General features: G+C 36.2%; 7 protein-coding genes, 1 long non-coding RNA gene and 1 pseudogene across 12 annotated transcripts; 3 read left to right on the plus strand and 6 right to left on the minus strand.

The window, feature by feature from the left end:
* Window positions 1–2,133: 2,133 nt before the first annotated feature.
* LOC145781710 (uncharacterized) lies at window positions 2,134–2,673 on the minus strand (annotated as a pseudogene).
* A 6,459-nt stretch (window positions 2,674–9,132) lies between these two features.
* On the minus strand, window positions 9,133–11,903 carry LOC145782519 (uncharacterized). Of its 2 annotated transcripts, XM_082594322.1 has the most exons (5): window positions 11,134–11,903; window positions 10,692–10,890; window positions 10,366–10,427; window positions 10,059–10,221; window positions 9,133–9,617 (listed from the first exon to the last, which is right to left on the minus strand). In XM_082594322.1, the coding sequence occupies exons 4-5, from the start codon at window positions 10,163–10,165 to the stop codon at window positions 9,506–9,508; spliced, it is 219 nt and encodes a 72-aa protein (XP_082450448.1). In that variant the 5' UTR covers window positions 10,166–10,221; window positions 10,366–10,427; window positions 10,692–10,890; window positions 11,134–11,903; the 3' UTR covers window positions 9,133–9,505. The 2 variants fall into 2 exon arrangements, with proteins under 2 accessions (XP_082450448.1, XP_082450447.1); XM_082594321.1 differs by having other exon boundaries at window positions 10,692–11,903.
* A 64,996-nt stretch (window positions 11,904–76,899) lies between these two features.
* Window positions 76,900–89,101, minus strand: LOC145781711 (lymphocyte antigen 75-like). The gene is made up of 9 exons (XM_082593380.1): window positions 88,920–89,101; window positions 86,855–87,070; window positions 85,453–85,626; window positions 84,518–84,733; window positions 83,240–83,323; window positions 82,624–82,744; window positions 81,939–82,003; window positions 77,558–77,647; window positions 76,900–77,154 (listed from the first exon to the last, which is right to left on the minus strand). The coding sequence occupies exons 2-9, from the start codon at window positions 87,051–87,053 to the stop codon at window positions 77,066–77,068; spliced, it is 1,038 nt and encodes a 345-aa protein (XP_082449506.1). The 5' UTR covers window positions 87,054–87,070; window positions 88,920–89,101; the 3' UTR covers window positions 76,900–77,065.
* A 9,875-nt stretch (window positions 89,102–98,976) lies between these two features.
* LOC145781957 (uncharacterized) lies at window positions 98,977–101,469 on the minus strand. Its single transcript, XR_014290804.1, has 3 exons — window positions 101,399–101,469; window positions 99,270–99,353; window positions 98,977–99,029 (listed from the first exon to the last, which is right to left on the minus strand). It is a non-coding gene; the product is annotated as an uncharacterized LOC145781957 (long non-coding RNA).
* A 9,175-nt stretch (window positions 101,470–110,644) lies between these two features.
* Window positions 110,645–119,140, plus strand: LOC145781955 (uncharacterized). 2 transcript variants are annotated; one of them, XM_082593666.1, is made up of 5 exons: window positions 110,645–110,860; window positions 111,159–111,377; window positions 111,849–112,031; window positions 112,730–112,890; window positions 118,885–119,140. In XM_082593666.1, the coding sequence occupies exons 1-5, from the start codon at window positions 110,647–110,649 to the stop codon at window positions 118,909–118,911; spliced, it is 804 nt and encodes a 267-aa protein (XP_082449792.1). In that variant the 5' UTR covers window positions 110,645–110,646; the 3' UTR covers window positions 118,912–119,140. The 2 variants fall into 2 exon arrangements, with proteins under 2 accessions (XP_082449792.1, XP_082449791.1); XM_082593665.1 differs by lacking the exon at window positions 118,885–119,140 and having other exon boundaries at window positions 112,730–112,981.
* LOC145781954 (uncharacterized) lies at window positions 118,023–211,729 on the minus strand. Of its 3 annotated transcripts, XM_082593664.1 has the most exons (9): window positions 211,527–211,729; window positions 136,086–136,525; window positions 135,079–135,297; window positions 134,736–134,855; window positions 131,728–131,860; window positions 131,397–131,458; window positions 129,278–129,340; window positions 125,224–125,310; window positions 118,023–118,530 (listed from the first exon to the last, which is right to left on the minus strand). In XM_082593664.1, exons 3-9 carry the CDS (start codon window positions 135,149–135,151, stop codon window positions 118,457–118,459), a joined length of 612 nt encoding a protein of 203 aa, XP_082449790.1. In that variant the 5' UTR covers window positions 135,152–135,297; window positions 136,086–136,525; window positions 211,527–211,729; the 3' UTR covers window positions 118,023–118,456. The 3 variants fall into 3 exon arrangements, with proteins under 3 accessions (XP_082449790.1, XP_082449789.1, XP_082449788.1); XM_082593663.1 differs by lacking the exon at window positions 211,527–211,729 and having other exon boundaries at window positions 136,086–136,793; XM_082593662.1 differs by lacking the exons at window positions 136,086–136,525; window positions 211,527–211,729 and adding an exon at window positions 135,652–135,903.
* LOC145781956 (uncharacterized) lies at window positions 121,900–124,176 on the plus strand. The gene is made up of 4 exons (XM_082593667.1): window positions 121,900–122,026; window positions 122,358–122,564; window positions 122,899–123,025; window positions 123,626–124,176. Exons 2-4 carry the CDS (start codon window positions 122,421–122,423, stop codon window positions 123,658–123,660), a joined length of 306 nt encoding a protein of 101 aa, XP_082449793.1. The 5' UTR covers window positions 121,900–122,026; window positions 122,358–122,420; the 3' UTR covers window positions 123,661–124,176.
* On the plus strand, window positions 168,125–170,734 carry LOC145781713 (C-type lectin domain family 4 member A-like). Its single transcript, XM_082593381.1, has 3 exons — window positions 168,125–168,197; window positions 169,037–169,204; window positions 170,056–170,734. Exons 1-3 carry the CDS (start codon window positions 168,125–168,127, stop codon window positions 170,268–170,270), a joined length of 456 nt encoding a protein of 151 aa, XP_082449507.1. The 3' UTR covers window positions 170,271–170,734.
* On the minus strand, window positions 195,820–217,576 carry LOC145781714 (uncharacterized). The gene is made up of 23 exons (XM_082593382.1): window positions 217,507–217,576; window positions 215,747–215,869; window positions 214,671–214,805; window positions 213,473–213,604; window positions 212,699–212,878; window positions 210,284–210,502; window positions 208,846–208,969; window positions 208,482–208,546; window positions 207,932–207,991; window positions 207,413–207,505; window positions 206,913–207,005; window positions 206,498–206,590; window positions 206,051–206,143; window positions 204,137–204,229; window positions 203,721–203,813; window positions 203,287–203,389; window positions 202,163–202,245; window positions 201,652–201,711; window positions 200,914–200,964; window positions 199,302–199,358; window positions 198,612–198,668; window positions 198,295–198,366; window positions 195,820–197,505 (listed from the first exon to the last, which is right to left on the minus strand). The coding sequence occupies exons 1-23, from the start codon at window positions 217,574–217,576 to the stop codon at window positions 197,393–197,395; spliced, it is 2,262 nt and encodes a 753-aa protein (XP_082449508.1). The 3' UTR covers window positions 195,820–197,392.
* Window positions 217,577–233,650: the final 16,074 nt, after the last annotated feature.

A 233,650-nucleotide genomic window follows, 5' to 3' on the forward strand; every position in this document is an offset into this window, starting at 1 on the left:
TCACTTAAATCCTCGTCGCCATTGTTGTATTTTCGTTTGATTAACTTAGATATACCACACTTTAATAGATTACACACAGACCACTTTATTGTACTTTCTCTCTGCTGAATCTATCTCATGCTCTAGTCTCGTAACAGTCGCACGTAGTACAAACGATAGGCTAGTGAAACGTAACAATGGTTTCTATGACGAAACACTACATTTTGCTTCTGTCATTGGGCTTTAAGAAGGTCGTTGTGCGCATGCGCGAACTTCTTAGTGGCGTGTTTGGTATTGGTTTGTCAGTTGAAGACTGGAGCTTGGAGGTTCAATCAATCAATCAATCAATGTTTTATTTGTCAGTAACAGGAACATAGGTACATGTTTGAAATATGCAATATACACAGTACAAAAGTTACACAAGGTTAACTCATGAAGTGATGTAGTAGTCTAAGTTTGCTATGCTTCAAAGTTAAGACAAGTGTGCAGAGTAATGGTGAGAAAGACTTGAACAAAAAGCAATGTAGCAACAACGTTATAAAATGGTGATTTAAGCTAGCCTAGGCTTTTTGAGTTTTTTTAGACAGTTCAGTTGCAATTGCTGTGAGGCTATTGACAGAACATGTTTTTAACAATTTTGGCTGATGTATTCTACAAATTACCTGCAAACATATATGCTTTTCAGTGCTTACTGTATATTTGTACATTTTTGTCACAATTATTAGCAATATGGTTACTGTAATACATGTTGTGTACCTGAATGCCAGTCAGGTCACAAATCTAACCGGACAGATGCCAAAATTTCAATGTTTGTCTTTCCAATGAATGGAGTTGAAAAGAAAATGGCTTATAGCCATTCCGCGTAAAGATTGGACATTAACTAACTCGCACAGAGTGTGCATAAAGCATTTTTGGGAAGAATACATAGAGTCGGCGTGAAGCACTTGGGCGCCAAGGGTATCAAAACGTTTGCGACTAAAAATGCTGTTCCATTTTATTTTTCCTCACCTGCCAAGGCATTTGTCAAAAATAGTTTCTATGTCTCGACCAACAACATCTGGTACTGCTTCTTCTCGACGTGACAAAGAAAATGAACGAATAGAAAAGCAAAGACTTGCATTGTTTCAACTTGATGCGCTGTATGATTTTAATTCTTTTTTGCTTTAGCTGCAAGACGCAATCTTGCCTGAAGGATACTTAAAAGAACTTTGTTAAAAATGAAAGTGTTCACTTTCATTACATTCAAAATACTGCATGTGAATTAACTGATAGTGCACCAGAATTAGCAATATCTGTTGTGGTAATCAACAACTTAAAAATCAAAGTGTTTGTGTCTTGTATTTTGCTTCCTCAAACGCAGTACAGGCATTTGATGGCCTTAGCTTCCAATGATCTACAAGCCATGTCTGAATTATCAAATATGCTTGCCTTCTGCAAATCCTTGGTTGAACAGGATTCATCTATGAAAGATCTCTCTATACAGTATATTAACTTCGCAGTGTCTGCCCTGCAGAACTGTTTACAAGCAGAAAGCCAATCTGCAAGTCAACCTTACTTGTCATTGCTCCAATTTATCTGTGAACAATTGCAATTACTTCAATGTCACAAAAATGTCCGCCGATACTCTGTGTCTGTAATTACAACATCATTTCTTTTTGGCAGCTGACTAGTACTTCACTGTACAAAAAGTTGCGTAGCATTTTTGTTTTGCCATCCATCAGCACTTTGTGTAGGCTCTCTTCTTCCAACACCGTTGAAGATGGAAAAATTGACTTGCAGTACTTGGATCGGCGTATCCACAGCTTGACCGAAAAAGAACGTGTAGTAACTCTAATGATCGATGACGTGTATACTGCACAAAGAAAAGAGTATTCGAATGGTTCATTTATTGGATTCACTGTAATCTCATCGCAATAATTTCATCACATGGTAATTACATCGCATACCTTGTCATCGCATTGTAATTACATCGCAAAACACCACATCGTCAGTAATTTAATCGTCTTCGTCAACGTCCACCCATTTTTTTTTAAAGTGAAAAGGCGGATGATAAAGTAAATGAAACCCATTAAAATTCAAAGTTCAAAGTTGTTGTAATAAGCAAATTAAAATGAAGTTATCATATTAAAAATATCTGAGACAGTTGCTTTTTAATCAAAACGACAAGTTATGTGCAATTCCTCTTAAGAAATCCAGAATTTCGCGATTTTCAAAATCGTTGACTATTCTTTGAATTCTCAATGCAGTATCCTTATATTTCTTTTTCCTACGGGGAATTTCTGCACCTGCTGTATATTGTTCCATTATTGCTTCATTTCTTGCTTGTTCGTCCTTCAAGATTTGTAAAAATTTTCAGATGGTAGGATGAGATGCCCCAACTAATTCGTTGAATGAGCGATGCCACCCTTCACAGGCATTGTTTGTCTTAGAACCACATAGTTTGGCTTTGGCTGCATTAAACCAATTCCATAGAACATGATCAAAGCGAGGGGGGCAACGTACTAAGCGACGGTTTGCCCGTCCAATCCACGTATCCTCAACATAATCTAAAATAGGCTGGGCTTCTTCGGGAAAATCATTGTTGTCCATTAGAAATTCAAAAGAGCTAACCACATCTGAAACAGGAACAAATGCAATGGCTGCAATCATACGCATTTTCAATGCGAAATCAGAATCACTTTCATAAACTTGTTGCAGACCATTTGACTGATGGGATCGAAATATACATTGTGAGAAATGAAAAAAACAACTTTGTTGATCTGAGTTCGGAAAAACTGCTCTAAAAACATTAATTGCTGCACGTTCAAAATCAGTCATAATTGTTCTTGGTGCTAAGGTAGGCTCTAAAACCAGGGACCTCAGAATACCGGGACCGCTCATTGGAAAATTTTCGGTGTTTTAGTGGCCACTAGTAGGGTAAAAAAAACACACACGTTTTTGAGAATTATGAATGTGATTCTTTGAGGTCGGTAGTGGTCTGTTTTTTGCAAGCAAGTGATGAATCTTCATGATGTGTAATTTTATTATAACAGATGGTATTCCTAACATATGAGTACAAGCAATAACGTGGTGGTTCTCGGTTTAAGAGACTTAGCTGAAGACTAATTGCTACCTTACTGACTGAGAGATGACTTTTAAGCTTATGATTTTCAAGCTAACTTAAATCTGTTTCTAGCTGTTTCAGTGGCAAGTGCTTTTATTACTTCACTAGCTGATACAAACAGGTTATTTTAAGCATAGATTGTAGTCATGGTCATCTCTTTTACATCAGCAATAAACATGTGTTGGGGTGGGTACCGTAGCCTACTGTTTCTCCAGTTCTGATAAACTTCCTAATAATTTTGTAAACTTTTGATCAGCAATGTTGCCTTTCACCTATCAGGCTACATACCTTAGAAGTTTTACTCCAGTAGACTATACTTTTTTTGCAGGTTCTCATAATGGTAAAGTGATTTTTTTGTACTGTAGTCAACTTATATTTAATTGCAAGGTTTTAGCTGTTTGTTTGGTTGAACTATCATTGTCGCTGTGCAACAATAGCAATATCAAGTGAATTTAAGCATTACAGTTAGGCTATACACTACAAGATAAAAACAGTGCACTTTTTTCTTCTCCTCTCGTCCTTTGCTTTAAAAGAGAAAAAGAATACGTCATAATCAGTCAAATAGTGTTTCAGATTAAAAGACCGGAGCCGGTCAAATAGCCACTGCCTTCAATGTATGTTATATCACTAGCCTATCAGTTACTTTACATGATTTTATTAAGTTAATAATTTTTGCTTAATGTCTAAATAAATATATACAACTAAGGATAGTGCTGTTATGCCAGTGTTTAGATACCATGATTTTTACTTGCTGTATTCCGAAATGTAAAGCTGGATATAAAACAACTAAACCAATCACCACTGAAAAAATCGCTTTGTTCAAATTTCCAGCTGGTAAAATTCTACAACGAAAGTGGATTAGAGCAATTGCTCGTCAAGATTGGAATCCAACAGAAAAACATAGAGTGTGTGCAAAACATTTCAATAATGGTGATTTCATTACCACTTCTCATGATACAACAAAGAGTCGAAAGATTACTCGCAAGTCTGATAAACTGCAACGGATATGTTTTAAACCTACGGCTGTTCCACATGTTTTTCTGTGTCTTCCTAAGTATTTATCTACGCCTGGGATCCCATCTCAACCTGCATCTGCAAGACTTAACTTAGGAAATGCAGCAATAACAAGAATGAGTGAAGATCTGTTACAACAGGAAACATTTAATGATTTTGCATCATTCCAGCAGAAAATAAAGGATGAACCATTGATAAGTGGGTACATTACAATAAAGAAAGACAATTGTATGCAATTTCATTACATGAAATGCTCAGGGAACTTCGTTGATGCTCCACAGTTGCTGGCATTAGTAATTATTACTGACAGTATGGAAATTAAAGCGTGTAGCTGTATGTGCAGATAATCATGTTTGCAACAGGTAAGCTAAAATATGTTCTTATATTGATACATGTGCAGCATGAAATTGTTGTTTAGACAATTGACATTTTTGGTGTGCAAGAAATTAGCTTGCTTTGGCAGCTAATGACAGTTAGTTGTCGCTAATCTCACCATATATACTCTTTGTCTTTAATCTCAATGTAGAGTTTGAAATTTTTTGATGAAAATGATTTAACTTGGTAACATTTTTTCTTTACAAAAACCTATGAGCAACTCACATTTGTTGCCGGCTTTGTGCAAAAGTGATCTTGTTAGTGACACTGCATTTGTATATTATATGTATACATAATGTATATACAGTATGTGAAAAGATTTGAAGTTTTAAATAGCAAATGTGGAGTTGAAAAGTTTAATTGCATCTAGAATTTCTATCCTCTAGAGCAGTGGTTCTTAACCTGGGCGCTACCGCCCCCTAGTGGGCGCTGTTAACTTTTAGAGGGGCGGAAATATTCAGGGGGCGTTATAGGGGGCGCTACATTCAGAAGGTGTAACGATATTTTCCTCACTGCAAATTTGCTTTAGTAGTTCTGCTGGGGGTACGAGAATCCACCGAGGGTGAGGAGCTATATACAGTATAGAGATTGTGTTTAACAAGGGAAGTAGTGATTCTCTCTCAGAGCATTCTATGTTGGCCTATACAGCACAATGCACAACACCATCCGACAAGCGTGGACGTCGGATGGTGTTGTGCATGGCCTTTGTTGTTGATAATGGGCATTGTTTCCCTTTCCTTGTAGTAAGTAAATGGCATTTTGTGGTCAGCTTTTGGCAGGGACAGCGGGCAGGCAGTGCAAGCAAACCATAAGGACTGGTCATAATAATAGTCAGTCAATAATGGTTATTAGTGTAACTCTTACTAACTACTAAAAAATCAGCAGAGATGTGCCTTAAGACTTTTAAGTTAAGAGCCTTAAGGCACATCTGTGCTGATTTTTTAGTATTAAAACTAACATCGGCTTAAACTAGTTTTTTCTTACTAACTAATAACTAATTACTACTGGCTGTAGGCTAGCCTTATAGTCTTGGAAGAAAATGTCATTAGTAGGCTACAGCCCTTATATTATGGTGGGCGCCAGACTATGGAAATCTCTGAAAAGGGGCGCTGGGGAAAAAAAGGTTAAGAACCACTGCTCTAGAGTGTGGTGTTCATGTGGTATGATTCCAGTGTGGTTTGGCATTTTGGTTTTGTCAAAGCAGTGTGTTGCACTGCTTTTAATATTTGGTGCATACATAGTCTCATCCGATGATAACAGCTATAAGCATAATTTTAATGCTCTTTTTCTCTGTGTGGGTTAGTTTGTTGTGTTATGGCAATTTATAAACTGTACTAACTACTGGTATTGGTGTATGTATATTGTATATTATATGATATCATATATCATATTTTTAGGAAGCTTTTTGTAGACCTTTGTGATGGGAAGTTGTCACACAGCATTGATCACCCAACACGGAATGGAGAACGTTTGTTTATTTTATTCGACTTTACACACAACTTCAATAACATGTACAACAACTTTCTTAGGAAAATAATGTATCTTCCCACTGTTGGCCATGAACAAACATTGGGTGAAGCCTGTTGTGTTGAATTCTCAAACACCAAGAAGCTGTAGGCCTATATTCTGGAGGAAAATAAGACTCTGAAAATAGCCCACAGCTTGAAGAAAGTGTCATTAAATCCAAGCAGTAGAGCACGAACTTCTCAACATGCTCTGGGTAAGTAGATATGTTTGTTATACCTTGGTTACCTGTTTATTTCACTAATAATTATGGATATAACAAACTTTATATTGTACATAGACATAATTTAATGTACTGTTAGTTAAAATAGCGGTTACTGTATTATACAGTACCAGTGCTGTATTTCCATAGAAACAGCAAAGTTTTGTAAGATAGCAGCTTGATGTCAAGCCTTCTTGGTAAATGACAACCTCTGGTTATATGAACAGGTTTGTGCTCTTTTTACTGCTTGATTAATTATTGAATGACTATATAATTATTAATTAGTTAATCATTAAATTCCTTATGCATTAGGTTTGTTGTTGTGAACAATTTAAAAGAGCTTCATGAATGAAAGTATATTGTACTATAATGTACTTTCCAGGTGTATTCAGTGAATCCACTGCCAGAGATTTGTAATACTATCCCAGCACCTACCCTCCATTCATGCAGACTGCTCGGTACGTGAAATTTGTGAACAATATAATTATGGAAAATCATGTCAGTAAAAGCACCATATAAAGTTAAGTATTGTTTTTGAATTAAATAGGTACTGTCGCTGAGAACAGTCACACAATAGTTATGGTTTTAAAAGCATTTTTTTAATCTAGCCAGAACTCAAAATCCATGTCTGATATATCCCTATTAGTGTCTACTCATCATCATCGGCCATGCCTGAATAAGGCGTCGGCTACCGTGAGTCTCCACAACGATCGATTGTCCATACTTCTAATTAGGTTTTCAAAATTTTGGTTTGTCCATGTTAAAAGATTTTTGAAGATTTCCAAACGTGGACGTCCCCGGTGCCTCTGACAAGGAAATCGCCCATCATTACCGAGTGTTCAATTCCGCGTTGTCTACTAAAGTATATTATATTATACACAAAATAATTCTGGTTATGTTTTGGTAAATTTAAGAAAAAGAGACCAAATGTATATGGAGATGAAGGTAGAAGATGGTGAAAATCATGCAGCATTGGCATACTTGCAAGAAGCAACACAACTCTTAAAAGAATGGCAAGCATCTCATAGATCTGGACTTACAACCGAAACCTTCACAGGGTGCATACAAACTATGGGGGCACTTCCTGAATTAACTCCGCATTTGCAAGATAAACACAGTTTCCAGTATGTTCTGTCTGGCAAACTAATATCGGATCCTTTGCAATCATCAGTTTAAGCAGAGCCACAATAGTGGGTAGATTGCTTGACCCACATGCTCCGATGAATTCTGTTGTTTGTACGTTGTATGCTTGTGATATTTGATGTATGTTCCTACTTGAAGTCTCTGGCCTGACCCGACTGGGATACGAATCCGGTGAATAGTTACAATAACTGTTTGTACCTTTTCGGAAATGTCAAAGCATTGTTATGTTCAGGTTATCCAGTATCCACACCACCTTACTATTTTTATTAAATAAATGTGGCCTTTTTCTCCAAAAAGGTTGGATGTGTTAAATGTCATTATCAAATTAAAACGGTCTAGTTTTAGTGTAGTACCGGTATTTGAAGAAACTTTCCCTTTCACGCATTTACTGTTACATCATTATCGCTGCAAATTGTATTATATCCTTTGGAAGCCAACTTTGCTACCGCTTATTGGTAATATAATTGTAATAATTTCTACAATGTGATCTGACGAAGTGAGTTAAGTTGCCCTCAAAACATCAAAAAATAAATGTGTTGGATCAGCGTTATGTATTGACCTCTTAGAACATTAATTTAAGAGAACATTAACAAGTTTGCAGGGTTTTGAAAATCTACCCTACTAGTGTCCGGGGCAAAAACAAGTGAGCCATCCCGTACTTCAGAGATCCCTGTCTAAAACTTTTAATTTTGACAAAACTTTATTGTAACTTTCTTAGGTTTTCAATATGTAAGTTTGGTATATGTTTCAAGAAGCTTCAATGTGCAGTCGAATGTGGAAAAGTAGTTTCAATAGTTTTCAAGGTAAGCAGTGTTCTCCATCTGCAGAAACTCTCAGTATGGGTTTCAGTTCCGAGATTTATTTCAATCAGTTTTGTATTCTATTTGTAATCTAGGCTTAATTTCGTCAGACCGGTCTTACTCTTTTTGTTCCAACGTGTCAAGTTGGCTTGCGTTATTGCAATAAACTACTAAGAAGAATACAGACGCTGTTCTCTGTTCATCCCCACCTCTACCGTGCTCTGATGTCGTTGCACTACTGCAACTGTATTCAGGTGGCTCATCTTTAAATAGTGCCGCTACACTGATCTCGACTCACGTGCAAGTTTTTTAGGCTACATGTATTTTGAACAATAACATAATCAAATAACAAACCAAGCACTTATTTCAAATCAAAAACACTACATAAAATCAAATGTATAATGCATCTAATCATTAAGCATTCAAGTACAACTTCATGAAGTACATAATGTCTAAAGCATTGGGTAAAATGCGAGCTGGCACTGCAAATAAACAAAGTCTGAGGTCAAATAGCTCTTAGCTCAAAAAGTGCCCTTAGCTCTTAAGATCTTGGAGCTGGCTGACCATAGAAGGTATTTTTCTGATATGATTAACTGCATGGTCTGACTTGGCGCTTGTATTTATAATAAGTTATTGAGAGACTAGTTTGTGTACTTCAACCACTTTCTTCATCCCAAGGTTTCTGCTACTTTAGGCGAGCACCCGGTCAACTGAAATCAAAACCCAGATCACTGTTAAAAAATTTTACTGTCCTTTGGACAGGCAGCAAAATAACTTCCTAAGTAGTAATTTTATTTACTGTAATGGAAGTATTTTTACTTCCGTTGACAGTCATATTTTTAATGTTTCTGATCAGTAAAAATACTGCTCTGGATAGTCATTTTTTAAATGTTTCTGATCAGTAAAATTACTGCTCTGGATAGTCATTTTTTAAATGTTTCTGATCAGTAAAATTACTGGTCTGGATAGTCATTTTTTAAATGTTTCTGATCAGTAGAATTACTGCTCCGGATAGTCATTTTTTAAATGTTTCTGATCAGTAAAATTACTGCTCTGGACAGGCAGCAAAATAACTTCCCGAATAGTTTTTGTGACAAACGGCATTATGAGAGTAAAATGACTTTCTCTACAAGTAAATATTACACACGTGCATTTGCAGATATAAATTTATTGTGTACAGCAGACCTCACTGGCGACAATGTTTCACAATATATTTCTCAAGATGTTACAAGTATAGCTATTTGTTTGACGTTTCACGAACACGTGAATTCGCTTTTTTAACTGCAGAGTTCAGCCGAGGCTATATTTCGGCGAAGCATGAAGCAGCAGCGACTGAACAGTGAATTTCTTGACTTGCTTCAATCTTCATAACAAACATCCCTGCCGAAGCATGACCTCGTTGCACAGTCGGAGTACTTTAGGGTGCACATCCCACTTTTTCTTGTCATGACGGATGACCCCAATGCGAGCAAAGTATCTGCGGAAACAACACAAGTTATATCAGTGGATCTTTTCAAATTTGACCGTGATATTTAGCAATGTTTGTAACTACATCACAATACCATCGTGTAGTGAAACCTTCAAATTGATCAGAATGCGTTGTCACTTTCACAAACCTTAGAATAATCGTCATCCTCTGGAGTTGTGGCTTGGAACTTGCGTACATAACTAGTATTAACAGTTTAACACCTCTAATAATCAGTCTGGATGGCCGAGTGGTCTAAGACGCAATCCCTCCGGTAATGGGTGCAGTTCTTACTAGCTGCAGTAGAGAGACACTGTCAAGAACTTCGTGGATTTGAATCCCACTCCAGACCAGCTTGTCACTGGTATGAATGACTTTGTGAAGGAGGGAGTTCCATTATTGTTATTCCTTAGCTCATACATAAACAATTAAACACATTACAGGTTTACATACCTCTGTATAAACTCCAGACTTGCAGCTGCACTATCTGGATATGACATTGCAAAGACGTAATATGAGCAGAAGTAAGCCAGCGCTACAAAAAACGACTTGGTTTCCATTGCAAGGTTGCCTTCGATGAACACGAGAAACTTCACTGCACTGGCAAGAGTGGGCCCTGCAGATGCAATGAGGCACAAATGAAACTACGAAAACTGAAATTAGTGCATATTTACATTTACCAACTTCATATTTAGGTGAGCAATTCAAAAGTTCACTTGTACATCAGTCAAAATTGTACAAACGCTCATTCACAACTTACCAAAACACACAATTATTGGATGCTGGTACACGAGTTTCTTCAAACTGGGAGATAGCTGAATCCTACAAATTGAATTCAACATTTTTAAGATATTGAAAATAATACAAACATTGTCAAACACTCATATAGCCGCACTCTTATCGCTAAGAAGGCAATGAAATAGAATTTATTAGCAGTAGTAGGGCTAGTAGCATGGTGTTCATATCACACAAGTTACATATAAGCTATATATTTGCAAAGTATGTGTCGGATGTTCTTCCGGGAATGGGAAGGTTGGGTATTAAAAAATCTGTGTTTGCAAGTAAATAATAATAGATGTACGTTACCTCAAAGCATTGATAAATCGCTGAGCAATCTTCTTTAAAATATATATGTTGTAATCAGTTCCACTAATCCCACTGAGATGGGCAAGTTGTCTCCCAGCCGCCAGTTGTCTCCCGGCACATCATAAATGCACAAGGATAATATCCAAGTATCAAGTTATTCAATGAAATACAACACATGCTCAGGAAAGCATGAAAAAACCTAAATCGGTTTAATGTATTATGAGACATTGTCACGAATAATACCGGTAATAAGTACTGGTCCTCTTCCTGTAGCCTAATGGAGATTTTTCCTTCTTGATCTTTGGCCAGGGCTGAGGGTCTATCATTTACCACCCTGGACCTGCTGCTCAAATTATTTACGCTGGTCACACACGAAAGATCAGCCTACCACAAGTTTTATCACCACAGCTGGATAAACTTCACTCAATTATTTAGTTCTCACTTTTTAACAGTCCTGGGCATTGACTAGGCCTATAAACTGCAACTGACGGCAGAGGTTTCACTCTGAGGTAAAATGGAGTTGCATCTCAAATGTCGTTACTCCCTGGCGAATGCCACCGATGTCGTCCCCTGGACATGTCGTCCCCCCGATGTCGTCCCCTGCCGATGTCGTCCCACGTCGATGTCGTCCCTGTTGCCAGATGTTCAACTTTTTTTGTCCTCCATTTAAATGTAGGTAAAAATTATGGTTGTTCGAAACGAACTTATTCAAATCGAAACGAAATTTTGCTATCTTTTTCTTTTGTTGGTTTTGTTCCTGTACTCTATTGTTAAATTTATCATTACTGTTTTACTCGTTACAATATTGTTCAACTCATCATGACTTACACCATGTAACAAAAAATTAGTTGTGCCAAGTTTTTAGTATTTTTTGAAAGATATTGCTGATCGTCGTCGTCGTCTGAGCTTCTGGGGCCGAGGGTCTATCCTTTTACCACCCCAGATTCACGATGTTCCCGGACTACACTGGAAGGCTGCTAGAGAGCAGCCAGTCTTTAGTTTCATCATCCATGACGCGCAGACCTTCCACTCCGTTAGGTGGTTTGAAGATGGTACAGTCATTGATGATGTGGTCTGCGGTCTGTTCCTCGGCACCACATTCACAGGAGGAGGAAGAAGCCATTCCCCATTGGTGCATGGTTGCTGATATTGCTGATTAAAACATACTTCTAGCAATTTTTTTCCACGATTGTCGTTTAAAAAATATTTATTTAAGGTTTTTAAACTTTTAGTACCCTGTTTCTCAAGCTCTTACTCTAAATTCCTTATAAGGTCGGTAAAGTGTGACGTCATAGTGGCTATCATTTTAGCTTCATAACTGTAGCTTGTATCATAACAATGATCTTTGTTTTGTCATAGTCGTGGAGTAGAGCAAGCACAGAAATTTCAAATTGTTTTTATTTACTATCAATGTAAATTGTAAATAAAATTATTCTCAACAAAATTTTCAGTACATGACTGATCAAACTTAATGTTCTAAAGTCACTGCAGTTCTTTGCTTTGGATTTCTTTGGTAGTCTGACAAAAACAGTTTCATTCATTTCTTTAGGTATAAATCCAGTCATATATATTTCATTACATAATTTGTGTATGCGTTTTAAACTTATGCCATTGAGTGCTTTTAGCATTTCTGGATAAATGTTATCCTTTCCTGCAGCTTTATTACATTTCAGATCTTGAATGGCTTTTGATAGTAATTGAGTTAACATTGTCCAATATTTCTTGAAGATCTTCTTGTGATTCAGCCAACAGAACAGTATCATCAGCATTGGTCTTGGTCTACAGCTCAGCCGAATATGCCTCAGCTGTGTGGAACCGCAGCAGACACACAAAAAAGATGGATGTATGCATTAACGACACCTTGCGCATCATCACTGGCTGTCTCCGCCCCACACCTACTGCTTATCTGCCAACTTTGGCTGGCATTGCTCCTGCTCATGTCCGTAGGGAAGAAGCCTCTTACAAACTGGCTCTACATGCGAGACTCGATCCTCAACACCTTCTCCACAGTCACTCCCAAACAAATGGACCAGTCAGACCTCAACGCCTATCATCAAGGCGCCCATTCCATCGATACGCTATACAACTTGTGGATAAGAACTTCAGCTGCATGGAAACATGGGCCCAAGAATGGAACGAGCTGCCACATATCCCTCCCCAGTTTTCAGTTATGCCAGCACTCTCCATCCCTCCTGGAGCAGACCTCTCAAGAAAGGCATGGGTCACATTGAACAGGATCAGATGTGACGTTGGCTGTACTGGAGCTAATCTGTTTAGGTGGGGGTTGCATAATTCGCCGATATGTGTCTGCGGAGCGGTAGAACAAACAATGCAACACATACTCCACGAATGTTCCATCTTACGACCCCCAAGTGGAATCACTGGTATTCGACAACTGGACCCAACTACCGTATCTTGGCTGCACGAGGAGGCATTGCCAATCTAAGCTGCTACAAGTCAAACGAGAGAAGAAGAAGAAGAATTGGTAAAGAATTTAATATGAAAATTAACACTAAAAAGACCAAATCAATGATAATCTCAAAATCACCAGACACCGCAGTACTCCAAATTATAATTGACAATAAAATTATACAAAAAGTAAAATCTTTTTCATATCTTGGTCATTTAATAACTGAAGATGGGAGGTGTGACCATGAAATTCTTAGACGGATAGAAATTGCAAGAACTACATTTGGAAAAATGAAAAATATTTTAACCAATCAACGTTTAAATTTATCAACTCGTCTCAGGATCTTAAAATGCTATATCTGGTCGACCCTATTATACAGTTCTGAAACTTGGACAATATCACAAAAAATAGAGAAACGGATCGATGCCTTCGAGCTCTGGACATACAGGCAAATGTTAAAAATTTCATGGAAACAAAAAATCACTAACGATGAAGTACTCTCCAAATTCAATTCAAGCAAAATGCTCTTACAAACAGTCAAAAGAAGAAAATTGAAGTATTTCGGACACACAATAAGGCAAAATTCATTACAAAGATCATTAATAGAAGGGAAGATAAACGGTAAAAGAAGTAAAGGCAGACCAAGAATGATTTGGACAACAAACATCACAAAATGGACAAAATTAAGTTATGAATGTGCAGTACGCACAGCTCATGGTCGAGAACAATGGCGCATTGTATCCAACCCTCCAGACGAGGAAGGAACAAAATGATGATGATGATCAATGTAATCAGAAAACATAGAACTTAAAATGTTTCAACCATTCGTTGTTGCTTACTGTGTTCTGTAAAAAGCTCTAGCCTAAATTGCAGATAAGTTGGGAATTGGATCATCACGTGAATGCAAACTTTCTACTGATTGTTTTAAAACTTTTTGCTATGTCTGTGGTCTATCTATATCAGTAACCATATCAGACTAACCAGCGAAATGTATGTTCGACTCCAGCCACCCGCACTTGCTGTTGTTTCTCTGGGCAAGAAACTTTACGATGATTGCCTCTACCCAGTGATCGATTTCTAGTAATGGGTAGTACCAAATTTAAGTCATAAGTAGAGTAGACAACCGGAAACAGACATTGCCGTCGGCTGCAGCGTGGGTCAGGTGTACGTCGGAAGGCGTACACCGATGCATAGCGCTCAAGTCCGCTTTCCCGCAATGCAGGGTAAAGATATAACAAACAAACAAACAAAACTTTTATACTTATGAAATGTTTTTTGGTAAGGAAATTATCGACCAAATTGACCAAGTTAAAAGCTGTGCACCTTATTTGATCTGTAGAGGACATCGGTCCAATTTAGATAGCTGACTAAGGGAAAACGACATTTGATACTACAGTAGGCTACTTGCTATTTCAAGAGTTTGGAGAGAACCCCGAAACCATACAGAAGACCGTTGTTGCTATATCGTTGACAGTTCACGGTTTAGAAAAACAAAAAACCGACATGACATTGCATATTCTTCCATATTATGTTCTATAGAACCTGTTTCGCGTGGCAGTCAGCAGCTGATAGTTGCCGATTCTCAAACCCTGGAGCAAAAAAAACTGTATAAGACACGGTAGTATGTCTCAAGATATAGAAAAAGTCTCTCATGACGAATTCAACATAGCCTACTTAATACAGACATAAATTCAGAATTTGGGTAATAGGCTCAACGAAGCAATAATTATTATCAACTTTTGGAAACACTGTAATGAAAGAATATGAAAAATGGTGTGTTTCATGTCCATAAAAATGCATTTCCTGCACTCCCATCTTGATTGTGTGGATCCTTGTATGGTGATTGGTGGAAGCGGAAAAGATGGTGAAAGGTTTCATCTTATATGGAAAGAAAATATCTAGGGCGGTGGATTTGCAACATGAAAGAGGGGGGGGGGGGTGTATTGTCCGCAGTACGAGAAGATTTCTCGGTGTATAGACGCAAGTCACACAAATGTGATCACTTTTGAAGTGTTTTCATCTTTGCATGATGCATATATGGCTTATATTTGCATATTATTTCTTTGTGTTTGCATGCTTACACGTTTAATAGAAAACTATGCTGGTTAATACAGACAATCTCTGAGTAAAACTAACAATCAGAAAAAGTGACATTTTATCAAAAGTAAGGACACTTCAGATTTTTTTTTGCTATTTTGGTGATTAGTTTGAAGTAACAGAACACAATACATAAAAATTTTTCCGCAACTAAAAATTTTGCCAAATTTTGTTACATGCTGTTATACAAAGAAAAATAAAACTGAATTGAAAACAAAAAAAAACTTTCTTGCCCTGTTCTGACTCCTCATGAATTTCGCATTGCTCTTCCGTCCGAAGAACATGGATTTCATGTTCCTGCAATCAACACAGTGGCGTAGCTAAGGGGGAGGGAGGGGGCAGACCGACCCGGACGGCACGTCTGGGTGTGGAACTTTCAGACTACGATTTTTGATTTCGATTATAATCTGATAAAAAAACTCATTTCATTTTCACATACTTTTTCTTGAAGGGGTGGCAAAATCTGAATCCGCCCCGGGCGACACATTCCCAAGCTACGCCACTGAATCAACACTCAATTTCTTTTCATAAACATTTATTTTGACATCGCTAACGTAGCCCACTGCAAATTGGTTGGTAGGTTTTAAATCTTTATCCTCGGACTGACAAAGCCTTGGTTGGTTATTCCTGGTAGTTACGCGTACTTGCAGTGGCTCTTGACGCAGGGCCGGTCACCGAGATTGGCAGAGTGAAGTGTTCCGATTGTTGAAGTGTTGTTGCCGAGAAATTATTCCATTCACTAGGTGTCGCTGAATGGAGAGCAGTCCTGAAATGCGTTGCTCAAGCGCACACCCCGAGCGTCGAGTTTGCGCCGCGTGATTTTGAGCCGGCGCATAACCACTGAGCTAACCGGGCGGACAATAAATAAACGCAATAATGTGACTTATAGCCTACTTTCTTATAGCTTACTTATAGCCTTATACTTATAGTTACTTATAGCCTACTTTCGCAATTTGTGACTTATAGCCTACTTTCTTCAAAATCTAATTTGCGCCCAACAAAGATCAAAAAGGGTCACTCTTTTACTGTAGCCATTGTTAAACAATTGACGTTGGAAAAGCAACATTGTGCCTCTCCTGGCTCACTTTGCGTTCAGTCAGTAACAATTGGAATCAATCAACCAACGGTTTAATTGTCAGTAACAGGAACATAGTACAGTACATGTTTGAAATATGCAAGTAATATACACAATGCAAAAGTTACACAAGTTCCCATACCGACAGGGAGACAACGAGACGACCTAGTCATTTGCCACCCTACGGAAATAACGATTTTGCCATTTAAAAATTGGAAGTTTAGTAAAGTCGCTAAGCAGCGATTAGTTGAAGCTTAGAAGTAGCTTCAGAACTTACTTATTCATTTTTATAAGAATTTATAAATCTAATCTGTTTGACTTCAATTTGGCCTGACCAGACCACTCAGTCTGTTCTAGGAAGAAATTAGCATTGAAGTATTATTGAGCCTATAAGCATCATTATGTGAAATTTTGAGACCAAGAATTATGCTAGTGTGGTAATATTTTATTTATGCGTAACTTATAAAAATGTGGTAATATTATATTTATTTAGGTTATATTTAACGTATAAGGATAGTTTATATTTAATTATGAGAATAGTTTGTTTATAAGTTGAATTAAGATTAAGGCTGTCTGACTGCCTGATGAAAGTTCTATTTATCTAATTTATCTAGTTTGGCTATCTGACTCCATGAAATAATTTCCACACAATTGTTATTCGAATTATAATTTTAAGTTATCAGAAGGTGTTCGTATAATATTGTAGGTCTATAACACAAATTGAATTTAAACATTACAGAATAGTGAAATTGCAAAACAGTAAAACATTATCGCGAATTATTACATTTTAAGTAAACAATCAATTTAATGTTTTTCTGAGAGCTAAACTGGTCTAACTGAGCTGGTTTGATGTGAGCTAGTCCGATTTGATAGAGCTCGTCCGATTTTATAGAGCTGGTCCGATTTGATAGAGCTCGTCCGATTTTATAGAGCTGGTCCGATTTGATAGAGCTCTTTGTCTAATTGAGCTGGTTTGATGTGATCGAGCTCTCGCCAAATGCGAACAAGTCATTTTATAATCATCAGCTCCCTTTTTCTTATTGACTTCGGGAGCAGATTCAATGGAAAATTACAATTCTTTAGGAAATTACGCATGGTTTGAAATGGTTCATTTAGTTAAAGAAAGGGAATTTATATGATGAAATAACAGATCGCTACACTAGGTATGATTTCTTTTACGTGCTGCGCTGACGCTGCCTAGCACTAAGTGACTAAGCAGTCTGAAGTTTTGAGGTTCATTGACAACTTCACAAGCTGTGCTTTATAAATATACGGTACCGTACTTTTACCTAACTTCCTCAAGTTGTCAAGTGGATAAAATGAACGCAATTTGTAGTACGGTAGCCTACACACCAATGTTGGGATTGATTCGCCATCAGTTTCTTCAATCTCTAGCCTACTATAGTTAGCATAGGCTATAATTAACCTAACGGTTACAAAACCCGCCGACATGCCAACAAATGTCGGCGACAAATTAAATTAATTAATATTAATTTTTGAAAAAATCTGCCGGACTTGGGTCGTTTTATTTTTATCCACAGTTATCAGACAAAAATACCCCTATCTACAGGTCGGTCACCAAAACATTTTGCGTATGCCTAGGCTATATATTGTAATTATCGACCAAGGATTTTTTTAATTTAACTTGCTCTTTTAGACCCTGAAACAAACCAATACAAAGAAAAAGAAAAGTGGGGCTGAAGGGCGAAAGAGACGAAACTTGCAAGCAGCAGAAGCTGAAAAGTCAAGCAGACAAACTTATGTCCGATTTTGTCCAATAGTTCACTTGGTAGTAGGCTACAGTAGGCTATACACACACAGCGTCAGATGAAAAAGTAATAAGCCGCGTTGGCTAGTTTTTATGACAGAAATAACTTGGAAAGGCGCAATAGCGCAGCATTCTATCAAATTGATTAGCTCTGCAGAGAACAAAATTTGCACGACGAAACAATCTCACGTGACTGCCTTTGAACATTATAAAACGGCAATAATACATTGATTTATTTTCTTCACGATTTGTTCATAAAAGACTTGTATGCAATATTTAACTTATATTGTTAAAAAGGGCGCACATTTAAACTTTGCCATGGGCGCCATTTTGCATAGATCCGCCACTCGTAGCAGTGGGCTACCGTGTCCGTAGGTTATATTATTTTAAAGAAATAATAATAAATAAACAAACTGTTCACTCGGTTGTGCAAAACTGTGCACTCGTCAGCAACAAAATAATTAACCCTGTCTAGCGGACATTTGAAAAAAAAAATTAGCCTAGAAATTAATTTTAATTTTTGAAATTAAAATAATTTGTTTGTTCATCTGAACAAAAAAAACAATGTTTGTTCATCAACTAATCCCACAAGTTGCACCAAACTGAAAGAATAACGCAGCCTACCAAACTGAAAGAATAACGTGAGCATTGACGCTCGAGCTGAAATGCAACAGCCCGCCGCATTTTGAAGTCTGTTCGGCAGCGTGATTCATGATCACTCACTGGAGACGACATGGGCATTGACGCTCGAGCTGAAATCCAACAGCGCGCCGCATATGAAGCTTTTTTTTGGCGGCGTAAATTATTGCGCGTCCCGATGTATGAGGGTACGACATCGGGGGTACGACATCGGCAGGGGACGACATCGTCGCCACCCCTCCCTGGCTACTCATGGGCAAGGCGTAGCACCAGATATGGCAGATGTACTCTCTAGCTAGGGTCACAGCTTGTTTTTTTTAAAACTGTGTAGGCTACCTAATATTTTCTCATTTTGAAGACAGTTGCAGCAGCCATGCCTAGTAATCTTTTGGCAGTGGCTATTTGACCGACGCCGGTCTTTGAATCTGAAACACTATTTGACCGGTCATGACATCACTATACAGGCACCTTTTTCTTTTTCTCTTACAAAGCAAAAGACGAAAAGCGCGTATATAAGTTCTAAATGCGACAATTTTATTCAACTTGATCCGTGGCGCGTGCGATACTTCGCCGACTCCTATTCTAGAGGGAATGAGTTCGATACTACCTGGAAGCATTCTTTTTTTTTTAACTAAATTTTGACCCAAAGTGCATTTTGTAGTCAATTTTTAATTTGAGTTGCATTACATTTACATACCATTACCATTTTTTTAAAAGAAGCATTGTATATAACTAACTTGTTGAGAGTAAAAGTGTAATGCTTCGTTCGGCACACACGGTCACATCAATCAATCATTTTATTTTTGTCATTAACGCGTCCAGGACGAAAAAGATACTAACTACAAAAATTGATATAGACCTACCAGCACGTTAATGAACGGGAAAAGGTGGCAAAACCTTGAAAGGTTTAAAACGTGCCTGAATGAAAAATTATGTAGTAGGCTATATATCAGTACCGGTAGTTCAATCAATCAATCAATCAATGTTTTATTTGTCAGTAACAGTAGTTAGCACGGTCACAAATGGAAAATTACCCAGAGAAATTCTCAAATTCCAGCAAATTAAAAAAACTCTAACTTTATTACTCACATTTGAAAAGACATAAGAAATTGGGCTGTAGGCAACTGAAATTAAAAATTGACTACAAAAATGCACATCGGGTCAAAATTTAGTTAAAGAAAAAAGAACGCTTCCGGGTAGTATCAAACTCATTCCCTCTAGAATAGAAGCCGGCGAAATATCGCACGCACCACGTATCGAGTTGAATAAACTTTTCGAATTTAGAACTTATATACGCGCTTCTCGTCTTTTGCTTTGAAAGAGAAAAAGGTGCCTGTATAGTGATGTCATGACCGGTCAAATAGTGTTTCAGATTCAAAGACCGGCGTCGGTCAAATAGCCACTGCCTAATCTTTCTATAGTACGATTCCAACACTGGATCTTCCAATCCAGAGTCCGAATGCTAGAAGCTACTACAACAGAGCTCGACTACTTCAACATTGTGGTATACCGGGAAGATGTGTTAGGTAGTTCTTCACATTGACTCAGGGGTGCAGTGGTTAGAAAATTGTAGGGAGGGGGCAGAGCCTCACTGCATTAAGACTGACAGACCGACCTGCCTGATCTAAGTCATTGTTGTTCAGTGCATATTAAAAAAACTCCGGGATGCGAGTGTGGCGCCACAGACCAGACAGTAGATCATGTCGTCCATGACTGCCCAATCCATCAACCACCACATGGAGCGCCTGGACTGAAGGCCCTGGATGACGAGACTGTCGAGTGGCTGATGACATCATGCCCAAACATATAGTCCAGAAGAACAGCTCATACGACGACGAAGTGCATATTGCTTAACTATGTAATTTCGTAGCAGTTTAATGCAGTTAACTTACTAAAGGCATCGAAATAAATTAATTTCAATGGTACGCTATTCTTCTCATTTGTCCATGATGGTAAACATAAAAAAAATCAGCAAAGATACCATTTGTAAGATTAAACTTGTTACCTGCTCAGTGATACAGGTTTAACGATGCTACTTTTGCTATTGACACGCTTCCTCTGTCTATCTGAAACTTATGACTGCAACAAAACCAGCTGTAACTAAGTTAGGTACTGCACTATTCCTGCAACCATGCTTGATGCTTGCATTTTTGCACATGCTCAGTTGTCAGACTCAGTGTTGCCAGATGCTTAGCACCAAAAAGTAAATAAAATTTCACCAGATTGCATACAACTTCACCAGATATGTAAAACACCCTAAATAAAAAAATTTCGCCTAAAAATACAAATAGTTTTTAAGACATAAGACACTGCCGTCACGCATGCGCAAACCTCTTGCAAAACGTTTTCTATAAGAGCGGGGATTTTTTTCGCTTAAAAGTTTAAAAAAACTTTCTTGAAAAAAATAGATTGGGGGAAAATTTCACTAGATTTCACCAAAAAGTTTTCTGGTCCCAAAGTCAAAAAATTTGGCATCAAAGGCCTCTAAAATTAAATTTCACCAGAATTTTTCTAAATTTGTTATCCTATTTCCCCATCTGGCAACGCTAATCAGACTCTGCAAATTCTGAGCGGGAAGGCGGGAAATTGAGCGCGGACCAGGATAACATTCGCCAGCCCATCGGCTGACGACTGATAAGTGATAATAATTCTCGGGTTTTAGTCAGAGAGTCGAACCGTTTGACTATAAAACTCGGGTTCGGGTTCGGTTCGACTCTCTAGTACTTTCAGTGCATTTTTAAGGAACCAATATTAGCCTACAAACAATTAAAACATTTTTGTTGGAAGCCCGTGAGTTCGGATCTCTAGCAAACTTTCCTTCCAGTCATGATTGTTTCAATTAACCCACGAACTCTATATTGCTGACCAAGGTAGCCTATATCAGATATCAAAACAGAAAGGCATGACATAACGTAGCATCCCACTGTTTCGAGAATGTGCTGGTGTGACCGTAAATATGTTGACCGGAAAAAAGGTTGACGTTTCGTAGAAGTGCTAAATATATTGCTGCACAGGAGTATAGTAGCCTAATCGGACTAAAATAACGGTGTTAATAAAATGTTACTGCCCATGTAGTCTACCGTACCTATAGTACAATTACTGCCAATGCAAGTTAAAAAAAAAAACTATAAAAAGTCAGTGAAATTTTACTATTTTTGTCAGTAAAATTGCAAAACACTTTCACAGACCAGTAAATTTACTTCCAAAAAAGAAGTGAAATCATCTACTACGAAAAGAAGTAAAATTTAAAACTGCTCAATCAGTGATTCTACTATATTTGGAGTAAAAAAACGTCTTTGTCTAGTAAATATACCACAAAATGGCCAGTAATTTCAAGTACTGTAACAAGATAGTAATATTCTACTGCTCTTTTGACAGTAAAATTACGAAATTTTTTAACAGTTTCATCCAGTCGCTCAACTAAGCTGACAGACAAAACATCTTTGCGGCTAATTGGGCTGACTATAAATGGAAGTCAATCACCACCATTCGTTCCATCCCGTCGCCCGTCCCATCGGCCTGACGCTACCGAGACAGGCGTGGTTGCGCCTCAACCGTCTCCACAAAGGCGTTGTACTTTTCCGCTCAACCAAGCACCAATAGGGAATGGCCTCTTCTTGAGAATGTGATGCTGAAGAACAGACCGCAGACCACATCAGCAACAATTGTACCATCTTCAAGCCACCTAATGTTGTGGAAGGTCTGCGTCTCTTGGATGATGAAACCAAAGACTGGTTGCTCTCTAGTAGTCTTCCAGCCTAGTCTGGGAACATCTAGGGTGATGAAAGGATAGGCCCTTGGCCCAAGAGGCTCACACGATGAAGAAAAACCAGATTGTGTGTTGCACAATAATGTGTCAAAATTATGTAACAATACAAATTGACATCAAACAGAACACGCTATTGGGCCGCAGAAAACAATCAAAATGTTGTTTCCAATGCTTCGTGAAATTCAGCATGACAACTGTCACTGCCTCCCTTATTTACAAACTATTAAATTTCAATGTTGGCAAAAGCTGCTTGAACAACATCTACGAAGTTACCAGGGGTCAGTCTTTGCAGTTTAAAGTAAAAACTAAAAGTCATATTTTATGACCTACAGTAAAACAGAAACGATAACTTTTGTGACTTCAAAACTTCTATCTCATAACAATGTAGTTATTTCACTGCTATCAGTTTTACAACTTTCAGCACCAATAAAAAATGACTTTCATGACTTTGGCTGGCTCTACTAAATAGTAAGATATTTTAGGAAGACACGCTATCTCTCACTACTATAATTTCGTTAATTTGGATTATTCTGATTATCCAATTTACATTTTTTTTTCTGCTTTAAATACTTCACCACATTTAGGTTTATTTTATTCAGACATTAGCTCCTGAAGAGAGTCAAACGAAAACCTGCAGCCTGAAACTATGAGCAACATTCTACTCGCAGCAAACTGTTGTAAAGCAAAACGTGTTCATCAACAAGAGTTAACGATCTTTGTTTGGTATATTTCAATGTTTTACATGTACCTTTTCATGTTCGAACGTTCAATAACCCATCACGCCACAATTTGCCAATTTATCCAATCTGTTGTGATATACTCTACGTCTGCGACTCTTGGCTTACCGTTGCAATGAGTCTACCGTTTTATAAGTTTACTCGTTCAAACACAATGAAAAATACTTACCAGACGAGGAAGAAACAATTGAATTGATGAAATTTTGCACGTCGTTGGTTTGGATGAGAACCAAAGTGGCATTTAAACTTGAACAGGCATCTTCTGCTTTGTAGAAGCCATTTGCAAAAGTGATGCTGACGTAATATTCTATAGAATTATGCTGTTGCCAAGTTTGAGCAGTCGCAGTGTGCAAAGTCATTAATGTCAAAGTTAGGAAAAACATCATTATTATATCTAAACAATATAAATTTCATGACTAACAGTGTTATTGAAAGAATAGTGTATTGCTTTTTCAGTGTTAAAGCAATTTTATTTTTTTAGTTTTTTGGAGTATTAGAATATTACGTGGACAGCTTCTTCTTCCATGAGAACTTACTAAACTGTTTGCAATCACCATAACTCTGGTTTTATTTGACAAACTGCACAAGTCTTGCTTTTTTAGAAAGCGGAAGACTTGTGTTTTCTTAAAGCTGAAAAAACATTTCTAGGTTGGTGTTGAATTCTTTCTACGATTTTCAATCATTTGCATTTTTTTCTAAATAAAGTTCATTCGTTCTGTTTCTTCCCATGACACATAAATGCCACTGATACAGCTTATGCGTGGAAAGCCCGAGACTTGCCTGATACTTAGCGGTTGAGTTTAACGCAGTTTGAAGAGTTTTTTAAATGTTCAAACATCAACAAAAAGCAATAAATTATGCACAATTTTTTTGTAGTTTGTCAAAATTTTAGTCATGTAAAGCATTTGCAAGAAAAGTACACACAATTTGTGAATAGATTTGAAAAGACTGTTCGAAATACAGCAATTTTCGTGTTTTGACTTTTTTCCGGCAGTGACAGTTCTTAATATACAGCGACTCAAAATCAAAGCCTTGCTTTAGCGAACTTCTGGATAATGCATTGAAGAAAGGCGTGGCAGTAAAAGGGTTTTGTAAATGATTTGATGGAAACCTCTTCTTCGTCATGTGTCACACGGTCGTAGCCTAAAGCATTACGCAAGCTCTTGTTCTATCGTTGAACTCGGCTAAATCCTGTGTAAAGCATCTTGCTTTTAGGGCATAGGCCTAGGGCATTCGAGGAGATGCTGCATCGTTTGCTCCTGTCTACATTTACAACTTGTGCTTCTCAAAGAATATCTCCAGTGTCGCATCAACGTCTTACATCTTCCAATAGTGGGTGTCTCAAATCCATGTCCTGACAAGATCTTTCTTTTATGCTGGTCACGCTTCTTCTGATGTTGGGAGAAGCAATTCCAGACAAAATGTGTAGCGACATGGTGTTGGTAGGTTTGAGACAGCCTGTAATCAAACGGCAGCAAACATGGAAACCAGATAATCCGTCACTGGCAACACCTCACTTCAACTTAACGACTGCAAAAGGTCATAAAGAAAGGCGCAAAGTTACATAAATTGGGCAAAGCCTTTTAGCAGCAGAATTTCACGACGAGTTTCTTTCTCAATTACCAGCTCATTGGCAGAGTGGTTTCGTCTTCGGGTCTAGTGCTGGTAGGTCCGCGATCGCTTCCTGGTCTGATCACACCGAACACTTTGAAAATGGTACTGATTGTATTCTTTCTTGCGTAACGAAATGAGGACAAGTCGGGTAATGATGTGGTGAAAAATTGTAACACAAAATTAAATATACTGTAAGTCTTGTCGCTAAAATACCTTATCAGTTGTAGAGCAACAATAAATAAAACCTTTACATTATTATTATTATGCTTTCTCAATTTTATTTCTCAACGTAGCAATTTTCAAAGTAACTTTAACTTTCGTTTTCTGACAGTAACTGCAGGGCTAGCCAAAGTTATGGGCTATAATTTGCTGTCGGATCAATATCTCGACATTTATATTCCCAATGACCAATTTCTGCAGGCCGTATATAGCATGATTAGCACTTTGTAACTTTGCATGAAAACAAAAACTGCCTCCGTAGGCTATGAAGTTTATTCCAAGAAATGGTTAATGATTGACATATGGTCTGCTGCTTCACAAAGAAACACGACAGAAGCTAATTACGCTCTACTACGTTATTATCTTTTAATTATTGTGCTGTTTAACGTTCCGCTGAATAATGTTGTTTACTGCAACCTTCCCTGAATGTTCAAACCGCCTCCGATTTTTATTTAAAACCTTATTCCATGTACAATATTAATGTTTGACAGATGGACAACATGACTCTAAATAAACGTGACGGACTTGAAAAGCATTATGTTCATTATGCAATAGTATGTTGGAAATCAAATAAAAAAGATTGTTTTATATTTGAGTAAACTGCATGATGTGTCGATATGGTCTCTTTTTTTGATAATTTGATGTAGAACATTTGAAACAAATATACAATCTTAAAATAAGAGTAATGTAATGTGAACTATATGGAAATCATTAAAATGTGCCTCGAAACTCAAAGTTCTTCATGAAAAGCGATCAATGATCTGATAAAACGAAAGTAAACGTAAGATATGTGGTAATCGATTTGCATTCGTGGTCTTCTTATAGTGGAAGTATTTTCTTCCTATTGACAGATATTATACTACCAGCGCACGTTACGAGCACAGCACGAGTTACAAGCAAACAAATACAATAGATAAAAATCCATTAACCCTATGCCTGAGAGGGCCGATACGTCTGTGGGGGATTTGTGTAGCCAAAGTGAGATGCATCAAACGTTATTTTGATTTCTTTTTGTTTGTAAATAGGGCCTTAAAAACGCGATAAGTTCGCACTAGCACATTCATAAACTTTAAACTGCGATATTATTTTTAATCAATGTCATTGGTTCAATCTGTTGTACATTCACGTATTGATGCGATTTGGTTGCAACAAAAGTAAGCGTAGTCTTCAAACAATTGACCAACTATATCATTTCAATTTTCTTTTTTTTATCACTCTCAATGCTATCTGTCATATCACATACCTACATCATTATTTGTAGTAGGCCTACTGTATATAGAAGAAAATTTTTGTCGCCTAAGAAAATATTGTGTGTATGACTAGCAGGGTAATCTACTCCAACTCAATTTAAGAAGGACGCAAGAAAGGGAGGTTTGTCAGCTTTGCGGTCCAGCGGTAAAAGCGTCTGCGTGATGTTCGGAAGGGCGTCGGTTCGATACCGCTCCTTGAGAAAGCTTCTGTTTTTAGACAATAGGTTTATTGGCATGTTCAAATGATGGCAGTAGCCTACTTAACTCGATGACAACAAGTTATTGTTCTCTGCGTTGCACCTGTAGCCGCGGTGGGCTGCTTGTTGTCGCAATGGCTTTAAAATAAATCGTTATGGTTATTGGCCTACTTTTGACAATTATTTACTCTCCTTTTCCAACAGAATTCAACGTATCAACAAATTGTAGATACGTATGGGATTGGTGGCCCACGACATGATTCCAGTGCCATCCTATATATGTACTGTACATGGTAATAACTTTTTGACATAACGAACAAAAGTAATAAAGTTGTTATTTATAGTAACATACTTACAGTCGCTACCGAGATCGAAGTATAAACAATATATTATAAAACCACAAAACAAGTTAAAATATAGATACTAAAAATGACCCATTTTTTTTACAAACATAGCTTCATAATATTTTAAAATATCCAATGGCATTTTGGTCAGGTCGAGAAGTGGAGCATATTATTTATACGGTAGAATACATTTGTTCATGAAAATGGTATGGAGGAAACTTCATCAGTTTGTATTAAAAATTAATTCTTTTTGTTTCTTTTTTTAAAGAATACTTTAAATCCTGCAGACAGTGCCTGATTAAGGGTCTGCTGGCCTGTAAGCACATTTTATAAGTGGCCCGAAAATCAGGGTTGCCAACTAAAAAGTTAGAATTATCAGTGTTGCCAAATCATTGTCACAAAGATCGTTGTTGCAACTATAACACAGGGTACCGTGCAAAAACTTGGTCATATGCCTAACTAAATAACACCTTTGCGCGTTTTTGTGATTGAAAACGCGTTAACTAGTTTTTGGAGGTCCATCTTACGAAGTAGATCGCTTTCAATACACAAAAGTGCCAGTGTACCAAGACGTTGTTGACACATTGTTGATCGTTTAACGTCTTTAATTCGTTTCAGTTCAGTCGTGAAAACGAGCATTCCCCTGAGCAATTCGTAACCATTTGAGACAAGTACATTCTAAGTGCTACTTCGGTGTTCGGAAATGCATTATAAACACCAGTAGTGTGCAGGATCTGCTATATAGTAAATACACTCGAGACTCAATCTTGCACTACCGGTACCTACGTCCAAATACTCAATCTGATCTGACCATCATTCTGAATCTGACTAAAAGTTATTTCTAATTTTTTAACACAACGCCACGTTTGTTTCGTTGCGTCACCCAACGGAAATGCGAATTTTTAAAAACATCAAAAAGGAAGTGGCAACATGTTTCAATTCGTCTTTTTTTAACGATTTTTGCGGTAGGCACTTTAACATGCAGATATCCAATCCAGCACGAACCAATCAGAATCTACGCTGTTCATGACATCATCAGGGTTACGTTTAGAAAGAACAAAGGAAAAACGCAAATTCCAGCTAAATTAAGTCATCGCTTTGCCATCGGTTGGCTTGGCGCAGAGTTTTAGGGCGGTGGTAGGCTAGTCAGTTCATTGACGTGGGTTTGATTCTCACCACTGCTATAGCTCTTTTTTCTTCTGTAATTACCGAACAAAGTTCAAAGTAATTATCAAGTCTCTGGCTGAATGCTGGAATGGTCACAATTGGACAGACAACGTAACATCTGATTGGTTCGTGGTGGATTGGATATCTGCATGTTAAAGTGCCTACCGATTTTTGCAACCTTTAATTCATCTGGAAAAACAGAGCTATTAAGATAAAATACTTATTAGTTGAGAAAATAATGTATTTTGAAAACATGACTAAATTTTTACTGATTTTAAAGTGGCCTGGATTTTTGACTGGCCTGTAGGCACGTGCCTACTTTGCCTAATGGTTAATACGGCACTGCCTGCAGATGTGAATTTTTATTGGCGACTGCGTAAATAACTTAAAGTAACAAACGTAAAATTTTCAAAAGTATTTGACTTTGGCAATGTCGCAGTAGTACAGTAAGTCTATTTTTTGTTATGTTACAGTATATTAAAAAATATCAGTGAATGGTCAAATTCTGCGACGTTTGGCTTTCAACTGCTTGAATTTAAATAAACACGTGACTGCACTGGATGTCAAAACAACATTGCTTACCCCTAGCCAGGGTTTAATAAAACTGGTAGAGGTAGTTACTTGACTCATTGGTATTGCAGGTCAAAAACAAAAAGAATCTCTTCACAACCGACATTGAGTGACCGATTGTGGAACAGCCTTTACTTTGTTGCGAAATGATTTGTTCACAGCTTCAGTATAAAGCGGTTAGTATTCTGTAAACAGCAGCACCTAGTTATGTTTTCGATGAACGTAAGTAGGATCGTTTGGTAGGGAGGAGTGATATGTAACAAGCGGTTTTTCCAAAAAAAAAAAAAGCCTTTTAATCTTTCTTCAGCAAATAGGAAGGAAACTACAGCAAACGTGGTGGTGCTGGGAACATACTGTAATACAATAAACCAAGATATGGCAGCATATAAAAATACATATAATTAACTTTATGAAAAGGAAATTTTATTGTACTGTAATCAAAATGTCTACAGTATATTAGAAAACATAAAAACACTGAAAATAATAAAAAACAATTTGTTTTGAATAGCAACAGCTAACCCGTGCATCATCTATAAGAAAATCAAGTATTTATTTTCATTAATTATTGTCTTTATTTTATACCTCATTTCTAAGTGTAAAATTTGATAGCCTACACACAATCTAATTGGTCATACTTTTTGAAACTTTATTTTTTTTGCTTCATTGTTGTATATTTTATTGTTATTGTCACCATTGTGCAACAATTTTACGTCACCGAGCAATTCTACTAAACATTCAAATGCTATAACAAGGACAAATGCATCAGCTGTTCAAGTCCACAATAATGTCTTCAAACAACAACAAAAAAACATCACAATTACACTTCGAAACTAAGTTGTGTAGTTTATACTGAACGTTTCAACATAGTATTCTGTTTTGATGTTAAATTTATGTTTTATTACTACATTCATAAACAGACTACTACTAACTACTCGCAATGTGTTCCCAACCATTATGAGTAGGAAAAATGTCTTAAATATACAACATAAACAGATGATAAAAAAAGAACACAAGATCACATTTTTTAAATTGTCTTTAGAGATGATGTTTTATGTTGCAACATGTTACGTCTGGCCATAGTTTATTGCAGCGCAATTGGATTCGACCATTTTCAACTTCTGCGGCTTTCTAATCAATGTGGGTTGAATAAACGTGTTGAACGTTCACGTGTTGATGAGGTTGAATTGCCACTGAACTTGCAGCTTCAAATCTGCTTCCTAGAAACAAAATTACAACAAGTTATCAGCAAGTCATAAGAGATACGATTTGTCAGATCAATTGCTAGATTTATTATATCACCTTCCAAGCGGTGGTATGACAAGTTGATTGTGATGGTGGTAATGGTTTAGTTTGCAATGATTGTTGTAAAGCACTGATGAAATTTTGTTATTAGCAATATTCTGCCAATTTTCCTACAATTTTAGCCTACATACATTCCTCAATACTTTTACATACTTACTGTCTCCTCCTTGCATAGAATTTGAATCTTCTCCAACTTGCAAATAAGTATGAGGCTGGTTTTCTGTTGCGTTGTTCCAGTTTTCTATGATAAAAATATGAAGCAGTTGTTTAATATTCAAACCAAAACCATAGAATCTTTGCTTCCTTGCACCACAAACATACAAGCTAAGTTATACTAAGCGATTTAGTGTATTTATGTTGAAATACACATTGAAATTGGAAGTAAATGGAACGCTTACAACACATAATTGTGTCCTCGTCAAGAATGAAAGTATTATGAAATTTAGCTACATCTAAAGATCAACAATGCAGCAGGAAAGGGTTTGAATCACATGATCAAGAAATACATCACATAAGTTATAACGAGTGAGCAAATTTGAAATATTTAACACCAGTACAAAACGATAAGCCGCGATCACACGACTGCCTGTTCAACCAAGAATCAGGCTTGACAAGCAAGATTTTCTTTGGTATCCAGGCCTGCCTCTCGGTATGCTAATACACTGGTTGATCAAGACGTTGTTTCTGTTGTGATGACTCACCGCACATGACGAAATATGATCTATAATGGCAAATTCGTGTATACGATTTAAATGAAGGTGTTTTAATACCATGAAAACAACAGAGTGCGCTAGTTTAAAAATTGTGCAAATCTTGCAAGAGAATTTTCAGTACATTTGACCGAGGAATCAGCTAAAAACAAAAGGAAAATTACTCTCCAGACACTTTTCGTAGATGATTTATAAAGAAAAAGTTACCAGGCTGAAACTGTGCCGATTATTTACGTTGGTGGATTCTACTTCGTGACTTACCACCGGTTGATTGAGGCACATCACCAATCTCTTCATATTTATGCGGCAGTTCCAATTGGTTGCCTGTCATGCGAAGCAAGTAATAGTATTTGAACCAAGTAAGTTAACAACGTTATAATACTTTAAGCGTCGGATACACCAACACCGGATCTTTTAAGTGACCGATTGAATAAACTTTGGATTAGTTAACTTTTTGAGATCGAGTTTGTGCAAAGCTCATGGGTACATCAGTAATCAGTGATACTAATCGCGAAGTACGTTGATGCACAAAGAAAAATTGTCCCTGAATTAAACCATTTAATCGACGTTTTTGCTTGGTAAGCAATTGATCCATTTTTAGTGTATCCAAACCTGATTGTGTTCGAAAGCAAGTCTAGAAAAAACAGTTTCAGAGAATGCTTTCGTCATGCTAGGCAAAAATCCGCATTAGCAACATTATGTTGTCAAGACGGGGCCAGTGCAGTAAGATACAACTTGCTTTAGACGTCAAGAAATATGTTGTTTTACACGTCTATAAATTTTGTGTGAGCGATTCAGTTTTATTACTTTCATTTTTGCTATAGTTTGACTTTTCAATGCCATTGAACTGTGAAGATTTATTTTTAATGTACAGTGGCCTACACTTTGAAATGAAAACTTTTCCGAATCATTATGACAAAAGCAATATGCTATGCGTAAAGTAATCATACAGAATTGATATTATGTCTTCATATATATTTTTAATAAACAAGCAGCCAACAATGAAAAAACATTGTTTTGAAATGCATAAAAAAATAACTAAAAACTTTCTAGGCCAAATACAAAAAGTGAATGTTTAAGATTTGACAAACCTGTTGGATATTGATCGTTTGTGTTATTTTCGAAGTGCATGGACAAGTCGTTAGATGTATTGTCCCTGCAAACATGGAAAACCTTTAACAAGTGCTCAAATTTTAAAATTAAATTGCATCGTTTTGTTTTGCGTAGAAACACAATTGTCCCTGCAACCGTTAGCTTATTAGTATTCTGCAGGTTGCTGCAGCAGGTGGAGTGTTTTGACCAGAAGACGCTTTAAACATGCTCTAGAACAATTTTCCTATGAAACAGCTGACTGCAGTTATTGTGATCCTTTGAACACTCAGCCATAGAGTTGATTCTTGCTTTGAACTTTGTTTGGTAATTACAAAAAAAGAGTATAGGCAAGGATAGGAATTGAACCCAAGCCATCAAAATGGCTATTCCCAGGCCTTAATATCTGAGGGCCTAGTTCACGCTGGCGCGAGAGAAAATTTCACATAATTTTGTTTCTGCATGAGTTGCATGACTGCAATCAGCTGATTTAAATCTTGCCTACTGATTGGTTAGTAAACCTCATGTTGGGAACCATTGTGTTGGCGGGAACAGGCCATGATAACACAACAAAATTTTAGTGATAACTCAATTTCCACAAGGTGTGTCTTGAATACAACAGTTCTACAAAACGTCCTCAATTGTTTTCCTTTTTGTCCTTTTATGCATTAATTTTCTTTTAATGTTTTGTTGCATTTGCAGGTTTTTGTTTGTCGTATCCAGGCTTACACCCGGTGGTTGAAGATTTAGATTAAGTGGACGGGAAGGCAAGGAAGCCAATCTTCGTGTCCACCTTCAGGCATGCTTTTAAGTGTCCTGCCACAGACACAGCCACATGCTCTTGAGCGATGTCGAACCGGCGCCCTTTCGATTGCCGTTCCATTGTTCTCACCACTCGGCTATGCAGCCGACATTTGCAAGTGATAAATAGACTCGATGAAATGGGTGCTTACTTTTTTTTATTATTTCTCGCCTTCCTGATTACGAGTAGCACAAGAGTATAAATCAACACGGTTCCAACCACACTCACAAGGGCAGTGATTATTATGATGTATGTTACCGATAGGGATTCATTTGGAACTTTATCTGCAAATAGACGACAAAAAACGTCAATTAATAATACAAGCAAACGAATAGAATATTTTTGTATTTTTTTAAAAACCTTTTGATGATTCCAATTAGGGTGAAACATCCTGTTAAGGTTTTTAGTGAATGGTAACTGCATTTGATCACCACCACTCAGTGGTAACGATCCGCCCCGTTAGCTCAGTGGTTACGCGCCCGGCTCAAGATCACGCTGCGCTGGTTCGACTCTTTGGGTGTGCGCTTGAGCAACGCATTTTAGGACTGCTCTCCATTCAGCGGCACCAAGTGAATTGAATAATTTCCCGGCAACAACACTTCAACAATCGGAGAACTTCACTCTGCCAATCTGGGTAACCAGCCATGCGTCAAGAGCCTCTGCAAGTATGCGAAACTACCGGGAATAACATATCCAGGCTTCGTCAGTCTGAGGATAAAGATTCAAAACCAAAACCAAACATTTGATGCAATCCTATCTGCTTGGCTACTTTGCTCTTGGCGTTGAGCACTTTTTAGTAATACTATATTACAGATATATGTTAATATATTATTACTATTATTATACATTTATTATATTATTATACTATTATTATATTATTACATTATTACTATATTACAGTATTTACAGTAACCACATATTACAGCAATAGTATTTATTGTCTTAACTTCATGTTTCATATTGAGTAATGCTTATTAAGTAAAACAGTTGCAATAGTTTGAGGCCATCATAAGCTTTTGATTGTAGAGAAAAGTGTGGACATATGAATACTTATTGTAGTCTACATACAATAATATTACTGCATTGTGCACACTTAATTCATAGTTAACATTGTAAACTTCATAGTGAACAGGCAGGTACAAAGAAGCAATTGGTTTTGCAAAATGTTTCCTCTAAAAAATTCTGACTTGTTGTGGTTACTTTTTGTGCGGATTATTTTGTACCTCCATATAGGCTATTATTTTTTTAAGAGGCACATTTTGTTTTTACAATAATATTATATTTTCTTTCTGTAGTGTTGAAACATAGCCATGCTGAAGTTTTTTTGTGTCATTCTAACCAAATAATTTACTACAGGGACACAGACATTTAAAATTCTAGATGAATATGCTAGCCTACTCACCTGTAGAAAATATTTCGTTAAAAATAGTTGATGTAGAAATTGAACTGGTTGTAACAGCGCTGTCTGATCCAAAACTTGTCGGTGAATCCGTAGTGAGTGATATTGAAATTGCTGCTGTTGCTTGATTTGTCGTTGAGGCTGCTGATGTTGCAATTGTGGTTGGTGTTGCTGTTGTTGCAATTGTCGTTGGTGTTGCTGCTGTTGAGACAAGTATTTGTTTTAAATAAGATTTTTTATATTTAGGTTTTCCATTGTCTAAACATAATTAATAAGAATAAATGCAAGAGTTGAAATGTTTGAAATTGATGCAAAAAGTAATGTTTGCAAGGTTTTGTTGAGCAAATGCTATTCTGCGAAACACAATTCCTCCCTTGCAATAACAAGTAAACATCCAAACTTTATTTATTATTTCTTGACCTAATTATCGTTTAATTTTTATGCATTTTCATTTCTACGTAAATTGTTGTATGCTATATATTGTTTTCTTTTTGGTATTAACTGGCATTCAATCACAGCATATACTTCAAGCTGGGCATGAAAGTTATCAATTTTTTCCTATCTAGGCTACTTGTTGTAATTCGTTATCCATCGAACATAGCCCTGGAGCTTTGAACTAATGAACAGGTGTGAAGATGATCTTTTTCAATAAATATTTTAAAAATTTTGCCACACTGTCTATTGTAGCTTATCTTACTGGTTCCATTTATGGATTTAACATCTATTTTTTATAAACAAAGTATGTTATGCAAAACTTAAACCAAATAAAATAATAAATTTGAACATTGAATTCGGTGCGTTAAAACGTGTCCCATATTTTCAAAACTTAAACACAAACAACAAAATCCTCATTTTTACATTGATTCAACGCTGTAGACGTTGAATTAATGTAAAAATGACAAATTTTGCTGCCTGGGAATGTAAAAAAAACAAAAACAATTAAATGTACCAGATCAACAATATGGAATGACAACGTGATGAAGCAATTACATTTCACTAAATACATACAACGTTTCCATAATCTCTTCTTGTATAATATTAGTGTTAAAAAAATATGTTACTTTGCTGATAAAAAAACGTATTTTTTACATCAAGTTTACACCTGTTTCACCTGTTCTTGGCACATGTGTTTGTTTGCTGCACGTAAAATAGCTTTTTGAAAGGTCAAGAAAAACATGAGATATATAATTTATACTACTATATGGGTTATTTAACCTTCAACAAAGTAAAAATTTGAGAAGAAGGGGTGTTCTTCCCGGCCATCAGCACAAGGCTGATCACTCGCTAGCACAGCGAGCAGCAGTAACGCTTCGCTAACCAGAACGGTGTATTTCCACAAGAATAAGAGTTAAACTGACTGGTAAAGCGGTGGTCGATTACCCAAGTGGCAAGAATACGGTGCGATACTGATGAGCCCAGCCTCATGGGCGAAACACGTGTCTATCGCTGTCTATTCGATGCTACAATCGGCTGCCCAGAAACTTAAAGTAAAAATTGTTTTGTTAGCGGTTATTAGGTTGTAACCAACATGGCTGACACAAGGTGTTTAAACTTCTGAAGCTGAAATTGAAATTAAATAAAAAGATTGCTAAGTTGATAAATCATTTTGTTATTTTAGTTATAAGTCAAAGCAAAATTTATTCAAAGCATAATTTCAGTTGGCAGATATGGTTGGTTTAAAGATATTTACATGCTTTTTTACATCTTAACATTTTCGAATACTTTACCTGGTCGTTGACAAATATAGTTGATGTTGAGATTACATGACTCTGAGTACCATTTCCCTCCTTCTTCCATCACTGCACAGTTGTTGTTGCCTTCATTGTTGTTGGGTTCACCATCTGCCCAGTTTGTAAAGCCAGCATCGCATTCATTGGTTCCATCGATCCAATTGAAGTTACATGTGAATGTGATACTTACACGCTCCAATCCGATGTAGTATTCTATTAAGTGAGAATAGGGATTCAAGTTTATCTTACCACTTGTTTTGTGATTGCATTGCACTGGGATAATTTTTGTGCTCCAAATGTGTAAATAGAAAGGCAAAAAGTATTTTTGTGTGTTACCAACTAAAATATCGACTACTTTAATCTGAATCTTCATATGAATCTGAATCATCAGTAACTGGTCGTCTCGTTTCGATGGATATTTCTAATATAATTTACTTGGAATTTTTTTAGCTAAATAATTAAAATTCATAGCTTGTTTGACTAATTTGATATGGTTTGATAAGGTTGTATTATGCTACTATTATGCAAAAATGCTGCTCTTTTATCCAGGGACGTTACATCATAAAAAAACAAAATTCTGCTTTTACGGCCACACCAGAAAGATCAATTTTCAATTTTCTAGAATATGTTACACCTTGTTGCAATCTTGCTTTTGACAAAAAGTGTTAAATTACCTAAAGCTAACCTTACTATTAATAAGTAGGGCAAGTTTTTATAATCAAAAAATCGAAAAATAGGATTTTATTTTTTTACAATTATATAACTTCATTCTTAAGCATCAAATTTATGCTAATTGTAGATCCTGCGGCACTGCACACGTCTCGTTCTGGAATCCGGGTGGCCTTTATATGCTCACTGTTTTTCCCTTGTTTGCGTACAAATCCTCAGGTTGGAATTTCACAGAGCGCGTGCTTGCTCTCTCGCATTACGTTGCATGTTGTGTGTTATGTGTAATCAATAAATCGAGGCCATGTTTGTAATCTAAAGCTGGTTCTTAGCTGCCAAGTCTAGCGCCCCACGGCAAGAGAGAAAGGAAAAAAAGTAGTAGAAGTCTTAACTCTTGGTATGTAAGTTTTGATAAATTATGGAATGAGTTGGTTTTTAATAATGTAAGTTTTTATGTGTTTTAAAAAGTTTCAACGTGCAGACGAATGTAGAAAAGGACTTTCAGTTCAGCAATAATAAATCAATAAATCGGGTCCAGGTTTGCTATCGAAAAATTGGTTATTAAGCTGCAACGTCCAGCGTCTTAAGTTTTAATTTGAAAACTAGGAGAAGTCTGAACTCTTGGTATGTAAGTTTCGATAAGTTATGGAATGAGTTGGTTTTCAATATGTAAGTTTGGTATATGTTTCAAGAAGCTTCAATGTGCAGTCGAATGTGGAAAAGTAGTTTCAATAGTTTTCAAGATAAGCAGTGTTCTCCATCTGCAGAAACTCTCGTTATTGGCTTCAGTTCCGAGATTTATTTCAATCAGTTTTGTATTCTACTTATAATCTAGGCTTAATTTCGTCAGACCGGTCTTACTCTTTTTGTTCCAACGTGTCAAGTTGGCTTGCGTTATTGCAATAAACTACTACGAAGAATACAGACGCTGTTCTCTGTTCATCCCCACCTCTACCGTGCTCGTGATGTCGTTGCACTACTGCAACTGTATTCAGGTGGCCCATCTTTAAATAGTGCCGCTGCACTGAGCTCGACTCACGTGCAAGTTTTTTGGCTACATGTATTTTGAAAAATAACATAATCAAATAACAAACCAAGCACTTATTTCAATTTAAAAACATTACACAAAGTCAAATGTCTAATGCATCCAATCATTAAGCATTCAAGTACAATTTCATGAAGTACATAATGTCTAAAGCACTGGGTAAAATGCGAGCTGGCACTGCAAATAAACAAAGTCTGAGGTCAAATAGCTCTTAGCTGAAAGAGTGCCCTTAGCTCTTAAGATCTTGGAGCTGGCTGACCATAGAAGGTATTTTTCTGATATGATTAACTGCATGGTCTGACCTGGTGCTTGTGTTTACAATAAGTTATTGAGAGACTGGTTTGTGTGCTTCAACCACTTTCTTCACCCCAAGGTTTCTGCTACTTTAGACGAGCACCCGATCAACTGAAATCAAAACCCAGATTCATCCAGTCGCTCAACTTCTGCTCAACAAAGCTGACAGACAAAACATCTTTGCGGCTAATTGGGCTGACTATAAATGGAAGTCAATCACCACCATTCGTTCCATCCCGTCGCCCGTCCCATCGGCCTGAAGCTACCGAGACAGGCGTGGTTGCGCCTCAACCGTCTACGCAAAGGCGTTGGGCTTTTCCGCTCAACCATGCACCAATGGGGAATGGCCTCTTCTTGAGAATGTGATGCTGAAGAACAGACCGCAGACCACATCAGCAACAATTGTACCACCTTCAAGCCACCTAATGGTGTGGAAGGTCTGTGTCTCTTGGATGATGAAACCAAAGACTGGTTGCTCTCTAGTAGTCTTCCAGCCTAGTCTGGGAACATCAAATTTTAGGGTGATAAAAGGATAGGCCCTTGGCCCAAGAGGCTCACACGATGAAGAAAATCCAGATTGTGTGTTGCACAATAATGTGTCAAAATTATGAAACAATACAAATTGACATCAAACAGAACGCGCTATTGGGCTACAGAAAACAATCAAAATGTTGTTTCCAATGCTTCGTGAAATTCAGCGTGACAACTGTCACTGCCTCCCTTATTTACAAACTATTAAATTCCAATGTCTGCAAAAGCTGCTTGAACAACATCTACAAAGTTACCAGGGGTCAGTCTTTGCAGTTTAAAGTAAAAACTAAAAGTCATATCTTATGACCTACAGTAAAACAGAAACGATAACTTTTTATGACGTCATAAGTTCTATCTCATAACAATGTAGTTATTTCACTGCTATCAGTTTCACAACTTTCTGCACCAATAAAAAAATGACTTTCATGACTTTGGCTGGCTCTACTAAATAGTAAGATATTTTAGGAAGACACGCTATCTCTCACTACTATAATTTCGTTAATTTGGATTATTCTGATTATTCAATTTACATTATTTTTTTTCTGCTTTAAATACTTCACCACATTTAGGTTTATTTTATTCAGACATTAGCTCCTGAAGAGAGTCAAACGAAAACCTGCAGCCTGAACTTATGAGCAATATTCTACTCGTAGCAAACTGTTGTAAAGCAAAACGTGTTCATCAACAAGAGCTGACGATCTTTGTTTGTCTGGTATATATTTCAATGTTTTGCATGTACCTTCTCATGTTCGAACGTTCAATAACCCACACACCACAATACTTGCCAATTTATTCAATCTGTTGTGATAATTATACTCTACGTCAGTGACTCTAGGCTTACGGTTGCAATGAGTCTGCCGTTATGAATTTACTCACCGATCAATCACAATGAAAACTACTTACCAGACAAGGAAGAAACAATTGAATTGATGAAGTTTTGCACGTCGTTGGTTTGGATAAGAACCAAAGTGGCATCGGCAGATAATCTTGCACAGGCATCTTCTGCTTTGTCGAACCCATTTGCAGAAGTGTTGCTGACGTAATATTCAGTGGAATCATAATGTTGCCAAGTCTGAGCAGTCACAGTGTGCAAAGTCATTAATGTCAAAGTTAGGAAAAACATCATCATTATATCTAAACAATATAAATTTCATAACTAGCAGTGTTATTGCAAGTATAGTGTATTACTTTTTCATTTTTAAGGCAATTTTATTTTTTTAGAGTATTAGAGTAGCCTATTACGTGGATAGCTTCTTCCATGAGAACTTACTAAACTGCTTGCAATCACCATAACTCTGGTTTTATTTGACAAAGTGCACAGGTCTTGCTTTTTTAGAAAGCGGAAGACTTGTGTTTTCTTAAAGCTGAAAAAAATATCTAGGTTGGTGTTTAATTCTTTCTATGATTTTCAATCATTTGCATTTTTTTCTAAATAAAGTTTATTCGTTCTGTTTCTTCCCATGACACATAAATACCACTGACACAGCGTATGTGTGGAAAGCCTGAGACTTGCCTGATACCTAGCGGTTGAGTTTAACGCAGTTTGAAGAGTTTTTTAAATGTTCAAACATCAACAAAAAGCAATAAAAAATGTAAACTTTTTTGTAGTTTGTCAAAATTTTATTCATTACATTTGCAAGAAAAGTACACACATTTTGTGAATAGAATTGAAAAAACTGTTCAAAATACAATAACTTTCGTGTTTTGACTTTTTTTCCGGCAGTTACAGTTCTCAAAATACAGCGATTCAAAATCAAAGCCTTGCTTTAGCCAATTTCTGGATGATGCATTGAAGAAAAGCGTGGCAGTAAAAGAGTTTTGTAAATGATTTGATGGAAACCTCTTCTTCTTCGTCGTGTGTCACACGGTCGTAGCCCAAAGCATTACACAAGCTCTTGCTCTATCGTTGAACTCGGCTAAATTCTGTAGCCTATAGAACATCTTGGTTTTAGGGCAGGGCATTCGAGGAGATGTTGCATCGTTTCCTCCTGTCCACATTTACAACTTGTGCTTCCCAAAGTTGTAAATTGTAAAACTTCCCAAAGTTGTAAAACTTCAAACTAGTTATTAACTCATATTTTTCTGCTGCGTAGCTGAGTGGTGAGAGCTCTGGAACGGCAATCGAAAGGGTGTCGGACTGCCGGCTCGACACCGCTCAAGAGCATGCGGCTGTGTCTCTGGCAAGACACTTAAAGGCATGCCTGAAGGTGGACACGAAGATTGGCTTCCTTGCCTTCCCGTCCACTTAATCTAAATCTTCAACTACCGGGTGTAAGCCTGGATACGACAAACAAACAAACTCATATTTTTGATGACCACATAAAAATAGAAGACTTATTGACTATAACGAAGCTACACTCAATTGCAGCGACAACAAAATCAACAGTTCCAAACCTGTTCAACCGTAATAAGTGATCAAAGTACGGAGTCAGCAATATGTGCATAAAAAGTAAAGTCAATGGGAAGTGAAAACGAGGCAGACCACCAAGGCGATGGCATAGCAACATCCAGGCATGGACAGAACTCAACTTGACGACACTGGGCGAGCTAGCAATAACCGTGACTCATAGAAACAGATAATTCATGTTGATGCACAATTTCATTCGAGCAGAGATGGAGAGTGAATATACATACATTTTTGATAAACTTTTATTTACAATTCCTCATAATTTTATAAAATATTTTTTCGTGTTAAATCCCAAATTAGCAAACCAAAAGCATGCAACTGCGTTTTACAAATTTATGTATTTGTTTATGTTTTGAGAAGTATTATAAGTGAGCAAGAAAAAATTTGTGGCCAAAACTGTAACCGAGATGTCATGAAATGTGTTAAGACTGTTAAGATCTGTCGTCATTGTGTTGTGAAAACGCTCAACAAACAGAACGGTTTTTATTTGTGAGAGATACTGTGAAATTAGCCTTAATCCAGTTTTTCAATTCAAAATCGTCAGAGTAATCATAAAAAAAACTCTTTTTTTAGGCAATAAAAATTCTCACATCATAAAATAGAATATAAATAAAAGCTATCTAATAACAACTTGGCAACAAATTGAATTACTAATAGCAAATAGATTACACCACTTCAGGTTTTAATACACCAAACAATACACCTGTAAAGCATAATAAAATATGAATATTTCTTCGCGTAAGGGCAGCAGTGGATTACTACTGGCAACAGAACCGAATCATGGGTATTGTGGGTCTAAGGCTTAAATCATTTGTGGGCTTGTTTTTTTACTTCCGTAAAAACTTCTAAAACCTACTTTAGTTTGAAATGGAGACACTTGTTTCAATTAAACGTCTAGCAAGCTATCCGACCTCTATTGTGTGAACTGTGAATGGCCACATGTTTTCTAATTGGCCTAAGTTCCATTCCGTGGTTCCAGCTTCAGTTCAGCTCCTACTCAAGACAAGCCATTGCTCTCTAGCCTATGACGCAGACAGTTATCTTTGTTTACTGGATTTGAACAAGCAGTTGGTTTTCACAAAGCAATAATATTATAGGTGCTGCAGAAAAAGAAGCCATTAAAGCAGTAGGCTAGAAAAAGTCAAAGATTATTATTACTTCAAACTACAAGTCACTTGCATATGCATAGGGCTACACAGTAGCGCACCCAGAAAAAAGTTTAAAGGGGGGGCTAATTCAGAAATGTCGGCTGAGTGATTTGCGAGAATAGTGACAGCAGTGACGTATCTTGGTGGGTTGAGCAAGGGAAGCAATGAAAGTCGTAGGGGCAAAAGCGTGCCGAAGGCACGCGTATTCTAGGGGGGTCTGGGGGCATGCCCCCCGGAAAAATTTTGCAAAACTACACTCAAATAATGGATTATAGTGCCTTCTGGAAACATTTTTAGGGTAATATTTGTATGAAATTTATTAGCAGATAAACAGCTATTAACTTAAAATGAAAGGTAGCTCTTACACAAAGGGCAAAAACTGCGGCTCAAATTAGAGAACACCAAAAATTCAGCTTAACTGCTCAGTTACAGCTACCTACTGCTGTAGTAGCCAGGATATCAGTGTAAATCTAACATTAGGCTCAAACTTTTCCTTGCGAGGCAAATATAACCCCAAAGCCTTAGCTCGCAGTCGAGAGCCTGCATGTTCGACTCCAGCCACCCGCAATTGCTGTTGTTTCTCTGGGCAAGAAACTTTACGATAATTGCCTCTACGCAGTGATCGATTTCGAGTAATGGGTAGTGCCAAATTTAAGTCATAAGCAGAGTAGACAATCGGAAACAGACATTGCCGTCGGCTGCAGCGTGGGTCAGGTGTACGTCGGAAGGCGTACACCGATGCATAGCGCTCAAGTCCGCTTTCCCGCAATGCAGGATAAAGATAAACAAACAAACAAACGTAAATCGCGTAAACTTTGCTCTGCTTTTTTCCTTTGTTTCTTCGTATAGCAAAAACGAGAGCAATGGATGCGATACGAATCTCTGCTTCCGTAAGCTTCCAACTTTTTAAAATTAAAACCTAGACGGGACATGAGTTAGAAACTGTTCTAATTCGTATTCAGGTAAAGAAATTACGAAATCGTTTTACTAAAAAAAAATTTTTTTTTTAATAGGGGAAGCAATGCTTTCCTTGAAAATACGCCCCTGAGTGACAGTGACAATAGGCCAATACCCATCCCTTTGATTAATATTTAAGGCACTCACGGCCCACAACCCACCGGTTACCGATACATCAGGATTTGTTCTCTCAATCAGATTACAAGTTGGCCTAGTGAACCCTATGTTACTAGCACCATCAGCATCCTACATTCCTACGTCTACTCTCGCAATCTTCTATAGATCTTGACTTTTTCCTCATGTATGACAAAATAGAATTAGCTTTCTGTTTGCATAAGTGCGAAAACAACAACTAGCACGAAAACAGTTTGAAACAAAATACGAATTTTGTAAACATTAAATTTGATGTGGACGTTTTTCCTACTTACAAAACATTCAAAATTAGTTCGTATTTTCAACTAAAATCCTAAACGCCTTCGTCTTTCTGCTCAAATTTTGTATACAGTTTTACATGTCCGTGTGATTCAGCATTGACGTAGGCTACGGTAGCCTACATCGGTATGTCCACCAGTGACCAGACATTTGACGACGAGAGCATCTGAACTTTAAAAGTGCCATCAGACCTAATCATGGAGTGTTCTTTATGTACCGATCGAAAATTCTCTGCTGACTTATTTAAAATTTTACGCAAAGGCAAATTTTACATCAAAATTCAGGAAGCAGTGTTAATCAAAAGCTACAACCCAAATTTAAACAAAAAATTAACTTATTTGCTGGAGGCGCGTCTATTTTTCTCAACATTTACTTGATGTAGGTATCATGTTCCCTGTGGAGCAAATTGTTTTGTAGTTATTCACGTAGTTGCCTTTTCCTAATAGTTGAAATTTATTGTATTTTTACAGATATTTTCAGGTTCCTGATGAGGGCTTAAGTTAAGTCGAAAACGTTCTAGTGTTAAAACTATTTGTAAATATGTAAAATATATTGTTATAATGCTCAGCCCTGTTGTATTCCTGTGTCTTATTCATATCTAACCTGTAAGCAAAAGGTATAAATGGGGAACATACAAAAACTTGATTTTTGGTGGCGGGTTTGGGGGGGGCTTGAGCCCCCTTAGCCCCATGCTGGGTGCGCTACAGGGGCTACATAAAAACTACAACCAATAAAAATTTCAAGACCATGACCTTTCTCGCGTCTGCAGCTGCAAAGTTGTGAATAATATTGTCAAGATCAAGCAATAATGCAATTTCACTTTCTATTCCAAGTATTCTCAAATCTACCAAACGGCTCAGACCCTTGCTTGATTTTATACAGTTTCTAATTCTTTTCGTAAACTAAACCCAACGTTGTCTTGTGCAATTCGTAACCATTAAGCTTAAAAAGATACTAAAAATTTTCTCAATATTCCGGAACCTCTCCCAGAAAAATTATCTTTCTTGCTGCTTGGGGTATTGTCTGTAAAATTATAAAGTTAGCCTAAAAACTTGACAATCAAGATTTATTTGATAAACCATTTTGAACGGATTTCTCGTGGCACAATTACAGGACTGCAAGAAGCGCAGCATTTTCAAAATGTTTAACCTTTTTCATGAGTAACTTCCTTGTGCATAGTGGACCGAATTTCTGTGGACATAAACCCAGATAATCCGTCACTGGCAACACCTCACTTCAACTTAGCGACTGCAAAAGGTCAAAAAGAAAGTCGCAAAGTTACATGAATTGGGCAAAGCCTTTTAGCAGCAGAATTTCACGACGAGTTTCTTTCTCAATTACCAGCTCAGTGGCAGAGTGGTTTCGTCTTCGGGTCTAGTGCTGGTAGGTCTGAGATCGCTTCCGGGTCAGATCACACTGAAGACATTGAAAACGGTACTGATTGTATTCTTTCTTGCGTAACGAAATGAAGATAAGTCGGGTAATGATGTGGTGAAAAATTGTAACACAAAATTAAATATAAGTGCTGTCGCTAAAAGCCCTTATCCGTTGTAGAGCAACAATAAATAAAACCATAACATTATTATTATGCTGAATCAAATTTATTTCTCAACGTAGCATTTTTCCAAAGAAACATCAACTCGTTTTCTGACAGTAACTGCAGAGCTAGCCAAAGTTATAGGCTAAAATTTGCTATCGGATCAATATCTCGACATTTGTATCCCCAATGACCAATTTCTGCAGGTCGCATAGCATGATGAGCACTTTGTAACTTTGCATGAAAAAAACTGCCTCCATATGAAGTTTATTCCAAGTAATGGTTAATGGTTGACATATGGTATGCTGTTTCACATAGAATCATGACAGAAACTATTTACGATCTAGGCTACTACGTTATTATCTTTTTGTTGTGCTGTCTAACGTTCCGCTGAATAATGTTGTTTACTGCAACCTTCCCTGAATGTTCAAACCGCCTCCGTTTTTTATTTAAAACCTTATTCCATGTACAACATTAATGTTTGACAGATGGACTTAAACATGGCTCTAAATAAACATGATGGACTTCAAAAGCATTATGTTCATTATGCAAAAGTATGTTGGAAATTAAATAAAAAAGATTGTTTTATAATTGAGTAAATTGCATGATGTGTCGATATGGTCTCTTTTTTGATAATTTGATGTAGAACATTTGAAACAAATATACAACCTTAAAATAAGAGTAATGTAATGTGAACTATATGGAAATCATTAAAATGTGCCTCGAAACTCAAAGTTCTTCATGAAAAGCGATCAATGATCTGACAAAACGAAAGTAAACGTAAGATATGTGGTAATCGATTTGCATTCGTGGTCTTCTTATAGTGGAAGTATTTTCTTCCTATTGACAGATATTATACTACCAGCGCACGTTACGAGCACAGCACGAGTTACAAGCAAACAAATACAATAGATAAAAATCCATTAACCCTATGCCTGAGAGGGCCGATACGTCTGTGGGAGAATTGTGTAGCTAAAGTGAGATGCATCAAACGTTATTTTGATTTGCGTTTGTTTGTAAATAGGGCCTTAAAAACGCGATAAGTTCGCACTTGCACATTCATAGACTTTAAACTGCGATATTATTTTTAATCAATGTCAATGGTTCAATCTGTTGTACATTCACGTATTGATGCGATTTGGTTGCAACAAAAGTAAGCGTAGTCTTCAAACAATCGACCAACTATATCATTTCAATTTTCTTTTTTTTATCACTCTCAATGCTATCTGTCATATCACATACCTACATCATTATTTGTAGTAGGCCTACTGTATATAGAAGAAAATTTTTGTCGCCTAAGAAAATATTGTGTGTATGACTAGCAGGGTAATCTACTCCAACTCAATTTAAGAAGGACGCAAGAAAGGGAGGTTTGTCAGCTTTGCGGTCCAGCGGTAAAAGCGTCTGCGTGATGTTCGGAAGGGCGTCGGTTCGATACCGCTCCTTGAGAAAGCTTCTGTTTTTAGACAATAGGTTTATTGGCGTGTTCAAATGATGGCAGTAGCCTACTTAACTCGATGACAACAAGTTATTGTTCTCTGCGTTGCACCTGTAGCCGCGGTGGGCTGCTTGTTGTCGCAATGGCTTTAAAATAAATCGTTATGGTTATTGGCCTACTTTTGACAATTATTTACTCTCTCCTTTTCCAACAGAATTCAACGTATCAACAAATTGTAGATACGTATGGGATTGGTGGCCCACGACATGATTCCAGTGCCATCCTATATATGTACTGTACATGGTAATAACTTTTTGACATAACGAACAAAAGTAATAAAGTTGTTATTTATAGTAACATACTTACAGTCGCTACCGAGATCGAAGTATAAACAATATATTATAAAACCACAAAACAAGTTAAAATATAGATACTAAAAATGACCCATTTTTTTTACAAACATAGCTTCATAATATTTTAAAATATCCAATGGCATTTTGGTCAGGTCGAGAAGTGGAGCATATTATTTATACGGTAGAATACATTTGTTCATGAAAATGGTATGGAGGAAACTTCATCAGTTTGTATTAAAAATTAATTCTTTTTGTTTCTTTTTTTAAAGAATACTTTAAATCCTGCAGACAGTGCCGGATTAAGGGTCTGCTGGCCTGTAGGCACATTTTATAAGTGGCCCGAAAATCAGGGTTGCCAACTAAAAAGTTAGAATTATCAGTGTTGCCAAATCATTGTCACAAAGATCGTTGTTGCAACTATAACACAGGGTACCGTGCAAAAACTTGGTCATATGCCTAACTAAATAACACCTTTGCGCGTTTTTGTGATTGAAAACGCGTTAACTAGTTTTTGGAGGTCCATCTTACGAAGTAGATCACTTTCAATACACAAAAGTGCCAGTGTACCAAGACGTTGTTGACACATTATTGATCGTTTAACGTCTTTAATTCGTTTCAGTTCAGTCGTGAAAACGAGCATTCCCCTGAGCAATTCGTAACCATTTGAGACAAGTACATTCTAAGTGCTACTTCGGTGTTCGGAAATGCATTATAAACACCAGTAGTGTGCAGGATCTGCTATATAGTAAATACACTCGAGGACTCAATCTTTCACTACCGGTACCTACGTCCAAATACTCAATCTGATCTGACCATCATTCTGAATCTGACTAAAAGTTATTTCTAATTTTTTAACACAACGCCACGTTTGTTTCGTTGCGTCACCCAACGGAAATGCGAATTTTTAAAAACATCAAAAAGGAAGTGGCAACATGTTTCAATTCGTATTTTTTAACGATTTTTGCGGTAGGCACTTTAACATGCAGATATCCAATCCAGCACGAACCAATCAGAATCTACGCTGTTCATGACGTCATCAGGGTTACGTTTAGAAAGAACAAAGGAAAAACGCAAATTCCAGCTAAATTAAGTCATCGCTTTGCCATCGGTTGGCTTGGCGTAGAGTTTTAGGGCGGTGGTAGGCTAGTCATTTCATTGACGTGGGTTTGATTCTCACCACTGCTATAGCTCTTTTTTCTTCTGTAATTACCGAACAAAGTTCAAAGTAATAATCAAGTCTCTGGCTGAATGCTGGAATGGTCACAATTGGACAGACAACGTAACATCTGATTGGTTCGTGGTGGATTGGATATCTGCATGTTAAAGTGCCTACCGATTTTTGCAACCTTTAATTCATCTGGAAAAACAGAGCTGTTAAGATAAAATACTTATTAGTTGAGAAAATAATGTATTTTGAAAACATGACTAAATTTTTACTGATTTTAAAGTGGTCTGGATTTTTGACTGGCCTGTAGGCACGTGCCTACTTTGCCTAATGGTTAATACGGCACTGCCTGCAGATGTGAATTTTTATTGGCGACTGCGTAAATAACTTAAAGTAACAAACGTAAAATTTTCAAAAGTATTTGACTTTGGCAATGTCGCAGTAGTACAATAAGTCTATTTTTTGTTATGTTACAGTATATTAAAAAATATCAGTGAATGGTCAAATTCTGCGACGCTTGGCTTTCAACTGCTTGAATTTAAATAAACACGTGACTGCACTGGATGTCAAAACAACATTGCTTACCTCTAGCCAGGGTTTAATAAAACTGGTAGAGGTAGTTACTTGACTCATTGGTATTGCAGGTCAAAAACAAAAAGAATCTCTTCACAACCGACATTGAGTGACCGATTGTGGAACAGCCTTTACTTTGTTGCGAAATGATTTGTTCACAGCTTCAGTATAAAGCGGTTAGCATTCTGTAAACAGCAGCACCTAGTTATGTTTTCGATGAACGTAAGTAGGATCGTTTGGTAGGGAGGAGTGATATTGTAACAAGCGGTTTTTCCAAAAAAAAAAAAGCATTTTAATCTTTCTTCAGCAAATAGGAAGGAAACTACAGCAAACGTGGTGGTGCTGGGAACATACTGTAATACAATAAACCAAGATATGGCAGCATATAAAAATACATATAATTAACTTTATGAAAAGGAAATTTTATTGTACTGTAATCAAAATGTCTACAGTATATTAGAAAACATAAAAACACTGAAAATAACAAAAAACAATTTGTTTTGAATAGCAACAGCTAACCCGTGCATCATCTATAAGAAAATCAAGTATTTATTTTCATTAATTATTGTCTTTATTTTATAACTCATTTCTAAGTGTAAAATTTGATAGCCTACACACAATCTAATTGGTCATACTTTTTGAAACTTTATTTTTTTTGCTTCATTGTTGTATATTTTATTGTTATTGTCACCATTGTGCAACAATTTTACGTCACCGAGCAATTCTACTAAACATTCAAATGCTATAACAAGGACAAATGCATCAGCTGTTCAAGTCCACAATAATGTCTTCAAACAACAACAAAAAAACATCACAATTACACTTCGAAACTAAGTTGTGTAGTTTATACTGAACGTTTCAACATAGTATTCTGTTTTGATGTTAAATTTATGTTTTATTACTACATTCATAAACAGACTACTACTAACTACTCGCAATGTGTTCCCAACCATTATGAGTAGGAAAAATGTCTTAAATATACAACATAAACAGATGATAAAAAAAGAACACAAGATCACATTTTTTAAATTGTCTTTAGAGATGATGTTTTATGTTGCAACATGTCACGTCTGGCCATAGTTTATTGTAGCGCAATTGGATTCAACCATTTTCAACTTCTGTGTCTTTCTAATCAATGTGAGTTGAATAAACGTGTTGGACGTTCACGTGTTGATGAGGTTGAATTGCCACCGAACTTGCAGCTTCAAATCTGCTTCCTAGAAACAAAATTACAACAAGTTATCAGCAAGTCATAAGAGATACGATTTGTCAGATCAATTGCTAGATTTATTATATCACCTTCCAAGCGGTAGTATGACAAGTTGATTGTGATGGTGGTAATGGTTTAGTTTGCAATGATTGTTGTAAAGCACTGATGAAATTTTGTTATTAGCAATATTCTGCCAATTTTCCTACAATTTTAGCCTACATACATTCCTCAATACTTTTACAAACTTACTGTCTCCTCCTTGCATAGAATTTGATTCTTCTCCAACTTGCAAATAAGTATGAGGCTGGTTTTCTGTTGCGTTGTTCCAGTTTTCTATGATAAAAATATGAAGCAGTTGTTTAATATTCAAACCAAAACCATAGAATCTTTGCTTCCTTGCACCACAAACATACAAGCCAAGTTATACTAAGCGATTTAGTGTATTTATGTTGAGATACACACATTAGACTTGGAAATAAATGGAACGCTTTCAACACATAATTGTGTCCTCGTCAAGAATGAAAGTATTATGAAATTTAGCTACATCTAAAGATCAACAATGCAGCAGGAAAGGGTTTGAATCACATGATCAAGAAATACATCACATAAGTTATAACGAGTGAGCAAATTTGAAATATTTAACACCAGCACAAAACGATAAGCCACGATCACACGACTGCCTGTTCAACCAGGAATCATGTTTGACAGGCAAGGATTTCTTTGGTGTTCAAGCTTGCCTCTAGGTATGCTAATACACTGGTTGATCAAGACGTTGTTTCTGTTGTGATGACTCACCGCAGATGACGAAATATGATCAATAATGGCAAATTCGTGTATACGATTTAAATGAAGGTGTTTTAATACCATAAAAACAACAGAGTGCGCTAGTTTAAAAATTGTGCAAATCTTGCAAGAGAATTTTCAGTACATTTGACCGAGGAATCAGCTAAAAACAAAAGGAAAATTTCTCTCCAGACACTTTTCGTAGATGATTTATAAAGAAAAAGTTACCAGGCTGAAACTGTGCCGATTATTTACGTTGGTGGATTCTACTTCGTGACTTACCAACGGTTGATTGAGGCACATCTCCAATCTCTTCATATTTATGCGGCAGTTCCAATTGGTTGCCTGTCATACGAAGCAAGTAATAGTATTTGAACCAAGTAAGTTAACAACGTTATAATACTTTAAGCGTCGGATACACCAACACCGGATCTTTTAAGTGACCGATTGAATAAACTTTGGATTAGTTAACTTAATTGAGATCGAGTTTGTGCAAAGCTCATGGGTACATCAGTAATCAGTGATACTAATCGCGAAGTACGTTGATGCACAAAGCAAAAATTGTCCCTGAATTAAACCATTTAATCGACGTTTTTGCTTGGTAAGCAATTGATCCATTTTTAGTGTATCCAAACCTGATTGTGTTCGAAAGCAAATCTAGAAAAAACAGTTTCAGAGAATGCTTTCGTCATGCTAGGCAAAAATCCACATTAGCAACATTATGTTGTCAAGACGGGGCCAGTGCAGTAAGATACAACTTGCTTTAGACTTCAAGAAATATGTTGTTTTACACGTCTATAAATTTTGTGTTAGCGATTCAGTTTTATTACTTTCATTTTTGCTATAGTTTGACTTTTCAATGCCATTGAACTGTGAAGATTTATTTTTAATGTACAGTAGCCTACACTTTAAAATGAAAACTTTTCCGAATCATTATGACAAAATCAATATGCTATGCGTATAGTAATCACACAGGATTGATATTATGTCTTCATAAATATTTTTAATAAACAAGCAGCCAACAACGAAAAAACATTGTTTTGAAATGCATAAAAAAATAACGTAAAAACTTTCTAGGCCAAATACAAAAAGTGAATGTTTAAGATGTGACAAACCTGTTGGATATTGATGACTTATGTTATTTTCGAAGGTCATGGACAAGTCGTTAGATGTACTGTCCCTGCAAAGATGGAAAACCTTTAACAAGTGCTCAAATTTTAAAACTAAATTGCATCGTTTTTGTTTGCGCAGAAACACAATTGTCCCTGCAACCGTTAGCTTATTAGTATTCTGCAGCTCGCTGCAGCAGGTGGAGTGTTTTGACCAGAAGACGCTTTAAACATACTCTAGAACAATTTTCCTATGAAACAGCTGACTGCACTTTTTGTGATCCTTTGAACACTCAGCCATAGAGTTGATTTTTGCTTTGAACTTTGTTTGGTAATTACAAAAAAATAGTATAGGCAAGGATAGGAATTGAACCCAAGCCATCAAAATGGCTATGCCCAAGCCTTAATATCTGAGGGCCTATATAGTTCACGCTGGCGCGAGAGAAAATTTCACATAATTTTTTTCTGCATGAGTTGCATGACTGCAATCAGCTGATTTAAATCTTGCCTACTGATTGGTTAGTAAACCTCATGTTGGGAACCATTGTGTTGGCGGGAACAGGCCATGATAACACAACAAAATTTTAGTGATAACTCAATTTCCACAAGGTGTGTCTTGAATACAACAGTTCTACAAAACGTCCTCAATTGTTTTCCTTTTTGTCCTTTTATGCATTAATTTTCTTTTAATGTTTTGTTGCATTTGCAGGTTTTTGTTTGTCGTATCCAGGCTTACACCCGGTGGTTGAAGATTTAGATTAAGTGGACGGGAAGGCAAGGAAGCCAATCTTCGTGTCCACCTTCAGGCATGCTTTTAAGTGTCCTGCCACAGACACAGCCACATGCTCTTGAGCGATGTCGAACCGGCGCCCTTTCGATTGCCGTTCCATTGTTCTCACCACTCGGCTATGCAGCCGACATTTGCAAGTGATAAATAGACTCGATGAAACGGGTTACTTACTTTTTTTTATTATTTCTCGCCTTCCTGATTACGAGTAGCACAAGTGTATAAACCAACACGGTTCCAACCACACTCACAAGGGCAGTGATTATTATGTTGTATGTGACCGATAGGGATTCATTTGGAACTTTATCTGCAAATAGACGACAAAAACGTCAATTAATAATACAAGCAAACGAATAGAATATTTTTGTATTTTTTTTAAAACCTTTTGATGATTCCAATTAGGGTGAAACATCCTGTTAAGGTTTTTAGTGAATGATAACTGCATTTGATCACCACCACTCAGTGGTAACGATCCGCCCCGTTAGCTCAGTGGTTACGCGCCCGGCTCAAGATCACGCTGCGCTGGTTCGACTCTTTGGGTGTGCGCTTGAGCAACGCATTTTAGGACTGCTCTCCATTCAGCGGCACCAAGTGAATTGAATAATTTCCCGGCAACAACACTTCAACAACCGGAGAACTTCACTCTGCCAATCTGGGTAACCAGCCATGCGTCAAGAGCCTCTGCAAGTATGCGAAACTACCAGGAATAACATATCCAGGCTTCGTTAGTCCGAGGATAAAGATTAAAAATCAAAACCAAACATTTGATGCAATCCTATCTGCTTGGCTGCTTTGCTTTTGGCGTTGAGCACTTTTTAGTAATATTATATTACAGATATATATTATTATATTATTTTACTATTATTATATAATTACATTATTACTATATTACAGTATTTACAGTAACCACATATTAAAGCAACAGTAATTATTGCCTTAACTTCATGTTTTATATTGAGTAACTTATTAAATAAAACAGTTGCAATAGTTTGAGGCCATCATAAGGTTTTGATTGTAGAGAAAAGTGTAGACATATGAATACTTATTGCAGTTTGTATACAATAATATTACTGCATTGTGCACACTTAATTCATAGTTAACATTGTAAACGTCATAGTGAACAGGCAGGTACAAAGAAGCAATTGGTTTTGCAAAATGTTTCCTCTAAAAAATTCTGACTTGTTGTGGTTACTTTTTGTGCGGATTATTTTGTACTTCCATAGGCTATTATTTTTTTAAGAGGCACATTTTGTTTTTACAATAATATTATATTTTCTTTCTGTAGTGTTGAAACATAGCCACGCTGAAGTTTTTTTGTGTCATTCTAACCAAATAGTTTACTACAGGGACACAGACATTTAGAAGCCTAGATGAATATGCTAGCCTACTCACCTGTAGAAAATATTTCGTTAAAAACAGTTGATGTAGAAATTGAATTGGTTGTAACAGCGCTGTCTGATCCAAAACGTGTCGGTGAATCCGTAGTGAGTGATATTGAAATTGCTGCTGTTGCTTGATTTGTCGTTGAGGCTGCTGATGTTGCAATTGTGGTTGGTGTTGCTGTTGTTGCAATTGTCGTTGGTGTTGCTGCTGTTGAGACAAGTATTTGTTTTAAATAAGATTTTTTATATTTAGGTTTTCCATTGTCTAAACATAATTAATAAGAATAAATGCAAGAGTTGAAATGTTTGAAATTCATGCAAAAAGTAATGTTTGCAAGGTTTTGTTGAGCAAATGCTATTCTGCGAAACACAACTCCTCCCTTGCAATAACAAGTAAACATCCAAACTTTATTTATTATTTGTTCACCTAATTATCGTTTAATTTTTATGCATTTTCATTTCTACGTAAATTGTTGTATGCTATATATTGGTTTCTTTTTGGTATTAACTGGCATTCAATCACAGCATATACTTCAAGCTGGGCATGAAAGTTATCAATTTTTTCCTATCTAGGCTACTTGTTGTAATTCTTTATCCATCGAACATAGCCCTGGAGCTTTGAACTAATGAACAGGTGTGAAGATGATCTTTTTCAATAAATATTTTAAAAATCTTGCCACACTGTCTATTGTAGCTTATCTTACTGGTTCCATTTATGGATTTAACATCTATTTTTTATAAACAAAGTATGTTATGCAAAACGTAAACCATATAAAATAATAAATTAGAACATTGAATTCGGTGAGTTAAAACGTGTCCCATATTTTCAAAACTTAAACACAAACAACAAAATCCTCATTTTTACATTGATTCAACGCTGTAGACGTTGAAATAATGTAAAAATGACAAATTTTGCTGCCTGGGAATGTAAAAAAAACAAAAACAATTGAATGTACCAGATCAACAATATGGAATGACAACGTGATGAAGCAATTACATTTCACTAAATACATACAACGTTTCCATAATCTCTTCTTGTATAATATTAGTGTTAAAAAAATATGTTACTTTGCTGATAAAAAAACGTATTTTTTACATCAAGTTTACACCTGTTTCACCTGTTCTTGGCACATGTGTTTGTTTGCTGCACGTAAAATAGCTTTTTGAAACGTCAAGAAAAACATGAGATATATAATTTATACTACTATATGGGTTATTTAACCTTCAACAAAGTAAAAATTTGTGAAGAAGGGGTGTTCTTCCCGGCCATCAGCACAAGGCTGATCACTCGCTAGCACAGCGAGCAGCAGTAACGCTTCGCTAACCAGAACGGTGTATTTCCACAAAGATAAGAGTTAAACTGACTGGTAAAGCGGTGGTCGATTACCCAAGTGGCAAGAATACGGTGCGATACTGATGAGCCCAGCCTCATGGGCGAAACACGTGTCTATCGCTGTCTATTCGATGCTACAATCGGCTGCCTAGAAACTTAAAGTAAAAATTGTTTTGTTAGCGGTTATTAGGTTGTAACCAACATGGCTGACACAAGGTGTCACTGCCCACTATCACTGCCACGCTTTTTTTGATGAAATTTTCAGGATTTAGCCTGAGCAAAGGCTTTGATTTTGAACTGCTGTATTTTGAGAACGGTAACTGCTAGAAAACAAATCAAAACATGAAAGTTGTTGCATTTTCAACAGTCTTTTACAGTATGTTTACAAATTTTGTGCATTTTCTTTTGAAAATGCCTTAAAAGACTAAAATTTCTGACAAATTACAAAAAGTCTGTGTTTTTTTGATTTTTTTTCGCTTCCCTTTAGATATCGGAAAAAAATGTTCAAACTGCGATAAACTTCACCGGTAGATGTCAGGCAAGTACTACGCTTGCCGCACAAAGGTTGTCACGGAGATATTGACGCGTTTTGCGAAGAAAGAACTGGATAAACTTCACTTTGCACAAAAAATGACAATGTTTTGTAAATAATTGATAATTGCAGGAAAAATTTAAATACAAACCTAGTAATTTCTTTCAATTTTTGGACAATACAAGTCTTCCTGTTTCTAAAACACTCAGACTCATGCAGTTTGGCAAACAAAGACCAGATTTATGGTGATTGCAAACAGTGTGTATTTTTTAGAATTTTGTCTCTGGATATCCAGAGGTTAAATAAAAAGATTGCTAAGTTGATAAATCATTTTGTTATTTTAGTTATAAGTCAAAGCAAAATTTATTCAATGCATAATTTCAGTTGGCAGATATGGTTGGTTTAAAGATATTTACATGTTTTTTTACATCTTAACATTTTCGAATACTTTACCTGGTCGTTGACAAATATAGTTGATGTTGAGATTACATGACTCTGAGTACCATTTCCCTCCTTCTTTCATCACTGCACAATCGTTGAGGCCTTCATTGTCATTAGGTTCACCATTTGCCCAGTTTGTAAAGCTATTGCATTCGTTGGTTCCATCGATCCAATTGAAGTCACATGTGCCAGTGGTGCTCACACGTATCAAGCCGATGTAGTAATCTATTGAGTGAGAATAAGGATTCAAGTTTATCTTACCACTTGTTTTGTGATTGCATTGCACTGGGATAATTTTTGTGCTCCAAAAGTGTGAATAGAAAGACAAAAAGTATTTCTGTGTGTTACCAACTAAAATATCAACCAACTACTTTAATCTGAATCTTCATATGAATCTGGATCATCAGTAATTGATCGTCTCGTTTTGATGGATATTTCAAGTACAATTTACTTGAAACTTTTTTAGCTAAATAATTAAAATTCATATCTTGTTTGATTAATTTGATATGGTTTGATAAGGTTGTATTATGCTACTATTATGCAAAAATGCTGCTCTTTTATCCAGGGACGTTGCATAATAAAAAACAAAATTCTATTCTTACGGCCACACCAGAAAGATCAATTCTCAATTTTCTAAAATATGTTAAACCTTATTGCAATCTTGCTTTTGACAAAAAGTCTTAAAGTTAAATGACCTAAAGTTAACCTTACTATTAATGAGTAGGGCAAGCCTTTATGATCAAAAAAATCGAAAAATAGGATTTTATTTTTTTACAATATAGGACTTCATTCTTAAGCATCAAATTTATGCTAATTGTAGATCCTGCGGGCACTGCACACGTCTTTTCATATATAATTGGTTCTGGAATCCGGGTGGCCTTTATAGGCTCACTGTTTTTCCCTTGTTTGCGTACAAATCCTCAGGTTGGAATTTCACGGAGTGCATGCTTGCTCTCTCGCATTACGTTGCATGTTGTGTGCTGTGTGTAATCAATAAATCGAGGCCATGTTTGTAATCTAAAAGCTGGTTCTTAAAGCTGCAACGTCTATAGCGCCCTACGCTCGAGAGACAGGAAAAAAGTAGTAGAAGTCTTAACTCTTGGTATGTCAGTTTTCATAAGTTATGCAATGATTTGGTTTTTAATAATGTAAGTTTTTATGTGTTTTAAGAAGTTTCAACGTGCAGACGAATGTAGAAAAGGACTTTCAGCCATAGCCGTACGAGCCACCCAGCAAACATTGATTGCTGGGCCAGCATCGGCTATATGCTGGGTATGTTGGCACAAGGTCGGCAATTTCGTCCAACATTTTGCCAATATTGCCAACAATTCGCCAACAATTTCAATACATCTTATTAAGCGTTGAAAAAGGTCTCAAAGATTTTATTTCAGGTTTATTTGTTTCAAACTTGAAAAATACTAACACAAACCTCTTTTCATGTGGTATTGCTTCTAAACACAGTTGTGTGATTAGTTAACATCGGTCAGAAGCATTGCCAACGTTGTGCCAATTCATAACAATTTCGGTGTTTTCTTTCAAATTATGCAAATGTATGCCATCATTTTGCTACAATTTAAAATTTTAATAATAGGCTATCAATGCTGTTATTATTTTCTGATACCGTACAAGTATATTATGAATATTTAAGACCAGCATTGGTCAGAAGAGTAGCCAATGCTTTGCCAACAAAGTACTTTCATTTCAGTTTGTTTATGCCAAACTGAGCAGAGGTCTAGAAAAAGGTAGGAGTAACAAAACGCGAACGCGATAACGTGCTTGATACCGAAACAGTTTAAAGTTTCCATTAGCCTACACGTTTCCACAAAATAAACAATTGCAACGTTGGCTATATGCTGGATGTGAGGGCACAAGGTCGTCAATTTCGTCCAACATTGCCAACAATACGCCAGCAATTTCAATACTTCTTATTAAGCGTTCAAAAAAGTCTCAAAGATTTTATTTCAGGTTTATTTGTTTCAAACTTGAAAAATACTAACACAAACATCTTTTCATGTGGTATTGCTTCAAAACACAGTTGTGTGATTGGCTAACATCGGTCAGAAGCATTGCCAACGTTGTGCCAATTCATAACAATTTCGGTGTTTTCTTTCAAATTATGCAAATGTATGCCATCATTTTGCTACAATTTTAATAATATGCTATCAATGCTGTTATTATTTTCTGATACCGTACAAGTATATTATGAATATTTAAGACCAGCGTTGGTCAGAAGAGTAGCCAATGCTTTGCCAACAAAGTACTTTCATTTCAGTTTGTTTATGCCAAACTGAGCAGAGGTCTAGAAAAAGGTAGGAGCAACAAAACGCGAACGCGATAACGTGCTTGATACCGAAACAGTTTAAAGTTTCCATTAGCCTACACGTTTCCACAAAATAAACAATTGCAACGTTGGCTATATGCTGGATGTGAGGGCACAAGGTCGTCAATTTCGTCCAACATTGCCAACAATTTCAATACTTCTTATTAAGCGTTCAAAAAGGTTTCAAAGATTTTATTTCAGGTTTAAGCTTATTTGTTTTAAACTTGAAAAATACTAACACAAACCTCTTTTCATGTGCTATTGCTTCAAAACACAGTTGTGTGATTGGTTAACATCGGTCAGAAGCATTGCCAGCGTTGTGCCAATTCAAAACAATTTCGGTGTTTTCTTTCAAATTAAGCAAATGTATGCCATCATTTTGCTACAATTTAAAATTTTAATAATAGGCTATCAATGCTGTCATTATTTTCTGATACCGTACAAGTATATTATGAATATTTAAGACCAGCGTTGGCCAGAAGAGTAGCCAATGCTTTGCCAACAAAGTACTTTCATTTCAGTTTGTTTATGCCAAACTGAGCAGAGGTCTAGAAAAAGGTAGGAGCAACAAAATGCGAACGCGATAACGTGCTTGATACCGAAACAGTTTAAAGTTTCCATTAGCCTACACGTTTCCACAAAATAAACAATTGCAACGTTGGCTATATGCTGGATGTGAGGGCACAAGGTCGTCAATTTCGTCCAACATTGCCAACAATACGCCAACAATTTCAATACTTCTTATTAAGCGTTCAAAAAGATCTCAAAGATTTTATTTCAGGTTTAAGCTTATTTGTTTTAAACTTGAAAAATACTAACACAAACCTCTTTTCATGTGGTATTGCTTCAAAACACAGTTGTGTGATTGGCTAACATCGGTCAGAAGCATTGCCAACGTTGTGCCAATTCATAACAATTTCGGTGTTTTCTTTCAAATTATGCAAATGTAGGCTATGCAATCATTTTGCTACAATTTTAATAATAGGCTATCAATGCTGTTATTATTTTCTGATACCGTACAAGTATACTATGAATATTTAAGACCAGCGTTGGTCAGAAGTGTAGCCTATGCTTTTATTACTTATTTCCATTTTTAAAAATATCAATAGCCTACAAACCTTTTTTATGCGGTTTTGTTTAAAAATATGTTTCTGTGAGCAAGCATCGGTTAGAAATGTTGCCAACGTTGTGCCAGTTGAACAACTACTCTAAAGTTTTCTTTCAATTTATGCAAATGTACACCATCATTTGCTACAGACCAGGCCAGTGAGAAGATAATTTGGGCCCGGTACCAATGAGATCTTTGGGCCTCTAAACAGTTTTAAAAATAACGCACTACATTTAAATATACGCGGTAGTTTGTTTGCTTTTCCGGACACCTTGAAGAAGTTACGGGCTCTTAACATTATCCAGGGCCCGAGTTCAAAAGTACTCCCTGAACTCCCCTGACACCGCTACTGGTGGGCAATTCCCAGCTTCAGGAGCAGTCATGTTGCGTCGAAATCTCTCCTCAATTTCTTGAAGCGAGATTTCACAAAACGATTGCTACTTTTACTTTCAACGATCCGGCAAATCGTTTTTCTCCTCCCGCGGTGCATAGAAAAACACTGCAGACACAATAATTGTTGTGAAAACTTCATTATGACGTCACTACTTAAACTTTGACTGGGCAATATGACGTGTTGAAGTGAAATAGGCAACAAAGCTTTAGAATGCGGCGATGTGTTATATCAACGTGAGGAGATGCAATTTAGCAGAAGAACTTGGTTTGTTTTGATGAAGGAAGACAAAGGCCATGACTTAATCCTTTGCTAAAGGGATTATGACGTCACTCGATGCACTTCGACTGTTCAAGCATGGCGGTTGTGCGCAATACACAATTACGTGTAGAGCCGGAGAGGCGAAAGCACAATGCTTATGTGAACAGCGCTAAGAGGAATTTTCGCTTCTTGCATCGAAAATATAAAAAATCGAATTCAATTGAGATATTAGTTTTAGAAATGATCAATTAGAAATGAGCCGAAAGAAGTTTTAGAAATGATCAAAATAAAACTATAGGAATGACTTACGACAATGTTTATGAAAATCTGGTAAGTGAATGTCTTTTATTCATTGAACCTGAAATAATTGTGTAAAGTCGTTTTTGTCACTAGGCTACGTTTACACAATTTAAAGAAAGTTATAAAACTCAATTTAGAGAAAGTTATAAAACTCAATGACCAATGGAAAACTTTCATATGAAATATTCTCGTGACAAATTTAGTGCCAGTGCTCCTAGATGAGTGCTAAGAAGATATCAGCAAAGTAGCAGAGCTTGTGATGTCCCACAACATGTGTAGGGTTTTGCTCAATCTTTGATTTTGCTGCTCCGGCAGTGTTTGCCTGACTGCTTGAATGTGTTTGTATTTTTATGTCGTGTGGATAGGTCTGTGATGGTTGTAGAGTATTTGCAAATGTAGCTTTCATTGCCGTCAACTGAATAATAATAATAATAACATGTTTTATTTTGCGCCCATTGCGACAACATAGCCTACAGTGGCCTACACTGCGACCTACATACGCAACACACGACTGGAATCCCAAATAAAACTTTAAACGTTGGCTGTCATTTGTAACAGTCGAAAATTTCTGTAACAAGTGCTGAAGCTTTTTAATATGATGGATGAAACCCCTGTCATTACATTCGATTTACATTTTGCAGGTGGCAAATTTAAGTTAAGTTGTTGGCAAAAATGCAAGCGATTGTATCAGTGGACTTATTCCAACTATCATTATCGAACACAACACAGTTCAAGTCATGTCGAGAACAAAGAAAGAAAAAAAAAAAAAACATCGTGAAGCCTAAGCACTCGTTTGATTGTTTAAAGAAGAATCTGAAAAAGGTTGTTCTTGGTGAGTACGGATAAATGTTTCTACTACGACTAAATGATTATGTCATAACTATGCCATTTTGCTCTTTTGATTAATGTATGATGTAATTGTGAAGAGTATTGAGTAATGTATGAAAATGTTTTAGTGGTGTACTCGCATTGATGTGAACAACGAACATGGTGGTTAGTAGGCTATGTCGGCATTATATGCTGATTTAACACTTCTTTTTTTACTTTCATGATTAGACATGGTGATGGCGCACGACAAAGCTGCTGCCGTGCAGCAAATTGATAAAGAGTTTCAGAGTGATTTCGAAATTGGAAGGACAGGCAAGGTGGCCGAAAACGGCAAAAACTAACTTTTGGTGAGCTTGTTGTATGTTTGAAAGACAACTGCGAATGTGTTGCTTTAGTTGTTGAATAACTATCTGTACACGCAATTAAAATGTATTGGAACTTGATTATCGCTCTGCGTGGCGCAGAATCGAATGATAAGTTTTTTGTCACGCACGTTGGAGAGAGGGATATTACCATGGATATTACATTGATATTGCAGATTGTCAATTAACTTCGTATTATCCTAGACAACAACTGATCAAAATCCTACACTGTTGCCAAACAGCCCTCTTGAATTAAATATTTTTGTTTCATTCGCAGGAATTCAGAATGATAAAGATACGCAAGAAAAAGCTGCTGATGTGCAATGAATATCCATCTGTCAATACGATTTGATGTAGCTTGTTTCTAATAAATGTGAAAATATAAGAAGCTCGGCTGTTACTTTGCTTTGTCACAAAGGGAGTAGTGTTGCTTATAAATCCGTGTTGCTGCTGTTCTTTCGCCCAAGGATTAGCTAGGTTCAACAATAAACTTTTGGTGATGAGCGAGGTTTAGGTACAGAGACGTTTGGCAAATGTAAATGCCAATGCTGTTCAGATGTTTTATGCACCAGCTTGCTTCGCATGGCCAACCTTGGTCAAAGCGCGGGCATCACAATAGTCAATAGGTCAGATGAAGCAGCGTCATGGTGCATAAAAGTCAACCAGAATTTAGGCGCCAGATGAAGCAAAATGGTGCACAAGCCATCTTGCCAACGCTGGCCAGATACAGATGCCAACGTTGGCAAGATGAAGCAAAATGGTGCATAAAACATTTTGCCAATGTTGGCAAGATACAGAAGCCAACGTTGGCTAGATGCAGAAGTCGACGTTGGCTAGATGCAGACGCCAACGGTGGCAAGATGCAGACGCCAACGCTGGCCAGATGCATCCAAATGGTGCATAAAACATTTTGCCAATGTTGGCAAGATGCAGAAGCCAATGTTGGCTAGATGCAGAAGCCAAGGTTGGCAAGATGCAGAAGCCAGCGTTGGCAAGATGCAGACGCCAACGCTGGCCAGATGCATCCAAATGGTGCATAAAACATTTTGCCAATGTTGGCAAGATGCAGAAGCCAACGTTGGCCAGATGCAGTAGCCAGCGTTGGCAAGATGCATAATCCAACGTTGGCAAGATGCAGAAGCCAACGGTGGCAAGATGCAGACGCCAACGCTGGCCAGATGCATCCAAATGGTGCATAAAACATCTTGCCAACGTTGGCGTCTGCATCTTGCCAATGTTGCGGCCAACTTCTTGCCAATGTTGCCCCAACAATCAATGTTTACTGGGCAGGGGGGGGGGGCAGGGGGCAGCTGCCCCCTTGTTGTTTCAAAACATCGCGAGTTCGGGCAAAATCTTGCAATTATTAGAGCAAAAATTGCTATATGAAAAGCTACAAAATTGCATGAATTAAGAAAAACTATAAATTAATATCTTTTACCTATCAAACTAAGTAGGCTACAGCCTCTTATTTGCAGAAGAAATGTGCCGCAAAATTTTCATTTGGCATACCCGTATTGAAGTATTTTATTGCATGGTAATCAAACTGTAGTACGAAATGCATTTAACTAACTGCATCATGCCAATTTGGGAAGCCACCAAAATATGTTTGTAATACTTCTGTATAACTGCCCAAGTCAAAACGCAAAATTTGCTATATAGCTAATTTTATTAATTTTCACAAATGCATCGTGTTGATTTGGGCAGCTGAAAGCATAGCCGTAGGAGATGGGGGGGCAGGGGGGGCGGTCGCTCCCCCGCTGAAAAAAAAACGCCGCGAATTTGGGCAAAAATCTGCACTTATTTGGGCAAATCAATCTTATCATGATATTTCGACATTTTACCAGTTTAGAAACTTTACGTAATTGTTATAATTTATGAGATATATACATTAATATTTTCCAATCAATGTAAAATGCATTTTCATCGATTTTGAAAATTGTTGCATGTGGTATTGCAATTTGGGCACAATGATAAGTTTCGATTCAACACCACCTGCAAAAAGTAAAGTGTAAAAGAACATAATTGGCAAGCAAAGTTAAGCTTATTAGTACCGATATTCACCAGCATGTACATAGGCTGCATTTCTTCACAGGTGAGATTTCTAAGCTTGCTGGGTAGCCTGCTAATAACCTTATGAGGTTTTTGCTTATTACTTTATGTGCATTTTGTATGTAATATATACATTAACATTTTTCTTTAAATGTTAAATGTAGTGTCATCAATTTTGGAACTTTTGTATTTGTTATATTGCAATTTGGGCAGAATGTTAAGCTTCGATTCACGATTCAGTATATATCTGCAGAGTGTCAATGTAAAAAAATGCAATTAGCAAGCAGAGGTACCGGTAAGCTTATCACTGAAGTTCATTTGGAATTAGGATATACACTACGGTACATTTTTTCGCTGGTGGAATTTTGAAACCCTGCTTTGTACTGGTAATCTTATGAGGTTTTTTGCTTCTTTCTCTATATTCTACTAATGTATGATAGCCTATTTATTTGTAAAAATATTTGGGCAAAAATGTTTAGTTATTGGGCAAATCAATCTTACCATGAGTTTTCAAAATCTTTCTAGTTTAGGAATTTGTTTATAGTGTTGCATTTTGTATGAAATACATTAACATTTTTTTTAAATGTTAAATGTAGTGTCATCAATTTTAAAACTTTTGTATTTGGTATATTGCAATTTGGGCAGAATATTAAGCTTCGATTTAGTATATATATATATGATATATCATCTGCAAAATGTAAAATAATGCAATAAGAAGGCAGAGGTAAGCTATTACTAATAATCATTAGGATATACACATTTCTTCATTGGTGGAATTTTGAAACCCTGCTTTGTACTGGTAATCTTATGAGGTTTTTTGCTTCTTTATCTATATTCTACTAATAAATTTATTTGTAAAAATGTCCAGTTATTGAGAGAATCAATCTTACCATGAGTTTTGAACATCTTACCAGTTTAAAAACTTTGTATATTGTTATAGTGTAATATTTTGTATGACATACATTAAAATTTTCCCATGAATGTAAACAGTGTCATCTTCAATTTTGGAAAATATTGTATTTGGTATGTTGCAATTTGTGGAGAATGTTAAGCTTCGTTTTAGTACCTGTGAATTTTCCAGTGTTTGATTTCATGTTTTTGTGGGCTACAGTTGAATTGTTTTCTATAAAAAGAATTTTTTGTATTAACTGCTGTTTGTGTTTACTGGTCCTAGGGTTGATATGCTCAGCTATTTACCATGAATGACACAGTATTATAGCAATCAATGATCAAATATACAGGCAAGTGTTATGTTGTTTTGGCATCCAATTCATGCAGTTAATATATCGGGCAATGTAGATAGTATGATATTGATGATGTTGTCTGTATTTTCTGGCAAGGATTGAGTTTGAAACTATTACCTATAGGATACTAGGATAGGCCTATGAGTTGTTTTAGTTCAGTGCCTACGATTTCAGTAGTTGCTTCATCATGAACTTAAAATTTATCTTGGTAATGATGTTAATGAAAAAACATTGGCTACAACTTCACTGTAATGAGATCAATATTCATACTAATTAATAGCAACTTAGCTTTCTTCAAAGGTGCAAATTTGATGCTCATAGTATGATAAACTGTCGAATTCTTTTCAGGTTGCAAGGTTTTAAGTAGCATGGAGTAAGTAATGTTACTTTAGTTTGATGAGTAAATAGGTTGTCATTTTAGATTTTTTCAATGCAAATTTACGAACCTTGAGATTTTGAAATGATCTGAGGGCATGGATATTTAGCCACTGCTGTCCAGTTATTGTTGAATTCTCAGTTTAATTTGTTGTTGAATCCAGTTAGGCCTGTATATATATATACATATTTTTGTGCCACAAGAAAATTATTTCAATTTGATGGTTTATTAAGTTTAAAGTTAATTCAGCCTTGTTTTGCTGCCTGTGTTTTTATAGTACACTGCCAAGTTGATCAATGTTTTTTGAATTTGATGACTTATTTCAATTTGATGGTTTATTTAGTTTAAAGTTAATTCAGCCTTGTTTTGCTGCCTGTGTTTTTGTACACTGCCAAGTTGATGAATTTGTGGAGTTCTTAGACTACACTATCTCAGAGGTTGTGAGTAATATTGCGTTTTTCACAATATGTTTGCAAAGGCAAAATTTGGGCATGGTTTGGAAAATTTGGGCAAATTTTGTTCGCCCCCCCAAAATTTTTTACTCTCCTACGGCTATGGCTGAAAGCATGAAATTATCTGATGAAACTGATTAGTCTGTTTATGCAACTGCCCAAATTAGCGTTTCTAGCACTAGTTGCTACGTTCATCTGATGAAATTGAAAGTAAAATTATGAACAAACAAAATGGTTTATTGCTTCACTGACGTTTCGCGCACCATGACAATGCGCATCCTCAGAGCGAATAACATACAAAATAAAATTTCATCAGGTTATATACTGCAGTGCGATTGAAGGCAAGAAAAAATAAAACACGCAATATTTAAAAAAAAAAATTGGCCAATGATGTGTGAGCGGTTACTTTCCACGTTAAATTACGTAAAAACTTCCAACAATAGCCATAAAAATTCGAAGCGGTGACGACTAACAGAAAAAAGTGCGATTGAAGGCAAGAGAAATAGAACACAATGTTTTAAAGAATTGGCTAATAATGTGTGGTTACTTTCGACGTTAAATTACGTAAAAACTTCCAACAATAAACATAAATTCGAAGCACTGAAGACCACTAGAAATTCGAGACAAAATTAGATTGCAATGACTTTTCTAACTGTGTTTAAGTAGGCTTGAAGCCTGCATGTCGAGACAATAATGATTTAACAACAATAATTTCTCGACATTTAACAACAATAATTTCTCGACATGCAGGCTTCAAGTCTACTTAAACACAGTTAGAACAGTCTTTGCAATCTAATTTTGTCTCGAATTTCTAGTGGTCTTCAGTGCTTCGAATTTATGTTTATTGTTGGAAGTTTTTACGTAATTTAACGTCGAAAGTAACCACACATTATTAACCAATTCTTTAAAACATTGTGTTCTATTTCTCTTGCCTTCAATCGCATTTTTTTCTGTTAGTCGTCACCGCTTCGAATTTTTATGGCTATTGTTGGAAGTTTTTACGTAATTTAACGTGGAAAGTAACTGCTCACACATCATTGGCCAATTTTTTTTTTTTAAATATTGCGTGTTTTATTTTTTCTTGCCTTCAATCGCACTGCAGTATATAACCTGGTGAAATTTTATTTTGTATGTTATTCGCTCTGAGGATGCGCATTGTCATGGTGCGCGAAACGTCAGTGAAGCAATAAACCATCTTGTTTGTTGTTAATTTTACTTTTAATTTCATCAGATGAACGTAGCAACTAGTGCTAGAAACGATAATTGTCCTGATGAACACCCAAACTTTTCAGTATTCTGCCCAAATTAGCGTGAGGCAGTTTCCCCAAAATGAACAAATTCATTAATTTTTCCTATTTACATAACTGTATCGTTTAGATTTGGGCAACAAAAAAATGTGAAATTGTCTGATCATAGTCTATTTATAAAACTGCCCAAATTGGCATGATGCAGTTGCCTCGGCATCAAAATTTACAAAGTCTTTAATTTTTTTCATAGGCCTAATATCCATAAATGCATCATCTTGATTTGGGCAACTGCAAAATATGAATTTATATAAATCTGGTGAATACTTTTATAAAACAATTCGGGTGGAGAGGTTACAGTACTTTTTCAACCATAAACGGACATAGCTGTAAGCAACACCACAACATTTAACAAAAAATTTTTATACCTGTTAAATGTAATGTTAATGTTGTGGTGTTGCTTAGCTTTGTTTGGTTACTTTTATAAAACTACCCAAATTAAAATGATGCAGTTGCGCTCCAAAATAAAAATAAAATATTTAGTTTGTTTATGCAACTGTGTCATGTTAATTTCACCAACATTTAAAATGCTACTGCTGAAATATATAATCTCAAACCAATCATAATATATTCATTTATTTCAAAGCTTTCCAAACTCAAAACCTGCCATGCAAGCTGGCAAAATATTTGCCTTGCAAGATCTTGTGTGAAACATGGCAGCTCCACTTTTTTCATTTATATCTTGACTTCTGTTCTGTTTTTTTCTGGTTGCAAAAAAATGTTGGCAAGCTGCATGCGTATCTTTAAAGATGAATTCAGTTGTTCTATCTTGATTACTTTGGTAAGAAATTCTAGCTAGCTGGTGATCTTGTTATGTTAGTTTTTCACTCTTATCATGCACCGCATACATTATATTTGGGCAATTTCTATAAAAGCGTGCAGATTTGGGCAAATTTACGTTCTGCCCCCCCAAAAGGGTTTGGTCTCGTACGGCTATGCTTCAGCAATAATAAATCAATAAATCGGGGCCATGTTTGTAATCGAAAAACTGGTTATTAAGCTGCAACGTCCAGCGTCTTAAGTTTTAGTTTGAAAACTAGGAGAAGTCTGAACTCTTGGTATGTAAGTTTCGATAAGTTATGGAATGAATTGGTTTTCAATATGTAAGTTTGGTATATGTTTTAAGAATTTTCAACGTGCAGTCGAATGGAAAAGTAATTTCGTTTCAATAGTGTTCAAGGTAACAGTGTTCTCCAACTGCAGAAACTCTCGTTATGGGCTTCAGTTTCAAGATTTATTTTAATCAGTTTTGTATTCTATTTGTAATCTATCCTCTACCGTGCTCGTGATGTCGTTGCACTACTGCAACTGTATACAGGTGGCTCATCTTTAAATAGTGCCGCTGCACTGATCTCGACTCACGTGCAAGTTTTTTAGGCTACATATATTTTGAAAAATAACATAATCAAATAACAAACCAAGCACTTATTTCAAATCAAAAACACTACACAAAATCAAATGTTTAAAGCATCTAATCATTAAGCATTCAAGTACAACTTTATGAATTAAGTACACAATGTCTAAAGCACTGAGTAAAATGCGAACCGGCACTGCAAATAAATAAAGTCAAATAGCTCTTAGCTCAAAAAGTGCCCTTAGCACTTAAGATCTCGAAGCTGGCTGACCATAGAAGGTATTTTTCTGATATGATTAATTGCATGGTCTGACCTGCCGCATGTGATTATAATAAGTTATTCAGAGACTAGTTTGTGTGCTTTAACCACTTTCTTCACCCCAAGGTTTCTGCTACTTTAGAAGAGTACCCGGTCAACTGAAATCAAAACTCAGATTCATCCAGTCGCTCAACTTTTGCTCAACAAAGCTGACAGACAAAACAACTTTGCGGCTAATTGGGCTGACCATAAATGGAAGTCAATCACCACTAGACGCCATTCGTTCCATCCCGTCGCCCGTCCCATCGGGCTGACTCTACCGAGACAGGCATGGATGCGCCTCAACCGTCTCCATAAAGGCGTTGGGCTTTTCCGCTTAACCATGCATCAATGGAGAATGGCCTCTTCTTGAGAATGTGGTGCTGAGGAACAGACCGCAGACCACATCAGCAACGATTGTACCATCTTCAAGCCACCTAATGGTGTGGAAGGTCTGCGTCTCTTGGATGATGAAACCAAAGACTGGTTGCTCTCTAGTAGTCTTCCAGCCTAGTCTGGGAACATCTAGGGTGGTGAAAGGACAGGCCCTTGGTCCAAGAGGCTCACAAGATGAAGAGAAAACAGATTGTGTGTTGCACAATAATGTGTCAAAATTTTGTAACAATACAAATTGACATCAAACGGAACACGCTGTTAGGCTACAGAAAACAATAAAAATGTTGTTTCCAATGCTTCGTGAAATTCAGCATGACAACTGTCACTGCCTCCCTCATTCACAAACTATTAAATTTCAATGTCTGCAAAAGCTGCTTGTCTTTGCATTTTAAAGTATAAATTGAAAGTCATATTTTATGACCTACAGTAAAACAGAAACGATGACTTTTCATGACTTTATAACTTTTTAAATAAGTTGGAGCTCATAACAACGTAGTTCTTTCACTGCTATCAGTTTTACAATTTTTTGCACAAAAAAACGTTAATGACTTTAGCAGGCCCTACTAAATAGTAAGATATTTTAGTATGATATGATATCTCTCACTACAATAGTTTCGTTAGTTTGGATTATTGTGATTAGCCAAATTTACATTTCGTTTTTCCTACTCTGTAAATACTTCAGCACATTTGGGTTTATTTTATTCTGACGTTAGCTCCTGAAGAGAGTCAGACGAAAACCTGCAGCTTCGAGCTATCAATAACATTCTACTCGTAGCAAACTGTTGTAAAGCAAAACGTGTAAATCCACAAGAGCTAACGATCTTTGTTTGGTATATTTCAATGTTTTACATGTACCTTCTCATGCCAATTTATTCAATCTGTTGTGATAACTATGCTCCACGTCTGTGACTCTAGGCTTGCAGTTGCAATGAGTCTACCGTTATTAGTTTAGCCAACGGTCAACCACAGTGAAAAATACTTACTAGACGAGGAAGAAACAATTGAATTGATGAAATCTTGCACGTCGTTGGTTTGAATAAGAACCAAATCAGCATCGGCAGATAATCTTGAACAGGCTTCTCGTGCTTTGTCGAAGCTACTTACAGAAGTGGTGCTCACGTAATATTCAGTGGAATTATGCTGATGCCAAGTTTGAGCAGTCACAGCGTGCAAAGTCATCAATGTCAAAGCGACGAAAAACATCATTATTATAATCTAAACAAAGTTTTATGGCCAACTGTGTTATTGCAAGAATGGGCTGGTGTGCATTACGTTATCAGTTTTAGGGTAATTTTATTTCTTTTTTGAACATGTGGGTGGCTGTCTTCTGTCGTCATTGTGTTGTGAAAACACTCAACGGACAGAACGGTTTTTATTTGTGAGAAATATACAGTATACTGTGCAATTAGCCTTAATCTAGTTTTTTAATTCAAAATCGTCAGGATAACCATGAAAAACCTTTTTTGTTGGGCAGTAAAAATTTTCACATCATAAAATACAACATAAATAAGAGCTATCTAACAACAAATTTGCAACACATTGAATTAATGATATCAAATGGATTACACCACTTCTAGTTTTAATAAACCAAACAATGCACCTGTAAAGCATAATAAAATATGAATATTTCTTCACGTAGGGACAGCAGTGGATTACTACTGGCCACAGAACCGATTTATGGGTATTGTGGACCTAAGGCTTTAATCATTTGTTTAGGCCCACAAATGATTAAAGCCTTAGGTCCACAATACCCATAAATCGGTTCTGTGGCCAGTAGTAATCCACTGCTGTCCCTACGTGAAGAAATATTCATATTTTATTATGCTTTACAGGTGCATTGTTTGGTTTATTAAAACTAGAAGTGGTGTAATCCATGCGCTGCATTACTGAAGCGCCTGGCAGGCTCTAGCTGGGGGGCGAGGGCTGACACTTTGCGAATAGCAGCCTTAGCCCTTATCTACTCTTCAGCAGAGTACTGTGCACCTGTCTGGTGCCGCAGTGCTCACCGCCACAACATCGACACTGCCATAAACAGCGCCCTGCGCACAGTGACCGGATGCCTGCGTCCCACACCATTGGACAATCTCCCCATTCTCGCTGGCATCCAACCTGCTGAGCTTCGTCGCGAAGAAGCCACTCTGTCCCTCGGTCGACGGGCACTGGAGCCTAATCATCTTCTCCACCACAAGATCTCTGCCTTCCCAAACGGGCACCCCCGCCGACTGAAATCAAGACACCCATTCGTGCCAGCCGCTCGGCTTCTGATCAACGAAGCTGATGAACAAGACATCTCTGCGGCTACTTGGGCGGACCATAAATGGAATTCTGAATGGAGGTCAAGCACCACCAGACTCCATTCATTCATCCCCGACGCCGACACACGCCCAATCGGCCTGACACTACAGAGACAGGCGTGGGTGCGCCTCAACCGTCTCCGTACGGGCGTCGGCCTTTTCCGCTCAACCATGCACCAATGGGGAATGGCTTCTTCCTCCTCCTGTGAATGTGGTGCCGAGGAACAGACCGCAGACCACATCATCAATGACTGTACCATCTTCAAGCCACCTAACGGAGTGGAAGGTCTGCGCGTCATGGATGATGAAACTAAAGACTGGCTGCTCTCTAGTAGCCTTCCAGTGTAGTCCGGGAACATCGTGAATCTGGGGTGGTAAAAGGATAGACCCTCGGCCCCAGAAGCTCAGACGACGACGACGACGAAAACCTAGGTTAGCTTGAAGTGGAGGCATAAAACTTGTTTCAACTAAATCTCAAGCAAGCTATCCGGCCACTATTGTGTGAATGGCCACATGTTTGCTAATTGGCCCAAGTTCCATTCCGTGGTTCCAATTTCAGTTTAACTCCTACTCAAGACAAGCTACTGATCTCTTGAACAAACATAGTAGAACTATAGGCATACGAAGCCGAGCAACGTGATCAAGTTTAACATCTTCAAGTTTATTACATTTACATAAACATAAAACTACGCAACAAATTAAGTATCGAACGTTTTCGACATCACAAGATGTCCTCATCAGGAATAATATACATACAAATTAACTACATCTGAAAAAAATACGATGGTTTAACTAAATCTATAAACAGAAAAAACAAAAAAACTGCACAGTACTTCTGACTAGCTCAAACTCAACGATATAGGCTCCAGGAGAATCTTTCAGATTTTTCAGATGTAGTTAATTTGTATGTATATTATTCCTGAAGAGGACATCTTGTGATGTCCAAAACGTTCGATACTTAATTTTTTGCGTAGTTTTATGTTCATGTAAATGTAATAAACTTGAAGATGCTAAACTTGATCACGTTGCTCGGCTTCGTATGCCTATGGTTCAACAAGACAAACTCTCTACCGAAGCTCTATCAAACATAGTAGAATGCATGACGCAGACAGTTATCTTTGTTTACTGGATTTGAACAAGCAGTTAGTTTTCACAAAGCATTATAAGTGCTGCAGAAAAATAAGTCATTAAAGCCAGTAGGCTAGAAAGAGTCAAAGATCATTATTACTTCAAGCTACAAGTCACTTGCATAAGCCTACACAAAATCTGCAGCTAATAAAAATTTTAAAACCATGACCTTTCTCGCGCCTGCAGCTGCAAAGTCGTGAATAATATTGTCAAGATTAAGCAATTTTGCAACTTCACTTTCTATTTCAAGTATTCTCAAATCAACCAAACGACTCTGACCCTTGCTTGATTTTAAATAGTTTCTAATTCTTTTCATAACCCAAACCTAACGTTCTCTTTTCTTGTGCAATTTGCAACCATAAAGCTTAAAAAGCTATAAAAAATTATCCCAATATTCCGAAACCTCTCACAGAAAAATTATTTTTGCTTGGGGCATTGTCTGTGAAGTTATAAACTAGGCCTATAAACTTGACAATAAAGAATTATTTTATAAACCGTTTTGAGCGGATTTCTCATGGCCCAATGGCAGGACCGCAAGAAGCGCAGCCTTTTCAAAATGTTTAACTTTTTGTCTGAGTAACTTCTTTGTGCATAGTGGGCCGAATTTATGTGGACATAAACCCAGATAATCCGGCACTGGCAGAACCACACTTCAACTTAGTGACTGCAAAAGGTAAAAAAGAAAGCCGCAGCCTTGCATGAATTGGGCAAAGTCTTTTAGCAGCAGAACTTCACGACGAGTTTCTTTCTTTCTCAATTACCAGCTCATTGGTCGAGTGGATTCGTATTCGGGTTTAGTGCTGGTAGGTCTGAGATCGCTTCTGGGTCTGGTCACACCGAAGACATTGAAAACTGTACTGATTGCATTCTTTCTTGCGTAACGAAATGAGGATAAGTCTGATAATGATGTATTGAAAAATCGTAACACAAAATTAAATATACTGTAAGTCCTGTCGTTAAAGACCTTATTAGTTGTAGAGCAACAATAAATAAAACCATCACATTATTATTATACTTTCTCAATTTTATTTCTCAACGTAGAAATTTTCCAAGTAACTTCAACTTTCGTTTTCTCACAGTAACTGTCGAGCTAGCCAAAGTTATGGGCTACAATTTGCTGTCGGATCAATATCTTGACATTTATATCCCCAATGACCAATTACTAAAGGCCGTATAGCATGATAAGCGCTTTGTAACTTTGCATGAAAAAAAAAGTGCCTCCGTATGAAGTTTATTCCAAGTAATGGTTAATGGTTGACATATGGTCTGTTATTTCACATAGAATCATGACAGAAGCCATTTACGCTCTACTACATCATTATCTTTTAATTATTGTGCTGTATTTAACGTTCCGCTGAATAATGTTGTTTACTGCAACCTTCCCTGAATGTTCAAACCGCCTCCGTTTTTTATTTAAAACCTTATTCCATGTACAACATTAATGTTTGACAAACGGACTTAAAAGTTAAACATGTCTTCAAAGCATTGTACAAACATACGTTGGAAATCAAATAAAAAAAGATTATAAATTAGTAGAATTGAGTAAACTGCACATAACACGATACCCGTGAGAGCAAAATTATGGATTAATGATGTGTCGATATGGTATTTTTTTAATAATTTTATGTATAATGTTTGAAACAAATATACAACCTTGAAATAAGAGTAATATAATGTGAAACATATGGAAAGTAATAAAATGTGTCTCGAAACTCGAAGTTCTCCATGAAAAGCGATCAATGATCTGACTAAACGAAAGTAAACGTAAGATATTTGGTAATCGATTTGAATTCGTGATCTTTTTATAGTGGAAATATGTTCTTCCTATTAACAGATATTATGCTACCAGCACGCGTTACGAGCACAGCACGAGTTACAAGCAAACAAATACAATATATAAAAATCCATTAAGCCTATGCCTGATGGGGCCGATACGTCTGCAGGAGAATTGTGTAGCCAAAGTGAGATGTATCAAACGTTATTTTGATTTTTTTTTTTTGTAAAAAGGGTTTTAACCCTATCTGTAGCATCACGGGATTTTATGAGGATGCCCCACCCTAGTAGTGAAATATTTCACAGAAGGAAACATGCTAGAAGTGTGAAAATTCTTGACTTAGTTTTTATTCTTTTCGAATTTTCTAAACCTACGTTGGTCATTTTTATACCTTCCTGCCCTCCACAATAAGCATTTCGTCTCAGATGGCTAGACACTTCCATGCAGTTTTTTAGACACTTTCGCTGCTTGATATTTGAGCAAACAAAGTATATGGTAGATTATAAATATAAGTGCAATTTCTCTGAAATGTAAAAACACCCAAAATGCCTTATATTTATGAGCAAAAGTAGTTTTTTGTTTAGTTTAGCATTACTCTATGTTAGGCTATAATCCAAAAATGTGCGTTTGAACGGTCAATTTTGAAGCTATTTTCGGGAAATTAAAACAAAAACCAACTTTTTGGCGTATTTTTTTTTTTTTTATCTCAAACACTTTATTTAAATATATTTGTTGGGTAAAAAATTAATTTCTATACACACAATACACAAGGCTATCATCTTGTAAAATATTTTGGCTCTGTGATTTTCATAGCTCCCGTTATTAGCGATTGATTAGCACGGGGCTAAGACAGCTAGTGATGTACTTTCCGAGTAGGATACATTTGTTCATGAAGATGGTATGGAGGCGACTTCATCAGTTTGTATTAAAAAACTATTCTTTTAGTTTCGATTTTTAAAGACTACTCTAAATTTTGCAGATGCATTTTTTTGCGACTGCGTAAATAGTTTAAAGTAACAAACGTAAAATTTTCAAAAGTATTGGACTTTAGAAACATCACAGTAGTACAGTACATAGGCGTAGCCAGGGGGGGTGGGCGAAAGGGGCCATGCCCCCCCCAAAAAAAAAAATTTTCAAACTTTAGATTCCGAAGTTGAGCCATTTGTTGAAAATATAATAAAATTTGTAGAAATTTATAACGTTTTCCAAGACATCTGGCAATTAACACCCCCAAGGACTTATTTTAGACACACAGAAAGACAGCAATAAATTTTGCAAATCGTAAATCGCGCAACATTTACGCGATTTACGTTGCTTTTAACTAATTTGTGGAAGCAATTTCAGAATGGCTTACTCTGTTGGGTTTTTGTGTAGTTATTGAATTTTTGTGTAGCTGAGTTTTTGGTGTTCTCTAATTTTAGCCGCAGTTTTTGTCCGTTTGTGTGTAATAGCTACCTTTAATAAGTTAATAGCTGTTTATCTGCTAATAAATTTCATACAGATATTACCCTAAAAGTGTTTCCAGAAAGCGCTATAATCCATTATTTGAGTGTAATTTTGCAAAATATTTCCGGGGGAGCATGCCCCCGGACCCCCTAGAATACGCGTGCCTTCGGCACGCTCTAACCCCCACCACTTTGATCGCTTCCCTTGTTCAACCCACCAGGATACGTCACTGCACATCAGGTGGCGATGGCTTAAATCAAACACTTTGTCGTCCTCTTCAATTCATCAAATATTTGCCCCCCCCCCAAAAAAAATTTCTGGCTACGCCACTGGTACAGTAAGTCTTTTTTTGTTATGTTACAGTATATTACTAAATAGCAGTGAAAGGTCGAATTCTGCGACGCTTGGCTTTCAACTGTTTGAATCTGAATAAAGACGTGGCTGTTCTGGATGTCAACATAACATCGCTTACCCTTAGCCAGAGTTAAACTGGTAGAGGTATAGTTACTTGACTCTCATTGGTATTGCAGGTCAAAAACGGAAAGAATCTCATCTTCTCACAACCGACATTTCGTGACCGAATGTAGAACAAACTTTACCTTGTTGCAAAATAATTTGTTCCAGTATAAAGCGGTTACAGCAGCACCTAGTTAACTAGTATTCTATTTGAATATGGAGCTTCTGATGATCCCTCTTTTAGGGTGAAACAGGCTGTAGAGAGGTTTCTAGGGACTAGTAACTATATTTGATGCAGTACCTATAGTTATGCTTTCGATGAACTGAAGTATGGCCGTTTGGCAGGAAGGAGTGATACTACAGCAAACGTGCAAAGAAACTACAGCAAACGTGGTAGTGGTGGGAATTTACTGTACTACAATAAACCAACCTAGATATGGCAACATATAAATATAAACAAAATTAACTTTATGAAAAGAGAATTTTATTGTACTGTAATCAAAATGTCTACATTAGAAAATGTAGAGACACTGAAAATAATATAAAACAATTCATTTTGAATAGCTTAAACTAACCCGTGTATCATCTATGAGAAAATCAAGTATTTATTTTCAATATTTTTTGTCTTTATTTAGTAACTTATTTTCTTAGCGTAAAAATTGATAGCCTACATACAATCTATTTGGTTATACTTTTTGAATTTTTTTTGTCTCATTTTATATTTTATTGTTATTGTCACCAGTGTGCAACAATATTACGTCATCAAGCAATTCCGCTAAACATTCAAACGCTATACCAAGGACGAAGGCGTCCTCTGCTCAAGTCCACAATAATGTCTTCAAACAATAAACACAAAAAAAAACACTTTGAAACTAAGTTGTGTAGTTTTATACTGAACGTTTCGACATAGTGTTCTGTTTTGATGTTAGGTTAACAAAAAAAACAACTGAACTGAACTGAACTACGTTCATAAATAGACTACTACTAACTGCTCGCTATGTGTTCTCTACCAATATAAGTTGAAAAAATGTCTTAAATATACAACTATGGCTACCAGCCATCTCCAGGTGGCCATGATACAAATAGAAAAACAGATGATAAAAAACACAAGATTACATTTAAACTGTCTTTTGAGATGATGTTTTATATTTCCACGTGTACACGTCTGGCCATAGTTTATTGCTGCGCAGTTGAATTCAACCATTTTCAACCTTTGTGTCTTCTAATCAATGTGAGTTGAATAAACGTGTTGAACATTCACGTGTTGATGAGGTTGAATTGCCACCGAACTTGCAGCTTCAGATCTGCTTTCTAGAAACAAAATTACAACAAGTTATCAGCAAGTCACAGGAGATACGATTTGTCAGATTAATTGCTAGATTTATTATGTCATCTTGTTATGTGGTGTTCAAACTGCACACCACATAATCTATAAATGTCCTGTATACCGACCACAAGATAGATATGTGGACCTAACAACGCTCGATGAATACGCAATCCATTGGGTGCTGCGCCTGGATGTAACAACGTGATCTGTGGAGGCCTCAAACGCAAGAAGAAGAAGATCTTTCGTCAGTGGTATGACAAGTTAATTGTGATAGTGGTAATGGTTTAGTTTTGCAATGACTGTCGTAAAGAACTAATTATTCTTGGTAATAATTTGCCAATTTTTTTACAGTTTATCATACATTCCGCAATACACTTTCAGACATACCGTCTCCTTCTTGAATAGAACTTATTGATTCTGCTCCAATTATTTGCAAATAAGTGTGAGGCTGGTTTTCCGTTGTGTTGTTCCAGTTTTCTATTAGAAAAATAGGGGAAAGCCGTGTAATATGAACTGCTGTGTATTATGAACCCCCTGTTGTTTTCAGAAAACGTGGCAATAAAAATGTTTGACTTTTAACAGCTTGAATTAAGTAAGCTTGCTGGTCATTCGACCGGAAATGTTCTTGTTGAAAGTTGGCGTGTTGCCGAAGTTTTGGGGGTATAAAGGTTTAAAGCTTGTGTGATATTATTTTGCAGATGGAGAAATTGTTGTTTTTTTTGTCATTGTATTAATTGACTTGTAATTTTTTTATTAATATACCCTCACATAAACTTGATGATGGAACTCACAACAAGTTTTGTTTGAAAAATGCATTATTTAGTTGATTATCAGCATTTTAACTGGAATCACCACAAGTGTGTAACATGAACCCTAACTGAATGTGTAATATGAACCCAGGTTCATATTACCAAGCGCTTTATGATGGTGTAATGAATTTTTGTAAACTGGGGTTCTGTAAACTGGGGTGGTTCTGGGTTCTGTAAACTGGGTTCAGACTTCAATTTTACCAGCATTTTCAATGCAGTACACGTCATTCGATTAATGTTGCTTATCTTTTTGTGAATTTAATGCTTACATTTAAAAAGTAGTGCATGTTTACTAAAATTGGTGTAAATTATTTGAAAACCTTATGGTATTAAATTTATTATGGTATTAAATGATATTAAATTGTTATGCTGCACATGTAATGTGGCTTGCTTTAGTGCAGTTTTTGTGTCGTCAATCTACCTCTATTCAGCAATGATTCAAAGCGGTTCATATTACACATCACAGGGGTTCATATTACACAGAGGGTTGTGTAATATGAACTCTTTTGTTAAATTAATAAAATTGAAATAACCTTTTTATTACAAAATATCACATACTAATATATTGAAGGGGAATAGGTATGCATGTTAGCTTGCTATTCTGTAAATATTGTCCATATTTTCATTGAAGTTGTGAAATTAGGAACGTTTATTGTTAGGGGGTTCATAATACACGGCTTTCCCCTAGGTAATATGCAAAACAGAACCACAAACATACTATACATAGCCAAGTTGCACTTCCTGATTCAGTATGTTTATATTGAACACACATAGAAGTAAATCGAAAGTTTTTAACACATAATTGTGTTTTTATCAAAAAAAACAATATTAATAAAAATTTAGCTATATCTGAAGAACAGCCATGCAACAGGATTTAGAGATTCAGATTGCGTGGTCAAGGAGCGGATCAGATAGCGTGCAACAAGATTCGCTCCGAAAGCTCAGTTGGTTAGGCGCCTGACTTCACAAAGCAAGAAATGGCAAGATCAAGCAGTGCTGGTTCGACTCTCGGAGTGTGCAACAGGAATTCGTTTTTGCCTTAACGCTCCTTCGTTAATTTGCATTCTTCTGATTAGCTCAATTTACATTTAGTTTTTCTTCTAATGTAAATATTTCACCAAATTTAAGTTTATTTATTGCGACATGAGCTCTTGAAATGTAAAAATCTTGCAGAAAATTGTTCAATACATTTAACTGAGTAATTATCTCAAAGCAGAATGTAAACTTTTTTCCAGGCACTTTCTGCTCATGATTTATAAAGAAAAAAATTGCCACGCTGAAACTGTGCCGAGCGTTTATGTTTGTGGACACTACTTCTTGACTTACCATCGGTTGGTTGAGGCACATCTCCAATTTCTTCATATTTATGCGGCGGTTCCAATTGGTTACTTGCCATGCGAAGCAAGTATTTGAAACAAGCAGATTAACAATGGTTCAGTTGTTAGTTGCTCAATTTTATCATTTGTCAACTCCAGCCACTTGCTGAAATGTGGCTAAGTTAGTTGTCACGAGCCTTTAATATTATTACTTTTGTATTCGGTTTTGGCTTTGAGTTTAGATTACTGTAGAGATTATTTTTCATATACTTTTAGAACCAATATGGCGAATACGTATTCCAGCAGTGGCGTACGCAGAGAGAGGGGCATTGGACCATGCCCTCTTCCGTTCAAAAACGTTGATTTTTAGCGTTGTAAGTGTGCAGTGAAGGGATTTTTAAATTTTTGGGCTGCGCACCCTTTGGCGTCACTTGTAAAACTTTGTGCCCCCTTTTCTCGTTTGAGTTATAAATCAAAGTCAAACCACATAAATTTTACATGTTTTGGGCTCTAGAACAGACAAAGTTTATTTTTTATTTTCCATGTTACACCATGACCACCTGGAGATGTGGCCTGATTTGTCACATTTTGCAGATTTTGATTACAGCTACTGCTAGTGCTTAACTGACATTTTTTGAGATGTTTTTACTTTTTGCGGTTTCCTAATGACAAAAAACTTTTTTGTTGCCTTGGAGAAGCAGTAGCAAATGAGAAAAAGTAAGTTGAAAAACGCAAAATCAGACTGTTATTGAAAATTAACAGTCTGACTAAAATCTACAAAATCAAATTTTCTTTGTTTTTCAACATGTGAGAACGTTAAAACCTATTGTGTCATCTGGGGAAAAGAGTAAAGAAAGCGTACAAATCTAATTTTTTGAAAAATTTATTTAAACGTTTGCCCAAAGTTAGAAGAACCTGGAAATTTCTGCAAAATGTGACAAATCAGGCCTTATCTTTAGGTGGCCATGGTTACACAAATCAAAAAAATTAGTGGATCACAATATACTTTTTCTCGAATTAATGAGAAGGAACTGTAGCTGCTTTGTCGAAGCCAGCAATATAATTCGTGGCTTAGTTGAAAACAACGCAATGCGCACTTCCCATGTCATCTTCACAATTAAGTTTGTTCCGAGCTGCTGTCTTCACACTTACAAGTGCAGGAAAGCCATTTTTCACAAAAAACGTCACTAACAACTATTGTTACCGTACTTAATGTTTAAGCGCTGGAAAATAAAGTCAAAACTAGGTCACAATTTCAGTCAAGAATCGCGACACAAGGTAACCAATCTTCATGCACCTCAAGGGGAGCTTGCATTGGTAAAGAAACCACTAGTGTAGTGCAAACATGTTATTGTTCAAGTGGTGTTGGGTAGCAGGGCTGTATTAACCGCCCATCATACCCCCCGAGAGGAGGTGCATGGCTGTTTAGGGACTCACTCATTCTAGTTTGTTTAACGTTTTTTAGCCATTTAAAATGAAAAAGTGTTGTAAATATTGCTACATAAGCTCGATATTCAATAGCTTAAATCACGCCAGGCCCTATTTACTGCTTCCAAAACACCGGCCTACTCATATTTATATTTAATTGGTGCAGCGACTTTTTGCAATTTTAAATAAAAAAAGGGACAATACTGCTATAAAAACTCGACATTTTATAGCTTAGGCTGCATCCATCGGTTTTGTATTGTTGATCATCATTTGGAATTACTATTTCAAATCAGCGAAACCAGTAAATCTATGCTATTTTGTTGGAGTTTAGTGATGAAATAATACTTCGCTTTCTTGGAAACTGTTATTCAACAGTTGGTAGCACAAAACTTGTCCAAAATTAAATGCTCTTGAAACAACAAAGTTGTTCAATAATGACATCCAGAAGAAGGAAGACAGAAAGGAATATACGATCGACTAGATTGGCAAGAAATCGGGAAAGCTTTCGCTCAGCAGTGGGCTACCACAGGCTGAAAACGATGATAATGATAATCTTTTAGTTATTTTAGTCAAACTCAATAGCCCTTTGCATTAGTTTGTAGTTAAGAATAGATTCCTAACACATTGTGGACTCATTCTGATATCTTTGATTCGTATTCGCAATTTAAGGTTTTAGTTCATTAAATTGAGTCATGTAGGCTACTTCTAGTCACATTAGTCACATTAGGCCTACATCCAGTCACATTAATTTAATATTAGTCTACATGTTGTTGATATAGGCTATTTAACGAATTCCCTACAAGTCAGCAGTACATAGCTGTACTGTACACAGCAAGTTGTAAACTGAGCAAGTGATAACTGAGCTATAGCTACGTTTCAGCAAGTTGCTGAAGTTGGCAAATAACTAATGAAACTAAGTAACAACTGAGCAAGCCGAAACTTGGCATGCCACAAGTCAGCAAATTCAGTTTAGCAAGCGATGACCAAACAAGTCCGATGCTAGATGAAAATCTCATTTACTGACTTGGATAGTAGCTGAAGTGTTCTTGCTGAGTTGAAGCACTTGCTAAGTTGTTGCATGCCTAGTGATCCGACGATTTTTTTTCAACAACCAAGCAGCCAACCATAGAAAAACATTGTTTTGAAATGCATAAAAAAATAACTTAGAAGCTTTTTAGGCCAAATACAGAAGTGAATGTTTATGATGTGACAAACCTGTTGGATGTTCATGGTTTGTGTTCTTTTTGGAGTTCATGGACAAGTCATTAGATGAATCATTTCTGCAAACAGGTAAAATCTTTAACAAGTGTTCAAATTTTGAAATTAATAAATTGCACCGTTTTCACCACGACACACTTGTCCCTGTCACTGTTGTTGGCATTGATGGACTTGAAGTTAGTGAAGATGTGATATACAGTAGTTAGCCAAGATAACGATTAAAAATTCATTGTCCAAACTAATGATTCTTTTATTCTTTTTGTTAATCATTGTTCGGTTTCAGTATGTGTCTTTTAACTCGGGAGCTTTTTGTAGTCAAAGCAGTGTCCAAAATAGTAATTATGATACAGAAGATAAAATAGTAATTTATCTGCTTTATTAACCTACTTAGCTGTAAAGCTAAGAGTTCTATCTCATGTTATTAACCAACAACAAACAAACAAACGTAGGCCTAGGTGTGAAACATTTATGGTTATAGTCTCTATTGGAGTTATATTTGAAGCTCTAGAAAATAGATAAGATCTTTGTTTTTGATGTTGCAATGCTTCAAAGATTAGATTAATAATGATTATTTTAATAAAAGATATTCGTTGGATACCCGCTGCAATTGTTTTTCTTAGTTTACGTCTCCTACATGTGTTTTTGAAATTATTTTAACATGACCGGGATGTGTCTGACTTACTCTTTTTTATTATTCCTCGTCTTCCTGATCACGAGCAGCACGACTGCAACAACCAACACAGTGCCCACCACACTCACAACGGCTGTCATTATTATAATGATTGTGACCGATAAGGATTCATCTGGAAGTTCATCCGTAAAGGAAACAACAAAAAGTGTCAATTAAAAATGCAAGTAAACGAATAGAGACGAGAAAGAGTTTCATGATCTTGATATTAACCGCTTGATATTGCATTTTACTTCAAACTGAATATGTAAGTGACTTTTGTTTATTAAAGAGCAAAATTAGTTGTAAACTAGTAGCGTTGACAGAACGATCTTGGAATACTTTTTTAAGTGTAAAAAATTGAAAATAAACGCCAAAAGTTTTTATGAAAAAGTACATTTGCAACAAGGGACAACTCTTGCTTCGAAATAATTGTCTTTTCCTTCATGTTTTATAGTTGATTAGTTTATTTAATAAAACAATTGCAATACGACTTGTCGTTTTGTTATATTTTCTTTTCACAGTGCTGAAAACAAAGCTTTGTAGTTTCTAGTGGCATTCAAACGAGATGGCCTAGTTTCGGGACACAGACTTATTTAGAAACCTTGGATGAATAAGGTAGTCTGCTCACCTGTAGAAAATGTGCTCTCTGGTGCTAAACTTGTCATTGAATCTGTAGAAATAAGTTTTGAAGATGCTGTTGTTGCTGAAGTTTCTATTAAATAAGATTGTTTGCATTTAAAACTGCCATTGTCTAAACACGATTATTAAGATTAAATGGAAGGGTTAAAAAGTTTGAACTACGAAAACTAATGTTTGCAAAGGTTTGTTAAACCGATGCTCTTTTTCGTAAAACAGTTCCACCATGTGCTGTAAAAGTAAGTAAACAATTAAACTTGAATTATTGTAAGAAATCGACCTAGTCGAGTATCTATACAGTTTTATTGCTATATTATAAATTGCTGTATGTATTACACTGTATCTTCTTGGTAGGCTATTGATTGGTAAAGCGTTTAATGACAATATGCTTCAAGCTAGAAACGAAGATTATCATTTTTACTTCCTTGTCCTCTTCATTTAAATCTATCCATGGGAGAAAAGCCTGAAGTGGTCGACCAAGTAGAACAACAATATGGACAGGTCTGCTGATCTTTTTCAATTTAAAATTTTAAAAATCGTACATGACTCTCTATTGAAGTTTGTTGGTGGTTTATCGTTGGCCTATGAACCTTAAACTTATTTTTGTATACTAAGTTTAACATGCTGAAAATATACGAAATAGATATGGACTTAACAAGCGTAAAATTTTGTAAATGAGAGCGTGTTCCTTATGTTTAAAAATTGAATTGAAAAAACTATATTGAATGTACCAGATTGAAAATTCCGAATAACAATGGTATCAGGCGCTGAATCACATACGTTTTTTTAAGAACATGCAACATTTCCATAATCTCTCATTGTAACGTCACTTTTTGACAGAATGTTGCTTCTTTTATCAAAGCTCAGGAGGGTAGGCTATTGTTTGTACCGATGCTAACTGAGTGCAATCTGTTATCGACACAAATGTTGGTTTTCCAAGAAAAATGATGATACGCAGAGAAGACTATTTTGAAACCTAAGTAGAATATGAGATATGCATATCATGCTGCTAAATGGGTTATTTACCCTCCAACAAAGTAAACACATTTTCATTTGAAATCAACATGGCTGACACACTGTCTTCAAACTTTTGAGATGGTATTGGTAATAGAACATAAAAGAAAAATATAATTTGTAATTGAGGTTCATTTTATTGCATGAGTTGTAGGTCAAAACAAAACTTATTCATGCGTTATTGTGGTTGACAATTTAATTTGATTTGAATATAATTTCAGATTGTTTTACATCGCAAACTTTTTGAAAACTCCACCTTTTCTTTGACAAATATAGTTGATGTTAAGATCGCATGACTCTGAAAACCATTCCCCTCCTTCTTTCATCACTGCACAGTCGTTGTTGCTTTCAGTGTTATTGGGTTCACCATCTGCCCAGTTTGTAACGTTATGATCGCATTGATTGGTTCCATCGATCCATTCGAAGTCACATGTGCTCGTCCTATTTACACGCTTCAATCTGATGTAGAAATCTATTGAAGGAGAATAGGTCTGCTACAGAAATTCAAGCTTATCTCTGCACTTATTTTGTCATTACATTGCACAAGGTTTTGCTTTTGTACTCCAAAACCGTGTATGGATAAGCAACTGCGTGTTATCAATTAAATGTCATACAACTGTTTTTATCAGAAATTAGGTCGTCTTATTAGATATGTCAAGTATTTTTTATCTAAACATTTTTAGCTAAATAATTAAAATTCTTGGCTTGCTAAAGTAATTTTAAAGCAACCTATGAGCTTATTGTAGCCTAACTCACATTAGAAAGCGTTCCAAAACTATCAAATTTTATCTTTGGGGCTTACTGCTTTAGAAAACAATCAGTCGATTTAACCTGGTGGTTTTTAATCTTTTATGTCTGACGACCCGAAACAGCGATTCACGACAACAGCATAACCACAGTTCAAACATTCGATTTAAGCTATCGCTATACCAACAAGTCATGCGTGCTTACAAGAAAAATGGAACAAGCTTATACAAATTGCACCTGGCACTTTTTAGCCGGTTCCAATGTATTATGATGTGTGGACACTGACAAATGAGAGTCAATAAAACTGCAGACAAAGCATTTTGTTCGGAAAAGCATTTTTTATCATAAAAATAAAAAAGCTTGATTCAAATTTAAAAAAATTGGCTTTATTAACGGACCATCACAAACGTGAAAAAACATTAGCGTTTTATCATTCCAACTGACCAGTAGGACTAGAGATTTTCAAAACTGAATTAATGAAATCTTGTACGTCCGAATTTTGAATAAGTCCCAGCGTTGCGGACAAACTTGAACAAGTTTCTTGTGCTATTTCGAAAGTATTTGCAGAAGTGGTGCTGACGTAATATCCAATAGAAGCATACTGGTACCAAACTGGATCTATTAAAGTAACAGAGAAATTAAGTCAAGAAAATGATTCTAAGTCTGAAAATGATAAATTCAGGGGGGAGCAAGAACTTTTATCTCGAGGGCCACATTCAGAATCTGAATTTGTTCGAGGGCCGCAGTATAGTATAATTAAGATTACAAGCCAAAACATAAAATCTAAAATAGTCAAAACACAAGATTTTTGTTATTTTAAAAATGATAAAAAAAATGGAGATTTTATATACAGTAGGCCTACATGTGTTATATAAAAGATATAAAAAATGTTTGCCTCAATTATTTATTTGACTGCAACCCACATCAAGATAACACTTTGCCAGACGCACTTTGAGCGAATTAAACAGACTACATTTGTGAGCGAATTAACATAATCAGAAAAACTGTCGCAATCGCCGCTTTTTCTCTACAAACACCAAGAGTCTTGGCCTTGATCCAAAACTAAAACGAACAAGAAAGTCTCATGATGCGACAGGCCGAAGTCAAAAATTTTGATTGTAACATAATCGGCTGTTTAGCAATATAATAGCCATGCATTCATGCAAGATCACAATGTGGCTGGGAAAACAAACTACAATGCGACAAAATAACTATAATTTATCGTTATCAAGATGAAATGTATGAAGAAAAAGTTTAATTATGTCATGGTAGTAAATAAAATTTTCAAGCAATTTTAGGATTATTTTTTTTATATAATTGCTGAAGGCTTTCGCGGGCCGTACAAAAAGTTGTTTCGGGCCGCGTGCGGCCCGCGGGCCGTAGTTTTCCCACCTCTGATCTAGCTAGAAGAAAAGAAGAATTGGTCTAGATGCCTAAATAGTAACCAGTTTGGGGAAACAAATTAGAGTGTCTTGAAGTCATGTGGTCGTCAAAAAGTTATGACAAAGTAAACCTACAGTATTTTGTTCCAAGTTTTATTTAAAGTCTTGAAAGCACCTTTATTTATTGACCTCTGTAGCCTACATACGTTTTGGAACTACAAAGCTCCATACGATACAATTGCTTGCGATAAACCACTGTTATAGAAGATAAGCTACAAACCTTCAAACTAGCGAGACAGATTGTAGCAGCGTAGGTGGTCACACTTTTAAAGTACTAACAAGAGCAAAAAAGAAACAATTTCGTGTTATTGAGGTTTTTCGCTTTATATTATTCCATTTCTTTGGCTTACGGCATTATTCCATTTCTTTGGCTTAAATTCCTTTTGAATTTCTTGCAAGATTACCTGTTTGTCTTTGACAAATATAGTTGATGTTGATATTGCATAACTCTGAGTACCACTTTCCGTCTTTCATCACTGCACAGTTGTTGTTGCCTTCATTGTTGTTGGGTTCACCATCTGCCCAGTTTGTAAAGTCAGCATCGCATTCGTTTGTTCCATCGATCCAATCGAAGTTACATTTGGCGTTGTAGCTGTCACGCATCAATCCGATGTAGTAATCTATTTCACCAAAGTAAATTCAAGCAAATAATCGTAGATTTTCGTCAAGTTATTAGCTATTCGTCAGGTTATACGCTATTCGCAAAGTGTGTAAAGTGATGACAAAGTTTAGTTATTTCACCCATTGAAGTTAGTGTTATCACTTTGTACTTTGGTGAAGATGCTAAATTTGAGTATGAAAAGGCTCTATATTATGTACAAATCTTAGCAAGGCAAGTGTTTCCATCAAAGATAATCCTTAACAAACACACTGTAAATGCAAGGTAAATAAGCTACTCGTGTTTATAGCCAATTCATGTAACATCTATCCTTATTTTGCTTAGACTTTGGATTGAAATTATTATTGTTTCTGCTAAGTTACTTCCAAATCCAATCTACCTGTAATGGTTTATCTTGGTTTACGCTGTATAATAAAATATTTTTCATGCACTTGCTCATGATCATGTTCAGTTTTTTTTTTTTAAGGTTTGGTTTGGGTGACCGCTAAGTAGTTTTAAGAGACCGCAAGTGTTTCATTTAAATACCAAATAATAGCCATAGTTGCTTAAACGAATTATTTATTAAGCTACTGGCAGTGCACAATCACAGAACAAAATTTTCAGGTTCTATCTCATGCAACAAAACAGATTCGCAATCCCGTTCCCATCCGCCAGCTTCCATTTCTTCGTTGTTTGCAGTTGAACTATTGATCGTAGGCTATATTCGTATTATCGACAAGACATAGCGAGAAACAACCATTACTTTTCTACTGTAGTTGCAGGTCCAAATTTTAGGAAACCGCTGGAGAAATTTGGGGGATCGTTTCGGTCCCCCAAAACACCTTAAAAAAAACACTGATCATGTTTAAACATTCAAAAACCAACACTTTACCCGACAATACTTGCCAATTTATGTAATGTGTTGTGTGCAACAAGGCCCTCTAACCACCGGGTCGCGAAAAAGATGCTACCGGCTCGCGAGAACGTTCGATCAAAATGGCCGTCGAGAGTCTCAGTTGGTTGAAAGTATGTTCTCATACTCATAAATTAAATTCATCAATCATAATGAAAGCAATTGAAATTATGCACTTAATAGGTATGAATCTTTCCTATAACCTGTTGTATATCTATCAAGCAGTGACTGATACAGGGAGGGGGCACTTGGTCACATGCTAAAAAAAAGTAAAACAACACTTAAATTTTCTACATTTTTGCAAACTTTTCTCGCTCGCTTTTTGTTTTGTTTGTTTATTTATCTTTATCCTGCATTGCGGGAAAGCGGACTTGAGCGCTATGCATCGGTGTACGCCTTCCGACGAACACCTGACCCACGCTGCAGCCGACGGCAATGTCTGTTTCCGGTTGTCTACTCTACTCTACTTATGACTTAAATTTGGTACTACCAATTACTCGAAATCGATCACTGGGTAGAGGCAAAAATTATTGTAAAGTTTCTTGCCCAGAGAAACAACAGCAAGTGCGGGTGGCTGGAGTCGAACACACAGACTCTCGACTGCGAGCCCAACGCGCTAACCACTCGGTCACTGCTGCTGCTCGTTCCACCCTCTCTTTTTAACTTAAATACCGGCGGCACTGGAAATGCATTGTTTTGGCAAGGGACTGAAGGAATACCAGCCTATCGATAACGTTATAACAGCCCCTCAAAAACCTCTATAAAAATTAGACCTATAAGTAGGTGTCAAACATTGTTTTTCCGATTGCCGCTCTGCGAGGCTATTTCTATTTTTAGACCTGTCTGTGATAGAAAAAGAGGGAGACCGCTCGTGTACAACTATCTCTGTACGTCTATAGCTTTACGTTTACAGTAGCAATAATTGTGCCGTTATTAGTTTACAGTGAAAACTACTTACCAGACAAAGAAGAAACAATTAAATTGATGAAATCGTGCACGTCGTTGGTTTGGATGAGAACCAAAGTGGCAGATGAACTTGAACAGGCTTCTTGTGCTTTGTCAAAGCTACTTACAGAAGTGGTGCTCACGTAATATTCAGTAGAAGTTTGAGCAGTGACAGTTAGACCGAGAGCCTACGACAGAAGATTTCACCCCATAAGGTACAAAAGGTTTGACCCCTTGAAGTTACTGGGGTCAACCATGTCACTCACAAAAAGTATGGAAGATTGACCGCACCGGGTGGATCTGGACCCTAGAGCCCCCTAAAAAGCCCAAAAAGGGGGTTAATTTCACCCCATAAGGTACATGGACCAAACTTGGTGAAAACGAAGTTCTATGTCAGGACATCACAAAAATATCAAATCTAACAATATTTTCGAGTGGAAAGGTGATGTAAGACTCCTCCCAAAGTGACCCCCCAGGGGGTTAATTTCACCCCATAAGGTACATGGACCAAAGTTGGTCAAAACGAAGTCTTATGTCAGGACATCACAAAAATATCAAATCTAACAATATTTTCGGGTGGAAAGGTGATGTAAGATGCCTTCAAAGTGACTTCCCTTAATGTGACCCCCTCGGAAGGTTTATTCCACCCCATAAGGTACATGGACCAAACTTGGTCAAAATGAAGTCTTATGTCAGGACATCACAAAAATATCAAATCTAACAATATTTTCGGGTAGAAAGGTGGTGTAAGATGACTTCAAAGTGACTTTCCTTAATGTGACCCCCTCGAAAGGTGAATTTCACCCCATAAAGTACATGGACCAAACTTGGTCAAAACGAAGTCTTATGTCAGGACATCACAAAAATATCAAATCTAACAATATTTTTGGGTGGAAAGGTGATGTAAGATGTCATCAAAGTGACCCCCAGAGGGTTTATTTCACCATAGAGTACATGGACCAAACGTGGTCAAAACGAAGTCTTCTAGGGCACCACAAAATATCAAATCTAACAATACTCTCATTTGGAAAGGTGATAAAAGACCTACCCAAAAGTGAATCTCCTCCTATAGTTTAATTTACTTCATCCCTTTCTTGAACCAACCTAGGTGTAACGAAAGTGCTATGCCAGGACAGTACGAATGGATTAAATTTAAAAATATTTTTATATAGGTTTTGATGAAATACATTCACACGCTGTCCCATGATGCATGAAATGGAACTATAGCCTACTTTACAAAAAGTTTTTGTATAAATCATATTCAGTCAATCGAAAAAAGGCAACAGGACATGACAATACATGGCTTTGTAACACCAAAAACAGAAAGTACATAAGAAGCATATAGGCTACAGTAGCCAGAAAATTGATCCAAGATCTTGATACGACCACTAAATGTGGACTTAATCGAACAACTGACTATCCAAATCAAAACGTTTCGAAATGAATCATTTGGAACGTTAATTTAGGCAGTAATGAACATTTTCCAGCTGCTACAATAAATAACCCAATAAACCCAATGTAGTAAATTTTTGTTTAATGCCATTTGCTTCATGTCTCCAATCAGTTATTGTAACTGTTCATTCATAAACAGAGATTGTTCGTGTAAATGTAAACGGTCGTTTCTTTATTCTTCATTGTCACTGCTGTCGCTTTCACTTTCTTCATCTTATTCTTCAGATTCATACAATTCTCCTGTTATATACAGAGATAAAGCAAGCTGTCTGCGATGTACCAGCCCCAAGCAATGTGGTTATCCGCACGTCTGACACTGACTGTCTTGTAATTGGCCTAGGTTGCTATGGAACTTTTGATCCTTCATTAAAGATATGGATAGAAGCTGGCTTGCAAAGCAATAACACGCAGCGGTACATCAACATCAACCAGCTGCATAAGGCCTACCGCACTTGGAGTGACGATTTGCAAGTGTTTACCTGCATATCATGCCTTTACAGATTCTGATTACACCTCGTCATTTAGCAGGAAAGGGAAAGTGCGGCCGCTGAAATTACTCCAAGGAAACCACGAAGCGCAGGCTGAACATTTTCCAGCTGCTACAATAAATAACCCAATAAACCCAATGTAGTAAATTTTTGTTTAATGCCATTTGTTCATGTCTCCAATCAGTTATTGTAACTGTTCATTCATAAACAGAAATTGTTTGTGTAAATGTAAACGGTCGTTTCTTTATTCTTCATTGTCACTGGTGTCGCTTTCACTTTCTTCGTCTTATTCTTCAGATTCATACAATTCTCCTGTTATATACAGAGAAATAAAGACTGTACGAAACAATTGCTATTATGCACTACAGATATGCGTAACATACAATAGTAATTTTATTATCTTTTACAGACGTCTATTTTTCTTCGAATAATGCAACATTGCAACTTACTATTAACTGGAAAAAGTTCAACATTTATTTGTTATTTAGTGCACCCAGGCATTTTTCTCAAGATTGCAGAAACTATTGGTTATAGGTTCCTAAAACGAAACTTTACAGCCAGTTATTGGCTAATGTTTACAGTAAGAAAGTAAATGACAGATAGACCAGGAGAAAGTTTTATATTTATAAAGGGTAACCCAAGCGACATCCAATGTTGTTTACCTTCTTCTTGACTTTCCTGGATGAGATCAGATTCCACGCAGAGACATCTAAAGATGCTTTATACCTTTACCTTCAAACCACACCACTTTATAACAACCTCCTTCTTCTTTCCAGCCATAGCCTACTCTAGCAGCGACGTTGCTGCTTGTTCACTTCTAGTTGAAGATAACCACCATCTTGTGATGAGATGAGTGCGCCTTGTCTTCTGGAGAAGTACTCGTAAACAAAGTGGTAGAGTACTACTATCTACAGTAGCTTCTGGTATGCATGATATCCTTTCATTTTCTTTTTTGGGTTTGTAGCCGTCTAAAAACATTTGTAAACGGACTTCGTTGACATAATTAATTTTCTTGTTTTTGTACATGTTACACACAAAGTTCTCTATTGCGATGATAATGTCTTCACTAATTTCTTTGTCTTGTCCGAGTTGGCTAAAAGCTGCCTGCGCTTCGTGGTTTCCTTGGAGTAATTTCAGCGGCCGCACTTTCCCTTTCCTGCTAAATGACGAGGTGTAATCAGAATCTGTAAAGGCATGATATGCAGGTAAACACTTGCAAATCGTCACTCCAAGTGCGGTAGGCCTATGCAGCTGGTTGATGTTGATGTACCGCTGCGTGTTATTGCTTTGCAAGCCAGCTTCTATCCATATCTTTAATGAAGGATCAAAAGTTCCATAGCAACCTAGGCCAATTACAAGACAGTCAGTGTCAGACGTGCGGATAACCACATTGCTTGGGGCTGGTACATCGCAGACAGCTTGCTTTATCTCTGTATATAACAGGAGAATTGTATGAATCTGAAGAATAAGATGAAGAAAGTGAAAGCGACAGCAGTGACAATGAAGAATAAAGAAACGACCGTTTACATTTACACGAACAATCTCTGTTTATGAATGAACAGTTACAATAACTGATTGGAGACATGAAGCAAATGGCATTAAACAAAAAATTACTACATTGGGTTTATTGGGTTATTTATTGTAGCAGCTGGAAAATGTTCATTACTGCCTAAATTAACGTTCCAAATGATTCATTTCGAAACGTTTTGATTTGGATAGTCAGTTGTTCGATTAAGTCCACATTTAGTGGTCGTATCAAGATCTTGGATCAATTTTCTGGCTACTGTAGCCTATATGCTTCTTATGTACTTTCTGTTTTTGGTGTTACAAAGCCATGTATTGTCATGTCCTGTTGCCTTTTTTCGATTGACTGAATATGATTTATACAAAAACTTTTTGTAAAGTAGGCTATAGTTCCATTTCATGCATCATGGGACAGCGTGTGAATGTATTTCATCAAAACCTATATAAAAATATTTTTAAATTTAATCCATTCGTACTGTCCTGGCATAGCACTTTCGTTACACCTAGGTTGGTTCAAGAAAGGGATGAAGTAAATTAAACTATAGGAGGAGATTCACTTTTGGGTAGGTCTTTTATCACCTTTCCAAATGAGAGTATTGTTAGATTTGATATTTTGTGGTGCCCTAGAAGACTTCGTTTTGACCACGTTTGGTCCATGTACTCTATGGTGAAATAAACCCTCTGGGGGTCACTTTGATGACATCTTACATCACCTTTCCACCCAAAAATATTGTTAGATTTGATATTTTTGTGATGTCCTGACATAAGACTTCGTTTTGACCAAGTTTGGTCCATGTACTTTATGGGGTGAAATTCACCTTTCGAGGGGGTCACATTAAGGAAAGTCACTTTGAAGTCATCTTACACCACCTTTCCACCCGAAAATATTGTTAGATTTGATATTTTTGTGATGTCCTGACATAAGACTTCATTTTGACCAAGTTTGGTCCATGTACCTTATGGGGTGGAATAAACCTTCCGAGGGGGTCACATTAAGGGAAGTCACTTTGAAGGCATCTTACATCACCTTTCCACTCGAAAATATTGTTAGATTTGATATTTTTGTGATGTCCTGACATAAGACTTCGTTTTGACCAACTTTGGTCCATGTACCTTATGGGGTGAAATTAACCCCCTGGGGGGTCACTTTGGGGGGAGTCTTACATCACCTTTCCACTCGAAAATATTGTTAGATTTGATATTTTTGTGATGTCCTGACATAGAACTTCGTTTTCACCAAGTTTGGTCCATGTACCTTATGGGGTGAAATTAACCCCCTTTTTGGGCTTTTTAGGGGGCTCTAGGGTCCAGATCCACCCGGTGCGGTCAATCTTCCATACTTTTTGTGAGTGACATGGTTGACCCCAGTAACTTCAAGGGGTCAAACCTTTTGTACCTTATGGGGTGAAATCTTCTGTCGTAGGCTCCCAGACTAAGTGTGCAAAACTATAAACATCAAAGCGAGGAAAAACATCCTTACAGTATTATATCTAAACAATACAAATTTTATGACCAACAGTGTCCTTACAAGAATAATTTGTGGCATTAGGCTACTTTGTAGTTTTAGAATAATTCTATATATTTTCTTGGAGTAGCCCATATGCCTAGAGTATTACCCGGTAGCTTTTTGTATGATCATTAAATAATAATCAAAAGCAATCCCAAACAGGGACAGATCCAGCAAGCAGTTTTAGGGGGTTTGAGAAAAACACAATTTCAGAAAAACAAGATGATATGTAGGTCTAAATAGATTCGACCTTTTAAAAACACCGCAAATAGTTACTTTTTTGTGCTTTAAGGGGAGCAACGCCTTTCCGTGGATCCGTCACTGAATCCAGACATTACCTTCAAAGAGACTAAAGACGGAGAAATTGCATGCTGCTTGGGTTATGAGTCAGTTTACAAATTGGTTTTTGGAAACCTCCATTAGCTAATATTTCAATATGTTCTTTTTCTAAAACTTTATTCTGAAGCAAGACCTCAAATTATTTTTCAACTCATATTTTGAATGAAATACTTGTAACCTGCCTACATACTTATCTTACATACTCATACAACCATACATACATTTGCCTACATACTTATCAAATTTTCAAAAAAATTTAAAAGATTTTTTCCTTATCAAGCCAAATTTTATAAATAAAAAGCATACCACTGCCTTATACAAATTTATATATTTGATAATACTTTAAGCAGTAAACAAGGTGAGACAATGTTGGCGAAGATGTCACTGAGATATAATAAATGTACTAAGACCGCTGAGAAAGATCTGTCGTCATTTTATTTTGAAAATATCTAATACATAAAATTGTTAATTTATTAAATAACTACGCTGTGCAATTTTTAATCTAAAGTCTTCACAAGCATAAAAACTGGTTTTATTTACTGATGAAAATTGTCACATCACAACATACTGTACAACATAAATAAAGATTTTATTTATTATCAACTACTGTACTTTTCCTCGGTTTTATTCTTCAACGTAGCACTTTTCAAAATACCTCTGGCACCTATAGTGAATGGAATAATTCTCCGGCAAGAACACTTGACAATCGAAAGCTTCACTCTGCCAATCTCGGTAACCGGTTCTGCGTCAAAATCCACTACAAGTATGTAAAAAAGCGGTCAAAAGGGTCAGAAGCCTCTACCTGGAATAATCTATCAGAGGCTTTGTCAGTCCGAGGATAAAGATTCTAAACCAACTTTAAATTTATTTTTCTAACAGCAACTACCAAAGGCTACAGTGCTAGGCTAAGTTGCACAATTTTCTTGTAGATCAATGCCACAACATATAAAACTTTGTATCAAAAAAGAAAAATCATTTTCTGTTGCTAGTGTCTTACTTAGGGATAAAAAATTGACAGCTTAGGATCTGTTTAGAAAACGCTGTTCAGAATTAGGCCACTTGATGTTGTCGATGAATAAATGCTTCAATCACATGTTTAATATGAAGCAGTTAACATTCGATAAACAGCAGCAACGGGTTATGTCCTCTGTGAAACGAAAGTAGAAATTAAAGGCCATTTGGTAGGTTGGATTAGTATTGTAACAAATGATTTTTCCATAAAAAACATTCTATTATTTGCTCAGCAAATGGAAAGGAAACTGGAAGCAATGTTCTTTTTGCTTTGTGCAATTATCTCGTTTTGTGCTTTTTTAGTCTATCTTGCGCAATCTGCCTGGATACTTCTCTTCTGAACATAATTCTCTACTTGGTCCGTTGTTTTGTGTAGTCATTTTGTATGTGAGCAGGATAGGTAGTCTTTCAATGTTTAGATTAAACAATATTTTTGATGTTATACTGTGTTTCTCTAGTATTTTCTCATGCAATGTATAATTTTTTTGATAAGCTTGAAAAGGTCTATCAGTATAGTTGAAAATGTTCGCTTTATTTTATTTTTTGTGCTACATTGTTAAATGTCGTATTGTTGCTGAGCTATGCCTGTTCATTTTTGAAAGTTTATTGCAAATTGTTTCTACTTTCCACAACCAAATTGTTTCGTTTGCGTTTTGTTAGGTTCGTACAGTGTTTTTGTTTTATCTCTATGTTCTTAGAATTATTTTTTCATTGTGATCTCACGTTCTTCCTATGTTATTTTGTTTATTAAAGTTTTATGTGTATTGTTAAATCAAAGTGCAAGTATTTATTTGGCCCTCCGAGCAATTTGAGTTTGAGACCCTTGGTTTAGATCAGGGGTGACAAACCTTTTGGCGGTCGCCGGCCACTTTGTCAATTACACATGAGTCATCGGGCCACACAACTTTTTAATCGTAACCTGCTATGAAATCTTTTAGAAGCGACTCAAGATATTATTCATGAAAAGTAACAAACGGCAGATGTAAGTAATAAAACTTACAATTATTATTCTCCTTCAATAGATTACTACATCGGATTGAAACGTGTCAGCTACAGTCCTAGTTGCACTTTTGAATGGATCGATGAAACCAACGAATGCGATGCTGGCTTTAAAAACTGGGCAGATGATGAACCCAACAACTCTTATGGCGATGAGGAATGTGCAATTATGATAGAAGGAGGGAAATGGGAGGATGATAAATGCGATCTTAACCTTGGCTATATTTGTCAACGATAAGTTAGAGCTTTCGAAAAGGTTACGATGTAAAATAATCTGAAGTTTTTTCTAAATCAAATGATATTTTCCAACTACAATTACGCATTAAAAAGATTTTGCTTCAACATACGCTACAGCGAAAACATAAAGTGACATTCAGTTAAAAGCTTTGTGCGCTTCTATTTCCGCTTCAAAAGTTTGAACACCGTGTGTCAGCCATATTGTCTCAACGTAATTTCCTAAATGAAAACGCATTTAGTTCGTTGATGGTTGAATAGCTCATTTAGCAGCATGAATTTTAAATCTCATAATTTACTTTCGGTTTCCGAAAGCCTTCTATGCGTGTCGTCAATTTTCTTTGCAAATAAACATATGTGCCGAGAACAGGCTACACTCACTTAAATTCGATGTAAACAATCCTTTCCAAGTTTGAGTAAAGAAGCTACAGTATGCTTTTTTGAAATGTGATGTTACAAAGAGAGGTTGTAGAAATGTATACTTTTACTAGAAAATAGCCTACGTGCTTTGTCGACTTACTACAATTGTTATTTCGTATTGTCACTCTGCTGATACGTTTAATCGTTTTTTTTTTGTAAATAAATTAATTTTCGACAATAAAAGGCACAGCTCAGTTTCGTGTTTAATTTGCGACCATCAAAGCTAGACATATTACTTGCCATCACATAGTAAGGGTCTGAAAAAAGGTAGAAGCGACAAAACACGATCGTAAAAGCTTGCTCGATACCGCAGGGTTTACTAAATACAAGGGTTTAATCACCATTGATCTGCTCTTTTCTGGAATAGAGTAAAGGCAAATGACTATAAAAAGTCTTCTATGATGCAATTTTAGCTCAGCGTAGGAAAATTCATTTTGTACTCCACAGGAAAGACCGCGATAGGCCATTTGTGGACAGTAAAATTGCCTTTTCAGCTTAAATAACACAGCTTACATGCCTACTAAACCAAAAAACTTACGATCTTTGTAACCAAAAATACGTAACGTCGATTGGATTCACTGAACTACCTTGCAGCCTTGAACATGAGAATGGTCACAAGCCTACAGTTTGTATCCTTTCCAAAGCCTACTTTTGTTTGGTTGTTTGGTTTTGAATCTTTATCCTCGGACTGACAAAGCCTTGATAGGTTATTCCTGGTAGTTTCGCATACTTGTAGAGGCTTTTGACGCAGGGCCGGTTACCGAGATTGACAGAGTGAAGTTTTCCGATCGTTGAAGTGTTGTTGCCGGGGAATTATTCCATTCACTAGGTGCCGCTGAATGGAGAGCAGTCCTGAAATGCGTTGCACAAGTGCACACAACGAGAGTCGAACCAGCGCCGCGTGATCTTGAGCCGGGCGCGTAACCACTGGGCTAACGGGGTGGATTAATGTCATGTTTCTGTCATGTAATAAAAGTAGGTTACTATGGTTCTGTTTAACATAGCTTTTTAAGCAATAGTTTTTTAACCTCCAAGAAAATTTTCTGAGTGCTTTGTTTAAGCAACTTATTTTTTAATCATAAAAATTGATAAACGCAGTTTATTTGGTTAATCTTTGTTGAAATTATTCTTTTGTTGTTTCATGTTGTATATTTTATTGTTATTGTCATCATTGTGCAATAATATTACGTCACCGAACAATTCTGTTATATATTTAAATGCTTTTCCAAGGACGAATTCATCAAGTGCTGAAGTCCACAATGATTCCTCAGACTATAGCCTAAACACAGAAACGTCAAAATTATACTTTTAATCTAAGTTTCATGCTTGTTTATAGAATGAACTTTTCGGCATAGTAGCCCATATTCATGTTTCATATACGTTATAATGCTACATTCATAAGTATGCTACTGTATCTACTTGCAATGTATTCTCAACCAATATGAGTTGAAAAATGTCTTAAATATATGTCACAATCAATAAGTATAGCCCAGACGGCAGGCTACATTATATGTTCTTAAATAAATGCGCTATTTTAATTGCGTAATTCTTGCAAGGTGTGATTGTCAGTTGCTGTCCTATAGTAACCTTTAATTACGTAATCTTTTATTGCGAAACTTGCTTCCAGAAGATTTTGCGTTCGTGCGATTCTGGAAACGTCTTTAACTTGTTCACCAAAAAAATGAGTTCTCGTGAGTTAGTATTACCATACTCTCTGGAAGCTTCTGGTCAAAGTATATCTGTTATAAATAGCTGCGTGATTCAAGCTTCTATTTGAAGACTTCAAAGATTTCTGGAAGCAATCTACAATATCAAAAGTAGAACATTTTATTGACTGTTTAACGTTTGATATCTCAATAAATTACGTCATCAATTTTTCTAAAGTCTCGTAAGAGATAGAGAGAACTGTGACAATATACAACATAGAAAAACAGAATTAAAAAAAAGCTCTAGAAAATCACATTTAAATTGTGTCATTTAAGATGGTGTTTTTGTATTTCCAAATGTACAGGCCGATAGTTTATTGCAGCGCTGTTGGATTCAACCATCTTCATCTTCTGTGTCTTTCTAATCAATGTGAGTTGAATAAATGTGTTGAACATTCACGTGCTGATGAGGTTGAATTGCCGTCGAACTTGCAGCTTCAGATCTGCTTCATAGAAACAAAATTACAACAAGTTATCCACAAGTCGTAAGAGATACGATCTGTCAAATCAAATGCTAGATTTATTGTGTCATCTTCCAGCAATTCTATGACAAGTTGATGATGGCATTCACTTATTTTACAAGACAACTGTCATCATGAAATAATATAACTTCATTTATTGACGATATTCTGCCATTTATCTTATGATTTCATACTTATTTTTCAATTCGTGTGCAGACTTACTGTCTCCTTCTTGAACAGAAACTGATTCTGCTTCAATTTGCAAATAAGTGTGAGGCTCGTTTTTCATTGTGTTGTTCCAGTTTTCTGTGATAGAAATATGAAGAAATTGCTATGCTGAAGTTAGTTGATATCAAGAAAAATATTCAAGACAGAATAACAAAATATTTATTTTACTGTAGGGTGTAGGCCTACCAAAAACATACAAAGCCAAGGATGGATGGTCATTTTATTTTGTTTGGATGCGAAACGCCGAAACATACATAAAACAAAAACTGACAGTGTGCATCCAATGAGAGAGTGCGAAAGACCGTAGCCCTGAAGGCGTAGGAGGTCGTCGAGTCTGCACTCTCTCAAACATTCTCAAACAAACATAAGGAACATTATCGGAATCAGCATATTTATTCATGTTAAAAAATTAGATTTAAAAGAAAGTCAAACCCTTTCTGCACAACATTGAGCCTTCGTCAAGAATAACAATTTAAAATGAATTTTAGCTACATCTCAAGAACAACCAAGCAACTACATGTTTTTCGGCAGGCGATTGCAGCAATGCACTCACTGCGATAAACACTGGTGCTAACAGCCAGGAAGAACGCTCTATCTCTATTCTACACAACCAAGAAACAGTTAGAGATTTAAATCACGTGATCAAGGAACATACAACATGAACAAATGACAAGCTGCAAGCTAATAACTGCCAGTTTGACAAGGGATTACGCTTGATAACCAACCAGGGTTTTAAGTTTTTTGTTTGGTGCTCAGACCAGCGTCTAGCAGGGGTGTAGCCAGCACAATATTTCAAACAGGAGAAGGCAAATAAGTATTTTTTCACGTCAGTGAGTTTGTCCGGAGGAACCCAGTGGCTTATCGCCAAAAATAACGCACCTAGGGGGTCTGTGGATCTCCCCAAGAAAATGATGAAAGTATACATTAAACATGGTCTTCACTGATCTTTAAGCGTTATTTAAGCGGCCGATGCAGCTAAACGACTAGTTACTTTATCGAGAATTAGTTTACACGAAGTTCATATCAGTAGGCAAATGGGTGATTTTACTTGCAGATCACAGTTGATGCATAAAGAAAACAAACAATCTGCAATAGAAGCTGTTTAATCGCAAAATTTGCTTCATGGGCAAATAATCCACTTTTTCTGCATCCAACCCAAACAGTCTATACTCTATAAAACCAAGTCTAGCAATAGGTCTACCCGCCGTTTCAGAAAGCGTTTTGTGTAGGCAAAGCATAATCAGTTTTAGCGACATTGTGCAGTTAGGTCGGAGCTAATGCCTCAGCAGTAGGGTTCAAGTTGTTTTTAGATATCAATAAATATAATGATGTTTTACTCTGTCTGCTCACTTTGTATGAGCGTTTTACTTTTATTGGTTTAGATCTTTGCTACGACTTTGAGTTTTGTATGCTTGATTATTGTAAAAAAATTTGTTTCACATATAATAATAATAATTTATTTCACACCGTGGGGTGCGAAATAGCGTCAATTAAAAGTTTCTGTAATGGGCGATATTCAATCAACTGTCGCAGTTCTTCCGAGCTGTGTTCTGTAAAGGATTGAATCCTTCGCATGAAAGTTTGCTTCATATATGCTTTATAATAAACAAAACACCTAAATTATTATGGCGAATACGTATGTTAATCACATAGGATTGGTATTAAGCAATAATTACTATTAATACTACTAAAAGTGCTCAATGCCCAGCAAAAAAGCCAATCAAAGCACGTTACATCAAATACAGTAACCATTCACTCAAAACGTCAACATGCTGTTAAGTTATAGATATTGCTGATGCTGTTTCACCTTTACTTGGATCATCAGAAGATTCTTGTTCAAACAAAATCTATTTGAATAAAAATTCTGTACTAGTAATGAGGATTAATTAGGAGACAAGATTCTATTCAAAGAAGAACCTTCTTTTGATCCCAATGAAGATAAAATAGCTTGTTACGGTTTATAGTGAATAGTAACTACATTTGATGAAGGGTTTTTATCATAAATTCATAAATATTTTCAATAAACAAGCAGCCAACAATAGAAAAAGATTGTTTTGAAACACATGAAAAAATAACTCAGAAGCCGTATAATACAAACATTTAATGTCTATGATGTAACAAACCTGTTGGATATTGATGATTTATGTTATTTTTGAAGTCCATGGACAAGTTTTTAGATGAACTGTTTCAGGAAAGATGGAAAATCTTTAACAAGTGCTGGAAAATCTTTGAAATTAAATTGCATCGTTTTCTTAGATTCACATGACTTCCAATCGTTATAACTTGACATACTCTTTGTGATGACAAAAGTTTTACTTTAGAAAAGAAATAAGATTTTTGTTTTTATTATCGTAAATCTTTTAAAGCTTAGACCGTTAATACTAGATGCAACATTTGTTTTTCCAACTGTACTTCTGCTAATCGTTTCCAAAACTATTTTACCATTCTGTTATATTTATAAAACGAACAAATTCGTTAAAATGGCTAGCTTACTTTTTTTCATTATTCCTCTTCTTTGTAATCACGAGCAGCATGACCACAAAAACCAACACGGTTCCAATCACACTTGCAACGGCAGTGATTATTATGATGTCTGCGACCGATAGAGATTCATTTGGAAGTATATCTGCAAAATATACAACAACTACGTCTACTGATACAGTATCATAGCCGATGCGGCTTTTGATAAACTATATAATCAATTTGTAAATTGTTTCAACGTTTCTGTGGTCGTGCAGAGTTTCAAAGAGGTCTTGGATGGTTAATTGATGTCTTTTGTTGAAAATTAGGTACAGTAGATATGTTGTTCATTGTCTGCCACGATCACGTCTCCTCCAAGAAGGCGTCTGTATAGACAGAGATTTTCGAATCCTCTACCTGGAATAACCTATCAGAGGCTTTGTCAGTCCGAGGATAAAGATTCTAAACTAACTTGAAATTCGTTTTTCTGGCAGCTGCTACCAAAGGCTACAGAGCAAGGCTAAGTTGCACAATTTTCTTGTAGAGCAATGCCACAACATATAAAATTTTGTAGCAAAAAAGGTTTTTGTTTCTGTTTCTGGCTTTTTGTTTAGGGATAAAAAAGATTGACAGCTTAGATTCTGTTTAGAGAACGCTGTTCAGAAGTAGGCTACTTGACGTTGTTGATGAATAAATATTTTAATCACATGTTTAACATGAAGCAGTTAACATTCAATAAACAGCAGCAACGGGTTATGACCTCTGTGAAACGAAAGTAGAGATTAAAGGCCATTTGGTAGGTAGGATTAGTATTGTAACAAATGATTTTTCCGTAAAAAACAGTCTATTATTTGCTCAGCAAATGGAAAGGAAACTAGAAGCGGTGTTGCTTTTGCTTTGTGCAATTTTCTTGCTTTGTGCTTTAGTCCATCTTGCGCAATCTGCCTGGATACTTCTCTTCTGAACTTAACTCTTCTACTTGATCCGTTGTGTTGTGTAGTCATTTTGTATGTGAGCAGGATTGGCAGTGTTTCAATGTTTAGATTAAACATATTTTTGATGTTATACTGTGTTTCTCTAGTATTTTCTTATGCAATGTATAGTTTTTTTTTATAAGCTTGAAAAGGTCTATCAGTAATCAATATATTCGAAGATGTTCGCTTTATTTTATTTTTTGTGCTACAATGTTAAATGTCGTATAGTTTCTGAGCTATGCCTGTTTATATTTGAAAGTTTGTTGCAAATTGTTTCTACTTTCCACGCCCAAATTGTTTCGTTTACGTTTTGTTAGGTTCGTACAGTGTTTTGTTCATCTCTTTGTTCTTACCACGATTATTGTGATCTCACGTCCTTTTTGCTTTCTTACTATGTTATTTTATTTATTAAATTTTTGTGTGTATTGCGGTCCTCTTGTTTATTTACAAGTATTTATTTGGCCCTCAAAGCAATTTGAGTTTGAGATCTTTGGTTAAGATCAAGGGTCTCAGATGGGTCTCAATGCGAGGACGTTTGGTGCTGCCGCGATGCACTTTTTAACTTCCAAATAATTAACAATAAAAATTCACTTTCATTCATTATTCGTTAATACAAGATAAAATTCATTTTAAAACTGCTTAAAAAATCTGAAAATGCCCACTATTCTGATTCAGTCGTTCTAGCAAGCGGACGTATTTTTTTTTCTCTGATCAAGCGACCGCATGGTTTGCTAGCTTCTCTAACAGCACGACAGGGAAAACAATTAGAAAGCTACAAGCATTGTGCCATGTCGCAAAAAAGCAGGAAATCTAACACAGAGCAAGGCTCATTTGAAAGTATTGTTAAAATGCTGGAGAATTTTGAGAACAAGTTCACCAAAAAACTTGAAGAAATCGAAAGTAGACTTTCGGAGCAGGTTAGGATTCAAATGGAGTCTATAGAGAAACTGAACAGAACTACTACTGCCCTAGAAGTTAGAATTTCCGGCCAAGATTCACAAATTAAAGCGTTAGAAAACTCAAATCAAGCTCTAGAACTCGAACTCAATCAATTTAAAGAAAAAAGTCGAAAAGAAACTTTAGCTAAGGAGCATTACGAAAAACGGCTGAACATCTTAATCCACGGAATCGAAGGAGATAAAGACGAAAAGAAACACCAAACAACAGAAATCGTCAAACAACTTTTAGAAAACACTCTTGATTGTAACAATGTTGAACTGCTGGACTGCCACAGACTGGGCTCTAAACAAACTTCAAGTAAGTCTAACCAACAACCAATCATATTCAAAATTTCTAGTGTGTTGGTAAAAGATAAAATCTTTAAGTCACTAAAAGTTCTCAAGAGTTATAATCAACGACATAACTGTAAAATATTCTTCACTGACCGTCTTCCGAAACAAATATACTTAAAAAAAAAGAAATTGCTCCCACGATTAAAGGAAGCTAAAGAAAATAATGAAAGCTTCAAGTGGGTTACCTCGCCCGGTGATATAAATCTTTATATCAACGGTAAGCTTGTTGATGTTTAGTGTACCAAAGATATGTGTTTAGTGTATAAGATATGCAACATTCACTCGATTGCATCCCATAGCAAAATCAGTTTGTGAAACTAAGCAAGTGTGTTTCGCCTTGGTTTGGGAACCCTTTCGGCGCTTGCAAGCACTGATTGTTTCCTTCGGTGCCGTAGGCATTGTGGGATTCCTTCGGTGCTCCGGGCACTAGTTTTATTTCGGTGTTTGTGGGCACTGGTTGATTCTGTCTTGCTTTAAGTGTAGAAGCAATGGAAATCATTGACATTATGTTTGTAAGATAGTTTCCTTTGAATACTCCGGACATTTCATTCAACGGCCTAGTTTTGTAGACACGAATGTGTACTATACTTCTTTATGTTCCATTACCCTGGCATGAATAGCCTATGCATACTTGCCTGCGAACTGTGATTAACTTCTGCTCTCTCTGTGTTGATTTTTGTTAATAGTAACATTTAATTTTTTACAAAACCTTATCATTTGTTTGCTTGTTATTTGTCTAATATCTTTCACTCATGCATCTGCGTGGATTATTAGTGATAATTCAATTCAACATTTGGCCTTCCGCGATGCCACGTGATGCTATTCTTTTGCGTGCTCTTCATATCTTGAATAAACCCTGCGTGCTGATTACCGCGTCAAACTGTGCTGATCCACATATCTCGTAATTAACTGTACCAATAATGACATTTCAGAGACCCATGTGTCCTCGAGTCAAGCTGCTGCTCTTGATTCAGACGCAGAAAATGCGTTCTACCTATGCGATTCTCTTAATCGGTCACTAACTCGCAACTTCAATAACTGCGAATACCACAACATCAACTCTCCTACTTTTGAGACAATTCGTAGTGCATCATTATTTGTTATTCATGTAAATATCAGGTCATTACAAAAAAATTTTGACTCTTTGTACGATTTTCTTGCTAACTTCGACAAACTTCCTAATGTTATTTGCATAACTGAAACTCGTATTAAAGTCACTCCTCTGTCAAATATTACTCTACCTGGGTACGAGTATAAATACGTTAACCCCATTACTTCTGCAGGTGGAGTTTTGATTTACGCATTAGACAAATATAATATCACACCCTTGAAACCTTTTGAAGTGCCTTGTGTTGACTGTAAAAGCTTATTTGTTAATATAAGTAACACCACAACAAGCGCTAACATGAAAATTGGCGTAGTATACCGTCACCCAAACACCAATATACAACGTTTTGTTGATGCTCTGGACAGTGTGCTAAGTAACTTAAACAAAATGAATCAAACCTACTATATATTAGGTGATTTCAATATCAATATTTTAAATGACGTTCTCCCTTCACCGGTCACAAATAACAGCAATGGTAGCCTACTTGCCCTATAATTACTCAGCCAACAAGAGTTACTGATAAATCGTCAACACTAATTGATCACATTTTATCGAACGATGTTTCTCATTCCGTATTACCTGGAATAATTAACTCTGATCATTACCCTACTTTTTGTATAATTTCCCATGTTGACAACTCGCATCAACACAAACCTCGTTTCTACAGAGACAAGCGTAACCTTGATTCGGCTTCCTTCATTGAGGACTTAAACTCTCAACTAGGCACGTTTCTGTTGGGTATTAAATCATTACAACCTCAGGAACTGGATTATAAATATAGCGAACTATTACAGATTTAAAAAAACGCAATTGACAAATACGCTCCACTGAAAAAAATGTCAAGGAAAATGTGCAAGTTAAAAAGGAAGCCATGGATTACCAGTGGGTTGTTTACTTCAATTAAATTTAAGCAAAAAATGTACCAATCGCACTACCTGAAAGGGAATCAAACAGACAGGCTAGAGTACAAAAAATACGCAAATAAGCTCACTAAATTGAAATACATTTCCAAGCAAAATTATATACATTCGGAAATTGAACTGAACAAATCTTCTCCACGTAAAGTTTGGGAAGTCATTAACTCACTGCTGCCAAATAAACAAAAATCAAAGCAAACAATCAATTCCATTAATATTGATGGAGTGTCATCAAACAAACCCATCGAAATGGCGAACCAATTCAATAAATTCTTCTGCAACGTTGGAAAAGAGATCTCTGACAGCGTTCCGCTTGCCAACGATAACAACTTCACATCCTACCTTACAAACCACGTTCCTTCTTCTATTTTTCTTAAACCAACGACTGGCGATGAGGTACTCAAAGAAATCCGAGCTCTAAAACCCAACAAAGCAACTGGCTACGATGACATTTCAGCATATTTCATACAGATCGTGATTATTTATACAGATAACTTTACAGATATTTTATACAGATAATCGCCTCCGTGATTATTGCCCTGCCCTTCTCAAATCTTATTAACTATTCCTTTCAGTTCGGTATTTTTCCTGATACATTTAAACTTGCCAAAGTTGTACCCGTCTTCAAATCTGGAGACAAACTTGAGGTAAATAATTATAGACCTATCTCCCTTTTATCGTCTTTCGAAAAAATTTTGGAAAAGCTCATATATAAAAGGGTCTCTTCCTTTCTAGACAAACATTCTGTCCTTGCTCCTACGCAATTTGGATTTCGGTCTGGCTCCTCTACTTCATATGCCGCTATTGATATTATTAGTGCCACCTATGAACACTTAAAAAGCAACCTGTACGCAGGTTTGGTTCTCTTGGATCTCAAAAAAGCCTTTGACACGGTATACCATCCCATTCTACTATACAAACTCAACCACTATGGAATCCGAGGTACAGCAAACGAATTATTCTCCTCCTACCTAAAAGACAGAATGCAGTATGTCGCGATTAATGAACAGGAATCTGAACAGAGATGCATAACACACGGTGTACCTCAGGGTTCAACGCTGGGTCCATTACTGTTTTTATTGTACGTAAACGACTTACCAAACTGCACGTCGTCTGTTCCAAGACTTTTCGCATACGGTACCTGCCTGGTAATTAACGCTCCTAATCCAACCTACTTAGAAAAGGAAATATCGTCTGAATTACTTAACATCAAGAACTGGATTAATGCCAATAAATTAGTTATCAATCCTTCCAAATCAAATGTCATTGTGATCCCTCCTAAAAAATGCAGCTACCCAGAAGATATCAATGTACTTTATAATTGTGCTCAGATCGAACAAGTTAAGTTTGCCAAATACCTTGGCATTATTTTTGACAATGGTCTAAATTTTGAACCTCATATTAATATGCTCCACAAGAAACTTTCTATATCTGTAGGGATACTGTCGAAACTCAAATACATTCTTCCAAACAAAACATTATTACAATTATAGCCTACTACGCACTGGTACATTCTCATATCGTATATGGGATAACGATTTGGGGTTCATGCTGCAAGACACAAATGAACAAGCTTAGCACCTTACAAAATAAGGCTGTCAGAATAGTAGCAGGTGGCAGGTGGTCTGATCATGTCACACCTTTCTATAAGAAACTTAACATACTCAAGCTTAAAGATTTGTACGAACACGAAATTGCTAAATTCATGTTTAAATTTGATACGGATGTATTGCCTCTGCCTTTCGCACACTACTTTGAAAAAACCAAACTCATGCATAATGCACGTCTTACTAGACACTCTTCCAATGATTGTTATTTTGTCCCACGTTACGCCTCATCCCGACTCCAGCGCAGCATTAAATATGCCGGAGTGAAAGTCTGGAACTCCTTACCAACGAGCTTGCGTAAATTGTCATTTTATTCTTTTAAAAAACAACACAAATATTCACTCATCGCCAAATATTAGCACGATTAATTTTGTATTACCTTTATGCTACCGATAGACTACTAAATATATTTCTCTGTGACCATCTTCTAACACCCTGTCTCAATTTTCGTTATTGAATTATTCTTATCGCAATTTTAGACCTTCTATTAGAATCTGGGGTATCTGCTTGACTCGAAGACCCATGGTCTCTTCGCAGATTCCCGTTGCTGGAAATTCCTTTTTTATTGCTGTATTTATTGTATTATATTTACCTACAACGAAATAAAATCAATCAATCAATTAATCAAATTATTTTTCACGCGACTTCTAAGCGCTAGCCGCCTGTTGTTGAGCCATTTTATTACGTGCAAGAAACCCGAAGTGTTGCACCACAATCACATTCTGACATTGTCTATATTCACTTCTTGTGCCGTTATCGCAATGTAAACCTTGATAGCCTATTTGCGGCAGTCAGTTCTTCAAGCATTTCGTTTTTTCCCGCTTTTTTAGAGTCGGTTGCGAGATTTTTGCTCTCCAAGCCCAAGTCGTTCGTTTGCTTTTTTTTTTGTTTTTACTGTGTTTTTTATCATACTGTTTCTGTTTCGGGACCTTACGTTCTTGATGCGTTTCAGGACAGGCCTTTCTGCAAGGCAAAAAGATTTTGCGGCCCTCGGGTTATTTCACAAATATTCAATTTGAGTTTAAGACTCTTGGTTTAGATTAATAAAGATACTGTCCAACAATCTTATTTTTTTGCTGCCTGGAACGTTAGACCTATTTTGATGTATATCTAAAACACTCACTCCAAAACAGTAATCCGGTTTCTCTCATCAGCTTTAGTTTTCGAGATATGGGACGCCAGGTACTGGAGTTTGTCTAGTTTTTATGTAGGCAACCTCAGTAAACACAGAATGCCTTAAAACTTTCATTAATTACTTGAACGCTACGCTATTGTTTGAACCGCATATTTAATTTCAACAAAGTTAGACACGCACCAGAAAGGAAAGTTAATGGTTAATATATGACAAGTAGGATAAAGAATGAAAATAACAAGAATCTCAGCAAGTAAGCCTACTTATCGTCATAGCTCATGACTACGCAACTGTGTTCCGAAAGCTAGTGCAATTTGCTATCAGTTGAAATGAGGTAATTTGAGAGTTTTTCTAACTATTTTGAGAGTTTTTCTTAAAACGGGATAATTTTCAGATTTTTTAAAGGTTTTAATAACACAAAATTCGTAATTAATGCTTCAGTGGGAAAACAAAAGAAGACTACATTGTAAATATTAAAACAAAATTGATAGAAAAAGTCTCGATAGAATCTAACTGAAATCGATGCAGATATATTCGATTAAATAGGATTTGTTTTGAGGATGTAAATATAGAGAATCTCAGAAAGAGGGCTTAAATCGAAAATGCGAAGTAAACTTTTGCAGACAGAAGCCAAAGACGTTTTACTAGTTAAATCAGTTATCATAACAAAACAAGCTAAAAATAACTTTATTTTTTGAAAATTAAGTTGTAGAGATAGGTTTTGGTTTTATCTATGGCGGCTCAAATACAACCGCAGCTTTATACAAACTGCTAGCATTAATGTCACGCTTTGTGCATGCGCATAGCCATGCGCACAAATCGAAATGACCACTTTTCCGCATTTTAAGATGAAAATAACCAGAAAAATGTTTTTGGCAATCTTGCAACATACCTGAAGTGTTTTAGTACAGCAGCAAATAATATTTGAACTTTAAATGTCATTAACAAAAAGAGACTCCAATTTAACACAAGGCAAATAAATGCGAAAAGTAATTTTTGGGGTAGGGGGGTTTTTTAAACTGAAGTTTCAAAGTTTTTTTCCCAGAGGTCTTAGAATGTCTTATAGTATTCTAAAAGCAGGGCTAAAGTTGGATTTGAAAAAAAAGCCGATTAAATTCCCCCCTCCTCTTATTTATAATATTCAATTTAAGGATTCTCAACCGGAGGTAAATTTTATGTAACAATGGCGTAAATTTATTAAAAAACAAGTTGCAGACTACACAGTATAGCCTATGATCAACACCTCAGCAAAAATAGTAATGAGAGTAAATTTGTCTTGGTGCAGTCGGCATGGATTAGGCTAAACAAAGGTGAAAACTTTGAGAACCTCATGCTTAGCTTGTGTTTCTGATTGATATGTTTTCTGATTTTTGATGTTTTCTGATTTATTTCTGTTTATGATGTGACAATTTTTATTGGTTTACAAATGTTTTTTTTTCTTGTTATTTTGACGATACAATATTCATACGCTGTAGCAGTTGTGTTTATGTAGCGTAGTATAGGAAAAAAACAAGTAAACTTCTATAAAATGTACTTGAATAAAATGAATAAACTTCACTTTGCAAAAAAAAAAAAAAAATTGTGCCAATGGTTGAAAATTGCAGAAAAAATTTAAACATAGGCCTCAAATTTTTTTTCAGTTTTTAGAAAACACCAGTCTTTCGTTTTCTAAAAAAATAAGACCCATGCAGTTTGTCAAACAAAACCAGAGTTATGGTGATTGCAAACAGTTTAGAAAATGCTCATGGAAGAAGCTATCCAGATAATACGCAAATACTCCAAAAAAATAGATAAAATTGTCTTAAAACTGAAAACGTAATGTCATATACTTGCAATAACGCTGTTAATCATGAAATCTATATTGTTTAGGTTATAATAATGATGTTTTTCTTTGCTTTGATGTTGATGACTGTACACTCTGCGACAGCTCAAACTTGGTACCAGCATAATTCTATTGAATATTACGTCAGCAACATTGCTGCAAATGGCTTTGACAAAGCAGAAGAAGCCTGTTCAAGTTTATCTGCCACTTTGGTTCTTATCCAAACCAACGACGTGCAAGAATTCATCAATTCAATTGTTTCTTCCTCGTCTGGTAAGTATTTTTCACTTTCGTTGATCGGTGGCTAAACTAATAACAGTAGACTAATTGCAATGGTAAGCCTAGAGTCACAGACGTGGAGCATAGTTATCACAACAGATTGAATAAATTGGCAAGTATTGTGGGATGTGGATTATTGAAAAAATTCGAAATAGCTTCAACTTGTTACTGGAAATATTGCCACATCCAACTAACGCATAGACCGATGAAGCAAATTACATATAGATCATATTATTATGATGATCGCCAGCCGCGGGTGCGCTTGTGTATATAACTTGTTCATACTAAACAGTTTGCTACATCGGCTTGAAGCGTGTGACTGCAAGCATCACGGGCAAATGTAACTTCAATTGGACCGATGGAACTAGCGAATGTGATTATGGTCTTACAAGCTGGCAGACTGGTGAACCCAATAACTTAAATGGCAACGACTGTGGAGTGATGAAAGGAGGGAAATGGTACTCAAGGTCATGCAATATCAACAGCAACTATATTTGTCAAAGACAAACAGGTAACTTATACCCTTGTACAGCGCTTAAAAGGAATTTGATTTTAAATGGAAAGCTAATAGAAATTGCACACATATTGTAAAGCGAAACATCTAAATATAATATCATGCCTTTGACCAACAGAAAATCCAACATTTCTACTTTTTTTGCTAATGTTTGTACATATCCCTGTGTTGGTAACCTATTTCAAAGTTGTGAACACCTACGCGTCTAGATCTATCTCCCGAGTTAAAAGGTTTGTAGGTTTTTTATATAACGTTGGTTTATCTTAAGATCCTGTAGCAAGTTTGCCCTTGTTTATTTAAATTTGTTTATTTGTGTAATATCTTCCATATTTGAACGACAATGTGATTGCAAAACTATCTAATTTTTTCCGCAAACTGGACGTTTGGAGACCAATTTTTTCATTGCATTTTATTATTGTTTTGCATTCTCAGCACTATTTTGTTGTCAGTACTATTTTGCTTTAATAGATACAATTGGGTATTGGTACAAGCACGCTTCTGTTGAATATTTCGTCAGCACCTCTTCTGTAAGTAGCTTGGATGAAGCAGAAAAAGCCTGTTCAAGTTCATCTTCCACTTTGGTTCTTGTCCAAACCAACGACGTGCAAGAATTTATCAATTCAATTTTGAAGACATTTCCTAGTCATACTGGTCAGTTGGAATAAATGGGGGTTAATTTTTTTACATTTGTATTAGCGCAAAACTATTTTTATTAAGTTAGCAAAGTCAAATTTTTATTTTGAGGTCAAGCTATGTTTAACGTCAAGCTAATGTCAAAAAAAAAATGCCTTCCATCCAAAAGGCTTTATCTGTCGTCTTACTCACTTTCATTTGTCAGCGTCCAAAGGACTTAATCACTTGGAGCCTGCTAAAAAATGTCAAGTGCAATTGTATTGATGCTTGTTCTACTTTGCTTTACTTTGTTGTATAGCTTTAATCAAATGATTGGACACTGGACAGCGGTTGCTCTGTTGTCTTGGATTACTGTTTCGGTTCGCGAAATGGTTATGATAAACCACTCAGTTAAATAGACTGACTTCTTTCTAAAACAGCATGTTCACAGATGGAATATTTTATGGTCTTGAAACGATTGTTCATGTTTCAATAAACAAATAAATTACTTCAACAAGCGATGAATTTTAATCATTCAATTAAAAAAGCACTTTTCTAGAAAGATTGATCTGAAATACAGTATATATTTCCAATAAAAAATTTTACTTGATATTTAAGTCACAGCATGCAGTTGTCTATCCATGCACACCGCACAGGAAGTACAAAAACAAAGCCTAGTGCAATATGATGACAAAATAAAGAGCGAAGATAACTTTTGTTCTCGTTCAATACACTAGGTTACTACATCGGATTGATACGTGACAACTTCAATGCCAAATGTGACTTCAATTGGATCGATGGAACAAACGAATGCGATCATGACATTAGAAACTGGGCAAATGGTGAACCCAACAACAATGAAGGCAACAACAACTGTGCAGTGATGAAAGAAGGAGGGGTATGGTACTCAGAATCATGCAATCTTAACACTTTGCTCCTCAAAGGGAGGCCGGATTTGGCCCCCCCCTCATATTTCCTTTAATTATTTGAAGCACAGTAACGCCATGCACTTGGTTTTTCTTGACTTTTCCTAAAATTGCCAGGCGGATCTGATGATATTAAATTTGATGCTAAAAGTTGTGTAGTTTTCTTGTAAATTCAAGATTTTGGTGAATTTTTGCTATTTCTAGCTAACTTCCAGCAAAGCGTGAAATGGATTACATTGCGATGACAAGCCATAAGCTCATAATTGCTTCGTGCATCGATATGCGCGAGCAGAGAGAAGCATTCTCTTGCTTTCTTTTGTTTGGTTTGACCTCAATAATACAAAGCGCGTTATTTCTTATGCTACAAAGAAAAGCCAGTGATCGCAAAGCTGTTAATTAGAAACAATAATAGCAAACGTTTTTTGCGTTATCAGCTCTACAAAGAAGAATAGCAATCCACGATCAAAATAGTAGACTATGGAGGCCACAAACTATTCAAAACAGTTGTTTCAAGCAGATAATATTCATTGACGAATAAAAAACGTTACAATAAGAAATCTTCTCTTGGATAAAGACACGAAAACTTGGTTTCGAAATAAACGTTCTATGGAAATGCTCTCATTGACAAAACTTGCAATTGAGGAAATGTATCACTGCAAATGCTTTTGGGAGAAGCCGGAGAAATAGCGTTTTTGCAAACAGTAATTGTGAGATACTCAAAATTATGAGATAGGCTTCATTTACACGTAGCAGCTAACTCGATGGCGTCCCTTCACTGATTTATGTCGCCTACTTGTTGTTATGTCCTGTATTTTTGTTTCACAGTGCACTGTGTTTTGTTCCAAAGAGCGCAAAATAAAGATGATAATGCTTCATCTACATTACAAAATATTTTGTAATGTAGGCCTACAAACAAAATGTACAATGTACACAATGTACATTACAAAATATTTTGTACTGTAGACGAGGCATAAAGTTAGGCGTCACATAAGACAAACAACAAATCAGCTTTCTTCATCATTGATTCAACATCTGAATACGTTGCGCCAATGTATAAGAGGCCGGCTATTGTGAAGACCCGCCATTTAGGCTATAAACGATCCGATTATACCAAAAGTGGGACAAACTAGTGGATCAAAGAATGAATAAACAATGCTGAGAAAACTAAATCTAAGTGACGAACAATACCGATGTCTTCATTTATCTTGGAAAAATGCTGCCCAAACTTATCAACAAAAAATACCGTAAATAACGGCAAGGATCCCGAAAGCAGAATTTGCTCAACTTTGGCATGAATTTAGTCAGACATCTACAGTAATAATTCCACACATACAATAACGGGCTCTCAACTGCTGTAAGATAACACGATGGTTCTGGTTCTGGGCGATTTGTGTAACAGTTTAGGGGAAGACACTACTTGAAATGATGCACCACACAAAAGATTTTCAATGAAGACTGAGTCTAAAAACCGGTGTGGATTGTGCTGCACAATGACTTCAAGTTCAGGACAGACAAGGCACAAAAATATCACGATAAAAATAAAGACCTTGTGGGAGATTTTCGAGAATCATAACACGATGCAAATACCAAAAACGCATGGTTTGCATGCTGCTCTAAGCTGGCCGGCAACCACAAAGGTAGACAATACAGGCAGTTTATAATTCGATAACAGCGCAATAAACATTATAAATACGTAAACCGACAATTTTCTTTTACAAACGTTTTACGTCTAATAGTAAATTTTCCCTCAACAATTTTTTGTGAAGCACTTGCAAACCACGGTTTTATAAAATAATTCATCATTATTATTTTTTACTTCTCGGATATTGTAAAACGTCATCAGCAAAATCACAAAAAAAATTTCATTACTTCAATGTAGTAGGCCTAAGAATTTCTTATAGAATTGTAGCCACGTTGTTTCAACAAAGAAGCCATTTTTTAGCAATATAGAGTTATAGAAAATAATTTGCAATCATGCAAATGGTTGGAAAGAATCTAGGAAGTCTTCTCACAATCTGGCACAAAATGATTATGTTTATTGTATCTCTGTAAAATGTTTTACGACAAACTTTGAAGCTTCGTTATAATCATTTTTATCTTTGAAGTCAAAAGTTATTTTTTTTTTTTTGGCCAGAAACATAATCACTGCCTTGCTGATGTTGTCGATATTACGCGTATTTTTAGTGCTTCAAACAATAAGGACCCAGTCAGCAATCCAGTCCTTTTACATTGATTCAACATTTGTAAACGTTAAATTTATGTAGATTTGCTGACTGTGGGTTATTTCACATTTCCTTTGTTTACGCACGTTCCTCAATTCGCTGTTGCATTATTTCGACGCTGGCGGCAATTCGCTGTTGCATTATTTCGAATTGATTGACACAATCTTCAATAAAAAGTGAGCTTCGAACTTAGCTTTGTTGATATAAATGCTGTATTTTTTGTGGATGTAATTTATGAGTCATGTTTATAAACACCCGTAAGCGAAATGACTTATGATGTGGCCTGCATGATATTTGTGATGCGACTTGACACAAATCCACAATTTCAAAAGCACCTAATTTGAACTTAGAAATTTCAGATAATTTCAACAACTTGTTCAACTGTCTTCTCTCTACTAAAAATATTCATACTACAAACTCAATTGTAGACCTAAATACACAAACGAAGATGTAAACAGCTATTCAAGCAGGCTAAGGTGTTACTTATGAGAAATTTGGTTCCATAAAACTAGAAGCTAGCCATGAGTTTGGGAATGCATTAGTTTAGGATAAAAATGTAAGACAACAAACGCAGTTTTGTTTTTTTTTCAAATTCGTGTAACAATGTTACTTTGATTGTAACTATTTTAGAATCAGTGAGTAGCTTACAATAAGATTTGCTCGCAAGTCGTAAATTCTAATCAATGCAATGATTCGGCACACCGCACACACACTTCGTGCGTTCGATCGAGCTCTTTGTTATTCAGAAGTTTGCATGAAATCGGATTAGCACGGTAATTAAATAGCGGCAAGTTAAATCAAAATTGTCGTTTTTGGGTACCTTTGCAAAAATTGAAATATCAAGTTTAACATATAAAATTTTAAAATAATGACTTTTCAAACTTATATACAAATGATTTGCTTTCACACCAGTGCAACTTCTGTTCAAATAGCATCAGCGGATAACACGTAACAGCTGATTGAATTTGATCCAAAAACGGCCCCCCCTTGAGCAGTTAACTTCCAAAAAAACGTTGAAAAGCAAAGGGTTAACATCAACTATATTTGTCAACAATAAGTTAGAGCTTTCGAAAAGTTTGCAATGTACAATAATCTAAAGTTATCTCTTAATCAAATGATATTTTTCAACTACAATTAAGCATTGAAAAGATTTTGCTTCAACCTACAGCGAAGACATAAAATGACATTCAGTTAAAAGCTTTGTGCGCTTCTATTTCCTCTTCAAAAGTTTGAACACTGTGTGTCAGCCACATTGTCTCCACCTAATTTTCTATATGAAAACAAATTAAGTTCGTTGATGGTTAAATAGCTCATTTAGCAGTATGAATTTTCAATCTCATAGTTTAATTGCGGTTTCCAAAAGCCTTCTATGCGTGTCGTCAATTTTCTTTGCAAATGAACATCTGTGCTGAAAAGAGGCTACACTCACTTAAATTCGATGCAAACAATACCTTTCTGATTTTGAGTAAAGAAGCTATGCTTTTTTGAAGTGTGATGTTACAAAGAGAGGTTGCAGAAATGTATACTTTTAATAGAAAATAGCCTATGGGCTTCGCCGACTTACTACAGTTGTTATTTCGTATTATCACTCTGGTACGTTTAGTCGTTTATTTGTTTTTTTGTAAACAAATTAATTTTCGACAATAAAGGACACAGTTCGGTTTTGTGTTTAATTTGCGACCATCAAAGCAAGACATATTACTTGCTATCACATAGTAAGGGTCTGAAAAAGGTAGAAGCGTCAAAACACGAACGTAAAAGCATGCTCGATACCGCAGGGTTTACTAAATACAAGGATTTAATCACCATTGATCTGCTCTTTTCTGGAATAGAGTAAAGGCAAATGACTATAAAAAGTCGTCTATGATGCAATTTTAGCGTAACTTAGGAAAATTCATTTTGTACTCTACAGGAAAGGCCACGATAGGCCATTTGTAGACAGTGAATTGGATTTATAACTTACATTACTCAGCTTACATTGCCCACTAAACCAAAAAACTTACGAAAAAATGTGACGTCGATTAGATTCACTAAACTACCTTGCAGCTCTGAATATGAAAATGATTACAAGCTTACAGTTTGTATCCCTTCCGAAGCCGACTTTTGTTTTTGTCTTGGAGTAAAAGTAGGTTACCATGGTTCTGTTTAACATAGCTTCAAGCAATACTTTTTTAACCTTCAACAAAATTTTCTGCGTTCTTTGCTTTAAAAACTCATTTCTAATAATAAAATTTGATAAACGCAGTTTATATGGTCTTTATTTTATTAAATTAATTTTTTTTTGTCGCTTCATTGTTGTATATTTTATTGATATTGTCACTATTGTGGAACAATATTACGTCAATGAGCAATTCTGTTAAACATTCAAATGCTATACCAAGGATCGGCTGCTCAAGTCCACAATGATTTCTCAGACTATAAACACAGAAACGTCAAAATTATACTTTTAATCTAAGATTTGTGTTTGTATATGGAATGATTCAGCAATAGCCTTTATTCATGTTTCATATATGTTATAATAATGCTACATTCATAAATATACTACCAACTATACTTGCAAATGTATTCTCAACCAATATGAGTTGAAAAATGTCTTAAATATAATTATGTCGCAATCAATAAGTATAGCCCAGACGGCAGGCTACATTATATGTTCTTCAACAAGTGCGCTATTTTAATTGCGTAATTCTTGCAAGATTTTATTGTCAGTTCCTGTCCTATAGTAACCTTTAATGACGTAATCTTTTATTGCGGAACTTGATTCTAGAAGATTTTGCGTTCGTGCGATTCTGGAAACGTCTTTAACTTGTTCACAAAAAAAATGAGTTCTCGTGAGTTAGTATTACCATAGTCTCTGGAAGCTTCGTGAGAACAAAATTATATATTAAATTATTAATTATGGGTCTGCATAGCGTTTTTTTCGTATCTTCAATGCACCACACTTGAAACAAACAGAATACCTTAAAATGGGTGTAATGTGTACTATACCTGAATCATTAAAATGTTTTCCAAATTTCAGAGTTTCCCATAAAAAGCGATCAATGAAATGACAAAACAAAAGCAGACGTAATTAAATGAGTGTTCTTTTTATGTTCGAAATATTTTCTTTTTATATTACTGTATGTTGCAAACACAGGAAGCAAACAAGTATAACAGTTAAAAGATGAATTAGGACTGATACGTCTTTGAATGTTTGTGTCAGCAAGATGCATCTGATGTTACTTTGCTTTCTTTTTATTTTTGTATAAACGGACATTGCAATGGCACACAATATAGATTGTAAACTGCGATGTTTTCCTAATCCGTGTTGATTGGTTTAGTTAGTGTGTTGAGTATTCACGTATTGATGGGATATGTTTGCAACGGAACTTGAAGTCGCAGATCTGCTTCCTGAAAATAAAATTACAAGTTGCCAATAATACGAAGCAAATGTGTTTTGTCAGCCAAACTACTTTATCGGTTTTCTTACATTGTAAATTTGTTACTGTATTTTAAACAAAATTTGAAAAGTTGAATATTGATTCACGACTTTAATTATTTTCTAGGCCAAGCAAATCATAACTTACTATAAACAGTTAGCAATAATAGTTGGGTAGTTTGAATCTTTGTCCTCAAATGGAGAAAGCCTCCTTTAAATTATTCCTGGCAGTTTCGCATACTTGTAGAGGCTTTAAACCATCAAAGGTCCGGTTATTTAGATTAGCAGAGAGCAGTTTCCAATTATCGAAGTGTTGTTGTCTGTAGGTTATTCCATCCACTAGGTGCCGCTGAATGGAAAGACGAGCAAACTTTTCAATCCGTTAGGTGGCTTGAATATGGAGCATTCGTTGATGATGTGGTCTGCGGTCTGTTTCTCAGCACGGCATTTACAAGAAGAGGAAGAGGCCATTCCCCATTGGTGCATGGCTGAGCGGAAAAGTCCGACGCCCGTATGAAGACGGTTGAGGTCATGATTATTATTATGTGAATAAAAACTATCAGTAATCTCTCAAGCACATATAGCTCCACGTAAAGTGAAAATTTCACGACTTTAAACTCTGTTTTTGTTTTTGTTTAAAGAAAATGTCTAAAAAGATGTTGTCTACTGCGGACAATGGCCAATGTTTCGATCTTACGGATCTCCTGAGCGAAGTACAATAAAAGTGAAGAATTTGCTTGGATTGCTTTAAAGTTTCGGATGAGATGATGGTTTTCAAGAATGATTAATAAGCCGAATGAAAATTGATTTAATTGTTAATTTCGGACTTCTGCGTAACGTAAGCTAGTTTTCCCACCAATGAGATGGTGTAATGTTTTTGAGAAAGATTGTGCTAAGAAATGGTTTGAATTTGTTAAAAATAAAAACTTGAGAAAAATAAAAGATTTTGTCACTAAGCTTGGACATAACAATCATCTGAGATAGATCCAAAATACAAGTAATTGGATACTAGCGACACAAATACTGTATGTATTAAAGTTCAAAGAAAATTCTAAGAAAAGCTGGTACACTGTAAATGAAAAAGGTTCGTTTAGGGTTCTTTTAGGGTTCTTTTTTCAAGAAAAACCCTAAGCTTAGGGTTCTTTTAACAAAAAAGGTTCTTTATTGCAAAAAGAACCCTTTGCTTGCCAAAAGAACCCTAAGCCTAGGGTTCTTTTTCGGAACTTGTTTCGAAAAAGGTTCGTTTAGGGTTCTTTTTTCGAGAAAAACCCTAGGCTTAAGGTTCTTTTAACAAAAAAGGTTCTTTATTGCAAAAAGAACCCTTTGCTTGCCAAAAGAACCCTAAGCCTAGGGTTCTTTTTCGGAACTTGTTTCGAAAAAGGTTCGTTTAGGGTTCTTTTTTCGAGAAAAACCCTAGGCTTAGGGTTCTTTTAACAACAAAGGTTCTTTATTGCAAAAAGAACCCTTTGCTTGCCAAAAGAATCCTAAGCCTAGGGTTCTTTTTCGGAACTTGTTTCGAAAAAGGTTTGTTTAGGGTTCTTTTTTCGAGAAAAACCCTAGGCTTAGGGTTCTTTTAACAAAAAAGGTTCTTTATTGCAAAAAGAACCCTTTGCTTGCCAAAAGAACCCTAAGCCTAGGGTTCTTTTTCGGAACTTGTTTCGAAAAAGGTTCGTTTAGGGTTCTTTTTTCGAGAAAAACCCTAGGCTTAGGGTTCTTTTAACAACAAAGGTTCTTTATTGCAAAAAGAACCCTTTGCTTGCCAAAAGAACCCTAAGCCTAGGGTTCTTTTTCGGAACTTGTTTCGAAAAGAACCCTGCAGAAAGGTTCTTTTCGAAACGTTTTTTTTTTAACCTTTTTTTGAGATTCTTTTAGCAACAACACTGTAAAGGAAGAAGGCTCGAAAAAGAACCTATTAGGGAGCTACTGGGAATGGGGGTTCTTTTTAAGGAAAAAAAACCTTTGGGGGTTCTTGAAAGAACCAATACAGGGTTCTTTCAATAACTTTTTGAGGTACTATTATGAACATTCGATAAAATACCTTTCAGGTGTTTTCTTATTTAATACCTTTTTGAGGTACTATTATGAACCTTCCGAACGTTCGATAAAATACCTTTCAGGATTTTTTTCTTATTTAATACCTTTTTGAGGTACCAACCTTAGAAAACGAAAAACGATGAAGCATCTTTATTCTTTACATAGGACGATAAAAAAATACAGACCACAACAACTACAAAAATTACATAGGATGATCGATAGCGTTTAAAGAGCACAGAAAACATGCTTGTAACAACGAGATACCGGTACACGTTTTCTGATCTCCTAAAAATCTTCCGAGCATCCTGTATAATCACTGCCCATTACAATTTATTCACAAAACGCAATACCTTGTTTGTTACCTCCACATCTAAATGTAAAATGTGGGTAGAGAAAAAAGACAAGGTATGCTTAGTGGATTTGGGGTACTGGATGTTAAACACCCAGTAAGTACTCAACAGCACGGCCACAGCATCCACTAAATTATCCATGCCAATTACTTGACACCCGTCAACCATGACAGTGAAGCCATCTTCTTCTTCAAACTGTATAACCGGATATGTTGATTCTGATATTGGTGCATTACATTTTGGTAAAGGCAAGACTGTACAGTTTGTGCATGGACAATCCGATATTGATGCAGTAAGGTTTGATAAACGCAAAACTGTACAGCTGTGAAGAGAGAAGGCATATTGCGTGACCGACAATTCCAATTGACTGAACGAATGATGATGATGATTAAAACATAGTCTACAACATTTGTAAAATGAGATGAAACGACACACGATTTTTGATTTGGTTTTTGTTTGTGCTTTTAATATGCTTGATGTGCATTAATTTAGGCTACTTTAATGTGCGTGTTAGACAATTTCACTTGCGCTGTAACTTTTGAGCTTTCGATTTGTGACTGTCTTTGAAATTATGAAATATTGAAATAAGCAATTTTAGAACGAATGTAATACAAACCGATTTGCCAATTACGAATCCTTTTTTCTTTTGGCGATCAGTGCAAGAGAGTGCAAAACAATAAAGAACGCATGACGAAATAAAGGAACACAAGTAGGCAATACAAAAAACTAACGTAAAATTATCAAAACAACCTTGTGTTTTTATCGTTTTGTGTCGCTGTTCAGTCAAGCTTGAAGTCGTCGTTTAGAAAACTTTTTTTTCGTTTTCGTAAGCTGAAGGAAGCATTTGTGCGTCTCTTGACGTAATTTCTACTAGTTATCGTACGTTTACGGGTCAGACCAGTTTACCGGTCAAGCCAGTGTATGTGGTGACTACAACGCATTTCACAGTTTAGGATAGTTAGATTAGTGTATAGACATAGAGTCAAGACATCTGCTGCTGCATATATAAGATAGTATCAGTAATTATGCCAACTATCGAAGTGCAGAAATCAACTCGTGAAGATCTGTATGCTACAATTAGTTGGTAAGATACTGTTCTTTATATTATTAATTATGTCGTACTTTGGCGATATACTGGTTAAAAGTTTGTATTCTAAGGATCCTCTCACGTCAGATTAATGTTCTCGTCTGTTGTTTTGTGATTACGCAACGTGGTCTTCTTTATACAATAACAACAACTTTATACTTTGTAAAACAACAGTTAATCCTCTGTTTCTATTTACAATTTATAATATTGTCTTCAGAAACCATCGCATCAGGATACCGTCAACTGTCAATGTCTACTCTACTATAAACCTTATTACTGCAAACCTTGTATCTATGGTTGTGTGCGTGCTAATTGTTGTGTTTTACAGTTGGTTGGCGAGGTAGAAGATGCTTTCAACATTGAGCGTCATTTGAAACAATTGAGAGGGGAGATGGCGAAGGGGGAGAGCTGTCGCAACAACGGCTTGATTCGCGACCGAATGTTGTGCACTCGATCCACGTGTTTGCACAATGGGAACGAAATGTCGGTTGCGGATCTGCAAGCGAAATATCTGTCGTTGGGAACCGCTGTTTGGGTATGTTGAACATTACGTTCATTTTTATATATATACGGCACTATTTAAAGACTAAAGCCAGTGTGACGTACTGGTTAGTAAGGTGACTGGGATCTAGCTGACATCAGATATATCAGGCGACAACTATCAGGCGATCGCTGCTGGAACTTGTTAGCTCAGTGCAGTAAACTCACAGTATAAACACAGAAGCCTGATTAATTGACAAATATATTTCGCCTTTAAGCATTATTATCCAACTGACCCTGTGTTTATACTATGAGTTTTAATATATCCTATATAGTGACAGAAATCGTGGATGTATGTGAAGGTTAATTTGAGGTTTTTGTCTTTGCAGATGATCGAAGAAATGAACAGTCTGGTGCAAAAAGATTGTGTTGAACTGCTCTCAGAAACTAGCCACCACCGTTTTTATCAGGACGTTAAAAAGCAGAAATTGCCGGCGGACATTCTGAACTTAACAGGTAACATAACTAAACTTGCATTCTCATTATATCAAGTTAAGTTTAAACTATCTTTTTTTGCTTGAGGAGAAGGGTTTACAATTGACGTCACCCAGCTTTTCACCCCCTCCTCCAATATCAACTTTCAGGTACCCTCCCCAGTTACCGCTTGACGTTGAACGCTCCCTAATTTGTAGTTCGTACAGTATGTATAGCAACTATTAATTAATACATAATAATAGATCATTTTTTAGAGAAGAACTAGTTTAATCCAAGCTGGCTATACTCACGGTACCGTCACTCTTTCATGAGAGTTATCATGGCTACATCACAACCAATGCTATAAGCATCAATTTTCAATGCATGCTTTGTTACGGAAATTGGTGGTTATAATTAAGCTAATTAAGAATGTAAAAGTTGATTAAGAACATTACTGATGTCCTGCATGGCGAGCCATCGCACTTGATTGATAATCGCTAAATGTGATACCAAGTAAAAGGCTCTTGGTTGTGTGTCTCCCACCCATTGTAGGCTATTTGTTTGGTGAAGTGAATGTTGCTCAATGCCCGCACTTGTGCTGGCCATCGAGTTGATATATAATATGCTCATTGTTTGTTATAGAATCCAGAATCAACATATCCGGTTATACAGTTTGAAGAAGAAGATGGCTTCACTGTCATGGTTGACGGGTGTCAAGTAATTGGCATGGATAATTTAGTGGATGCTGTGGCCGTGCTGATGAGTACTTACTGGGTGTTTAACATCCAGTACCCCAAATCCATTAAGCATACCTTGTCTTTTTTCTCTACCCACATTTTACATTTAGATGTGGAGGTAACAAGCAAGGTATTGCGTTTTGTAAATAAATTGTAATGGGCAGTGATTATACAGGATGCTCGGAAGGTATTTAGGAGATCAGAAAACGTGTACCGGTATCTCGTTGTTGCAAGTACGTTTTCTGCGCTCTTTAAAAGCTATCGATCATCCTATATAATTTTTGTAGTTGTTGTGGTCTGTATTTTTTTATCGTCCTATATGTAAAGAATAAAGATGCTTCACTGTTTTTCGTTTTCTTTACACTTGTTCATTTCTACAAAACACGATTTCTTGATAATCGTGTTTTGTGAAGGTATTTGCTTTGTAACCGTCTTTTTCAATAAAACCTTAAGCATCAGTTATAGCACTGTAAGTTTATCTAAAGGTGTCTATTGGAACCATAGGAAGGTTGGTACCTCAAAAAAGTATTAAATACGAAAAAAACCGTGAAAGGTATTTTATCGAACCTTCAGAAGGTTCATAATAATACCTCAAAAAGGTACTAAATAAGAAAAAACCTAAAAGGTATTTTATCGAGAGTTCATAATAGTACCTCAAAAAGGTACTAAATAAGAAAAAAACCCTGAAAGATATTTTATCGAACGTTCAGAAGGTTCAGAATAGTACCTCAAAAAGGTACTAAATAAGAAAAAAACTCTGAAAGGTATTTTATCGAACGTTCAGAAGGTTCAGAATAGTACCTCAAAAAGGTACTAAATAAAAAAAAACCCTGAAAGGTATTTTATCAAAGGTTCATAATAGTACCTCAAAAAGGTACTAAATAAGAAAAAAACCTGAAAGGTATTTTATCGAACGTTCAGAAGGTTCATAATAGTACCTCAAAAAGGTTCTTTTTAAGAAAAAAAACCCGTTGGGGGTTATTGAAAGAACCCTGTATTGGTTCTTTCAAGAACCCCCTAAAGGGTTCTTTTCTTAAAAAGAACCCCATTCGCAGTAGCTCCCTTGTAGGTTCTTTCAAGAACCCCTAAAGGGTTCTTTTCTTAAAAAGAACCCCATTCGCAGTAGCTCCCTTATAGGTTCTTTTAAGAACCCCCTAAAAGGTTCTTTTCTTAAAAAGAACCCCATTCGCAGTAGCTCCCTTATAGGTTCTTTCAAGAACCCCCTAAAGGGTTCTTTTCTTAAAAAGAACCCCATTCGCAGTAGCTCCCTTATAGGTTCTTTTAAGAACCCCCTAAAAGGTTCTTTTCTTAAAAAGAACCCCATTCGCAGTAGCTCCCTTATAGGTTCTTTCAAGAACCCCCTAAAGGGTTCTTTTCTTAAAAAGAACCCCATTCGCAGTAGCTCCCTTATAGGTTCTTTTTCGAGCCTTTTTCGTTTACAGTGTAGGCTACATTCCTTTTAATTCTTTGAATTATTATTATGACCTGCCTTTCAGAACTTACTTTCTCCTTCTCCAATAGGATTCGAATAATCACCGAATTGTAGGTACGTGTGGGAATGGGGATCCATGGTATGATTCCAATGTTCTTCTACATATGAATATGCTAATAGCGTTTTGATATACCCAATAAAAGTAATCAACTCTAAAGGCCCTAAAGTTGTTATTTATAGCAACATACTCACGGTCGCTACCAGGATTGCAGCGTTTCATTGCGAAGCCTCAAAATAGTTTAGAATTTTGATATTACAAAAAAACTCAAGCTTTTTTCAAATAATATAATATTTTAAAAACAATGGTACTGTGTAGTATTTTATCTGGTCAACATTTTAAACTAGAACACATGATTTATAACACAAGCCGAAAAAAGTTTTGGCACAAACGGTGAAAGTCATTTTAGAGTATTTCTAGGCCTCTGATTCCAAAAATGTACTTGGTTTTTCCAATTAGATCTATGTCACGATTCTTTCTATCTCTTACCAGGAAAGAGACTTTGGAAAAATTGACGTAGTTTATTGGGATATCAAACGTAAAACAGTTAAATGAATGGTCGAAGAGTTCTGGTTATCCGATGATAAATGAAAATTCTTGAAGGACTTTAACGAATGGTTCAGCACTTACAACAAATAATAATCAATATAACTTGAACAGCACTAGATTCCAACACCTGTAACTCTTATAATGGATTTCAACGTACTTCACTCACAACTTCTGATACAACTCTAATCTCGATTACAACTTCTAATAACACCAACTCTCATTCTAGGCTACTTATAACACTACGTAACAAAATTTAAAAAAAATGTTTTTTGGCTACATTTTTTACGTGTATCTGTAGGATTTTCAAGCGCTGATTCCAAAAATGCTATCAGTTTTTTCTATCATCGATCGTTTTTGAGATACGATGATTTCCGTTTTTTGTGATTTCCGTAAACTGCAGGTTGTTTATGTGGTTATGGTTACTATACGATCTGTGTCTGTCTGTCAGCATTATCATGTTTCGGACAGCTAGACTATATTTGGGGATGGACAGTAGTAATCAGAATTAGTCATGAGCACTACATGGACTTTGTGGCAGCTGTCGATCTAATCTTGAAGGATGATTGAGTGGGTTTTGGAAAAGTTATGTTATTTGCAGTTCCGTGAGTTTGAGAGACTTGCATGATGATTTTGCATCATAAACATATCGAAGTATCGCAAAATCAGCGGAAGAACAGCTTTGACATATGCAAGTAAACCCTCATTCATTGCAGCCTTACCAGTTCCAAACCCACCATCAAATGTTAGTTTTTTCTCTGCATCACTAACAGTGATTTATATGCTTTGAGACTGGATTCCATTTCTTATATGCTGTGTACTATTCTTCATTATTTTATATAGAAAATTAATATACTTCAGGAAAGACTCAGCAACAAATAAAAATACATACACTGATGCGGAATATGCACCAACAATCTCAGAACCTCATTTTCCAGCTCAAAATAATTGTATTAATTAATACGTGATCTGGATCTTAAAAAATCTGAAGCAGTGTTACTTCACAATGGCAACATATATCGGTCAATTTCATTTGTTTATTCAATATAGATGAAAAAAGATGATGAAAATGTCAAGCAACTGCTCATTGACATCAGTTACGCTCAGTTTAAGTGATATGTTTGTGGTGATTTTGGCGACTCTTGCTTTTTTGTGCTTGTGTAGTAGAGCTGACGGTGAGCACTATGAGAAAATTTATTGGCCGACACGGGAAAAACTAACTCCAGAAATGTACGTTACTAGGGAGTCTCTTCTAAGCTGGGAAAACCATTTACTGCAATCACTTCATATCAACTGAGGTCTGGTAAAACAGTTTGTAAAAGCTTTGGATTTTTAAAGACAAGTATATCAAGAAATTGGCTTAATATTTCCCAGACTATCGGTTGGCAAAACGAAAGGAGGAATATTTGAGGAATATTTGTGGGTCCCCAGATGAGCACAATGCTAAAGCTTGGAAGAAAGAATGAATGAAACACAAATGGAAGAGTGGCAAGTACTTTAAAGCGTGGATGATGGAGTTTTGATAAATAAAAAGGACCGAAATTACAAAGAGTTGGTGGAAAAACAAATCAAATGTTACCAAACCATGGGTTGTCTCAATGTCTAAAAAACTATTTTTTATGTTCGCATCTGGATGTTTTTCAAGAAAATCTTGGTGACTTCAGTAAGGAGCATGAGGAGAGATTTCACCAAGATATTGAGTCAATGTAAAAACGACATAAAGGCCGCTTGGACAATGCAATGCTGAGAGACCACATTGGGTGTTTGGTAAAGCAAGGCAAGAGCGGTCATAAAAGAAAAGATTGCTCAAAAGTAAATTTTTGAATGACACTTACTGTTTGTAAAACTATGTTACGTTTATCTTCAAGCCTTCTTTATGACCTTAAAAACCAAACCGGACCTTGATGTCAGGTTGAAATCAACTGCAAGAGTGTAAAACAATTTGCAACTTACAGCTACATCAGATAAAACAAAAAAATTGAATATCTCAAAAAGTAACGATAGTACGAAAAAACCAACTGGATTTTTGAACTCAGCACCAAAAAATATATTAAAGAGCACTAAAAAAAGTAGCCAAACAAAAATCACCATGACAATTGCTACTTCCTTACAGTGAACATGTTCGCATCAAGTCGTCACAAAGTAAGTTGCAACGTCATTCTTACATGGAGCCTGCAAGGTGGACATTGCACTGACGTTCCTACTTTTATTTTTTCTTTGCCTCCTCTTGTTTCAAGTAGAAGTTTGCTTGAAACAACAGATAGGCCTAAAATAGGCATGACCAAGAGTAACCCTCAATAGCTTCATAATGTTTTGGTCAAACCTCTTTTTCAAAACCATCTCTACCGCCTACTGTAGTTAGAGAACTAGATATCAAAAGTGGCAGCTGAAACCTTGGCTCCTCGTCTCGATCAACATGGCATTCTTGACTCCGAGGCCAAGATTCCGTTCTTTCGTAACAAGGATAAAATTCTAAGCAGTTACTTTAGAGAAGAACATAACTTTGTATTCTGTAACTAACTATGTCAAAGGCCTTCGTACCTTGATGGGTGTCGCTCAGTAGGCTACCATAATAATGAGTTGCGTTTGTTTAGATTGATTTGTCGAATTTGTTAAGCAAAACAATCTATATATTCTGTAGGTAGTTAATAACCTAATTAGCAGGTTTGATAGTGTTAAAGTAGACAAATATACAAACGCAAGTGATATATTCTTCATCTTGTATCCTCAGGATTACTTCACATCATAGTCTGAGTGTTACTAGGCCAGTAAACTGTTTGTTTGGTTGTAATCAACTTGATTGGTTCCACATAGCGTTTATACAACTTATAAATGTGCCTGGGACTGCTTCCTGTTCAGTTTATGTAATAAACGACTCGAATGAATAAGTTAAATCAAGAGGTACTGGAAACTGTAAGAAATATAATTTTGCTGTATCTCAAAAAGTAGAGCCAATTCAAAAAGAGAAAGTGCATTTTCGGAATCAAGGACCTCGAAATACCCCAAAGTGACTCTCACATGTCGTGCCTTTCAACTTTTTTTGTTTGGCCTGTTTAATCTATCACCCTACATTATGTTTGTTTGTAATGATATCTGTGTCAGTATAGTATGTATCAGTCCTTACAGAAAAACAAACTTCTGTCTCACTTTTGAAAGAGTACCCAATCCCTTGCAGACGATTAGATGTATTGATACTGCTTGAACAACTCAAGGAAACCATCGTAAAATTTTCTTCAAACACGTTTTGCTCCCAGAGAACTTACCACAGCAAGCGCCTTAGGATGCTGCTTTTGTAGTGTGCTTGAAACACTCTGAAACTATTTGATACTGTAGGCAGGGCGGATCTAGCAAGTAGCCTTAAAGGAGGGGGCGGTTTCAACAAAACACGATGATGTGTAGGAGTACATTAATTCAAACTTGCAAATACAACATGAATAAAGTTAGTTTTCTGTGTGTTATGGAGGCGATCATCCCAATCCCACCCCACATTCGCCACTGACTAGGCCTACTGTTTGGTTTACCAAAAGTTTCCTTTGCTACATCTTGAATTTCTTCATATTCATGATGTAGTTCCGATGAGGCTTCTGTATGCAAACAAGGAACTGTAAACGTCTGGTTTAATTGAAATCAAGTATAGTATGAACAATTTTAAAGTTTGTTATTTGAACTTTGAAGAGAAAGAAATATCAAATCAAGTTTGACATTAATTGCATGTTGGAAAACGGGATCAAGTATTTAGTTGCGGAGTGCAGGCATTCACTGTATAGCTGGCCAAAATGTAGAAAAATAATGCTTTTATCGCTAAAATGAAAATCGTTGCAGGATGTTCTAACCAAACTAGTGATGATAAGAAACGAAGTGTCAGGGCTGGTTTGCATCAAAATAGCGAAAGCTGCGATAAAACTGTCAAAATGGGGTCAAGTTAACCAACTGTCAAGTTTATCCTGGTATGAGAAAATGCGATAATGATAAGTCACGTACCACAAGTTATGTTGACACGTCATAACAGTTTACACTGCCTAAACAAGCACATCTGATCTTTTTACGTCGATTCAAGGTCTACAAAGGTTGAATCAATGTGAAAAAATACAGTGGAGTGAAGCTTTTTGATACATAATTTTTGGCCGATCGCTTTGTTTCTTTTATATCATTGTCTTACATGTACATTTTGCAATGGCTGATTAGCGAGGAATCCTGGAATTACTCTTGAGCTAGAACCTGGAATGACTGCTTGAAACCGGGATTTTTTTTAAGGTGCCGAGAACGGGAAAACACCACCCTTTGTTATGTAGAGTTCAATTGCTGTATAATGTGTCTTCAATCTGCTGCATCTATTTAAGAGCCTTTTTGTTGAAATAATTATTTTTTTAGGTTGAAAACTACCTCTTCATCGTTTTCGGAGGAATCTTATTTGAAATCTCGACCTGTTTATGAGTACCGGGTATTCTGTCATTTCAAAATGCCCGTGTGTTTAATGTCAGATCAATATTTCAGTCCCAGATACAATTTAGCAAATATCATGCGTTTTTTATACTTTTGTAAAGACAACTGTACCGAAGAAAAATTGCTGGAAAGTATGGACAAAATCAATGAAGTCAGCAAAAAGTACGGAATGAAACTAAATTAAAAAAAAAAAAAAACAAGAAGAATGTTGATAGAAAAAAGCAATAAATACAAAAAAATAAAAATTAAGCTGGAAGGAGAATAATTGGAACAGGTCACTACCTAGACACACCTAGGGTTCCATATTACACAAGATGGAAGATGCATTAATGATGTAAAAAGAAGAATTCGTCAAGCAAAAGCGTAATTTTGGAAATGTAGAAAAATTTTAAGAAGAGATGCAGATTTGCAATTAAAACGGAGACTATAATTTTGTTATATCAAACCAGATATGTCATAAAATGGAAGTGAAAGTTGGAGCTACAACAAAGAAATTCACAAATTAATGCTTTTCAACTCTTGTGCTACAGAAGAACATTAAAAATATCATACATAAAGCACATTACAAACGAAGCAATTAGAAAAAAAAATTGAAGTGCAAGATAGATGGCTGTAACGCCGAAAGCTCTCTCTGACGTCACGCGCTTCGCTCCTCTGGCGTCGCGTCAGAATCCTGGAATCCACTTAATTAGTACAAATACCGGGGGCTTTTAGCGTAATCCCGCGTCTCGCTTAGAAATCTAGGGAATTGAATTTAGAGGGATTGTAAGCAATGAGTTTTTGTAAGAATGCCTATTGCCTCATCGCATTCTGGCTAGTGATTCATACACACGTAGATTCGCCGTTATGTTACATTGTGTGGTTGTGGACAGCGATTGCAATGCTTACAGTGGCGTTTCTCCAAACAGAACTAGGGTCCTTTTTATGTAAGTAGCCTACAACCATGATTTCTAATTCCTTTCGCAGCCTCTTTCTCATTTCTCACTCACTCAAGAAGAACTCTTAATTTTTGAATTCAAGTCGGCAATGTAGGACGATAGAGCGTTGTGTTAATTTCTGGTGGTGGGACTGTCAATGATATATCATATCATACGAATGACAACTGACAAACACAAACTTTTTAAATACCTTAAAAATAACTTTAAAAATTGGTATTAAATACATCCGATGGTACTGATTACTGAAAAAGTCACGAACCTGTGGCATGTTGACAATTTGAAGGATTTTTGTTCACTGGAAAATCTTTGGACGTTCTGCTTCTGAAATCAAAAGTCATTGGAACTTATTAAACTTATTAAAAAGTGGTTCAAATTACAACTTTGGGCTAAAACATTGTTGCGATAAAAATTTGATCTAGCCTACTAAGAAGATTCATCATTACTTTTATCAAAAAAGATGGCTGAAATGGTTGCTGAAGGTTCTTCGTGAATTTCGTGTTTACTTCTTAGTTGGTAATGTGTTTAGTTATCTGATAGGCTCATGCACAACATACAGGCTAGACCAAGGCTTAATCAGATCAACAACTTACTTTCTTTTATTGTTTCGTGTCGTTTTCATCACGAGCAGCACACCTACAACAACCAGAATCGTCCCTGTCACGCTCACTAAGATCGTGATTATTACGACGGCCGTGCCCGACAGAGATTCATTTGGCGATAAATCTGCAAAAGATGGCGACAGTATGACAATGTCAACTGTAAACGCGTAATAAGACACAATTTACGATTCCCCGACGACTTAACAGACCTCACTGCAGGATTCATCTTAGAATAACTGTTAATAACTAGGCTACAGGCAAATGATAAAACCCTTTTGTAAGGTGCTCAAAATAACACCGATTCGACACCGCTCAAGAGCGTGTCGCAGCGTCTGCTGTAAAAAGACATTGACATGTTAGGCAGTGAACACGAAGATTAGCTTCTTTGCCTTCCTGAACATTTAAGCGAAATTCTTAACCACTTGGCATAAGCATGAGCACAACAAAACGTCAGCACTGGGCTATCAGCTGAATCACACAAATACGCTTGTTTGAGCTTTTTTCATGCAACCAGGATTCGTGCTAGCAATGTTTTGCAGCACAAGATTTCATATCGTATTGTTCACATATCAGTTTAGTAAAGAGTTTTTTGTAAAAATTGTTGGGAAAGTATTTTTCAAGCATTATTTACAAAAAAAAACTATTAATTCACCATTCCGTGTCCATTCTTTTAATACTTACTGCTAATGCTGCTTAGCGTTTAAATATATCCAAATATACCAAACATTGTGCTTATAAATTTATAGTTCAAAACGAGCAGCATTTTTTGTCATATCCAAGCTTACACTCATTGGTCAAAGATTTGCATTAGATCAAGCCCGCAACCAGGGGGAGGCATTGGGGGCATTTGCCTCCCCGAAATTTTTTTAAAAAATTTTAAGCGTTCTATGCAGTATGAAATGTACTATGAATAGAAAGACGTACGTCGTACACTTACAGCCATACTGTAGTGTAGAGTGTAGACTATCGAAACCGAAAGTAGGCTACGCTGGTTGGAAGCCATGCTAACGACTTTGTTCGATAAATTAAGCTGGCATCCTCATTATCTGCATCGATGAAAGGGTACGTTAATGGTGTGCAGGCACATGTAAAAAGACAGTACCCTACTGCTGTGTACTATATATGCACTGTGCTTCACACGTAGCCTATTGAATCTGGTTGTTTGTAAGGCTTCCAGTGTAGCTGCCATATCTAATTGCGTGAGCACAATTAAGGACATCACCACATTTGTTAGAGGTTCAGCAAAGCGCATGAAAGCATTGCAACAGAGCAGTGAATCCATTTCGGGTGCATGTAGGAGTAAGTCACTCACACGCCTGTGTGAAACCAAACCAGGTGGGTGGATCGTCACAAGAATGTCACAAAATTTGTGGAAATGTTTCCTGTCGTGCTTAACACACTTGAAGGAATGACAGAGTGGTCAGATACAACTGCTGCTCCCAAGGCACCGCAATATTTATGTGCTATGCTCTCTCCAAAATTTGTTGTATCTCTTTGTGTGTGCGCCAGATTTTCAAGATTACTTTTGCCGATTTCTAAAATTCTTCAATCTCCAAATATGGACCTCACACAGTGTGCAAAGGAAATTAGCGGAGTTCAAGCAGTTGTATTTGATTGCAGAGAAAATGCAGTTGCTGATTTCAAAACAATGTATTCTAAGGCCCAAGAGCTGCTTCTAGATGCAATAACAATACCTAGGAAAGCTGGTCGTCAATCAATGAGAGAAAACTACGAGACAAATGTTCCGAAGATTTTTATCGTCAATCTGTATACATACCGTATGTAGATGGCCTTCTACAAGAATTGCAAGGAAGATTTCATGAGCATTTTAAAACAACTGCCCAAATTCAACTCATTGTGCCTAGAAATGTCGCTTCAACGAGGTAGCCTATAGTGACATTGACAATACAGTACAATTTTACAAAGGAGACATTGACTGCGAAGCCATGATAGATGAACTTGCCAGGTGGAAAATTAAGTGGGAACGAATTCTTGAAAGTGAAAGGCCAGCAAGTGCGATTGATGCGGTGTCAGCAATAGAATCCCAAAAAGAGTTTTATCCAAACATTTACAAACTCTTGATAATTTTGGCTACACTTCCAGTCACAACTGCTTCTGCAGAAAGAACATTTAGCTGTCTACGACGCTTGAAAAGTTACCTTAGAAGCACTATGGGGCAGGACAGGCTTTCTGGACTAGCTCTCATGCAAATCCATCGTAGCCTACTTAAATTCCAAGCGCGGAATTGGTGTTAAACGAACTTGCCAAATCAAGTAGAAAGTTAGACATTATGCTCTAAATTAAAATGTCATTTTGCATTTGCAAAGTCAACTTCTTTGGGCCTACAAACATAAAAACTTGTTGAGCCAACAAAATGTTTCAGGATTGCAATTTGTAATTATCGTGTTGAATTTATTCATATGTAGGCTATCTGTTTGTTTATGTTGATGTAAATATATGTTATTGATTAATTTATGACTCCAGTCGTGCCAATGCAGTTCGTAGCCTACAGATGTTGTATTTTATTTGTAATCGACTGAACACATTAGGCCGACTGTATTATCGTAATTTTCTTCCTTGGGTAATCATAGCTAAATGAGAAAGGGTTACAAAGGCTAGTTTCCTTTAATGCTGTACTAAACAAAAACGTGATTGACATAAGTTATGACCACTGAACCGTAACATGGTAGTGCCACACACTCTATCAATGGGCGTGGACATTAACATAACAATGTCACAATGCATCATTTTAATGTTTGTTCTTTGATAAATATTAAATGCCCTCCCCGAAAATATTTGCTGGTTGCGGGCCTGCATTAGATTAAGCGGAAGTGAAGACAAAGAAGACAATCTTCTTCAAACTTGCCATGAAAAATCTTGGCAAGATCTAGCTGCATGATCTCCATAGGAGTTAGTTGAATCGATGTATTTTCTAACATGGACTCGATGCTGTGCTCTAAACCCTCGACCACACAGCCAACTAGGTTGTAATATCTCACCTGTAGAGAAACTTGTTTCTGCCAAAGCGGTTGATGTGAAAATCGAGCTGGAAATGGCAAAACTTTCAGACACAATCCCCGTATAACTTGATGTAGTTCTTGCTATCGAAGATGTTGTTGCTGAAAAAGATATTGCAAAGGAGATTTATATTGTTTTTGGAACTTTTGTTAAAAAGTTTTTGAATGCAGATAAAACGTCAAATTCCTCCCAGAATTTATCTCACTCCACATATTTTTTTTCTAATACTTTTTGCTTGGCTACATTCTTGGTTTATTAACCTGCTTGAAATTGGGACAAACGACAAAAACAAACACTTAAGGTAAACCTATCGATTAATAATACCTATTTGTCTTTGGCAAATGAAATCCTTTTCAATGTTGCATGGTTTTGCGTACCATTTGCCTTCTGTGACCATCACTGCACAGTTGCTGTAGACTTTGTCGTTATTGGGTTCACCAGGCGCCCAGTTTGTAAAGCTATTGCATTCGCTGGTTCCATCGATCCATTTGAAGTTACAAGTACCAGTGATGCTCAGCACACGCTTCAAGCCGATGAAGTAATCTATTGAGAATTTGACTTTGAGAATTGTGAAGTGGAACTGTATGATAATCAAGCCTGCCTGAATAACAATATCTAATTTTCGTGGCACATAAACTGTCCAATTCTAACAAATGTTATTATTTAATCGTCTGAAGCTTATACAGTACTTCAAGAAATCAAAAAATAACTTTCCACTAGTGACATTTGAAATCAAATGAAAAGCTTGTTCGTTAATGAGTTTAAAGTTGGCAAGCTGAACCTGATAAAAAAAGCAATATACTTGCAATTCAAATAAATTTGTTTTTTTCTGCACAACATTTTGAGCGTTAAGCATTTTGGAATCAAGGCAAAATCTGTTACTGGACTTTGGCTTACCGTGAGAAGAAAAGGTTTTCAAAATTGAATTGATGAAACTTTGCACATCTGCAGTTTGAATGAGAACCAGCATAGCAGAGTGCTTTGAACAAAAAACTTCAGCTTCACTATAACTACTTGCAGCATTGTTATTGAAATAATATTCATTGAAGCCGTGTTGGTGCCATGTTACATTCTTTTCAGGTTGTGGCCTACAGCCGTATAAAGATAGGGGGAGACACCATAATACTAAAAGAAACGTCGTTGCCATCTGGTTTGCTGCAGTTTAGCTTATTTTCATGTCTGACTATTAAAGCAACAAATAGTAGGCTACTTGTCACAACATAATCCGAATCTAGTGAAATGTAGAAGCAATAAAACACCAAGTTAGAGTGTGCGCAAAACCGAAAAAGATGTTAATAAGCTACTTGTCACGATTTCTTTCTATCTCTTACCAGGAAAAAGACTTGGAAAGATTCAATGACGTAGTTTAATGGGTCAAACCGAAAAGCAGTCAATTAAATTCACGGATAGTTCTACTGGTGAAATGATATATAAAAACGCTTGAAGGACTCCAACGAATGGTTCACCACTTCCAACAATTAATCAAAGTAATAGTAAACAGCAATAGATTCCAATGCTTGCGACTATTGATCGAGTTTAACGTGATCCACTCACAGCTTCTCATACGATTCTAATTTCAATCAGAAATTATATTAGCATCAACTTTGCTTTACAGTACTCGTATTCAATACTTCCACTCTCGATCAACAATAATCTTTGCGTCTATTAACAACTGCTACTACTACAATAATGAACTCTCATCACCAACTCATCATAATACAACTCCCATAATAATAATCTCAGAATAATCTTAGAATAAACATTACACAAACTACACCACTATTTATAGTTGGCTGTTCAGTCCAATAACTTCGAGAAGGTTACATCATAAAGAACCATCGTTCGGTCACGTAGCATTTAAAAGGTAAACAACAGAAGCTTATAGAAGGTCACGTAGGGAAAATGATTCCAGAAAACACGTTACATAATACAGATTTCGTCATCAGAGGTTACTTCAGGTCATAACCGACAATAACACAACGCACCAGAATTCCATAATGAAAATAGCACATTCGTTGAAGATACAAAGCAAGCCATCGCGAAGCATTGCACCTTGATTGTGATTGCAACAAATAGTAGGCTACTTGTCACAACATAATCCGAATCTAGTGAAATGAAATGTAGAAGCAATAAAACACCAAGTTAGAGTGTGCGCAAAACCGAAAAAGATGTTAATAAGCTACTGAATACAGAGTACTTAGCATAGTGACAGCATCTAGGTTAATAAGTAAAATCGACAACAGAACTGTCAGCCTACATTAAGTTATATAATCATTGTTTCCATTTTTGACTTGGAAACAGAGCTAGAAAGTTGCGACAAACCAATGATTTTTTAACCTTTCTTATACGAGCTGTTTTCGTACGTGGACAGCACGTCACGAGCTATCTTAGCCCGTGCTAATAAATTGCTAATAACGGGAGCTATGAAAACCACAGAGCCAAAATATTTTACAAGATAATAGCCATGTGTATTGTGCGTACAGAAATTAATTTTTACCGAATAAATTCATTGAAATTTAATGAAAAAACGTCGGAAAGTCGGTCGGTTTTTATTCTAATTTCCCAATAATAATTTTAAAATTGAAATTTATTAATTACAACATACAGTAATGCTAAACTAAACAAAACATTACTTTTTCTCATAAATATAAGCTATTGTTAGGCGTTTTTGCATTTCAAAGTAATTGCACTAACATTAACATATATATAACTACTAGCATTGCACAAAAAAATGTCTAGCCACCTGAGACGAAATGCTTATTGTGAAGGGCAGGAAGGTAGAAAAATGACCAGTTTAGGTTTAGAAAATTCGAAAAGAATAAAAACTAAAAGTAAAAAAAATTCACATTTCTAGCATATTTCCTTATGTGAAGTATTTCACTACTAGGGTGGGGCGTCCTCATAAAGTCCTGTGTTGCTACAGATAGTGTTAAACCTTTCTTTGCAATGACCAAAATTTGCTAATGTTTTGCTGAAATGACTTTCGCGGTCGACTTGTAAGCTCGTCATGCTTTTACTCTCTTGTAATTTTCTTGTAATCAAATACTTTTCGGCCGGATTTCCATTCTTCCGTTGCCCTCATGGGACAAAATTTAAACCACGACCCATGGTTTGGTAATCACTGCCATGAAACAACTTGACCTTTAAAAAGATTTAAAGGATTCATACCATGTTTGATACATTCGCTCCGGCTTCAGTTTCGAAATGTATTTTCGAAAAAAAAAGTATTTTGTACTGTCAAAAGTTTTTTTATGTGTTGTTTTGCAGTAACTCTAAAATTGTAATTTTTTTCTCCAGTTTTATTTACAATACGGCCTGCTAACTTTTTATACGTAAGTTCTTTTCCGAACCATTTTCAAATCGCTCTCAAACTTTCACAAGCTTTGAAAAACATATTTCAACTCATCGATTGCTGGGACATGCCAACTTCTGATGTCGGCCTTCCTTTAACTTTCTGTTTTCTTTTGGTAACTGCACACCATGACATTTAATAGCCTATTGATCATTCCTTCTAACTCTTCACACCTAAACGAGTATATAAATTCACTGCTATAAAATAATCTCAATAGCTGTTTCCATCATTCTGTGTGCAGTTGTGTATGTTAAACTTTAGCAAAGCAGTTACACAAAAAAGAACACTGATACTACCACCTTCCTCAATAACAGCAAATATTTAATTTGTTGTAAGGCAAAGAGAGTAAAACCACATTTCAAGAAAGTGATAAAAATACACTGTAGAAAACGCTATAAAAATACAATAAATTATCCAGCATCAATATCAAATTATCGAAATAGTTTCCGCAAACATTTGATGACCTTGAAAATCCTGTACAAAAAAAAATCAATATAAATTTTAAAATCAATTTTGGCCAAGAGTCGTTCCTCATAGGCTTTTGTCACATGTGGTGTTTACCACGCATGCTACTCGTTTTTAGTACAAGATATTTCTTTTACAGAATAACACGCAGAGATGGGCGTGATTTTGATCTTGAAGATCACAAGTGATCTTGAAGATCAAGATCGTGATCTTGATCTTGATCTTCAAGATCACTTTTTTTTTGGTGATCTTGATCTTGATCTAAGATCACTTTTTTTTGTGTGATCTTGATCTTGAAGAACAATAAGATCAAGATCACTTTAAAATTGAATTTTACTTCCTAGATGGAGGCATTTTTTTAAAACTAGTACTGTACAAAGAAGTTAGTGGCAACTACTAACATTAAGCCACTGTTAATATGATATGTGCCCAACAAAAGACGATTTAAAGTCTCCATCTAACCTAGTCAGTGTTGCCATTTCAAAATTGAAAAAGTTTTCTGTGTTGGTCATAATAAAGAAGTCAACTTCCGTGTACTTTATTTTGACGCATAATAAAAAATGATTTAATTTTGTTCACAATTTCCAAGTGCGAATTTTAAAGAAATGTTTGCTTTTTTTGACCCAATTTTAGATGTTTCAAAAGTCTAGAATGGCGGTGTTAAAAAATCTGGATTCTAGCAAACTTTGGTCATGTGAAGTGGTTTATTGCAGCAAATCAACCAGACCAAGACTTGTTTAGGGTTTGAGTATGGAGCGGTTTGTCGGACCGCAAACCTCTGAACTTTTTTGATAGCAGACAACACTATCAATGTTGCCAGATGGGTAAATGGTGCCATAAACATTGACATAATACAGTGAAAGTTAAAACTACTTAGTAACACGAATAAAAACTCCCACATGAACCAGACAAAAATTTGGTAAAAAAGATGCTGTTCAAAGTTTATTTTTATTTATTTATTGTAAATAAAAAAGTATAAAACTAATTGCAAATTTTGCGACTTTTTCAAAACTACTGTAATTAACCTTGGCTTTGGGTGTGACGTTGCGATTCTACGCAAACTACGTCAACAATTGATAGGCCTAATAGCAACAGTCACTAACTTATTACAATTCTTAGGCTAGCGATCGAGTAGTAAAAAGTAAAAGTTAGCAATACCAACTATATACCTTTACCCAGGTTGCTCATTGTAATTCATTTTGCAACATCATTGATCAAAAACTTCATTTTTTTTCAAGTAGCCTACACAAAAAGTGATCTTGAAAGTGATCTTGATCTTCAAGATCACGATCTTGATCTTGATCTTCAAGATCACATAGTTTGGTGATCTTGATCTTGATCTTCAAGATCACCTATTCTTGGTGATCTTGATCTTGATCTTCAAGATCACCAATACTGGTGATCTTGCCCATCTCTGATAACACGCAATAGTTAAATTTTGCGTTGAAATCAAGGTTTGAATACACAAGAAGCATAATCAATTTTCAAAGTTTATTATTAAAATATAAATGTAGACTACCACATGGGATGTTACATGGAAAATATTAAGGGGATTAGATAATTACACGATGAAATGTTTTTTGCAAGCAACAGCGAAGCAAGTTGCAACACTTGAAATAATAACGTTAAGCTGTTTGGTTGCAAAATTATCGAGATTCGTATTGTAGAATTACCGGCTTGCCCATGCTGGAGAACGTAATAATAATAACAACAAAAAACAAAAACAGATGTGAGCTACCATATATCTCTGTTACAATTTCATTAGATATATAAGTAATTCTTGCGCCAGGGGTCAGGTTTGATCTTTTATGCCCATTTTTGGATCTTCCAGGCCCATACTTTATATCTTATATCCCAATGTTTTAGACTTTTTATGACCACGGGTTTGGATTTCCTATGCACATGCTTTGGATATTTTAAGCCCATGTTTTGAAACCCCAATGTCCATGTTTTCGATCTCCCATGTCCAAGTTTTATATCGGTTATGCTCATGTTTTAAATTTCTTATGCCCATCCTTACGACTACTTAGGCCCACACCTTGTACCTCTCTCATGCCATGAACGGCAACGAATATGGCAAAACACCATCGAACCAACCGATATGTCAAAAAACAGCAAGAAGGCATGGAGTCTAATAAGAAAATTAAGAAATGATCCAGTAAAGCCAAAACAGCAACATTATCCTGTCACGGCTAATAAAGTTGCCTACCAGTTACTACAAAATGGAAGGCCAACAGAAAAATCCCCAGAACTAAAATAAGAATATGGAATATACTGAAAATACTGTTTTGACAACACCCTTCTCATCATACGAACTTAAAGCAAGATTTGATGCTCTCAAAAATAGCAAAGCTATTGTACTAGACCAGGGCTTTCCAAACTGGGGGTCGTGACCCCGCAACGGATCCTGCAGGATCGCGTAACGAACTTCAAGGGTCGCAGAGAGTACACCAATTTTACATAAAGTACTGCATATTATCCTATGGTACTTTTCAGACGTTTATTTTACAACGCAGTTGTTAAAATTGATGTAACTGTTCAAAAAATTATTTTTAACTGAGCTGTAGATTTTGCGTAAATAGGCCAAGCCCTGGTATAGTGGGCTAGCTTGAGTGCTGCATGCTACTAGCTGGATATTGAAAAAGAAAACTAGTCCAATCAATAGATAACTGATTAAAAAAATTGAACGGTGACGGTTTCGACGATTTTTTCACGGAAGTAGGGCTATTTTGGAAGGACTGTGTTGGTTTGTGTACAGTGTACTGATGGAGCTGCTGCAGTGACAATTCATACAGCTGGGTTTCATGCAAAAGTGCGATTTGCAAGTGGTACACATATTGCATTTATACATCATAGGCTGTGATTCATTGCGAGACCCTAATAGCTAAAAAAATATCTTCTTATCGAAAGGTTGTAGTGCAAGATGCTGAGGCTGAGAAATTATTAACTTTATTATAAGAGTCGCGCACGCCATAACCGTATTTTTGCAAGTTTATATGGTGAAACGTACTGTAATTAAAGTTCAGAGTTTAAATTCCTATTACTGCACTGTGAAGTAAGGTGGCTCACAAAACCAAAGCTTTAAAGAGATTATTAACCTTGAAAAATAAAGTCGTGGTTTTTCCAACGAAAAAAAATCAGACTTGATCTGTTCACTTCTCGGTCCATCATTTCTGCAACGACATCTGGCTTTTAAAATTATATTATTTGTGAGATTTGCTTGAAAAACTGAAAGAACTTAATTTATCTATCTAAGGAAAAAACACCAACGTTTTTACATTGAAATGAAAAATTGAAACGTTTGTTAAAAAATTTAACGTCTGAAAAGAAGAGATTGAAAATGATTCTTGTGAAATATTCTCATCTACTGAAGATTTTTTGACTAACAATGATGTGGAACCAAACGTTAAGACTGTGGTTATCGATCATTTGCCAAATCTGTTGAAACTGTTTTAGAAGTATTTTCTTCAAGAATTAGACAATGCCAAATTAGATTGGATCCAAAACCCTTTTGCAATATAAAAACAAAGTACTGAGCATTTCTTTCCAAAATCTCAGGAATAACTCGCTGATCTATTTTCTGACTTTAAGTTGCAATTTGAATATTCTGAAAAAAGCTTCACACTTTTTGGCTCGTTAGAGCGGAATATCTACTATTAGCAGTAACCGCACTCCTGCCGTTTGGCTCCACATGTTTGTGAGTCAACGTTTTCAAAGTTGACGGTAATCGCAAGATAATAGGCTACCGTTCCATACTAAGCAACATTGAAACCGCCTTGAGACCAGCAGTAACAAACATTGAGCAACGGCTAGACTTGCTTTGTAGTAGAAAGCAGTCGCACCCATCATACTGAATAATTTTTTTTGTTTTGTTTCCAATAGGCTACGTATAAAGTAGCATATTTCCATTACTGTGGTTTCTTTCTAATTAAGTCTTTAAGTATTACAAATGCATATTTTGCCCTGCTTGTCACTAGAATGCCCACGGTCGTCAAAATGACTACTTGAAGATGTGAAATTTCACACATCTTTTTTGTTGTTATTTTCAGGTCACTGTCCAGTTGTGACTTTTAATCAATCGGTGAACTTAATTGGATATCGAATTAACACTTTGAAATCTATTTGTTTGAGGGTCATATGACCCAAACTTTCCTCGATGTCCAATGTATTCATTTTGACTACCTGCTAAGCTTTTGTGATAGTAGACATTATCACCAGATTTTTTTCTCTATTCGACTGCTCAGTTTTTCTGTTTATGTCTCAAAGTACTGGCTGTCGCTTTTTCACTCATTCTGTATTTTCCTAACCAGCAGCAGTAGACAGTCTAGTGCAATACAGTTATGTCGAGAAGAAGACGTTTTGGAAGAGACGAAGTTCTTGAATACTTCCGTAATATTCCTGATGACGTATCTGAGTGTGAAGACAGTGGATCTAAATTTGACGACTCATATATTCCTGAGCAACATTTAGATTCTACTTCCAGTGACGAATCTGAGCAGGGCTCATCATGGAGTTTGAATTCTGGTCCTCGTTTGCCTGTTCGCCCTCCTAAACGAGGTCGGATTCAAAATCAACGTAAAGCAGCCGAAGCTCTTCAGGTGATAGATGATAGCCTACTGATTCTGCAGTAAATGTAAGTCACAATGAAGAGGAAATAGATCAGAATATTGAGTTGGCATCTGACACTTCACAAAGTGAACTTCCTTCTCCAGATGTTGATAATGCTGTTGAGAATAGAAGCATACTAGTGACAACTCCAGATGGAACGGAGTGGAATCAAATAACTCTTGGTGATTATTCTGGATGAAAACGTTCACAACAGAACGTATTGAGATAAGCTTCTAGGCCTACGCCTTATGCAAAAAGAAATGTGTTAGCTGGCAGCCTTGCAAGTGCATGGCGTCTTCATGTCGATAACTTTATTCGCAAACACATTACCAATGCGCCGTTGCAGAAGCGTATCGCCAATTACAAAGCCATACGTTTGCTCTTACTGATGAAGAATTGGAAGCTTCCATCGCTGTCATGTATGCGCCGGAGTTGCAGGAAAATATGATCTACCTTTGCATGATTTTTGTGGTGAAAGATGGGGTGTGCCATTATGCAAAAGCGCTATGTCCAGAAACCGATTCGGTGAAATTCTCCGGTTCCTTCGTTTTGATATATTGTAAGATCAAATCGTTCACAAAGGCTACAGACCGACAAATTTTCTCTACTTTCGGAAGTCTTGAACCGATTTGTAGATAACTGCTAAACATCTTATAAACCTGGAGCTCTTATCACAGTGGACGAGCAGGTTTTCCCTAGCAAAGCCAGATGCCCTTTCACCCAATTTATGGCATCAAAGCCAGACAAGTTTGAGCAAAATATTGGTTAGCAGTAGACAAGGAAAGCAAATATTTGATAAGCGGCTTTCCTTATGTCGGAAAGGACAAAACACGCTCCGCAATTGACCGCGTTTTTGATCTTGTTGTAATGCAACCCATGGGCCCTTATCTGAATAAAGGAAGAAATGTAACCACTGCTAATTATTTTACTTCTGTGAAATTAGTCACTCAACTAAAATAAATGCAAACGAGTCTTTTGGGAACCGTAAACAAAATCAGGAGAGAAGTACCATTATCTTTGAAAAATAAAGAAATAAAACAGAGTAACCTTACCGGGTTTAACATACTTTGTTTTTTTTACACACAAAATATGACATAATTAAAAATAAACTCAAACGTTTTCGACACGTACGTGTGTCCGCATCAGGAATTAAATCTGCAATATACATAAAATGAAAATTCGTAAGATAAATTTGTCTTTGCACTATAGCTGAGTATTGGGAAAAGTATGATACAGCCCTTAAATGTAATAACCCTCGGTGCTAACCGTAATAACCTGCCACAAGCACATTTGATTTTATGTCAAAATTCAAAACCTACATTATGTTCTCACGCAAATTAGCTTACCACATTCATATTTCTGATAAAAAGGCTGATAAAAAATGAATTAAAAATGCTCATAACATATATAAAAAGTATGCAATTCTTCACATGAAAGAGAACATGAGAATAGTTATAAATACAAATTTTGTAGCCTTCCATAAGCCCACATTTGTTTCTGCCTAGTAGTACAAGTATAGGCTATTATTGTTTTGTTTAACGTAGTTTCATCAGACAGTTTTTTTTACACCCCACGAAAAAGTTCTATGTTTTTTGCTTTAGCAACTCATTTTCATAAAATTTGACACACAATTTATTTGGTCATTCGTTTTTGAAATTGAATTTTTTGTTGCTTCATTGTTGCATATTATTTTATTCTCATTGTCAGCATTGTGCAACAATATTAAGTCACCAACCAACTTTGCTCAACATATTATTCAAATGAATCAAATACCATACCAAGGACGAGGGCGCCAGTGCTGCTCAAGTCCACAATGATGTCTCAAACAAAAAACATTAAAATGAACTTTTAATCTAAGTTTTTCGTTTGTAAAAAATGAACTCTTCAGCATAGCAGTCTATTATGATGTTACATTTATGTTCTACAATCTACATTCTACAGCTATGTTCATAAATAGACTGATAACTACTATCAATAAATTCCCAATCAATATGAGTAGAAAAATTGTCTTAAATGTACAACATAAAAAAACAGAATGATAAAAAACGCAAGATTACATTTAAACTGTCTTTTAGGATAATGTTTTATATTTCCATATGTGTAGACCGACAGTTTATTGCAGCGCAGTTGGATTCATCTATCTTTTAAACTCTGTGTCTTCTAATCAATGGGAGTTGAATAAACGTGTTGGACGTTCACGCGTTGATGAGGTTAAATCGCCATCGAACTTGCAGCTTCAAATCTGCTTTCTGAAACAAAATTACAACTTATCAGCAAGTAGTAAGAGATATTACTTGTCAGATCAATTGCTAGATTTATGATGTATCCCAACAGTGGTATGGCGTGATGATGGTAATATATTATTTTACTTTTCAGCAGCAACAGTCTTAAAGAATTAATAAAACTTCATTATTGGCAATACTTTGCCCTTTATCATACAATTTAATGAGATTCATTTATTGGATTTTCTGGCTAATTGTGCCTTTTTAATGCACTGGCTCCCGCTATATCTTATTAAATCAATATAAAGAATTTAAATCTAAGATTACTTATTGTTGTCTGTGTTGTCATTCTAAAATAATGACGATGAACGTTGTTTCAGAGATTTTTTAAATACATAAACAAGACAAAAACATGTATAGAACGCGATTTTAATTTAGGCTACAAACACGATAGAAGACCTGAAGGCCTAAATACCCTGCTACAGACCTTTGGTCAAAATTATTACAGAGCAAATTTATACGTCATCACGTAAAGCACTTACAACTTATAACATAATTATAAAGAAATGTTTTTTTTTGAGATTAGCGATAATATATCAGTTTTCTTTCACGTAAACGGTTCATATGTAGTCCTCCATCATACTTTCATTGTAGGCCAACTGGCCTTTATATAGCGTTAAACCTGATATCTTGAGGAAATCTTTCACCTTGTTTCTTTGAGGAGTCGCCCTTTTTATCTTTGAATTGATCAAGGTGAGCATGTAGTGGGTGTAGTTTCAGTGACATCCTGCATCCCATTTTGTAACACGCATCTCTGAGTTGATCAAAAAGCACCCTGTAATTCTCTGTCTTGTGATTGCCTAAAAATCTGTTAACTGCAGACATGAAACAGGTCCAAGCTGTCTGTTAAACTTCAGACACCAGAGGTTGTCGTTTTACATTATAAGGTCCAATTTCATAGCTGGTTCTTGGAGGCAATTCCTCTTCTTGTAGTGAAAAGCTGTGTTTCTGCTATCCCAGAGACAAAGACAGCATTGAAACTTGATAAAACTACCCTGAAGCGGCATCAGTTCAGTTCAGTTCAGTTGTTTTTTATTTCTGATCATCATATCAAAACAATACACGTCAACATAGCAAAGGTCAAGAAAAAGGTAGAAGCGACAAAACGCGAACGTTAAAACGTGCTTGTGATCGAAGTAAGTTATTGAGTTGAAAAAAATTTGGCACGGTCGCAACACCTTCAGAAAAATTTAAGATATAAAGGGAAAATAAAAAAATAAAAAATGTTACAAAACAAATAAACATATATAGGCTATAACTAGGGGGGTGTGTTAATTGTCGATTCATACCGTACGCTGCTAAAAATTTGTGGAGCAGTATCAAAATCTAGAATATTCATGAAAATTCGACATACGATCCCCCTAACCCCCATGTACATGCCCCCTGAATAAAAGGTACCCCTATTTTCAGAAAAATATGAGATTGTTGGCCTTTTCACCCACTATACTTGCGTTTTGGTGGTATTTATCTTACTCCTATGTGGCTTTTCGGGGTCTGTGTGTTCAAATATGACATTAGAAAATTCCTAAGAATTTTCAATATGGCGGTATTTCAATATGGCGGCCAAAATGAGGCTTGGAATGGGTACTTTTGTAAATTTTGACCAAACATAGTTGTGTGATATGTCGAATTATAAGTTTTCGAGGGCGTAGAAAACGAATTTGATCCCAAAAGTAGGCTTATTCTTTCCTGGCATGCGCAATGAAATTAACTGAGTATTTATATATGTTCATACTGATGAATTATGCTTGTTATTTTGCATTGTGTTTTGCAATATACTCTTACTAGGCTGGGCCAAAAAAGGGATTATTTTTAAGAATTTATACTAGGAAGTTGTAAGTCACTTAAAAGTTGTGAATGGGTATCAGGAGCAAACCCATGATAAAATTTTTATTTTTCAATGATATCTTACGGTTAGACAGTCCGTTACCATAGCAACCGTTTCCGGCAAGACAACAACTTGACTAAAGTGGTGATTTTTCAGGCTGTGAATGACTGTCAGGGCTCATTTTGGTACCAAAATATGCAAAAAAGACAGCCAAAGAGCATGGAACATATTATACACGATGTCTATGAAAAAATTAATTCCACTTTTAAATAAAAAAACATATTTTCTTCACAGTTATGGTCAATTATTGAACAAAATGAAAATAAGTTATCCCGAAATGTACCATCATCATCATCATCAACCAATTTTGATTATACAGGCCATGAATTAATCCTCATGTCGAGGGTGTGGCCTGTCCATCTGTCTGTCGAGAACGAAGTCTTCCCCTCCACACCTCGCGATTTATTGGGTTGGCAAAGTCCATGTTAAGGGCTACAAGGTCACGTTTTACAAGTTCTTCCCTAGAAAGTTTTGGTCTACCTTGACCCCGCTGTGCTGCGGTGTTGACACATCTGACCTGTGAGATCCAGCTTGAGCTGCGCTCAACGTGACCAAGCCATCTCAGTCTGCCTAATTGGAGGACTTCACTGATATCTTTTAATTTGAGCTTTGATAGCAGAGTCTCCAGCTGGATGTTGTCTTCAGGTTTGACCAGGCAGGTCCATCTTACCATGGCTCTGTCATTACGTTGTAGGCGCTTCACGGTACTTGCTAAAGCTACATGCCCCTGTTGACCAATGGAAGTCAATTACTTCCAAGTAACTTCAGTACACAATACAAACTCATACAATAAACATTCATATTAGTCTCAACTGTACAAAATGGAGGCCAGTGACTTTTTTGTCACAACCTCAGATGACGTTGCCAGTCCATGCAGCTTCTCTCGGACACCCTTCACAACTCTGTATAGTGCCTGGAGCCGAGCTGCTCTTCACATTTGGACGCTTTATTTTTGTTCAAATCTGTGGTGAGTCCCAATGCCCGCTTTGCTGCGTCATGGACAACATGGAGGTTGGCCACAACTTTCTTGCCATGACGGTAGTTATCTGAGGTGGTCCATTGTGCAACGGGCAGCTTGACAAAGCTGGAGTCAATATTCAAGAGCTCAAACATGCTCCAAGAGTCATGTCCAATGAAGTCTTTGAGGGCTTTTGTGTCCAATTGATGAGGCTGGCATCTCTTGTTTTCTTGTCTGTGTACTGTCTGTCGAGTTATGGTACCTCAGCAATCAGCATAGCATTTCTCATCGTCTGTTTGTCAGATGATGTTCGTTCTGAGAAGAGTGCCAAAGAGACCAATCTCTCTGAGAGATACCATATATGGTTTTGTAGATTCTGTCTGGCCAGAACAACAAAGGAGAGAAATTTGGCAGGCCACATCATTGGGTCCTTGCTGATACTGGCCTCTGCCTTGAGGGGGTTCTTCATTAGTACCAGGTCATTCGACGGTGCATCAGCAGCACTCCTGCACGTTAACTACGCTTTCGTGTAAAAGATTGCCAAGAATACAGCAAGACTGGTGAGTGGTGATTTCTTCCAATTCTTCGGGTGCATACACATTCCAAGCTGGCATCGGAAGAGTGCCACCTTAAACGTGTACAAAGTTTTGCTAATCCAACGGGCATGGTGGAATGCCCCAGGAGTTTTGATGGTAATGGATCTCCGACTAGCAGGGACGATCCCTCCAAGAAACAGCAGTGTTAGTTCTGTCACCTCTAGGTAGTCGTGTTGAAGAGTCTCCTTGGTGCTGTTCTCGATCCATGCCTGAAGGAAGGTGATGATGTTATGTATATAGCCTGTCAACTCTCTTTATGGAGCAGTCACCTCGATCAATGTATATAGTTGTGGTTCAATTCGCTCCAATTGTTCACCAGTTGCTTGAACAGCTGTTCATTGGATCATGTGGTTGGGCTATACACAATTGAGCAAGATGCCCCCCAATCAACTCATGGATGTGGTGTCTACAAGCCAGTTGCAGAAAACGTCTACCAAGCTCTGTTTCCAGTCCAAAATGTCTACCTCGTGTTTGCCAAAAACTCCCCTTTTTTGGCTTTGTATCTGTTGACCTATTCCTCTTACTCTTCCTTACTTTGTATTCTTCAATAACTGTAAGGATCATCTGTTCTAACGCTTGCCACGATTTAAGGGTAATACCAGTATTTGCTCACCAGTCCTGCAAGTCCTTTGTTACAAGTCTGGCGGTATCCAATGCACTAGACTGAAGATGGCTGGCTTGCTACAGTTAATTGTTTATGATACTCATGGTACTGAAAAAACAAGGCGGTCCTTTTACAAAGGACTCTGATGTGGATGAGATTCTAAATAGTAATATAACAGAGATTGAGAAACAGAAGCGGTTATACCTCAAGATCAGATACGCCCGTGACACTGCACTCTCAGTTCCAAAACAAAGTGACATTTTTCGTTTATTGAAAGACCATAAAAAGTTGCCATTTTCTGCTTATGGGGCCAATCTGAAAGCTTACCTGAGTAATTTGAGTTGCAAAGCGGATGTTACGATGACTGATTTAAATTCTGTTCTTGACGGCATGAATCTAACAAAGAGCTGAATACTGTGTTTTATACTAAATTACATATACATCATAAGTTTGAAAATATGTTGTTATCAGCTTATTTTTTGTTTGAAATAATCATGAATTCGTATTCTACGCCCCCGAAAACCTATAATTCGACATATTACATGACTATGTTTGGTTAAACTTTACGAAAGTACCCATTCTAAGCGCCATTTTGGCCGCCATATTGGATTACCATTATATTGGATTTTTAGAGGTAATTTCTAATGCCATATTTGAACTCACAGACTCCGAAAACCCCTATAGGAGCACCATAAATACCGCCAAAATACACGTCGTTTGGTGAAAAGGCTTAAAAACTCATATTTTGGTGAATTTATGGATACCCCCTTTTCAGGGGGCATGTACATGGGGGTTAGGGTGGTCCAATATGATAATTGTTTTTTTATTCCGGATTTTGATACTACTCCACATATTTTAAGCACCGTACCACGTTGCCATCGTGAAATTCGTCAAATAACACACCCCCCTACTATAACTTTATTAGCTTACATAACTTTAGCTGATATATTGAAGATTTGTATGGACATCATAATGAAGTATGCAAATATGAATTTTAAGAGTAAAGTGAGGCTTCCCGTGACGCACCGAGTATTGAACGCGGGCCGGTGGAGTGAGGCACCACTCCACTGACCGCTACGCCACTCAATACGCCAAAAAACGTGCTCCAAGGGAGGCTCGAACTCACAACCTCCGCATTACTCCTTAACTGTTTATAAGTACGGCGCGCTAACCGATTGCGCCACTGGATGGCATAATGAAGGCTATTTGTATATTTTAATGAAGAATAATGAAGGCTAATTTGTATGGCATAATGAAGGCTATTATCTTGAAATCACCAACAACCTCCCAATTGTAGAGGTCCTACTTCAATGCACTCATCACGATTTTGATGTTTTAATATTCTTTCTTCATATAAACTGAGTAAGCCGGAAGAATGGAGGGACACTTGTCTGTGTTACTCAACAATACAGCTGTGAGACTTTTAGATGAGCTGTCGGTGAAGAGCTTCCACTCAAGGATTGCAGGAAATACCTATTTAGCCTGAAAAAGTTTTCAATATCATGGCAGTAGCATAAACTGTCTTTAATGTGTAGAACACTGAAAAACTTCTTTGTAAACTAAGTTGAACACTGTCATCCAATTAAGTCCCATTGCTCTATTGTAGAAATGAGTGACTCAGCAGTGAACTTATAAAGATAGTAGCCTACTGGTTTTGGATTTGTAGGCTATGTCAATGAAAATTTTCTGACACTATCATTTATATCTTTTTTATGACGGTAGTAAGGGCGCTTTTCACCAGTAACGTGGAGTTAAAGAAAGACAAACACACCGTGTAGGGTAGCATCTCGCAAAGCAGTAAATGTTAATAAATTGCTCAAGAAAAGTATGCGACTGCAAAACTGCTCAGCATTTTTTGTTTCATCACAAAAGCAAAACCTTGCAAGGCTTTGTGTGCAAACAGAATCCAATTGTTACTTAATAATACCCATTATTAGGTAACTATTGCTGGAAGCAGCTGACAGTAAATTTTCAACGTTATGTTTATGCCTATTTTCATGAGAAATGAGAAAAAAATTCAAACTAATCTGAGGAACACAAACCTGAAGTTATTGTGGTATAATAAAGATTTTTTGTATTTGTTAGGCAAAATCAAACAGAAAATAGCAATTATTTCCCAAGGACAAAACTTTTTTCTTTTTTTGTTACATAGTGTTATCAACTACTTTTCCTTGATTTTATTCTTCAACGTAGCAATTTTCAAAGTATCTCTGGCACCTATAGTGAATGGAATAATTCTCCGGCAACAATACTTCACAATAGGAAACTTCATTCTGCCAATCTCGGTAACCGGTTCTGCGTCAAAATCCACTACAAGTATGTAAAAAAGCGGTCAAAGCGTCAGAAGCCTCTACTTGGAATAACCTATCAGAGGCTTCGTCAGTCCGAGGATAAAGATTCTATACCAACTTTAAATTTGTTTTTCTGACAGCAGCTACCAAAGGCTACAAGGCTAGGCTACGTTGCACAATTTTCTTGTAGATCAATGCCACAACATATAAAACTTTGTAGCAAAAAAAAAATTCTGTTGCTAGTTTCTTACTTAGGGATAAAAAATTGACAGCTTAGAATCTGCTTGTTCAGAAAACGCTGTTCAGAATTAGCCCACTTGATGTTGTCGATGAATAAATACTTTAATCACATGTATTAATATGAAGCAGTTAACATTCAATAAACAGCAGCAACGGGTTATGTCCTCTGTGAAACGAAAGTAGAGATTAAACACCACTTGGTAGGTAAGATTAACATTGTAACGCATAATTTTTCCAAAAAAACATTCTAAAATTTGCTCAGCAAATGGAAAGTAAACTAGACGCGGTGCTGGGAGCAAAGCACATAAAACCTATATGGCGGCATATAACTTATATATGTAACAACAGGTCTGTATCGATAACAGGTTGCATTCACTTAAATTCGGTGCAAACAATACTCTTCTGATTATGAGTAAAGAGACTCTGCTTTTTGAAATATGATGTTACAAGAAGAGGTTGTAGAAATGTATACTTTCAACTTTTGAAAAGTTGCTTTGCTAATACTCAAAAGAAAAAAGTGTTGATTTATGAAAGCATTAGGCTATGCTGTACAATTAGTTTTATTCCAGCTTTTTAATGTAAAGTCTTCATAAGCATAAAAAACAAGTCTTATTAGTAATGAAAATTGTCACATCACAAAATACAACATGAGTAAAAATTTTGTTTACTGTAGTAACAACTCCTTTCTGTCTCGATTTTATTCCTCAATGTAGCAATTTTCAAAGTATCTCCGTCACCTAATAAATGGAATAATTCCATGGCAACAACACTTCAACAATAGGAAATTTCACTCTGTCAATCTCGATAACCGGCCTTGCGTCAATAACCTCTACAAGTCATTCTATTTGAATAAGTTTCAGGTAAATGAGTGTCTAGGAAGTCTGTGTTAAAACTACCATTAAATCTTTATTCAACTAGTCTACTATTAATTACGGTACTGCAATGGGAGGTAAAGAAGACTTGAGAGTTATGATGACAGATGTGTTGAACAGCTTGGCTCAAATCAAGGAAGAACAAAAGGTTCTCAAAGGTCAGTGCGTGGTGACATAAATTCTGAATCTAAAACTGATACTAATCCTGTCCCTTTTGTTTCAGGTCCTAAAAAAAATGCTGTTGAACGATTAGACAAACGAATAGATGACCTTGCCAAGAAGATTAGTGGCATATCTTCTGCCATACAAAACTTTGAAGAACAGCTGGACAAGCAGGAACAGTATTCTCGGCGTGACTGCTTGATCATTCATGGCTGCTCAGACATGCCTGATAGATCAAGCAGCCATGCCTCATTTGTTGATTATGTTTTAAATATATTTAATAGGAGAATGAGTACTGGTACTGAGGTAACTGCTTGGGACATCAGTATTTGCCATCCACTGTCCCAAAGGTCTAAAAAACAACCTATGATTGTAAAATTTACCAGGCGGTCTATTCGTGACATAATATTTAAGTCAAAAACAAAATTGAAAGGTACAGGAATGGCAATCACTGAATCTCTAACTAAAAAAAGGCTTTTATTAGTTAATCAGGCAAAAGAGAAACTCGGAAAAAGTAATGTCTACACCTTCAATGGCAACATTTTCGCATATGTCAAGGAAAAAAAGCACCAAGTTCACTCAACAAAGGACATTGAAGAGTTAAGTAAATAGATAAACTTGATTTTAGCTACATCCATATAATAATCTACTTTTTATCAGCTTAAATTGTAAATAGAAACTTGTTCTTTCTCAAATAATGACATATTGATAAATAAACTACTAAAATTAACTTTATACATATTGGGGTCCATGTATGAATTTGCTACCATCGCTGTAATGGTGTCCACTTCAAAATTTGCAAAGATTTTGCAACTGAAAATAATTTGACAGAGAAAAATTTGGAGCTGTTTAAGTTAACAAATAAAATGTTTAAAGGTCCCTGAAGATAAACCGTCGCAAATTAGTACATGGACTTCAAGTCTGACAATTAGAAAAATATGTTTTCTTTCAACTGACATTAATATATTTTATTATTGTCCTTTTGATCCATTTATTCCCAAAATAACAATAACACAATTATAGTGCTTTCAGCACTAAACCAGTAGGCTACATTTTCTGCATTTAGTTTGGTTTGTTTTTTCACAGCTTTACCGGTAAGTCCTTATTCCTTATTTGTTATGCTTAAACCTAAATGTAACATATGTAATAAGGTTGTTCGCAGCAACCAGAAATCCACATTTTGCAGCATGTGTGGCTTTTCTTATCACTTTAAATGCACTACCAGTAATATAAGAATACCCACTGGTACATGTAAAAAACTTGATCATTCTTACTTATGCAGAAATTGTCTGCAAAACTCTTTACCCTTTTTAAACTGTGATGATACTAATTTCTCAGAACTGTTCATACACACAGCTCCTCAACCCCTCAGCAATGAACCTTCAGTACTTAACAAGCTTTTTTCATCTAAAAATGCAAATGAAATTGCCAGTAATGATGAACCAGATCTATATTTTGAAGTCAATGATGTGTATATCAGTTCAACTGAAGCAAGCTCATTATTAGCAAATATGCAAATAAATGAATCCCTGATAACTATGCATCTAAACATTAGATCTCTATCCAACCCAAACAATTTCTCTAAACTTCAAGCACTTTTAACCTCCATGACAATTAAACCACATATTATATCCATCAATGAAACATGGCTAAAAATAAATCAGATTGGTGAATTTACCTCCCTAGCAGGGTATGTTTTTCTTGCAAACAGCAGATGCAAACAGAAGGGCGGAGGAGTAGCACTGTACATTAAAGATAATCTTATGTTCTCTGTAAGAAATGACTTAACTATTATGAAAGAAAAAAAGTTTGAATCTCTTTTTGTTGATTTATTTGTGAACAAAAAAAAGTTAACTTGTGGTACTATTTATAGATCCCCTCAATCACTTTGTGCTGTCAACTCTGATTTTCTGCAGACACTCCTTCTAACTATAAAAACAATATCAAAATCAAATGCACAATGTTTTATTATGGGCGATTTTAATTACAATCTATTAGACCATAACAACTGTCACACTAGTAACTATGTTGATGCAATGTTTGAATACAGCTTCCATCCATTGATAACTAAACCAACTAGAATTACTTCATCCAGTTCCACAGCTATTGATCACATATGGACAAATGTCTATAATGCCAAAACAAATGCTAGTATAATAGTTGACTGCATTGCTGACCATCTGCCTGTAATACAATGCTCTCAATTAGGTTTAATTCAAGAATTTTCCCACTTCAAAGAGAAAAGGTGCTTTAGTAACACAAACATCTGTAATTTTGTTAAAAGACTATCAGAGTTAAACAGTAAAAATATAATGGAAGAAACTAACACTGATGCAGCTTACAATAGGTTTTTTAACAATTACTCCGAATTATTTAAAAATAGTTTTCCTGTCAAATCAGTAAAACACACGAAAACCCAATGTTGGTATGATGCTGAACTCTGTGAACTTCATAGAAAAAAACAACTTGCATATAAAAAGTACATTAGAAAATCATCTGCAATAAATAAATCCCGGTACAATGCTCTGAGAAACTTTTATGTTAGATCACTGAAACTCAAAAAGCAAAATCATTTCAAAATTGCTCTGTTAAAACACAAAAATGATCTTAAAAGCACCTGGAGTGTTTTAAATCAGCTATTAGGGAGAAGCAAGTGCAACAAATGGTCCCGTCTGGCTGCTGGAGATAAAATCTTAACTCACAACAAAGATAAAGCTGACTACTTTAATGAATATTTTTCTTCAATTGCCTCAAAGCTAGTTGATAAAATCCCAAACAAAACTTCACAATTTTCAGAATACCTTTCCAATCCTATTAGTAAATCAATTTTTTTACAGCCCACCACCACTCTTGAAATTAAGCAAATTCTCTCTTCCTTTCAATCCAAACTAAGTTGTGGCATTGATGAAATACCAACAAAAATTATAAAAGCTTCCCCAGACAATATACTTACTGCACTTGCACATATATTTAACCTATCCTTAACCAATGGCAATTTCATATCATCATTTAAAACATCTAAAGTAATACCTGTATTTAAAAAAGGGAAAGCAGAAGACTGCAGTAATTATCGACCTATCAGTTTATTACCATCAATTTCAAAAGTACTTGAGAAAATAATGTACAATAGAATATACAATTTTCTAGAAGGCAATAACTTCTTCTATGGTCAGCAGTTTGGTTTCAGACAAAATCACTCAACAAGTCATGCAGCATTACATCTTGTTGATAAAATTTCAAATGCAATTGAAAGAAAAGAAACAACACTAGGTATATTTTTGGACCTGTCCAAAGCATTTGATACTATCGATCACCACATTCTGCTAAACAAACTTTACTATTTTGGTATTAGGGGTATAGCCCATGACTGGTTCAGTAGTTACTTACAAAACAGATTTCAAGTTGTAGAAGTATCTCACTCAATGTCTGCTAAAAGAGAAATATGTTATGGAGTACCACAAGGATCGATCCTTGGACCACTATTATTTTTAATCTATGTTAATGATTTTTCGAGATGTTTAGTACACTCTGAATCTATAATGTTTGCTGACGATACCAATTTATTCTTTTGCAGTAAAAATTATGATAAACTTTTCGAAATGGCAAATGAGGAAATGACAGGAGTAACAAATTGGTTAGCAGCAAATAAGTTATCACTAAATGTAAAAAAAACTAAATACATGTTATTCAATAATACAAATAAACTTTCAAACCTCTCTTACACTCTGTCTATATGCAATCAACCCATTGAACGTGTCAACACTATTAGTTTTCTAGGCATTTTGCTGAGCGAAGACTTGTCATGGAAACCCCACATGCTATCTTTACTGCAAAAACTTCGCAAAAACTTTGGAGTTATCTGCAAGGTTAAGCCCTACCTAAACACCAACAACTTGATTTGCCTTTATCATTCCTTAATTGAAAGCAATCTCCGGTATTGCATAAGTGTATGGAAACATGGTCATGTAACTGTTTTAAAAAAGCTTCAAAAGATTTGCAACAAATTTATAAAAATGATTGCAAAACATGAATCAAATCACTCTGAATCCCATAATTTCTTCACAATTGACGAACTATACACAATAGAAACTGCAAAATTTATGTTCAAACTCAAACACAATCACTTACCCCAATGCTTTAATTCTCTATTTCAACTTAATAACAATTTGCACTCAATATCAACCAGAAGCAACAATCACTTTTTCCTCCCCTACTTCTCCAAAAGCTTGACTCAACAATCCATTCAGTTTAGTGGAGTTAAAGTGTGGAACCATCTCCCGAAAACCATCACTGAAATTGAAACCTTTTCAATATTTTGCAGTAACTTGAAAAAGCACTTGCGTTTTGAAAATTAACCTCTAACAACCTATGCTGTAACTCTTTAATTATCTGACTGTATTATTGATTGTTGCACCATATCCTGGTATAGCATGCCTTTCTAAATGCCACTTTGGTAAATATATCCTACATATCATATATTACTATATTATACATTAACATATTTTACTATACGTATATCTTATATATTACACCCGACCGGATATGGATGATGATTACTATCTTTACTCTTCCATGAATAAGCTACTATACCATTTTGTATAATTTAATATTTGCCAGATAAGAATATATCACTAAGTAACTACCAGCTTGCATCTAACTACTCCCTGATTATTATAGCCTAAGCTATTATGTTCGTTCAGAGGATCGCTTGACTTTTCGTAAGATTATTATTTAGGTTGGTTTGGAAAAGATGCTTGAAACAACTCAGACACTCCATCCTTCATCGGCACTACCAAAGAATCTCCACCTCTCATTAGCGATACCAAAAACACTCCATCCCTCATTGACGCTATAAAAGATGATTCAACTCTTATTAGAAATACCAAAAACACGCTGCTATATCATCATGCTTCTTATGCTCTTACATGCGCAGGAAATTAATTTAAAAAACAAAGCTTTTTTAACTATTTTATCTTGATCATGAGCTGCCATATTATGTATTTGTTCTGCAATATATAGGCTACTTAATATCGTTGCTGCGAACACTTTATTTCTGTATGAAATCTGTAAATAGTCCTTGTTTTGATAGTCCGTTAATATGTGTGTGTAACTGTGTATATTAGTTTGTTTTTGTGATGTTGGGTTCAGTCGTGTTCTCATTGCTTTAAGAATTGGCGCTCCAGTTGTTCCAGGAACGAGGAGGCGACTGATTCTTAACTAATTCATCAACTTATTTTAAAGTATCAGGTTTGGTGGCCGTGCTTAACTATATTTATTGATGCATATACCGCAATATTAGATCCTTTCATGCACGTCTTAAACCATTAAGGTTTTGCCACCTTTTCCTTTTGTTAGTTTTGTTACTGTATTTCTTTTTCACAATATCATTTCTTGTGCATTCTGACAAAGAAAAATAAATTGAATTGAATTGAATTAAGTCTGCAAAAAAGCCGTCGAAAGGCTTTACCTGGAAAAAATTATCAGAGGTTTTGTCAGTCCGAGGATAAAGATTCTAAACCAACTTTAACTTTCTTTTTTTAACAGCAGTTATCGCAGACTGCAGGACTAGGCTAAGTTGCATTTTCTTGTAGATCAATTTCACGGCATATAAATTTTTATAGCAAACAATATTTTATTTTCCATTGCTAGTTCCTTATTCAGAGATAAAAATTTGACAGCTTAGAATCTGACCAGAAAACGCTGTTCAGAAGTAGGCTACTTGATGTTGTCGATGAATACACACGTTAAAAGTCCGGCCCGATAGCTCAGTTGGTTAGCGCGAGAGTTTGTGAATGAAGAAACTTCAAGATCAAGCGGCGCTAGTTCGACTCTCGGGGTGTGCGCTTGAGCAACGCATGTTAAGGATTGCTCTCTATTCAGCGGCATCCAGTGGATGGAATAATTCCCGGCAACAACACTTCAACAATCGGAAACTTCACTCTGTCAATCTCGGTGACCGGGCCTCAGTTGTTCAAAGCCTCTATAAGTAGCTTATGCAAAACTGTCTTGAATAAGCTCTCAAAGAAGCTTTCCTAGTCCGAGGATAAAAATTTAATCAATCAATCAACCACATTTTTAATATGAAGCAGTCAACATTCCATAAACAGCAGCAACGGGTTATGTTCTCTGTGAAACGGAAGCAGAAATTAAACACCATTTGGTAACCGAATGATTTTTCCAAAATGACATTCTAATATTTGCTCAGCAAATGGAAAGGAAACTGGAAGCTATGCTGGGAGCATATAGAGCAAAACATATAATATAGAGCAAAACATATAAAACCTGTGTGGAAGCATATAAAAATAAAAATAATTAACTATGTGAATAGAAATTTAATGTAATCAAATTCCTGTATTTGAAAACATTTGACTGATAGAGGCACTGAAAATATTAAAAATTGATTTATTTTCTATCATCTAATTTACGCATCATTGATAACGGGTCTGAGTCAGTGGTTCAAAGCCTCTACACAAATATGCGAAACTGCCAAGATTAGCCTATGAGAAAAGCTTTTTCAATCCGAGGTTAAAGTTTGAAACTAAACCAAACAACTTATCTTAAAATTTGACACACATTTCTCGATACGGTTGCAGGCTTTCTGTCACCTTCTTAAATCGAATTTGATTCTTCTCCAATTTGTAAATAAGTGTGAGGCTGGTTTTCCATTGTGTTTTTCCAGTTTGCTATGACGAAAAGAACGAGAAGTCGTTTAATATTTAAACCAAATCCATAGAATCTTTACTTTATTGTACCACAAACATACACAGCCGAGTTACACTATCGGATTGAGCACTAGGGTGGCTCGTTTTTAAACTTTTTTTTTAAATTCTCTCGGGGTAGTGGGGAAATGGTGCCAATGAGTGAGAAAACAATCATGACAAAATTTGAGATTTGTAACAAATTGTCTTCAGCCTCCTCATGGGGCCCAAAAATCGAAAAATGGGGTCAAAAACGCAATTTTTTTTAAAAATATTTTTAGTTTGTGTAGATACAATATTGTTTAGATATATCTAAATAACCTAAAAAAAAAATTTGAAGTCATTTGAACTATTCCTTCAGCTTCCTCACAGCTTCTGAAAATTTTCATTTTGCTGAAAATTTCGCATTTTTGTTTGTGGTTACATAACTACAAACTTCGTCAGTGACGTAAATTCAAATAAAAGACGTCACTTTTTCCTACCGAATTAACCCAATTTCATTAAAAAATGATGCAACAGCTCAGGGCAGGTCTATAAAGAGAAATACAATGACGTTTTATAGCTGGCAAAATGTCTAACGCAATTATGTATCTTGTAACCACCCACAAAAATGCAAAATTTTCAGCAAAATGGAAATTTTCAGAAGCTGTGAGGAAGCTGAAGGAATAGTTCAAATGACTCCAATTTTTTTTTTTAGATTAATTAGATATATCTAAACAATATTGTATTTACCCAAACTAAAAATATTTTTGAAAAAAAAAAATGCGTTTTTGACCCCATTTTTCGATTTTTGGGCCCCATGAAGAGGCTGAAGACAATTTTTTTTACGAATTTCAAATTTTGTCATGAGCGTTTTCTCACTCATTGGCACCATTTCCCCACTACCCCGAGAGAATTAAAAAAAAAAATTCAAAAACGAGCCACCCTATTGAGCACGTTCGTGTAAAGCAAATAATCATTATGATAGGCAACAGAAAATAAAGAGCAATTTATCCAATTTATAATTTGACTGTCAAGATACCCATCCTACCACATGTTACCAACACACGACAACTAAATGTAGGTATAGGTGTGCCACGTTTATGATTTTGAAAATAACCATCAGTGTCTTTTTTAGTTTACTTCAAACAAAATAAAATGTGTACTTGTGATCTTATTGCCTTTTAAAATAAAAAGACTACTAATTTTCGTGATAATTCATTTGTGTGAGATTAAATTTGAAGCTTTAAACGACGGATGAGAATTAGATTAGATTGTTTTGATGTCGGAATGTTTTTTAAAATTGGACTAATAAAGATACTGGCCCACAACAACTACAAAGTTTTTGTTGTCTGGAATGATGGACCTAACTCCAAAACAGTAATCCGCTTTGTCTCACCAGCTCTATAGTTTTCGAGATGTGGGATGCTGGGACAGGGCCTCCGAGAGAAGTCAGCACTGGTCGAGAAACAATACGAAAAATGGGCCCCATAATATTTTTTAGCAAATATACAACTAATTTGTATCTTGCGTTGCATGTTCGTGTTAAGCTGAAATTAGCCTACTTTCCTCAGCATGAAAAGAACTTCGTTCAATGTAAAAATCATCAAACTGGATTAGCCTACACTTGCAGCAAAAATGCCATTGAGGCAAACTATTTTGTCTAGAAAGCTTTGTAAACACACAATAGGCTTACAGGCAACGAAAATAGTTCAACCAAGCATTTAATTCAGGAGTGTCCAAACTTTTTCCCACGCGAGCCAGATTTGATAATAAGTGTTCGCGGGCCAACAGCCACAATAATTTTTCTGAAAACTGCAAGTTGAATTTATATGATTTTTGTGTGTCTGCAGGCCAAAAATAACACATTGTACAACAACAGGCGCGGGCCATACAAAAACGTCTCGTGGGCCAGAGTTGGCCCGCGGGCCGGACTTTGGACATCCCTGATCTAATTTAACCCTTTCTGGACTTTTTGCGATGCAAAGTTGCGGATCACAGCATGAAATGATAAAATTTTGCGACGTCTGAATTGATGCACAACATGTATAGTTAGGCTTTTCAATCGGTTTTGAGTCATAGGCCTACTGGAGCGCAAACAATTCTTTACAAATTTCAGTAATTGCTAAAACCACGTTGTCAAAGCGCAACCGTTGGAGGTAGCTATAGCGGAACACAAAAAAAAAATCATAACAAAACTATTTGGAAAAATCTTTCGAAAGTTGCAATCAATGATTCCTTGTATTGATTATGGAGTGGTTCGTTCTGGTTTGCAGCTGAAGTTTGCTGTGTGAATTTCTGTCAAAAGTACCAACTCATCCAAAATGTGTTGAAAAATGTCATTGTTGTAGCCTACAAATGGTTTAAATTTGTCCCACATGCCCGCAACTGCACAACAGACATGCGATGAAATTTTCATGGAACTTCAAATTCATCGACGATATGTTTGAGTTTGTTGATAGGCCTACCTACATTTGTCAATTCCAACAACTATCGAATTCTTTGCAATGTAGCCTACGGTAGAATACATTTCCTTCGAATGATTCAGCTAGTTAAGTGGAGTTATAAAAGCGTTCTGTCTGTCCTCAGGAAAAGAAAATCATTTTCTTTTAAATTTATAATTACCACTGCAACTTTAGCTTGCGAGCAGTAGCCTACTCATCTTCTCAGCTCTTACTTAGATTACACCTTCCTTTAATTTCATTAAATTCATCAGTGAATCTTGTTTATGACCGTAATCCACATAATGCAAAGCAGTCACAAATTTAAAACTGCTAGTTGTAGGCTACTTCAGCATTGACTCAGCTTCCGATCAAGCTCTTGTTGGTTTCAACTTAATGCATTTAAGAAACGTCTTTATAGAGCTTCAATTGCAAAAGGGTAATATAAAGCATTGGGTTTGACTGCACCACGCCTTGATTACCCTCTCGAAGTCAATTTTCTTTGCAAGATGATAGGAAAGCTTTCTTAAGATTTTTCAGAATTTTTCCTCTGACTGGGCTAATACATTTGAACAACGCTGTCTGTAGGCAACATTATGAATTCCAATTAGATTTAAGCAACAACATCCATAAACAAAAAACTCAAATAAAGAAAAAACTCACTACCTTCCAATATCACATCATGAGAAGCATGACCAACAAAAGGCTACTTGACCATACGAAAACAGAAGATCTTTTAACTATGACAAAATTACATCCAATTGCAGCAATAATAAAATCAAAAGTTTTAAAACTGTACGGCCACACTAAAAGATCACAATTCGGAATCAGCAAAGTTTGCACAGAAGGAAAAGTAGAAGGCAAAAGAAAACGTGGCAGACAACCAAAACGATGGCAAGACAACATCCAATCATGGACCGGACTCAACTTGGCGACACTGGGCGAACTGGCTCAAAATCGCCACTCTTGGAAGCAAATAACTCATGTTGATGCGCAATCTGCTGCAGGCGGAGATGATGACTGATGATCCATAAACAAAAAATATATAGGATTTACTTTCTTTAATCGTGCTTGGACTGATACCTTTAACTTTCCCAGATAACTTATGTTGGATACAACATCTTATGCCTGGCCAACGCAGATTTTGAAGTTAAGGTTAAGTTGTCAAGCAAAAATAGTTTCCGCTTAGCTAAAACAGCACCAGTTTTCAAGTTGAAACTATCAATACAATCGAAACCGTTCAGTGATACAGAAATCATTTCAGCTTCAGATATTACGTCTTGAAGCTGTTCAACATCGCCTACCTTAACACAAAAATGATTTGTTCTTGATGAGAAGCATTGAGAGTGACATTTACAATGCTTGAGAAATACTTGGAACTATAACGCACTTTATTATCCCTAACTTCATTTAAGAATTTGTTGATTATTTAGTTGATACATTTTTACTTTAGTACTAAAAATGGGTCCCCCTCAAAAGTGCAATAACAAAAAACTACTCGTTTTTCCTTTACAATTTTTTTGCTAGGGGGGAAACTGGCCCGACTTTCCCCCCTCTCGGAGCCACTGTGCTGGGACACCCTGGGACATTACATTTCGTCTAGTTTTCATGTAGGCTACCTCAGTAAACACAGAATGCATTTAAACTTTGATTAATTACAATTTGAACGCGACGCTACTGTTTGAGCAGCATACTTAATTTCAACAAAGTTAGACACGCACCATATAGGAAAGTTAATGGTTAATATATGACAAGCAGGATTAAGAATGAAAATAACAAGAATCTCAGCAAGTAAGGCTATGCTTATTACCGTCATAGCACATGACTAGGGAACTGTGTTCCGAAAGCTAGTGCAATTTGCTATTACCATAGCGAACTCGCAGCATCAGGCTAAAACAGATTTGTTAATATCTACTGTACATTGTGAAGTAGCCTATACACGAGTGACGATATAATATATTATGTCCAACACTTAAAATACAAAAAAGTATTATGAGGTAAAGTGTTCTTGGTACAGTCGACATGGCATAAACAAAGATTAAAACGTTGAGAAATTTTGTTTTAGTTTATATTTTGAGTTGTTCGACAAGGGGATGTTCTGAATGACTTTTCAGTCTTACAGTTTTGTTTTTTTTTAAACAAAGTTTGTAAGCTTGCATCATGAAATTCAGTTCGACATGACGTGAAGTTCTTTTAGGAAAAGAAAGCAAAATAAATTCAAAAAACAGAAATATTGAAATAAGCAATAAATACTGTTACTACTACATATTACATAAAGTGCTCAGTGCCAAGCAAAACAGTCAAGCAGAGAAAATTACGTATAATGTGAAACAGGCTGTAGAGGTTTTAGAAAGTAGTAACTATATTTTGATGAAATATTGAAATATGTTTTTTCTAAACATTCTGGCTATAATAAATTGCTTCTTCTTTGAAAGATTCATTGGGTTAAGTCTATCGTTTCTGTTTCAAATTGACAACGAAACAAAATTGTTGTCATTGCGAAAGAAGACGAAGTTAAACTCCTCACACAAGTGAATTTCAAACGAAACAGGACCAGAAAATTTCTACAGAAATAAAACTAAACATCTTAAAATCTTTTCAAAATAAAAAAGTTGTTTCGAACAGGTCTGACGTCCATAACTGTTTCTTTGGTCATCAAATCAAAATACATGTTAAATGCTGTCACCGAGGAGTTATAACACTGATAAGTATCAATTGAATAAACTATGTGTAGTTTGATGCAAGCTTTAGCGGCTGAAATTGTTTGTGAGCATTTGTTACGTGAAACTAGAGCACGTAACAAGTGCTACGTGCCTGTCATGACGAGTCACGTCGTGACAGGCAGGCAATCCCTGTTTCAAAAAAACAAAAGATCAGAAGTTGTTGGTTGTTGTGAGCTGTCAGTGAGCAATCCGCGTAACAGATACATTGAGTTAGAAAAAGTTAAAATAATAACATACAGTAATGTCACTAACTATTTTCAAGAACATCATTGTGAAATTTATATTGTCTAGCATTAGATATAATAATGATGTTTTTCCTCACTTTGACATCGATGACTATGCACACTGTGACTGCTCAAACTTGGTATCAGCATAATTCCGTTGAATATTACGTCAGCACCTCTTCTGCAAATGGCTTCGACAAAGCACAAGAAGCTTGCTCAAGTTTATCTGCCACTTTGGTTCTTATCCAAACCAACGACCTGCAAGATTTCATCACTTCATTTGCTTCTTTTTCGTCTGGTAAGTAATTTTCATTGTGATTGATCGGTGCATGAACTCATAACGGTAAACTCATTGCAACTGTGCACCTAGAGTCGCAGACGTAGAGTATAATTATGACAACATATTGGATAACTGGCAAGTATTGTGGGATGTAGATTATTAGATGTTCGAACATGAAAAGGTGCGTATAAAACATTGAAATACTGTATGCCAAAAATAAAGTTAAAAGATAACAGTTAGATTGAATTTGTAGGTACACTTAAAGCAGTGGTTTTCAACCTGGGTTCGGCTGTGGAGGTGGAGGGCTTTTTCCTGGGGAGGCTAGACGCCTGAAAATGCAGTGTATTTTTTCAATTCTTATTTGAGGGAAAAGAAAAAAACTGTTGTTTTTTGCAATCGCCCATTTCTTGACCTGAGGTTACCATATTGTGTAAGCTTGCAGAGATTGCAAAAACTCTAACAATAGGAAGCCTTCGATAGTTTTCACCTAGGTTTTCTGCATTGCTTTATGCAAACTAAGGTTAAGCAGAAGGCTAACCATGCTATGGGGCAAAAAAACAAGTTTTTTTGGAATGAAAATGCAAAAATGTTGTCTTTTATTCCTTTTTTTCTCCTATAATTCAACCAAGCTCGATAGGAAATGGAAGTAATCGGTAAAATCTAATACAAGCAATAATAACATCGCAAAAAGACGTTTTTGATTTCAGAAGGTTACATTACAACAGAAAAACGAGACATCAGTTCAGAAAAACATTGACTGGATGTCGGCATTAATCAACTTTAGTTAAATTTTGTATTGAATATGCTTTTAGTGTATATTTTTATGGAGTCTTGCGAGGCTCTGAGGAGGTGCCGGTGCAAAAATGGTTGAAAACCACTAACTTAAAGAAAACTATGCTAATTCTTATCTAAAGTTCAAACGTAGATTATCAGAGTTCACCAATACAACCTAAATTTTGAAATAGCTTCAACTGTTTGCTAGAAATATTGCCATATTCAAATGATGCATGGACGGATGGAGCAAATGACATACAGATCTTAACTTATGTGATGATCGCCAGCGGTGCGTGTACTTGTAGATGTAACTAGTTCATACCAAACAGGTTACTACATCGGCTTGAAGCGAGTGAGCATCACTGGCACATGTGAGTTCAATTGGATTGATGGAACCAACGAATGCGATGCCGGCTTTACAAACTGGGCAGATGGTGAATCCAATAACTTTAATGGCAACCAGAACTGTGCAGTGATGAAAAAAGGAGGGAAATGGTACTCAGAGTCATGCAATCTCAACATTAACTATATTTGTCAAAGACAAACAGGTACCCTTGTAATATCTACAGTATACCCTAATACCCTTGTATCCTAAATTCCCTTGTACTTAATACCCTATACCTTTGTAAGAAATTTGTTTTTAAATGGAAAGCTAATAAAAACTGTACGATACAAATTACCCTTGTACCTTAATATAGCACTTGAAAGGTAATAAACAAGGAGACAAAACAAACAGGGAACAAAAAACTTAAAAAATAAACGAGTAACTTATTCCCTTACCCAGCAATAAAAAGGTATTTGTTTTTTTAATGAAAAGCCAAAACAAGGGTGATAACATAAAGCTACCAACTGAAACAACTTCAATTGAAGAACCAAAAGTTTATAAAAAAATTTGTGTGTACTTCAAAGTTTCGAACACCTGTGCGTCCACCATCTACCTCGAGAGTTTGAAGGTTTGTAGCATATTTTCTATCATAGTGGTTTATCTTAGGATCTGTTAACAAATTTGTCTCATAAGCGGTTACATTTTAAAGACATCAGTAGATTGTTTTCAAAACTGCAAATAAAACTTGTCGCATTACAACAAAGTGTGTTTATTTTTTGTTATATTTTCCACATTTTGACGACCACGTGATTGCAAAACCATCTAATTTTTTTCCGCTGACTTAACGCGTGGAGACCAATTCTTGCTTATGTTATTTTAATAGATCCAATTTGGTACAAGCACGATTCTGTTGAATATTACGTCAGCACCACTTCTGTAAGTAGCTTCGACAAAGCACAAGAAGCTTGTTCAAGTTTATCTGCCACTTTAGTTCTCATCCAAACCAACGACGTACGAGATTTCATCACTTCAATTGTTTCTTTCTTGTCTAGTAAGTATTTTTCATTGTGACTGACCGGTAGGTGAACGTATAACGGTAAACTCATTGCAACGGTAAGCTTAGACTCGTAGACGTAAGAGCATATAGTTATGACAACATATTGGATATTTTGGCAAGTATTACGGATTGTAAATTATTGAATGTTCGAACTTAAAAACGTGCATGTCAAACATTTAATTGCTGTAGTTATGCCAGAAAAATAAAGTAAAACCATTACAGATGAATTGAATTTGTAGATACACTTAGATGAAACTATGCTAATTTTTTATTTTTTTGTATTTGTGAGCCACATCCAACTGATGGATGAACTGGTCACTGATGGAGAAAATGACATACAGGTTATATATGATGATCGCCGGCCGTGCGTGTACTTGTGAATATGACTTGTTCATATCAAACAGGTTACTACATCGGATTGAAGCGTGTGAGCATCACTGGCACATGTGACTTCGAATGGATCGATGGAACCAATGAATGCGATGCTGGCTTTAAAAACTGGGGAAAATGCTGAACCCAATAACAGTGAAGGCAACAACAATTGTGCAGTGATGAAAGAAGGAGGGAAATGGTACTCAGAGTCATGCAATTTCAACATTAACTATATTTGTCAAAGACAAATAGGTAACCTATACTATTGTAAGAAATTTGATTTTAAATGGAAAGCTAATAGAAACTGTATATAATAAAGCGAAAAACCTAAAGTTTTCAATAACATCACTAGATCAATAAAAAATTCAACTTTTTTGTTTTTGCTACTGTTGGTAGTCTACTTTAAATTTGTAAACACCTCTGCGTCTACCATCTATCTTGTGATTTTGAAGGTTTGTAGACTATATTTCAATAATAGTGGTTTATCGGTTCCATAACAAGTTTGCTTCATAAATTTTTGTATTTTAAAGACATCTGTACAACTGTTCCCGGGGCTTATTTACTTAATTGTTTCTGCGCACGCTTCACCTAATTCGTTAGCGCTTTACCTGCGGGAAGGCGCCTTCTCAAAGGTAGAGTTTCACTGTTTACTTTCAATCACTTCAGTTTTTTGTTAATGTCATCCGGATGGCTGAGATCTTTTGGTGTTTGTAAAGAACTATTTTTAATTCTTCAAAAAGAATACCAAATAAGCTTCAAAAGTTGTGTGTTGAAGGAAGTTTTAGAAAAGGATAGGGAAACTTACAATACAAGCTTCTTAAATTTGAAAGTCTCCTTTAAGCAACTTTGAGAGATGATCCAACAACGGTCTATTGATTAAGCCGTTTTCAACTGCAAATAAAACCTGGCGCGTTACAACAAAGCCTGTTTTTTCTTGTTATATTTTCCACATTTTGACGACGACACGACTGCGAAACCATCTAATTTTTTCCGCAAACGTGTTGCTTGGAGACCAATTCTTTCTTTGAATTTTTCATTTCCTTGCTGACTAGAAACAACGTTTTGTCATAATTTTCTTGTTACTTTCATAGATCCAATTTGGCACGTACATGATTCTGTTGAATATTACGTCAGCGCCACTTCTGTAAGTAGCTTCGACAAAGCACAAGAAGCCTGTTCAAGTTCATCTGCCACTTTAGTTCTCATCTTAACCAACGACGTGCAAGATTTCATCACTTCAATTGCATTTTCCTTGTCTGGTAAGTATTTTTCATTGTGATTGATCGTTGCATGAGCTCATAACGGTAGACTCATTGCAACGGTAAACCTAGAGACGCAGATGTAGATTGTAGAGTATAGTTATGACAACAACAACAATGTCAATTTTGAAGACATTTCCTAGCCATACCGGTCAGGTGGAATAAATAAACGTTAATTTTTTTTTTTCATTTGTATTAGGGCAAAGCTAAGTCAGCAAAGTCATTTTTTTTATTTTGAGGTCATGCTATTTTTAATTTTAATGTCAACAAAAAATGCCTTCCCATACCCAATGCTTTATCTGCCGTCTTACTCACTTTCATTTGTCAGCGTCCAAAGGTCTTAATAACTTGAAGCCTGCTAAAAATGAGCAAATTTTTGTGCACAATTGCAATTTGCATTTATTCTTGTTCCACTTTGCATTACTTTGTTGCATAGCTTTAATCGAATGATTGGACAGGGGTTTCTGTTGTCGTGGATTGCTGTTTCGGTTCGCGAACCGGTTATGATAAAACCACCCAGTTAAACTGACTGATCCTTTCTAAAACAGCAGGTTCACTAATGGAATATTTTATGGTCTTAGAACGCTTGTCCATTTAAGGTTCCATAAGAAAATACTTTAAAATTTCTTCAACAAGCGATAAATTTTAATCCTTCAATGAAAAACACATTTTTCTAAAAAAAAGTATCTGAATTATATATTTCTGATAAAAATGTCGTTTGATATTTAAGTCATAGCATGCAGTTGTTTATCCATGAACACTGCACAGGAAGTACAAAAACAAAGCCTTGTGCAACACGATGACAAAATAAAGTGCAAAGATAACCTTGAAACTTTATTCTCCTTCAACAGATTACTACATCGGATTAGAACGTAAACAATACGGCGGCAGTTGTCAGTTCAATTGGATTGATGGAACCAACGAATGCGATCATGACTTTACAAACTGGGCAGATGGTGAACCCAACAACTTTTCTGGCGTTGATAACTGTGCAGTGATGAAAGAAGGAGGGGAATGGTACTCAGAGCCATGCAATCTTAACATCAACTATATTTGTCAACGATAAATTAGAGCTTTTGAAAAGGTTGAGATCATATGGGATGTAAACTAATCCGAAGTTATCTCTAAATCAAGTGATATTTCCGCTTCAGAAGTTTGAATACCGTGTGTCAGCCATATTGTCTCAACCTAATTTCCTAAATGAAAACGCATTTAGTTTGTTGATTGTTGAACAGCTTATTTAGCAGCATAAATTTTCAATCTCATAGTTTACTTGCGGTTTCTGAAAGCCTTCTATGCGTGTCGTCAAATTTCTTTGCAAATAAACATCTGTGCCGAGAACAGGCTGCACTCACTTAAATTCGATGTAAACAATACCTTTCCATGTTTGAGTAAAGAAGCTATGCTATTTTGAAATGTGATGTTACAAAGAGAAGTTGTAGAAATGTATACTTTTACTAGAAAATAGCCTATGTGCTTTGTCGACTTACTATTTCGTTTTGTCACTCTGCTGGTGCGTTTAATCGTTTTTTGTTTTTTTTGTAAATAAATTACTTTTCGACAATAAAAGACACAGCTCAGTTTCGTGTTTAGTTTGTGATCATCAAAGCTAGACATATTACTTGCCATCACATAGTAAGGGTTTGAAAAAAGGTAGAAGCGACAAAACACGATCGTAAAAGCTTGCTCGATACCGCAGGGTTTACTAAATACAAGGGTTTGATCACCATTGATCTGCTCTTTTCTGGAGTAGAGTAAAGGCAAATGACTATAAAAAGTTGTCTGTGATGCAATTTTAGCGCAACTAAGGAAAATTCATTTTGTACTCAACAGGAAAGACCGCGATAGGCCATTTGTGGACAGTGAATTGCATTTATAGCTTACATTACACAGCTTACATTGCCCACTAAACGAAAAAACTTACGACCTTTCTAGCCAAAAAACGTTTGGTTGGTTGGTTTTGAACCTTTATCCTCGGACTGACAAAAGCTTGATTGGTTATTCCTGGTAGTTTCGCATGCTTGTAGAGGCTCTTGACGCAGGGCCGGTTACCGAGATTGGCAGAGTGAAGTTTTCCGATTGTTGAAGTTGAAGTGTTATTGCCGGGGAATTATTCCATTCATTATTTGCCGCTGAATGGAGAGCAGTTCTGAAATGCGTAGCTCAAGCGCACACCTTGTTGCTCAGTCGAACCAGCGCCGCATGATTTTGAGTCGGGCGCGTAACCACTGAGCTAACCGGGCGGATATGAATTAATATAACTCATGTTAAGTGGTCATGAATTAATATAACTTCATTATTGGCAATATTCAGTTGTTTATCTTACGAATTTTCAATTCGCGCGCTGACTTACACGCTGACTTACACTTAAACGTTGATTACATTCTCCAAACTATCTGGCAGCCCTGAACATAAGAATAATTACAAGCCTCCAGTTTCTTTCCTTTCCGAAGCCGACGTTTGTTTCTGTCTTGGAGTAAAAGTAGGTTACAATGGTTGCGTTTAACATAGCTTCAAGCGATTTTTTTTAATCTCTAAGAAAATTTTCTGCGTTCTGTTCAAATAGGCTACCGGTAACTCATTTTCTAATCATAAAAATTGATAAACGCAGTTTATTTGGTCAAGCTTCTTTAAATTTTTTTTTTTTTTGCCTCAGTGTTGTATATTTTATTGTTATTGTCACCATTGTGCAACAATATTACGTCACCGAACAATTTTGCTAAATATTTAAATGCTTTTCCAAGGACGAATTCATCAGGTGCTGAAGCCCACAATAATTCCTCAGACTATAGCCTAAACACAGAAACGTCAAAATTATACTTTTAATCTAAGTTTCATGCTTGTTTATAGATCGAACTTTTCAGCATAGTAGCCTATATTCATGATTCATGAACGTTATAATGCTACATTCATAACTATGCTACCAACAACTTGCAATGTATTCTCAACCAATATGAGTTGAAAAATGTCTTAAATTTGTCACAATTAATAAGCATAGCCCAGACGGCAGGCTACATTATATATTAACAAACAAGTGTGATATTTTAATTGTGTAATGCTTGCAAGGTTTTATTGTCAGTTCCTATCCTATAGTAAACTTTAATTACGTAATCTTTTATTGCGAAACTTGCTTCCAGAAGATTTTGCGTTCGTGCGATTCTGGAAACGTCTTTAACTTGTTGATCAAAAAAAAATGAGTTCTGGTGATGTAAAATTACCATAGTCTCTGGAAGGTTCTGGTCAAACTATACTTCTTATAAGTAGCTGCGTGATTCAATTTGAAGACTTCAAGAATTTCTAGAATCAATCTACAATCTCAAAAGTAGAACATTTTATTGACTGTTTAACGTTTGATATCTCTATAAATTACGTCATCAATTCTTCCAAAGTCTCTTTATGTGTAAGAGATAGAGAGAACTGTGAAAACACAATTAAAAAAAGCTCAAGAAGATCACATTTAAAATTGTGTCATTTACGATGATGTTTTTGTATTTCCAAATGTACGAGATGACAGTTTATTGTATCGTAGTTGGATTCAACTATCTTTAACCTTTAAAATGTGTAGTCAATCTTAGTTGAATAAACGTGTTGGACGTTCACGTGCTGATGAGGTTGAATTGCCACCGAACTTGCAGCTTTAGATCTGCTTTCTAGAAACAAAATTACAACAAGTTATCAACCAGTTGTAAGAGATACGATTTGTCGGATCAAATGCTAGATTTATTGTGTTATCTTCCAGTAGTGGTATGACAAGTTGATGATGGTAATCACTTATTTTACAAGAGAGCTGTCATCATGAATTAATATAACTTCATTATTGACAATATTCTGTCCTTTATCTTACGATTTCACACTTACTTTTCAATTTGTGTGCAGACTTACTCTCTCCTTGTTGAACAGAAATTGATTCTGCTTCAATTTGCAAATAAGTGTGAGGCTGGTTTTTCATTGTGTTGTTCCAGTTTTCTATGATAGAAATAAGAAGCAGTTGCTATGCTAAAGTTAGTTCAAGACAGGATCACAAAATACTATCTTACTGTAGGATGTAGGCCTACCACAAGCATACAAAGCCAAGGAACATTACCGGAATCAACATATTCATTCATATTAAATCCTTCGCATGAAAGTTTGCTTCACATATACTTTAAAATAAACAAAATCCCGAAATTATTATGGCGAATACGTATGTTAGTCACATAGGATTGGTATTAAGCAATAAATACTATTAAGAAACTTTACGATAATTGCCTCTACCTAGTGATCGATTTTCGAGTAATGGGTAGTACCAAATTTAAGTCATAAGTAGAGTAGACAACCGGAAACAGACATTGCTGTCGGCTGCAGCGTAGGTCAGGTGTATGTCGGAAGGCGTACACCGATGCATAGCGCTCAAGTCCGCTTTCCCGCAATGCAGGATAAAGATAAACAAACAAACAAACAAACAATCCTACAAAAAGTGTTCAATGCCCAGCAAAAAAGTCAAGCAAAGCACATTACATCAATACAGTTACTATTCACTCAAACGTCAACATGCTGTTATAGATATTGCTGATGCTGTTTCACCTTTACTTGGACCATCAAAAGGTTCTTGTTCAAATAAAATATATTTGAATAAGAATTCTTCTATGCTAATGATGAGGATTAATTGATAATAAGGATTCTATTTGAATAAGAACTTTTTCATTATCCCAATGAAGATAAAACAGTTTGTTCTGGTTTTTAGCGAATAGTAACTACTGTACTTGATGAATGATTGTTATTACTGTATAAATTCATAAATATTTTCAATAAACAAGCAGCCAACAATAGGAAAAGATTGTTTTGAAATACCTGAAAGAATAACTCAGAAACTGTATAAAAACTTACAAAAAGTTAATGATCAAAATGTGACAAACCTGTTGGATATTGAGGATTTGTGTTATTTTTGAGGTCCGTGGACAAGTCGTTAGATGTATTGTTCCTGCAAAGATGGAAAATCTTTAACAAGTGCTCAAATTTTGAAATTAAATTGCATCGTATTCTTAGAATTACATGACTATACCAATGGTTATAACTTGACATACCCTTTTGTGATGTCGAACAAGATTTTGTTTTTATTATCGTTAATCTTTTAAATCTTAGACCGTCAATACTAGATGCAACATTTTTTTTTCCAACTGTACTTCTGCTAGTCGTTTCCAAAACTATTGTAACATTCTATTATATTTATAAGACGAACAAACTCGTTAATGGCTAGCTTACTTTTTTTTATTATTCCTCATCTTTTTAATCACGAGCAGCATGACCACAAAAATCAACACGGTTCCAATCACACTTGCAACGGCAGTGATTATTATGATATTTCTGACAAATAGAGGTTCATTTGGAAGTTTATCTGCAAAATAGATAACAACTGCTACAGTATCATAGTCGATTCGGCGTTTGATAAACTACAATGAGTTCGTAAATTGTTTCAACGTTCCCTGTGTCGTGCAATGTCGCAAAGAGGTCTTGGTTGGTTAATTGATGTATTTTGTTGAAAATTAGATAGAAATGTTGTTCGTTGTCTGGCACGAGCACGTCTCCCGAGATGGCGTCTGCTTAGACAAAGATTTTCGAATCATATGAAACCGGAGCAATCTTTTGTAATACCACATTTTAAGTGCTTCACTGCTACGCGTATAGTTTCTGCAATGAATATCAATGTTTCGCTCCCATTCTGGAGATTAGACCACACTAACAGTTTAAGAAGTCACACCTTCAGAGAAATAGAAATCTTGCGATCCAATAGAATAGCTAACAGTATATTAAAAGCGTCTTTAGCTAGGCCTGGTCTTCTTCGTATCTCTTTCTTACATCGTGCGGCCGTTGTTATGAGGGAACCAAGAAGGTTAAAAGAAGACACTTGTTCAATTGATTTACTGTATTATTGAAAAGCTGCTAAAGTCATAGAAAGGATCAGACACTAAGGTACTTCCTCTATAACGATCACAAATCTAAAACTTCAACGAATCAATTCATTCAATAACTAGATTCCCAAAACAACAACAATAACTGAAATGCAAGCGAACGAATAGAGATGAGAAAGAGTTTTTTCAACAACTTGACATTATCTGCTTGACAATGCATTTTACTCCTATCTAAATTTGTAAATAACATTTGTGTTTAATGAACAGCAAAATTAGTCATAAATCAGTAGCATTGACAGAGCGATCCTGGGATACTTTTAAATGAAAAGAAAATTCAAGAATTTGCATCAAATTTATTTTATTTTGCAGACAACTTTTTCAGAAAAAATTGCCTCTTGTAGTGCATCCACGTCAAGTTTTTAAAAGCGACTGAAGAAACGTTTGGGCTTATCCATAAATCATATGAATTAAATTTTGTTATGTAATAAAACATTTGCAGCTCAACATATTGTGATAGTTTGATGCCATTATCAGTGCCGGTCTTAGGGTATTTCGGGCCCTGTGCGGAATATGCTTTGCGGGCCCCAATGACAATGATCCACTTTAGTAGCGTAGCTAAGTATTTTGAAAGGGGAGGGGTTGTTTGACATCGCCGAAGGCGACACCTAGCGGTGGGGGGTCTGGGGGCCTCACCCAGAAAATTTTGAAAAATTACTTTGAATTTAGGGCGTTCTGAGAACATGTTTTAAATTTGGGTATGAATATATACTGTAAAATGGTGCTGTCCGGTGGCATAGCAAAAGGATAAGATCATGCATTCTTTGCCATTTTTCGGAAATAAAGCTATGTTGGGTCTGGATGCAACCTATTTCGTTCTCTGAAAAATTTGTACCCCAATTTCGTACCCTGAAATCAGAGTAACAAAATCAAATTTCGACCTATTTCGTCCCCTGAAAAGATCGAGAGAAATTTTGAAATGTTTGCGGCAACTCCGATCAGCGACTTCGGCTATGTTGTTTTTTTTCTCGATCTTTTTAGGGTACAAAATCTTCAGTGGACAAAATAGGTTGCACCCGTTGAGTCTCTATGTTTTCTTGTTCCTAATTTCTTTGTTGATTTCGCTTGTTGAATTTTTCCATTGGAAATGACAAAATTACTGCATTTTCTAAGTAAACTGCGGGCCCCCTAATTTGCGGGCCCTGTGCGATCGCACGGTTTGCACACCCCAAAGACCGGCACTGCCATTATAGGCTATTTCTTGTTGAGAAAAGTGTAGACATCTAAATAATGACGTGGTACATTTAAATAGCATTATTACGAGTTTTTTTTTTTTTTTGCGCAACGCTCAGAGTTCAAGATGGATACCACTACATCTTGCAGGTTTACAATTTTCCATATGAAATGGATTTGTTTCCTGTCTCATCATTAGTGCGTCCGCTCCGGGAGCCGTCCACACACCCGTCTGCAGTTAAATAGCAATATATATTCTTTCTGAATAGCTGAAAACATAGCTTTGGTAAAGTTTTTTGTGGCTTTCAAACCAGATTGCTTACATTAGAGACAAGTTTTTTAAAACTTTACAGTAGATCTATAAGATAGCCTACTCAGAACTCACCTGTTGAAAACACTTCATCCAAAACAGTTGACACAAAAGTTGAACTGTTTGTAACAGCGCTGTCTGATGCAAAACTTGTCAGTGAATCTGCAGTAAGTAGTTTTGAAGGTGCTGTTGAATTTACTATTGTGGGTACTGTTTCTGGACTTGTCGTTGAGGTTGTTGTTGTTGATATTAGTGTTTCTATTAAATAAGATTGCTTGCGTTTAAGTTTGCTAGGCGAAATACCGACTGAAACAAAGAGATAAATTATTACATACATTTCCCTGAAAACATTACATTTCTCCACATAGTCTCTCTTTATCACATCACCTTTTAAAAAAAGCATAATTTATTTTACTAAAGGGGGAGTAGCCCTACTGTTTCTGTCACGTTTATGAGAATGCAACCTGTTTTTGGCACAAATGGTTATTTCCTAAAATAAAAATAATTTATTTAATTGAGTGGAAACGAGCGTTCTTCTTAGCTGTCAGCACAAAGCTAAGTAATCACTAGAACAGAAAGTAATTTCGATTCGCTAACCATAACGGCAAAGCCTCCACATGAATCATCAAGACAAACCAATCAACTATATGTTTCTCGGCAACCGATTGTAGCATGACGGTCATTTTATTTCTTGTTGCACGTCAATACGTGATTGTAATTGCTAAAAAAAATAGTTTACAGATAATTCCACATTACTCTACATCACAACCTTTCCAGATGCTCTACCTTCTCGTTGGCAAATATAGTTGACGAAATAATAGCAGCTCTTATCGAACCATTTCCCTCCTTTTTGCATCGTCACGCAGCTTTCTTCGCCATTAAGGTTATTGGGTTCACCATCTGCCCAGTTTGTGTAAGCATCGCATTCGTTGGTTCCATCGGTCCATACGAAATCACATGTGCCTGTAGTACTTGCACGCTTCAAGCCGATGATGTATTCTATGGAGAGAGAATACTGCATAAATTCAAGCTTACCGTATGTTTGCACTTATTTCTATTGTTGCACTTATGAAACTTTGTCCTTGTGTTTCAAAATTGTGTATTGTGATCTCAACTAAATATTAAACTAGTATTTTTATTAGAAATAGGTCGCCTTGTTGAGGACCGTGTTAACTAACCCTGTACCCTCTGGCGTGTGGGGGACACGGATGCTTAGGGGTCCACTTATGTCAGTTTGTTGAATGTTTTTTGGCAATTTGAAATAAAAACATTTATGTAAATACTGCTGCAAAAGCTCAATGTTCAATAGCTTGAATTATGTAAGGCGTATTTACCGCTTCCAAAAACTTGCTTGGAGACCCACCTCTCTTTAGGGGTCCACCCATATTTAGTTGGTACAGCGTGTTTCAGCTATTTGAAATAAAAAGTAACTATACCGTTACAAAAGCTCTACATTCTATAGCTTAGGCTGCATCAATCGGATTTTGTATTGTTATTCATCATTTGGAATGATAATTAGTTTAAATCAACGAAACAAGTAAATCTAAAGTAGCCTATGCTATTTTTGTCAGTTTATATAAAAAATAATATTATCCTCTTGTTTTTTCTTGGAAACTGTCTTTCAATGGTTAAATAAGACTTGTCCAACATTAAATACTTGTGAAACGGCAAAGATGTTCAATAATGGCAACCAGTGTAGTTTGACAGGGATTCTCCAGGGTAAGCAGAAGTTAAAAATCGTACTCAGTCGCAGGTCAGACTGGCTAAATATGAATAATAAAATTTATTTCAAAAAACTTTCACGTATTAAATCAAAAATTAAGTTATTGTCGTATTGTTTGCGAAACACCGCCCAGCATAAAACCCTATCAGAACAACTGAAATTCCAAAATACATAGATTTTCTTCTATTCCATTTCCATTCCATTATACAAATCTTCCATTCCATCTTAAAAATGTCTTACATTTGCAAATTTTATGATTTCTGTATTGTATCCCACGTAAGCCTACGAACTATGCGCTAAATATCTGATGTGGTCCTGAAAGTGGGCTTGTTTCATTGCAACTATAAAACTTTTAGTACAGGAAACGCAGCTAGATGGAATGCGTTGGAGTGGCTGTTTTCCGTGTTTTGTCAATTCATGTGAAACATCAGGGGTATTTTCCTTAGATGACTGTTTTTTTTATGCCTCTGAGTTTATCGTCGATATGTTTTTGCGCGGCGATTTTCGTCCAGTGTGTTTTTGGAGTTTCTAGCGGGGCAAGCTTACTCTCTATTCTATCGTTTAATTTTTTGTATGTTTGTGGGGGCAACTTGTCTTCTATAACCGCAAGTTTTGTTTCGATGCTTTCAAGGTGTAGCTTCGATATGAATAAAAGTTAGGTTTTGTGTATGATATAGCCTACTATTTTTGTTTCGGACTTTTGTCAAATGTAAAATGCGCTTTGGTTTTCAAAGCGCTCTACATGCTGCCACAAACATTGTTGTTTGTCAAACGGTTTGATTGTTCACGTTTTCACACAAATAGAACGATTCAAGGGCGATATAGTGCATTTAAATGACTGAAGTGAAACTATATGCTACTCACGGGGATGCTTGTTTCGCTGCGAATGTTGTCGACTTCCTGTTCTCGAACAACCGTCCCGGCAACAGTCACGTTGGTTCAATACGAATCGAAAATCAAATTATTTCAGTTCGAGAAATGTCTTCAAAAGGCAACTTTTACTCGAGTTAATTTACGATTTTGTTATGTCTTAAAACCGTGCAAGAAAGTTAACGATGGAATTGAGATGGAATGATGGAGCTGTCTTCCATTCCATCATCCAAATTTTCCGTCTCATTCCATCTGACATTTTCCATCTTCCATCGCAAAATATGCCTTCCATTCTATCCCATTCCATTTCCTGTCCGTGAGTCTAAAAGGGTTAAAAAACGCTGGTGTAGCCTATAGGCTACAAGCTTACAATTTCGAAGAGTCTACCGTTGTTCGTATACCCTGGATCATTTATAAGTAAAAATTACTTACCTTGGACGGAGCGTAAGGAGGTAATTGAAGTGAGGAAATCTTGCACGTCTTTTGTTTGGATAAGAATCAAAGTGGCAGATAAACTTGAACAAGCTTCTTGTGCTTGGTCAAAACCATTTGCAACAGAGGTGCTGACGTAATATTCAATAGAATTATGCTGATACCAAGTTTGAGCAGTCGTCGAGTGTAAAATCATCAACATCAAAGCGAGGAAAAACATCATTGTTATATCTAAACAATACAAATTTTATGACAAACTATGATTTAAATCAAATTCAAACAAAGAATCTACAGAAAAATATCAAAAAAAACTTCAATTTCTAGGAGACGTGCTACAAAAAGAAAAATTAGAATATCTCTCTCTCACAGGCAAAACTGAATGGAAGCGTGCCCAAGGCAGACAAAAATTAACCTACTTAAACTAACAAACCGACATAACCAACTCCAACATTCACCTAATACACACAGCAAAAGACCGAGGATCATGGAAACTTTTCATGCAAGAGGCAGTCAATGCTTGGAATCAAGTACCACAATGAAAGAAGTATCTTTGCGAGTAGATAGTGTGTGACATTTAAGTTGCAGTTGATAATTTTGTTTGTTGTCTTGGAGAATTAGAGTATCAGCCTACTTTAGCATAGCTTCCATGATCACTAGCAAAACCTGACATCAGCTACAGAAAGACTGTGATGGAGAAATTGAATGATGTTTTGGCTATGACTTAACTTATAAATTATTTTTTGAAAACCTCACTTAGCTAATTATTTCAATGGCTTATTTGTTCTGTATCTTCATCAGCAGTCACCATCTCCGCTTGCAACAGATTGCGCATCAACATGGGTTAGTTGTTTTCAATAGGGGCGATTTTAAGCTAACTCGCCCAGTGTCGCCACAGTGAGTTCGGTCCATGCCTGAATGTTGTCTTGCCATCGTTTTGGTTGTTTGCCACGTTTTCTTTTTACTTTGACTTTACCTACTGTGTAGACTTTGCTGATTCCGAATTTTGATCTTTTAGTGTGGACAAACAATTTTAGAAGTTTTGATTTTATTGTTGCTGCAATTGGATGTAGCTTTATCATTGTCAATAGATCTTCTATTTTGATGTGGTCAAGTAGCTTCTGCATCTTACTCTAAAGCAAGATTTCAAGCAATTTCTCAACTCGTATTTTGGAGGAAACTTTTCTCAAACTTTACAATAGGCCTACAATTTCACAACATTTTTTTATTTTACAATTTTGGTAAAGAGGTGACTTTCTTCAACCATAAACAGATGAAACCAAGCAACCACACGGCATTTAACATAATATATTAAACTGAACATAAACTATAAACTACGAACGTTTTCGGCCATACACATGTTAGCCCTTTTCAAGTAACGAAAAAAATTCTGATTTTACATCTGCATTGAAATAAATAACTAATCTACACACTAAATAGAAAACGAAATGCATCAGAATGAAACGGCAAAGCAGAGGAGAAAGGCACATCATATGGCGGTTAATTCCGCGAGGCAAACACGCATCATATGATGAATTAAGAAAAGACGTTAAGCAAGTAAGAAGCACCTGCGGCAAACAACTGCGTATTGAGGCTAGGATTGCATGATTTTATTAACAAAGCCTCGTGGATTTTAATGTCAAATTCGGTGAAACATTTACGCAAAACTCTAAAAGATTTCAAGGATTTTTTTTTTAGTTTAAACATGATTGGCAATCGAATATATGGTCTTGGCACTTCTTCTGTTCAAATTAGTTAAATCTAAGTGCTCCCTCACTCTCGTGGCCAAATGCCGCGTGGATTGCTATATTCGATTGCCAATCATGTTTAAACAACAAACCATCCTTGAAATCTTTTAGAGTTTTGCGTAAATGTTTCACCGAATTTGACACTAAAATCTACGAGGCTTTGCTAATAAAATCATGCAATCCTAACCTCAATACGCAGTTGTTTGCCGCAGGTGCTTCTTACTTGCTTAACGTCTTTTCTTAATTCATCATATGATGCGTGTTTGCCTCGCGGAATTAACCGCCTGGTCACAGCGGTAAACCATAATCTCTTCGTGGGAAAATTGTAACATAAAGTTCCCGGATCCGTTTGTCTGCATGGAGTGACCGAAAAAGAAACACTCCTTGAAACGTCTATTTAATAAGTGTATTCCTGTAAAATTAGCCCGCGGCTATCGAAATCGAGATGCAACGCCTTACACCTCTAAAAACTGTCACTACGATACAGATTACTTGGATAAAAGACGGAGAATTTGTCCAGCTAGCAAGCACCAAATAAACCAGTTAAATGTGCGACCGACTTCCAACAAACAACTTTTCGAATGAATCAGAAAAATTTGTGATAACTCAAAGGCACGTGAGCAGTTCGTGTGACGCAATATTTCATGTTTAAACAGGTTTCAAACTGAAACAGGTTTAAACAGGTTTGACACAAGTCTTACGAACGATGGTGCAATTTTGGCTCATGTTTTAGGAATTTCCATGACGTAAGATTCAGTAGACTTGAACGGTTTTTATATGACGTTTGATTAGGTGAACAATTGTCTGGAACACCGCCATGTGATGTGCCTTTCTCCTCTGCTTTGCCGTTTCATTCTGATGCATTTCGTTTTCTATTTAGTGTGTAGATTAGTTATTTATTTCAATGTAGATGTAAAATCAGTTATTTTTTCGTTACTTGAAAAGGGCTAACATGTGTATGGCCGAAAACGTTCGTAGTTTATAGTTTATGTTCAGTTTAATATATTATGTTAAATGCCGTGTGGTTGCTTGGTTTCATCTGTTTATTTTTTTATTTGACACAAATCAAACTTTGCAAAGCAAATGCATACAGCTGTGCTATACGAATTGATACATGTATTTGATTACAATTTTTGAAGTAGCCTATGTAAGCAAAAAAACTTTTTATAGCACTGTGTTTTGAAGATATTTGATTACATAGAGGACAAAAAAGGTAATTTTTTGTCAAAAAATTGTGCTGTGCAAGTAGTTTTATATTTTAGTCTAAATTCTTTACAATAAACATAAAAAAAAAGTTCCGCTTACTTAGAAAAAATAACATATTTCAAAATACAAAAGACTATTTTCATATGGTATTTATATTTCTTAACATAGCAATTTGCTAGGTGACTTCCACTTTCTTTTCTAACAGTAACTACAGGGCTAGGCAAAGTTGTAGGAAACAACTTTCTGTCAGGCCAATCCCGCGACATCTAAATCCCCTGATTACCAATCGCGACACGCCGTACGCCCTATAGCGCTTTAGTGCTTTGCACCTTTGCATGGAAACAAGAAAACTGTGTCTCGTAGGAAGTTTATTCTACAGCAAGTAATGATCGACATAAGGTCTGCTGTTGCACAAGCGAACATGACAGAAGCTATTAACGTTATAACCTCCCTATTACGCGTCGTTGTATTTAACTGCACACGAAGTACAGTAATGTTGTTTACTGCACCTTTTCCTTAATATTTAAGCTGTTTTCGTTATGTTTGGAACCTTGTTTGAGGTAGGGACTTTAACGTATTTTCAGCAACGTTATTGCAAAGGTTGCTTTCTTTCAATTGTTTTTCAATGGTAGATTCAAGGAGCTAGAAAACTGTGCTGAAAACAACATTTGTGAGAACAAAATTATATATTAATGATGTGTCTACATAGCATCTTTTTCGTATCTTCAATGTACCACACTTGAAACATATATGATACCTTAAAATATATGTACTGTGTACTATAGCTGAATCATTAAAATGTTTCCCAAATTTTAGAGTTTCCCATAAAATGCGATCAATGAAACGACATAACAAAAGCAGACGTAATTAAATGAGTGTTCTTTATATTACTATTATTATTTATTTGCGTCAGACAAAGCTGTCCATATCCAAAACAAAGCAACGAAATAATACACAAACTGCATATGTACAATGGTCACAGAGAGCCACTTTGGATGCCGTCGGTTTAAAAGCTCACTACTGTTACAAATTTACATACAAGGAGCGTTGGAAGAATTGAAAGTATTCACAACGATAAAAACAATCAGATGACATCAAGTCTGATATGAAGCGATTTGAGGAGTGTATGCAACGGTTGATAAACAAAAACATGTTTTTTCTCAATAAAGCATCAAACGTTATATTATTCATTACTTGATATTTACGAGCACTGACATAACGAGGCAAATTGTGCAATATTCTAAAAGAATCATTGTAAGCAACACGTAATCGTTTTATACTGGAATATTATATTCGAAATATTTTCTTTTTATATTATGTTACAGACACAAGAAGCAAACAAGTATAACAGTTAAAAAATAAATTAGGACAGATACGTCTTTGAAGTTTTGTGTCGGCAAGATGCATCTGATGTGATTTTGATTTCTTTTTATTTGTATAAACGGACATTTTAATGCCGCAATGGCACACCCATAGATTGTAAACTGCGATGTTTTTCTAATCCGTGTTGATTGGTTTAGTCAGCGTATTGAATATTCACGTAATGATGGGATATGCTTGCAGCTGAACTTGAAGTCGCAGATCTGCTTCCTGAAAATAAAATTACAAGTTGCCAATAACACAAAGCAAATGTATTTTGTCCGCCAAACTACTTTATCGGTTTTCTTACATTGTAACTTTGTTACTGTATATCAGTGTCAGTGTCAGTCTATTTTAAACAAAATTGGAAATGTTAAATATTGATTTACGACTTTAATTATTTTCTAGGCCAAGCAAAGCATAACTTACTAGCAATAATAGTTGGGTAGTTTTTATCTGTGTTCTCAAATGGAGAAAGCCTCCTATAAGTTATTCCTGGCAGTTTCGCATACTTGTAGAGGCTTGTGTCGTTGTCTGTGGGTTATTCCATCCATTAGGTGCCACTGAATGGAAAGCAGTCCTTGAAGTGCCTTGTTCATGCGTACACCCTAAGAGTTGAACCAGCGCCGATTAATCTTGCGGTTCCTTTGTGCATAAAATTGGGCACTTCACTGATGAACTATCGGGGTGAACTGAAATCAATAAAGTGTATTTCATTGCCACATCTACCCGTAGCGCCCTATGTTGCATAGTTGTAACAAAAAATTTGGGAAGTACATGACTTTGGGAGAGTAGATTGAATATTTGGGAAGAAAATGAAACAAAAAATACTTTCAATTGACCCTCGATAGACTCAATGTTGCATAATTGGAACAAACAAATATTCTGTGTCGGTTGCACCACAACTTTTTGAAAAAAAAATTCTGAAAATTTGAGTTTTTTTGGGGGGGGGACGCAATAAAATAGTGATTAAAATTTTATTTTGCTTCAGCATGTTGTGCTACTCTTTACGCTACTATTTATAGACGGTTTGTTTTGACCAGTAACTTCCAGAAAGTACAATTTTTACGTCATAAGAACTCATGCTTCTGGTCAAGTTTTACTGCACATAACAGTTTTTGTTACGTCATAAGAGCTTACTACTGGACAAATTGCTCGATCAACTCGGGAACCTTCTAGTCTTGCACGTATGCAAAAACTTTTAGAATTCCATTACATAATAAAGGTTTTGTGAAGGTCATTATAGGACAGTAATACAGCAGATAATAACATCTTGTAAGAAATATACAATTAAAACAGAACACTTGATGGAGGCGATCACCCCAATCCCCGAATGGAGGCAATCACCCCAATGGAGGCAATTACCCCAATCCCACTCTGGATCTGCCACTGACTGCAGACCTTCTGTTTGGTTTACCAAAAGTTTCTTTTGCTGCATTTTGAATTTCTTCATATTCATGATGTAATTCTGATGAGGTTTCTGTATGCAAAACAAGAAACTGTAAATGTCTAGTAAAACCAAGTATACTGTAGTATGAACAAATTTAAAGTTTGTTATTTGAGCTTTGCAGAGAAAGCAAGATCAAATCAGGTTTTGACATTAATTGCATGTTGGAAAATGGGATCAAGTATTTAGTTGCGGAGTGCAGGCATTCACTCTATAACTGGGCAAAATGTTAAAATGGATAATTTTAGTGTAGGACGACAGAGCGTTGTGTTAATTTCTGGTGATGGGACTGTCAATCGTTCCGGTGTTTTTCATTTGGTGCTGTTGTTACCTAGATTCTGTCGTTCAACGTCAAGCTTATTATATTGGAATGAATCAATAAACGAATCAATAGCAAAGACCATCGTGTCCTGATTACTTCTCGCCATCGTCATGCCCAGAAGTGTTGTCGTCCGTACAACGACTGTATATGGGCGGGCATGCTAACAAGCAACGTGCCGCTACAATGAGCGAACGATTTAGCAAGCAAAAAATGAAATGTGCTGGACATATTTTGAGCGGATCGGCAGGACAACTAAATCAATTGGTTATTGAAAGTATGGTGGAAGGAAAGAGGTGCAGGGAAAGAAGGCGAATTTTGAGAGATGATGTAAAACTGTTGACTGACTTGTCAAGCATCGGAGAAGCAAAAAGAGTATGAGAAGAACGTGACGTGTGGAAGCAATTGACAGCCAACCTTCAACGCTGAGACGGCACATGATGATGATGATGAAAGACAACTCACAAAGATGAAAGACAAACTTTTTAAATACCTTAGAAATAACTTTATAACTGGTATTAAATACATCCGATGATATCAAATATTTTAATTGTAATTGTTTACTGAGAAAGTCACGCACCTGTGGCATGTTGACAATTTGAATCATGATTGTAGTTCACTGGAAGATCGTTGGACTCTCTGCTTCTGAAATCAAAAGTCATTGAAACTTATTAAAAAGTGGTTCAAATTACAACTTTGGGCTAAAAACATTGTTGCGATAAAACTATGTTCTACTAAGAAGATTCATCATTTCTTCCACCAAAGAAGGTGAATATAAAATGGCTGCTGAAGGTAGTTTGTGAATTTCTTGTTTACTTCTTAGTTGGTAAAGTGTTTAGTTATCTGGTAGGCTAGACCAAGGCTTGATCAGCTCAACAACTTACTTTCTTTTATTGTTTCGTATCGCTTTCATCACGAGCAGCACACCTACAACAACCAGAATCGTCCCTGTCACGCTCACAAAAATCGTGATTATTATGACGGCCATGCCCGACAGAGATTCATTTGGTGAATTATCTGCAAAAAAAGATGGCGACAGTATGAAAATGTCACGTGTCAACGCGTCATGAGGCGTAATTTACGATTCCACGACTATTTAACAGACCTCAGTGCAGGATTCATCTTAAAATAATTGTTAGGAACTAGGCTACAGACGAATGATAAAACCCTTTTGTATAATACCCGTAATGACGCTGATTCAACACCGCTCAAGAGCGTGTCGCAGCGTCTGTGAGAAAACATTGACTTGTTTGTCAGTGGTCAATGGACATGAAGATCAGCTTCTTTGCTTTCCTGAACGTTTAAGCAAAATTTTTAACCATAGGGCGTAAGAATGGGCACAACAAAAAGTCAGCACGAGGCTATCAGTTGAAACACACAAATGCGCTTGTTTGGGCTTTTTTCATAAGATGCAACTTGGATTCTCGCTAGCAATGTTTTGCAAGCACAATTCATATTGTATTGTTCACATATCAATTCAGTAAATATTTTTTTGTAAAAGTTGTTGGAAACGTTTTTTCCAAGCATTATTTATAGAAAAAATATCAATTCGCCATTCCGTGTCCATTCTTTTAATATACTTACTGCAAATCCTGCTGAGCGCTTAAACATATCTTAATCTACCAAACATTGTGCTTATAATTTTATAGTTTAAAACGAGCAGCATTTTTTGTCATATCCAAGCTTACACTCATTGGTTTAAGATTTGCATTAAAATAAGTGGAAGTGAAGACAAAGAAGACAACCTTCTTCAAACTTGAACCTTTGAACCTTGAACTTGAACCTTTGAACCTTGAACCTTTGAACCTTGAACCTTGAACCTTTGAACCTTGAACTTGAACCTTTGAAACCTTTGAACCTTCTTCAGACTTGCCATGAAAGATCTTGGCAAGATCCAGCTGTATGATCTCGACAGGAATGAGTTAATTCGACGTCTTTTCGAACATGAAGTCGATGCTGTGCTCTAACCCCTCGGCCACACAGCCAACTAGGTTGTAATATTTCACCTGTGGAAAAACTTGTTTCTGCCAAAGCGGTTGATGTGAAGATCGAGCTGGAAATGGCAAAACTTTCAGACACAAAATCCGTAGAACTTGAAGTATTTCTTGCTGTCGAAGATGTTGTTGCTGAAAAAGATATTGCAAAGGAGATTTATATTTTTGTTGGAACTGTTGTAAAAAAGTCTTTGAATGTAAATAAAATGTCAAATCCCCCCACAATTTATCTTACTCCAAATGTTTTTTTCTCTAATATTTTTGTTTGGCTACATCCTTGGTTCATTAGCTGGAAATTGGGACAAACGACAAAAACAAATACTTAAGGTATACCATGGACTTCTCAATAGTAGGATCTGGACAGGAAACAGTGCGATAAGTGCAATTACTGCCGACCAAACAGAGGCCAGTCAAATCGTGGCCTATTGCGTGAAAACGAGTTGTCATTTCGACAAAAGATTAAAACGACAAAACGTCAGACAAAGCGAAATCACGTCGGAAAAATTCAATCGGACAATATTGAAGGACGATTTGAGCATATAGGCTACAGGAGCGCCGGAAGCGGGGCAAGGGGGCAGAAGCCCCCCTGCCCTCAATTTTTCTGTGGATGGAGAGCAGAGGGGGAAATGGTGTCCATTTTAGGTCGTGTAAGCTACTGCACATTTTGCAATATAACAGTTTCTGCTAATCGCTTCTAGCCTAATTGTAGTCTTTCATTATTGCCTCAAAATAATATTCAAGACACAAAAGTCTGTATCACAGTAGGTTACACCATTATAACATAGCATGATGCCCTTTCGTGCCATTTGTTCTTTGTATACCGGACACTTATTATATCATTACTCGATAATGGGTTGATTGAGCACCATCGCTATATCTTACTTGAAAACTTAAAAAAAGCCTTTCAGCAACAAAAGTGCCTTTTTTCATAATCCTCCCCCCCTCCCAGTCAAAATCGCTCCGGCTCCGGCATATACGAAAGCTTAGCGGAGCAAATTACTTCATTTCCATGCGACAGATTTTTTAAAGTGATCGTAAACTCCGAGCTATTACTTTGTTGCAATATTCTGGAATTTCAATCACTAACATTGATGAAGCCTCCAAATCAAGCAGTGGTATAACGCTGGAAGAGGTAACATCTATGGCTGGTAACCTGCAAGCTGAACTTCTTTTAAATGTCGCACCAACTGAAACTGATGCAGTCATAGTATATTACGTTACCGACTACTGCTGTCGGTCGCTAGTAAAGTCATACAAATGCAATTCCGGCAGAGAAGCGACTGTTGAAATGGTAGAAGAATTAGCAGATCTTCCAGAACATATCAACATTTTTTTCGAGAAGTTAGTGGAGGCGGTCTCTGGCAACCAACTGAAGAAATATACAATATTGGCGTCCTTTGCTGGAAAATCTTTGCTAGGTGACACAGTCTGAAATAAAGAACTTGTTTCTCTGCGGTTTAAACCAACGAGAAATATTTAAAAAGCTTGTTTTATTAACTTTTTATGAAGGAACTCTTGTGCCACCTTTTTCAGTTCCAGCTATGTGCAGCAGTAATCATTAGCTACATTATTGAAGGAATCGCCACACGCTTTCATAATTGCATATTATGCAAAAATTTATGTCGAAAAATCACTGAAAAAGATGCGAATACTTCCAAAAGAAAATTAAAAAGCTTTTGGCTAAGTAAAAAATGACAATCCGTACCAAAAAGTGTTATTTTGCAGCAGACTTGAAAGTTACAGTATTTATCAATTTGTCGTGTAAATGTTTTTCCGCACTTTGCATGCCCACGTTTATTTTCATGCATCTTGTCTTTGAGTCGAACCTAGTACTACTGCTAATGTAAAAATTTTCTTCCTCTTAAGTCTTAAACTTTTATGCAAACATCTATATGCCAATTTTATTAAATTATTTAAGCTTACAGTTACCACTAACATAACATTGTACTATTTGACTTGCCAGGGAATCGAACCTAATTCACTAAATTTGAAACCAGCAGCACGATAATCCACAGAACGTCATCTTAATTTTCTTATATTGAAATATTTTCATCGCATGTAAATATTTGACTCTGCATTTCAACTTTGTGTGCGATAAAGCTTTGAACCTTTTTCAGACTTGCCATGAAAGACCTTGGCAAGATCCAGCTGTATGATCTCGACAGGAATGTGTTGATTCGACGTCTCTTCGAACATGGAGTCGATGCTGTGCTCTAACCCCTCGGCCACACAGCCAACTAGGTTGTAATAATGTAATATTTCACCTGCAGACAAACTTGTTTCTGCCAAAGCGGTTGATGTGAAAATCGAGCTGGAAATGGCAAAATTTTCAGACACAAAATTCTTAGAACTTGAAGTAGTTCTTGCTGTCGAAGATGTTGTTGCTGAAAAAGATATTGCAAAGGAGATTTATATTTTTGTTGGAACTGTTGTTAAAAAGTCTTTGAATGTAAATAAAACGTCAAATTCCCCCCCACAATTTATCTTACTCCAAATGTTTTTTTTCTCTAATATTTTTTGCTTGGCTACATCCTTGGTTCATTAGCTGGAAATTGGGACAAACGACAAAAACAAATACTTAAGGTGCACCAATCGATGAATAATACCTATTTGTCTTTGGCAAATAAAATTCCTTTTAATCTTGCATGGTTTTGCGTACCATTTCCCATCTGTGGCCATCACTGCACAGTTTCTGTAGGCTTTGTCTTTATTGGGTTCACCATCTGCCCAGTTTGTAAAGTCAGCTTCGCATTCATTGGTTCCTTCGATCCATTTGAAGTTACATGTTGTGCCGGTGTTGCTCACACGCTTCAAGCCGATGTAGTGATCTATTGAGAATTTGACTTTGAGAATATTGTGAAGTAGAACTGTATGGTACTCAAGCCTGCCTGAATAACAGTATCTTAATTTTCCTGGCACGTAAACTGTCAAATTCTAACCAATGTTATTATTTAATTGTCTGAAGCTTATACTTGAAGAAACCAAAAAATAACTTCCACTAGTGACATTTGAAATCAAATAAAAAGCTTGTTTGTTAATAAATTTACAGTTGGCAAGCTGAACGTGATAAAAAAGGCAATATACTTGTAATTCAAATAATTTTGTTTTGCACAACATTTTGAGTGTTAAGCATTTTGGAATCAAAGCAAATTCTGTTACCGGATTTTGACTTGTGGGGAGAAGAAAAGTAGCTTTTCAAAATTGAATTGATGAAATCTTGCACATCTGCAGTTTGGATGAGAACCAACATGGCGGATAGATTTGAACAAACAACTCCAGCTTCTCTGTAGTCACTTTCAGTATTGTTTCTGAAGTAATATTCGTTGAAGCCATGTTGGTGCCATGTTACATTCGCAAGTTCTGGTCCAAGTTCTGGTCCAAGTTCTGGTCCAAGTTCTGGTCCAAGTTCTGGTCCAAGTTCTAGCCTACAGCCGTACAAAGATAGAGGAAGACACAATAATGCTAAAAGAACCGTCGTTGCCATTTGGTTCACTTCAGTTTAGCTTATTTTCATGTCTCACTATCGAAGCAACAAATAGTACTTGTCACAACATAATACGAATCTAGTGAAATGTAGAAGCAACAAAACATTAAGTTAGAGCGTGCGCGAAACCGAAAAGGATGACAATACTGACAACAGAGTATTTATAGCAGGATCACAGCATCTAGGTTAATAAGTAAGATCGACAACAGAACTGTCAGCCTACATTAAGTTTTGTTTGTCGTATCCAGGCTTACACATGGTGATTGAAGATTTAGATTAAGTGGACGGGAAGGCGAGGAAGCCCATCTTTGTGTTCACCTTCAGGCATGCCTTTAAGTGTCCTGCCAAAGACACAGCAGCATACTCTTGAGCGGTGTCGAACCAGCGCCCTTTCGATTGCCGTTCCAGAGCTCTCACCACTATGCAGCCGACGGCCTACAACCTAGTGATCTAATCATTGCTTGCACTTTTGACTTGGAAACAGAACTAGAAAGTCACTACAAACCAAAGTTTTAAAACCTTTCTTTGCAATAAACAAAATTTGCTAACGTTTTTCTAAAATGACTTTCGCGGTCGACTTGTAAGCTCGCCTCTTACTCTCTTGTAACTTTTTTGTAATCAAATACGTTTCCGCCGGTTTCCATTCTTCCGTTGCCATCATGGGATAAAATTTAAGCCACGGCCCATGGTTTGCTAATTAATGCCATAAAACAACTTGGCCTTTAAAAAGATTTAAAGAATTCATATACCATGTTTGATACATTCGCTCCGGCTTCAGTTTCGGAATGTATTTTCGAAAACTGTCAAAACTGTAAAAGTATTTTGAACTGTCAAATGATTTTTTATGTATTGTTTTGCAGTAACTCCATAATTGTGAATGTGTTTCTCCAGTTTTAGTTATATGGCCTGCTAATTTTTTACACGTAAGTTCTTTTCCGAACCATTTTCAAATCGCTCTCAAACTTTTACAAGCTTCGAAAAATATATTTCAAAATCGATTTCTGGGACATGCCAACTCTTTATGTCGACATTCCTTTATCTTTCTGTTTTCTTTTGGTACCTGCTCACCATGTCATTTAATATTGATCATTCCTTCTAACTCCTCACACCTAAACGAATATATAAAATTACTGCTATAAGAACAATCTCAACAGCAGTTTCATCATTCTGTGTGCAGTTGTGTATGTTCAACTTCAGCAAGACGATTCCACAAGAAAGAACACTGATACTACCACCTTCCCCGATAATCGCAACTATTTAATTTGTTGTAGTTCAAAGACAGTAGGCTACTGTAAAACCACATTTCAAGAAAGTGATAAAAATACACTAAAGAAAATGTTATAAAAATACAATAAATTATCCAGCATCAATATCAAATTATCGAAATGGCTTCCGCAAACATTGGATGACCTTGAATATCCTGTACAAAAAAATCAATATAAATTTTAAAATCAATTATGGCCAAGAGGCGTTCCTTATAGACTTTCGCCACATGTGGTGTATGCCACGCATGCTACTACTCGTCCTCATTACAAGATATTTCTTTGCAGAATAACACTCAATAATTAAACTTTGCGTTGGTTTCAATCAAGGTTTCAATACACAAGAGTCAAAGTCAATTTTGGCCTTTTATGGTTAAAATAAAAGTGTAGACTACCACATGGGATGTTACGTGGGCTTATAGAAAATCATAAAGTGATTAGATACTGTAGTTACACGATGAAATGGCTTTTTGCAAGCAACAGCAAAGCAAGTTGCAACACTTAAAATAATAACGTAAGTTGTTTAGTTGCAAAATTATCGACGTTCGTATTGTAGAAATACTGGTTTGCCCAAAAAAAAACGTATAAAACACTCGAAGACTAACAAACAATATAAACTCACTCTATCAGGGACATAGTCTCGTTCCCACCATAAAAAAGTGTTCCAGTGCCATTGTTATTCATGTTGAATGACTTTAACTATCCCCCAACAGTTGCTTTTGCCCCTAAGATTTTCTTTCTAGTTACGTCACTGCTCTCAATTGGTTTTTAAACTCAAACATATTTACAACACTCGTCTTTGTTTCTTTAATCGGACTACGCTTCTGCAAGGCCAAAATGAGCGAGGTTAGAACCAAAATTTATTTTTGTAACTTTTTCAAGTCATGCTCAAGTTGTGAGCAGTCTCGCTTGATGGTCCAACAATAGTCCGCCAACTTATTATGTATGTAAATCTTACCAGTTGCTCAAGGTACTTAGTGTTTTTTGGGAAACTAGCAAGATGGTTGTGCTATAAGTGCTTGTATAAAGTTTGGAGTCTCCTTAAAGTCAGCAGTTGCGAACTGAGCAAGTGACAACTGAGCTAGCAACATTTGAGCAAGTGGCTGAAGTAGGTAAATGGCAATTGAGCAAGTGATAACTGAGCTATAGCAACGTTTCAGCAAGTTGCTGAAGTTCGCAAATAACCAATGAAACTGAGCAAGTAACAACTGAGCAAGCCGAAACTTGACATGTCACAAGTCAGCAAATTCAGTTTAGCAAGCGATGATCAAGCACGTCCAAGCACGTCCAACATAAGCACGTAAATCTCATTTGCTGACTTGGCAGTAGCTGAAATGTAATTGGTGAGTTGAAGCACTTGCTGAGTTGTCGCATGCCGAGTGGTCGGATGACCTAAAGTTTGTACCAAGCAAAAGTTGTAGTGTAGGTAATGATCTTGACGCAGGTGCAATTTATACCTGTATTGTGAACAATTCCGATTAAAAGATAGAATGACTTTTTAGGCATCCGAGTTAACATGGATTAAACTATTTACACTTCACGTACACAATTGCTATTCTCATCAAGAAATACACCGTAAAAGTCAAGTAAACGATACCGGAAAGCTAGCTCTGGAAACAAATGTAAGAAAATTTGCTTAAGGAAAGTAAAACACTAAGAGCAATCGTTTAGATTCCATTGGGTGTTTCAGTAACAATCACATGTGCATTCGTATTAGGCTACTTGCGGAAAAGCAATACGACTTTACATATTTTGAGTGCATGCTGCAGAGCCAAAAATGTGACGTGTGATAGAAAAAAATTGGCTGCAGTTTTGAAATCAGCCAAAATAAAGTGAAAAATCAAAGTCAACAAAAAAAATTTCAAAATTATTCCCTTGTGTTACAGGTTGGGCAGCATGTTACAAAGAATAGCAAGAATAAGATTTCTTGTGCGGATTAAAATGCTCCTTTAATTTGTTTTTGTGTCAAAACTTTAAACTTTAATGATAGTTAGGCTATCTCAATCACGTTGAAAAAGAAAGTAAAAATATTAAAATGCACATAGCAACAATATTAAAACAAAAATCTAATATTTTTCCTAGTACCGTCTTAAAGCAGTTATTGAAGCAAAATGGAAGCATCGGCAAAGTATACAGTAAGTTAAGTTTGAAAAAAGCACAACAACTCCATTAGCCTATAACGACCGAGCTATCTGCAGACAATGAAATTATGCAAACAAACTGGCTGATAGAATTAATTAGCATCGAGTTATAAATAGAATTGTTTGTTCAATATGTTCACAGTAATTATTAAGTGTTATTAATTATAGTAATTAATTATAAATTAATTAATTATAAAGACATTGTTGCCTGGCTTGGTTCAACGACCAATCAAACATCTTTACAAATTCTGTTGTGTGAAAAATGTTTAACCTTTTTTTTTGACGTATAGCCTACAATATTGTGAAAAACAAGTTTTTTTTCTATTACTTTTTCAATACAATTCTCCCCTTTTGGTGAGATTTAAAACCCTGAAAAGAATTGCCTGAATGCACTTTAAGAAGAAGTCCCCTTGATAAACATAATCTATTTGTATTCCTTGAAAGCTTAGAGTATCTTTTGTTTGCTGCAACTGAAGAGAATCAGTTGCTCTGTTTCAAACATTAACTTTCTTGTAATGATTAAAGCGAAATTCTTTAAAATATTAAAAAAAAAAACTGTATCATTGTTTTCAGACGGCTACTTCATAATAGTAAGAGATATCGGAACGACGATTTGCAAAGCCTAAAACAAAACTGAATTTTACAAACCTTGTTTAATATTGGAAATTCAATCCAGACACATTGGCTGTTTAAAGTGATTAACTATTTCTGACATAAACTATAGTCTCACACAGGCTGCTGGTCATCTTCAGTTGGCAAATTTCAAATTTAATCACAAAAATGCTTTTCACTGAATAAAACAAAAATGCTTTCAATTTCAGAACGAAATCCATTTTCGTAAATATTTGAGACTCGATGTGTGGAGAACATAGGCTACAATAGAAAGCTCTAGTTAAACCTTTTGAGTTGTAAGCAAAGCAGCACAAAATGTCTGCGTTTAGTAAGCTATGTAGGCCTAACCACAAGTTATCCTTTCTGGTCAAAAATTCTATAGCAAATATAAAAGTAAATAAAATCAGTCAGGTTGGTGTAATTAATTATGTTAAATCGTTCGGTAGCGTCTTAAATGAAGGATCCTTGCATAACGTTTCATCCTCAATAACATGGAGGAACCAGAACGGAGATTGAGGGACATCAGCTCCCATTTCTTTAAAAATAGAAGAGAATACAAATCTGCTCCATACGTATAAAACGAAACTTGTCATAATTGTTTTATTGACGTTATAAACAGAGTTGTTTCCCGCATTGTGCCAAAGAATCACGGCACAATTCAAGTTGAAACTGATGATTACATCACAACAGCCAGTGAAGATAACAAAATTCATCATCTTGAAGAAGAATTTTGCGTATGAGTATCAAACGATGTCTTTACTGCAATGTTTTCCTTTGCTTGACAGTTTTTATTTGTTTTTCAATAAAGTAAAAAAATTTAGTATGTTACAACTTGCAATATATATACAATAAACGCTTCAATGCTTTTCAACTGCTATTTACAGTTTCATCGCAAAGTTGTGATTCTCTTAGCAATCGTAATTTAATCACACTGCACTGTTTACTTTCAGCATGAAGAAAACGTTGGAAAGATGTGTTAAGTTACGCAGCTGCAACTTCAAGGGTTGTTTGAAATTTTTCCTGAAATATACTGAGGCAACTTTCAGTACAACCACTTTAAGTTAAGCGCATGTTTGCAATCTTTTTCTGAGGCTTACAATTACCATTTAAACCAGGGGTGTGCAACGTGCGGCCCGCGAAGAAAAATTGTGTGGCCCGCGAAGATGTGCCAATTTTGAATTGTGCGCGGCCCGCGAAACGTGTTTATAATTTAGTTTATTCTGATAGGCCTACGTGTGAACAATTCATTGTGGAGTGGATTATTGTAGCCTACTGTAGATTTAGCACCTTCTGTTAATCATTTTAGAAATCTCCCACCGGTGACCGCAAATCCATTGTATTTAATCATTTGGAACGTAAAAATGTATGGTCACATAAAAGACTTTATGAACAAATTACGACTTTGGAAAGCTCACAATATGCAGACTGAAAATTTTTCCACTTTCCAACTTTGAGAGACTATGGAATGCATCCTGAGAAGAAAACTGACTTTGCAGACCAACTTGAAAAATTGTTGTATGAACTTTTGGCTCGTTTCAAGGACTTCAAATCTCATGAACATTGGTTTGATATATTCTCTTCGCCATTCAACACGGACAGTGATAAAGCACCAGCTGATATCCAACTTGAACTGATTGATTGGGAAAAAGCAGTCGAAAAAAAACCAGCTGCAAATTTCTCACTAAACTGAAAATAAAGTCTGTGTGACATTAAATTTGAATAGCAGTTTTGTTAAGAAAATTATGCGTCTTGACTTATTATATCTGCAAAGAGATAACCCCTAATAATGCCATAAGAATAACATGAGTAACAAAACAATACATTTTTATTCCTGCAACTACTAGAAACCATATGTTAAATAAACGTGCGGCCCGCGGTTTCACCCAGTTATTTATATATGGCCCTCCTGTAATAAAGGTTGCACACCCCTGATTTAAACGAATGTGATTTAAAGTTGAATTAAAGCTCAAATAAAACAGAAAAAAACTTATTTCGGAGAACATAAACAGCAATGATCCTAATCATTAAAACGCGTTCGCTTTACATTGATTATATCAACGATGACACCTGCACTATTCTGCAGGTGTTCTCAAGCTGATGTTTTTCAGTCACATTTTTGAGGTTGCATATTGTTGCTTAATTGTTCAATACTTCCTTTGTTTTTTGTTACAACCTCAAAGTATTGTAAACATCAGACGACTGAGTATCTTCTTTGTTTTCCTGATTCTTGACTTGGTGAGCAGCTCCTTCAGTTGATAACACGTTGTAAAATGAATCATCTAAAAAGTATGCAAAATTTTTGACTGTTGTGTATAGTAGCTTACTTTTTGAGCGTAATCTAACTTATATTGATCGATCAAGTTAATTACACAAATTTGACGTCAAAATAACGACAATTTTGTTCGAATATACTGTACAACATTACGATAGCTATGACGTGATATTGGTTCATCGTAATTTGCTGCCTCACACACCTAGTTCGTATATTGAAGCATCTAGCCTACATGATTTATAAGAAATTTCAACTTGTCTTCAGCTAAACCCTCCCCAAGCTTCTGTATACACAGATTGTAAAATAATTGTACCAATGCACCCACTGATGGTTATGTTGCCACATTGCCTTAAGTTTGTCTAGAGTTCCTTTGTTGCTTTTTTACTGGTGTTTGGTTTTAGTTTTCAGTTCACAACGTAGCTGCGTTTTAGTGAAATAAACTTCTAATTGAGGAATTGTAAATGGTTTTACTACAAACTATACCAAAGAGAATACAACTTGAGCTGCATGTCATTTAATAAAACAGTTTTTTTAAACCTTGACTGTAGATTGGGTTGCAACCAAAGAAATTCATAACTTGATTAAAATTCACAGAAACAAAACAGATACTGATACACACTCTTTTAAATCACAGAACAAGCTGAAAATTTACACTAAATTGAACAAAGTTTTGAGGGCATTGCCTCAGCTTTATGAAACTTTCACAATCTCGTTTGATCTCTTGTCTGATACAAATTATGTCGTGATTAATACAGATTTGTTGTATAATAATAACCAACTGCACAAACATAGTTACCGTCTTCTGCTGGTTCGGGTTTATGAACAACAGTATAAAGTGGCTTGTCACAGGAACCAGCTTCTACAATTACTACAATACAAGGTTAATTGAAATTACTTGTTATCACACTTTATTTTCACGTACTCTTAGCCTGGAAAACAGACTAAATAATGAAAACCGTAGCAATAATAGTAGCGGTTCAAAATTCTTTAAAAACCATTAGGCAGAAGCCCAAAAAATTGCAAATTCTAGTATAAAAAAATTGACTTCTACCTGCCCACTAACAAAAACTGAGCAGCACACGAACCTGAATTACAGATTAACAACAATATTACCTTTCTCTGGTTGTTCGTCTTTATTTGCGACGGCATAAGCAGGTTTGGTTTGCGTTCCTGTAAAATAAATCACACAAGTTACATCAAATGTTCACGCAATCTAAACCAGAACAAACGCAAGCAGAGTCGTTATCGGTATAGCCCCGTTGGGTCATCCTAACCCCAATGCTTAAAGTTAAAAGGAACATGAATGCATTGATTTTGAAAAATTCCACTGACATCTGAAAATATTTACAATAAAACGCGCAAAAAATATTTGATCTTGGAGCAAAGCCATGGGTTAACTAAAGAATCTCTGTGGCCAATTTCCACTCTAAATAATAATAATGTTATGGTTTTATATATTGTCGCTCCACAACAGCTAAGGTCTTTTGGTGAAAGGACTCATTTTAATTTTATATCAGGTTTACGATGTCATTACATTATTACCTGATTTTTTCTCACTGCATCGTGCAAGAAAGAACATAATCGGTACCGGTTTTTAAAATCTTCGGTTGGATCCAACTTGAAATCAAACTCAGCAGATCTATCAGCTCTAGACCCGAAGGAAAAACCCCTCAGCCACAGCTCGTTAATTTCAACTGTTGAACCGCAGTGCCAGTAAGTAAACTTACCATTTTTGTATCGTTTCGACGTCTACTAACCTGAATACGATGTAACCAAACAGTAATTTGTCATAAGTAGACTTACCATTTCCTTTTTGAGAGGATTTATTCACAATTGTGTAGAGTGGCTTGTCATTGGTCTCTGTAAAGCAAGATTGAAATAGCTAATATTTAATGTTTTGTTATTTCAAAGTGGACTAAGAAATTCGACAAGACTTAAAGAAAGTTAACAGAAGACCGATAGGCTAATGTTGAAAAAAATATTGGTATCACTTTGATAAGAACAGCAAAATATAGATTGCTGTAGAATAATATTACATGGATTGTGGAAGCCATTAGTCTGCAGTGGTATAACCGGTTGATAATGGTAATAATGATTCAATGGGTTATAGGCAAATTGTTCGTAAACAGTTGCTCGTAAAACAATTCTTCGTAAACAGTTGTTGGTGAAATGAAATCCGTAAAACAATTCTTCGTAAAGCATGTCTTCGCATACATCAAATCTCAATTGCATGCACAAAGATATGCTTTGGGAAGAATTGTTTTTCAAAGAATAAATTTTACGAAGAATTATTTACGAAGAATTGTTTACGAAGAATTGTTTTACGAAGAACTGTTTACGAAGAAAACGACACCGATTCAATGTTATCATTTTAATAGGCAATTTTAGCATAGGCCTGATTCTCACTTGTTTGCTTGATTTTTTTAAGCATTTGATCCTTTCAGAGGTTCGTTTATTAAGTTAAATTCCGTGTGGTGTTTTAGCTGGCGACATTTCGCTTAAGCGCAGCAATTAGAAAGCGAAGCAGAAAGTATTCTCTTATGAAAGTAAGATGATTAATGATGAAAAAAATAGATTTTGAAACGTTTATGGTAACATGAAAGTAGATAAATCATATCTCCACATTCTCCACATGAGTTGCTTTTATTTACGACTACAATTTTCAACTTTGTTTCAATATCATGCTGTCTGGAAAAGGTATTCAAAGAAATCCAAATGTGATGGCTGTTTGAAGAACAATTTCGTACAATAGTTAATGCAGTTATTGCATAGACTACCACAGGGATTCACTCTTTGTAAATGGAACGATGTTGCTTTTGTTTAGAAGGTATATAATGTTTTCGATCTTAAAATCAATCGTTACTGGGCTGTTTTGCTTTGAAGTTAGTTTCCTCCATATGTTACCGTTTGCTTGCACTTTCGCTTTAGCTAATTGAGTATTTCTGTCGGCTGGTTCATTTTAAATTGTTTGATGAACAACATGTGATGTTAAATTTTTAAATAAGATCAAGTCAATAAACAAGCATTATGTTGCAGCAAAATTAGTATGTTATTACGTTTCAGCAAATGATGTTTTTACACACTTGTTCCATTTTCAAACACAAGCGAAGAAACGTTAAGTGAAATCACAAGATTCAGTGAAACTCAAGACACATTGTATCAATTTTTTTTTGGCAGACCTATTTATAGACTTTGTATGAACTTTGTAGTCTTTTGTCATGTCTTTAATAGTCCACAAACCTTCGTTTAAATTAAAATTCTTTCACTTTTATATACAAAACAACATAATGCATTGCTGCGTGTGTTCTGATGAGTCTTCTTTTGCACATTATTGTAATATTGAATTTTCTGATGAGGGTTTCCTATAGCAGAGGCCAACACAACTTGGTTAATCTCTTGTTGTAAGCAAACTTACGCTGTGGAAACTCAGCTACTTCTTCATAGTTGTTTGATGTCGTTCTTTTCTCTGCAACAAAGTAAATTTTATTCTGGAACACAAAATGACTCACAACCACTACAAGAGAGCAACTTAATGGCCGAGTGATTATCGCCTTTGGCTCTAATGCTGGTGGACCTGGGTTCGATTCCACGTACTGTTATACCTTAGACTGTAAAAACTAGTGTTCTTTGTGCTGAGTGAGTATAAGCGACAATAAATCAACTATAACATTACGAAGAGGCCATTTCTGCTGTTTAACCAGATGGTGGAAGTCAATTCTACTACTGATACTAGAAGATTGGAGGTGTGGTTGAACGACCTGCGACATATCATTCTTTAAAATAAAATGTAATTGAGTGAAGGAATTTGTTAACAGAAAGCAAGTATGATTTTACTTTCACATGATTCAAACCACGCAGAGTCATTAGTTGGTAACCTACCATGGAGATGTTTTAAAAGTCGTTTTATGAATACGGTACAAACGACATAAAGTATCCAATTTTTAAGAAAAGCCCTGACTATTCGTCTTATCTTGAAAGTAATGCGATTAAATGGGAAATAATTGACCGTATTTGATTTTGAAGTAAAGCTATGGGTTGGTTGAAAAATGCTGCGTTCAATATATATTATTTCAACCATATTGCCAGCAAGAAATCGTACAACCTTGCTTTACACTGGAATACTGGTGTTCATTGAACACAGCTTGTAACTTACGTTGATGGAACTTGTCGATCCATTCCACCTCTTCATAAGTATCAAATTCCGTTGGCGCTTCTGTAACAAAGTGAGATGACCTAAAACAATGCTTCAGAAGAACAGTATAAAATCATCGCATCTTCATAAGAAAATCCGAATTTTAAATGTATGTAAATTCTTTCACTTCCGAAAATCAGATACCGAATTTCTTTGATAGGAGTGTTTTGATTATTTTTGCTTCATACTTCATAATAATTATATTTCTTGATGAACGTTTATAGAAATATAAACAATATTAGACTAAATTATTTGCTTTAATAATGATAATGCCAAACCTTATATGGAGTAATTTGGTTTCATATGTTATGAAAAATATAATTGAAAACTACCTTAAAGTTTGTTCTTAGCAAAGCTCATTGTAGAATCTTGCAACGTGCAAATCTACAATACGAAGTTTTAAGCAAGATTTAAAAAAAAAACCTAAGTAGTTCAAGGCTTTAGTGAAAATGTTACTTAATCTTACTGTTACCATCTCCAACAATCTTCAAAGGTCCATTGACCTTCTCATACGTATGAGACGTATCAACTTCAGCATATGAATCATCGCATTCACTTGCTGTGAGTGAAAAGACAAAAATTGGTTTACCACATTTACAGTATATGATGATGACATTTCGTACAATAATAAGCAGTTTTCTCCAGAACATGCTTGGTATTTGTGATATCTCATCTGCGTGTAATGAAAACTAAACATTGTGTATGATCAATGCTGTAGTTATAAAACAACTCTGTGCCAAATGAGTTTTCGTGTTTGTGTTTATCATAATGAAACTTTCCACTCAAATGTTTGTTGTGTTTTGTTTTATGTAGAATATATTTATTCATTTCCAAAAGTTCAAGTTGTAAAACTAATTAAAAGTCTTGGGAAATTATTGAAATTTTTTTAAATGGAAAAGAAAAGTGTAGAAGCAGATTTCCAGAGATTTATCTGAAACTTCTTTTTGAACTGCTTAGTAGCCATCTCAAATATTGCGACTATTTAAAGAACATATCAGCTAAAGGGGTCAATCAACTTTTCTATAATTACAACCATGGCCACCTAAAGATACGGCCGAATTTGTCACATTTTGCAGAAATTTTCAGGTTTTTCTAACTTTGGGCGAATGTTCAAATAAATTTTTCTAAAAATTAGATTTTTACGCTTTCTTTATTCTTTTCCCCAGATGACACAATAGGTTTTAACATCCTCACATGTTGAAAAACAAAGAAAATTTGATTCCGAAGATTTTAGTCAGACTGTTAATTTTCAATAACAGTCTGATTTTGCGTTTTTCAACTTACTTTTTCTCATTTTCTACTGCTTCCCCAAAGCAACAAAAAAGTTTTATGTCATTAGGAAACCGCAAAAAGTAAAAACATCTCAGAAAATGTAAGTCAAACACTAGCAGTAGCTGTAATCAAAATGTGCAAAATGTGACAAATCAGGCCGCATCTCCAGGTGGCCATGTTACAACGTATCAGGAATTTGCAGCATGGTGATTGGGTGATGTGAGCCAGATAGAACTGGCGGAGGCTGTGAAATTTACAGTATTTACTAATTGAAATTTTTAACACTAAGCTATTTAGCAGTTTCGAGACATCATGAAATGTTACTTGCTTTTACTGCTTTCATGTTTAGCAAGCTTCAAAGTTCTATTGAATTTATCGTAGGTGTGAGACTTGTCTACTTCGGCGTATGAATCACTGCTTTCATTTTCTGTTAAAAAAACAACAAAAAAAAACAATTGAAAACATACAAACAAAAATAAAACTAAGTTCTCAATGCTTAATGTAGATTCTAGAAGTTCCAATTTTGTAATTTGCCTTGTTTAACTTTTATTACAACTATTACAATAGTTCCTAAAATTTCTGTTCAACTGAACTTAACCGCGTACAAACTACAAAGCACGAAGACTTCGGTAGATACATTTTGGCTAAAGTACACTCGCTAGTCCTGATCTTAATGTAACGCATTGATTGTCAATTGAACAGTTTAAAACAGTGGTTCGCAGGTTAAATTCTTTGTTCAAAAAGGTGCTTGGTCTTACTGCTTTCATCTTCAGCAAGTTTTAAATTTCCATTGAGTTTGTCGTATGTTTGAGACTTGTCTACTTCTGCATAAGAATCATTGTTTCCATTTTCTGTTTAAAAAAAAAAATTGAAAAAAATCTTGAAAAATAAAACATTAAACCAGATTTTCAAAACTTCATCTGGAATTTTCAATTTTGTAATCTGAGATTTTTTCACTTTTATCGCAACGATTTTAAGAACTCCCAAAATTGCTGTTTAACTAAACTTAACCGGGTGCAAATTGCGAAACATGGTGAAATTGGCGAAAAGGTTTGGCGAAAGTGCGCTCGCTAGGCCTGAGCAACAACCTTAAAGTTTGCAATATTTGCAAATTAAAAAGTTGACCAGTGGATGGCAGGTTAGACCCTTTGTTGAAAAAGCTACGTGATCTTACTGTCTTCATCTTCATTGAGCTTGAATGCTTCGTTGAGTTTACCATATGTATGAGGCCTGTTAACTTCGGCATATGAATCAGTGATTCCATTTTCTGCAAATACAAAATTGAAAAGATGTTTATTATGTTGGTATCAGGTAAGACAGATTTCACTGTAATAAGTAGTTGTGGTTGTCTTATGCTCATTGTAGCTGAAATATTTCTTTACACACAGCAGAATGTGTAGTCAATCGTCATTTTTCGGGTTGTTTTGAAACATTTCAGTTGAGAGGGATAATGAATTCATGTTTTTGCTCCAACGTTCTATATAAGCTACAGGGTAAATGTTACAATCGAATTTCTTTTTAACAATTTTAGCTAGATTTTTTGAAAATCTTACCGAATATTTTCCCAAGAGTGGTACATCAAAAAAATTGTTAAAATCGTCTTCTTCGGGTATATCTTTCGGTTTTTTAACCAAAAAAGCTTTCAATATTTGAACAAAAAAATATCACGGGTATCCATTTAAATGCAGCATACTCTTCAACCTATTAGTTTCATTGTGGAACAATAAGCCCGTCGAACAAACCAAACGGGCAATTGTTAAAAAGATATTGATTAAGATATTATAAGAAAGTTTAAAAAAATTGTAAAATTGTACAAAAGAAATTCGATTGTAACATTTACCCTTCCAGCTGAAGTTGCCTACGCCCTTTGCTCTATGTTCTAATGTCTTTTATAAATTCAGTTGTTTGCGTGATGCAAGCCTGACATACATCGGAATGTCAACAAGACATTTATCGACTAGAGCTGGGGAACACTTCAATTTGAATTCTATATAGAAAACTGCCATCAAAGATCACATTTTCTCATGCACAGAATGCAAAAACAAAGTATCTATCAAGCAATTTGAGATCATGTCTAGAGGCAGGTCTGAGTATCAAGCCAAGATCTTAGAAGCCTTGTACATAAAACGTAACAATCCACCTTTGAACAGACAATTGAAGGCTCGCTGCTCACCTTTCTTACTCTCTGTATTTTAAAATTAGTTTTTTCGCACCTTGCTTTTCTACCACATCATGTGATCTGTTCAGCACCTTTTGATGCAGTTAACTTTCATTCTCGTAGAGCCTATAGTGTTAATTTTGAGCTAGTCAGAAGTACTGTGCAGTTTTTTCCTGTTTATAAATTTAGTAAACCATTGTATTTTATTCAGATGAAGATTAATTGCATGTAGGCTATGTTATTCCTGAATAGGACATCTTGTGATGTCGAAAACGTTCGATATTTAATTTGTTGTGTAGTTTTTTGTTTCTGTAATTGTAATAAACTTGAATATGTTAAACTTGATCACTTTACTCGGCTTCGTATGGATCAATTTTAACTGAGAGGATATGAAAAAAAGATTAAATTTACATCACTCAACAAAAAAGACGGTGGAGTTATAAAAAATCTTTATGTCAAATGAGTTGTGGTGCTTGTGTTTATCATAATGAAACATTCCACTCAAATGTTTGTTGTGTTTTTGTTTTATGTGGAATATATATAAGTTATTTATTCATTTCCAAAAGTTCAAGTTATAAAACTAACTTAAAGTCTTAGGAAATTATTGAAAATTTTTTCCAATACTTGGAAATGAAAAAGAAAAGTGTAGAACCATCATCAAGTGTAGAACCAGATTTCCAGAGCTTTATCTGAAACATTCTTTGCGAACTGCTTAGTAGCCATGTCAAATATTGCGACTATTTGGGAACATATCAACAGAAGGAGACAGTTAACTTTTCTAAGATTCCAACGTATCAGGAATTTGCAGCATTGGCTGATGTGAGCCAGATAGACCTGGCGGAGGCTGTGAAATTGCAGTATTTACTAATAAATTTTTACACTAAGCTATTTTCCAGTTTTGATGCATCATGAAATGCTACTTGCTCTTACTGTCTTCATCTTTAGTAAGCTTCAAAGTTCTATTGAATTTATCGTAGGTGTGAGACATGTCTACTTCGGGGTATGAATCACTGCTTTCATTTTCTGTTTAAAAGAAAACAAACAATTGAAAAAACACAAACAAAATGAAACCAAGTTCTCAAAGCTTAATTTAGATTCTAGAATTTCTAATTTTGTAATTTGACATTGTTCAGCTGTTATACAACTATTACAATAGTTCCTAAAATTTCTGTTCAATTGAACTTAAACGTGTACAAACTACAAAGTAGGAATACTTCGGTGGATAAATTTTAGCTAAAGTACACTCGCTAGACCTGATCTTAAAGTTCTAGTCTCTTGATTGCAAATTGAACAGTGCAAAAGAATGTTCTGCAAATTGAACAGTTTAACAGTGGTTAGCAGGTTAAATTCTTTGTTCAAAAAGGTGCTTGGTCTTACTGCTTTCATCTTCAGCAAGTTTTAAATTTCCATTGAGTTTGTCGTATGTTTGAGACTTGTCTACTTCTGCATAAGAATCATTGTTTCCATTTTCTGTTTAAAAAAAAAATTGAAAAAAATCTTGAAAAATAAAACATTAAACCAGATTTTCAAAACTTCATCTGGAATTTTCAATTTTGTAATCTGAGATTTTTTCACTTTTATCGCAACGATTTTAAGAACTCCCAAAATTGCTGTTTAACTAAACTTAACCGGGTGCAAATTGCGAAACATGGTGAAATTGGCGAAAAGGTTTGGCGAAAGTACGCTCGCTAGGCCTGAGCAACAACCTTAAAGTTTGCAATATTTGCAAATTAAAAAGTTGACCAGTGGATGGCAGGTTAGATTCTTTGTTGAAAAAGCTACGTGATCTTACTGTCTTCATCTTCATTGAGCTTGAATGCTTCGTTGAGTTTGCCATATGTATGAAGCCTGTTAACTTCGGCATATGAATCAGTGCTTCCATTTTCTACAAATAAAAAGTTGAAAAATGTTTATTATGTTGGCATCAGTGAAGGCAGATTTCACTGTAATAAGTAGTTGTGATTGTTTATGCTTATTGTAACTGAAATGTTCCTGTACACATAGCAGAATGTGTAGTTTCTTTATCAATTGTCATTGTTCGGGTTGTTTTTGAAACATTTTAGTTGAGAGGGTTAATGAATTTATTTTTTGCTCCAACAGATTGTGCATATTTACGGCTAAACCTCTAGACAACAAAATCTGTCATTTTTACATTGATTTAACGTCTGCAGACGTTGAATCAATGTCAAAATGACGGATTTTGCTGTCTTGGCAATACCTAAAGTACGCAGAATAGATCACAGTTATACACTAAGTAGTTAAAGATCATTGTAAAATTGCTACTGATCTTACTGTTTTCATCTTCAATTAGCTTCGAAGTTCTGTTGAGTTTGTCGTATGTATCAGCATTGTCAACTTCGGGATATGAATCGTTACTTTTATTTCCTGTTTGTAAAAAGTCAAGAACATATCTGTGATATTGTTAGTATTGGCAAAATATCTGCTGCATTTGATAGTTTTCGCTAGGTTATGGCATGTCTGTAAAATTGCTAATGAAACTGAAGTGTTTCTGCTCATTTGTGCTACATTCAAACAATGATGCAATGTACAACACGAACACTCTGCCTTATAGTGGCAAATAATCGAGCATTTCAACAGCGCAGTGTTTTTTTTATTGAGTAGAATGTAATCTTTGGTTCGGGCAATGAAAATTTGCAAATGAGGACAGTGCAAGAAGCGAACAATAATTTGCCACTTGTTGTACTTACTTTACGCATGTCCCCATCCCTATGCTATAAGCCAAGCGCAACATTCTACTACCCTACTTTGCACCAATGCCTTGATGCTTATTAAACATGAGTTCCAACTTACTTTGACGACTTTTTACATCCATCGCTACTTCTTCATAATTATGTGATGGCATTCTTTTTTCTGTAATAAATTATTTTCTGAAGCACAAAGTCACATTTGACTTAAATGCAGAAGAAACTTTTGTTTGTTATACCATGTGATGGCAGTTTGTTCTGCTAATATTTAGAGTTGTGATCAAACAACTGGTGCAACATATAATGATCTTTCAAAATTCAATTAACACCATTTTCGAGCAGCATGGACACCGACTTGTTATCAAGATGTGGCAGAATAATAACCACAAAGCAAGAATGAAATATAAACAGTGGCTGGTGTTTACTAAAGATCATGATGCTAAGAAACGATGGCTACAATATAGTGAAGGTCATACAACAAGACAACTTTTGTGGTAATATCAGCCCCAGCCAGCAAGCCCATATGGGCCTCATATACTATTTTAATGGGTACGACGTACGATCACGTACGACTACATCACGTACGACTATACTGGCATTTGCTGCTTAATCAACAGAAACTTTGTTGTGAAACATTTTTGGTAAACAATAAAAACCTGTATCTTCTTGAGGTTTCTTGTTTTCCTTATAGTTGAGCGGCAAATCATTATATTGATTTTTGCTGGAAAACACAAAAAAAATTATGGTCTGCAAAGATAAATATCTTTATAAGTAAAGGTTCGTTTTTGCAAGTGAAGCAAAAAATGTTATTTGGGACAATGCATAAATAACTTGCAGTAGGCTATATTAAGAATTTGATAGTTTTGAGGAAAAAATGCTTGCTAGGAAAAACACGCCATGAGTTATTTTACAAAAAAAGATGCAAGGATAAAAATACAGTATTACTAAAAACAAACACAGTGTTGGGACCGTTTCGTGTGGCAGGCCACCGAAATTTCGAGTTACCAGCTACTCACTCACCTCTCACTTTTGTGTCGTTTCTTTCTCATGACCAAAAGCACAACTACAAGAATCACGATAACCACTGCGACACTCACAACGGCCGCTATGATTGTGATCGAGTCTGATTCGCCTGGTGGATCACCTGGAAAACACAATGGGAAATGAAAATAAATTGCAACATTAAAATTAGTTTTTTTTTGTTTATTGTGGTAGCCGGTGGCGTTGACAGGAGGTCCAAGATGTACGTTTGGACCCGGGCCCGGACAGTTTTAGAAGCACGTCCCCTTTCCAGGGGCCCGGGAACCTGAACAAATCATTGAGTCTTTTTGGACATAGCGCGTTTTTCTTAGAAATGTCTTGATTTGTAGCCCGAAAATTTCATTGGTACCGGGCTAAAATTATCCTCACAACGGCCCTGGTGGTAGGAGTCACGTGATTTCATCCAGGCGTTGAAGCTATGGGCGAATAACAGCAATAGATACAAGAGTTTGTTAAAAGCTGCGTTGAAAACGTTGTTCGTGACCAGGCCTCGAAATTCGTTTTTGTTGACGGCGGACAAACGTGTCCGGTCTGAGCAGCTATCTCGGCGGACAAATTAAGTCTCGCGGCGGACACACCAGTTTTAGCGTCGATTGTCATGCTTAATCACTTTATCTTGATAATAATTCTTCGCCATTTCAGAACTATAATTACGGTTTTAGAAGGCTTTTTAAAAAATCAGTAAAGTCACTCTGAAAGGCTTTCATCAGACCAACGACTTGCGCTTGAAGCGTCAAAGCGCCGTGTAGCTGGTCAATACGTCACATAACTGATTAACTTCCACCGAACGAGCTCGTGTGGCTTCTTGCGTCACAATGCTCTGGGCAGGAGTCGGAAAATTTCTACACCAATGCTACTATTTTCTGCTGTGCAAAGTTTCACAGGTTATTTTCTTTAAGTTTACTTTTGCGTGTCATGTGAGCGAAAGTGAATTTTCCTTGGTTCTTTTCTTTCTTACTTTAACACGAAAACTTAACAAATTTTGTTGCATCTTGCTGTAATAGCCTACTCGTATAATCTAATTTAGTAACCAACCACGGTGACAGTTTTCGAAGTGAGACGAACATTATTTTTCAACTTAGAGAAGCAATCTTGACATCTTGTTTGGCATCTGTGCCAACTGCAATCAACAAGCGAACGTGGCAATTTCAAAACTCCATATTAAAATGAAGTGTAAAAGTAAAATTTGCAACCTAACAACGTTAGATTAAAACCTTTGTATTTTTATAAAAAAAAATAGATTAAAATAAAAAAAATAAAATCTGCTTCATTGCAGCATCTGCAGTAGGCTACTACATTTATTTTTTTCACTACTTTGCATGGTATTTAGAATCGTAGCCTACTGTTTTTAGTTGCAACAACACAAAGTAAACAACAAAATAGCAGTAGCCTACCACCTTCGTTTAAAGTGGAATACCTGTCACTCTTTGACAAATATAGTTGATGTAGAGATTGCATGGTTCTGAATACCATTTCCCTCCTTCTTCCATCACTGCACAGTTGTTGTTGCCTTCATAGTTGTTGGGTTCACCATCTGCCCAGTTTCTAAAGTCAGCATCGCATTCGTTGGTTCCATCGGTCCATTCGAAGTCACATGTGCTTGTAGTACTTACACGTTCCAATCCGATGTAGTATTCTATTGAGTAAGAACAAGGCTGAGAACATTTCTTGCATTTTGAAGTGAATTTTGATTATTTTATTTCGCCATTGTAAACTGCAAGGTAAAGTGTTTAATACCCTCCTTTTTTCATTAGCTTACTGTACAATTCTTATTTTCTTTTTAAGGACTGTGCTCATTATTCACCCAGTTTGTAAAGTATTATCATTTTCGTTTGTTTCATTAGATCCAATCGAAGTCACACTTTTATTGTAGGTAGCACGCTTCAACCATGTGTATTCTATTTCCCACAAATAATCTCAAGCAAACATTCTTATGTTTCATTGAATTATTTTTTCGCCTAGTTTGTAAACCAATAACACGGTTTATTGTCTTCATCGATTAAAATTAGTATTGCCACCAAGTACTTCGGTTTAGTAATTTATTAAGCACGACAAAGTTCTAATAATATATTGTAAAATCCTTGAAAAGACGAAAGGTTACTGTTACCAATAGTTTTATAGGCTACGCACCAAGCACACAGTACAAGATAAATACATAGGTATGGAAAGGTGTACAGTTCAAGATTATACAATAAATGTTATAATAAAGCTTTGGTAGAGAGTTTGCTTTGTTGAACCATAAAGAAATAAAACAGAGTAACTTTATCGGGTTTAACATGCTGTAGGCTATTACACACACAAATATAAACGTTTTCGACACGTAGGTCTACGTGTGTCCTCATCAGGAATTACATAAATCTGCAATATATGTCACGATTTCTTTCTATCTCTTACCAGGAAAAAGACTTGGAAAGATTCAATGACGTAGTTTAATGGGTCAACCGAAAAGCAGTCAATTAAATGTCGAATAATTCTACTAGCGAAATGATAATCTGACTTCTTGAAGAACTTTAACGAACGGCTTCTCAAATAACTCTAATTTCTGCATCAACTACCAATCCACAACTCATAGCACAACTCTCATAACCAACTCAATAATAATCATCATAATAATCACCATAATAATAATCTCAGAATAAACATTACACAAACTACACCACTATTTATAGTTGGCTGTTCAGTCCAGTAACTTCGAGAAGGTTACATCATAAAGAACCATCGTTCGGTCACGTAGCATTTAAATGTAAACAACAGAAGTCTCTAGAAGGTCACGTAGGGAAAATGATTCCAGAAAACACGTTACATAATACAGATTTCGTCATCAGAGGTTACTTCAGGTCATAACCGATAATAACACATCGCACCAGAATTCTACAATGAAAACAACACGCTCGTTGAAGATACAAAGCAAGCCATCGCGAGGCATTGCACCTTGATTGTGACAATATACATAAAATGAAAATTGTAAGGTAAATTTGACTTTGCACTATAACTGTAACGACACTCTGGACTGAAAAGCACAAACTGAACAAGTGATACAAGAATGATTCCGAATAAATTATACGGTGGGAAACAGATCACATGAGGTGTAAACTACAGGCATTAGACAAACAATTAAAACACACACAAAAGGAACGATGAGCTACAGAATAACTGCCGGTTGAGAGATCCATCTCTCAACCGTGGTTATTGTAGTAATAATCTGTCTCTCAACCGGCAGTTATTCTCCTGTGGCTCATCGTTCCTTTTGTGTCAGTGTGTTCTAACTGTTTGTCAAATGCATGTAGTTTACACCTCATGTGATCTGTTTCTCACCGTATAATTTTCTCGTAATCATTCTTGAATCACTTGTTCAGTTTGTGCTTTTCAGTCCGGAGTATCGTTACAGTTATAGTGCAAAGTCAAATTTACCTTACAATTTTCATTTTATGTATATTGCAGATTTATGTAATTTCTGATGAGGACACAGGTACGTGTCGAAAAGTTTGAGCTTATTTTAAAATGTTATAATGTTAACACTACTCAATGCAAAACCTAAGCAAAGCTAATTTAAGCCAATCTACAGTATAGTATAGTTACTACCACCCAATATGGGAAAAGTCTCGTTTCAGCCTTGTTGGATAGTAGTAATTTTTTCAATCCAAGTTTTGCATTCATAAGTCTACTCACTCAACAACCCCAAAGTATAAGCTACACAGTACACAACAAATATCAAACAGACTTTCAATTTCATAAAATATTTTAAGCAATTGTGTTTATTTTGTTAGTCATAATTTAACTTAAATATTTTTCCGTTTATTTTCTGCGCAAATCAAAGGAAAAACCATCTTACGCAAAGGTGGGGCGTCTTCCAGAATTGAATTGATGAAATCTTGCACGTCTGGCGACTGAATGACAACCAACATTGCGGATGAATTCGAACAAATTTTCTCTGCATCAACGAAACTAGCTGCGAAAGTGGTGCTGACGTAATACTCAACAGAATCATGGTGAGGCCAAGTTTGAGTAGTATCTGTAAGTAAAGGTATACACATTATAAATGCAGAAATACTCTTATTATTTATGTTTTAAATGAATCATAGGTGTAGGGTTTTGTTAAATGGATTGGTGGAAATGTTGCTGAAATAGGGTGGGCGTTATGAAGACTGTTTTACAAAACTGTTTAAAACGTTAAGCTAATGTTATGAACGTCTCAGGTTTAAAACAAAAAGTGTAGAAATAGTTTGTGAAACCAAACATTGGAAAGACAAGCAGCTAGATTGTTGTGCAACTATTTTACTTCGAAACTGAATAAATTCATATTCGCCTTCAGGTTGGCAGTTTCGTAAACTTAAAAAGGCTTTTAGCTCTTGACAAGATCAGTTTGAATAATGACACCGGATTAATGGTAACTTTACCAGTGGGCGTCAGTTCTTCAACGCATTAGGTTAAGCAAAATATAAACATGTCTTTATTAGGACACTCCAAGATTAGAGCCACTGTCATTTGACCTTGTCAAGTTTTGTTTGCATGATCAATTGTTGATTAATGGAGCTTTTAAAACAACGAATACAGATCGAGTTCAAAACATTTTCAAACTAAATGAGGCATGTGACAAAAACTTTACCGGTTATGGCCATTTGACTTGATGTAGTTGAATCTGAGCTACTGGTAGTCAACTTTGTTGCTGTTGTTGCATTAGTCGAGGTTGAGAGACTAGTCGTGGTAGTTGTTGCACTCATTGTTGATGTAGTTTCTTCTGAATTTATTGAAAAATATTCTGAATCTTGTGGTAGAAGTTAAATAAGTTACTTTTCAAGTTAAAATTTTCTAACAACAAATACATCAAACACCTAATTTTCGTAGATGCACTGTAATCTATTTGCTAGCAACTGTTACATCCGATACAAGAGTTCTGAACTTGTTTTTTAAATTGCTATCAACAGCTAGTTATGCATCATTTTTGAAAACGTAATAACCCAAAAACGTCTCTATTTAAGTTGGTCTATAATATTTGATTTCACCAATAAGGACATTTGGACATTGAATTAAAAATTAAATCACCTGCAAACAAACACCTGCAAAAAGAAAAACACATAACTTGAAGTCTTTCACTGTGTTCTACACTACAGCATAGTTTTTAGGTGTTACCAAGAATAATGAAGCATGTGTAAGTAAAGGTGATCCCAAACTTGATCACAAGTGTCGGGGATGAGAAGATAAGGTTCTCATTGTACTAAACCTTCGACACTAAGTAGGTTGGCCAATTCCTTTCTCTCGGCCGCTTTTCCTTCCGCAATTATGCCCAGCCAATTTATTACACCCTATATGGAGGTGAGCAGTGGTTTAACAAACAGCTTAAGCCGGGAGTCGAACCAGGCTTGCATTATTGGATAGCCAACGCCTTATCCGCTGCGCCATCGCATCGCCTAAGCATGTGTAGCCTACATATTTACATACAATATTTTCTTTGCCATTCTAACGGTCGTGACATTGCCTTTTACCACCATTGAACAGTGGCAGTAACTCAGAATAGAGGTTGACAAGCGTCGAGCAACCATTGTATTAATTGGTATGCAATAGATGCTGCAGTCAATGGGGGATTCGCAGCTCGTTCCTCCTTGCTGCACTCACAGATCGCGGATGATTACATCCCGCTTATGCACGTTGCAGCGGAACAATCTAGCTCCAGTGCTGAGGCGATTGATGGTTTTAATTCAACAATTGTTGCTTGATCTTGCTTTTTCCTTGCAAAGTTGAGTGCTCGTTGATTGTTGTTTGAAAATAATAGTTTTTGAAGATGTTACGTGAGAAGAAAAACTCACCTGTTGTGGCAATTTGAGGTGTTGTAGTTGCACCTGTACTTGGCTCGGCAGTAACTGAGCTGGTTGCTGCTACATTTGCGGAAGTTGAGTTACTAGATATGTTTGTGGTTGAATTTGCTGGTAGTGGATATGTTGCTGAATATAATAAAATGTATTTTTAACCTTTTACAACAGTTAAATAGACTGCATGTTAGCCAGTACTTGAAATTTCAACATTTTAACTGAAAAGGCTAAGAAATTTTATTTCATAAAAATTAATGTTTTATGATTAGGCTATGTATCAGCAGAAACAGGGTTGTTTCAGTGTGTTAAAAACAACACAAAGTTATTTTATTCTTCTAGGTTTGTTGTTTAATGCAAATTAGTTTGACAAATTATCCGCACTTTATAATGCATCCAGTAGCAATAGTCGCCATTTCACATCCAATTCTATATGATTCTTGCCACTTGAGTCATTGAAAGGTTTGTTGGGGAGCAACAGCTCAACGGCGGAGTGATTAAAGGCTTTGCCTCTGCCTCTGGCAGGTCATGAGTTCGATTCCAGGTTTGGTAAAAACAAAGACTTTTCAAATTGCACACTCTGTGTTCTTTTTGTAAGTGAGAGTAGGTTGGGAAACTATGTGTTCCCGTTATAAATACGATAGAAACGAAAAGCAAAGGAGTCGTTAAAAAAACACGCAGGCGTTACTGGGCAATAAATAAATAAACCATGCAGTTAGCATCGTTTGTTGGTGAATAGGTATGCATTGTTTATTCAAAGTACCTAAGATACAAACAACGAATCTGTTAATTTTTCAGCTTCTGCAAAAATCAATAATTTGTGATATCTATTTTGCTCCCTGATTGGGAATTGAACGAGGCTACTCTTTGCCAAGTACTAAGCTACTGCAAATAAAAAACATACACGTGGCGTACATTTGTTAACGTGCTACTTTTTATGTATACAGTATAGCCAACAGTCTACCCCTACCCTACAGTACTGTATACATACAAGTGTTGACCTATTGAGCTATTGAAACGGGAAAAGGTTGCGGTTTTGTTATTAAATTGACTTATAAAACGTGATAAAAGCTCACCTGTTGTGACCATTTGAGTCAATGCAGTTGAAAATGGGGCAGTAGTATCAGAGCTTGTTACTTCTGCATTCATAGATGTGGATGCACTGAGGTAGGTCATTGTTGATGTCGGTGGAGGTATTTCTAAAAACGAAGAACAGCTTTTTCAGTTTTGACACAAAAAATAAATAGACTTAGTTGTAAAATAAACTGTCGGAGAAGCCATATATTGACAGGTGGGTGTTAATTTCAAATTCAACTTTAGCCCTGATATTCGAAGATCTCGGAAATAGTTTTTTGAAATTTCCATCAAATCCCTTCTTACGCCAAAAACTAAGTTTCGGAAAAGAGAATATTTACGACGCCGTAAAATCGCCTCATGTTGTATTTATATTAATTTTTGTTTACAATATTTGAAGTATAAATTTTGTTTGCTACAGTACATTACTAAAACTCTCCAACATGTTGCATGACAGCCGCAAGCAATTTTCCTGGTCTAGGCTTTACAGTAAAACACGTTTACCTAATCTTAGAATATTCTGTTGCATCTAAAATCAGGACTAAATACAAATTTGAAATTTTTGCCGAATTTTTTCCTGTGTCACTTATTTGTCTTGTCAGCGTGAGCTGCGGGTGTTTTGCACATGTTTTTACTAATAAACTTAAGCAGAAACGAAATCATGACAAGAAACTTTTTGTTTTTCTTTGAACATTTCTATTCCGAACGTCTCGAGCCGTCGTAGCTCCAACAAACAAGACAACAGGCAATCATTTTGTTTTGAAGTTTACAGCAGTATATGCGATGTGAGTTCCCATGCCTTTTTGCTTCGAAGAAGTCGATAAAAAGAAACTGCTCAAAGACATTTAGCTTCAAAACAAAAGCAATGTTCGTTCAGTTTCGAAGTTTTTGCTTTGATTTCAAACAGCCATACGAAGATTCAAAAATAGAACCATAAAATTATTTTCATAACTCTACAAGAAACTTAATTTTCTCATAAAATGTCAGTTTAATTTAAGCTACTTTTGTTTTTACAACTCAGTGAGAATAATATTAATTATAATAGTAATTGGAAAATCGGAATCCTTTTTTTTCAATTTGATTAAGACATGCCCGAGCATTCACGAAGAATAAGCACTGATTCAATTATTCAACGTCAAAATCAAAAGTTGTATTTTACAACAATAGGGCTTTTGGTAACTTACTTATAAATTGTTGAATACACCCAGTAATTATAGCTGCATAGTTTTTTTTCACTTTTATTGGTTTCACAATTTTCTGTCCTTTCAAAAACACATATAATTTCAATGACGTTAAAATGTCGTAGCAACGTGGAACCAGTGGCAATATTCAAGTTAAGATTTACCAACTAATTGTTAATGTTTGTTGCCCCACCCACCTACGTATAAACATTTTTTAGTGGAACTGAGAAATTTTACAAAAAGTGGTTACTTTACAATTGAAAATGGAAATATCTATTTGTTAGATATCTATGAAAAAATATAACATTGGCAACCTTAGCCTACTTGCAGACACAGAGTAACCTTGGCAACTCTAAAATATCAACTGATGAGCAACGTAATAGACGTTAAATTTGCAATAAAGTAAAATTATTGAGCTCGCTCTATAATTGCTTTATAGCAAATAGATGAAAGCAATGAAAAAGATTAATTTGTAGATACATTCCGATAAACGCAGCAAACTGTCATGAATGATGGAAATGAATATACTGTATGCAAAACCCCACGCTACACTGAATTTGTATGAACACGTTAGGCTATACCTATCTCTCTTTGACAAATATAGTTGTTGTTGGAATCGCAAGGCACTGTGTGCCATTTCCCTCCTTTCATCGCTACACACTTGTTGTCGTAGTTGGGTTCACCCTTTTTCCAGTTTGTAAAACCATTATTTACGTTCTCTCGATCACTCCATTCAAAATGACAAACGATTTGGATCCATACCAATCGGCAAACACGCGTCAATCCGATGTAATAATCTGTTGCACAAAAACAGATAAAGCCAGAAAAATTAAAAGGATCTTTGATTACTATCTTCCTACCTTGAAGGCTTGTTTTTAATTTAACCTTAACAATGTTTTTTTAATTATTTATTTAATACCATTTTGGTAGAGATGATTTTCGTGAACCATAGACAAATAAAACCTAACAACCCCACGGAATGTTTCTCGGCAGCCGATTTGTAGCAAGAATTGACAGCGATAGACACGTGTTTCGCCCATGAGGCTGGGCTCATCAGTATCGCACCGTATTCTGCCACAAATTTATTCGACCACCGCTTTACCGTTATGGTTGGCGAATCGCAGCTGCTCGCTGTACTAGTGAGTGCTCAGCCTTGTGCTGATAGCCGGGAAGAACGCCCCTTTTTTCACAACCCCACGGAATTTAACATAATATAATAACATGAAAATAAACTAAAAATTAGAAACGTTTTCGGCCATACTCATTATGTTAGCCTTTTTCAAGTAACCAATTAACTGACTGATGTTCTACATAAATTGAAATTATAAAAGTGATTTACATAAACAAACATCGAAAAAAAACGCGTAAGAATGAAACGGCAAGGCAGAGGAGAGGCAAAATCACATGACGCTTAATCGCCTAAGAAAAAACACAAATCAATAACGCAAAATTACGTGAAGACATTTAGCAGATAGGAGGCATTTCTTTTTGGCAGATGTAGAAAATAAAATATTTGCTATAACTGATGTGAATTGTCATTAAAAAATTGTACTTCCATTATGTTGACGACAGTTGTGCTATATTTAATAATAAACATCCCAACATAACCTTTAGAGTAGAAAAAGCCAATCAGACCATCCCCTTTCTCAGTGTCGAAATCAAAATTAATAGCAACAAATTTGATACTTGTGTTTGGCGAAAACCAACTAACACCAACCTCCTTGTGAATTTCAACGCCATATGCCCTTTTGACAAGTCTGGACTAATCAAGTGCCATCTAATTTTAAACGTTGCTTTGTTACTACTTAAATGCTGCTTTATGCTAGGAAATTGTTGAGCAACTAAAAATTTTATTACAACTAGACGAAGAACTTTTTTCCAACATTAGATCGATGAAATCTTGTTCCAGTTTAATTTAGATAAGTGCCATAGCGGATAGCATAAGTCTGAACAAGTTTCTCGTGCTATATCAAAGGCATTTGAAAAAGTGGTTTTAATGGTGCATTCAGCTGAAGCATGTTGAAGACAGGTTTCAGAAGTCATAATGAAATAATTATTTTACAATCTACATGTAAATCTTTAGTTGTGCTTTCATTATTCATTTTCACAGTTGTGTTTATTTGGAATTGTTGTGTGTATCTTGATCGGTGTGTTATTCTTTGTTTGGAAACAAGTTTAAAAATCTCACCTGGTGAAAAAATAATCAAATTAATGAAGTTTTGCACGTCTTCAGTTTTAATGAGAACCAACTTGGCGAATAAGTCTGAACAGGCTTCTTGTGCTTTGTCAAAGCTACTCGCAGAATCGTAGCTGACGTAATATTCAACAGAACCATTCTGATACCAAATCGGATCTGCCACAATGAGTAAAAAAGTTTTTAAACCAGAAAATACATTACTGCCAGCTAAGTGATTAATAAATTGATACTGTGAGCACAAGACATGATTGTTGTTGAGTTCATAGAAGATTGATTTAGTTTAAATGCAGTGGATAGTTGCCTCAATCTTTTTGTAAAGCTTCTACTCTTTCGTGTCCTGCGTTTTTCCTGCGTTTGATTGATAAACCCAAGCAGTTCTGCAGGACTCGATTTCTAATACAATTTCTGAGAAGATGACAGTTCGTAGAATTTCAAAACTTTCATTTCCAACAACCTTGATAGTTTGCATCTTACAACATTTTAAAAGGATTCAATGATTTTATCGATGTTCTTCTGCAAGCAAAGCTTTTTGACGATTAAAAAAATGATCCTAAGCCTTTCGTTTTTAAACCGCAAATCATTTCTAAATGATGCTAGAATGAAATACGTGAAATTAAACGGTAAATATGTCAACTTGCAACGTAGCCTACATGAAGTACATGAAAAAAATCACCGCTAGTTGTTTATTCTAACAAATTTAGAAATGTTGTCTTGACAACGTACAGTGGTGTTGCCGTAAACAGAAAATAATGGTTGCATTATTAAAACTTATTTTGTTGAAATGTATTACCTATTGGTCTTTGACAAATATACTTGTTATTATTGGAATCGCAAGACTCTGAATACCATTCCCCTCCTTTTTTCATCACTGCACAGTCTTTACCATACTTGGGTTCATGTCCCGCCCAGTTTTCAAAGGCAGGATCGCATTCCTTTGTTCCATCTATCCATTGAAAGTCACTATCTCCAGTAGAGGTGTCACGTTTCAACCCAATGTAGTAATCTATTGAGTACGAACAAACTTGATCAACACAAGTTTACGTGTTCTCCACGTCATTTATTTTATCACTTTTTTTAAATTGTAGTCTCTATGGCACAGTTAGGTTTAGTTGCACGTTTTTTACTTGATCTGTTTATCACTGTTCGTTTGAAAACCAGTTTAAAAGATCTCACCTGGCGAAAAAATAATCATTGTAATGAAAGTTTGAGCATCTTCAGTTTGGATAAGAACCAAGATGGAAGATAAACTTGAACAGGCTTCTTGTGCTTCTTCAAAGCTACTTGCAGAATCGTAGCTGACGTAATATTCAACAGAACCATTCTGATACCAAATCGGATCTGCCACAATGAGTGAAAAGTTTTTGAATCAAAAAGTGCATCAGTGCCAGCCAGATGATAAATGAACTGATACCATGAGCACAAAACCTGCTAATTGATGAATTCATTGTGGATTGATTTAGTTTTGAACCTTTTATGACATACGTGAAGGTACATCGTAGAATGGAGTTGTGCTTAAGTCACAAAATACCGGTTTTGTGTAAAACAGATTCAATGAGTAAGATTGTTACAGAAATCATAGGCCTACGTGACCTTGCAAGCATTTTACTGTACTATGAAAGTTTTCTATTTAGCATTAACTCCAAATTCACCAAAATGAAGTATGTGCCGCTTTAAAAAATATAATTTTTGAGCTGATTTATCACATCAGCATTTCTTTTTTTTTTTCTCTGCAAAAGTACATTCTATAACATTTTTGAAATCGTAAAATCAAACATTGTTTTATTTTTACAATCTGACAATAGTAAATTTCACCATTGAAACCGAACAAACTGTCTTCATCTTGATAACAATGCCAGAAATTAAATCTCTAAACTTCAATTTACAACAATAAAAATGTCAATTTGCAAAGTATCAAATTCAGTAAATATAAAAATAAAACTAAAAAATTCAATTAAACAAAGACAAATTAGTTTAAATTATTCCACCCAAACGAAAACTTGGTTTTCATAATATGAAGTATTCATTTTCTCGAGCGTTTAATCAGAACACAAGCACAGAAAAACTCTACCCTAGTTTTTTATCCCAACCGATTTAGCAAGGTTGTCTTGACAACGAAGTGTTGTGGTAACCAGAATATAACGGTTACTTTATTAAACGCTTTTTCGTTAAAATGTATTACCTATTTGTCTTTGACAAATATAGTTGTTTTTGTTATTGCATGACTCTGAATACCATTTTCCTCCTTTTTTCGTTACTGCACAGTCTTCATTGTTGTTGGGTTCACCTTCTGCCCAGTTTATCAAGTTAACATCGCATTCCTCTGTTCTATCAATCCATTCAAAGTCACCATTTTTAGTAGAGGTGTCACGCTTCAACCCAATGTAGTAATCTATTGAGTATAAACAAACTTGATCAACACAAGTTTACATGTTCTCTTCGTCATTTATTTTATCACTTTTGTTAAATTACAATGTCTATGGCACAGTTAGGTTTAGTTGCAACTGTTGTTTTTAACTTGATCTGTTTATCACCGTTTGTTTGGAAACCAGTTTAAACAATCTTACCTGGCGAAAAAATTATAGTCATTGTAATAAAATCTTGAGCATCTTCAGTTTGGATAAGAACCAAGATGGCGGATAAACTTGAACAGGCTTCTTGTGCTTTGTCAAAGCTACTTGCAGATTCGTAGCTGAAGTAATATTCAACAGAACCATTCTGATACCAAATCGGATCTGCCACAATGAGTGAAAAGTTTTTGAATCAGAAAATGCATCAGTGCCAGCCAGATGATAAACAAACTGATACCATGAGCACAAAACCTGCTAATTTTTGTTGATTTCATTGCGGACTGATTTAGTTTTAATTCTTTCGCAACCACCGAGGTCACGACGTTTTAATCTAAATAACCAGACATTTTTCACAAAAACCTGTTGTATTTACGCCGTAATAATATCTTATGTGATCGATGTAGACGCACAATCATGACATCAAATGAAAGCATACATCTTCAGCTACCCGAAGATTAAAAGTTTTGCAATAAAATTTAAAACATTCAATGTACAACTAGCAACTTTCCAAACGGTTTTTCTAATTTCTAAAAAAATTAAAAATTGGCAGAAAAGTATATTTCATTATAATCTTTACTACCCAAGCATGATACAATAATATGAAAATATATGTAGTTTAATCGAATGCCAAAACAATTATGCACATGAGAAAAAATTTACTTCGTTTCTGCGCGCAATGCTTTAGAACAGGGGTGTGCAACGTGCGGCCCGCCGGCCAAATGTGGCCCGCGAAGATGTGCCAATTTTGAATTGTGTGCGGCCCGCGAAACATGTTTATACGGTAATTTAGTTTAGTCTGGTACGTTTGAACAATTCATTGTGGAGTGGAGTATTGTAGATTTCGCACCTTCTGTTAACCATTTTAGAAGTCTCCCACCGGCCACCGCCAATCCATTGTATTTAATTTTCTATTCTGATGTCTCTGGATTTATTAATATTCAATTGAACACTGAGAATATGTCCTTATAATGTTTGTAATGTATTGTATTGAGTTTAAAGTTAACCGTTGTTATTGCGTTCATGAACGTAGTTGCACTGTTGAGAATTTAATATTCGAAAACGCGTTCTGCAACACTGTTTTTTGCACTCTGTAATGCCAGATGCAGATTTATCTGTAGCTTTCCATCACGCATTGAAGCGATGATCTGATCATGAAATTTTCTACGGTTTGAGAAAAAGTTTTCTCTGCCTATAAAACGTTGAATGGTAGTTTTAATCAATTATTTCTAAAAATGTATGGTCACATAAAAGGCATTATGAACAAAGTACGACTTTGGAAAGCTCACATACAGACAGGACATCTTTTCCACTTTCCAGAGACCGGAATGGCCCGATTCGGTGAGTCCGATTCGGTGAGTCCGATTCGGTGAGTCCGATTCGGTGAGTTCCCTATTCGGTGAGAGCCTTTTTCGGTGAGAGCCTTTTTCGGTGAGAGCCCTACTCGGTGAGTTTTTTTTTTAAATTATTGCGCGCCGTAGCCTTATTATCATTGCCGTTATAGGGTTAGGGGATAGGGGTTAGGGGTTTTTGGAGTTTGGGGGTTTTTGGGGTTTGGGGTTTTTTGGGGGTTGAGGGTTTGGGGGTTTTTGGGTTTGGGGGTTTTTGGGTTTGGGGGTTTTTGGGTTTGGGTTTTTGGGGGTTTGAGCTTTTGGGGGTTTGGGTTTTTGGGATTTTGGGTTTTTTTGGGGGGTTTGATTTTAAAAACGTTTTTTTTTGGGAGTTTTAGGTTTTTTTGGGGGTTTGGGTTTTTGGGGTTTGGGTTTGGGGTTAGGGGTTTTAATTAGGCTACGGTACCCGATAATTTTCAAAAAAAAATTCAAAAAAATCACCGAATAGGGCTCTCACCGAAAAAGGCTCTCACCGAAAAAGGCTCTCACCGAATCGGACTCACCGTATCGGACTCACCGAATAGTAGCAGACCCCCAGAGACTATGGAATGCATCCGGAGAAGAAAACTAAATTTGAAAAATTGTTGTATGAATTTTTGGCTCGTTTCAAGGACTTCAAATCTCATGAACATTTGTTTGGTATATTCTCTTCGCCATTCAACACAGTCATTGACAAAGCACCAGCTGATATCCAACTTGAACTGATTGATCTTCAAGAGAAAAAGGATTTGAAAGCAAAGTATTTAAAAATGAATCTTGGCGATTTTTACCGAAAACATTTCAACTAAGATGACTTTCCACATTTCAAAAATCCATGGCTTCAAAAATGGCACTTTTTGGCTCAACGTATTTGTGCGAACATTTTTTCTAAAACGGGCGTCATGAAATCTCCCTATTGATCGGTTCTGACAGACCAACACTTGGAAAATGGACTTCGAATTGCGATCACTTCCATTAAAGTAAATTTGGAAAAAGCCGTCAGGAAAAGAAGCCAGCTGCAAACTTCTCACTGAGCTCGTTTAAAGACAGTGTGACAATAAATTTGAATAGCAGTTTTCTTCAGAAATTTATGCGTCCTAACTTATTATTTCTGGAAGGAGATAACCCCTAATATAAGAATAACATGAATAACAAGAAAACTACTCTCTTGTGCCTGCAACTACTAGAAATCATATGTTAAATAAACGTGCGGCCCGCGGTTTCACCCAATTATTTATATCTGGCCCTCCTGTAACAAAGGTTGCACACCCCTGCTTTAGAAGATACAGCAGAATGAATAAGGACAGGTAAAGACTATGAATGGATCTGCCATCATTTACATTTTTTTTGCTTGAAACACCTTTTAAACTTGGACGTATGGATACGTCCTTGGTCATCATGGTTAAAATCTCAAAACGTGTGTATACGTCCGTGGTCGCGAAAGAGTTAAATGCAATGGGCGGTTGTCTCAGTCTTTATGCAAACCTTTAATGACATACGTGAAAGTAGCCTACATCGTAGAATGGAATTGTGCTTAAGTCACAAAATACCAGTTTTGTGTAAAACAGATTCAATGAGTAAGATTGTTACAGAAATCAAGGCCGACATGTCTTCGCAAGCATTTTACTATGAAAGTTTTCTATTTAGCATTAACTCTAAATTCACCAAAATGAGGTATGTGCCGCTTTAAAAACTACAATTTTTATTACAAAATGATATCTATCCCTAAATTATGCAAAAACAAGCACATAGATTTAATCTTAACCTTTTAACATTTTTCTAACATAATAAGACAAAGTTTAAAAAAAATAATTAAAAGTGTATTCAGACAAACAAGGAAGGGGGAGGAAGACAAGCACCTTCACGTGGTCCCCCCCGTCAGTAACATACAAAATTATACAAAATACGTATGCGAAACGAAGCTTGTCAAACAAGAGCTAATGAGACTGTTCAGCGCAGGGTGGGTAGGAAAATGCCCTTTTCAGGGCACGGCAGTACTCGCACTGTCGAAAAGTACCGACGACCCACCGTACTGCAGCTGAACACCGAGGGCATCACGGCCAGCAAGCTCAACATCATCGAGCACCTGGCCACCAAGCATCAAGCCCTCATCATCCTCCTCCAGGAGACTCACTGTACATCTGTGGATAAGTTGGTAATAACCAACTTCACACTCGCAGGCGCAACCTGCAGCAGGAAACACGGCCTCGCCACGTTTGTCCATGACCGGCTGAGCTGGTCCTTGGTTGACCAATCCCAAGCTCAATCGGAAATCGAGTGGCTTTGTGTAGATGTAGCAGGCTACAACATCGTCAATGTCTACAAGCCCCCACCTTCGCGGATAACATCAACAGCCATCCCAGTGTTCCCCCACCCCAGCCTCTACGCTGGCGATTTTAACTGCCACCACACTGACTGGGGGTACAACTCCATCAACAACGACGGAGATAGTCTGGCCGCTTGGGCAACCAACAACAACCTCGCCCTCTTATACGATCCTAAGGGCGCACCGAGCTTCCACTCCGGTCGTTGGAACACTGGCACGAACCCAGACCTGGCCTTCGCAAGTGATGACCCCGATGATCGCCAGCCGGACAGACGTGTGTTAGAGAAGTTCCCAAGGTCTCAACACCGACCCTCGCTAATCACGGCCCCCTTGCTTGCCACACCTATTCCGAGCAAGCCTGTCAAGCGATGGAACTTCAGAAAGGCCGATTGGGAATACTACAGCTTCCTCACAAACGAAGCTACTCAGTACCTCCCAACCCCACACACCATCAAAGTGGATGAAGCCTACCAGGACTTCTGTGATGCAATCATATCTGCGGCAAAAGACTCCATCCCGCGAGGTCGACGGAAAAACTACATACCTTGCTGGGATGTGGAGTGCGACAGGCTTTACCGCGACTTCCTCCGTTCCCCCCAGGGTACCGCCACCACCAACTCAGCAACAGCCCTGCTGGCAAGATTGGATTCAAAGAGGAAGAAGCGCTGGACAGAAGCCATAGACTCAATCGACTTCACGCACTCCAGCCGCACAGCTTGGAGTACACTCAACAACCTCACTGGCAGATCACGTGCCTCTCGTCGCCAATGCCCCATTTCAGCAAATGCCATCGCCTCACAACTTGTGAAAAATGGAGTGCACAGAACGAGAGACCGTGAATCAGACAAGTCCGTCCTCAAGGAAATGACGGACCTCTGGAAGGTCCCAACACCTGTCGAGGGCAACATCTCTGGTGAGTTTACCCCAGAAGAATTTGCCTCCGCCCTCCAGCACCTAAAGCCAGGCAAATCCCCGGGCCTTGACCACCTATGCCCGGAACTAATACTCCAAGCTGCCCCCTCTATGAGGTCCTGGTTAAAAGAATTCCTTTCCTGCTGCTTGCGTCACCTGCGCATCCCAAGAATCTGGAGAAGAGCCCTAGTGGTTGCAGTCCCAAAGCCGAAGAAGCCCCCAGGGGATCCGAAGAGCTATCGTCCCATCTCTCTGCTCTGTATCCCCTTCAAGATACTCGAAAGACTTATCTACGCCCGTGTCGAACCGATAATAGACCCTCAGCTCCCTCGGGAACAAGCTGGCTTTCGCCACGGAAGATCAACTGTAGACCAGGTCACTCTGATGACCCAAGACATCGAGGACAGCTTCTCGGCAAAAAAGAAGGCTGGCGCCGTGTTTGTCGATCTCACGGCTGCCTACGACACTGTATGGCACAGCGGCCTTACCTGCAAACTACTCCGTCTCCTTCCTGACAGGCACATGGTCCATTTTATGATTATGGAACTTGTGCAAAACCGCAGCTTTACCCTTTCCACCGGTAGCGGCCGACGAAGTAGACTACGTCGACTTAGGAACGGCGTCCCACAGGGCTCTGTCCTGGCTCCCCTCCTCTTTAACACTTACATCTATGACCTGCCTGACACCATCTCCAGGAAGTATGCTTATGCAGACGATCTGGCTCTCCTGCATCCAGCCGGAGATTGGCAGTCAATGGAGAGGAACCTAAGCCAGGACATGTCAACTATATCAACATATCTCCAGAAATGGAAGCTACAGCTCAGCAAGGCAAAGACAGTGTCGGCGGCCTTCCACCTAAACAACAAGGAAGCAAAACGTGAGATCAACATTACCACCGATGACAAACACCTCCCCTACTGCGCCGAACCCACCTACCTCGGCGTAACCCTGGACAGGTCACTCACGTACCGACGACACCTGGAGTCACTGCGCAAAAAACTATCTGCGCGCGTTGCACTTTTGAGGCGGCTGGCGGGTTCCGGTTGGGGAGCTGATGCGAAAACCCTTCGCACAGCTACCTTGGCCCTTGTCCATTCTACTGCTGAGTACTGCGCACCAGTGTGGTGCCGCAGCTCTCACACCCGCCACATTGACACCGCCATCAATGACGCACTACGCACTGTGACTGGATGCCTGCGTCCCACTCCAACGGACTGCCTTCCCATCCTTGCAGGCATCCAACCTGCTGAGCTTCGCCGTAAAGGAGCCATGATTTCCCTTGCTCGTCGCGCACTGGACCCCGACCACCTCCTCCACAGTACATTCCAGCGCCTACCTGGAGGACAGCAGCGACTGAAATCAAGACGCCCATTTGTGCCCGCCGCACGACAGCTTCTGAACAACGTTGAAGATCTTGGAATAAGTGCGGCACACTGGACGAACTACACATGGAACATGGAGTGGCAAAACAACACCTCCCGACTCCGTGATTTCCTACCCGACGTCGATCCCCACCCTCCGGGAATGTCCCTCGCAAGACTTGCGTGGGTCCGGCTTAACCGCCTACGAACCGGCGTCGGTCGCTTTCGTTCAGACATGTGCAAATGGGGCCTGGCTCCCTCACCGGGATGCGAGTGTGGCGCCACAGACCAGACAGTAGATCATGTCGTCCATGACTGCCCAATCCATCAACCACCACATGGAGCGCCTGGACTGAAGGCCCTGGATGACGAGACTGTCGAGTGGCTGATGACATCATGCCCAAACATATAGTCCAGAAGAACAGCTCATACGACGAAGACGAAGAAGAAGACAAATAATATAACTTATTAGCGAGCTGATTGATCACATTAGTATTTTAGATTTTTTTTCTCTGCAAAAGTACATTCTATAACATTTTTGAAATCGTAAAATCAAACATTGTTTTATTTTTACAATCTGACAATAGTAAATTTCACCATTGAAACCGAACAAACTGTCTTCATCTTGATAACAATGCCAGAAATTAAATCTCTAAACTTCAATTTACAACAATAAAAATGTCAATTTGCAAAGCATCAAATTCAGTATACTGTATATTAAAGTAAAACTAAAACATTCAATTAAACAAAGACAAATTAGTTTAAATTATTCCACCCAAACGAAAACCTGCTTTTTATATAAAGTATTATTTTCGCGAGCGTTTAACCAGAACACAAGCACAGAAAAACCCTACTCTAGTTTTTTATCCAACAAATTTAGCAATGTTGTCTTGACAAGGAAGTGTTGCGGTAAACAGAATATAACGGTTACTTTATTGAACCCTATTTCGTTGAAATGTATTACCTATTTGTCTTTGACAAATATAGTTATTTTTGTTATTGCATGATTCTGAATACCACTCTTTTTTTTTCATCACTGCACAGTCTTCATTGTTGCTGGGTTCACCAGTCGCCCAGTTTGTAAAGCCAGGATCGCATTCATTGGTTCCATCGATCCATTCAAAGTCACCATTTTTAGTGGAGGTGTCACGCTTCAACCCAATGTAGTAACCTATTGAGTATGAACAAGCTTGATCAACACAAGTTTACATGTTCTCTTTGTCATTTATTTTATTACTTTTTTTAGATTATAATCTCTATGGCACAGTTAGGTTTAGTTGCACGTTTTTTATTGCACTTTTACTATTCGTGTCACAGTTAGGCTTAGTTGTAAGTGTTGTGTTTAATTTAATCTGTCTATTACTGCTTGTTTGGAAACTGGTTTAAACAATCACACCTGGCGAATAATTAATCAAATTAATGAAATTTTGTACATCTTTAGTTTGGCCCTTGAAAATGCTCAGTTTACTTTATTTAATTAAAGGCCCATTGTATCATATATGCAACAAGAAGTTTAGGCTTTTCCAGCGCCTCGCTGGATATCGCAAAACTTACTTTTTTTCAAATAAAAGCCTGGTGTCGTTATTGAGTTGCAGTTTTTTGTTTAAAAAAAATAATGGTGGATGGAAGTCACAGAATTCCGACAGTTTTATTTTTGGTGAAATGTGGACTCTTAAAATGGGTTGAGAAAAAGGCTACACAAAAGTGGAAGATAGTATCTTGCATTTTCAGATAAGTTATTTTGTTGTTTTTATGCTAAACATTAGAACTAACATTTTATTGTAAGTTTATTTTGAATAAAACAAATTTTGATTCTTCTTTGTTTTATGAGTTTTTTAAATTTGATGTTGCATGGATGCAACATTGGGCCTTGCATGCCAATGATTCCTGATAAAGATGGAGGATAAGTTGTTGTTGACTGAAAGTGTTTATCCAGCTCTTTTAATCTGCTGAGCTTGTGTGTATTGCAAATTGAAGAAATAAGCACACAGTTCAAGTTTACCTAACACCTATAAACCAGTGGTGGATCCAGGAGGGATAATCGGGACGATCGCCCTCCCCAAACACCAAAGAGTAACTTTATTCATAGTGTATTGGGAAGTTCAGGTTAATGTAAACCGATACATCATTGTGTTTTGTTGAAATCTGCTTCTGCCATTCTTTTAAGTTTAACCATAGACAGACAAAACAAAGCAACTTTAACGAATTTAACATATTCACTATATAACGAAATATAACATATTTAAAAATAAACTCAAACGTTTTCGACACGTACTTGTGTCCTCATCAGGATTTATTTTAAATCTCCAATAGAGATAAAATGAGAATTATAAGATAAATCTGACTATATGCACTATACAGTGCTGTGTTAAACCCTTTGTGGGCCCAGGGGCCAGAATAATTTTGGGCCCTCTGTCGTCAAGCAGACCTATAGTATTGTGTATAATTTCACTGCACTGCACTGATATGGAAAGGTAGTTCACTTCGATAGACTTTCTCACCAGTTCAGAAAACAACACAAGTGTAAATAACCGCAAACACAGGTCTATCATTTTTTAGCTACACCTTTGCTCGGAATGAAAGCCAAAAGTGTTAACAATTTCTAATAAAAAAAATACTGGCAATGGAGTATCAGTATAGTCACGACGCGGTAATACCACCGTACCGCGCAGAATTTTGACTGTATGAACTTTGCATCGCGGTACGCGATAAAATCTGAGGATAAAACCAAAACTGAAGAAATTATTAATTTTCATTCAGATTTGGTCATCTGGTCTGGTAACATTATTGTTTTTCACCATTTTTATGGTTTATCTGGCAACACTACTTGTTCAGTCAACCAAGGTAAAAACATTGTGATTGTGATTGTAAATTTTAATTTGTAAACAAAAACAGTGTCAAGAGTTTTGAGAATCAGGTGTTTAATTATTTTTATGTAACATTATTTCATTCCAAGGCAAAGCTTTCATTATTTTATGCAGGCATTCAAGTTAATTAAAGTTTTTAGGGTATGGTAGTCTTGGTTAGTGTCAAGAATAAACACTTAAATAGATCACTTGTGAAAGAATGATTTTTATTTTGGATCAAAGCAATTTCAGTGGGCTACCATACAACATGTGATATGCCAGGCCTATAAGGTATTTGAAGATAAAAGAAATTTCATGTGCATATATTCAGAAAAAAGTAAATACAGAAGAACGTTTCTGCTACAAGTATCCAGCATTCAATAAAAAGCAACTCAGATTCGAGCTATAAAAGGTAGATAACAAGTGGTGCAAGTTCCTCAATTGCCTAAATAAGCCCTAAATTTTTTCCAAAATTTGCTTTTGTTTAAATGATTTCCTTGCATTTGATGTGCACTTGCACAAGTGCACTCTTATTCTTCATGGTGCAGACTGCAGAGGCAGTATGACATTTCGAGATGTTTTGCGTTGTAGTGTACGGGAAGACATGTGCAGTGCGGCAGCGGACAGGTTTTTTTCTGCTCGTGACATCACTAGTCAAGGATATTTATAATTATGGTACTGTAAATGTTAAAAATGAAATGATAAATCATAAAATAAATTGAATATTTAGGTATGTGAATTCACAAAAGGCCCAACTCGATTTTTTTTCATTTCACTTTTTGTGCTTTCCGATTTCTTTCAATCAAAAGAAATTGAATACCGGTATGTGAATTCAAAAAGGGCCCTCTAGTATTTTTTTCATTTCACTATTTGTGCTTTCCAATTTCTTTCAATGTCTTCACCACAAAGTTTCACCACAAAAGTAAATGACCAAAATAATTAAAATGGTTGTGCAAAAACACTTTGTGGCAACTGGGCCCTTCTTGAATTCAATATTCAATTGCATCCCACCTGTTATATATATGTTAAATATATTTCTGTAGATCATGTTACCGGAACTAACGTTATCGCATTTTAACTTTCTTTTAAGATAGTAATATTGTTTTTAGAGATGTGTCAGTGTAGTAAGGGCCAAATTTGAGATGTTTTAGTATTATAAGACCTAAATCATCTTTATAATGGACAAGTACACGCAGTAAACTTTAAAAAATCAAAAAAAAAACTTCACTGAAACGCAAGTGTCTGTTATTTGTGGGCCCTCTGAGATGGTGGGCCCGGGGGCCGGGCCCCCCTTGGCCCTCCCCTTAACACAGCACTGGCACTATAACTGTAACGACATTCCGGTGTAAAAAGCACAAACTGAACAAGTGATACAACAATGGTTTGTCAATCGCAAGCCTTACATGGACTTTAGTATTTAAAACTCAAAATAAAAACATAAACTTAATTTGCCAAAAAAAAAGAAAACGTTTTCCAAAACTGAACTAATGAAGTCTTGTACATCTTTTATTTGAATATGTAACTACTTTTCTAATACGTTTCAGTTTTATTACAGTTCTGCTGGGATATCAGCTTTGTTTGTGGTAATCTGTATGTTACTATTATTGCAAACATAAAATTGAATACTTTTACCTGGCCGGGAAGAAGTAATTGAAGTGAGAAAATCTTGCACGTCTTTGGTTTGGATAAGAACCAAAGTTGCAGATAAACTTGAGCATTTGGTTTTTGCTTCGTCAAAGTCTTTTGCTGAAGAGGTGCTGACGTAATATTCAGTGGAATTATGCTGATGCCAAGTTTGAGCAGTTGCAGTAAATAACTGCAAACATAATGTAGCCAGGAAAAATATTGCCGTCATCTAGTTTAGAGACAAACATATAAAACAACTCTACTTCGTAATTTACATAAGGTCTGAATGTTGGAATACAAAATTGGATTTATTGGCAGCATGAAGATTGAAAATTAACAAGCTTTCATCTATTGATAGGTTTTGTATACGAATGATGTTACGTTAAACCAATAGAGCAGCCAGAACAATTACGTTTACTGTTTGAAAAATGTGCGATCTTCGAATAATAATAATGTGTTTTTATATTGCGTTGTAGGCTATCCATCGCAAATATGTCTTGCTTTCATTGCTTTTCAAAGTAGACAGTTCCTTACTAGCTTTCGGAACACAGATCCCTAGTCATGCGCTATGACGAATGGTGTTGAAGTCAGTGACTGGCTGTTTAATGCGGCTCTTTTGTATGGTTTGAGGCTGGTGTCTGTTGAGTTCCAGAAACTCAAGACAGCAGCCTCAAACCAAACCAAAGAGCCGCATTAAACAGCCGCTCACTGACTTCAACACCATTCATCATAGCACATGACTGAGGAATTGTGTTCCGAAAGCTAGTGCAATTCGCTATTACCACAGCGAACTCGCAGCATCAGGCTGAAACAGATCGTTAATATCTATATTGTGAAGTTACCAAATCATATTGTGTAAATCAAAGATTAAATATGGTTGTAAAGAACTGAAAAAAATGTAAGGGACTCGTTGGATAGAAAGAAGTTGGAATTCTTGACATGAGCTTGCCATTCCTAAGCTTGCTGTCTCGTTACTACAACCTTGGCAAACACACTGGTTAAGCAACAAATGTTCTTCTAAATAGACATTTTTCTTTGAGCAATTCAGCTTTCTGAAATTACTTAAGAACATTTATTTGTCAAATTGCGATTCTACCGCATCCTGTCCATTATGTTCACAGTATTTGATGTTGGTCATTTCAGCACAAGCAACATGCACTCACGTTGGCTAACTTTTAAGTGAGGAGACCGGGCATCAAGAATTTGCACCAAACGGAAATACCTTTTCAAAAATTCATCAATATAGCACAATCAATAAATTGGTTATGTATGCAAATAAATTTTAAAGTTATGCAAATGTATTTCGACTTTTAGTAAGTGCACTCTGTCAAGCAGTGCATTTCAAGTACAGTTTTATATTCAGTGGCGCCTAAAGCATAAATGAACAACATCACTTTAACAAGAGCCTACAATCTAGATGTTATTATCGTGAATCTTGGCACTGCGCTTGGTGCCAGTGCAAACCCTCTCCAAGCATTAAAAACTAGGGTTAGCTTTCGGGTGAAAACTTTCTTAATCTTTAA

Source organism: Aplidium turbinatum, chromosome 13 (genome assembly GCF_918807975.1).
Source record: "Aplidium turbinatum chromosome 13, kaAplTurb1.1, whole genome shotgun sequence".
NCBI classification, from domain to species: Eukaryota; Metazoa; Chordata; class Ascidiacea; order Aplousobranchia; family Polyclinidae; genus Aplidium; species Aplidium turbinatum.

What these genes read in the sequence shown, in the direction of transcription:
- LOC145782519 (XM_082594322.1), bottom strand. Translation starts at nt 10,165, where the DNA reads ATGGAAACCAAGTCGTTTTTTGTAGCGCTGGCTTACTTCTGCTCATAT. An exon ending in AGTCTGGAGTTTATACAGAG is followed by an intron (nt 9,618 to 10,058) that starts GTATGTAAACCT and finishes TTGTTTCCGCAG; the next exon opens with ATACTTTGCTCGCATTGGGG.
- LOC145781711 (XM_082593380.1), bottom strand. Translation starts at nt 87,053, where the DNA reads ATGCGTGACAGCTACAACGCCAAATGTAACTTCGATTGGATCGATGGA. An exon ending in TATTTGTCAAAGACAAACAG is followed by an intron (nt 85,627 to 86,854) that starts GTAATCTTGCAA and finishes TTACTTTAATAG; the next exon opens with ATCCAGTTTGGTACCAGTAT. An exon ending in CTATATTTGTCAAAGAAAAG is followed by an intron (nt 83,324 to 84,517) that starts GTGGAGTTTTCA and finishes CTTATTTAATAG; the next exon opens with AAACTTCAGCAACAACAGCA.
- LOC145781955 (XM_082593665.1), top strand. Translation starts at nt 110,647, where the DNA reads ATGTTTTTCTTTGCTTTGATGTTGATGACTGTACACTCTGCGACAGCT. An exon ending in AATTGTTTCTTCCTCGTCTG is followed by an intron (nt 110,861 to 111,158) that starts GTAAGTATTTTT and finishes CATACTAAACAG; the next exon opens with TTTGCTACATCGGCTTGAAG. An exon ending in TATTTGTCAAAGACAAACAG is followed by an intron (nt 111,378 to 111,848) that starts GTAACTTATACC and finishes TTGCTTTAATAG; the next exon opens with ATACAATTGGGTATTGGTAC.
- LOC145781956 (XM_082593667.1), top strand. Translation starts at nt 122,421, where the DNA reads ATGGCGAAGGGGGAGAGCTGTCGCAACAACGGCTTGATTCGCGACCGA. An exon ending in CGTTGGGAACCGCTGTTTGG is followed by an intron (nt 122,565 to 122,898) that starts GTATGTTGAACA and finishes TTGTCTTTGCAG; the next exon opens with ATGATCGAAGAAATGAACAG. An exon ending in GGACATTCTGAACTTAACAG is followed by an intron (nt 123,026 to 123,625) that starts GTAACATAACTA and finishes TGTTTGTTATAG; the next exon opens with AATCCAGAATCAACATATCC.
- LOC145781954 (XM_082593662.1), bottom strand. Translation starts at nt 135,901, where the DNA reads ATGGCAACGACGTTTCTTTTAGTATTATGGTGTCTCCCCCTATCTTTA. An exon ending in AAATTGTCAACATGCCACAG is followed by an intron (nt 129,341 to 131,396) that starts GTTCGTGACTTT and finishes GTTTGCATACAG; the next exon opens with AAGCCTCATCGGAACTACAT. An exon ending in TGTAGCAAAGGAAACTTTTG is followed by an intron (nt 125,311 to 129,277) that starts GTAAACCAAACA and finishes ATTCATATGTAG; the next exon opens with AAGAACATTGGAATCATACC.
- LOC145781713 (XM_082593381.1), top strand. Translation starts at nt 168,125, where the DNA reads ATGAAAGAAGGAGGGAAATGGTACTCAGAGTCATGCAATTTCAACATT. An exon ending in TATTTGTCAAAGACAAATAG is followed by an intron (nt 168,198 to 169,036) that starts GTAACCTATACT and finishes TTACTTTCATAG; the next exon opens with ATCCAATTTGGCACGTACAT. An exon ending in AATTGCATTTTCCTTGTCTG is followed by an intron (nt 169,205 to 170,055) that starts GTAAGTATTTTT and finishes CTCCTTCAACAG; the next exon opens with ATTACTACATCGGATTAGAA.
- LOC145781714 (XM_082593382.1), bottom strand. Translation starts at nt 217,576, where the DNA reads ATGAAAGGAGGGAAATGGCACACAGTGCCTTGCGATTCCAACAACAAC. An exon ending in GGAAGACGCCCCACCTTTGC is followed by an intron (nt 210,503 to 212,698) that starts GTAAGATGGTTT and finishes CTTACTCAATAG; the next exon opens with AATACTACATCGGATTGGAA. An exon ending in GCTCAATGAAGATGAAGACA is followed by an intron (nt 203,814 to 204,136) that starts GTAAGATCACGT and finishes TTTTTTAAACAG; the next exon opens with AAAATGGAAACAATGATTCT.